The sequence below is a fragment of the Chanos chanos genome, chromosome 3, assembly GCF_902362185.1.
Source record: "Chanos chanos chromosome 3, fChaCha1.1, whole genome shotgun sequence".
NCBI classification, from domain to species: Eukaryota; Metazoa; Chordata; class Actinopteri; order Gonorynchiformes; family Chanidae; genus Chanos; species Chanos chanos.
The window spans coordinates 25,788,389-26,076,746 of NC_044497.1; the positions used below are offsets into that span (position 1 = coordinate 25,788,389).

Here is a 288,358-nt window from a genome sequence, read left to right on the forward strand (position 1 = left end):
TTATGTAAGCACGTTCTTTTCTGTTCATTATTTGTGAAGCACCGCCCACCGTCACCAACCCTCCGGAGGAGACCATTACGGCAGTGCGGGGGGAGACAGTGACCTTCACTTGTGCCGCCGTTGGGGTACCCACTCCAATCATAACGTGGAGGCTGAACTGGGGACACATTCCAGTTAGCAGCAGGTGTGTAACTGCACTCTCCATTCCTGTCTCACCTATGTGAGATGTTCCACCTGGTTAACATTACAGCAGTCACACTAATTTCCCCCTAAACAGTCCTGTCTTACTGATTGCCAAATTTGGCTATGATGAACCCCCAGTCTCCAGTTTGAAACTTGTACAGATTTACAATATCCTCCTAAATTGTGTTGTTGTGTAATGCAACACTTATTCTTTCTTTTAAAATTCCCTCCCAGAGTAAATCACTGCTTAGGAGTATGTGCGACAGAGTGAACAAAACAGTGGAGAATGCCTCTAAACAAAAACAGAGGGAGTTTGGTTAAGTTGTGTGATTGAGTCATGTGTATAATATGAAACAGACTGTGAGGATTTTCATTTGTGGGCAAAGTTGTACACTATCCAATCGTTAAATTCCACAAAAGGGGAAGAAAAGACTTAAGCTGCTATTTTGGAGGATGATTATTTAACAGCCAAGTCGTGTTTGATTTGCTCTTTGAAATATACTCTGCTCCAATGAATGAGCTGTCACAGTTTCAGGATTTTGATCTGACCTTTTGGCTTATTTGCTACAGTTTTTCTTTTCTGTTGTCAACATTGTTCTGCAAGGGATGTGTCTTCCAGCACTTTGGGAGAACTGAAGGCATAGGGAAGCCAACTCTCACTTTTAAACACTCAGACATCTGCTTTGCTTTGTGGTTAAGTGCATTTGGAAATTGACACCCTTCACAGAAACTAAAAGAATTGAAAACATTTGTTGATAACTTGATATAAACTTTGCTGCAGTGAAGAAATGCACAAATGCAGAATCAAATCCTTTTTTTTTCCCTGCTAGAGTCTCGATGACCAGTGAAAATGGGCGTGGCACCCTTACCATCCGTGATGTTAAGGAGGGGGACCAGGGAGCCTACACTTGTGAGGCCATCAACTCGAAGGGCCTGGTGTTTGCCATTCCAGATGGAGTACTTAGTCTTAAACAGAGAAATGGAGTGCCAGGTACCTTCACAGAAGCTTTGGAAGTCCATCCACTTATGAAGAGCACAGGAATAATCTCTTTATGATGTTGTAAAAACATCATAAAGAGTTTGAGTTTATGGTGTTGTAAAAAAAACACCGTGATGTGGAAAATGCTGACTATATTACACTCTGTAACTTCACATTCTCAGAAAAAAGCATCAAGAAACCCGGTCCATTATGTACATGACTGTTTGTGATTATATCACATCAGGATAGCTCACGATTGTCAAGATCAATTGTAAACCACCCCTTGTTCACGTTAGTCCACTGTCTTCCTGTTACACAGGAAACTGCCCCGACGGACACTTCAGTGTGGGCGGACGCTGCATGCCATGCTTCTGCTTTGGCATCACCAGGAACTGCCAGAGCACCAGCCGCTACCGCAACCAGATTACCCTGAAATTTACGGATGAAGATGACTTTAAAGGTACACCAAACCCTTCCTCATGTTCTTTTGACTCAATGAATGAAGGTTTATCTACAAATACTTGTAACCAACAGTTAACTGCATGTGAAAATAACTGATAGAATCAGCAGTGATTTGTAGACCTTTGCTATTAAATCTTAAGGTTGATTTTCCTGAATGTAATGATTGAACCTTAAGGATACATGCAGGTGCATATTGTACCAATATTTGTTGCTCTCATCCGTGCGTTGAAATAAATGTCTTTCTCACTCTCTCTTTTCTTGCTCTCTTTCTCTTTCCCCCATCAGGAGTGAATGTGTCTTTTCCCTCTAGACCGGGTTCACCTCCTCCTCTCTCCTCCACTCAGATGATCATTAATCCTGATGAGAAGGAGTTCCAGCTTGTGGACTTGTCCCGTCGTTTCCTAGACCTGGACTCTTACTGGACTCTCCCTCGCCAGTTTCTGGGCAGCAAGGTTTTGTTTTTTTTAAGAAAACATCATACTGGATGTTTTAATTAAACTGAGTGCCCTGCATTACTTCTCCGCCCCCCCCTCTCTCTCTCTAGCTTCAAATGCATAGAATAGAGTGTTTTGCTACACTTTCGTAGAAGACATTGGTAGAACCACTTGTTCGTGTTTCAGTGCAAATAAGTCTGCATGAGGGTGAACCATGATTCATGTAGTATATATTCCTGTCTGCTCTGCCACAAGCTGTATTTCAGGAGCATTTTCATCCTTTAACAGATTCAGCATCAGTTAAGCTGAGCATGTCTATCTGTTGGGCAGGTTGACTCCTATGGGGGATTTCTGAGGTTTAAGGTACGTTACACTCTGGCACGGGGTGAAACTGAGCCTGAGGAGAAGCCTGACGTGGTTCTGGTCGGTAATGGCCAGAGACTTGTTTACCGCAGGGGCAATCCCACCACACCCAGGCTGGTCAACCAGAGAGAGGTCCAGTTCACAGAGGTAGGGCAGGATGCCAGGACTCAACCCATTTCCTGTGTCTATTACCTCCCTTAGCCTCTTTATGTGAATCATCAGCCTAAAACATTTTCCTCATAAAAAGTCACTTCAGAAGTTTATTCTTAAAAAGGTGCAACCAGATGGACCGCACAGTAGACCAGTTTAATATGTCTTAGTATGTCTTAATTATTTTCTGAAATATTGCATTTTGAAGTGCAGTAAGTGCTCTCAGTAATGTGAGTGTTTTGAAAAGGTGGTAGATGTCATTGCTGACTGGGGAAACATCCATCCTTTTCAGGAAAACTGGCAACATTCGTCTGGGCGAGCAGTCAGCCGCGAAGACTTGATGATGACCCTGGCCAACCTAGAGAGCATCAGCATACGCACTATCTATGACAATCGCATGGTTAGCGTTGCCCTTAGTGACATCGTCATGGATACCACCACTGTGGAGTACAGCCTCCAGGGTCAGGCTAAGGACGTAGAGGAGTGCAGGTGAGAGGGTGACTTACTTTGAAAGGGGAAAGAAAACAGAATTTTGAGCATCAAAGCTCATGTGTTTCCCTTATGTTCCCTCTGAAAATGATTAAACGTATATGTGGTCAAAGGGTCAAAAACACATTTTTTTTTCCTAGTCTCACATATTTTTGCTGTTTACCCACATTTTTCTGAAGTGGAGTATGTTGTGTTTGTGGTAATTTGTTAAAAGTGAGCAAAATGAGACAAAATGTTTGTGCACCAGTAAGTTGAAAAACGATAGGGGAGAAGGACTTCTTTTTAACCTTTTTAGAGCCTTCTTAAAGATTTTTTTCTCAGACTGTTTGAGCTAAAATAAGCTTCAAATATGTTTCATTAATCAGGATTGCCTGCAGGTGCTTTCCCTTGCAGCTGTCTCCTTAGCTGTGTCTTTTTATATGCTGCATACATTTTGTTTAAATTATGCTTTATAGCGTAGCAGAGGGGTAATAACAGTGTTTCTGTTCTCAGATGCCCTGCGGGTTACACTGGCTTGTCCTGTGAAATGTGCTTATCTGGTTTTGAGAGGGTACCAGGTGGTGCTTACCTGGGCACCTGTGCTGGGTGCCACTGCAACGGGCATGCCAGTGCCTGCGACCCCATCAGCGGGCACTGCTTGGTACAGACTTTCTATTTCTTCAGACCAAATGTCATTAGTTACACATTGTTTATATTACTCTTGCCAGTTATGTGGTGCCGTGGTTTCACCTTAATTGACTTTGTTTAGCATCTGCTCTACCCTGTGTTACTTTTATAGGTTTTTTTTACCAGTTGTCAAGTATAAACTTGGTCATGTATGCATTTTTGTAGATTCTAGGAAATTGAATTGAGTCAAACTAATGTGGTATGAGCTTCAAAGCCTGTTATTGAATATAGATTTCAATCCAAAGAGTGTAGATGAGAATCTGATTAAGATTTTGCATTTCTGTCCTCAGAGCTGTCAACATAACACAGAGGGTCCTCAGTGTAACAAGTGTCGCCCCGGCTACTTCGGTGACCCCAGCAGAGGGACCCCCAATGACTGCATGCCCTGCCCTTGTCCATACACTGAGACATCTCGCAGGTACAGACGTCACTCTCCCTCCAGACTCTCTCATAGCAACTCACTCAAAAGGAGAAGGAGAGTATAAAAACCTTCAGTTTGTGTTTTACAGATGTTACTCATGCTTAGTACACTGATCAACTAACCGTGGTAAATAATTAATATGGTGCAATATTGCTTTGATCTGTCTCGTGAAGGTTTTCCGACACTTGCTTCCTTGACCACGACAACCAAGCCACGTGTGATGCCTGCAGGCCAGGTTACACCGGACGTCGCTGTGAAACGTAAGGAACTGAAGTTGCTCTGTTGTTTGTCCACTCTGCCTGTGTGAAGTACCACATAAAATATGGTCCCATGGGGCTACTCATTCATTTAAAGATCACAAACTTTAATTCTTAATTAGCTAATTAAATAATTCATTCATTCATACCTTCAGTCATTCATTCATTAATTAATTCATTCATTCATTGCTCTGTGTTACGAATGCACAGACCCTGCAAGTGATTATCGTTTAGAACAATATTACAAACATTAAGATGTGGTAGAAAATCAATGAATTGACCAATTCACGGATATCAACCATTCATTCTGTAGGTGTGCTCCTGGTTATGTGGGTAACCCAATGCAGCCCAACGGCAAATGTGTTCCAGCCCGTGAGTGTTTCTTTGCGTGATCTCATTGACTCATGTGGTAGAATACAGATTTATGGTACGGGATGAAAATGCCAGTGAGATTTATCTCTCTCTCCTCGAGGACTGTTTTATTATAGCTGATTGCTGTCTTACAGAGGGGCATGTCAGAGGGTAATGGATAGCACTGAATGTGTTGTGCTGTGTCAGCTGGTAATGACTATGTGTAAGTACAGAGAGGAAGATCAAAAGATCCCATGTGATTGGTTAGATATGAACCATATGTTGCTTTCTGCCTCTGTTCAGCAAGCTCCAAGTGTGACAACAGAGGAACCATCAGTTCCAGCAGTAGACCATGTTCCTGCAAGGTATCTGTCTCTGATGTTTTTATTTTTTGTTTAGTTCAAGTTTACATGGATGCTGAGTAGAGTGATCATTTCAACAATAATCATTATACTTCTGCTCTGTCTGACAGTCCAACGTGGTTGGTGCTCTGTGCGACGAGTGTAAGATCGGAACTTTCCACCTGAGCACAGAGAATCCTGAGGGATGCCTGCAGTGTTTCTGCATGGGTGTCACCAAACAGTGTGCCAGCTCCACCTGGAACAGGGACCAGGTCTGTCCTCATGATCACGCAAGCAAAATCATGCATCCCAGTACATGTCTCACACTGGTATTAAATGGTCTTCAGTCAAAATCTGCATTACCTCTGGCAAAAGTATGTTAGAGCATTACAGTCTTCAGACAGCTCGCAGTTTAAACCACCATATATCTTACAGTTAGTCTATAAAACTGTCCACTAATTGACTGACAGTGTAATTTTAAGCTAAATTTTAATGTATGTTATGCAGCTTTTATAGTAACTTGGAAAGCACCTCTGATGTTTTTTTATTTTGCCCAAAGATACGCGGTGGTGTCAATGGGCAGCTATTCACCCTTGCCAACGGGGCCAACACCCAGACTATATCAGATGGCATCACCCAGAGAGGCAGTGCTGAGGTCGTGTTCAGTTCCTTCGCTAACTATCCCAGTGATGTGTACTATTGGGTCCTTCCAGAGAACTTCAGAGGAGACAAGGTTAGTCTTCAAGGTCTCCAATATGGTCAATCTGAACCTTAATCCAGGTATACAATCCTGGCCAGTTTAGCAATGATGCAACAGGACCAGCAGTCAGTGCCATCAATCCAATCACCCTTTTCTTTATCTTTATGTTGTGATTAGGTGACAGCATATGGTGGAGAGCTGCGTTACAAGGTGCGTTATGAGCCACGCTCACGGTCGGTGGTGATTGATGGGCGGGCAGATGTGGTCCTCCAAGGCAATGGCATTTTCCTGGAACACTACTCCCAGACCAGGCCCCTTCCCAGAGTGCTTGCCACCATCACAGTACCCTTTAGGGAGGTGGGTTAACTCTTATTTTGTGTGTTAGTCTAGACATCTTAGGAGGTCATGGTTTTTTAGGTCTCATTTAATGCTATGTATCCATAATGAGTGTGCTGGTGTCTCACATCCATAGTCTCCAAACTGAATGAATACTGTGTCTAAGTAATCACATATGTAAAACTTACCAGTTTTGTTTTTACATATCTGTTGTTGCATTTTCTGTGTCCACAGTGTAAAAATGCATTCTTGCAAAGGATTTTTTTCTTCATCTTTATGTTGTACAATATGTTAAGTGTGTCTTTCTGCTATTTCAAGTTGCTTCCCACAGAATCCTGTGAATTTCTGTGTGTGTATTAGTAAATGACCTAATAGCAAAATCAAAGTTTTCAATACACTTCTCTTTCAATAACAGTTGGATAAACTGTTACATTAACATCTTAACCATCAGAACTCGGTCTCATAGCATTTTAGCATGTCACTTAAATGCTATGTAAATATGCCCTTCTTCAGTCTGCCTGGAGACGTGCTGATGGCCAGCCCTGTACTCGAGAACACCTTCTGATGGCTCTGGCTGACACTACTGTCTTCATGATCAGAGCTACTTACGCGGACAACATGGCTGAGAGCAGGTAACTCCTCTGTGACATGTTACTTACGCTCTTTCAGACTGTGGTACTGAATATGGACACAGTGTTTATCTGCACTTCTCTGCTGCACAGTATCTCGGACATACAGATGGACATTGCAGTACCCCATTCAACAGGAAACGAAAGGGCCTTGGAGGTGGAGGAATGTGCCTGTCCTCAGGGTTATAGAGGACCGTCTTGTCAGGTACGCTACACAGTTTTTGGTTAGCCTTGTTCTAGGTAACAGAGTTCAGTTTGTCGCAAAAAGCTGAATGAGAGAAATAAGAATAAGATTATGGGCTTATTCTCCAATATACCCCCTGTTGTTACCTTTGAAAGGGTGTAACTACACACCATAATAACCGGCTCTTTTAAATTCTTTATAAGCCTTAAAAAGTGCCTTTTACTATTTCTTTTAATGGTGAACAAACCAAATTGCTTTAACAAAAATAATGCCCTACTCATAGAATATTCACTTACTCTCTATCCTCCCCAATAATCATTTTATTGCATATTATTGCAAGTTTTTGGAGACTATTACATCATTTTGAACTATACAGAGGAAATTAAAACATTCCTAACATCCACCTCCAGCAACCACAACCACTACCACTACTTATGTCTGTACCTTGGAGACCCTGACTGTCAAATGTGGACAAAGCACTAAATAAATAAAGATAAATATTCAAAAGGCACAGAAAGACAGAATGAACAAGTAAACTGCAGGCAGAATCCCTTCATCCTTGACTCTGTGTTTCCTTTCAGGAGTGTGACGTCGGATACACTCGCACAAGTTCTGGTCTTTATCTCGGGGCCTGTGAGAAATGTGATTGTAATGGGCATGCCAGTAGTTGTGATTCAGAGACGGGGGCATGCTTGGTGAGTCTATTTGCCCATTGCATTGCTTTATCGCATCATGTTATTTGTGTCATGGTACATACTGCATATCATAGATTTCTCTGGATATTCCCCACTTTCAGTGCAGAATTTCATCAATTGCTTTCATCTTGCTATTTCAGCAATGCCTACACAACACAGTCGGTCTACGATGTGAGAACTGCCGCCCTGGTTTCTACGGCAACCCTGTAACAGGTGGTCCACAGGCCTGTAAACCCTGTCCTTGCCTTGGTTCTTCCCCCAACAGCCAGTGAGTTGACTTGCCCTACTGACAATCACTCCATTTCCAAAGTTCAGGACGGAGCAGCCTTTTAAAATGAGAATTTGCCCCTCTGCAGGGTCATCAAATCTTGCTTTATGGACTCTGATGGACAGCCCACCTGCGATAATTGTCCTCCTGGCTATACAGGAAGGCGTTGTGAGAGGTAAGACCCTTAATTTCTGCTGTGGTTCAGTAGGAAAGAAGGTTCTCCCTTGTAGTGATTTGGGGATATTAGGCTATCCAAGCTTCAGATGGAGGTGACTGGTGATCCCCCCCCTTTTTCCAATGGTATAGCATGTCTGTCTGTTGCATCCCTCTTCCTCCTTCTCTAGTTATGACTGAACAGTCTCTATGGGTTGGTATGGGAGAAGCAAACTACAAATCTGTGCCACCCATACCCTGTGCTTGTGTAATTTAAGAAAAGTGCTGTATGGAGTTGTATTTTTTTGTCAGTGAATGTTTTGGTGCTTTTAACAGTTTTGTGGGGTTCCCTGATGTGAGGTGCTATAGGATTTGGAAAGTAGATGTTTTTGTTTTCATTTTGTGGCGACAGTGAATCTGAGGGCTTTGGTCATCACATTATGAGTGATGACATTTTATCAGTAAACAGTAGTGACAATTTAATGAGTTTAAGTGAGCAATATTTGTCCTCAAAAGAGCATTATTTGTGTTCCAAAGAATGCAACTAATTTACACACAGACAAGTGCAATAGCAAATTATTCCACTCTATATTTGTTATTGCTGGTCAGGAGCATGGTCTGAATAAATCTGTGATCTACTCATATATCATCATATGTCATGCTAGAAAAGTCTTTGGTTTTCTGTTTAGTTAAACAAGTATGTCTTTGGATCATCAGTTACTTGATCTCTTGAGTTGGCAATTACGTACAGATATAAAAGAAGTTTCTTTTTGCCTTTTTTCTTGTTCCTGAGGATACCATTTGTCCCACGCTGCTGCTGCTCTCCCTCTTTCAGTCTTTTTGCTTTAGTGCTTTGCTCTAAACACAGCATTTCTACATAGCTCATTGAATTCTGAATTCAAGACATTTGTGGGCTTCTGTGGTTAGTGTTTATGCCTGAGCTACATTTACATAGGGGCATAAACAAAATGGTGTCATGATATGTTAAAATTGTTGGGGTAACAGATCTTTGCCACTTACTCGGAGTGCAAAGGCTTTTGGGTGTCTGGGTGAAGAAGGTGTTGTATCATGTTTTTGCAAAGATGATGTCAACCCTCCTTGACTGATTTTGGCTCTTAACATTTTGAAATTAAGAAGAGAATCTACCAACAATTGTGATGACCTATACATAGAAGACTTGAGTGGATTCCTCCCTGGATGTACTGAAGCAACTTACATTACCAATGCGAAGGTGGTTGTCTTGGATGGGAGTGGAGAAGAGGTTGGAAATAATCTCAGTAAAAAGGATATCCTGGTTGAGCCTATAGGCACAGGTTATTCCAAACTTCCGTCCAGAACTTTGCTGTCAACAACCATTCGCAGTCTCCTCCCAGGCAAACAAACTACTCCTATAGCCAACCTCCTTACTTACAACATTAGTAGGTTTGCAATACGTGGCCCTCCTCCATATACACCCAGCCCCGAGGCAAGACAGCACAGCTTCCAGTTCCTTCTACGACTGCACATGAACCGTTTCAACCAACGCTTGAGCATGCTAGAGAGCAACACATTAGACATGAAAGATAGCTTACAGGACATAAAGACTCAGCAGCAACACCTAACCTCCCAAATGGAGAAACTATCCAGTATTCCCTCTGGTTCCCACAAGGACAAGGTTGAAGAATTGTCCAAAAACTACTCAAACATGGAAGCCAGGCTGAATCGACTGGAGGACAGACTCGAAATCCTGATTGATGGCTTCACTGCCCTTGCTCAGGAGATCAACAAGATTAAACGCACACGCCACATCTCACGTTCGCCACAGGAAGAAAAAGCACTACCTTTGGCCACCACTGGACCAGCACCAGTCACAGTGATGCCTTCTGTCCCAAGACCTCTAACTACAGATAGACCTCAGAGGCGAGCAACAGTTCCCAAAACTATACCGACTCCAGATCTTCCCAACGGGACCGTACCTCAGCGAAAAAGGCAGCCTAAAATAATAGTCACCCCAACCAAACAGCAAACAAAACCCCAAACCAAGAAAACAGTTTCTAAAGTTATAACCACTCTGAGGCCTCCTAGCACAACTATCTTTCAACGAAAAGCACTACCTAGTAAGACCCTTGGTCCCACCAAGGCTCCAGCAAAAAAATCCATTACAACAGCAAAGGTTAGAACCACACCCGAACCTCAACAGAAGCTTCTGAAGACAGTCAGTACAAAAAAGACAACAGTCCCCACAACAAAGGTACAAACAGAAAAAGCTGTAATCAAGAGGGTCCATCAAAGCAAAAATGGACAATTACCAGAAAAAGTTACTAGAATGCCTCCTTTAAAACAGGTCACTCAAAAGCAAAAAGTGATATCTCCTAGTAGACCCAGAGGAGGCAGACCCCAGAGTGGTACTACATCTGTAGTGCCAGGTAAAATTACACCTGTGGCAAAAAAGCAAAACGGACAGTCAAGACAAACCAAAAGAAATGAGAAACTGTCTGAGGGAACCACAAAATACCAGTTGGTACCCCCATCTTACACAGAAAAACCTTTAGTCAAATTACCAAAGCAACAATCATTTGCCAAGGTTCCAAGCCAAGTAAATAAAAAGCCATCTTCTAAAAATTTGGATAAACTCCCAGAAGTCCCTAAACGGACTATAAAGGTTATTCCAACCAAAGAAGCAGTCACAGAATTAGTCATCAGGAAACCGCTTCACAGAGTTCACAACAAAGAAAAGAAAAGTGACAAAAGCAGAGTACAGAACTCCTATCAGTTAGATCCCCCATCCCACAAAGCCAGCAGTGCTCCGGCTTCCATCGCCTCCAAAACAGGTTCTTCAAAATCAAACACCAAACAGCCAAGGAGGGCAAATGTTAAGGGCAAGGCAAATGGAAAAACCTCTTCTAAACAACTAAACCGTGGGAAGAACTCTCTGTCCCAGCTGAACATTTTAGATCTCCTCAGACTAAACCGTGATGATCAAAAAACACAGAGGAGACAAAAACAGCAAACAGATGGAAACTTGCACATTATTCTTGGAAGGCTGGCCATTCCTATAAAAATCATTCCTGATTATTAGAGACCTCATCAAAAGGAACTTTTCCTTCAAACCCTCAAACAGGCTTCCTTTTGTGATTTTATTTGACACTTTAATAACCCTTTAACCATTACACAGAAAAAAGGCTGCGACCTTGAGTGTAACTGTCACTTGCTTTTGTTATGAGACAAATGAAATACCAGTGTTAACAAAATCGTGATTACATGTAGTATTTGAGGTAAATTAGACGTACCATATGCTGCTAATGTAGACAAACACAATGTAATGTTTTAATCACTTCACATGTCATTACTCTCATTTAATATTGTAATGTACAGTAAAAGGCAGCTCTCTGTTTGAAGAAAAAGACAAGACTTCTACTCTTGAGCTTATGTATAGTAATAATCTGCTCTTGTTAGACTGCTGTTAAAGAAGCGCCTAGTATCCTGTAAAGTTTATCAAATTGATTATTCATTCATGCACTTGTACTTTATTGTAAATCTCATGTATGGTCTGTTAACTTTTTGAAAAATAGTAGCTGTTTGTATTATATATTGTGGTATTTATCTTTTAGATTATATCCATTCAGATTTGTGTTCTTTTTATGTTTATCTGTACATTTATTAGTCTACCTCATAAATGCAGACTGTAACAAATCGACACATCACGAGGTAGAAACAGTTTTATGTTCATGATTGGCCTGTCTCAGTCAAGTACAAATGATAAACTTGTAATTTCAAGGGTAAAAAAAAAAGTTAGCATTTGGCAAAATGATTCTTAGAAGCAGAGTATCACAGGAAGCTATACATGGAAAAGAACATCAAGCATGAGGTTTTTTTTTTTTTTTTTTTTTGGATTCCCATCAGACAGTTTTTTTTTCTCATTCTGTCAAGTGGTGATTGTAATTGTTGATAGATTTTCTGATAAGTCACGCTATTCTGATTCAGTCATCAGATACTTAAACCTTGATTAAAAAGAAAAACCTATTTATTATTCAACCACTTGAAGTTAAATACATTGGACTTAGATCATTTTGGGGGGCATTCACATTGTAAATGTGTATATTATTGGTGCTTTTACCACTTTTTGACGTGTGTTAAATATGTTTGGGGGGGCGTATTTTCACACTCAGTCACAAAGTCATCTATTCAGGTAATTTTTTTCTTTAATGAGCTTTGATGTACAAAATTTGAGAAGGTGGTTTTTTCAAATGGTCATTTTTGCCCATGAAGTTCTATCCAAGCAGTAAACTGGCTGTGAAACTTCCATTAATCAGGTAAGATCATCTATACAGAATCCTAGTCTAGCAAAGCTTTGGGACAAGGTTCTTTTCCTTCCTTGGCAATTTTGACATTCAAATAGGTTTCATTTTTTTAAAGAGATTAAAAAAGCTCAGTTCTTTTTAAGCAGTTAAGAAAAAAGCTATCTGCTTCTTCTTCTTCTTCTTCTTCTTCTTCTTCTTCTTTTCTGCCTGCTTTGTCCTGTTTTGTTTTGTGGTACAAATGGGTTCCTCAGCAACTAAAAGGACAGAGATGGTCTCAGCATCTGAAGAATGTTGAGTACTTTACTGGCTAAGCTTCGTCCATCTCACAAGTTCACTGCAATGGCTCAGTGCAATAGTTTTTTCTCATATATGTTGTCCAGTGTGTTTTCTTTGTTGTGACTCTTTGCACAAAAGGTTCATTAAATGCAATGGGGATGCTTGTATCTTTCTAAACTTTCTGAACTGAGTGTTAAACAAACAAAAAATCCATGTAGTGATCAGTTATTTGCAAGATTAGCTGGTCATCACTCTGCTTATTGTTTTTGCGCTTGGTAAGCTCCCAACTATCATTTATGGTTGTTTGAATCAAGCTTGATAAAGCAATGGAACCACAGACCAACACATATAAATAATGTTTTTTATTCAGTTCATTGCATTGACAATGTTTTTACACTGTAATGTATGCATCTCTCAAAGCAGGACGTTAAGTCAAAAAATTACGTACATTTTGATTCATTTATGATACTAATACACACACACACACGCACATGCACACACACCAAAGTCAGGAAGCTTGTCTGTTGGTCCTCTCATTTTTGGGGCAAGTCAGATCTAGCCTCTGTATAACTTATGTCATGAATAACAGGTAGCAGGTAGCATTTTTTAATAGCTTACTTTACTGAGGTGTCGGCAACTTTTTTTTTTCAGGTGTGCCCCTGGATATACAGGCAATCCCGTACTTGGACAGAGTTGCACTCGAAGTAATGAACTTAATGGTACGTTTTGTTTGAAGTCTGTTTGCCTGGCCTATGTCCACTCTTTAAACTGTTTAAATAATAAATCAGCATATACATATTTTTTTATGTTCTGCATCATTCCTGTGAGCTGACAAATGCTGTTTTTTTTGTTTTTTCTGTTTGTGTAGATCATATATTTTTTAACTTGTTTTGATTTGTTACAGATATAGAATGGCAAAGCATTCTTTGAATAACTCTTGTTTATTGCTATGCACCCTGTAGCACTGAAGTGTTGTCTGACATATTTCCAGGTAACTGCTACAACTGTGACCAGAGAGGCAGCGAGGGATGTGACAGAAATGGCATCTGTCGCTGCAAGGCAAGCAAAGCATTGTACAAATCTAATAATGGCTGTGTATGTTGGTGGCAGCGCCCTGATGAATAGATTTTTTTCCTCTAACTGATCCTCACACATCTGTTTTCATACAGATGAACGTGGAAGGCCCATCATGCACCAGGTGCAAACAAGGCACGTTCCACCTGAGCAGTGACAATAAAGATGGGTGCCTGTCTTGTTTCTGTATGGGTGTCACTCAGCAGTGCTCCAGCTCTACCTACTACAGAGACCGGGTAACGCATGAACAAATGACTGCTATAATGTCTATACTGTAGTGTTTTACACAGTGTTTCATTTATCATGCCACTCAGCATGTCTGGTCCAGATGAGTCCAAATTTATGTCAACTGATGCTCCAGACAATGCCTAGTTACAACGAAAGCAGATTACAATTACAAAGTGTTCTTTATCTCAAAAATGAGTGTCTCTTTTTTGTTATAATTAATATCATTGTCGGCTTCAGGTGACATCCGTCTTTGCTCCGGGGAATTTCCAAGGGTTTGCATTGGTGAATCGGCAGCGCACCAACCGCATCACCTCTGGATTTTCAGTAGAAGTCTCCACTGATGGAACTCAGCTGTCCTACAGCAACTTTGATTACCTTGGCCAAGAGCCTCATTACTGGCAGCTCCCAGGAATCTACCAGGCAGACAAGGTAAAGTTAAAGTGTTTTTTTTTTTTTTTTTTACTACATCTGTACTACAGAACCTGAACCTTTGCTCAAGTCTTTGAGCAGTCTTTTTTCTTTCTGCAAAACCACTGCAAGCTGCTCTCTCCTGCAAACAGAAGCTTAAAATTTCTTTTCTCTTTGCATCTGACCTTTTCTCCCAGTTCAGAAAGGTTGTAGTTATTTTGAACAATTTAAGATCGTCTGACAATGTACAGAATGTGCAGATGAGTTTAGATCCACTTATTATTACATCAGAAGGCCTTTGTTGTTTGTCATTGACATGTTTAGTCTGTCACGTGTTTTTTTTTTTTTCTAAGTGTGTCTACTTCTGTCTAAAGTGTATATTTAGGTTATGCTGTGTTGAATTCAGCATAGCTATATTTATTTGTTTACTCTTTTTAGAAGGAGACTTACTTTGCTCGCATGAGACGAGAACACCAGGTAAAATGCAGGAACGCGTGTTTCATGTTTTGAGATTTTGCTGATCTTGTGGATCAAATCTGTGAATCATTTCTTGAAAAAATAATATCCACCAGCTATTGTATGTGATGGTGTGATATAGCATGTCTTTGTTTTGTTTTGTTGAGTTTGGAGTGTGGATTATGCATCCATGCATTACAAGCCCTGCCAAAAGGAACAGTACCACTGTTGCTTTTGAGGACACTCTTTGTTTGCACTTCAATATTTTGAGATGCATTTCGGGGTACATTATTAAACCACTGTGCAGATTGCATTGTTAAGCTCACTTGAGTTTGTGAGGGCTGAACAAAGTATAATTTTTGTCAGAAACACATAACACTACAGAATTTTTCCAACTCCCGTCTGTTCAGATAATTGGTTTGGTTTATTGTTTACGTAATTGTTGTCAGGTGCATGACTTCAACAATCAGTTTGTTTTCTCATTCAGGCAAGAGTGCAGTTATCAATAAAAGTGTTTTTTCTTTTTACTCTTATGACCCAAAAGATTTCCAACTTACCTCTATAATGTGATATTTCACAAAAAAATAACATAAGTGACTCAGTTTAATTGACTCATTTAATTAAATTACTTAAATAAATTGACTTAGAAAACTGAGCTAAGAGTATTTTAAAGGTTCTGTACTCGTCTACATTTATTGCCAAAAATATTGCCATAGTTACTGTTACTATGGTTAAACTGTGGTCACATCACAGCCACTCAGCTTGCATTTGAGATTTTAAGTAGTAATCTGTGTACAGTGTAGACAAGCCATCCTCTTAGCATAGAGAAATTACAGAGGCATTGCTTTATTTGCAAAAATTAGAAAGAATCCCCATGGACAGAGGAGCAACTGAGGAAGGATGCATCCATTTGGCAGTTAATGGACTCTATGAGTAAAGGCCGTTCGAGGTCCAAAAGAGCTAGCAAGGTATTCATTGAATTTGAGTGTCAACTCTTACTAGCATGCTAATGAAAAGTCTCACCCAGCCACTTACACTGTGATCTCCAACTTTTTTTTAACAGATTGGGTTTTTTTCTCACAGTACATTTGATCTAACGCCTGTTTGTTTTGCTATTGAACATTTTGTTTGGTTTGTGTGCACTTTGAAACTTACGTAGACTTTTGGCTGCTGAGGAGACAAGAGCTAAGAGAGTTCTTGAGTTTAATTTAGTTTTAAGTTTGTCCTGATTGGAATTTTTCAGATTAAACCGAAATCAGCATTATTCTTCCATTTGCCACTGCACCTTGTTGGTTACAGTGGACAAATCTCTGTGATCACTCGTCACTTGATCTTAACTGTAGAAAACGAAGACGTTTATCATAATTAGCAGGATGGCATGGAGGAACTACAGCATGAGAGCCACAAGCTGCTGACAAGTTCATCATTAACTCAGCATTAAAAAAGAATGTCAAGCCAACCCTGTTTATCCAAACCTTGCATGCTCCTTCACACAAACTGCATACACCCCTAATGAGTGTCCATTGCATGGTTCTTGACTCCCTTGGAGTCTTAATACCACTAGATTTTTGTTGGCCCATGCTTTACCACACATCCCTCTTTCCAGTCATCGGACGATGAAGTACACGAACTTGATGATGAGATATGGGCTCTCATCTCCGATTTCTCCCGGAGACAGTCTTCTACTTTTCCCTCATCTTCCTCATCTTCCCGTTCCTCTTCCTCTTCCTCATTTGGTTCCCACAACTACCCCTCACGTTCTGGTGTCCGTACCCCCAACCCTCCCTCTCTCCCATCTGGCTTAACCTCCTCTGTCCAAGCCTCTGGACCTCACCCCGCTTCTCCAGGGCATTCTCCTCACCTCACCACTGTTCAGGTACGGTGTGCCCCATCTCACGGCTCTCATGCTTAGTCCATGTTGGCGTAGTCAGTCATAACCGAAATGTAAGCCTATGGAGCTCTCTGGAACAGTTCTCCTTGAGCCTTCTTTTGACTGTTTTTTTTTTTCTTTTTCTTTTTTTTTGTGCGTTTTTGTGGTCTTGTTCTTGCTGACAGGCTCAGCAGCGCAAGAACACTCTGAGTTCCTCCAGTGCCTCACGGTCTGATTCCAATAGCAAGGTAGCTATTTGGGACTGCTTGTTGCATACCTAACAGGAAAATACCACCCTCTGGAAGAAAGCAAGAATAAACACTGATAAGTTCATAGACAGAAAAAGTATGCTGATTGTCAGGCTATTGACTCTGAAGTTAATGTTTGACTCCATACATTACTACACCCAGTGAAGGCTTTTGTTAATCCGTTTTCGTTGTGCAGCTGCGAGTGGGAGAGGATAAGTAGAGGTCAGTCAGACCCTGGTGACCTTAGGGTGGTTTTTCCCCTCTGAATGTTGCATGAAACACTTGCTGATGGTTATTAATGTTGTATTTTGCACTTCGCTCAGGATTAGACCTAAGTTCACACATGACACATATCTGATCTTAATACATCTGACATCCACCTTGGAAGTACTGAAGCCAGTTTTTGTGTTTGAAAAGTATTCTGAAGGCATGTTTCTGACAGTGTGCTACATGGTCCCCTTGGAGGTAGATTGAATAGTAGGTGTTGATAAAGAACTCTAAGGAACTTAAACCCTCTCTCTCCTTATCTGCTTTGCTCTGCCTTCTGCCATGCTTATCTGCTTTTTCCCCCCTCTATCTCTCTCATTTCGTGCTGCCATACCTTTGCTTCCTCCTACACCACAGTATGCTCTGGTCTACAAAGGTTTCACTCTGCATCCAGATGACCTACTGTTCTGGCAGCTTCCGGAGCAGTTCAAAGGGGATAAGGTAACCACACACAGACCAGATATCCCTCTGTGCAACTGCTCCTCTACAGACATTACCACTCCTCCACCTGAGCTAACACTGGAGGGGAAAGGACATTGTCCCAACAGACCTATGTAGTGATCCACAGGCTGTTTCACTCTGCATTAATCACAGATTTGGAATCAGTCAGTTGAGACAAGGAAAGAATTCCTCTTTCCCAGATGGTTAACTTATAACCCAGTGTATTTGCACAGCTGTAAATGTAGGACAGAAATTTGTCATTGGCTGGCAGTGAGGTCAATGTAAACATAATTAATTTTTTGTAAATTAGTGAACTTAAATAAGTATCAAGCTCAAGACAAAAGATGTCAAACTAGTTAGAGTTTATGAAATGACAGTAGAGTCTGTGCGCATTTTCTGAGTATTGTCACCCTTTTGTCACTTATTTTAATCTTTATCTAATTTTAAACTTTATCTAATCTTGCCATTTGTTTGTTTGAATTAGGTTGGATCCTATGGAGGACGGCTGAAGTACAAGATTTCATATGTGGCTGGACAGAGAGGAACCAACATAGAAGATACTGATGTTCAAATCATTGTAAGTGAAATCTCCAAATCTTACATGAAAGTGGGAAAATGCTTAAATGTGATAGAATGTCATCACCATGTTCATTGTTTGTTGTTTTCTGCTCACTCGCAGGGCAATGACATCACGCTGGTTTCTCGTCAGTCATGGCCACGTGGACAGGGCCAGCGAGAGTCACGTGCTTTTGAGATTGTCTTCAGAGAGGTCAGAGCAACATCCTGATAATCCTCTTTTATGAAGCTTAGTAAGAAACTGACTCCTTAGGTGTTGATTCACTACATCCTCTAGATAAATATCGGCCTAAGTAACATTTTGTCCTATGAAATCCTTGCTAAATAAAAAAATGCAAAAAAAAAAATACATTATCCTTTACAGGAAAACTGGCGTCGTCCAGACGGCATGCCAGCCACCAGAGAACACCTGATGATGGTTCTCGCTGACCTTGATGACATCCTGATCCGTGCGTCTTACCACACAGAGATGCGTTCATCTAGCATCTCTGACATCAGCATGGAAGTGGCAGTGCCCAACTACACTGGGCTGTCTCAGGCTGATGAGGTGGAGCAGTGCCGCTGTCCTCCAGGATACCAAGGCCTCTCATGTCAGGTAGGACCAGGCTAACTCCACAGGTCAGCAAATCCAAAATGCTCCTCAATTCCATTTGTTGACCATAATGCTGACGCTGATGATGGTGATGGCGATGATGAAGATGATAGCAATGTTGATGCTAATGATGGTGATGGCGATGATGAAGGTGATAATAATGGTGATGCTGCTGCTGCTGCTGCTGATGATGATGAAGATGATAGTAATGTTAATGTTAATGATAGTTATGATGATGATGGTGATAGTGATGATGATCTAAAACGTTAATAAAACGTTGTGAATCTCAGGACTGCGCCCCAGGATTTACTCGGACTGGAAGTGGACTGTACCTTGGTCACTGTGAACTCTGTGAATGCAACGGTCACTCAGACTCTTGTCATCCAGAAACTGGGATCTGCACGGTACAAACACAGGACATCTTTGAGTTGTTTACAATCAGTATATCAGTTTGCTCTCTCATTACAGTTTCTGTAGAAACTACTAAGATTTTTTTGGTTGGTTTTAATTAAATGTGATTTGATAGTGAGGGAAAGGTGTTTTTCTCCATGTTTTCTGTGTTCAGAGCTGTTTGCATAACACAATGGGAGAGCTGTGTGAGCAGTGTGCCCCAGGTTTCTTTGGTGACCCCACAGCTGGAACCCCAGAAGACTGCCAGCCCTGTGCCTGCCCTCACACTGACCCTGAAAACCAGTTAGTTACACACACACAGACACACACACACACACACACACACACCAAGCACGCACAACACATGCACACAACGCACGCACACACGCACTCACTCTATTCCAACGGCTACCTACCTCTGTATTTACAAGAGGACACCTGAACCACAGAATTTTACTTCGCCCACAACACAGGAGAGCCTTTGTGCTACATAAAATAATAAATCATAAAATAACATGTAAAATATGTTTGGCTTCTGCCTTAAAAGTCTCTCTTTGTGCTCAGGTTCTCTCCCACATGTGAGAGTCTGGGTAATGGCGGTTACCAGTGCACTGCCTGTCAGCCTGGCTACACAGGTCAATACTGTGAGCGGTAAGCTATCATGCCTTTGCCACAGATCATGTATACTGTCCCTATATAGATATGTTTTAGAAGAGCTTTTGGTGTATTTCAGTGTCTGTAGATGCATTTTTGTTTTCTTTCTTTATCACTAGTTGTGCTCCCGGATATGTGGGAAATCCACAAGAGAGGATTAAGTGTCGCCCATCTACTGGTGAATGTTTTGTCTTCCTTACTAAACTGTGAATTTGAGTTACAGAGGTGAAAAATGTAAACTTGAGAGAGCACCGGTTACAGCAGCCTTAAAGTGAGAGTGGGATTCACATCACAAAACTGCTGATAAATAACTAGAACAGGATCTTTGACATTCCAGTTCTTCGAGGATAAGTCTGGTGTTTTGTTTTGGGTTTTCTATTTTGGCACAGATGCAGCCTCTTTGGTGGTAAAGGTGTACCCAGAGAGGGTGCTGGTAGCCCAGGGCAGCCCCGTGACCCTCAGGTGTCAGGTCTCAGGAGCTCCACCTCACTATTACCACTGGTCCCGTGAGGATGGACGCCCCATTTCCAGCAGTGCAGAGAGGCGCAGACAAGGTACGGCCTGTTCTATTTGTTTTTTTCTCTCTTTTTCAGAAACTGCTCTTTATTCTTTTATCGGTTTGTTTGGACTTCCCCTGCAGTTACAAAGCACATGCAATGGAACTATTTAAGTAACCACTAGTTCTGTGAGGGAATAAAGACCACTATGTTGTCATAATTATACGTTGCTTGAAACACAGAGATGTGATGTGAATAATGTTGTATGTGTGGATATAGTGCAGATGTTTTGAATGAGTATTGCTTGTAAATAAGCAGTCATGGAGAGGTAGGTAAGTATACATTGAGTTAAATTTATGTTGTTATCTCTGTTAACTCCTCAATCTTCCTCTTCAGGGGAAGAGCTTCATTTTAACAGCGTGCAGCCCAGTGATGGTGGGGTCTACGTCTGCACATGCAGGGATCAGCGTAACATCAACCGAAGCCGCGCCGAAGTTACCGTCACACGTATGACTTTAACACTATTAAAACAAAAGATCAAAAAAAGGAAAAGAAAAAAAAATAGTAATAAAATATGTGTCACCGCAAAAATGAACTGTGGTGTATTTGGGAATGTGACTTGAAATTGGGGGTTGCATAAGTTAGAATTGCAGTTTTAGCTGTAGAGTGACAAAACAGTAAACTGATCTACGTGTTCTCAAGTTTGGAGATGTTTTACTGTTGACTGAGCAAGACAATGCTAGATATTATCTAAATCTTATTTGACTTATTTTAGAAAAAAATGTTGCCAGACATGGTTGTGGTTCTTCATTAACAAAACTTTTAGGGACTTAAACAGAAGATCAAGTAAAATAAAAAACTTTTTAGCCATTGTATCCAAATACTGACAAAGTGAAGAGGTGGTAGGTTTGCATTTGTCCCTGGGCTCCTCACTAACAAAAAACATGTAATTTGTCAAAAATGTGCTTCATATTTGTGTGTCAGTTTAGCCACTTCGATAATGAATAGAATGAAGGAGAGAGTCTGGTTAAAATGCTTTGGAAATATCCTTGCTGAATGCTGTTTCTGCATTCCACCAGCTGTGGCATCCAAACCCATTGAGGTCTTCATTGAAGAGCCCAAAACACAAAGCAAAGCAGTGGGCTCAACTGTCAGCTTCATCTGCACCGCAAAGAGCAAGGTAAGAGTGCCGAGTTAGCTCTGAAGTCTTTCATGTTTCACCAATCTTGGATATCTTCCCAGGAAACCATTTCCTGTGATAAACAGATAGTTTTAAGCATTTGAATTTACCCAGGATAAATGTGGTCATGTACTACATCAGTGACCCACCCAAGATTAAACCCATCAAAGGGAAAATGTGGCCGGCTCTTCACAGAAGATCCTCAAGCCTAATCTTGTCTTAAAGCCTTAAACTATCTGCATCTGTTCTCCATTCAGTCACCGGCGTACACCCTGGTCTGGACCCGCCAAGGCAACGGCAAACTCCCCAACCGTGCCATGGACTTCAACGGCATTCTTACCATTCAAAACGTGCAGCCTGAAGATGCGGGCATCTACGTGTGCACAGGCTCCAACATGTTTGGCATGGATGAGGGCACTGCCATCCTCTATGTCCCAGGTTCGTGATTAGTGCCGTTCTGTTACGCGTTCATGGTCTGTGACAACCCCCTCATCAAGTATCCACCCTCCCCACCTGCCCTCCTATGGTAGCTCTGTCTCTCTGAGCGATGCATGCCTCTGTGTTTTGCCTGTTTCCCCTGAAAACGTGTTAATCCCTCATACTTTTTAATGTGTTGTCCGTGAGCAGCTCTGTGGTGCTCTTCTCTCTCTGCTCTGTTACTCAGACTTACAGTGGAAATCAAATAGACATATCTGTGTTTGCTTGTGCCTGTTGTTTTCTCTGTGTCCTCACTTTATACTCACACAAATGTCCTTGGCTTTTCTGTGTGCCTGTGTAAAACCTTTACTTTACCTGAACCTTTACAGCTTGTGAAAAACACTCAATGAGTTTTTTTTTCATTGAAAATCAGTAAATATGTTGTTCACGTGCTTGCCGCTTCATCTTCATAACGCTGTTGGGATCAATTAGGGCACTGGGTGTGCAAAGTGGACTTATGATGATTTGTAAGCTCATTGTTTGATTCAAATGATCATTGTCAAATATGCCTCATAGAAGACATATATCATCTCTATATAATCTCTTTGAGCCATGCCATTTAGGCAGAAATAATAATAATAGTAATAATAAAAGTTTTAAAATTTGTTTAGCTAGTTTATGAAAGTTTGTCTTATCTTCCATAATCCTGGCAGTAGGACAGTAGTTTGACATAGAATGTCCCTTTATTTCTGTGTATGGATATACATGGATTTCTGTATATGGTTTAATAGGCTTTTACTACACAAGGAAACTTTCCTAAGACATGGGCTAGTTTCATATGAAGTGCACCACGGGAATTCTCAGAATGTTTCCCCAATAAATGGATGTGTGTAACTCATTCTTAGAACTTCTGAGAAACTTCTCTTAGAAAGTTGTGAGAACCCAAAGGAGATGTTCTCCCTTTAATGTCTAACCATAACATTCTCAATATTTTACGCAGAGTCTCATTGCTTGAAACATTGGCTTTGTTAATCCACCAATAGCATCTCCCGTCTTGTTTGGTTTCTGGTTGCTGTTGCCTCTGCCTGCGGGTTTGGTTTTTCTTTTGGTGGTGGTTAAGTCACTTTTAAATCACTTATAACTAGTCTCAACTGCTGCGAGACGGTCACTGGTAGCTATCTGGTGTCTGATCTGGTGTCTGGTGTTTTGTTTTGATTTTTTTTCTTGAGGGAATTTTCTCAGGGCTAGTGATAACTCATTTCCCTTTCTGAGGTGGGCACACTGAGGGTAGAGACTGATGAGGTCAGTGATAGAGCCCGTGCTAAGGAACACTGGGACTCATTGACAAAGAGGACTGCAGATTACCCCACTCCCTCACCCCTTACCCCTCACCCAAATTTAATGTCTAAATGCAATATTTCTGTTATGGACATATTTTTTTTTGTTTTGTTTTGTTTTTTTTGAATGTTTCTACAAAAAAGGTGCTATTAGAGTCATACAACACTTAGAATGTTAAGCATATATATATAGAGCTGCTTTGTGTTGACATAGCTTTTATTATAGTCTTACACTGGAAGATCTTAATAGTGGGAAATGTTATAGAAGTTGATTAGAGGAGAGTATGTACCTGTGTTGATTACATATGTGTGTCCATTATTATCAATCCGTATTAGAGAAAATCCACGGCAGTCTCAGCTGTTATTCCGTTTGAAATGTTTCCCTCCCCGCCGTACCATTGTCCAATCAAGAAGTATAGGGAAGGAATTGAAGAGCACTGTATGCAACTGTGTGATCCCAAAATATTGTATTCTCATGATGAAATCATCAGTGTTTGTGTTAAAAAAAATGTCTGATTTAAGTGTGTATTTATGATTAATAACATCTATGAGATTGTTGAAAAGCGAGACGACATCATTGTTTACAGACATATGAGAAATTAGAATTAGTAGATTTGACACTGAAATTATGTTTATTTGGGTTTTTTTTGTCAGATGTTGTCTTTGTTGTCTTAAACATTTATTGCATTTATGGTACATGATAAATTGTTCACATTTATTGTTTTAGTAAAATTGCAGAGTTTTAAAGCAGTTAAATGAGACAAAAGATTATCAGAGCGGGAATCATCTATCATGGATTACTTTAAAGATCAAATGTATTTTGCTGCTTTATGTTACAAAGAGTGAACATAAGTCAAGCTCTTAGCTAGTTTGCTTCACTGCTGTTAGATAAAACCTCTGTATTTAGATTAATCAATCTTTTTTGTTATGGTGCTGTTTCAAAAAAAGGAAAAAAAAAGAAAAAAGAAAACAACTGAACCACATGTTATACTATTTCAGTGTATTTTATTTATCTAAACTGTGAAATATATGTACAAATGTTTGTATAGAATATGAAATGGTTTGATTAAAACTTTGACAGATCCAACACTTCTGCAGTGACATACAGGGCTTGCTGGTGGTGGGAATGAAACATAGAGAGAACATCAAAGCTGTGTTTTAATTTCATCAAAGACACCACTGGAAATGCAGTAGTGTTTCACTGAGCAAAAAGGACATTTATTTTATGAATTCACAAGCTGCTTTGCAAGGAAATAATGTATCATTAATGTATATCCCCAGAAGTAAAGATTTTACATGTTGTGTTTTTGTTCTGTTACTAACACGCATGCTTTGAGTGTGACTCTGTCTGTGTTCTGCTTCCTTAGTCTGAACATTATCCTCTCAGTCCATTTCCTTTACGTGTGTATTCTTATTTCTCGCAGTATAACTTTGAATCCACAGGACAACTAAATGCACAAACATTTTTCACTATGGGCCCAAAGGAGTCTTTCTGTGTAATTTGCTATCACAATCATGGTCTTTTCTATCAGTCTGGCAACAAAGCAATGTCAAAGGTACACACAAATGATCGAATCAGAACCTGACACCTGTGGGGAAAATGTCCTCAAGTCTTGTTTCCAGTCAAATGGTTTGGCAAATGGCAAATGGTTTTTGACAGTTCTGTCTTGAGTATCCCACTCAAAAGCTTATGTGAATCACTTATATTCAGTGATTCCTCAGACATTTTGCTCAAAAAGTTGGGCAGGCTCTTGTTTGGGATACACTACACTTTGTTCAGGTGCTAGTGCTCTGTGTGAGCTCTGAGTGCTTTTTTGGAAATTTACCTGTCAGTGTGTGCCTGTCCCCCGTCCCACAGAGGCATCACAGACACAGATGTTTTACACAGCGTATGAAATGTTTGAAGGACATAGAAAGCGTAAGTTTGCACGGCACCCTCTCTACAGGTCTTTTGAAAAGGCCCGTTCTCTCTCACGCATGCTTTCAACTTCTTCAGCATGGATTTGTCATCTCAAGTAATGGCCATGTACAGCACTCAAAGTCGCACGCACACACACACACACACTGCTGCAATATTTTAAAGATTTTTCATAACTTTGGAACCAAAGACTGAGATGCAATTATACAACTAAAAGGGTAATCTTTTTTAGTGTTCCACAGCATCCCAGTATACAGAGACTCTCTATCTTAAGCAGTTGATTGTGTACATGAGCATTACTTGACTTGGCTCTGCATACGTGTCTCGTTTGGGACCATTTGGTGCTATAAAGATGCATGCTTGCACACGCGGGAGACTCCTCTCAACTGTTGAGGTCAGTTTTTATTCAGCGGCTTAGTTAATGTATAATTACATAGGTGGTTGCCAACAAAGTTCATTCAGATTCAAAGTTCACACACTCTGTATGCCACGCACTCAGATACTATGGTTATGTATATGACGCAGAATGATACTTCAATATCCAGAGGAATGCTCAATTAGTATGCTGTCCACAACTGAGATGCGGTAAGGAGATGCAATACTGAAAATTTAGATATCTCGTATCACTCAGCAGAGAGGAGTCCCTCACATACTTTTCATTGGCTCATGATTATGCTTGGGATGTGCAGGACTCAAATGTTCTACATCTTACCATGAATAACCATCATTGTGCTTCAAACATCATACAGTGCCTAATATATTCATAAAACAAACCCCCAACACACAGAGACTGGGCATTGTCAAGGAAAGACATTTCAGTTTTGTTATCAGATCAACCTGCCATCAGACTTCATCTACACTAAAAATCAAATACAGACTTATCAAAAGAGTGTTTTGCGTGTACTTTCATGCATAAGAGAATGATGTACATAAGTATAACAACAACTACTTTTCTTTGATTGCAGTGACCTACGATAACATTTTTAAGAATTAAGCACCAAACCTCGTCTTAATCTTAGTCTCAATTCAAATTAAAAAATGTATAACTTACACTCCAGGCGAAGTTAATATTTGGGTTGGGATACAACCCTGTAATTGTCCCAATTCTTTATTGATGCCCATCACATGAACAAACATTGATGGTTTAGTATCTTACCCACTGTACAAAGTATTATAATCAGTTATTAAAATCACTTTCTAAAGTCTTGAAACGGTTGGACTCTGTGTGTAGCATCATGAAAAAACAAACAAACAAACAAAAAACAATACAATAAACTGAAACGAACAGTCTGCCAAGTTTGGCCAATGACCTCAGTTCGGTCTCTGAGTTCCAGACTGAAGCTTAACATAAAGCTTACATAGGCCGATAGTCCTCCCTAGATGGTGAAAGGAGAGCTTTCTTCTGCACTGTCTCCCCGGAATCACAACATATTCACAGTCTTGGCTCCCTGCCCTCCCAGCTCGTCTGGCACAGATTGCTTTGTGTCCTCGCGCCACTGCCAAGCCCTCTTTGTCACTTCTGATCTGTGTCATGTCCAAAACAGGGCGCAGGTTGCCAAGAGACACAGGCTATCATCCTCAGCACACAGGTCCATATGCATATAGTCTGTCACAGCATTCCCCCTTTCATTTAAAATCATCACATATTGGTTACTGCACACGCATGCTGTGCACAAATAAAAGAGAACGCCCATCTCGGTGTATGAGAACGCTTTTCATAAACAGCAGTTTATCACCCTCTCATATCAACCACAAATTTCAGACCCTGTCATGCTTTAACAAACTCCTTCACAAATCACTTTAGGTGTTCGACATAGGTAAGTCCATCGTTATTTTGTCATGAATGTGTGATGGTTAGTCCATTCCTAGAGACTTAAGCACAGGCTTAAAAAAACTATGATAAATACATTTACACGTCACGGCCCCAGAATTCAAGAAAAGGCCAGTTATTTTTTTGAGACCGCACCACTGGTACTATCAGAATTGTGTTCCAGTCAGGAGACCTTCCCTCATTTCTGAATTTGATTGGCATGTGCTTCACTGTAGCTGCCGAGGGCTCCCAGCCAGTGGCCATGGTCCACCCACCTGTCCTAACGATCCAGGAGGGTCAGCGGGCCGAGTTTCGCTGCACAGTGACCGGGAACCCCACTCCTGCCATCGAGTGGATAGGTCAGTTGTAAGACGTGATTTCTTACTTAAACAGATATTTTAAAAACATATTTTTTCTGAATATAGCAGAACATAGCAGGATTTATTTACTTTGCTAAGTTTAAATGATTCTTACTCTTGAAGCTTTCCGCTCCATATATGGGGCCTGGAGAATCTGACATTTTAACACGGGGTCATTCCAGGTGGCCCGGGTAACCACTTTAACGACGATGTCATTATCCGTGGAGGCGTTCTCACCATCCCATCTGTGGAGCAATCAGATGAGGCCGAGTACATCTGCAAAGCCCTGAACACACATGGCGAACACACGGCGCGTGGAGTCCTCTACGTTCACAGTACGCTTGTCACACACTCGTGACATCGTACCCTTGTCTCTACACATCTGTGTGGGAACTCAACTCACCTACCTGTGCTCTGTGTTAATCCTTTAGGAGCTAATCGACCCCATGTCCAAGTAAGCCCTCAGAGAGTGGAGATACAGGAAGGAGAGACCTTGCGGCTGTACTGCCGGGCAGGTGGAACCCCGAGTCCTAACCTTGTGTGGAAGAAGAGAGGTGGTAACCTCCCCCCGCAGGTAAGACATGTCCTGCCCGCATTGCACAAGGATGACTGATCTTTGATACAGACAAAGCTACTGAATGAACAGACCCCATAGTGCTGTGTCTTCTGGTTAGACTGACATTAAGGGCCGTTGTATTGCAGTTTGAGTTTTCAAGGGTTTTTTTTACTATTATTTTGTTTTTGACATTTTTTTATCTTTCTGCACCTCCCCCTCACTCTCTTTCTCTCTCTTTTTTTTGTCCCATCATGTGTGTTGTTTGTTTGGTGTTTGTTCAGGCCATTCCTTCTCACGGTTTCCATCAGTTTAAAAGCAACAGTCTCGATGTGTTACAGAGACGCATTGAGGAACTGCAGGTCTGTCCATCTGTCCGCTGTGTTGTCTTTTGTCCGCCCCAGTCCCACTCATCTGTTGTGCTCCACTACGCTTCATTCAGTCAAATGTCAACTAAGTGCATGATCTAAACATTAATTATTATTTAACATAGCGGCCATTAATCATCACTTAGCAAATAACTCAAACCTAAGCTATGTAGTAAGAGGATATTGTTACATGTTATGTTGTTACATTGTTGTATTAGACACACTTGTCCATCAACAGTCTCTGTGGTATATAGCACTGTTTTTTGATGTAATTTGTCTTCCAGTTTCAGAAGGATGTGCTTCTTCATCTTCGCTAGAATTTGTCCCTCATGTTTAGTGAGCACAGAGTATGTCTGTGTTTTTAACGTTATTCGATTCAGAGCAGTGTGAGACTCAGATGAACAGCATGGTGGTTGTTGCCTCCGGCTGGAGGGCTTGGGCTCTTGCGTACCTTATGCCTTTATGGGCTGGTTTGTTTTGCTTCGGAGCCCCGCTGCCTTGTGTCAGCTTTTCCCAGGCTATACCGGGCTGTGTCGTGCGACCAGGCAGAAATTCTGTGTGCTCTAGCAAACGGGGCCGCTTTGAAAACTTGTGAATGGTTTCAGACACTCATTCAGGCCAGCCTGCTCCAGCCACAACGCGTTTTGACTACCATTATGATTCAATAGATTGGACCTAAACGGCTTTGCCCCTGGATGCCAGACAGCCCCCCCCCCACCTGTTCCCCATGTCCTCCCGTCCCCCAGTGAACACAGTCAACACTCCCCCTCCCCAGTCCAATCTCTCTACATGTAAATTACACTGTAAATCAGAGGTTTCACTATAATCAAACAAATGTTCAAATACTTCTTTTTGATGATCCTTTTATGCTCAACCTTGTTTTTTTTATTGTTATGCCCTCATTTTCAGTTTGTTTGGAATATTAACATTAGTTGTAGGTTTGTGGATATGTGTCTCTGGGTTTTTTATAGTTGTGCTGCCATGTTCATACACGGCCATTGTCAGACCTATTGGCAGATCTAATTTTTTTTTCATTCCTACCTATAAAATATTGACTAATTTTGATTTCATTAACAGTTAAATGTCTAATCCGCTTTATCGGTGTCATTAATAATCATTGTCAGCAGTGAAAACCTATTATTTTTTGATATGCCATTTCTGAAGACGTTCACCTCTTTGACACTTGGAACTGTTGTTTCACAGGACTGTGATCCATCCATTCCCAGCCTGTTTGTAAGCGCATCCCTTCATTTTTTAGATGTTTTGTTCTGCCTCTAACCCCCAGGATTAGATTACACTTAATCCTTACACTTTTCCTGTAGACTCACCAAGGATTTCTAAAGATATCTAAATGATGAAGTTATGCACTTACAAATGGTTGAAACCAATCAATTACAGTTCAAACCTGTAGAAAAAGATATAAGCATGTGAAAAATACATTTTCCTTTTAATAGGGAACACTAATAGCACAAATCCAAACCTGATTCGCAACACTCACCAGACCAAAGCGGCAAAACTACTGGTCCATATTCCGGTACTTTTGCAGGCATTGTTTTATAGGGTAAATGGGTAAATTGTGCATTATATTAACTGTATACTGGGTGGCATGTAAAAGCCATTACAGACCTGCTCACATGGGTAAGTAGTGTGTATTATATTTCACTTTGCTGTGACTACAAAGACTCACATTTTCTGCTTTTACTCTTTTGAATAGTATTTGTTTGTGTGTGTGTGTGTGTGTGTGTGTGTGTGTGTGAATGAATAGACAGATGAGTAATGAAGGTCCTTCTCTCTCGCTGTGTGCTAATGTCTGCGTTTTCCTTAGGCCCGTATGGAGCGGACTGATATTGGTACTCTGCTCATCCCCAACATCAAACTCTCTGATGCTGGTACATACCTGTGTGTTGGAACCAACAAAATTGGCTTTTCAGAGGCACACATTGATGTCACTGTCGTCAGAGGTGAGAAGGAAAGCCCTGCTGTTGGTCAATCATCAGTTCAATTACTTATGAAGCTTATTTTTATTTATTTATTTATTTTTTTGGTTTCAAAGAGAATCTCAAAGTGGGAAAAAATCCACAGATAGTTACTGTAGAAACGGTGGATACCTGTTATTTTAATTAAATTAACTTATGAAGTTAAATTAACTTAATTAATTACAAAAAACAGGTTTAATTTTGTAACTTCTTAACACTCTATTCTCGATGTGCTTAGCTGACACAGTCTCCTCAGCCATTACCATCCAGCCATCCATTGCCACTGTGCAAGAAGGAGAGACTCTGGAGCTCAACTGTGTTGTCCCTGGGAGCCAACCAGCTGCGGTCACATGGCGTAGGGCAGGAGGTCTGCTCTCCTCCAACCATCAGGTGGACATTTTTCTCCCCGTTATTAATCTTATAGGTTACAGTGCAATACTATAAGTTATGCTTAAAGAGTCAGTGTACAAAGAGTAAACTTGGGTTATATAACACATCTTGCAGAGTAAGTTTGAAATTTGAAAACTGTGGATTGATTCGATGTCTTTTTGTTTTGTATGTTTTTTTGTGTGTTTTTAGGTTTTGGGAAACCAGCTGCGAATCCTGCAGGCTTCTCAGGATGACTCTGGCGAATACATATGTAGGGTGAATGGTGGCCCCACAGTCCGCCAGGCATCTGTCTCTGTTTCAGTTACTTCAAGTTCCTCACGTAAGTGTCCTATTTGCACAAAAGAATCCCAGTTTCTTTTGCCAGTCTTCAAGTGTCCTCCGAACATGCATTTGAGTGTCCTTGATAGGGCGGTGGTTTGTTCACTAAAAATTCCAGTTCCTTTTTAAAATTTTTCCAGTTGACACCCATGCTTATGATGACCTAAGAGAGCATGATTTTTTTTTCCTCCAAAACCTCATGGGACACCTACTCAAACGTTCCCCTGTTGTTTTTCCTGCCTAAACTTTTCCCTGGCAAGTTATAGAGAGAATATAGAGTCTAGAGAAATATGTGTTTTCATGACTGTTAATGTCTTTTTTTTCGGACCTTGGAGCAGGTCTTCAGAGTCCCATTATCTCCATTGAGCCTCACAGTGCAGTGGTCAAACAAGGTGAATCAGCAACATTCAGGTGCAGGGTCTACAGTGGGGCCCAGCCTGTGCGACTGGAGTGGAAATTGGCCAGTAACCAACCTCTGCCAGGTATAATGCAGCTGTTCTTTATTCATCTCAGCTGTATGTGGTTATTTTAATTGTTCAGTAGCACTGAGTAAAAACTGTGTAGTTGTAGTTCAGCAGTGTTTCACCACTTAAGTTTGATCATGAGAATAGTTGTATGGCTATACATAAGGCATTGTGATCTGATATGGACATAGACCATATGTTAATATTGTTGTTGGTGGTGATGGTGGTGGTGTTTATATTGTTGTTATGTTGTAGATAACGTGGAAGTCGGTCCGGACGGCTCTGTCATCACTGTTGTCAATGCTACGCCGCTCAACCAGGGCACATACCGCTGTGTGGCCAGCAACCTGTTTGGAATCACCCATAGCATTGTATCCCTTATCGTCAGAGGTACTAGAACAGACTTACAAATTCAGCACAAAAATTGCCCTCTGCCTTGGTGTTAAAATCCACCATGTTCAGTTCATGGGTTCCTCAAGATCTCATTAAGTAAGGGAAACAAGTAATAAACTATTCTTTTCTGTTTGTCCACAGAAACTCCAAAAGCAAGAGTGACCCCAGTAGGGCCAGTACGAGTAAGGGTTGGTGACCCCATTAATTTGGAATGTCAGGCTTCCGGAGAGCCACGCCCCTCGGTCACATGGCATAGACTCAGCAACGCACGCAAAACGATACTAAGTAGCCCCGTACCAATGGAATCCAATGCTGTCATGCAGGCGAGTAGACATGCTGTAGACATGACTCTTTAAACCTCACAGTATTTTTTTAAATTAAATATAAATAAACTTGCGTGTAAATTCTCTCCTTAACTAGATTCTGGTAGCACGGCCTGAAGACAGTGGCACCTATGTATGCACTGCACAGAACAACCAGGGCACGACAGAGACTCGGGTCGAGGTGATCGTGGAGGGAGGGTCTCAGGTACCCACTGTTCCCCGAGCAACGGTCCGTGAGCCCCTCATGGTCGTGGTGGAAGGACAAACCACCACATTATATTGTGATGCTGTTGGTAAGTGCTCCCCACAAAACCACCTTGAGTACACTATAGTGTCACTGTGTCATAGTTCTCCACTTCATTTCAGAATCTGAATTTGTTAAGATAAATTCCACCAAAGCCACAGCCCAACATTTATTTCTTAAACGCCAGTGATGAGCTTGCCAGATATTCTTGTGAAATTTTAGTATGGTAGTAAATTTCCTCTTTTTCAGGTTTCCCAACTCCAACTATCACATGGTCGAAGTTACGTGCACCATTGCCTTGGAGACACAAAGTGGTTAACAACACCCTAGTCTTGCCCAATGTTGGACGCCAGGACTCAGGGCAGTACATCTGTAATGCCACCAGTCACATGGGTACCAGTGAGGTCACAATCATGCTGGACGTAGAGAGTGAGTTTACAGGATCGTTTGTCCCACATTAGTACTTAGAGACCTCCCTTTGAGGACACATTTAGTACTTTTGGATGTTCGAGCCCATCTTGTAGTCTCTAATGCTCCCCCTACCTGTATGATCCAGCTCCTCCATATGCCACCTCCTTGCCTGATGATGTGGCCGTGCGAGTGGGCGAGGTGATCCGACTGCAGTGCCTGGCCCACGGAACACCACCTTTGCGCTTCCAGTGGTCAAAAGTTAATGGAACTCTGCCGGCCAAAGCCGAAGTGCAGGGAGGAGACCTCCAGATCAACCTGGCAGCCGCCAGTGATGCCGGCACATACAAGTGTGTCGCCACCAACAAAGTGGGCAGGAGTGAGGCACTGGCCAAAGTCTCTGTGCGCTGTGAGTACACTTTCAGAAATTCATTGACTTTGGACAGTGTAGTAGTATGGTTAAGAGATTGTACATGCTAGATGACCAATATTTTTCTGTTTACTGATTAACACTGCTTGTTTGATTTTTGATATAAAAACCAAAACAGCAAATAACATCAAAAATAATAACATCACCCTTTCTCTTTCAATCATTTGGAAAGAGTGTCCTAGTGAATATTAGGAAAGTATCTTTTTTAACAATATTCGATGAATGATTAAACATTTTAAAAGTAATATTTGTAAAACACATTTGGGATTATACACTAATGAATATTCATAAAATGAAAAAAAAAAACCTTGCCGTCAGTTTTGCCATCATATGAAGCAGTGTGCGCTGTGTCCTTCAGAGAGAATCTGTAATTTCTTACAATAAAGGATTATCCATACTAATGCCCTCCGGTCTGCAGCACCTCTATCGGTGCAGATTTCTCCTCAGGTGGAGGTGAAGGCCCCAGGCAGTGCTGTGGAGTTTACCTGTGCCGCTAAAGGAGGCTCAGACATCACCATTGAGTGGCTGAAGGAAGGTGGCACTCTGCCCCCCAACCACCACATCAGAGACGGGGTGTTGAGGTAAGCCGTCGTAAAACTCTCTCCACTCTCCAGCTTCTCAGTGTCAATGTCAGCTAGGCCACGAGTGTACAGTCCAGCTTAGATGTCATAGTCATTCTTCTGAGCCTATTTTGGATATTTGGTGAAAAATCATGTGAATTATCAGCTCTCGTCTATTATGTCAGTGAAAGTGTCTTGTCACTGTGCTTGACTGTGTTTTGTAATATGCAACAGGATTGAGAGTCTGGAGAAGAGCAATGAGGGCATTTACATCTGCAGAGCCACCAGTATGTTTGGACAAGCCCAAGACACCGCCAGACTCACCATACAAGGTGTGCCATCGGTTCTGGAAAGTTCTCTTTTCCCCTCGCCGATGTCACAAGTCTGTTACGTCCATTTAATTCTACTAATGTAAAAGATTCATTTTAGGATGGCCAGTATAGTCATTATATAAATCATTCATTCATTCCCTCATTCATTCAATTTATCTTTGTTTCATTCCTTTGTATATTTTTTGATGTCTCTAATCATACCATTGTATTATCTACCACTGTGCCATGCACAAAGCCCATGATGTATCTATGCAATGTCTCTTCCACATTTCAGCCCTGCCCAAAGTGATGATTAATGTACGCACTTCGGTGCAGACGGTTATGGTCGGTAACTCTGTGGAGTTTGAGTGTCAGGCCACCGGTGATCCACAGCCCACTGTGCGCTGGAGTAAAGTGGGCGGGCCCCTGCCGGACCACATTGTGGTGAAGGGCGGCATGCTGAAGATAGAACAGGTGACGGAGGCCGACGCGGGGCAGTACCGCTGCACCGCCACCAATGACGTGGGCTCCGTGCAGTCACAGGTGGTCCTTAACGTCCAGTGTAAGTTGAATGCACCTGTCCTTCATATTTATGACATTACTACAGTACTAATTGGCAATTAATGTGCTGTTTATTTGCATCTCACCAGTACAAATCCTTGTTGTATAAACATTTTATTTCAAGCCCATGTTGTTGTTGTTTCTTGATGTCTGCCATCCTGAAGATGCCACCTTGGCAAGGACGGACTGAACTGTATTTTTCAGGTATACAGGGCTAACTTGTCTTTGGAATATCTGATTAAAACCTCTGTGCTTTCTTATAGCCTTACCACAGATCGCTGCCCAGCCAGAGACCAAAGAGGTGACTGTGGGTTCTACAGCCGAATTCCCATGCATTGCCTCCGGATACCCCGTGCCAGTTATCACCTGGTCTAAGGTAAATCAGCTTCACTTTCCCTGCTCCTGCTGTGCACCTTTCATGTATTCTTTTACCTACACATTCAGAGAGACAGATACACATTAAAGATCCTAGCCCATGATTTTCAATCAATTACATCTTTTTTGATCGGCTTATCTCACCGTGGCAACCATCTCTTATTCAATGTGTGTGTGTGTGTGTGTGTGTGTGTGTGTGTTAGTTGGACGGAGAGCTGGCTGCTAAGGCTGTGCAGGAAGCTAACGTGCTGACCGTACCAGATGTCACACACGAAGATTCTGGAACATATGTGTGCACAGCTTCTAACAAGCAGGGAAAGGTTCAAGCTTTCACCACTCTCAAAGTTCACGGTGAGTGAAAACCCTTAACTGTTGCCCCTAACAGAAATGTAAAAGCTGAGTGACTCTGTAATTGGACTTCTGGATCTGCTGATCTGTAATCAGTCCCTCTGTAATTGGGCATACTCGTAAAACAGCTGTGATCATCTGTAATCATACATCTGTGAAGGGAACATCAGCATTGCATCATGTCATTAAGTCTTTGAAATGAATATTATTAAAGTCTATTGATGCTTCTAATGCATCTGAGTGTTTTCTGCTGCTGCTTTTCTGTAGAGTGTTAGTATAATAACACGGGTCCATGATTGATTGATTGATTGTGTGTGTGTGTCTATGATGCGTTACAGAGAGAGTGATGCCCTATTTTACCCAGGAGCCTCTGTCTTACCTCACTCTTCCCACTATTAAGAATGCCTACAAAGCATTCAGCATCAAAATCACCTTCAGACCTGACAACATCGAAGGTAGTGCTCCGACATCCATCTCATGACAAGATACAATCAGGAGCACATGTAGTTATGTAGCACCATGTAATATTGACGGTAGAACTGTGCATTTAGTGTTCTCATGTGGGTTTTTGTGTGCAATCTCATAATTCCTCTCTTGTTCTGTCCTCTTTCTGAATTTGTTTTTGTTTTTTTTAACTGAAGGTCTCATTTTGTATGCGGGTGAGTCTGAGTGCTTGAGTGAATGTACTCATTTACTGTAGGACTGATACACCACAGCAGGGGGTGTAACTACAGTATCTGGGTTCTCACGCTGTAGGAACCAGTAGGATCTGTACAGCTACAGTAGAGCATCTGGATGCCAAGGATACACAGTTTGAAGGCTGCGCCAGCGGAATGGCAAACCTCTGGATTAGCATGATGAAAACAATAACGCTTAGCTTTCCCCCAGAACGTTGGCATAAGAGAGTCATTAAAGAATCAGATCAGCTTATCAAAATGTTCATGGTCTGTGTGCTGTTGTGTGGACAACTCCTATTAGCTTGTCTGCTAACAGATTGACATCACCACTTCAAATGTTGCACGTTTTGTGACAGAGAGGAAATGAAATAAGTATTTATGAAAGCTGATACCTGAATTTTCTGACACTATTATGCCAGTTTTGCCAGTTTTGTCCAAAGGCCTGCTGGAGGCTTGTCCTTAGGAGGATGATATAGTGATATCCATCAATTACATGAATTTATTCACCAGTTCTTTCAGTAATAAACAACTGTTTTCACGGCCTTTAGCTTCATTTAGACTGAGCAGAAAGTGATGTAATGCATAACAAAATACCCCAATAGAAACCATACCTTTTAAAGAAAGAAGCATGTTCTAATTTACTAGAATTGACTAGAACAGACATTAGGGTTTTTTTTCCTGTAGTTAATTCACTTGAGCACTTTTTTTGTGCATTGTCAGTAATTAGCGCTAAAATCTAAATATATGATCAGAACACACTTGATAGGATAGTTAAGTAGATGATCTGGATGAGTTTGTCCCTCCCTGGGAGCTGGGATGCTGACAAATGTGGCACTTTTCTGTGCTCCATCCAATGACTCCTCCATTCCATCAGTGCATGCTCATGTTTCTCTGTTTAAAGAAGAATGGGGCCCATTTCATCAAACCTCGCGAGTGGTCACCTAACTGCTTTGGTAACAATTAGGATGACTGATCAAACTAAGAGGCATGGTTTCAAACTCCAGTCTTGGCTTTGACCATGTGATGACTGTAATGGCCACCTGGCATCGAGTGGGTGGAGCCCTGGCATGTGCCCTGGCATGCGGCCCAAGTGGGCAGTGACTTGCAGCGTGCAGACACTGAGTGTGAGCGGCAAGACAAAACATTTCTGCAGCACTGCTCCCATTTCCCTACAGCTTGGCCTTCAGTCCATCTCTATGTCTCTGTCTCTCTCACTTTCTCCCACTCTCTCTCTCTCTCTCTCTCTCTCTCTCTCGCATGCTGCTTTAGTCTGAGCCTACAGAGGGGGAGAACTCTGACTGCACTCCTGCCCTGCCTACAACTGTGGTCACACAGCTGTGGTGGGGTAAGTATTAGAATGGTGCTAACTTTGCCCTTGCCTCCCCAGGTATGATCATCTATAATGGACAGAGGAAGACCACGGGGGCTGATTTCATCTCTCTTGGGCTCGTGGGCGGTCGTCCAGAATTTAGGTATACCGTTAATTCCAAATGACTTTGTTTAACTCTTTATAGCACATTGTGCCTAGTGCTAAGCTATGCTCTCCACCTGTAGTTTGAGCAAGCCTATGTAAGTACCTGTTAATGTGTTTTTTCTTGACTGCAGGTTTGATGTGGGGTCTGGCATGGCTACCATTCGTTACCCTACTCCCATTAAGCTGGGCGAGTTCCACACAGTGGAGCTGTACCGCAACCAAACACAGGGTTCCCTCATTGTCGATGGAGAAGCTCCAATCAACGGCACCTCACAGGTAGTGTACCATATCACACTGCAGTACAAACAAAGGCATCTACAGGTGTGGATGCAGAGAGCTGTGTCAAAAGGCATTGATTCACATGCCAAATGACTGATGTTTTTCCACAGGGGAAATTCCAAGGCCTTGATCTAAATGAGGAGCTGTTTGTAGGCGGATATCCAAACTACAGTATGCTTGCCAAAACTGCAGGATTAAAAACTGGCTTTGTTGGTAAGAAAAATTCTTTTAATGTTTTTTGTGGGGGGGCCTTGTGTCTTAATGTTGCTGTAGGGATATAGTGAAAGGCCATTTCTTTCTTTTTTAATTGGGTATTGAATTCTATGGAACTGTTGTATGAGAACATAGTATGAGAATGTGCGTAATGTAAATCCACATCAGTATCCATAAACACAAAACTTGACTGTAAATATGAAAAAGGGAAATGTTAATGCAGTTGCTGGTTTGTAAGTGTAAATGTGTAATTCCTGCGATTGTGTAATTTACTATTTCATTTTCCAGTTTACAGAGTTTACAGATACTCTTCTCACCTTTAATTGTTGTTGTACTATATGTACAGATCTTGTGAAAATTCAAATCCATTTTCCACATTTGTATTCCAAGCTACCATCTTGGAATCATAACTGTAAAAGTTCTTTTAAGTTAGACAGACATACTGGAAGTAAATCTGTATACCTTATGCCTTGGCTTCTGCTTCTACATAATAAAAGTCTTCTTTACATCACTGATAGATAGATAGATAGACAGACAGATAGATAGATAGATAGATAGATAGATAGATAGATAGATAGATAGATAGATAGATAGATACATACATACATACATACATACATACATACATACATACATGTGCAGATAGTTGCTGGAATTTAATACTTCTGATTTGACAGGCAGGTCTCATTGGCATGATGTGGCCTGTTATTGAACTCATTTACAGTGCAAGGATTCTGTCACAAGTAATGTTATTCCTACATATTATAATTATCATCACATGTTCTCCAAATAGGCCTTGTATCCTAACTAAACCGAAACTTTTATCTGCAGTGAATACAGATTCAGACTTTACACATTTAGTGCTATTCTTGTGTACAGGTTTAGTTTCATATGTGTAATCTGATTACCATCAGATGGGCTGAACATGATGAAAAACAGTGGAGCTGAATCTGGTCTTTTATTTTGTAGATTCAAAAGCCCAGAAAAAAGGAATTTCTTGGTTCCTATAGCCTATTGCCGCAATCTTCGCACACGCTGAAGGCATAGTCAGTTTTACTATTTCAGCCAGTGTTATAAAACTGCCCAAATGCATATGCTGAAAATAGATTTATGAACACCTGTAGCCTGCATATATGAAAAACAGGAACTAAATTCAACAGTAAATCTTTAACTTGACAGAGGTACCATCCAGTCTACCTATCATGCATTTAGATTTACAAACCAACTGGCATGTACATTCATGTCTCACTATTTTCACATTTACAAATTATAATCGAACAAGTGGATTTGAAGGCCAAAATGAAATCCTGGTGTATAGCAGTAAATTCAAAGCAGGGTATCACTGTATTAAAATCACCTAAGAGGATATTAATGGTCTCTGATTCTCCCTCCTCAAGGGTGCATTCGTCAGCTGATCATCCAAGGTGATGAAATCATCTTCAAAGACCTCGACCGAAGCTCCACTGGAGTCTCAAACTGTCCCACCTGTAAGGACCGCCCATGTCAGGTGAGTCCTTCCAATCACCATTCAGATCATCCATTTTCAGATTTCATGTTGCTTGACTGGAATGTATATCCCATTTGAGGGCATTACACTTAGACTGAGTTGTGTTGCAGAACGGCGGTATATGCCAGGACTCTGAGGCCAGTCTGTACAAGTGCAGTTGTCCAAGAGGATTCACCGGAAGCAACTGCCAACATCACTCTTCCCTGCACTGCCACCCAGGTTAGTCCGCCTGCCTGCCAAGGGACTCAGCTACCCACTAAACCTGGCTTTAAAACACACCTTCACTGTTATTCAATCAATGAGCCTATGAGAATGTAGCTAAATGCTCCCCCTTTCTCTTTCCCTCTCTCTCTCTCTCCCTCTCTCTCTCTCTCTCTCTCCCTCATTTTCCCTCTCTCTCTCTCTCTCTTTCATATCTCACTCCTGCAGAGGCCTGTGGACCAGACGCCACCTGTATTAACAAACCTGAGGGCCTGGGTTACGACTGCCGTTGTCACCTGGGCAAGTCTGGAGACAAGTGCATGGAAGGTAAAGCTCTTCCATAATGTTGTTTAACCTTCAGCTCATAAAATGCATATCGATAGATTCAGACACACCTTTTATTAAACACATCTAAACACACTATCTGTAGTGGGTGGGTTGATAGCGGATAACTGGAGTCAGAAGAGCATCACGACACTATAAATAGATGTGTCATGTTTGACAGAGGCTGATAAATGCTTCTGCTCTGTCCTTCACACAATGTCTCAGCATGGGGCAATACAGTATAGGACATGTGTGAAGTCAGCAGTGTTCTTCAGCATTTATGTCTCTCTTTTATGACAGGCACCCTGGTGACGACCCCTCTGTTTGATAGGGAAGATTCATACATCGCATATCCTCCCCTCACTAACATTCACAATGACCTGCGTATCGATATGGAGTTCAAACCCATGGACTCCAATGGCCTGATGTTTTTCAGCGGAGGAAAGAAAATGAAGGTGGAAGACTTTGTGGCTCTGTCCATGGTCAATGGACATGTGGAGTTCCGCTATGAGCTAGGAACAGGTTACTACTCGCTTTAGCCTTTTACATAATTACCTCATGCCACAGCACTGCTTAATCAGTTATCATGGTACTAATATAAGGTGGCCACTCCTCTGTGAGCTTCAAGTCTTTTTTTTAAGCCAAACTACTTTTGAAGGTGAAAGTTAAGATGCACAAGTTTGTGATGTAAGAATCTGAAATCCTCCAGAATTATTTGTCATGGGTACTGTTGGTCGTTTCTTATTTTATGTTGTAAAAACTTCGGAGTGCCTTTGTTGTGCAGTCTTGGGAAACTTGGGTGTGTCTCTCTTTTTTGGCCACAAGGGGGCAGCAGATGATAGTCTGTGTTCTGACTAACAGGTCAGGCCATACTCCGCAGTCATGAGCCAGTCACTGAGGGTCAGTGGCACCGTGTGACAGCAGAGAGACTGAATAAGGACGGCTCTCTCAAAGTGGACGAACAACGCGAGGTCAGAAGGTCGTCTCCAGGAAAGGCCCAGGGCCTGAATATCCACACTCCCATGTACCTAGGAGGAGTGCCTAGCATGGATATACTGCCCAAACCCGCCAATGTCAGCATGCTCTTTGACGGCTGCATAGGAGAGGTGAGCCACAGTGAAAACAGGGCAGTAGTGTTCAGTCCCTTAGGTCTCTATATTCCCCGTGAGTCCAGTTACCTGATGAAGTTTGAACACTGATCGAGCTGAAGAATATAGTTCATTGAAGAAGTTTTAAAATGACCACTCCTGGAACTAGGGATTTGACACCACTGTAACCTGACTTAAAAGTGTTTTAAAATGATTGTCAACAGTCAGCAGAGCTGAGATCAGTTTATATTATGATTCATAACAGCGTTATGTTATGGTCTGTGTGTTTCTGTGCAGGTATCCATTAATGGAAAGAAGATAGACCTGTCATATAGCTTCACTGAGAACAGAGGTATCAGTCAGTGCAGGGTTGACAGTCCATGTGACCGTCGTCCATGCCTGCACGGGGGCAGCTGCATGCCCAGCGCAGAGTATGAGTACCAGTGCCTCTGCCGAGACGGCTACGAGGGTGAGTGTTCCCTAACTTGGGGCCCCGGCCTCCTCCAAAGTCTCTAACTCTTACCTGTGTTGAAGGCAATTGTTTTTAAGGAAATGAGGGTGACTAAGAAGTGACAACTGACGTCATGAAGTTTTGCAATGATTCTTTATTTACAACACACACTGATCCTGTTTGGAATTAGCCTGTAAGCCAGTTTGATTTGGAATTAGCTCTCGCTGCTTTAGAAGGTAGGACAGTTCAAGTACAGACATATAGTTCACCACAAACTATGTTTGATAGGACAGCTCAAGAACAGACAGGTAATTTACCGCAAACTATGTTACCCATAGCCCCACAACATATAAAGAGACTATTTATACATTGTATATCAACACAGTGTATGCACAGTTAATGATTTAACTGATATGTTTTGTACGTATGTTTTACCGCATTCTGAATCTTGTTTTGATGCATTGACGTGTGTGTGTGCATGTGTGTGTGTGTGCGCGTGTGTGTGTGTGTGTGTGCGCGTGCGTGTGTGTGCGCGTGTGTACGCGTGTGTGGTGTTTCAGGAGAGCGGTGTGAGGTGGTGAAGGACACATGCCAGCATAGCTCCCAGTGCCTGCATGGTGGCAGCTGCGTTAATAACCACTGCATCTGTACTGCTGGATACACTGGTCTCTTCTGTGAGGAAGGTCAGGATTCACGCACTCACCCACCACACCTGCGTCACACCCTTTTTTTTTTTTAAACATCTCATAGTCAGCATGGCATTGTTAAGGAGGCCATTGACGTGGGACACTGTTGCACAGCAAAAGTGTTGCAGGACTCAAGGGAAGGATTCTAGCAACAGCTACAATACAAAATTGATTGAGTTATATTCTTATACAGCACGTGTGGTGTAATTCCTCAGACTTATAAACTTTGCCTGAAGATACCAGTTACCTTTTGGTGATGTATAGTTCTCTCTAGTGACTTAAATTCTCTGCTTGTCCTCAATTTAGAATTAGAAATACAACACTATTTTAGATCTCGCTTCTACACTGTTGTCGATAACAGTGTTTTTCACTGTTAAGCATCAGAGCCTTGCCCCTGAAACATGTTATCAGATAAAGTAAAACCAGACCCAGAGACTTTTCATCAGGGAGTCATTCTCCACACTCTGGCCTATCGTAGCAATATCAGACACAGATGGACTAGCAAAATCCAGCAGTGTGTTGTGTGTGTCTTGGGCCAGCGGGTGTATTGTTAAAGTGTATCTGACCCCCTGGCTCTCCTGGCTATATCCCCTCACAAACACAGGGCATGCGGACAACTTCTCGGAGGCGCTGTGGAGTCTGGAGGGTAGTGGGGGGAATGGTACAGTATTCCTACAGTCTGCCTGACATGTTCGTCACTAACCACGGAGCAAGTGCTCCGCTCTCCTCCTCCCCAGGACCCCTTGGTCCATCTAACCCCATATCCGAAAAGAAAGAAACAGAACAAAACAAAGCAAAACAAAACAAGAAACCTTTGACACAACACCTGAGAAAGAAAAGGACAGAAGCTGAAGACTTGCCTTGTTTTACATGTTCATTTACAAGGTGCTAACTGTATATCAGCTGCCATTTCCTGTCGTTGGCTCATTCTTCGTATGACATTGGCGTGCACTATTAGACAATATAACCTTTCCATATATTTACCTCTGAAACCAGCAGGAAGTTATGACTCACCCGTTTTATTTCTGACATGAACATACAGTGATTGCCTTGTAATTAAACAACTGAAAACAAAGTGTCTTCTGAAAGAAAAAATTCAAAAAGGACTTGTCTGTACTCAACCAGCGACTGGGTCTCATTCTGCAAAAAGACAAACAAGGCTGAGCAAGGGGAATTCTATGTTAAAGATAAAAAAGTATTGTTTGCACTTCTTTTTTTTATTTAATGTTTGATACGTTGTTTTGAGTTAATAAAATGTAGAATTCCCCTTTTGCATCCCTCAGAACATCTTGTCTAGTCTTTTACATAACTACTCACTTCAGTACAAACTTAATTTAACTTCAAACATACATACATACACATCTCCGTCTTCCCAACTGCCTGTCTGAAAACCAGCAACACCGTCTTTCTCTTACCACCATTCTCAGTGACAACAGACAACATGAAAATGCATTCATGAGTCCGAGGGTACCAGTTACTAACCTCTTAATAATGTGTTGACAAAGTAAAGTGTTTCAGGTGAGTTTTAGTTTTAAAATGGAGATCATAAGCCAAAGCATGGAAAAGTCTTTGTGAACCCAGGGATGCTTGAAACCTCTGTTATTGTGGACTGTCAATTATATGTAAATGAGGCCAGTATTTTTGTAAGGAATGCTTTGTTCTGTCAAATGGATGTCAACTTGTGATGGAATGGTTGTGTGTATATATCTCTGTAGAAATCTGACACTGAAGGTGACGTGACCTGAATGTTTAATGTGAAATGAGTTTGGGATGTTGCAAGCCGTTACTCTTGTGATTGTGACTGAGTCATCTAAGTTATTTTTTCCTTACCCTGCCCAAAGCTTTTTGTGATCCTGTTTAGTGCATATTTTAGCCCAGATTTGGTAACCATATTTTTATATTATTTTACATTAACAGTACAAGTCAGTGTAAAATTCATGACAGCATTATAATCCAAGATTGAAAATCTTGTCGTGAATTTTATCACTCTATAGCCTCTTTTTGTTCTTTTTACATTCTTAACTTTGAGGGTCTTCGTGGTTTAGATTTTGGCCACAGCTTGGCGATGTAACACTGAAGCAGACACTCTCTAAACAGAAAGTCTAATTCTTTTCTTTTTGCTCATTGATTTACTTGCTGCAGATTCACCCATACAGTACGCAGCTTTCTTCCATGACAACGGATACCTCGCCCTCCCCAAACCAATATTCCCACGAAGGTGAGAATCCACGTCGTAGGCTTTTTTTTGGGGTTTTTTTTTTTTTTTTTTTTTTGCATGTGTAACATTCTTTACAATGCTTCTAAAGTTATAGTTAATGTGTATTGTAAATGCTCTTTAGACCATGACCTTACCAAATTTCCACACCTGGGGATTAATAAAGTATTATCTTATCTTATCTTATCTTATCTTATCTTATCTTATCATAAATATTCATTTATAAAAATATACCGAGTGCTCTTTCATGTCACTTTTTTGGAATGTTTTCGTGCTTTTTCTGTTATTCTTAAGGTGCTATTTTGGTTTTGCTGATAAAAGAGGTGATCTTGTGACATTTTTCTATACTTTTATGTTAGTAAAGTATAGAAAGTTAGTACACAAGTCTGTACATCTTAAACCAAAAGTCCCTAATGTGTGAGATGCCAGTTTGTGTGTGTTTTGGTTGAGTTCACAGTCATGTTTGTACATTTCAGTGCTCCTGACTCTCCTGAGACCATTGGGTTTGAGATTAACACACAGTCGTCAGATGGCCTGATTCTTTGGCAGGGAGTGGTAGGTGTTTGGTACAGAGTCACCTCTCTGGACCTGGGCCTGTTATTATTCTTAATGCTATTGTGTGAATACTTTAATTGACATGATACTTGATTACTGCCTGAATGTTAAATGATTGCTGCAGAATCCAGTTGTTTCATGTTAGGATTCTTACAACAGTATAAATTGGATGTATTCTCAGACACAGTTTATGTTTTTTTCCTGACATATTGATTGTTTAACATCGACACACGTTATAGAAATTCTTGTGATGTAGGCATTTCTCTTGTTCACATGTTCTGTTGTCATCACCATTGAATGCTGTGATTGAGCATGCTCACTCCTCACCTGAAGGTTTTTTTTTTTTTCCCTGACTGCACACTATGACAGCGTGGTTTGCATGTTGCCTTGTTTTGCTTTGCCACACTAACTCACTGTGCATTCTCCTCAGGAACCCACAGGTTCACTCGCCCTACGCAAACTGCATGCTAGTAAAAAGGCATCCGCTCTCCGAAAGCACTCAGTCAAACAAGTATGTTCCACAGGCATTCACCTCAGACATAGAGTGGAAAAAGTTTTGAGGGTCAACTGATGTGTTTACTGATATGATGGAGAAAGAAAAACAAAGTATGGACAACGTGTAAATTACACACGACTTTATGCAAGCTGACATAAAGTATGCCTAACACAGAATGACATCTAATTGCACTTAAAAGCATCCATGTGAAATAAATGACCAAATGACATGATCTGCACTTATGACTATGTCAACACGGGTAACAGATATGTCATTATGTCATTCCAGCATCTGAAACAATAGCATGTCATGGCAGGAAACCTTCTGCATCATACATCTGTGTTATGAGAATATTTATACACAGATTTACACGCATGCATGCATTTACGAATGCTTTACATATGATCATTACAAATGGACAACCTCATCACTTTCGCCCTGATTCACAGAACGAGCTTTGGCATGTTTAATACTGCCAAATGCAGTATTTTCTGAACTCAAGCTTGCCATTTTACAATTAAAACTTTTTTAAAAACATTTATTTCATGTGTTACAGTAACAGTTTTGTTTTTTTGTCTGACACTCTTGTCTAGAGCAAGAGGTGCATTCCGATTGCAGAGGAAAGCAACAATACATCCCTACCAGAGCTCAGAAACTGTCTATGAAAGAGTGTCAATAGTAATTAACACAAGTGAAAAGTTTTGTTTTATGTAGTGATATTTAGCAGGGTTATACTTCGATTTTTCTCAATGGAATGTTTAGGACTGTACTTTGTTAATTTCAATGAAATCTTTTCACTACATTTTGTACAATCAACAAACGTTACTTAGGTAGAGTCAGAAAGTAAGAGTTATAAGTCACAACATATATACTGTATGCTGTAGAACGGCATAATAATGTTGAAGACCATGCTGATTATCTCATAAGATAGTCCACAAAAGTCGACTGAAACTCTTCAGAACTAAAGCAACCCATCTTTGCATCATGAGATTATGAGATTAAAGAGATAATGAGTAATGGGATTAGATGTAGTAACAGTAAAGCCAGACCGATATTTTAGACCTATTCAGCTGTGGATATTTTTGTGGGTATTTCATTCACCGTCCTTGGTTTCCTTGTGGGATTCTGTCTCAATGGATATCAGTTAAGAGTGAGCACTCTACAAGACAGGGCTTTCATATCTTTGTCTTTGGTTCTCATTTATTTGGAGCTAGTCAGGTTGTCTTTCTCATAGTATGGCCATTCATGATGAGAAGCTCAGAATGAAATGACCTCAGCTTGCCCTATGGGAGAAATGGGAAATTAGGAATTATGTTTCATTTTTAGGAACTGGGAGAACAAGGAAAGGGCAAAGACTTCATAAGTCTGGGTTTACAGAATGGACACCTTGTCTTCAGGTAAGCTACTGAAAGGGTTTTCTCAAGGGACGCAACATGAGGATCAGTGTAATATGTGCTTAAATTAATCCCAACTGAACTAAAGATGTCTCTTTTGCCTCTTCAGTTACCAGCTAGGCAGTGGAGAAGCTCAGATCCTCTCCAGAGAACCAGTTAATGATGGCAGCTGGCACAAGATCACTGCAGTCAGGTAATCAAGTCCCCAGTGTGTACTTACCTGCTGAATTTTGGAAGTTGTATTGTATCCTCTCTAATGACTTAAGACTTTAAAACATTCCTCTTGTCTCCCTCCTGGAAAGAACGGGCAAGCAAGGCTATGTCCAGGTAGACGGGGGTTCAGTGCGTCGCGGACAGTCACCGGGCAAAAGCATCATGGTCAACACCAAAGGAAACATATTTTTGGGTAAGCACCGTTTACCAGGGCTCATCTAGATTTCCATTTGATATGCTTAAATCCCAGGGAAACTGGAAAAACCTCACATCTCCTGCACAGTGTGTCTCTATTACATGTTTTCTGTAATGTGCTCTATAGAATAGCTAAATGTGGTATTTGTCCAATGGCAGGTGGAGCTCCTGACATGACGGCGCTAACAGGGGGAAAATTCACCTCAGGCATCACGGGCTGCGTGAAGAACCTGTCACTCATGAATGCTCGGCCAGGAGATCAGCCACCACGACCTATTGACCTGCAGGTCCACGCAGAGCATGGCATCAATGTCGAGCGCTGCTCATCGTAGACGGCAACCAAAAAAAAACCCCAAAAAACTTAACGAAAACTCAAAAGACTTTGGAGAACAATCCCGCACACAGAGAGGCAGTGAGAGAGGGAGAGAGAGAGAGAGAGAGAGAGAGAGAGAGAGCGAGAGAGACACATTTCTCAGTTATAAACACACACAAGAAAGTTCATGCCTTCATTTGGACACTCACACATATTCATACCTGGTGCTTCACTGCTACCCAAAAAGCCAAAAACCCAACACAACTGTTTCTTTGCTCTGTGTTGCATTGAACCAAAAAATGAGAGAAAAAGAAATATTATATTAGCAAGTCTTCACATCCTCAGTGTTGTTTTGCCAATGAAGGACTATTAACACAGGAGATACACTTTTCATACTCCCACCTGTAGATTTTTTTAGCCGTGAGAAAAAAAGAAAAAAAAAACAGGAAAAAAATGAACGTGAAAGGCCTTCTACGTTGGGTCAAATCCTATGGAGTTGAAGATGTTTTTACAGCACTGAATTTTTATTTATATACATACATACATACATACATACATACATACATATATATATGTATATATATGTGTGTGTGTGTGTGTGTAATATGACTACATATTATATATTTGTGGGGGGGAAATGCAAACTAACCATACCCAGCTCTTCTGTTTTCCTAGAGTTGATTCTGGGTTCTAATACTGTGTGTCTAAGGCAATAGGGCCAAGCTGTGTTAATACTTGAAGACTTTTGCAGCTTTCTTATCTTCACTTTTTTCTACGGAGGCTTGTGGGGCGAGCATGCTTAGAAACTTTTAGAAGAAAAAATTTGGGAAAGGCTGTCTTTGTGGTCACAGCATCAAAATGCATCCAGACTCTTCTCAGGGGAAGAAATGGTGCAAAATAAGGAAAAGAAAAAAGAAAGAAATCTTTGGGAGAAAGGATGATTTATAAACTGCTAGATTTCTTGTTCCTTCTTTTGTTATATCAGAAATCATATGCCTTCCATTGCATGATGGCTTCTTTTTTTGTCTGGTGTATAAAATTATAATGGTGCTAAAGTCAGACATGTTGATAAAGCACACTGCCAACACATGCTCACCTCTCTCTTGTCTTGTGCTGATTACTTCTATAGATGTGTCACACATGCAGTTTATTGTAAGTAGCAAAAAAGTGACCTTTTTTTCAATAAAGTCCGTTTGCTATTTACCAACCTCCCCAACTAAATGACTGATATTGTATTGTACCTTTCTTGTGTGATCTCATCAGTCACATTCAAGTTTCGCTTTAAAAATAGAAATAATTATTTTAATTCTACAGGAGCAACTGTCAGTTCACCTCTCATATCTTATTCTGTTTGAGTGGAGTCAGTCATAGATGAAGACATTTTATTTTGCTGTTTTTATTCTGTGATCATTTTCTCCTCACTGTTAAAGATCTTGTCTGTTTGTCAGTTGGATAGACTGTCAATCCTGTTCATACATTTGTGCCTTACATCTGCCAAAGCTAGTTAGTTTAAGATTTTGTCTTTCTTATCTGCAGTCCTGGGTAGTTTTCTCTCTGGTTGAGCCATCATCTGGACTGTGTGTGTGTGTGTGTGTGTGTGTGTGTGTGTGTGTGTGTGTGTATGTGTGAAAATTAAATCCTCAGGAGGGTCAACGCAGAACTGCCTCAACTGTACAACTTAAAAGCATTCAGGTCTCATAGACAAACATTAGGATTCAGAAATAAAGCAAAGACATTCAGGTCTAAATATAGAAGAACAATAGACTACAAAAATAAAACCAAAGTCTGGCTGTTTTCTACAGTTTGGTTGGCTCACTGTAAGGAGTCAGTAAAAATACACAAATACAGGAACACTGTGGAATTTACAGTGTTAACACTGCACACGCTATCTTTCTTTAGTCTGTCAAATATATCTATCTACAGTATGAGAGTAGTATATGAGAGCATAGTGCTAGTCCACTTACTTCACAATAGTGCTGTGACCTTAAGTTTTTGAGCATGCTCGTCCACATAAGTCAGACATTTCTGCTCGATGGGAAGTACGCTTCGATCTCACGCAATATTTCATCTTCTTTTCTTTTTTCTTTTATTATGAACGCCTTTAGGTATGTCTAATAAGTTTCTGGGAAACAAAGGCTCTACTGTTTCACTAAAGATTTGCTTCATCTTTGTTTAATTTCATGTCTTCTTTAACCCAGGTGCTGGTTTAATGGCTTACAATGCTTTAGAATGGGCCCTCACATCGAACTTGGCAGTTTTCTGTCTGCTTTTTGTACATGTCATATGCTTCCTTCTTTTATTTCCCCCTTTATTGTTTTGGGTTTTGATATTGTCACTACAGAAGCTTCAGATGATTTCCCCCACCCTTCCCAGCCCAAATATTACACAGAAAAGTGTGTTTGTATGTATGATCTGTGGTAACAGACTGGAAGATCCAACACCAAAAAAAGTGGCTGTTAGAAGATTTTTTCTTTTCTTTTTTATTTGGGTTGAATCAAACGCGATGGCTATAGGACTTTTCTTTTTTTTTTCTTGAAATAACAAGTAAAAATCTAATGTTTAATCATGGCTCCAGTTGATTTCATTCAGAGATATATCCAATACTCCAGTATCCAACTGTTTTTGCAAGAGAATTTGTGCTTGTTCTTCAGAATTTAAAATGTCTCATGCTTTTTTTGAGCACCTACACAATTTTTTCAATGGAAATCAAGGTAATCCTCCAGTTTTTAGAGTGCACAGTGCACAACACCATATAAAAGAACCCTTAGATAGAAATTTAATGTTCATCGTTACTGACAAGATTTGTTAAACCATTTTTTCAGTCTAACAGAACTGCACATAATCAGCGTGTTGCTCAATCCAGTTGTGTTTTTACATCTGCATCAAAGGTAGTGCATTTTTTTACATTAAAAAATAATAATAACGAAATAAACATAATAGATGATGTGTGGTTGATCATAAGTTTGAGTAACTGTAATCTCAGTGAGTAGCTCTGGAGTTTGAGTGAATAGCTCTGGAAACTTTCTTCTGAAGTACCAAAAAGACTGAATCCCCTTAAAGCCAATGGTGCTTCATATGCCTCTATGATAACGTGTGATAAATTCTTCTTAAAAAGGAGTAGGAAGTTGTCATAAATTGTTAAGAATTTGAATAAACTGTTAGATTTACCATCTTCCTTAGTTTCCACCATGTTTCCTGATTGGTTTTCAAGAAAAAAAAAGACCTGATTAAAAGGTTGTCTTTGAAAGCACATTGTTAATAACTGAAATTGCAGTATTTTGAGGTGGTCATTGTTTCAAGCATTTAATGACTTCTGTGCTCACTTTAGCCGATCTTGTTTTATAAATCACGGATTCTGACTGAACAAATGGTGAGAGGCCATTCCATGCATAAAGCTGATGAAATATCAATGTCACTTAGGTCAATATGGTCACTTTCTGTGTTTGCCTCAGGGCAAACATGAACTGCTTGCAGTTATTAGTTTCTGTGTACACAGAATGTTGCTATCTCTGGAAAAAACTTGAAATTTCAAGGAACAAGTAATTTCATTGTGACCTATGCAAGAAGTCCCAGGAGAGCAGGGTTTTTTTTTTTGGGGGGGGGGGGGGGGGGGGGGGGCGCGCGGTATTTAACAACAGAAGAACCCATGCAAACAAACTCAACCAAGATGAATTCATCATTGGAGAGGCAATGTGTGCCATTCAATATAACTGTTTAGTGTTGCAGTCTGTTCACTCCACTGTCTACTGTAGCTTCTTTTTTTCAGGGGAGCCTTTTGTGTACAATTCCTGAGAGTATCTTAGAGAGCAACAGTGAAGAATTCCATGTCAGCAGTTTCCACTGATGTGTCCAAGGGTGTCCAAGGTGTCCAGCTCCTCAGGGAAACCACGCTGAAAATTCAGAGGAACAGTGAAGCACATTGGTTGGATGACTGGAGAGCTTTCCCAGAAATCATAGTGGTACTGCAAGGTTATGTTAGAAGAATAGTATGATGAATAAAATTTGGAGTGTAGAGAAAACAAATCTTGTCAGACTAAATCCTACATGACCCCGAGATATGTGAATACTGTCAGTTTACATTTCCTAAAATTATGATAACTGCAATTAAACCTTTGAACTTAACCTTAACTTAATTCTTCATTGCACTCATAAGAAGTGACAGTCCAACTAGCATTCACTGGAAATATCCAGACACCTCCAGAATGTGAAAATAAGCTAATAAATGTTTAATTGTGTTTATTTGGGAATGGTTACCATGCAGGCTATTGCACCATAGCTTCCCCAGAGTTAAGAGTGCAGATTACATTTGATGGTCAGAATATTGACCGTAAGAGTCATCTGGGTTTTTTTTTTTGTTTGTTTTTCTTTTTCTTTTCTTTCTTTTTCTTTTTTTTCTAACTACAGCTCCTTTGGCGTTTTTTCCGGACAGCACTAATTCCAAACCCTATGGAATTTGGCGGTGTACCCACTCAGTGATATGCCAGATGCATCCTCCTCACTGTCACTCCGCCACTCACTCATGTGCAGTCTTTTTTCTTTTTTTATACACCGCGTGCCTGACATTTCACATCACAACTAGTTTTGAACTTGAATGGTATTTGTACAGCCAGTCCCTCCACATTATGTGGGTGCTCATCCACTGAAAACAGAAATGCTCTGTAAACTGAAGGTGTTGGTGTTTACTTTTCAAGACTTCACTCACAATGGTTATGTAAATGGAATACAAAGGCCTGCCGGCAATGTAAACAAAGTATTGAATTTACAAGATTCAGGCTTTCTGCCATCTGGAAAACACACTCTAAGTGTGACTTAGAATTATGTCACCTTTCTGAATAGGGCTGAATTATTTTGTTTTGGTCACTTGAAGTCATGGTTCTCTTTTGCATATGAATGAAAATCATATTTTGTTTACATGTTAATTTTGTTAATGATGAGTGGACTGAAATCTTAGAGCAGTGAAATCTCAGATTCCATAAACATTTTGGGAATGTTAAGTTTTTATCGGGGAGTATAACAAGAATTGAGAATAAACAGGCAATTTTAAATCCTCCAGCTGTGAATGGATTTAGCATCAGGTTCCACAGGCCAAAGGCATCACAACTAAGTGGGCTGCCACATGCATAGAAACACACACACACACACACACGCACACACACACACACATACGTACACACACGTACACACACATATGGCTTGGAACAATACAATTCTCACAAAATTGTGTACTCATTTAGAGGTTTTTATTTTTTGGTTTCACTTAAAAAAGTGATTTCAGGTGAAAACAAGCAATTGTTTTAAAATGATATTAGTACCCTCTTTTGACTGTAAATTAACCTACTGAGTAACAAAAAAGTAGCCCAATTACCCACAGCCCAGTTCCCCTTCTTCCACTGTACCGGGTTCAACAGATGTGTCATGTGACACTTCTAAATCGCTCCATCCATTTATCAACTTTGCCACATGTTGAACACCCTGAAACACACAAAACCAAACTTAACAAAGCTGACCCAATTTCTGATTCCTACAGCTGTTATAAATGTTTTTGACTCACATAATACTTTTGCAAAACATAATGTACTGGTATTTTCAGTTTTGGTAATCCATCTACATTTTTACTAAATATTAAACAAATGGAAAAAAAAGAAGCCAATCCCTTATGTGTGTTGTGTGTTGTGTGGTGTGTGTGTGTGTGTGGGGGGGCAGTAAAAGTACTGGGGCAACAACTAAAAGTCTTTAAAAAAAAGACTTAATTATCTAGCAGTCTGATGTAAACTAACTCTCTGTTTGCTGTGGTAATGGAGCTTATGCAGGCTATGCTAAGCCTTGTATTGTGAATTAGGCCCTGAGAATACCTCACTCAGTGAATTACATTTAAGTAGTAGCTCACTGTTTACACACTGTAAACTCTTGCCTCAGTTACCCTTTATAGACAAGTATTTATTTTATTACCACTACAAATACCAGTCTATATTTACAATGGTGGGGGGCCTCAGGGGAAGCCCAGTTGCATGCCAATGGCCTTTCAAATGTTTCACAGCTTTTTACCTAACTGGGTAACTTCTTCTGTCACACACTTCTGTCCCTCTGCCCTGATTGCACAGGTAATGAATACTGTATATAAGTATACATTTAAATGGCCTTTTTTCCTGTCAATTTCTTGAACAACGAGGGTAATATCATACCAAACAACACACTTTGTGTTTTGAACTTTAGTGAGTAAACTTTATCCATATGCTCGATCATATTCTATCAGCTATCATTGTATCAACACCTTTATCCAAAAAAAAAGAAAAAAATAGATTTTCACTGATCAAATTAAACCACTATTGCGCACGACAGGACCAGAAGGGAGACCACTATCAGAAATCATTGAAAGCTCAAACATACATACAGATATAATAATGACTGGTTAATCCACCCTCATGGAACTTTAACTTGACCCTTTTCCTGACACTTGCCCTGAAGTGAACTCTTTTCAGAAAAGTAATCTGTCCCAAAAGGTCTGTTTTGTCAGCGTTGTGTATTATTTTTTTGTAATTCCTCTCTCTGTCTCTCTCTTTTCTATGAGTATAAACACCCCTCCAGGCTCCTGAGTCTGTGGACAGATCACATTACCATGCGCACAGTGTCCTTAACATAATCCCCTGATTTGGAAGGACACAGAGGAGAGCAGGAGCCATCAGTCTCCATGTCAATGTTTTGTTTTCTGTTTTTTGTTAGGTGTTTTTTTGGAGGGGGGGTGTAGACATGCCTATAATCAAATTTTACATCACTGTAATTTTTACCTAATCCTACCTTCGAACAACTGATTTGATTGGACTTAACACATGAACAGGGCATGCTATTGGATAAACGTTTCTGGAAAATCAGCTTAAATGGTACTGTTATGCTTAAGAGTGTTTCACAGTCCTCTGCACCAGACTGCAAGCTTTTATGACTTAAGACTTTATGGCTTTGATTTTCAGAACTTAAATCTTTGTTTTACAGAGTAGATTCACTCACTCACCTAGTTATAATAACAATAAAATGAAATATACACTTTCCCTTGACATGTTAATGTAATGTGATTTGCCTTTGCTACTCTTGGAAGCATAATATCTTATAATACATGTATAATTCATTACCATCTTTACAGTTTTTGACATTTTCGGACTATGTCCCAGTTTCCTATCAATGACCATTTGTGAAGATTTTTACCATTAGACTGGCTTAGCAGTTCTCTGGAGAGAGGAGAAGAGAAAGGAAAAAATACTGGATAATCTCCTTTTTTGTGTTCCCACTGACAATCTTTTGGCTAAGACCTTAAACCCTGGCCGCTGGTGGTAATCTTCACAGCTTGCATACTGGTGTTGTGATTCCTTAATTCAGATGGACCCATTCCTGTTTACTGGACATGAATCAGAGCGCTGGCAATGTGTGAGATGCAGTTTACAAAGTGAGATCACTGTGATATAGGAACATCGCTATAGTCACACAGGATGTACAAGGTCAGTCAGTGATGAAGCAATGTGCACATCTATTTTGCTGGCATTGTACGGTTGTATGAAAAAAGTGAAAAAGCTTTATTAAGGTATTTTGTGTGTGTGTGTGTAGATGAGGACTAGAAGCTATTTACTTTTGAGATAACCTAATCAAAAATACTCACAAGTTTGTTCTTTTTGTTGCTTTCTGAACATTCTTAGATCCCATCACTGTATTTGTAGTTGGAGAGGCTCAGTGTGGGACATCATAAACACCCTCAGAGTTAATTTAACACAGGTGAATTTGTTGCATCAATACTCAGTCCAATATCTTGTCAGTGTGTAGTTTAGTATTTAGACAGCAACATCTTACTATAGTTCATATATGACTATTCCAATGAGTTACAAAAATGTTGCTGAACTAAAACTTATATTATAATCATCATGGAGACACCCATCATCATCATACTGGCACCAGCCTTGTTTTGCTTACAGTTTTTATATGCCCTCATTGTGTCTTTTGACAAAGCATTTGGCTTCCAGCCTGAAGATGTGCAGAAAACTAGGGATTAATATGGAAACCTGAACTTCCTGAGAAGAGTGGAAGAAGAAGGGATTCATCGAAGGAGAAAAGGCTAGAGTGCTCTCCTCAGCAGAAAAGTGATCTCACCTGAGGGCCAGGGAGGGGCCTGAGCTGGTCTGAGCATTGACTAACCTAAGCTGTTAGAACACAGGTGATTGGCCAAACCTTTAGGTAAGGACATGGGTGATTGGCTAGACCTTTAGATAAAGTAAAGGGTGTTTGTCTAGCCTTTTAGGGAAAAACATTCAACATGGTTCTTATCAGAAATGAGAGATGTCTGCAGGTAGGACCAGTCCAACCATCATCAGAGGTTGATGTTTCTCTACCTCCTGTGAGTGTCACTTATTGAATTCAAGATAATGACGTAGTATTTTGTGGGATTAATTGTAACCGTGAATTTTCAATTTGTCAGTTTGATTTTTTCATTTTTGTCCACGCTTAAACTTTGATCTGCTAAATTAGAGGTGAAAGGTGTAAGATAAATAGAGATATGGTAATTAAAATAGAAAATTAGTCGAGATTTTCGTTTACATATTAATTCCTTGTAAAAAAAAAAAAAGTAATGTGACATCTGACATCCAATTAATGTCACTGATTTGGATCATTAGTGTGATGTTTTCCACAGGTATCACACTGAAGAGTAATGAGAATGTTTACTCAGGTCCTCTTCCACTCGCTGTCCTCAGTGATTCTATGATTTATATCCTCTTGACGAACTCTCCATGTCACTGCAGTCAATTAAGATTTCAGGACCAAATGCATGTTCTGTTAAAAATGGATTTTGCTTAATAACATATTGCATCATAACTCATTGTTTGCAGATATTTCCAACTTAGACTTTCATTTCAGTGAGTAAGTATCACATTAAATATCATTTTACAGTTAACATAAACATGTAAATGAATTGCAGTCAAGGACAAGTTCATTGCTATAGATTCTCAAAATGGTCTGCACAATTCATGTTTTAAAAACAACCTTTTCCTTACGCTATAGACATACACATGATCAATGCCGACAGTAAGTATCACCAGTAGAATTCGAAACGCAACCACTTGTTTCACTTCTTTTGGACAGTTCATCAAAGATATCTGACTAGATGTATGAGTATTTTGTACCCAATCACAAAGAAGGTTATAGAAATGGTTTTCTCAGAGGAACACATCTCCATGTCTCTCCTAATCAGATTGTACGACTGGCTGGTTTAATGTTGAAGATGTTTCCACTGTGGGTGATTGTGAGCTGCTGTCAGACCTCAGGGAGAATCATGAGGCAGAGATATGCCCTGATCCAGCCGACATGGAATAAAGTCCCAACATACAAGGAACTCTTTCCATAAGTATGGCTGAAATCTCAGACTTCCAATTGCTGTGAAGAACAATTTTTCTGGGAGGATGATCCCTGTCCTGATTTTGTGTGTGTGTATGTGTGTGTCTGTGTTTTAGGAATAATGTTGGAGAAGGTTTTGTGTGTTTGATCTCAGAGCAGCAGGTCAAACCATATGAGGACTACAAGGTCATGTTTAGCCGCTCAGGACAGTTCTGCTCAGGTAAGCAGATCATGAGACAAAACATGAATCAGACTCAGTGAGACAGCTCAGTTAGAAATGGACCAGTTTCATATAAATATAAATTCCAGCATCCTTAACTGAACCAAACAGGATGTAGGACATGCTGGTTTGACCAGGACGACCCCACAGGAAATGGTGACTACGAGGTTCTGAGCATTCTTCTCTCCAAGTTCCTCAGAGACTTTTGTCCACAGCCATTGAGGCTCAGAGCACATCTGGCCAGTTGCCAAATGAAACAGGAGACACATTTCTCGTGTGAGTTTGGATGTTTTCATGTTTATTCCTTTGGAAAAATAACGCCCTGTTATCCCTAAAAGCTGAGGTTATAATGGCTTACTCATTGCTGTCAACTGATTATCATAAAGATTTGCAATGGTTGTTGAACACATGCAATTGAGTAGATTCCTGATGTTAAAGACAGAAATCATTTTAAATCCATAGGAATGCCCATGAGTCAGTCTTTAAAAGAAATAAAGAAACATAAGCAGAAGAAATTAAAAAATTCTTGAGAGGAGAGTAGCATGTATAATCTATCGAATTTTGTGAACTGAGGGATTTTGTTTTTGTTTGATGCTATACATGATACTGTAAGTAAATGTTTGAGAACAAGACCTGTTCTCACCATCTTTTTGCAGTTATGATGCCACCTATAGGTTTGCCTGTGTAAATGCAGACCAGGGAGATGGGCACTGTGCAGACTACAGGGTTCGATTCACCTGCCAAGATGAGTTTTGCTCAGGTGCGGAACATTTTCATAACAAACAACGAGTGAAACCTCTATACTCCACGAAAAACCACATAAACACTTCAGGCTATGTTGACTGACAATGGGAAATCTGAACCAAAGACTTCGTGAGAAATCTGAACCAACAGGGTGTGGATGGAACAAAAAACACCACTTGAAAAGAAAAATTAAGTATATTTTGCAGTAAAATTTTGAAGCAACTAAATCAAATACAAAGGGAGGTAGGGAGAGAGTTTACAAAGAGTCATGTCAGGTCAAATAAAATAACCAATGTATGTCATCTTTAAAGGAGACCTTTCAATAAACACTTCAGTATGTAAGTTTAGTAACATGAAGTACATAATAGATAAGAAAGGATATGAGATAGCCAGTGCCAGGCATAGTTACAAAAACAACAGTGAGGGAATGAGAGGAGAGTTACTTCAGGACTCTGAGGATCAGCATTATGTCAGAAAAGGGGAGGAATGTTAGCAAGTCTAGACTCACTGACATGGACAGACAAGTTTACTCACCAGTGGGCATAGGCAGGTGCTTGGGAAGATGAAAGTTTAATGAAAGCTAATCAGTGCCCTCAGGAATTATCAGAGAATTGAATGTACAACAAAAACTGTGTATGGTAACTTTCACAAAGCTAACATTCAGGGGTGGAAAAAGTAAAGGTAGTACTCTTGCTAAAAAAAAAGAAGTGCTCCAAGTACAGTTAAAGTATCCCTTCTGAAAAATACTTAAGTAAGAGTAAAATAGTCACTCATTTACAATTTACAAAAATGGTTGTGAGATTAACTCTTCTTAGAGTACTTTTTTTTTAGCAAGAGTACTTCTACTTTTACTTTTTCCACCCCTGCTAATATTTGTGGTAGAGCTGCCATTTCAAAGCTGTTTGTATCCATGTTCACTATGCAAAAGCATATAGTTTGATGTAATTTTGCCTGGGCCACTGAGAAATGGAAAAATGTTATATTGCCTAAAGCATTATCTTTTTTTTTTTTTTTTACATGTGGACATCGGGACTTTGTGACACGGCCAAAGAATTAGTTTGACCTGGACTCACCGTGTTCAAGCGAGATGGTAATGGAGTATTGTTGGTAACTGGTGTATGTGTAGAGGTTGGTTTTGATTATTGCTCTGCAGATAAAAGCCAAGGAGTATGAGGCCAAGTACACTCTGTGCAATGTGGTTTCCTTAAAATGTTTTCATATTCCTGTAATGTTACAATAATCCATGATACCGTGCTTTTTATTCAGCCACTTTATTTTTCACCGTGGCCTTTTTTACCTTCAGATCCCATCTATCTTACCTCTTTCCTGTTCCCACTCTATCCTTCCAATCCTCTTTCACCCCGTAGAGTCCGTTTCTGTCTTACAGTGTAACAAGGATACAACAATTCCACAGCCATAACAACCTTACATACACTGGTAAAAATATTCTAGAATTGTTTCATAAACACAGGACTGAAATCAAACACCTTCCACGGCCTCTCAGATCACCTGGTCTAAACATCATCAAACCTTCATGGAAACTTTCAGCTCATAGAGTGTATAGTAGATTTCCACTACCCTCATTCCTCTGCACTGAAGTCTTTTCCTTCTTGAGGAATTTGCCAAACAGAATCCATTTCCTTCTAGAACAGAACTTGTGTAGCAGAATTCCAAGACGAATGAAAGTTGGTCTGAAACCAAAGGGACAAGTGTCATGTGAATGTTCATTAAACAAATGAGGTATGGGGCAATCCTTTAGTTTCAGAGCATCTTCCACCCCTGTAAATCCATCATATCAATAATAAATCTACAAAAAGAGTTATTGTTGAGGGTAACTTGTTTAAACACGAGCAAGTCACTACTAAATACCATATGTGGCTTCACACATCAATTGACAACTGCTTTTTTGCCCTCCAGTCTGCTGTTGAAGAAGCAAAATACATCATGTTGGAACAAATCTCGTCCACATCAAAACATTTGCATGACTGAATTAGTATTTGTAAATGGTTGTGAGGAATATGACCAGGAATGGTTGTGCTACGTGTTATGTGTTATGTGTAATGTGTTCCAGTATCTGAGGAGTGCAGGACTCGTTGGCTGAGCAGTGATGATGACCCTGGCAATGAGCGTGACATGTAGTCGATTCCACACCTGTTACAGAGATTCCCTGGCCAGATAAGCAGGAATCCTATCAGTCTCCATGTCCAGACCACAAATGGTATCTCTGCCTAGCACACTGGCAACATCCTTCTATCATGAGTATAGCATACCCATTTTTTTCCATTCTGAACTTTCTCCCCAATTGTTAAAGCATAGTGACATCTAAATATCTGCTTTTGTTTTTTGTTTTGCCTCGATTTACAGTTTCATGTGAAAAGACTATGATCTACATTAAGGCTCCACTGTAACTTGTCTAACACGTGGTGAATATCTCCAGTAATGAAGTTTTGAGTGAAGTCAGAGAGATAAATGGCCACAAATGACAAATGTTTAGTCTTGGTTTAGGGGAATTTTGGTGGTGTTAAATGACAGTTCTCTTTCCACCAAGCTCTGATGCCACATTTGGGCTTGTCTGTATCAACTCAGAGCAGAGAGCTGGACAGTGCGAAGATAACCAAGTCATGATGACCTGTCCTTCAGACTTCTGTCAAGGTACAGTTTTGTGTGTGGGGGGAAGGGGGGTTCCCTCTGGGGAAATAAAAAAAAATATCACTCAGAAAGCTATCATAAATAACATAATACCTTTCCCTTCTGAATGGAAGATTCTGTTGGCACTTCATAGATTAGACTAATAGAATCTGTTCTTTCCTGTCCTCTGTTTGTGACAGGTTGCAGGACACGGTTTGATCTGGATAACCCCACAGGCCATGCGGATTATGAGACTCTCCAGCAGATCCAAACGATATACCCACAAGACATCTGCTCTGAGCCTATAGCCACTGAGGCCATGACGGTCATTGGCATTCATGCCCTACAGACCACTGACACGATCCAAGTGTACGACCAGTGTCATCATATCCATATTCAGGCCAGTCAAACCGGGTGTGGGAAAGACGCCAGTTGTTTAATGGAGGATATGAACACATTTGGGACAGAGATTAATTACTGCAAAGATAGCACAAGGACAACTGGCGTTTTCCTAAAAATGGCTTTACTAAAATGGTGCTTTTAGATTTTAGATACAGAATACCGGCATTTTAGGTAAAAAAGAAAAGAAAAACACCAAAAATCCTCATATTTTCTATCTTTTTCTGGAGAGGGAGGGAGTCTTCTGTCGTGCTGACCAACAATGATATATGTGTTATTATGAGCCCATATGTGATACAGTGGGGACTTTCTGTTTCTCACACTGATACATTTTCATGATGGTTTGCCTGTATTGTGTGTCTGGTTATATTTTGCAGGTATGATGCCAGTCATGGTTTTGCCTGTGTCTAGGCTGAGCAGGGGGCCAGGCAATCTGACACTACAAGGTTCCTGAGTGAGAAACATAAATGAGGAAGTATTTCACCAATTTTGCACAAAAAATCAACAAAGAAAAACTACCTTGGACAGAATCCCGCACTTTTATACATCAGTATGAAACTGCAGAATCCACTAAGGCAATTAACGTATGTCAAATAATGCTTGTAAAAAATGTACAAGCTTAAAGGAGCTGCTGGGATGTTTTAGTCCGTGACAGAATTCAAATATCTGCATGAAACATTTTCTCTCTCTAATGAGACTGCAATACCAAGAGCCTTTGGAACTTTACATAATAATATTTGAGTCCCCTTTTCTGGCTGTTCAGAACACAGAGAGTTATGGATTATTAAAGACTATGACATTTCAAACTGGCATCAGAAACACTCCACTCTTTTGGATTAACAGTATTTAATGTACGAAATAATGAACAGTTTACATATTTGCTGCATTAGTCTTTTTTTTATTCAGTGTCACACAGTCTTTGATAATGGACAGCTGTAGCCATCCAGAGCAGTAATCAGCAATCTCGAGATGTCTCTGATACCATTTAACAGCTGCAGATGTTGTTGTTGTTGTTGTTATTGTTGTGCCTTTAGTCCCTAATAGTTGTCTTGTGTCTGGAAGGTCTGGTTGTCTCTGATCAACACTTTCTGGCAGTAAGAATACATGCAATATCCCTGTGAACAAGTAAATCTGTTAAGATTATCTAGATATTTATTCACAAACAATTGACATATCTTCTGTTATAAGACTAACACAATGCTAGGAAATACTTTAGATTTCATGAATACAAATAATATAAATAGACACCGTTATTCTCTTAGTCCATGGACCTATGTAGACTTTTGACATCAGAGAAGTTTTAAAAGAAGATGCAGCTTTAAATATAACCAGATCTCATGAAAACCTGTGTCAACTTGCAAGGGTTGCTCACTAGTGATGTGTCAAACACTGAAATCACTTGCCAGTAGTGGCACTAGTGAGCCCTGACCAAAAAAAAAAAAGGTTTTGTCACCTCTCTGGTTATCAGCCTTTTCCAGCTTATCTTGCAGCATGAAGTGCCAAGTAACAAAGCACTAAGTCTTGACCCTCTTCATTATTTGATGCCTACAATGACTATCTTTAATCTTTAATGAGAAACAGGGGTGAACTCAGTGCTGGAAAAAAAAGTGATTTTGTGTTGTCCATATGCATATTGCAGACAGAGGCATAGTGCACATTAAAACAGAACAAAACATTTTTTCTTATAAACGTGTGCCTAATATTTACTTAATATACATACTGACTTGTTTTTAAACACATTTAATATATTGAATGACTTAATCCATGTTTTAAGCCTATGTGTATGGCAGGAAATTGACAAATTATTTCCCAAAATTGATTGTTGTAACTGTTTGCTATCAAATCCATTGCAAATCAATGTATAATTTGGCATAATGAGAACCTAGACCTTTCAAGTAACCTCTTTCATCCCCCAAAGAAGTAGACACTTTCCATGTTGAAGACTTTCCTGACACCTCACAAGAAACTGATGAAAATGTTATTAATTGTTCCAAGAAGTCTATTGCCTGATGCCTGATGCCATCTGACACAAGCTGCTCTGTTTGAATGCCACAGCATACTTCAGCACTGACATGCTATTTGTTGTCTCAGCACTTACAGCAAGTAAATCTGTCATTCATCATGTACTTTCTCAGCAAAGTTCATGTCCTTTGAAATTCCTGAGTATTGGCCAGGGATGTGATGGAACAGGCTGTTTGTTGTATGAACGTACTGACAACCAGTTCGTGGCAAATGTGTGATGCAATCAAGTCAGCATGAATCAACGTCTCTGCAGAACATTGCTGACACCTTATAGAGTTCATGACCCAAAGATTTCATTCTGCAGAGGAGGCAAAGAACTGCCCAATGCAGTGCTGGAGGTGTTCAGCTAATAAACTGTATAAGGGTCTGCTGATGTTTCTAGAAATATTAGGAAATGTACAATTACATATTCAGTTTGTTGTACTAAGAAAAATTATAGTGAAGTAACAAATATGGATAAAAGTGTCTTTTTGTGTCTGTTTACTTCAAGGCTTCAGCAGGCTGCAAAACATTCCATATTTTCATGGAGACCTAAGTGCACACATGCAGACACACACACATACACACACACACACACACACACCTTTGCTGTGACAGAATCAAACATTTTTATTTTAATAATATGAAACTGCACAATCCAGATAATGCTTGTTAAGAACATACAACCTTAAAGGAGTTCCTAGGATATCAGAGGCTATTACAGAATTCACATATGGGTATGAAAAAAATTCTGTCTTGAAACAGCAATCCGAAGAGCCTTTGGACCTTTATATCTTTTGATGTCAGAGAAGACAAAGATGTAACTTTACAATATATTAACCAACTGTTATGAAATCAGGTGATGAACTCAATGCTGGAAAAAAGTGACTTTTGGCCCATATGCATATTGCAGACAAAAGGCTTTAGATTTCATATACATCAGCATTCAAGAGTTTGGAATCACCAAGACATTTTCATATTTATGATAGAAACTGATACTTTTATTCACCATGGTAGAATTAAATTGATCAGAAATTAGTCAACACACTGACAATGTCACATTTTTTGTATTTCATAGAATTGTTCTATTCATCAAACTTTACATTCATCAAAGAATCCCCCATTTACAATTACAGCTTTGTAGACCTTTGGCATTCTAGCTGTAAGTTTCTGAAGATATTCAGTGGAAATTTGAAACCCACGCCTTCTGTAGCTCTTCTCAGAGGGCTTGTAGGGCCCTTTTTTCTGACCTTATGGTGAAGCTCTTCCCACAAGAGCTTCATAGGGTTCAAATCTGGTGGTTGTCCAGGCCAGTCCATCAAATACAGTACTCCAGCTTCCTGTTTCTTCACCAGATAGGTTTGCATAGTGTATAAGTATGCCTCAGATCATTGTCCTGCTGCATAATGAAATTTGCATGAATCAAGTGCTGATGACAGGGGATGGCATGATGTAAAATAAAGTCATAACCTTTCTGATTCATTATTCCTCGCACTCTGTATAAATATCCCACCTTACAAAGCAGCCCCATACCATTTCATTGCATTTCCGCATGACTGACAGAAGGCACACCTCCAACATCTCCCCATTTCCTCTACTTCTCACATATGTTCTCCTCCTTGATCCAAACACCTAAAACTTGGAGTCATCTTTTCACTGTTGCAGATGGGACTGTTATTTGGCATGTTCTATTTAAGGAAGCGGCCAGCTGAGGACCTGTAAGGCGTCCGTTTCTCAGACTATAGAGTCTAGTGTACTTATCCTCTTGCGCAGTTGTGCATATGGGCCTTCCATTTCTTTTCCTGTCCTGGTTAGAACCAGTTTGCCCTTTTCTCTCAAGACAGCAGTGGACACCTTTGTATGAACTTTTCAGCCTCTTGGCAATCTGATGCATGGAATATTATTCATATCCTTCAAACAACAATGGACTGATGTGTTTCTTGAGAAAGCTCTTTGTTTTGGGCATATTTGAACCAGGAAATGAACTTTAGGAATGGCTGCTGAAAATGGGGCTGTGCAGTTTTATGTGAATAATAAATTATAAATCAGACATTTCCAGCAGGAGGAGCAATTTGCAACATCAGTAATGTCTTAGCTATATATTTTAATAAATTTTATGCAACCTTGGTGAATAAAAGTATCAATTTCTATCAAAACACAAAAATTTCTGGGTGATTTCTAACTTTTGAACACTATATTCAACTTAAACATGCAAACTCAAACTGTGACTGTAATAGGCATGGTGATGGAAATGTAAACACCAGTACAATAAACAATTATGTGTGAAACTGGATTAAAATGCATTGTTTCACAGGGTTGTACTTTCCTGAATGATGCTTTTGATATCACTGAAGTCACAAGAAATTTATCACAGTTCATCATATTTTCTAATGAAAATCTGGTCCAGCAGTGACACAAAGTATCTATTTCATAAACAGGCAATTTCATGCACAGCCCTGGGGTCTCTTTCATCAGGCCATCACCATGAAGCCTTCCAGACATTTGAAATGTGGATGTGATGGTCAAAAGGTGAATCTTCATCTCCTTTCATTTCATACTTTCATGACAACTACTACTATGTCCATTTTCTTCTGTCCTGTGATGGATCTACATTACAAATCTAAAAAGAGGATACAATATTTAATTATACAGAAAATAGAATATACAGAAAACAGAATATATTTGGCTATGTACAGATGAAAGGCTAACTGTTAGCAACAAGGCCTCCAAATGGCCACTAAGTTGTAAATGTCCTTTTGTGTGACAGGGTTGTCCTGTGGTGTGACATCACTTACCTCAATGAAATGCCTTTAGATCATTGTTGTTCAATTATGTGGTTTCAAGTACAAAAAAATTACAATTTTCTTTCATTTGTTAGTTACATATTTCCCTTTTTTATGTCACTGGTGTGTATGCTGGATGCATACTGTCACTCAAATCTATATTACAAGTGAACTTTTCAGTTTGTTGTCGTGTGTACTTTTTTCTGAGCACTTTGTTGTGTGTGTTACCTATTACATGTTGTTATCTAAGGAACTGTGACACAACAACTTCCTCTGGGATACATAAAGTTTTATCTTATCGTAAAGGACAAAGAGGTACCACAAGAGGATGAACCATAATGAAAGCAGGAGGGAGGGAATCAAGAGAAAAAAACAAGAAAGTAAATGAACTTTTAATATCACAGAGAGAAACAATAGGTGAAGCTCCACCTCATTTTTTGACTTACTCACCTTATAAGCTAATCGAATTTTGCACTTGTGTTGTACTCAATACATTCAATAGAGGCCATTTCTTTGATTTATTAGCAGATATCATGAAAAGAAGGTCAAAAGTGAAATAAAGAAGAAAGGGGTGAAAGAAGTAGAGGGGTAGGTTATAAAGAGAAAGAAATGAAGAAGTGGGAAAGGTGGAGAATTAAGCGGACATATAAGGTAGGAGGAGAAAGGAGTGGAGGAGTGGGGTCAGAGGAGAGAGGAATGGAGGTGGAGTAGGAGTGGAGAGGAGTGGGGAAGGAGATAAAAAGAATGGGCAAGGAAACAAAATGAAAGCAGGGGAGGGGGAGGATGACAAATAAAAATGGTTTTGATTAACAGTAATGTTTATGTTGTTCATAAACATTTTCTGCTTACTCATAGCAAAGATTAAGATCCCAAAATGAGTCACACTGTTTTTATATTCAATACATTCTACTGTATTCATCTTCCAATTTGGCTTGTCTCCTGTCCTGTAGCATCATGTCACACTATTTATTTATTTAGTTAGTTAGTTAGTTAGTTTAAAATATTTTTGTCACCACGGGGCAAATTAAGGTGTTGACAGAAAAAAGTTGCTTAAAATGGTGAAATACAGGGAAGTTTTGGTGACCACTTACAGTGTAGAATGCTATAGTCCAGGTACACATCATACATTTTTTGCTTAAAATGTATGTGTGTGTGTGTGTGTGGAGAGAGAGAGAGACAGAGAGAGAGAGAGAGAGAGAGAGAGAGAGAGAGAGAGCAAGAATTCTTATTGAAGCCAGTTTATGACACTACAATATTACAATATAAAATTTAATGTAACGATCAAATTCTTCTCAGTGTGAGGTGTTGAAATTCGGTATGACTACAACTGTTTTTAAATCGAACAGCGCTCAGGACTGGAAAAAATTTTACGCGGAGCACGTGTACATCGTAATGTGTGAATGAAATGTCTCGTATGAACGAATTGCCTCAGCGTTCTGAAATTTTGTTTATTATAGGCAAACTAAAGTAGCAGCATAGCAATGTGTTTAGACAGGACACATTATGATACAGTGCGGTCAAACATCGCACTTTGAAGAAACGTACAATTTCTCGTTATTAACTAGCCTGCCGTTTCATAATTCCATTCAGTCGTACGCTTGGGCCACGTGATGCACCATTTACCAGGCAGTCAAATCCAAGGCTAAGGGCTGAACGCTTCTCGTACAGTGATATGGTCAGGGCTGCTGCGCTGTTGGAAAAACCTAGAAAGATGAACGTAATTTCCGGTGGAATATTCCAGCGAATCCCTGTTTGGCTTTATAAAGACAAGTGAACGAAACATTTGTATAGTTGTCTGCGACAGGTTCCGTTAACACCTAAATGTCATCAGTGTAATTATTACGGCCATTCACGTTATTTGAGTGTATGAGTGAGAGCAGTACCTGAGAGGAATATACTGGAAAAGAATCAAGCCCACCTGCAGAAGTGTGATCTGCTTAATAATAGATTAATTCGTCTGAGATATCTGAATGCCCTTGCAGGTAAGTTAGATGGCACCTAGTTATCGCAATGTCGTTAAGAAGTTGTTGATATTTTTAGGTTACTTTTAATCTAGTGTCACTTTCCCATCAATCTACATTTGTTCTCATTTTTTGGCGAACATCATATAACAATATTTTTTTCCCCAAAGAGTCAAAGAGTTTAATATATATATATATATATACATATATGTTGCGACTGCAGCCTGATGTGATAGTATAGGCTATGTTGATCGCGCTGCGTTAAATGTGGAGCGGAGTGCAGCCAAGAGTAGAGTATCAGATAACAGCTGCCTCTGGTCCTGAGGAGAATCTGAGGACCTTGGGGTACCACAGAGGCTGTCGCGTCCAAACGCCGTACGGCGTGAGATGCATCTATTCGACGCTTGTAGCGTCAAGTCAGCTATCCTCAGAATTAGAGTAATGTTGGTGCAGATATTACTGTAATGACTAGCATTCGTTCTCTATGCAGTACACAACGGAAGTACAGTATAACTATGCACCGCGCTCTGGACTTGTTTTATGCGAGGTATCACCTTAAAACAGCTGACGCACTTTGACTTAGATTGTGTGACTGCTTCTGTATATCAGCCTAGATCGTTGTCGCCGTGGATGTTTGGTGTTTAATTATTCAGAGTTGTAATCAAATGGAGGCTATTCACAACTCACGAAATTAATTTCAAAGTGCTTTTTAATGAGCATTCGATTTTGAAATATGGCACCTCTAGATTTTTTACGACAAGCTCAAAAGCCCTAAATCGGACTTCGGGCTGACCAGAGATAATCCGGTTAAACAATGAGAAAGATAATTGTCTTTTAGATCTCTTACCTAACATGTGAGCTGCCGCCAAATAGATCCATCCAGTTTCATTGCGCACTTTCTCAAAATAGAGATGACATGTCTTTCTGTGCCACCATCCACACGGATGAGCATGAAAGAATTTGTTTTTAAATTAAGTTTTCAAGGACGAATGTTAACTGATTATGTTGAATAAATCGAATCACACCAAATAAACATAGACTGCATTAATAACAACAACTGGCAACAGTGACATGCTACATAACATCTTAATTGTAAATTTCAGATGAATAGTTCAGTGACTCTTTAAAGTTACTTCACATGAACATATGAAATAAGAAGTTTGGGAGAAAAGAAAACAGAAATCACTACAACATTGTAATGCACATAACATTGTATGCAGATGTTTGACCTTAGAGCACAGAACATATTTCAGCAATACACTGTATGTTGAGAGTATGTGAGTGTGAGGATGTGGAGAACGAGTCTTATGATTTTGATTGTGTTGGTGCTCCTGGTTTCAGCTCCAGTGCTGTGTGTAGAAACCATCAGACGACAATGATCCTGCTGACTCCCTCCTCCGGTATGCACTCTCTATCTTCATACTTCAACCTAACGTATAAAATATGAGGCTGTGTCTTAGATTTTTACTATGTGTGTCTTAGGAGGCACATCTATTTGATTGGCTGGTTCTTTGTTATTACTTGGCTGTTTGTTTTGTTTTTATTTTTATTTACTCATTTTTAAAAGACTGTCTGAAAAACAAACTACACAGCTAAACAGGGATTTGTTGGCACTGTTGCTGTCATTGCAAAGGGGGTTCACACTGGCAGACGGCAACATGCTAGTGTGAACACCAACGTGTGTGGAAGACATATCCAAACTTCAGATTTCATTTAATCATAGGCAGACATCAAACTGTGACAAGACATATGCCTTTTTTATCTTTCTTCTTCGGAAAACATTTTGTTAGCCATTAACTAGTTTGGTTAAAAGAAGTGGAAATTTTTATATTACATAAACCCATGGCATTGTGCTTTTCCCACAACACTGACATCATCACATACTCTGCTGAAAAGACTCTTGATTTTGAAATCTTTTTTTTCCATAGATTTTAACAGTTAAAACCAATTAAGAAAATCTTTTGTCAATATAGAAAGGGTTAAACCCCCCCCCCCAAAACAGCCATTCCATTATTGCCCAGTTGTGGAAACACTTTGCTCTTTGCCCACGGCCGTTTCCAGGTAGCTCTGTAGCGCATTTACACAACTTAAACTTTCATGATCCAGTCTCATTAGGCAGTTTTCCAGAAATGCAGATGAACTTTAATCCACAGTGCACAGCCACCAGAGCAGGGATTCTGCCCAGAGGAGACTTGTTTTCTACTCTGCAAATGAATGTTTCTAATAGATAATGTTTGTTTTTATCAGTTTAACCTTCCCATTTTAGTAGCATTTAACTGCATTTAAGCTGATAACAGTGTAAATGTTTAACATTTTGCCGGTTGAATGCATTCACGAGGACATTTCCGCTGAAAATAATTACTTCCTCTTTTCAAATGGATCTTGTAATAATTGAATGTAACAGTGTATATTAGATTAATTTAGTTAAAAATCATTTCAAAAGGTATTTAATGAGCTCAGTCTGTTTTGTATCAACATTTTGACTGCACTTCAGTGGTGTCATTTGCTGTTGTGGAGGCAGTGCTGAAATGCAGTCAAAACCTTCTTTTCATTCTGAATAGTTTTATCCCAAAAATTTGATGTGTGATTCGCATAAAACATTCACGTTTGTTTGTTTTTGAAATTTACTGTTTGTAGAAGAAGATAGGGTTTTAAAGTTTCTTTAATTAGCACCTCTCGCACAGAAAGGGATTATAGTTTAGTGGTGGTTCTTGCTTTAGCAGTCTTAGAGTTCCACGTTACTACAGGTCTCTTGCTATGTATCACTACCAATGTAAATTTTTACAACAGTCATAACATTCTTATCATAAATGTCATACTTATTGTCAGCTCAGAGGGGAATTTCATGAATCTTTATTTAGTTTAGTTGGAATTCCAGCCCCCCCCCCCCCCCCCCCCCCCCCCAAAATGAAAATGAAAATGAAAATACAAGAAGTATACAAGAAGCAGGATCATTTTTATCTTATGTAGATGTTACTCAGCTTATTTCATGAAATTCCTCCCTGTTTAGTTTTCAGCAAGAACAAGATCAGTGTCTGCGAACATATTTCTACAAGGTTTATGGTTGGCAGGAATGCCTTCAATTATTAATGATAAAAAAATCTGTTTGCAGCAATCATGTTCAAGCTGTTGTCAAGTACAGCTCAAGTATCGTAATGTCCATGAGCATTGCTCCCAAGTGAGGTATCTTTCTTATTTTATGTTGTTATATTGCTTAAAAGAAAACTAACAGTTGTCAGTCATATTTTTCTTGCTGAACATGTATTTAATGTTCTAGTGAAACAGTCTGATTTGATGTGTAAGTTGGTGATATAGCAAGAGACACTATGTGGAGAGATACTTCCTTTTAATGAATTTTAAAGAGAACAAGTTAAAACCATGTATGATAGATTGAGCACTTTCCTGAATATTGTGGTGCTGGCATGTGCTGTATCTCATTGGTTGTTTTCTTTCAGATGAAGAGTCACTTGAATTCGGCTGGCTTTGGAATCGCGTGACGTTCAGGTTGCAAAACGCAATCGTAGGAAAACTTAAAACTCTTTTTGATATCTGCGTAAAACACATAGGCAGTTCAAATCAAAGAAGCTAGCTTTTTGTTTTTGTTTTGTTTTTTGTTTTTGTTTTTTCAGAGAATGTCACTGAGTTTACTGTATTACTGTCTACCTTTAGCTAATTGCCCTTTTGTTTAAAAGTTAACAATATTGCATGTGTCCTTGCATGCCGTCCCCCTTTTGTACATAAGGAAGACTGCACTTCTTGGAAGAATGTATTAACTATGTCTATTCTGCCATGTAATGAGCTGTAGGAAAAATCTGCTTGTGATAAATACATTTCCCCAGGTAATTTTCAAACCAACTGCATTGTGTTTGTAAAAAAAAAAGAAAGAAAATTATAGTATTAATATTTCTACAATGAAGTTTTTGGAAAACAAAAAATACATTCATATGTAATGGCCTCCTGCTTTCCTACTTGGTTTGTTTCAACTTGAGTTTTCACAAAGACAATGCTTTCTGTGAACTTCTGGCAAAAAAAAACTAACATCCAATCTCTCTGTGAGATCTTGATTCACACTGTATACCCACTCATTCACTTCAGGACAAAGCACTCTTTGTGTATCTTCATTAAAAACCTTTGCAGCATTTCGGGGGCAAAACCAGCCTGCACTTGGAGAATTGCATGAAATTTGCCTGCTGAGCAAGGCTAGCCTGTGTCGTTTTCCAAATGTTTTCAACTGGGATGTATTAGACTCTTTCTGCGTTTAATTATTGATCCTGTAAAGAGCATGGTGGATCAAGGTGATTGGCTTTGGAAATCGGATTTTTATGCTTTATGTGGTTTGACTTAAATAACACTGTAATGCATCTCACATTTACAATCTTTATATTTCACAAATAGGCAAAATGAATGCACGGTGTGGTAGGAACAGTATTCAGCATTATACACCTAACATTTTTCCCTAATATCAGTGTCACTCCATAAAAAAAAGGGTATAATGAAATGTGAGATCAGATGGTTAAAGCTAAAGCTAAAACTATAAGTTGACTTTGCAGTAATTGGACAATGATAACCTCTCTCAATTTAAAGATTTTAGCCTCATAGTTAGTGTGCTCAAATCTGCTGTCGGTTAGCAGTTTGCACTGTATTATACTAAAACTTAAAATGATGGACATGCTTTTTTAAAAAATGTATTCAGTGAACAGTACTGATGGTGAAACAGCTTTTTGAGTTTTGCCTCATACGTGTTTAGACTTTTTCCAGGTCACTGGATATCAGATTTGTCGTCTAATGGCTGTGTGGGGGATCGATATGTGTCGTCTAAACATATGTTTTAATACCTCACCTCCCCCATTCACAGCTCTTTATTCTCTAGCATGTCTCTTTATTTAAAACTCACTACATTTGTAAGGCAACAGTCGTAAACCGTTCGTGGTTAGCTGATGATGCGTTGTTTTGTTACGCAAGTGCTTTACTCTGAGACTGGATTGAATTTTAATCATAGAGTGAGTCATCCATGTTCGTAAAAGTGGGTAAGTCCATGCTTTTTCTCAAGTGCTTTATTAGTCCTTACCACTTTAGAATTGTTTTTACTATCCCATACTACAGTAACCTGTGTATCTGTGCAGTTTAGGGCATTCCACCTGTTATTTGTTACTGAATAATGCAATGTTGTAGATGTTTCATATGTCTTTACATGTCTAATGGGTAACACAATGATTAAGCTACATATAAAACAGCTCCTTCTCTGTTTTTCTTAATAAATTGTTTAACACAGTTTATGCTTTAGGTCCTGACCACATATTTTTTTAAAGTCTATTTTTAAGATTTTTCATAGAAGTGTTTTAGTCTTCTTCATTTTCCAATTTGTACTTTTAATCGAAGTAAAGACCCTCAATTCGAATGACGCCCTGAAGGATTTTTTTCCTACTTTTTTATGACAATTACTGTTTCAACGACAGTTTAATTAGTTAAATTATTAAGCTTCCCTGACACACTCACAGGCTCACATACACATACGCACAGACACAATCAAACTATTTTCATATGGTCATCAGTTAGCTGATGTACTGCTGTCTCTGTTAAACAGCTCTGTTTACCGACATTTGCATGGTGAGGCAAAGATATATATATATATATATATATATATATATATATACACATACAAATATTACAGTGAAGACATATTGTGTGTGTGTGTGTATATATATATATATATATATATATATATATATGAGGGTTGTCTCTGTCCTCACTTTCTTTATGAGAATGTTAACACGATGGCCTGTCATTGGTTTGGCTTTATTTTTTTCTTTTTTGCTAAAACTATCTCAGTCTCAATATGGACAGTCTCAGAGGAGAAGAAAATGATGAAAAATCAGTTGGATTTGGCCTTTTGCATCAAGTGTTTTTCATAGCAGTGGTCAGTGACTACAAACTGATCAAACCACTTTATAAGGCAATGCATCCAGAATTTATTTAGACATGTTCATCTATTGAATACTATTTGAGATTTGATATTTATTGTCACTAAAATTGGATCTTTTATTAGGTACTAGGTAAGTAGATATCAAATATGAAGCATGACAGATCATATTTACATTGTTCATCTGGAGTCAGAGTAGTTTCTTACTCACTTGACACATCTGCACCCGATGTTTCATAACAGGAAGGTGACCTTGAAATGGTAGCCACTGTCTAATATAAACTTATTGTTTCATCTCAGGCTTTTTACAGTGCACCAATAAGCTTTTCCTGAATGAAAAGGCCACCTGGGTGCAGTTTAAAGAGTTTGCTCGTAAAAATGCGGCCAACGCCTTGTCTGTGGCTAACATGGTTATGGGGATGGCCTCAATACTCTGCAGCCTGAACGGGTGAGTCATTTATTGTCCAGTGCATTTGCTTAAATTCGTTGAATAGTTTTGCTTAGACTGAAATATACCCAGATAGTACTTTGTATCTGTGAATGGTACATGGGTATCATCTGTAGCTGTGAATGATTAAACTATTCCAGGAATGTCTACTTAGCTGTGAAACACTTTTGCCTGCAAAAAAAGGTGAATGTAATGTCATGTTAAGGAAAAAAAGTCTTCTACAGTCTTCAAGTCTTTTCCCCGAACTCTGATCATCTTGTTACGTTATTCACTCTTGTTTTTGCAGCCACCAGTATGCAGCCTGCTGGCTGGTTCTAATTGGTTACCTGCTGGATTTGGCAGATGGAGCAGTTGCTAGGCGACTGGATGCATGCTCTGCTCTTGGTGAGTGAAGTGTGGCCAGAGGCTGAGCTGGAAAAGTGTGGGGGGTGAAGTTCACCATTAGCACAGATTGTGTTTGCAATTTCCTCCATGTTATACACAAAACACTGGTAAACTCGGATTAAAAAATCTTTAGACTAAGCACTTACAATACAGGTCAAGAGAGACAAATTATTTTCCTGCAGTCATATTTACTTTCATTTAGTGGAGGATTTGTATTATAAACCTCTTTCACAGCTGATGTTCATTACGCTTTTCTTTTGAACTACTTTTTGATCAAAACATTTATTTGACATTGTGTTAAGTGCAGAGAAGTGAGTCTGTCCCCTCTGCATCTGTCTCAACCAGAGCTCTCTGTGAGTCAGCCTGGAGTGAAATCGGTGGGAAGCCGTGCAAGTGTGTGCGGACAGTCACGTCCGCCTGACTGCTTGAAATAGTTTGCCTTTGGCCCCCACAATGCCCAGTCACTCAGTCCACTTCAGCTTCTTTGTACTGCCCACTGTGTTTTTCTGCAGAGCCCTTTGCTTGTAGGTGTTGTTTAGCCATCCCTTTTCCCCTGCATCATTTTTGTCAACCGAACAATCATTTTCTGATTTAGCAGTCTAATTCGAGAGGGATCACGCTCTGATTGTCTGGTTTATCCTGATGCTTTGGGCTACCGGCATATCTAGCATTGCTTGAATGCTTGACCATGGTCATGGGCATGGAATTCCATCCCGCTTGTCCAGGCCCATAGCCGAATCGGAGCATGTTCACAGCTCAACGAAAAACGTGACCCCCTCCCCTGCTCAGGATAAAGAGGGCCCAGCATTTGGGAATGTTGTTTACAATGGATGATGGCAAGCGTTTTTGGCTGACTGTGAATATTTCCACCACTTTTTTCATTTGCACGGCCTCACATTCACTCAAGAATGTGTGCAAACTGTTAGCATTGTCAGTAGGACAGGTAAAAATCAGTCCTATTCAAAGAGAGAATGCTTTGTTAATGATCTCACTGAGAAATATCTGTAATACGTATATTCTGGACCATATAGGTGACACCATGAGAAATATGTAATATCTGTAAAAGACTGTTTTTATCAGTAACTGAAGTAAATATATTAACGATTTCGTGTTTTTTGAAACGATTTGTCTGTACTGTAGGTGCCAAACTTGATGATTTTGCTGATTTCACAACATTTGGAATTGCAACATCACTGCTGCTAAGGACTCCATCCCTGCTGGACAACATTCTCTGCATGTGTTATGTCCTATCAGTGTTTGTTCGTCTCTGCTTCTTTTCCAGTGGTGAGGAAGTGATGTTTTAAAATTTCCTAATAAAATAAAGGCACTGTCACAAAAGTCCCGATCAATTTCCCATGTGTGGGAGTTTCTGAATCTCTGGCTTTATGACTGATTTTTAAGATAAAACAGAACAGATGTACAAACAGAACAGTCATAAGATCATCTTTAAACTAATAATAAAGGAAAAACTTTCTGCTGCTTTAGAAGTTTTGAGTAGAAAGCTGAGCTGTGTTTATTGTTGTCCTCAGGCATTCCATTCATGTATCGTGGTTTGCCCTGCATCTACTCGTCTGCCATTCTAGCCTGCGTCTCTCTGCTGTCAGGAGGGAACATGGCAGTACTGAGGGTTACTGCTGTGGCCATGATTCTGTTCATGGTAAGCCAAAGTTTCTACCCCCATGACCGCGTGTTGGAGAGCCAGGCCTGGAAGAAGGCTGTCTACGCTGGAGGTACACCAATTCAAATGCCATGTCTACCATTAGGTGTAGTGGATTGTGTGTGGTAATAAGTGTAGGGTGTCATCTAAAGTCAAATTTTGGCTGTTTTGAAGATGTGGGATACATAATATGAGAAGTTGTGCTTTTATTCCCCCAAGAGCCAGCTTTTCTAAATCTAGTTTTGACTGTTTGTGTGAGTTTTTAACTTGTTTTTTTTTTCTGAATTTGCAGTGAAGAGCACCCCCTAATGTCAAATAAACCAATAACTCAAATTTCAAAAAGACAGTCCTTAACATCACAAAGATATGATTCATCATACTATACACACATTTTGGATGCTTAGATTATTAAATATTTTTATTTCTTGACTTTTTTTGCAGGAATCATCATGGTTTTCTGTTCCTCATTCCCTCCTGCATGTGTGTACTACTTGCTGTGGTCAGTATCCTACACTTTGTTTCCTACAGCCTTGTGGAGTCGTAAAGTATAAGATCCTCTTGTGGCCTTTATTCGAAACACTGACTCTCTCGGCCTGAGAGAGGGCTGTCCGGCCGCAAAAAACTTTCTGCTGCTTGTCGCCATGGAGAATCAAACCACGCTCGGTCTCAGAAACTGAAAAAAAAAAAACCCTGTATGCTGTATTTTATCTTTATGTCGTTTGTTTTGTTTTTAAATGATGAACTTTGAGGTCTGAAGTAGACGACCAGAGGCTTCAGGCTAAAAGACCTTGTAAATGTTGACATACTTGTTTGTTTGTTTTTTTCACTGTTGAGGATGAGAAATGGGAAAGGTTTTTTTCTTTTTGCAGGCTGCCTCATTCATAATGTTATGTAGTTTCAGTAAATGATTAACAGCTGTGCCTTTGAAAGCTGTCCATTCAAACAACGAGGGAAGACGCCTTTGAAATCTGTGACGGTGGCTCAAGATATGAATCAAAACTGAAACAGTCAAACTACACTGACTCAAAGCAGAGTTTGTCAAAGACTTCGAGGATAGCCAATTTGCTGTGGACATGACTATTTTTTTGTGGATATATTTGATTTTTAAAATGAGAAATTATATCACGAGTTTGTATTGTACATATTTACAGCAACTGGCCTCTGAGTATAGATGACGAGTGAGATTTGGCCTTAGAAGATGTTTGAAAGGATCCTCATAGGAATTTTAAGGGTCAAAATTGGCATTTACTTCCATGTGTTTGTACTACCAGTTCCCTGATGAGCTGTGTATTTACTTGGAGGTTTTTACTACAACGACAAAACCTGTAACATTTCAGTATATACGTGCAGTATGAAAAGGTATACGCTATAATTATACTTGGTTTATTAAATACCTGATGTATGTTTGAATGATAAGAGTTTCTGTCCCCCCAGTGCCCTTTTCAAAAAGGGGTGTTGCAGGCTCAATTTTTTAGTCAGTTTCTCTCATCTGAGGGGGAAAAAAACCTGCCAAAATGTTTTGCTAGATTTCTCTGTGCACTGACTCCTGTTTTAAGGGGTGCTGCTTCCTCCCTCCCTCTTTCTGGAATCTGGAACATGCTAGTGAATGTTTAAAGGAATGATCTTCCACTGTTTTTTTCCTATGTGCTGTTAACAGGTTTCACTGGAAAGGTTGATATAATTATAATGTGTTATATACGCTCCACTTGTTGTTACCACTTTATTGATATATACAGTATATATATATATATATATATATATATATATATATATATATAGAGAGAGAGAGAGAGAGAGAGAGAGAGAGAGAGATAGATATTTCCATTCTTGCTATTTTGACAGAAGACTCAAAGAAGTTTGTTAAAGAAAAATGCTTTAAAAATACCTCAAGGCTTAGACTGATCTCTAGACAATGTGGACAATGTCATATCTATATTCATGTTTCCACTGAGGGTATGTCATCTGAGTGTATGCTGAAAAATCTATGCTGAATATACCACAGTCAGTCGGATGTTAAGGGAGAAAGTCCTGCTTTCTTTTCATACTCTGATACATCCATGTGATCCATTGCACGGAGGGGTTTTGTCTCAGCCAAGTACGCGTATGACTCCAGCAGTTTGACAACGGTAGAGAAGACAGGCCTGTCTTTGAAGTTCCACATCCAACAGTACTTCATAAGGTCATATCTGTCAGAGCCACCAAAGGGGGACAGCAGGCACAGTTAGAAAGCTGGAGCATGACACCATTAGTTACGAAGTAGTGTAATTTTGGATGCTTAAGCACACTGATAATTGCGACTATTGTTGTCACATCAAGACAAAAGTAGACAATGAGAAAAAGGAAAATAATTAAATAAATACCATAAAATAAAAAAATAGATTTTGGTGTTGTTACTCAAACAACTAGCTTTGTTTTGACTCACAGGGGCACACCGCAGTCTGGGGGTCTTTTCATTCGATAAGCTTTCTGAAGTTGGGGAAACACATCTAGTGGCTCCAGATCTGGGTATGGGGGGGAGCCTATAAAACAGAAAATGACACTGTAGTTTGGATATAGACTGAACTGAATCACTCCAATCTAAAATAATATAGCTCCAATTCCCCTAACAACTGTACACTGCCCCCATCCCCAGTTCCGATAATATCAAAAAATGCCTTTATTTCACAGAATGAAATAAAATGAACATGTGAAAATGAAATGATCAGTAAAAGTCAGTCCAGATAGTTAGAACAGGGGATAAAGAAACCTAGCGTCACAACATGAATCAGGAATATTTTGCCCACTGAGCACTGAAAATGTGCCCTACCTAAGGTAATGAGTTCATAGAGGAGGATTCCAAAAGACCAACTGAAAAAAGAAAAAAAAAAAAGAAAAAACGTCTGAATGAACAATACATCACAATAATCCATTCTGTAGAATTATTATAAATTAGCCCCATTCAACTACAGGTTCAGCACTACAACTGAAAACAGGAAGAAGCCATAAGAACAAAAGAGTGAAAGGAAGAAAACTTCAGCCCAAATGTGAGATCACCGATTTTCTAAAATTGAAACTACTGACAGATAGGTCTGGTCATATTAGATATAGGACCCATGACACACAGACATACACATCACTTCTGTCCGTCATAGAACGCCGCATAATTCTCTCTGGTGCCTGCCATTTAAGGGGCACCTTGGCTGCCAACTGCTTCACCGCCTTGCCCCTCTGCCGGGTTTCAAATGCCACATCCAACCCAGAGACTTTCACACTGAGGCCTGGTCCAATCAGGATGTTTCTGGCAGCTACATTGCCGTGTATCAGCCTATGTTCTGACAGCAAATAGTCCTGGGAGAGAAGAGACCACCCGAACCTTGGTCACTGAGTCTACGCAGAGATAAACATTGAATGACATTGGTAAACCCAAAAAGGTGTGTCTGATTTTTATATTTCCTCAAAATAATTAGAGGAGCATGTTTACATTGTTGGACTGTGTTTTGTGCGTGAGAACATCATATAAAGTTTTGATGGTCTAGACTGCATTTAGACAGCTCAAGATCTGAATTACGACTTACCAGACCAGACACAATTTGCCTAGCAACAAAATACACAGACTTCTCTGAAAAGGGCTGTAAATCATTCAACATCCCAGATTCCTCCTGCGGGACAAGAAACAAAATGAGGAACATAATGAGAGTTACAGTTTTACAGTTTACACTTTAAAGTCACACAGGTTCTTCCCACAGATCCTGGTTAAAACATTTTATACAGCACTAATAGCTAGTATGTTATCATATAGAGTCTCACATTTCGCAAACTCCAGAGAAAATGCAGGAGGTTTCCTGGGCTGTAGGCCTCCAAAACCATATACATGGGCACTCGCTGTGTCTGGCAGTAAAGGATTTGCACCAGGTTCTCATGTTTACACACTGTTGCATAAAAGTGGGCTAAGGCCACAAACTCTTTAGCCTCTTGCTGGTTTGAGCAATCTGGAAAAAGTAAAACCAACACACCAGTCTTAATTAACATTCAGCAGAGGACATTTCTTGTTCATAATAACTCCACATTTATGCTAAACACAGTTCTGGGCTACTATACCCCCCACTGGTGGCTTCTAGTAGCCCATACTGAGTTGTGCCTCATGTAGCACAAGTGGGAAAATTTTGAAAACGTTTCTCTCCAATTAAGGTTACTGTCTCTCGTTGGCTTTACTGAGCATTTGTTTATGCTTGATTTATGATCTCTCCTCATTTTGTCTTCCTTCAAAATTGAGGTAGTTTCTTTCTTCAATCCATATCCTCTGTACAAACAGGACTATTGCTCTTTGACAAAACTAATTCAGTCATTCATACAGAATGAATGACTTCACAGGGCCAGCCAAAAGAGGGTGAAACAAACCTAGAGCATAGTTATGCTCTATATTAAGTAATCACTCAGTTTAGGCTAATTTAGCATATGGGATTCTCATTTCTCATGGTATATAAGGCTGCCTGAATGCATTTTTAAAAATTAAATAAACCTCTAAGTGTCTTAATGAGAACAGCAACGGAGATGCCGTGTCTTCTCAGCAGGCCTTTGCAAACAGGTCCATAACGTCCCAGCCGTAGGAACTCCACCTTCTCCAGAACACAGTGATCAGGGATCTCCCATGAGCCCAAGGCTTCCTGCCCAGGAAACAGTGTCCCTGAAACAGTGCTGAAGGACAAAGCCTCCTGGCCTGGGGAACAGCAAATTTAAAACACGGTCATAGTCTATGAAAAGCGGAGCGTTCCACCTACTGAGAATACAGAACTTAATATTCAACGAGTTATACGCTGAGTGCTCAAAGGAGTTACATTATATGGAAAAATGGAAAAAAGTACCAAATCTGAGAATAACCAAGTTTCAATTCTGAGACTAACCAAGACGGCAATTAATATGTGTTTCTATGTTCTGAAAGACCTGTTGGAGTCTCTCTAAACCAGGTCAAAGACCTTGTGTTTCTAAAAAAAACAAAAAAAAAAAACAAAAACAAGTTCTCAGAAATGAATGTTTATTTTACCAGTTCTGCTTTGAGCACAGGCAGTGGTTTCCCGACACTTTGATCTCTTATACAAGAAGCTCCACAGTATCAAAGAAACAACCATGGCCGTGCTGAGAGCCAGGAGGGAGGGTATGAGGATAACGGCCAGTTGACCTGATCCCTCTTCATCTGATGTGTACACACAGAGAAAAGAAAGTCGACAGCCATATCATTAACAGTCACAAAATTAGAACTTATTGATCTGTTTTCAATAGGACATGACATTCTGTATTTTCGCCACTGGAAGAGAGATTCACAACGGGTGTCAGCTTTCCTGTGAATTTGGGTTATTCTGACATTTGATATTGTTTTTGACATTTATTCATTTTACAGACACACCTGTAGCTTTATTTAAAAGTGACTGAATAACTGAGGATACTTTATAATGTGAATGACTTGCCCACGTACCACAGAGAGGGTTTGATGTGTTGTTGCACTGGAGCTGTACAGCCATGAAGGTCAAGCATTTCCCACGTCTGAGTTATAGGGATATTTTGGCAGAATTAAAGAAGAGAATATCAAACATTGGGAAGCCTACCGAAGTGACTCATTAAAGAAAAAACAAAAACAACAACAATATATACATTTTGAACATTTTTCAGACCTGTCTCACAAACATTATGTCACCTGGATCAACGAGAAGCCAAAGGGAAAAAAAATGAAAAAAATTTTGTAAGGAAGACGGAAGAGCCTTTTCGTTTTAATAACTCTGATATCTTGTGCATGGTATATACATGGTAGGTAGTGTAGTTAGCACTGAAAACGTGGCAAGCTAAAACTGACATGCAAAATTAACGGTTCGCAGCTCAAACCCCGTATTACGGACAACTCAGGTGCAACTCATTTACCTGCCTGTAAAAAGATAATAGCCCTACCTCACACAATTCGTTTGCAAATGAAAATGAACCGCTGTTTTTGACTCGGAATTGGAAAGTGGGAAACCTCCGCCTGTGTACCCCTACATGCTGACTTTTGTCTTGCCTTTGAGAGCGATGACCATCTGGATGGCTGTTGAACACCTTATCTCTGTTATTCATTAACTGAAATAAGCACATGTTCAACCGTCATGTACGGCTTATTTACCTTTTTGACATTCACAAAGCTAACACTACAGCTAACTGAGTAAAGGAAAATTTGTGCACTATGACCATTAGTACATTTCCTGTCAGTGAAAAGAGAGTTCAAGGGTGATTCCTCAACTATGGTCCATTTTGGTCTGGGAAATTTTAGAAAATCTAACTTTTTTATTTTTTTTTTAAATAAAAATGCATCCACTCTGTGTAGAAACACATCCTGATAGTGGCTGTGGTGATTTTGTTAAATAATATATATTTCATTCTAACATTAAGAGGAAATCATCATTTCCTGTTGTGGAAATTATATTTTGTCATATTTCTTTTAATGTGTAATAATATGTTAGCCTGCTAATGTCAGTTTTAGAGTTAGCATTAATTATGAAACAAAATACACAATATTAAATTAAACTGGTCCAGCTGTTTTCGCATTCATATGAAATATGACCCGTTTGTAAATGACACCAAATAAACATACTCTCAATTTAACTCATACTTACCTTGATGTTTCCTCTTTTTATTACCCCCTATGGAGGTCACTCTTTTCTCCAGCCATGTGTTCCCCTGTTGAGTGGCTCTTGCTATGGTTACCAAGTATACAAGCCCTAAAACATGATCCCAGAACTCTGTTTTGTACTGTGTGGTGGAAATGACAGTGAACTCAAGGGACAGGGGTTCTTTTTATGAAAAATACGAGAAAATGTGAAGAAATATTACAATACATAAATATATTTATTTGTGTGTGTGTGTGTGTGTGTGTGTGTGTGTGTGTGTGTTTGTGCGTGTTTCTTATTTCTTCCAGGGTCGGAAAATGTACCGTAGTTGAACAATGACCCTCAAATGTATTGTGTAGAGAAATATTGATGGTAAGAGCAATTCCATACAACTAAAAATAACTTGACCTGATTCAAGTAGCAACTGTTATATATCTGGCAATTGTAATAACTGTTGAAAAGCATGACTGCAACTCAGGTATGTCGGTATAATTTTTCGGAAGCAGTTCATTACTGTTTATCATCGACAATCAAAACTCCAACGCAGAGTGAGAGAGAGAGTTGTATTTGCATTGTCGGTCCACAAGATGACACTGTTGGTATGAATTTGACAGGAAAGCTCCTAAGTGCATATAACTTCCCTGCGATCTTCTTTTAATGCTGATGTACATTGATTATGCTGGGATGCGTCTTTTCAACAAGAGCTATAAAAATAGAGGTAGGCTATACACATAAAGTTGACCACACTAAATTGGGCTGTTTGTTTCATAAATTCGCCTGTTGTCCTTGGAATGTCCGCTTAAATGAAACTGTTATTCACCTGTTTTCCGCGTTTAAGTTGACTGACCCTGGTTGCCCCCCTAATTATTTGAATGTTATTTATTAAATAATTCTATACTACTTTGTCGTCATTGTTCAGTGAATTGGCACAAAACTGAGCCCTCAATGGACCTTAAACTTCTCAGCATAGGATTTAATTTAGACTAACAATTACACTATATTTCGATAACACTGAATGGCATGAGTCAAAGACGTATATACATTAAACTACATTGCTCGTTGTTTCTGAAGTTCTCTGACCTGCGTCCGTCCCGCATACAATGAGTTAATATTGTCGCGTTAGTGTTTAGCGTTACAGGGTAACAACCTTCACGGAAGACCCGCCCAGTTTTCACTATTGGCCATTAAGAAATAGTTTAGTTGGATTCCTTTTCCCTATTGGTGACCAAGTACGACAATCACTGTCGGTTAGCTATCCCTTGGTACAACCAACAAGGTGAACGTTACTAAAAAGTTGTAGGATCATGTCGCACGAAATGACTGTGAGAACGTAGCCAGCTCTCTGTCTGCTAGAGCTGGAAAGGACTGAATGTCGAAGTGAACTGTCCAGCAATATCTGATACATTAATGTTGGGTCATTGATAACGGAGGGTCATCAGATTTGCGCGGATATTCATCAAATAGACTGCAACAATCGTGTGAACCAGGTATGTTGTTCCTCGTTTACAAGGAATGTTGTTGCTGATGTCATTGGAGCAGGTGCGCGAAACCCAAGTTGCCAACCAGTGGATTTGTCCTGGAGTAGGCTAGACAGGGAACACTGGAGCGGATTTGGAGTTTGTTTTCCGAATTATCAGTATAACGATTGGCAATTCATGTAGATTTCCTAATATTGTTTAGTTTGAAATAGTGGTTTGAATCTTGTCGATGTCTCAGTACACTCTTGTATCGTGCTCTCTTTTAAACAGGAGTGTCTGCTTACCCTGAAAAATTGGATTACACTGGAAAGGCATTTTCCCTGAGATCGTGCTATTGCTTAATTTGGATGAAAACAGCACTTCGAGCACTCATATGATGGAGCAGTCCATCTTTCCAGCTAAGGTGAAATAATTTCGTTAGTTTGGAACAAGACTTCCCGGTGTGAACCATCCTCATCGAGTTTCCTCACTCGCTAGAACGCAAGAACGAATTCAGCACTGTACTTCCATCCTCCTCTAGAACGGCCGCCACGGGTAGCCTTGAATTCGTTTTGTCAAGTGTCTGGAGTATTTGCAGGGGGTAATGTGTCCTCCAAACTGTAAAAGCATCATTGACTTACCAAGAAATGGGATTCCAAACTACTGGTGAGAACAAATTGTTTCTACGCAGGGGTCGCATCACTGCACATTCTCCGCAATAGGATTTACCTTTTAACAAAAAAAAAAAAAAAAAAAAAGGAAAAACGTCACAACCAACGACGATTATCGGACATCTCCAGAGCTGTACAAAAGGAATCAACCATGTCTAAAACACTGAAAAAGAAGAAACACTGGTCCGGTAAAGTCCAGGAGTGTGCTGTCTCTTGGGGTAACACCGGAGAACTGAGCTCCGTTTTGGAGATAGGTGGTGGAGCAGAGCTCGGAGAGTTCCCGTACCTGGGACAGGTATTATCAGACGTGATTGTATGTCACGTCGGTAGGTTGCCGGGTCCTGGCGACGTGCTTCTGGAGGTGAACGGCACGCCTGTCAGCGGACTGACGAACCGAGACACCCTGGCTGTTATTCGCCACTTTAGAGAACCAATCCGTCTAAAGACCGTAAAACCAGGTTAGTTGTTTATCTCTACGCTGAGGTTCACCTGACATATTACACGTGAATCATAAGTCGATATTGGTCTCTGGCTTTCTTTAATTAAAACATATACAGCTGTTTTTGACCTGATTTAACCCATTCCTCTTACAAAGAACCTACATTTATATCAGTCATTCTTAGTGTTATTGACTGACAATGGAACTTCTAGTTCAAATCCTACAGTTTTTGTACCCTGAAAACAATGAACTTAAATGTTATTCCCTAAATGTGTTGTATGCTGTTATTGCTGGTAAACTGATTCGAAAAAACAAAAAAACATACAAAACTCCAGTGCTTTCACACAGAATGAGCATAGAGTGGATGCCAGATAGAACAGAGTAGAGCAGGACTATCTCAACGGAACTGTAATATAGTTGTACATGTTGCAAGCAAGCGTGGGCTGTCTTGGTTACGTTGATAAAACAGCTGACTCCTGATCAACATTTACATGCGTGTTTTCCGTTCTGAGCATGCACTCCTCCTCGTGAAACATTACGATCTGCTGTGTCATTGTCAGCTGCTGTGGCTTTAGTGGTGGGATACAGACTGTGTAGCTTTTTTTGGGAGGGCGGGGCAGAAGAACAGTGTTTGTGGGGCTGGTAGACTCATATGGCTGAACAGAAATAATTAGGAAGCGCGTGCAAATAGACTGTGTCAGTTGCAGCTGAGACCTGGGCCTCTAGGATCCAGGTGTAAGTGTGTGTTTGTGTGTATGCGTGCATTTTTATGTTTAGTTAGAGTACCTACACTTATATGGCCTCCTCAGACTGTATGCACCTTGCAGTGTGTGTGTGTGTGTGTGTGTGGACATTCCTGTTTCATTTCCACAGAATTTCTGCTACAGTCCAGAGGCGGGAATGATGCAGAGGTGAAGTAGAAAACACAAAGAGAATACATAAAGATCTCAGCCATTCAGCAGTTAAACTCTTAAAACTCCTTAAGCTTGTAGTTCAGTTAACTTGGTGCACATAATCTTCTTTTGGTTGTCAGCACAGATGTTGTCTGTTTTCCAAGCCTCTCCTCTTCCTCCCCATCTCTTTTAATGTGCCAGTCCAAATGGTGCACATTCTCTGTCTGTCTTGCCTTCACAGAGAAGAGTGAGACCAGTGCTATTCCACTCTTGCCTTCATTTGCTGCCAGTCCACATATTCTGCAAAACAGGAGGAAAACAACTTTAACTTATTCCACAATGCAGAGAATAAATATTTGTTTTAACCCTATCTTGCTCATAGTGGTGTAGGAAGTGGATAGGGAAGGACCAGTGGAGTGCACTCCATCTTAAACCACATTTTTGCCTTGAGCTTTTACTTAGCAAACACACTTAACTAAAATTAACCAGTCAGTTAAGGAATTGCATTTTCAAAATGCTCATCACCTCGGTCACCAAACTACAGATGGAAAAGGGTTACCACAGCAGTGAGCCAGGTGTGCACGGAAACATGTGCCTCTGTAGGGTTTTGGTTCTTCTGTCTGATGTTGCTTTTAGATGTTGTCAGAACAGTTTGTTTGTTAAAGCTGCTAGGCCTGTTGCCTTGAGCGGGATCCAGATCTAATTGATTCAATTACACACTTTAATCCCTAGTTTGCTGCAGTAGACTGGTTTGTGATTCAGCAAGTGACTCAGAGGTGTTGACACTCGTAAGAAAAACCCTCTCAGCTAGTGCTTTGTGAGAATACAGTTCTAGCTTCAGAATACTCTACTTGTGTTATCAAATACAAACAGAGCAGAATGTAAGTAAAAACATTCTTTGAAGTACTAGAAGATACTTTTTTTTAGTGCTGGTGGAGTGACTGTTTTAATTTAGCCTAATTTAAACCTATCCATGTTGGTTATTAGGAGAAGTCCACCTATTGAAGATTAAGAATGTGGAACCCTCCTCACCTCTCTTATCTTCACTAATTGTGAAATCCTGAAGCTGTGGATGTTGATTAGGATATTGGAAATATCTCCTCGTCTTCATGACTGCGAATTTCCAACAAAACATAGCTGCAGTTTTCTAAAGCCAAGATAAACTTGTGTCACTCTCTCACCTCTGCTGCTGAATCCCTCGAGTGTGTGTGTGTGTGTGTGTGTGTGTGTGTGTGTGAGAGACCTCTTCAATGGCCTCGTATTTAATTGACGTGGCCTAAATCATTGATGAGTTAGTCTCCCATGTTACTAAGCAGAGACTCAGCTGATCAGATGTTACATGGGCATTGTGTAGCTGTAAACTGCAGACTAGAGAGACCTCTGGACTGCTGTTCCCAAACTAACAGCTGTGGAGCTCAGGAGTTGTTTCCCAGAGAGGCCTATGGGGTGTTAGACAATTTGTGCCAAGTTGTTCTGGCTCTGTTATGGTCATCCAGTGTCAATGTGGTGTGTCCTTTCATAGAAGTCAGCTGGAGGAGGTCAGAGTGAGGCATGTGGGAATAGAGATTGTTTAACCCCCCAAAACAGCAGTGGTAATGTACCGTTTGGGATGGTGAGGCTTTTTCTGACTTCCATTTCTCATCCCTCTGGAACAATTAAGAAGTATCAAGGAGAACAATATGTCTCAAATTCCAGTGTACCCATACTGTGCCAAATGACATCCTGTCATGCTGTACAACTGGTTTTCAGATCTCTGTGACATGAAGAACAGTACTATAAAGACAACAACAAAAATGGAATCACTTTAGGGTGAAGCCTGGGAAACAACTGTTTTCCCTGGCTTCTGCTCGAGTCCCACAGAAGTTAACCTTGTGGGAACTGGGTTTCCCTTTGTTCCCCTTAGAAATCCTGCAGTGGAATGCATTAAGTTATTGTAGTCACTGTCTTTGCTTACAAATGGAAATGGCGGTATTGTTAAAACCCAGCTGTACAGCTCCCTTTGCTACATTTCAAAAGATAAATTTGGTCCTACAACATTGTGCCTGAGGGTACTTTGCAGTAGGCAATGCCAGTTCCTGTGAATCTGGAAAAAGCTTCCAAAAACAGATTTACAAAGAAAACTACTTTGCACGATCAGGCTGTATACTTGCCAGAAGATTTGAATGTATGTTTACCTGTGTGTTTGTAAAAGAAACTGAGGCATATTTAATACTGTTATCATTTCCTCCCTCTGTCCTCTACACAACACCACCAGACTCAAAGCTGAATTCAGCATGAAAACAGCTGTCAAATGGATTTCCAGAACTTTGTGGCTACAAGACAGTAGTTAAAAAGGTCTTTTTTTTTGATCCAGAAGTTCTTGCCAAAACATAGCATAATTTCTAACCTCTGCTGCAGAACTTAACAAAATCAAATGTGTTTCAAATGAATGGAAAAAAAATTAGGAACAAGAGATTCTAATCCTCAGTCATTACTGTGTGGGATGCAGGGTTTGGTTAAAATAACATGTCTTGCACTCTGCAGCCTTGCTCTCCTCGGTGGCTCGTTATATGTCGAGAGGTATGTGCTGATGCATCATGTTTGTCCCCTCTGAGAGAGAGAGTGGCAGCGCCTTGTTCTCCAGGTACCAGTCTACAGCTGTGTATGGACAGCTGAACAGAGAAATACACAGAAAGGAAAAAGATTTGTTTTTTTTTTGTGGTTCACATGCAAATGATTGCCTGAAAGTAGATAAAAATGATTTGGCTGCTTTATCACTTTACAGATAAGATAGATTGCTCAGTTAAGCTCAGACTAAAGTGGTTATTAGTTGTAACACAGAAGAGTGTGTAAATTCAGATGGAGAAACTGGAAGTTTATGAGAAGTGTTGCCGTAGTCATGTTGTATACAGTTTTCTTCTCTTCAGTTTCTTTGACACCCATGTTTTGTTCTGTTAGTTGAAGTCCTTCGGTCATCCATGCTGTGCCTCTTTTCCAAATGTAGCCCACAGCCTTAGAGGAGTTCTGATTGTTTTTCTTCTCTTGTCTTCCTTTTCTTCGTTCTCTTTGCCTGCTGAAACTGTCAGCATGGGAATACCATCTGGGCGCACCTGTCAACACATCCGCTCACCTAAGCCCTCCTACCTAACCCCAACCTTTCCTCTCTCTGTGCTCATTCCTTAATCTTGTCACACATCCCTGCCCGCCCATCCATTGGGAGGAGAATGAACGGTGGATGGGTGCGCCGGAGCCCCAGACAGGAGCAGCTGCTCAGAATATTAAAGCGCCTCCTCTCCCTGCTCTGCCTTGGATGAGCTTTAGCATGTCAGAGAACATCTCTCGCCCGCTCACAGGCAATTAGTCCTCCTCGTAAGCATGAGCATGAAGAGGCAAAGGACTGCACTGGTGAGCCAACACTCATCACCCTCGGCAATGTGTGGTTACATCGAAATCACATCTCTGTGTACCATTTGAAATTTTAATCGCAAGTGACGACATGCGAATCGTGGTGAGTCTTTTGGGAATTTCACATTGGAAGTCTCCCAGCAGTGCAGAATGACACATGCATGGGCACTGCATGATGTTACCAGCTCTATGACCGCAAATGCATTATGGCCAAGGGTGTCAGGCGCACTGAAAGACAGCACTGGTCTTTTAGCATCGATTATGTTGCTCTGTTACAGAATGTGGCAAGCTCTGTATAAGGCAACAGAACAACATTTAGCTGCAGTAAGCGAACATCTCTTTAGGAGGGAATGTTGGATATGGTTCCTCCAGCTCTCACTTTCTCAGCAGTATTAATGTGTTTGACTGTTACCATCCCAGGAGGCACCAGACAAGTGCTGAGGACTGCATGCTTGTACAAGGACCAGCCATCCATTCCAGCATGCAGCACTTAATTGGCCTTAGCCAGAAAGGCTTCATTCTTGGTACTTATTCCCCTGGAGATAAGATGAGGTCAGCTTCTAAATGGCCAACATAAATAATGCAGACCGCTGTGTCACACAGTCACTTTTAAGTGTTGCCTTCCAGCAGGAAAGTAAACTAATAGTCAACAGACTGGCCAGATAAGGCCAAACAGACGAGGCTCTTATTGTCAACTGATGAGATGTTACCTCCTTCTCCACCCCCTTGTTAGTGTGTACACGGTGGTTCCTATAAAAAAAAAAAAAAAGCCTTACTTGCCTCTCGCTCTGATACTCCGTTATCTTGTGACAGTTTGCTGGAGAGGAGTATGAGGGATGGTTTCTTTGTCGGTTAATGGAGGAGGAATGGAATGATTTAACTGTTACACAGCCAGTTGCAAGCAGTCGGTATTTGATTTTTTTTTTAACCATAACCTTGCAGTGGAAATTAAGTGTGAAAGAGAATGAATTGAAACAGCTTCCCACCGTTGAACTGCGGGCATAGGAAGCCTCTTGGAAGAATGTCTAGTGAATAGACTACGTTACGAAATTTCATCGTAGATCTTCTGATAAATGTGGGGAGGATTTTAAGACAAAGAGAGTAACAGGGAAATGTGCAAAAGAAAAAAGGAAATGCTCCAGTTAAAAGAGAAACACAGTCAGTCAGAGATTTCATGCTTGAACGTTAAACAGGGCTCACCTGTTTTGTCAATCAGTCATCAAAGGCGTCTGTCATCTTTCGCTTCAATCCATGCGTCTTACTCTGAAACATCACACAGTTTCTGTGACAGGCCTGCTAATTCAGAACATCCTGGACTTCTCCACTAAACTAAAGTGGAGTGATTTAAAGGCAAATTCAGAATGCAAATAGGCAGTTTGAGAGAGCAGTGGGGGTTCTGTTTAGCAGTGGCTGTGCTGTTTTGCAGTTGTTCATGTGGTGTGGAGATATTTGCTGTGTTTCTAAAGTCTTTTGCAGTTTCCTCCCAGGCCTGACTCATAGTCTGCATTATGGGAGAAGATCAGCAGTTTGCTTTTTGGAATCTTTATATCAGCTAATAAGCAGTTCAGACTTCACAGCTTTCTTTTCAAGCAGTGTGTGTGTGTGTGTGTGTGTGTGTGTGTGTGTGTGTGTGTGTGTGTGTGTGTGTGTGTGTGCGTGTGTTTGCATAAAATGGAGAAATTAGCAGGAATGTGGATAGTACAGCTCCTCTGGTGGCCTTTTGAGATGAAATTACAGTGATAGAATTTGTCTGGTCCTCTGGGCTGGTTAGTTTCCCCTCTGTTATTATTCACATGTTCACAAAGGCAGAGTTTTATTTTTAGAATTTCCTCATTGGTTGACCATTTTCTTCCTATTTTCTCTCATATTTTGAGACTGAGCTGCTTCATACATGATAGATCTGTCTTTCTCCTTCTTTCACATTTGATCTTCCTTAAATCCATCTTCCTGCATCCATCCTACTTCATTTAGCATTAGCACATATCTGCACAAAAACAAAACAAAACAAAACAAAAAAACTGCAGACAATGGGCTTCAAATGGGCTTTGAACTCATACCATTTTTGTACCATCACCTCACTTTTCTTTGGTTCCCTTAGATTTAGCATTGCTGTCTGCTAGTGAGGTTAAGTCTTGAGACTCTAAGATAGGAGTCAGAATCCTCGTTTCCCTCAGAGACCTCCCACTCCAGTCAAGCACAGTGAACAAGTGTTTGTGAGAAGATATGCATATGAGTGTTTCATAGTAACCAGATATCCATCGGGATTCAGGTGGGAGAGGACAACCTAGCTACACTGTACCACACGTACCCTTTTCTGAACCTAATGCATCTCTGATCTTTAGAATGCTGTGTTCTTCATGGTAGCTGGTGCTGTTTCATTGATAAGGGCATTGTCTATGGTACTAATAACATTAAGAGTTCAGTAATGCATTAAGAGTGAGTGAAAAATACAGTCTATTCTCTTGTTGAAAACAACAGGTAGCTTCATATTCTTTAACTACATTTCCATCTGCTTTTTGGAATGATGTCCTATTTTACATAAGACAGCATGGATTTATTTCTCTGTTTACCACCTTAAATAGATTGCTCAGAGACAATTTTCAGCTTTAGATGGCAGGAAATAATGTGTATATATATATATATATATATATATATGTATAATTTCTTCAAAGCCCTGTCATCAGGTAGTAAGTGTTCTTCTGATGCCCTGTGGTGGCTTAGCCTACTGGAAATGCTGCAGTAGGGAAGAACATCATGTCCTCCTTACAACTGATGGACCTCAGGAACCTGGCCCAGTCCATCTGGCCCAGCTTTGCTGACTGGCTAAACTACCAGCAGACTGATCTAGGGAGCCTCATTCAGTTAAGGCCATACCCACACCGTGGCCTCGCAACGAGGAACATGTGAAGGACGGTGCGGGCATCTTCCAGCTAACACACATAACGAAGAGGAGCCCAATCTACCTCACAGTCCAGAGGATGTGGCCTTTTGAACGGAAAGCAATGCACTCACTCAGAAAATCTGTTAAGCTAATGCGATCTAAGATCCGCTCTACCTCAGCATCTTCTCTGTTTGAATTATTGTCAGTCTTCAGGATCAAAGTAAAATTGCCAGTTCCTAGAAAGAGAGTATCTAGTGCTCCACTTTGATGTTCTGAACAATTGACAAGATCTCACAGAAACTACATCTCTATTCACTTCAATAGTCTCATTTAAGATGTGTGTGTATGTGTGTGTGTGTGTGTGCGCGTGTACGCACAAAGCAGTTGCGAAACCGAGACCTTTTTTGTTTTGTCCTCGTTGCTGTCGTTTCCTGTTCTTCACTAATAGGCACATCTCCCCTGATGAATTGCAGATTGTTTTTCCCCCCAGTGTGGAGGCCTCAGGTAATCAGTTGCCCACTGGCTCTGCTTTGCTGCACAATCTCCAAATACACAGCTTGTTTTTCTTAGACCACATCAGGGAATAAAGTTATCTACACATTCACATTGTTTTAAAGCTGTTAAACGAACCATTTAGTTTACTTTCATTTCACTCAGATTTAGTTCTGACAGTTGGAGTGCTGTACATTTAGAATTGGATGGTTTTAATTCAATGAACAGCACTGCTCAGAGGCAGTCATTTTGGCTCAAAAGGGGCTGCTTACTTTTGAGGTTGTGTGTGTGTGTGTGTGTGTGTGTGTGTGTGTGTGTGTGTGTGTGAGTGTCACTGTGTGTGTTGTCCTGAGGCATTTGAATAATATCTGTTGAGGCTTTCTCTGTCCCATTGACATGCATTCAGAACACACCATTGAGTAGCAAATGATGCTCGTTCGGCCAGTAAAGAAATCTTACACATTCAGCCACAGGATGATTTCCAAAGGCGCAAATCAAAGGTCAGCTCTCAAGGCCTGATTTTCCAGTTAATGAAAACTTTTCTTGTGACACCAGTCCAACTGAACTACTGCCCTCCTTTTCCTGTGCTCAGATCAACATTGTGAAGGAGGCTGTGTTTTGTTTTGTTTTGTTTTTCAACCATAAACAGTTACTGTGTTGACATATTTCACTTCGATCATAGAGACAGACACAAATTAAGACAGTATTAATACAAATGTGAGTCAGTGAAGTGTCAGCACAGCGATCTGTTAAGTGAGCCAAACTCAGGGTGGTTTTTAAACACATTAACAAGACCAATTGTTCCCTGGTAAGTGGTTATTTGTCTTTGTCCCATACCACTGGGTGGTAGCTCTGAAGTGTGTTAAACTACTGCGCTAAAAAAAAAAAAAAGAATGTGTTGATTTAATGGGAGTAGGTGGTAAAAGCTGAAAGTGTGCCTGAAGTCCCTGCTATGTGCCTAATTTATACAGTTACATTGCCTTTAATCATTCAGAAAGTAAAAAATGCAGCTTGGTTATCACCTACGATGACTGTTTTTGTGAGATGTGTGTTAACAGATTCTGGGCCTGTGTATGCCTCCAATCACAATATATTTGTATATAGATATAGGTATATATAGATAAAGACATCAATTTAGGGTACCACCTTAGTTCAGATCAGTTTCAGTTTCAGTTCAGATCATCTCAGCTTCCATTTAGATCATTCCAGCTTGTAAAGAGTGCAGTGTTTCCCTGGGACATGGCACTGATGATTCAGTCTTGTATCAAAGAGAGGTTTGAACTGTTGTCTCTCACAGTTTAATCCTAATTTTTCCTTTGAATCTACAAAGCCTTGTTATTCTTCTCCTTGAGAGAATATATCCTTCAGATTGCTGACTGTTTTAATTTCTTGACAATTAGACTGTGCTCTTTGATAAGGATTCAAAGGGAAAAAAAACTTGGAATTCAAAGGAGAAATATTTGACGCTAGATGTTCATTCTTGAATGGTAATGCATAATTCACAAGGTGAAGAAATGTTCACTTACTCTGGTAGCAAACTGTGGGATATTTGACACAACCTAAGAGAATTATGGGACCTTAGTGTGGAATTTTCCAGATTGCGCTGAGGTCATGGGATTTGTCATAGGTTGCACCATATAACGGAGAAATGTGATGATTCTCTACGTGTTTGTCAGTGACCCCCCCTACTACACTTCGAACACACTAGAGATTTTTTGGTCCAACACCTAGCCATGTTGTTTGTGTAAGACCAATTCTCTGGTTGTGGAGAACAGTTGTACTTTGACATGGATCTCGTGATGTTGCTATTTAGAGAGCAGTACAGCGTTAGGACAAACACAGCTGGCTCAGTGTCCAGACTGCACAGGCCCCCCTCCTCTCCCCTCGGTTTCAAACAAATGTCAAAATCACAAATGGTGCCCAATGAAATGTACCATGCTCTGACCAGTCAATATGGCTCTGCAAGGAGGTCAAAGGAGACAGAACCTTTGACCGTTTAGCACAGTGTCTTTAATTGAATTGGTGATTGAGGGAGGCAAGGTGTTAAGGCCACACACACTCCACACACACGTACACACTCACTGTTGTTCATCAGGACCTCTTGGTCTTAGAGTTGTTCACAGAAACTACTTGTGTGTGTGTGTGTGTGACAGAGAGAGAGAGAGAGCTGTGCTGTACTGAATGGAATCTTGCTGCTCTACATTAGTAGGGGAATGTGATCAGACAACCAGGACAGCATCTGCCCTGGAATGTGCACCTTATTATCACAGGTTGTGATTTTGTAATCGTTCTCTCCCCTCATCAAGTAAGGGAAGAAAAGAAAGGAAATAAAAAACGTCATTAGATGGTATTGTGACCTTGCCAGACATGCAAACAAAGCTGCTGTCGCTGTAAACTGCAAGGTTGTTCTTCTAGAAATACTGAAACAGATTTGAATTCCAATGTCTTCTCAAACTTGATATTCCCCCACAAACTGTGCATCTAAGTGTATCTAATCTGTGCCCCAAGGTCTGAACGGGAACTCCAGAGTGGTGGTGTCTGATATAGTGGGAATATAGATCCGCAGCAAAAGCAGCTTAAGCCAACCTGACCCAGGTGAATGAGCAGAGGTACAGGATCTGTGAACTACTACCCACCCCCCCCCCCCCCCCCCCCCCCCATTCAGCATAGCTATCAAATATGCAAGGAGTGAGAATGACACCGACTTTTTTTTAAGTCTGCGTCATGCTAACATGGCACTAGTATCCTTCCAGTGTAAACAGACTTGCATGTCTGTTTCTTATTGCGTAAAGCCTGTGTGTGTGACATCCAGAGTTCACCCAGAATGGAGCATGTGAGGTAACCCTCTCACTACCTGACTAACCTCTTGCATTCCTGGAATTTTTTCCATTCTCAGGACATCAGCTTTCATCCAAACATACTGTTGGATGAAAATTGCAAAACCATCTCTTTTTGAAAGCTGATCCCTGAGATCAGTCGAGATCTCTAAAAGCGTGGGCTCCCAGCTATGCTCTGATGTGGGTAAATAGAGCCCTGTGTGTCTCAGACAGAGGCCCCTCCAGCTGGTTCCCTTTCCTCAACAGACAGGCCGCAGCTTGTGCCCCCCTCCCCAACCTTCCCCGGAAACCTTTTGCCCGTCGTGGCTGGAGTGGACCCTTGTTTTGGCCAAGATGTCACTGCTCAAGTTATCATTCCCTTTATTCAGCTGCTTGATCATTATCCAAATCGGAGAACTGGGCACTCAAAAGGCCGAAGAGAATGCTGTAACATATGAATCCAATGCCTTACATGGGGATATTTTTTTTTTTTTTGGAGGTGGGGGGTGTGTTTCGTTTTGTTTTGTTTTTTACACTTGGAGCTGTATTGTATTCGTTGTCCAATTTAATCATTTCCCTCTAACGACCAAATGATTGTTTACAAGGCGTTCCATTCCCTGTCGACTGGTGGCTAATGTGGTCAATTTGATGTGGATTCAGAACAAATGACCTTTCTAAACACTCTGAATTATACCTCAGTCTTATGCTCTTTAAACTTGGTGAGAAGTAAGAAATCAGATGGGGCAGAGGAGAGAGTACACCACATTAACTTTATCCCTCAGCGACACTTGCGGGGCATTTTAATTTTATAACTTGTCTGAGAGTTGTGCTTAACACTGATTAGATTAGGTCAGTGCAGGCACAGTCAGATGTACTGTGTTTGTGTCCCACCTTCTCTCAGCACCAGAGCCTGTCAGGACATTTGTTTGTCTAGAGAGATTTATGGGTGCTTTTTATCGCCAAACTCCAGCCAGCCACTGTGATATGCAAATATGTGTTGAGCTTTATTGTCTCAACTGGGGTAACATTAGCCGAGGTTTGCATGCAGATCAAGTGCTGAAACATAACTCTGCAATTCTGTCTGTCATCTCTCTCTCCTCTCCTCGGCCCAGTGTACAACTCCGACTGTTGAAGATTTACTAAGCTAATCATTCACAGTAAGCACTTCGGGATCCACCCTCAGTTTCCGAAAATAACTGCACGTTCCAGATAATATCTTCTAACTATATGAGTCACGTAGATATAGTGAGTTGTTGGGTAATGAACAGTCGTAGCCTTCGCTCGTAGGCTTTCATGACACGTGAGCATAAGGAAGAAGTATATCCCTACAGACGCCTGCACCTTTTGCTTGTCTACCCCCCCATTTCCCCCGCTGACAATTGTCCATGGCTTCTTTGGTCATTTCTCTTATTGGGATGCGCTCCCATTCATTCATCATCCTCTGCTCCATCATGCGGAGTGGCAGGGTGTATAAGTGGCCTCAGTTCTCTCTACAGCTCAGACCTCTGCCCCCCCTCCCCCAGCCCCCATTTTCTCTACATCTCTCTCTTTCTTTCTCTCTTTCTCTCTTTGCTCCCTTTCTTTCCTCCTTCTCCCCTGGCTCTCTCGCCTTATTTGTAACCCGGGAATGTGGAAATCAGTGGCACCAGAGAGAACTAAATTAATCCTTTGTTTCTGGATAGATGAGTGGAAGGGGGAGGAATTGAGAGGGGAGTGTTGATGTGAGGAAGGAGAAATGGAGTGAAGAAAAAGAGGAGGAAAGGACTTTGCTCTTTGTCATCTGAAATGCACTGTCTGGGAGGAAGCCAAGGATCATTTAATCATTAAAATTCACTCCTGACTCCATCGCTTTACCTGTGTTCCAAATGGCCTTAGTTCAGCTTACAAGGCGAGTTTGAAGAAAATGAAATAGATATTAGGTAAGAAAAGGTCACTAGCTGAGGTCCGTGTTTAGGAATCCTTCGTTTTTTGTGAAAACAGCATGTGTGTGTAGTCGCTGTGTTTTGAGAAACTAGCTCTGCTAGTTTTCAGGTTTCGGGGAGTTACTGTAAGTATTGAGTTTCTGCTCTTGGCCTGTTTTTCCAGATCCTCTCTCCTGTCATCGTTTGAGCCTTAACAAAACACAGCCCTTCCATCTGATTCCAGCAGAGATTATTGCTAGGACCCGACACTCTGAAAACACTTTTGTTTGTACACTTGGTGGGTTGGTTATTTTAAATTATTATTATGAAGGAGAATGAGGCACGGAGGGATCAAGCAGCCTAATGCCAACAAACCCATTGTTGTCAATCATATGCCTGTGGAACATGTTGTGGTTTAGTAATGGAAGCCGCAGAAGCACTGAAGTGAGACTTGTTATTATTGTCGACCCTGAAAGGTAGGGAAAACTGATTTGGAATCAGTCCCGTGACAGGTGGAGAGATGCTCTACATGTACCTGCCTTCCCAGCGTTTTGACCTTAGGAATTCTAAACTGTGGTATCAGAGCAGTATTACTGGTTGATGTCTCAGCCGCTGGTGTAATTGTGCCGAGACCACGGTGCAGCACTGTGTGGGCTTTGTATGGGGAGACACGAATGAGAGGAAGGCACCGAGGAGAAGCCAATTAGTGAGCTTTTGTGGTCTTTGGCACGACACCGTCAGTGAAACCAGGCTTCTACTCTCTCTACAGCTGCTTTTATTCCTTCACTGCCCAGTTGCTATGATTTAGAGGTGCGTTCACCAGCCTAAAACCTACACACAACACCACCGTCGCACCCTTGGTTTTGTCTCCTCCCTGGATTTGCAGGGAATCGATCAACAAACCCAGCCCATGGTTTGATTTTCTTGCACCCAAGAGATTTGTCAGTGTCCCCCCTCAGCTTTACTTCCCTTCAACTCATAGTGTAATTAATCCAGAGTCCAGCAGAGAGTCACTGCTCTTTTACTCCTGCTTTTCTGTCTCCACTCAGGATTAAGATCCACTGTTACTGTGTCAGGGACTTCAGCTCTCTCTGTCAAAACAGCCATTATATTAAGCTCGATTTGCCATTTCTTTCCCAAACTAGAGAAGGCAAAAACCAATAGATCTGCGATCGTTTTGACCGTTGTGGGTCATTTTGTTTGTAGACACAGGTTATTTTTTTATGAATAAACTTTTTTTTTCCCCCTAATGTTTGATGACAGTCATGCTAGTTCTGTAGGGCTGTCTGTTTTATGCCATGTGGACTGCAGCTTGTATGGATCAGATCTCTCCCTGTAACAGACACCTCTCTCGTTTTTCACACACAGAATAAAGCCCTTTTTTAATTGTATGCACCCTGTCACAAAATTAGACCCACAGAACATTGCTCATAAGTGGAACATTATGTTCCGTTCAGCGTTTTCTCTCAATTTCAAGAGCACGCAATGAAACCTGTTATCTGTTTATCAGGATAGGTGGATACACAGTTCTTGTCCAAATATAGGAAAACTAGGATCCCTGTATTTGCCTCCTGTAAATATACTATGTAAATGTACATTTACATTCAGACAGGATGACTTCTCAACAAGGCAAAGAAGTCAGAATGTGGCCTGTGCTTCAAAACATGATATTACGACACGTGATTGGCTTTTCTTTCTGATAACATTTAATAGGGAATATTATGTGCCATTATTCTTGGGAAGTGAGAAATACATAGTTCAATTTTTTGTGATTAAGCACCGTGTCTGTAGCTGACATTGTCCTATAATGGAAACACTGCGTTCAGTTTCCAAGAAAAGGAGGAATTTTGAGTACTGTGACATTTTAAAGTAGAGTGCAAGTACATACTGTATAATATAATGTCTTTTTTTTTTCAGTTTTTTTTGTCAGTTGTTCACTTTGTTGAAGGTGAGAAATGTTTGCGATAGCAGTTGTTCCTTTTTAGAAGATATAAACTTTCATTTTGCTGTCAGTGAACCACTTTAAAACCAAACGAGTCAAAGGCAGCATATGTTTGCCTTGACTTTTGTTAAATTCTTCCCATTTGGAGCCTTTACTTCGACAGTGGTCTGAGACTTTGCCACACAAAATGGCATCCTTTTTGTTTGTTTTTTTTTCTTTTTAATGTAACCTCTACGGTATATTGCTCAAAACGGAGAAAAACAAGATATTTTGTCTTTATTAGACTGACAGCATTAGACTGCCTGGTGTGCATTGTAGAGGCAGCATGGGTAGTATTTTTTATCCTTTGAATCACAGAACACTGCACAGATTTTTCTATGTATTGTGAGCTGACATAAGCTCAAACTGCCAATGTGTCTTAGAATTGGAGTAAAGCTCGACTGTAATGCATATTGTTGCCGTAACCTACGCGTTTCGGCTCTTACATTGAATGCCTTCCTGCTCTTACGGCTTTCATCTGAATGTGAACCATTTTATTCTTTAACATGTCACACCAATGGTACATCTATAGGTATTCATCTACACATATTTACACATTGGGTTCTTTAAAGGATTAGGAGCATTTTTTTTCCCCAGAGGTGATGGACAACACTATAAACTCATTTTTTTTCTCCCCTGTTTTTAGATTCCTAGGTTTTGTTTTGCCTCTTATTCTGAGTATTGTTCTTTTTCCTCAATACAGATTACTGCGGTTTATTTACTAAGGATACAGATATTTATGCTTTAGCTTGTTTTTGCTTTACCTTTTCATCATACATGTGAGAATTGTTTTATACTGTGGAATGTTGCCAGAGGCAATGTCTTCATTGATTCCACTTGCATTTTCTTTCTTTTTTTTTTTTATTCTGAGTTTTGGACTAGATACGATTCTTACACATGTCTTTTCATGTCTAGTTAGGTTTATGTGTGGAGGCAAATCTTGCAAAACACCTGTTTAGACGGCTAGTGAATCATAAGAATGTAATGACTATGGTTACGTCTTTTCATTTAACTGGTAATGTCCTTTTTTTCCCCTTTTTCTTTTTTTAAATTTTTCTTTTTTAAGCACCTTCAGATGATAGTTTGTGTTGACATGCTGTGACTGCCTCTGTCCAACAGCAAACACCTGCCAAGTCCCTAAAACACACATGCACACATGCATTGACATATTTATAGGTCCACATATACAAGCTGCCATCACAAATCAGAAGGATATGGTATTTCATTATGCTTGCACTGATTACAGCTTTTTATAATTTACAATTCACGGATTTTATCTAAATTCATTCCCTGCTTTAATTCTGTGGGATCTGTGTTTATGTATCAATACCACGTTAATGTTTGGTTTGTGTCCATGTTCTGTGTGTCAGTAAACACACAGCCATAGTGACCGGATGTGTGTACTGATCTGTGTGTTTGTTGCAGTCTTTGAAGGAAAAACAAGAATAAATGAACAGATGCCCAGCACTGATGGTACACAGCTGTGCTTCCCCTTAATGAAAGCTCCCCTCTTCACACACCCATCTTTTAACAATGACTTGGTGCAATAAGCTATTGTGAGTGTGTGTGTGTTAGAGAGAGAGAGAGGGAGAGAAAGAAAGAGCGAGAGCGAATGAGAGCGAGCTCAGTCCATGGCGCAATAGGGTCATGTCTCACTGTCTATGGCACTATACTTAAACAGTTTTTTCAGACTGCAGGCTAGTGTTTATGATAATATTTTTTTTGTATCCGTCTGACCTTCACTGTCTTTTCTTCTGCCAGACTGTCTCAGTAATTAAGTAGTTTGAAACAGAAGTGTTGTTAAAGCAATATAAACATTTCTGAAATTTTCTGTCTCTGCAAGGTGCCACGAGTTCAATGAGGAGTTTAAAACTAGAGACAGAAGTGCACACAACCCCCTCCACCTCTCCTGCAGATCTGTCAACCTGATGGCATGGGAGGACAGGAATGTGTGTGTGTGTGTATATTTCTGGAAAGGGACCCTGCAAACAAAGACAGCTTCAAATTCTTGGCAGGGTTTTTTTTCCTCTCCCCTCTTTTTGTCTATGGACCATTAGGCCCAAAGCATTATTCAGAAACCATTATAATTCCGCCTAATTTCAAGCTCTGTCTTGCATGCATGCCTTGGTGCTGTCTGCCAGATTTCTTCAGAGCTGGACGTGCTGAACCAGTCATGTCCCAGTCTTCCTCTGCTGTGGCAGGACATGAGAACCGGTTGGCGTGTGAAATTTTTTAAGTATCACCATACCTCTTGTTTAAGAGGTATCATGTAGCGTGTGGTTGCAACTGCATGAACTGAGGAGTGTGTTTGACGAGGGGTTAAACCAGCATCTTGTGTCACCCCAAATGTATCGACCGTGTCCTGGCCACGTTCCTGTGCTAAGGTTTAGTAGCAGTACAGTGGTCAACCCTTTGTCAATACTGCATTGCGATTCTGTCTCGCAAAACCCCTTGCTGTGCACTTCTGCTGAGGTTCAAGCCAAGATGGTAATTGCAGACCATCAGGATGCTGTCATTCTTGTAGGTCTCACTGCTGCCAGTAGAGTACGCTGCAGTAACCATCTCCGGATCAGGGATGTTGTTGGCTGAAAAGTGCCTGGGTTTGACCTCAGCTCTTCCCCTGATGAAAGGAGGAGAGCTGGGAATATCATTCTGTAATTAAGGCCATGAAGAGCCTCGAGCGACAGAGACCTGCTCGTGTCGTGGTGCCAAGGTATGCTGGTCACACCAAAAAATCACTGGAAGATGCTGATGGGTCTGTCTGTAACGTCTTTTTCCAAGAATGTTTTTAAAGTCCAACAACCTCCTAGCACTCTTGTTTTTTGTGCTGGGACTGTCTGCTCTGGTATAATCAGTGAAGCCTGTCCTCCACTGTCTCACACTCTGGGCTGAATAATAAACAATAGATGTTTTGTACGTGTTAGTACCAGGCTCTTGCTGGCCTTGTGAATGTGAAACCAGACGTTACGAGATAATGTTGATGCAGTTAGTACGAGGCATTATGGTGCCCAGTGCTTTATTTTATTTTTTTTTGTTCTGTTTGTTTGTCTTTCTTTTCAAATTTCACAACCTCTGACTGCTCTGCAGAGACCTAAGACTAAGTCACAATGACGAAGTCACAGTGGAGCCCACCTGTCACCTCTACTCTCTGTTTTAATGTGCTAGAGGCAAGGCAAGGCATACCAACAGTGTCCCTCTCATTTAAGTCAACCTGTCCTCACTGAGGTTTGTGTGATTTTAGCTCTTCTCTAAAACCTCACTCTGTTCGGTTGTAGTTTAAAGAGCACAGGCATCACTGTTGTTTACCTTGCACACCAACATGTGTGTGGTCACATGACTGTCCAGATGCTGTAGAAAACCCGAATCTTTATTTGAAATAACATTCATTAGTGCTCTGGTTGATTATCAGAGAACCAATTTAGAATATTGAACCAAACCTAGAAGAAGTGTAGTTTTGTTCTTGATGGAGAAGAAAAGAAAAGCCTTTTCTTTTAGCATGCTAATTTTAGGCATGTTAAAAATTAAAGTTAAGAATGAACGCTACATAGATTTTCCCTTGGAGGCAGTGGTCCCACAGGGATCAATATGGCCGGTTTCAACAACTTTATTTATGGTGGTCCTCGTTGAAGCTAGTGAGAAAGGCCCTTATAAACATGGCGCTCAGTAGAAAGCAACGAGACTGTTATCGATTCTGGTGAGAAGCATTGTGTGAATCTCCAGAGGTTGCAGTAAATTTGGTGCTATTTTTTTTTCCTCCGGCAATGGCCACGTGGATTGTATCTCTGATTTCTTTTCTTGTAAAAACTGCTGTCCCTTAAAATAGACACCTCCCATTCACCCCTTTTTTCACTCACGTGTTTTGCCGAGGTATTGCCTTTGGACAAGGATGAGAAGCTGCTCATTAGAGCATTCTGTCCATTTTTCCCCTCTTTTGTCTTTCGTCCTATTTTCACGACTCTTCCTTGCACGCGTCTCTGCTGCACTCACTCTGCCGTATCCTCACACAACCGTGTTGCCATAGACTCACGCCCCCGGCAAGCAAGGAACACGTGCCCACGGACTGACTGTGACCTCGAAGGCCACGGAGAGTCTGTCAGCTACTATTTGTGTCTCACCAGGTGAGTTCAGCATTCCATCTATAGAAGCACACGTCTATATGATGTACGTGAATGCACGGTGCCTATGATGGTGATCCAAAAACTGTTTTAGATTTATTGCTACACTTTATAATTTTCACCAAATGTTTCAAGATCACCTTTGAAAAGCACAGATAGATATTTACACTAAAGCATTAAAAAACATCAGTAGTGTCAGTAATGAGCTAAAAATCTCTACCAACCTTAAATAGAAGCTGTTACGCATGATAATAATGTCACGCGCTTGTCTTGTGAACACTGCTATACCTGGTGAGTTGTGAATTCCTAGAGTGCAGCAGTGGAATACTGTACAAAAATCACGGGACTCGGTGGCAGTGGAAGTGACAGGTGATTCTAGGACTTTAAGGTTACAGTGGGGGAGGCACCATCAATCAACAAAAAAGTCAGCAAGCATCAGCACATATATCTTACACACACACACACACATACACACACACACACACACAGGGAAACGGTGGAGCAAAACAGTCATTCTACTTATCAGGAATACTCTACAGAGCATATCTCTTGGATGACATTATCCTGACCCTCTGCATGAAGTGATGTAGAGGTCACACTGCAATCTGTGGGGACCATCGGCAATTTTCCCCAAGCAATCTAGCACTAAAAGCAACTTTCATTGCTGCAGGGTTGAGCTCTCCAGATAGTGGCCTGCTTGGCGCAAGGAAATCACCTGGCGATGAGGTCCTGCTTTGCCATGGTTAGATTGGCCAATGGCTCATCACCAACCTAAAGGCTTACTCATAGTCCGCTGTGTCTGGCTGAGGAGTATGTCCACAGACCCCTTGTCGCTGTTCTCTGGACATACTGCACTGATCATTTATATAGCGCAGTAGTGAAGATTTGCTCATAGAATATGTAATCTGATGAGTGGTTCCAGCTGAGGGGACTCATCCTCAGCCCGGAACCTTCTGAGATTTAAATAGGCCCAGCTCAAGAGGTTGGGGCAGGTGCGGATCACTCCAAGATCACACGTGTATGGTTTCCATGGTGATGCCAGCCCTGTTAGAGACCTCCTGCTTGTGTTTTTTTTTTTTTTTTTCTCTTTTTTATAAACGTAACTTTTGATCACACTGCAGTGGTTAAAATTCTCATTCGCTGCTAGAACCAAACGGCCAAATGGAGTGTTTTTTTTTGTTGTTTGTTTTTGTATTTTTTTTTCTCTCTCCTCCTCAGCTGGCTCGCTGCAGTTCAACTTAACTCGCCGGCTAAACTTGTCCTCCACCCCGCTGTGCTTTCCTCAGTAGAGTTAAGTGACGGAGTGGCAGGAGTGATCCAGAAGGCTGAGCTCCTGTTGTCCAAGCTTGGCCGAGTCCCAGGGAGCCAGAGATGAGACTCTCTATCTCTATCTCTCTCTCCCTATTATATATTTTATTAGCAGGGAATGATCAATCTCTCTTACCCTACTGCTGAGGCAACAGCACTAAGTCTTACAGTGTGAGGAATGGCTGCAGCCTTCTCTTTCCTACTGACTGTACAATGGGTTTCGCAGCCCTGCATCTCCTTTCTCACATTTCCATCACTGGACCTATCGATCTGATGTAAAGTTCCCTCTCTGTGGACAATACACCCTCTCCATTTGGAATCAGCAGGGTATCAGCCAAACTCAGTAGGCATGTGATAATAAACAGGGAAAAGAAATGCCTTTGTATTCTGTTTTTCCCTCTGACACTGAGATCCTCATTTGGCCTTTTCTTAATTGCAATCTTGGTCTTGCGGTTTATCAGAGAAAGGAAATGCCAAGTGCCACAGCAAAATTATGGGCGTGACAGAAAATGACAGATGCAGAGCTTAATTTTGTTGCGGATTTTTGTTTTAGTGGGCATTTGCGATCTGCTGTGTCTAGTGATAAATAGAATATAAGTACCCTCTCTGCTTCAGTGCCAAACAAATGATCTGAGGGGGTGCTGCAAAACATTTCCCTTCCATTTTTCTTCTCTCCCTTCCTTTTTGCTCTTCTTTTTCTGTTTTGTATCAGTTAACAACTTTTCCCAATCAGTGCTTCACAGATAAGGATGAAAGGTCTTTTATTCTCATTCCATGAAAGTGGAAAGATTTTTTCAGCAGTTGGATCTCATTACCCTGACCTTGTGCTTCAGGGGTCACACTGAAATATCTGTGACCGTCAGTGATTTCCATAAGACCATAACTAAAATATATGCCAAGGGCTGTACTCAGTGGATGTCTATGCCATCGATCCATTCTGTAGGTGTTCACTTCCCCTCATTTTGAAAGAGACTCTGCCCTGTGTTGACCTTTTTGTGTTGATGCGGTCCACATCTCTGGAAGAAGGTCAAGATAGGTCAAGAACACTTTTGAATTTGTGCTTTGTGCTTTTTTTTAAGCTTGTGCTCTGATTAGATACTTTGACTGGCTAGAACTGTTCTCCTAATTAAACCCCTCTCCCTCACCACTGCCATTGCCCCCAGCCCTTTGCCTCTGCGTCAGGAGACACAGGGCATATGTCCTGATCTCTTTATGTAAGTGGCTTTAGAGTGGAGCGCTAATTGGCAGCAGGTTGGGGATACGCGTCCCGTGGCGAGACTGTTTGTGTGATCTGCTGTGTTTTGGGATTAGCGATGGGTCTGGTTGACTGAATTTCAGTTGGGTAGGTCTAAGAGCGTGGCAGCTCCACAGGAGGTTCAGCTGGAGTCTAGAGCTAGTTACAGAAAAACACAGTTACTGGAGTCATACAAGGCATGAGACAATATCCATGTTTTGTTTTTTTTTTCTCTTGGTTGGGGATTTTGACCTTGACATCTTGCATGGTTGTCCAAGATGAGAAAAATGTGTGGTCATGCTTTGGTTCAAAGGCATATCTTCTGTGATAAATTACGAGAACCTATCTTGATGGATTTGCTTGGGACTGGATTTGTTTGGGACTTGGCCAATTTTCTGCAGGATTTTAGTAATCCCATAGCACATTTTTTAAGCCACTGGAAATCTGTGGAACCATAATCTGACGAACATTGCACCCATTTGGCAATTCATTGAAATTCTGTTCCATGGGGGTTCATGTGTATGTTTTAATCATCTCAAGGAAGTGAAAACGCTGTGTCTCAAATTGTAAAATGGACTGCACTACAACATATGAATGCGGAACATTACATTAAAGTGCTTCTCCCTCCCCCATCTGTTTGGAAATGACTTTAATCATTGTCCTTGCCTCACAATAAGAGGATTATCTTTTGCCTGCTCTGTGTCTTACCTTGTACCTAGTTGTTCAAAGCAATATTAGTATTAGTAATAGCATTATGAATTGTTTATTATAGTGATTTTTTTTTTACTATTTGAATAAGTATCACATTTCTATTTTCTTTGCGTATATGCAATTTATCTATGTATATATGTGTTTATATGGCCTTTTCTAAAACTCTCCAGAAAAGTCTTTGTAGCAGACTTCTTCAGTTGTTTGGTGTCTCCTCCTGCTATTTTGCTGCAGGGAATGGTGTCCTGTCAGCCTTCACCTGATTCTCTGGTGACACCTAATCGATCATTAATCTAATCACTATTCTGTTTGTGTTCAGTGTCCTCCTCTGTCTCTTCATTAGGAAAGGCTCCAAGGCTTGTTGTTTGGAGAGCATACTGTCCTAATCATTGTCATGAGTGACACTGAAATTTAATACTCACTTATTTACTCCCACAATTCCTCAGTTGGATAGACTTGATTGGATATTGATAGTGCCTGATTGTATATTACTCTACCAGTAGTTCTGGTTTCAGCACTCCACCTGTTAACACATGTCTTTCACCTGTGGTACAAGATCTAAAAAATACTCAGAATCATTGAAATATGTATTCTATTTGTGCACTGAAATAGCAAAAATGTTGTGATTAAATTAGGTTGGTGACCTAACCGTATGAGTGACAAATGGCAGTTTTCATACCTTGTATCATGGGAGACATAGATATATTCACTGGTGAACACAATGCGAGACGAAGGTGTCAGCTCCATACTAGGTCTGTCTGAAGGTCTGTCATGTGTTCCCTCTGTCTCATCTGTTTTTGGTTTGATTGCGGGGGGCCAAAAAAAGAAAAAAAACCCAGACGTTCCTCCGTCTGTGTGAATGACTGGGTCAGAGAGGGTCTCTCTCATCTGCTGACAGGCCCACTTCAGATCCCATCAGCCAGTTGCCTGCGGCTGCACAGAGAAAGTGTGATACCGATAATTGCACCGTACCGTGCCCTCACCTCTGGCCTCGCCTCCTCTCTTTTTGACTCCTTGCTGTCTTTGAGCATTCTCCCCAACTCTTGTTTTTGCTGCCATCCACTTCTGACATGCCCAAAATTACCTTGCTTACCTGTTCCAGTAGACCCCACCCCCATCGCTCCCTCACATGCCCCTGTTACTGATAACTCCTGATCAGAAATAAAGTTCTGCATGCCCTCTGTCACTGTTTTTGTTTGCCACCCTATTATTTTGTTACTATGTCTCTGTTTTGTGAGAGATCAGTTGTGAAGAAATGTCATAGGAGTTAATTGTCTCATTAGCGACACCATCTCCGAATGACCCTCATTAATTTGAAGGCTGATGGGTTTGTATCGACTGCGTGTGTGTGTGTGTGTGTGTGTGTCTGTGTGTGTCTGTGTGTGTGTGTCTGTGTCTGTGTGTGTGTGTGGTGCTCTGAGAGGGCATCATCCCACATCTGAAATTGTGGCTGGCAAGAGAGAACTCTCTTGCGGAAACCATTCGCCCTCAATTAACAGATATGACTACAATCGATAAGTCTGATGGGGCTGCATTCCATAGTATCGTTTAACACCCACCCCACAAAACAGGACGGAAACCAGCCTATGAGCACCTATTACTCAGAGGGTGCCAAACTTTAAACTAAGCTAGCGCTGTGAATATCGACACTATCTCTCTAGTTTAGTACATGCCTTATCAGCAAATGCACTACTTTAATGTCCTTGTGGTTAAGTCAGTGTGTGAATTAGGGATACATTACAGAATATTTTTTCAGAGTAATTTAAACATGTTTAATCTTTTTGAAGAGGAAGAAGGAGAAGACAAGCTGTATTTTGTTGACAGAGCAATGTTGTTTTGATGTTAATTGAGGTCCAGCAACTCCTCATGATGTTTTACTCACTCCTAACATCCTGCCATGGGTGTTTTCTTAATCAGCAAAGTCTTAGGACTGAAACCTGAGAATTTGTTTTGAAAACCAAGCACCACGAGATTTCTCAGCTCATCAGAAATCAGAAAATGCCTCTTAGACAAATCACACACTGTTGGATGTTACACAGCTACACAGCCTTGTGTAGGATTGTTTTCAAATCTAATGTGTGAAGACTGTATGTAATCGTTCCACCTGCTATTCTGCCAGGAAAATTCTGGTGTCACCAGATAGAACAAAACAGGGAAAGACAACCTGCCTTCCTTGAATTATAAGGCTTTTATACCATGTTTTTAAAAGACACAATCTGTTAACTGTGGAAAAAAACTGGATCCGTCTCTTAACTAATTGGGCTTGTCTTCTCAAGGCTTGTTTTATAGCATGTCAACATAACCGCCTTAACGGCATGTTGCAGTTGTAAGACAACTATTGTCTTATTTGAAGGATTTGAACAACAGGGAGTTCCTTTGGACAGAGCCTTTTTCCTTCCTGGTTTTGTTCGCTCTCGGTTTGAGTGTGTACTCCCTGTGGAATTCTATTGGTTCTCTGAGAGCAGAGGTATTCACCCTCCTCGGGGGTCATTTCATGGCCTTGGCATGCTCCATATGTGAGTCAGTTCCTGTGTTTAACTTTGAAATGTTGATGCATGAGGTGAACGAACTTCCAACAGGCCAGACAGAGCTTTTAGTCAAGCACAGAAACGGTAAAGATTAACTGGGGGGGGGGGGGGGGGGGGGGGGGGGGGGCTTTTCAAGAGGGGTGTGTCCAATTCAGAGGTGTTAAAGGAAAGTTTTAGGAGGAATTTATTCTGATGACCTATCAGAACATCTAATCTGATTACAGCCCTCATTTTACAGCATGAAGTGTTCTTTAGATGTCCAAAAAAGCACTCAATGTATGGTGTTTCAAAAAAATCCATGGATTACAGCAAACCAACATCTCATGAGAAGTTGTTGTTACTGTAGGTTTATGTGGTAGAGATGCCTGAATTTGATGCAGTTTTACAGCTACGGTGTTTTTTAGGCCCCCACGATCAATAAAGTTGGACCAAAAATAGTTCCAGGACAGAGGCCAAAAGTTGCTTGTACACCCACTTTCCTAACGGAAAATTACCTCTATAAGAAAGAAAAGTCCATCTTTTCATTCTTTTATTTGTCTTACATCAATTTCAGATATCTTAATGGCACATAGTGTTTGAATATTGTGAGTTTTCCACTGGATCTTGCAGAGCAGTGGAGAACTAACTCAGCTCAAGCAGAATCTCAGATCTCAAACCTTTTTTTTCATGGACTATAAATTACTTTGTGCAATGCAAGGCATCCAGTTGTATTGTGCACTCAAACAAAGGAACTGGGATCATATTGTTTTCATATTTAGCCACAGCATAATGCATTGGTCCGTTGAATCTATTAAGATACAAGCAGCTTTAATAGGTGCTCATCTTATCTGCTGCCTCTTATTGGATGAATGTTTCTGTGACAGTGACCTCATAATGTAGGCCTGGAATTTATGGAACTTTAGGCCATTGAGGTGGAGGTGGCCCATCCCATGTAGACCGAAGAGAACATTCCTCTCTACCCTTTCTGTTTAATTAGGGTAGAAGGGGGTATAAAGTATTTTTCTTTTCTTTTTCTCTTTTTTTTTTATAGGAAAAATAAAGTCTTGAATACCAAGATGGTTTTATTCTCTCGAATGTCTCTCGTTTACACGCAGCCACACAGCTGTCCAGCTGCATAAAAGCCTTCCTGAGCCAATTTCTCAGTGCTCTACCGCGGCTGGCTTCATGCAGCTTCCTCTGATCCCTGCTGAATATTCCCAGCACGCATTCATGGCTTCTTTCTTTTAACCTTGAAGTTGACTGTTCTCATCTGCACTTGCATCATCTCTCAGGAATTTCAACAGGAGCTCAGAATCAGTGGCGGACTCTGTCCCTCTCCTGTCTTCCCCTGCCTCCCTGCAGATACCCAGATATATCACTACCGAACTAGACTGTTTGGTGGAACATTTTTACAATTTTCCTGCATTATTTAGACTGTCACCGAGACACTATGTAATCTGACTGATGTGTAATTGCAACATTGGCAGTCTCCCTGAGAGGAAAAAAAAAAAAAGAAAACACCCTGTGTGGAGGTGAAAATGCTGACCTCTCATTTTATGTCTGCAAACTCAAATTCCCCCTACAGGGTGATACATTGGTTGGACTGAAATTAGGATTTACATCAGCCCTAGGTATTGATCTGCTCCTTATTCATAGACTGGGTCATCACTTTTTGATTGCTTGTGTGTACATTGCTCTGTGGCTTTTGGCATGAACTGTAAGGCAGGGCTTGGTTATTGGAAATCAGTGCAAAGACCTTGAGTGGTAACAGTGAGTAATGGGCCCTACGGCAGGTGCAGGAGCCATGCTTCCTCACTACCCGGACTCTCCCCACCATCCCCATCCCCCAACCGCTCTTTGCTTTGCACAGCTCAGCACGTGTGACCTGTGTACCTGTGCTTGACGCTTCCCTTTTGAGTAATGCTTAACGACTCTACAGGGAACGCATGTGAATCAGCAGCGCTCTCTCTCTCTCTCTCTCTCTCTCTCTCTCTGAGGGGACTGTGGAGCCTGGACATGCAGACACAAACTGGTCCCATTGTTGTTTTGGCCAGGGGTAAAGCTCAGGCTTGGGGTGTTAGAAAGATCTGGACGGAGCTGAGCGAAGTGCCCTTGTCAGCAGGCCAGATGTGGGAAGAAAATGTGATCTAATGGGGCCTGCTGGAAGGCAGAATGTGATGGGAACACGCTGGCTGAATCAGTCACGCTGATGAAACATGGCGTGGCAGCGCGCAAAAAGGTTTTCAAGAGAATAGCCTTGTCTCAACATTAGCTTGTTGAGGTCAAGCTAGCCACTGTTTTCCTCTTGCTATGACCAATGATGGTGTTGTTTTATGGTGTCTGGTGCCCTGCGTAACGGATACTAGCAATTTTAAACTTCAAAAATACTTTAAAAAAAAAAAAGAAAGAAAAAACTTCAATTTTTATGTTATGTTATTAATGTCTTAGACTACAGGTTTTCACATACATGTGGAGCTTGTCGGATTGCATAATAGCCAAGGCTTACAGGGGATATGTATGTTAGGAATAAGGCTTTTTGTTTTGGTTCTTGTAAGTGGATTACACTAAGATTAAGTTGAGTACAATAACATAAGAACATTTGAGATAAATCTAACATTGATTCTGACCACAGACACAACTGAAAGGAAATTTTCAGATGCTAATCTTTCAAGAAATACTCCCTGAAAACCAGCTATGTCAAAAATGTAGTAAAGTTTGTTTCCCGTCTAGTTTTGGTTTTGGATGCATGCTGGTTGAACTGAAACTCTTTTTTAGCATGACCCCACACTGCCTTACCCTGTGCACCTGCTGTTTAATACCATTCACAGTCAGTTTTCCCTTTAGCCTGGCTATGAATGGTACTGCACTTTTTCACTATTTCATCTGTAGCGTCTGTGACTGAAATCACCCATTTCTCAACACAGTGAATAAAACAATGAGACCATTGTGTTGTGCTGAGAGACTGAGCCTCCTCTTTGTTTGTCCAAAGCTTTTGTAACCTCCTGAAACTGGAATTTAAGTGATGTTTAGCCAGAGGCTAAGAGAGAAGGACCTGACAACAGTTTGTACATTTTGTACATAATTATCACAGGGCTCGCAAAATTTCTAAATCCCTGGTAGCCCATCGGGCAGGCATTCTTTCAATTCCAATAGCCTGAAATGAATTTTGACTAGGCTACATAAAGAAGACCACTTTTTATGTGGATATATACGTGAAAGCAATAAAAGACTTTTATTTAACAAGCACAAACAGCAACAATCACCATACATAAATCAATCAACAGTCATCAAAATAAGTATTCATTTAGATCTGTCAGTGCACTGAAACTTCAGTATGACCAAAAAACAGACTGAGTAATGGTAATAATATGTATAGTGTCAGTCTGTGTAAGGTTCTGACTCGGAGCTCTCAATTGAAATCACCAAGGATGACGGAATGCCACTCGACTTTGAGGGCACAGCTTCAACATCAGCTTCCTCCCTTGCCTTCTGTGTGTCAGACTCGACTTCTCTGCTGTTTGATCTTGCTGGGGTTTTTGTAACTGTAGTTTTATTCATTTTTGACAACATTGTCCTACAAATCTGTTGCAGTCTTCTTATAACAATGCTCTTATCTTGGAGCCTGATTCTCAGAACTCACTGTAGTTTACGTCTGACATTGTTCGATTGGATTGTAATCATTTTTGTGGTTGAAAAAAAATATTTCTAAGCTTCAAAAAAAAAAAAAATTCCACATACCCTACATAGTACACTACATCGTATTGCATCGTCCGGAACTGCGGATGTTTGTTTTGCGGTTTCGGTCTCAGTTTCAGAATCGTTTCACCTTTAGTCATTAAGTCATTGGCACTTAAGATCTGTGAGGGCTTTACTGGTCAGTATGGTATCTTCAAAATCCATTCCATAGGGCAAATTCATACCGGTGTACTTTCTGCACCGTTTATACCATCCACCCCTAAAAGGAGGGAACTTTATTTCACTTAGAGGATATTTTCTCATAGTCCGTCAGGCAGGGTGTTGTTACATTTTGGTAGCCTGATGGGAAAGCTTGATTGTCCCAGGATGTCGGACTAGTGATTTTGCGAGCCCTGTGTCGTGTAGAGAAGGACAGGGAAGCGATCCTGTCCTTGTCCTTCTGTGACTCAGTATCCAATGGGGCTTCAGTGAGCATGCTTTGTGGTGACCCAGTAGGATTTCTCCTCCTTCTTAATGTATTATTATGATGGATGGATCTTCTTTCCAGTCAGCATGTGAGTGTTCCATTCTCTCCATTCCGTACCTTGGTGCCTGAAGATTTCCATTTACTTTATTCTTCTTTGCAAAACCAATCATTTAGTCACCAAAACTGCCCTTTGAATGACACGATCGTGGGGAGACCAAATTATGGTCAGTGTGAAATTATGAGTGGCTGACTTGAAGCATTGGCCAATCTAACAGACAATGGAATGTTTTTGCCAAACAGAAGAGCATTCTTAAATACTCAGGCTCAGCAAGATAAAAGACAGTGGAGAGATCAGGTGACATGCGCCATCCATGACTAGAAAGAAATTAATTTGTTCTTATTTGAGATTTGTGCTCTGTAGGGAAAAAAAAAGAAAAAAAAGCTCAGTAAGAAAAAATATCATACTGGAGTGTAGTGGAGATGTGGAAGTTCTGTAGCACTATTTGTGGAAATTTGTTGGATTTGAACATTAACCGTCTGGAGCACATCTTGTCTGTGTGTATGGGCAAGGCAAATATCTGATGTTCACCCAATAATAGAGCTCACCATGATGCCGAAATGGGGCTACAGCAATTAGTACAAATGGTGAAACCCCACAGTTTATGCTAATCACATAGACCATCCCCCAGCTTACAGTAACACACACTGAACAAAAAGGGCCCCACATACCAGCACTTCTAAACTTCCAAAATATTTAAGTCTGAATTTCAGATTTAGTCCAAACTTCAGAGGGTTTATTTCCCTTGTTTCTTCTCTTTTTTTTTTCTTTTTTTTTATTGAGATGAGGACTTGTTCATGCGATTAATTCTCAATCTCACTTTTAACAGACAAAATGGTTTTGAAATTCAAATAACTTTAGGGGAACCTTACATTAGTAGATGCTGAAGGAAGAACCTGCTCATTCCAATCACCGCCTGTGATCACCAGCAGTCAGGGGTTTATAGCAGAATTCTGATGGACCTACGAGGACTTGTGTGTCCCGAGAACACGCCTCCTCATTCTGGCTCGACAATGCACAACCTGAAACGCTGTGTTAGCGGTGTCCATTTACCAGGGCATCTCATCCTCTCCCACAGGAGTCTGTTTTTACAGGCATCACTCTTACATGAGGAGTATCTCAGCATGGACCCATCTCACCAAACACAGTTAATTAAGTGTATCGCTTCTCTGGCAGAGTGTGGTCTCTGGAGTTCCTCTCTCTCTCTTTCTCTCTCTCTCTCTCTCTATCTCTCTCTCCCAAGCCTTGATTTATGCTGAGCCTCAAGGACAATCTGTTTCTCATGCAATACAGCACAGTCTTTACAGGCTAGCAGCCGCAGAAGAGACAACAGCACAGAGATGATGAAGCTAGACATTTTCTACTGTGTTCCCCTCAACATCAGAAATATTCTTTAGGGCTGCATTTACACATTAGACATATGGCATTTTAGTATTTCCAGTCACATTAAGCCTTTTCAGATTCTTTAAGGATGAATAATTTCCCTTTTAAACACCTCTTCCATGCAAGTTGCCGGTAGAGGTTAATCATTTGGGCTAATGTCAAGTTGTTGAGTTTTCTTCGCTCACTGTAGTCATAGACTTTTGCTAGCAGGACAGCTTTGGTCCTGCCTCTTAAAATAAATAAATAAGTTTGTAACTGAGGTGAGTGTTGCTGTTTCTTGGGCATTTTGCCTGTACTCAGTGTGAAGGGGGTAACTCACAGTTCTCTGCAGGATCAATCTCATGTTCACTTGTTGTATGTCTGTTTTCCCTGTTGAACTTTGCAAAACTCTGCAGCTGGTTTGTGGCCTGACCCGGCTTGTAAACATGTCCCGCTGAAACGTGTTCCACACAAAAGGGTGTGCCTCTCCTTTGTCCACCAGCAGCAGGGGTTCTCCCCCACACTCCCTGGGTATATGACATCAGGCACTTGGCAGGATAACTCACCCAATCACATTAGTCACCTCCTGTACCTCCAACTTCCTGATAGTGCCTCAGTCTCTTTGTGAGAATGTACAGCTGGGCACAATGCATTTGGACACAGTCAGCCAATGATCGTCATACTCAGCTGTTAGTCATATGGTCAGACGGCCCGAGTCATTTGGAATGTCATTGAGGGAGAAGTGGTTTGAGCACTGGGTATTGAGGTCTTTGAGAGGGGACAATGTGAAGTTTGAGCCAAAGACCTCTAATATTGAGTCCAGATGACCAAGGTCAGAAGATTAGATGTTTACATTTTTTTTTCTTAATGTGTGTGTTGGTGAGGCAGTGTATAAGACATCTGAGGAAGATTTCAAATACATGAGAAAAAGGAAAACTCCAAATACATGTTGATAAAGCGAGAGCGATAAAGGATTAGAAGGACTGGGTGAAGTAGCTGATATTTTCACAAACCACGGGTGGTATGGCTTTGCTTCTGGGCAGTTAAAACATGAAACATTTCATAAAATGCCTGCATTGACATGGAGCCTCAAATATATACCTCCTCGCTTCCAAAGTAAACCCTGGGTATTAATTTCAAGTAAGCAACTTATTTCATGCAGGGCCACAAAAAAAAGACATTGCCAAAAAGGATAACCACATTATACTTTGTACATATTTTTACTTAATACTCTACCATTGTGGGATAAGAGTTGGCTTCTGTGGCCCACGGTTTAAGAGGATCAGTTTGCCTAGAGAAAGTGTTTACTTGAATTCGCTGTTTATAGTCCTCTAGCGTTTTTATTATTAGCCAACGACACAGAGCGGAGCAGTCATAGGGAAAGCTGCCAGTTGAAATGCAAACATGTCACTCTCTCAAGGACATTTGGCCCTTAGACCGACAGGACATAATACCCCCAGAGAGAAATGTAAAGTATGCAAGAGGGACAATCAAAAAACCCTCAGGGGCAGTCTACTGTGGATTTATTTTTAGCTCCTCCACAATGACTTGGATTTTTGGGGGGCTTCACTACAAAAGCTTGAACTTATCATAGCACAGAGGGCAAGCAGCATTTCTTTCTCACAGCTCTCCACAGTGAATGTGGCTTGGTCAGTTCTCTCCCCGCCTCCCCGGTGCTTTACTACAATATACTGATTGTCAAACGTATTGACTTTCTCCTTTTGTTCAGTGTTAACCCTCTTATTGAAAAATTAATAGATAATAATAAAAAAACATACACCTGGTATGTGCCCATGTAGCTGTTTTTTTTTTTTTAAACAATGAACTTTTATGTGTTGTTCAGCACCAAGAGATTCTGAATAGAAAGACTACTCAGCTTCACCTGTGCTCACCAGTTTCGGCATGTTCTTCAAAGCTTTTTTTTTTTTTTTCATTTTAGAGGACAGGGTATCAAATGATTTAGAAACTGGTCATATAAGGAATTCAAATGCTTCTTTGTTGAATGGCTGTGACCAATGGCCTGAATGTCGTGTCTCCGCCCAGTGAAGATAGTGTTTCATTCTACCCTGAAACCGAGTAGCTAGCCCCAATTTCAACATGGCACCTTTATTTGTCAGGAGAACTGATCTTTTATTTGTATGCCACAGCTCCCCATCTTCTGATTACTTTTCCCCCAGGCGTAGGCAGCGCCAGATGAGATTCATCTCAACATGTGAGTGATGCGAAACAAACATATTCAATAAGGTTTTGTCACTCACGTTGTCTCCACACTGGCAAAGGTACGTTCTCTGCCTCACGAAAAATGGAATGACACTTTTTTCCCCCTTCACGATAAGAATAACACTTTAAAGCCCATGACATATTTCAGTCACTCCAGGGGAACAGATTATACCAGACTTGGATAATAATTTAGTGCCATACACGGTAGAGATCAAGAGACTGACCTTAGAGAGAATATGAATAGATTGAAATGGTTTGGGTTTAAATTGCATGTTTTATTTCAGCATTTGTTACGTCGATTATAGAGAGTTGGTGAATTTTTCTTTTTTTCTGTCTTTTTTTTTCGGAATTCAGAATACTGCAGTGGAAGTGCACAGGGACAGCAGATCAGATAACTCTTTGGTCCAGTGTTAAATTTTGCATTCACACTAGAGATACTTTTCATTTAAAGAGAGAGAGAGAGAGAGACTCATGTGCCACAGAAGGAGACGCAGTCATGTTTCTCTGAATGCAATGTCTTGCGTTAATAATGGACTAAAGAGGGCCTGTGTGCCAGTATTCCTGAACTGTTAATGCAACAGTTTCCTGACATACACGCACACGCGCACACACGCACGCGCGCGCACACACACACACACACACAAATGAACTCCAAAAATAGGGAACAGCTTGATAGAGAGAAAGACATTGTAATGGGTTGTGTATAATTTAAAGCTTTTCTGTAATTAAACATCGTCTTGACACTAATTAGGTCTAGCTGTTGGTCTTACAGCCTCCCCAAATCCCCTGAAAAGGCTAGCTATCTAATTAGCTAAATGAATTCTTGGAGGGAAAAAAGTGATGGGGAGGTTCCTGTTCCTGTGGGGCACTGGTAAAGTGTCCTGAGCCACCCCACTGGTCTGTGGGACAACTTGGGTTCGCCCAGTGACTGAGACATAACAGCCTTAGAGGAAAGCAGACTCTCGCAGTTGCAGGAGGTGAATGTGTACATTTGTGTGAGAGGAAAGTAGAGTTCTCCTCAATGCTTCTGTGTTGAGGTATCAAACAGCAAAAACATGAATCACTGAATATAGTTGTGGTGAAACTACTAAAGCTTTAGTAGTGTTTCATATGTTAATGATGACTTGTGAATCGACATTTTGAGAGAACACAGAGAAATATCTGAGTCAGTATGCTGAGAACCAGCACAGCAAGGTTCAGGTCATTTGCTGGTAAATGTCAAGAAGCTTAACTACTATGCTTTGTGTGGCTGAAAGCCCAAACGCGTGTCACAAATGAAAATGCCTTTAGCCCAGTTACCTCTGTCTAGTTGATGGATGTATTGTGAATGATGTAATGTTGAATGTGTAATTTCGATTTATTCTCCACTTTTATCCGTTTTGTAATCTCTATATTTAAAGACACAGATTCTGTGAAACTGAAAAGCACACCCTTCACAAACTGAGTAAAAGTAAATCTGAGTGTGAACAGTGGGGATGCCAGAGACTGCTCCCTCCTGCACAGCAGAGCTGGGTTATGGCTGCAGTTATGCAGTGAAACCTCCTCCACCCCCTCAAAATGATCTCCAGTCTCCCTCCTCTGCAGTTCTTTTTTTTGGGGGGGGGGGGGGGGTTTGTTTTTTGTTTTTATTTGAATGAAGAACGAGGTCCTGACCCAGCAAACAAAATAAAAAAATGTGCACCATTTAGGTGAATCAGATTGATTGGCATGTTGGTGTTGAGGAGATACCATTCTTGCAGGTAGACTGTTATTAGATTATATTCCAGACAGTGTTGTTACCGACAGGATGAAGGGTTGCTCTGAGGGTTGAAAATACTCCACTGGATATTCTGTTTAGGAGAGATTTCACTCTGTGCAATTTGCAGGATACCTGTAACTGTTTGTTATAAACAAGTAATATTATTTTGCTTGCTTTTCTGTCTCTTGGGTCTTCTTTCCGTTTCAAGGAAAATACATCATAAATCTGTGCTTTTCAAACAATGGAACCCAACAGTTGCTATGCTTGTTATGTTGTAGTCTTGACTCCAGAAGCACAACCATGACAGTTAGAGAAACATTCTAGTGAAAGGTAGATATCTCTGCTTGCTTTATAAAGGAAAAGTTAAGATGAAGGTGTACACTTAGAGTAATCCATCACTATCTCATTAGCTGAATTAAATAAAACATAGGTCGCAAGTAGAGCACGGGGGAAATTAGCCAGAGAGCTAATGGCCTCTAATTGGTTTCTTATTCTCGAGGTGTTCAAATGAACATTGCTAAATGTAAAAGCAGGCATTTATGAAGGCTAATCCAAACACAGTGGTGGGTGTGCCGGTGGAACTTTCTAGCATGGTAGTAGCATGTCAGATTTATGGCAAGCTGTCTGGATATGCGGTTTAGGTAGTTGTCTTACCATGTCATAGAGTTTAAAGGATATGGTCTTGGTTACAAGGTTAAATGGCTAAAATGCTCTACTCCGGTCTTGACAGTGTACATCTCACTGTTCTGATTCATGAATGTCACCCTGAAGATGGTCAACAGGGCACTAATCGTCACTCACATTACTATTACACTACCACTGTGTCCTTGTTGTATATGCTGCAGCTTTTCTAAACACCTTAGCCTGTTGAACGGTCTGAGTCTGGATTTTCTTGTTGCTCTGATTTTTGTGGTCTCTTCAGACAAACCATTTTCTCCTTGACATTGTCTCAGAGGTTCATGAATGATCATCAGGATTTCTCTTTTGGGATACATCTCACGGAGGGAAAAAGAGATCTCTTGCACGCGATCATAATTTTAAACGCTCCATAAGGAAGAGAGGATCTCTCTCTGTCTCTCTCTCTCTGTCTCTCTGCAGTGATGCATACTAAACACTCAGTGAGCACGCACTTAAAAACTCATGTCTTTTTGTTTTGCCGCATTGAATTGCTTGGGTAAAATCATTGACTTGAACTAATTACACCATGTGCTAATTACAGCAAAATGTGTTGTGAACATGCCGTATGGGATTCTCTGGATGTCTGTCAGGGTTGTTGGTTCTGTGTTCTGTTGTTACTGCCTTTGTCAGTGCGTTTTAGCTTCATTCTGGCTTTACCACACTGGCCATTCTGGTCATAATTTGGCTGACTGAACACCTTTTTTTTTTCCTCCAAAACATTCAGAACGTGCGTGTGTGTGTGCGTACGTGCATGTGTTTGTCTATTGATTGGTTGGTTCACCATATGTCCAAAAAACTCCAGAAAAATACCATTTAAATGAGACGTTCTCCTTCTCTTTTTACAACAGTTCTGTTTAAACAGTTCTGTTTAAAAACTAAAGCTTTAACAATGAGAGTCACTTCTCTTTTTATTCACAGGCTTCTTTCCATTTCCTTTGGCTGTTGGTGAAGGCGTCACACCCACCCTACAGAATCCCCATCCACATATTTTTTTACATCCTTCCAGATGGCTTGAATTAGTTCTAGACAAACCTGGAAGCATCCAGAACAAAGCTAGACATGAGGAAAGGCCTCAGGAGTAAGGACAATCTGACACAATGCACAATACACTGGCCATGTGCCTCAGGGCCTAACCAGATACACTTAATGCAAAAGCATAAACAGCTGGCAAGTTTATATTGATACACACTACTACAGGAGAGGATTATAACGGACTATAAATATATATATAATGTGATAATGTACGTTTTATTTTCATCCTGTAGTTTTATCTCAGAGTAGGCTTAAGTCGCTTTGATGTACTCAGGAGAGCTTTGATCATTCTTATTGTACGTGCTGATATAAAAGGAAGTGATTAAGAGAGAAGCTTCGGAGTAACGGGGCAGCTTTGTGATGTGTGAAATGAGCCCCCGATGTAAAACGCCTGAGCGAAACGTGCCGTTCTGTGCAATGACGCCACAACAAGCCGAGTTAACCTCCTCCCGGAAGTCAGTGGCACGTCACGGTTACAGAGCCTTATCGTAATTTACACAGCCATCTCTGTCACGCGCCGCCAGAAACCTCTCTGCTAATTCACAGCACGAGTATCTGTGGTGAACTTATTTATTGTATCACATGCTTTTGGAATTTGTGAAGTGTCATACGCGACCGTGATTGTTTTGTAATGTATTTACACCCCATAATATATTGGATTTAGTATGACTGCATCCAGACATGGACGGCATCAGCATAGCTATTATGTATTATAGTTTTCACTGTCATTCACCTGACACGTGACATGATGCTCCCCTTTATTTAGACCGCAGCATTATCTTCAAAGGAACTCTGCAGGTTTTCTTTTGCTCCTGACAGACTGTGTCTGCTTGACTGCTGTCAGCTTAAATTCCACACAAGCAAGAACTGTTGCGTGTGGTTGAAGAGAGAGGGAGCAAACGGCCATTGAATGAAAGCACAAACAGAAACAGCTTCATTTACAGACAGGCTTTGGCTACCAAGACAAAGTGACCTGACCATCAGCGGTTGTCCGCCTGACAGAAACAGTGACAGCAGCAGAGAATTATTGAGTGTTTACATTTTATGCACCTAATTAAAGGGGCAAATGAGGCGTTTATAGAAAACAATAAGAGACGTGTTAGTGGAGCAGTGGTAGCTATCTGATTGTGTTTTTTTATGTGAATTGGTTCTCTTACTTGATAATGTATATAAAGAGTTGACTCTAATTTGGCAGGAACTGATGGCATGGATTGCAAGTCATAACTGTGAACAGCAATAGCAACTATAGTAACAGCTCTCTCTCTCTCTCACACACACACACACACACACACAGACACTCTTTCATACCTTCTCTCTCTTCTCTCCTTTTGTGCATAGCTTTATGTGTCTCATAGGAGACCTAATGTTCTATTTATTCCTTGTGATTCATTTTAATTTAACTGCAACATGGCCACCTGGGTGTGAGTGAAATGAATGATGAGGAGGCTGAGACTCGACATATGGAAGAGGAGACAGGGCTGGTTCATCAGAGAATTCCAGCTGCAATTCCACTCCCTGGGAAAGCACAGAAAATGATGAGGGCAAAAACACTTCAGAGAAATCTGTGTGCTTCACAGGGCAGTTTCCAATGGTCAAATGATGAGTCTGTGGTGTGCGCACACACCCACACACACACGCACACACAGACACATGCACTTCCCTGTGGGAATAGCCACACTTCGTGACCTTCAAGGCTCTAATTTTCACAAAGGGTTAACATCAGTCTCAAAGAGAGAGAGAGAGAGAGAGAGACTACTCCGGCTAGTCAAATCCAGCAGGGTTTGCATGCCCGCTGTAGTGCCAATGTTGTGCCTTAGTAGTGAGGTGTAAAGTTTGGTCTGAGCTCTTTTCTCCTCAGAGACTTGAGGAGATGGATATGAAATGCCCTTCAGAAGGACATCTACTTTAGGAAAAGTCTCTCTTTCAACTTGTCCCTGCTTTATATAGCACAGGGGGCTTTTGTATTAATCCACATGCTAAAGGACGCTCTGAAAATGCAGATTAGCTTGTCCTTCCACTATCACAAGCTCTGGGTCACCAAGTCAGCTAACAGAACTGGCCTGACAGGGGGCTTGGTGAGAAATATGAGAACCAGCTGATGGAGTTTGACACAGTTTTTCTGCGTAAAAGGTTTTGTAATGAGTCACTGAGGTCTGTGGGAAAAAAAACAAATGAAGGTCACATTATCTGTCCTTCTTTTGTGACTGTGGAGGGTGGGCGGGCGGCAAGCAGAAGGCCGTCCATCTCCTCACAGAGTAATTAGTGAGGGCTATAGTCTGCAGTGCCTTTTGAATGGCAACACTAGTTGTGAATCAGACCTGTGGTGCATTTTGTGAGGCCCTGAATCATTTGCTCTTAGCCATGGCAAGGTTCTGTTTATGACATTATCTGCCTCAAGTGTATATATGTAAATATATGAGTCAAATATACTTTGTAGTAAGCTGAAGGCGGTTTCACCAAGTTGCTACACGACTGAGGTCATCTTTTTCCTGTTACCGTGTTTGAGTTGTATGCACAGGTCAGGCAGTATTCACTTTTTTTCCCGTTGGCACACTGCTGGAGGCCTAAAGTGAAGTTGCTGAGGTTATGGGTACCTGTGTTTATCACAGAGCAGTGTGGAAGTTCAGGTCTTTCGACTTTAAGCTGAGCTCTTCATGGGCAGTTTATAGGATTGCCTCAGGGAGAAGGAACATATGACGAGCTCCAATCAAAATGAGACTTTTGAATGACACAAGATTTAAAAAGAAAAAAAAACCCTTATTGAAAGTAGTGACTGGCATTGACAGCAGAAATTCATTTTTAGAGGTGTCGTCTTCTTTTTTTTTCCCCCCTCAGTGCCTTTGAGGAACTCAGTGCGAATCTCATTACCTCACATTTTTACACGCCCTGCGTACAGGATTTACCTGCCGTAAGATTTGATTCCTCTGAGTTACTGACACTGGAATTGATTGCACTGCACTCCAGACCGTGGGGTCAAAATACCTCTCTTAAACGTCAAGGACATACTTTTATCTGACATGAATGATTTTTTTCCTTCACACTCTTTTCATTTATCGTGTATGCGAAGATATTTAGGCTGAAATGACCGTACCTTGCCTGGAAAACTGCACTTGACATCGACGGCATTAAGGGAATTGATACATTTGTCATATCTAGGCCTTTTTTTGGACGCTGTCTGAGATACTGATACCATTACTCATACAGGCTTCAGTGTAGGAGCATTACTCACTGCAGGGGTGTTAGTGGAGGTTTTTGCTTTGCAATGCTACAGTGAGCCATCTCATGCATTAACTTCCATAATAACATCGAAACATGTTGAGTCTTTAGGCACCAGGCTGTGTCTGTGCATAGCAATGATTTGAAGAGGGTCAGTCAATCATAGCATTCAAGGAATTTCAGCTAATTTGTTCAAGCAGGTTGACGGCAGAGTGCAGGAAGTGTGAAAGAACAGAGCTCCGCCCATAATTCATTTGAACTGTTATTTGATTAGAGCAGGGGTGGGCAATTCCGGTTCTGGAGGGCCGGTGTCCTGCCGGCTTTTGTTTTCACCTCTTAGCTACCTGTTGATTTTCACTTTGAAAACAGGTGTGCATGCTCTTCAGCCAATCAGAGACTATATTTAGTTGGTTGACAAGAAAAACAGCAGGACCATGGCCCTCCAGGACCGGATTTGCCCACCCCTGGATTAGAGAGATGTGCTGGGTGGCATGTTTTAGGTTACGATGCCACTTTCATGTTCTCTCTGACCACATTTTCTTGTTTTTCTCCAGAAGATTTCAACCTGTTAATGGAAGATTGACTGGCCCAACTCAACCTAGGAAATGTTTTTAGGGCAGTGACAGTGGTTATTACTATAGGTTTTCCAGAGATGTAGTCACGGGTTAATAGTCTGGAGATAGTCTGTTTATGCTGGAAACTGGTGAAAATGTAGTAAAAGCTGAATAGTGAAAAAGGCAGTAGAAGAACATGTCTTTTGGGTTTTTTCTTCTTCTGTTTTTTTTTTTTTGTAAAAGTTTGTTTTTGACTAAATGTTCACTAAATGTGAATTTTCCCCTTATTTGTGATATCATCATACAGAACACTGTATCTTTTCATCGCTATACTGCATTTTTACAATTGTGATGTCTTTGTTATTAATCCTTAGACTCTTCATCAGCTTCAGCCAATCAAAATACAAATGGCATACTGTACTTTAACATGAAATGAATAATTATGAAAACTATGAGACAAAATATCTGAGAAGTGCCGTTGTTGCATTTTTACTTTTGTTCTCTGTTGAGGTATGAAGCATATTATATCCACATGAGTTTACTTTGAGGTTGTCTCAAGCCTGTCATGTGCTCTGCGGAGTGCTGTACTGACAGGGTTTCATTTACCACAGTCTCAATCTGTCTCTGTACATTCACTTAGGCTAATGCTTGAGAAATACACAATCTTCGTTATCTATTTGAAACTTTCTCCCAGTGACCTTGTCTCTTGTTCGAGATCATTCAGCATTGTTCGTTCTAATAATTTGTGTTCAGATGTGAAAAGAGCTTTGAATTAATCACTGGCATTGGGGGAGAAAAAGCAAAATGTTCTGAACACAGAATTTTCAATACAGGTTTTGTGGTTGTCTGATGAACACTGTAACTAATATGATGAAAATGAGCTAATTTAATAGTGCTCAAATTCAACAGCTCATACAGTGAACATCCGGCTAATTGCAATATTTTTTTCTTCTCTTTTATGTGGACTTACTCTTCTTGGATCTCAATGCTCAATGTCACAGGTAATAATGCTTTTTGTTCCTTCTTCTTCTTTCTTTCTCTCTGTCTGTTAATTGATGAAGTCTGGCCTCCTGGTCATTTAGTGAGTGATGTTTTTAATGGCCTTCTGTAGCATGAGCTGAAGCCATGTTATGTATAAAATTACTCAAATGAAAAATATCTCCACTCTTTTTGTATTGGTGTAAATACCTGAGGCATGTCAGTGTATAAGTGTGACCTTTTGAAAGTCTCCCATTATTGAGACTGACAACCATAAGTCATGACAACTCTTGTCGGTTCTGAGTACCCGCTGCCCATACTGGCAGCTTTCTTGTAAGTAACACAGCTCCTCAGATCTTACAAAGCATGTTGGGTAAAAACATACCATTCTACGTACGAGAGAGATGTTTCTTCACTGCTGTGGAAGAGTAATACAACTATTAGTTCATTTCATAGTTAATTGTTTGTGGTGAGCAAGTCTTGTTGTATGTGTTCAAGTAAGTATGGTTTTAAAAAAAAAATACAAGTGTAAACATAGCTAATGTTAAATCAAGTTAGCATTGAGCTCCATATATTTTTCTTAGTAGCGATAATAAAGGCGAATAATTACACTCTTCTTTCTTATCAGGTCAGTGAAATCCCAGTAGTCAAACATCTTTTCCTCAGCTAGGGTTAACATGCAGATTGTCTCTTACAGCTAATTTGCTAATGGTTGTTGTTTTTCACTATCCAGACGTGCCGATATATCTCTGTTTTGCCAGTCAGACTGTGCAAAATAACCTTAAAAAAAAAAGAAAGAAGAAGAATTCAGACTTTGCGATTTCATGTTTTCTCAGTGAGGGGTCTCTCTTCCTTTCATCCTCCATCTCTTTTAGGCTGGGCTTCTGTTGCACGCTCACTGTTGCGTATTTTTTTTCTCCTGCCAGTGCCGAAGCACCTGCTGTTGACATGTTGTCTGGAGCCTCTGAGAGCTCTCCATCCTGGTTGGCTGATACCTCTGGGAGAATCCAAGTGTTGTGATCTCTGTTGTCCACAGGCCAGAGAGCAGGCCTGCCTCTTGTCAAACAGAGGTGCTTCTGTGCCCAGAGCTCAGCTGTATCCAGCCACAGGCACTCCCCTGAGACTGCTCTCTCTATGTCTCTCCTGGGGAAAGGCTTGCCTGGAGCGTTAGAGTGTGAGAGAGATTTGGGTCGGAGTGTTGGAAAAGGGGGTTGCCTCAGAAAGGTGCCAAGAACCTTCCAGAAATCGAGAAGAAAGATTATGTTTTCTCCATTGGCCTGATGATAGATTTGCCTGGAGCAGAGGTTCTCCTGAAGTGGCTCTGCTACCTGCCGCTCACTATCCGCTCTAACAAATGGAGAGAACAAAATCCCACTCTTACTGTTTTGTCTTACATGTTCATGTGCAGCTACAAATGACAGTTTTTGTTAAATGTGCTGAATGAATTCAGTGCCAGTGGAGACTGCTAAGACTCTCTCTTGTTTTGACTCGGCCACTGTGGGTGGAAGTGGCAGAGGGATGGTTTGTGTACACATATGCATATTCATTTCGAACCACAAGATATTACATATGAAGAAGATATGCCCTCTGTTTCTGAATGGTGCACAGAAAAACATTCACCTCTTTATAGACAGTGATACTCTTACTGACACTGCACTCTCACCTTTAGCTGCTTCTCCTCTCCACTTTTGTTTCTCACTGGTACACAAGAATATGACTGCTGTTTTCCCTCTTTCTTTTTCTGGTTGCCAACTATTTTTTAAAGACATAAGCTAATCTCCTGATGCATATTCATATGTTTTCTTTTTTTCCGGTCTGCTTTTATGAAATGTTCCCATTTTTCTCCCTGATTTGGTATGCCCAGTAACCTAACATCTCTTGTAAATGTTCTCTTCACCTGAGTGGAAGTGAGAGAGTGTGACACACACTTTCTCTGATGTGTGTGAATTCTGTCTCTGCCTATTTTCATACTATAGGCTGCACAAAATTGCTGAGTAATGTGACACAATTAAAGGAGATATCTATTCACACAACAGCATTTTCAGTCCCTGACATTCAGTAACCTCTGTGGAACAGTGAGAGAGAGAGTGAAACAGGCTGGCTTACCTGCCCAAGGGAATGTGGCTGGTTGGCTTCTCTTGATCCCATTGCCACAGTATGTACATGTGATACAGTAGGGATTCAAACCACATATCTCAAGTAATGGAGACATTTAGACACTGTGCGACGGTGTCTTAAATGACTGAGCCACTCAAAGGCAATATCTGTATCTTACTAGTTTTTCAGGTATTTAAAATGCCAAACTGTCTTCCAAAATATTATGTTAAACACCAAGCTCTGATTATGTCATGAATATGCACAATTTAGCTTGTGGTTCTCACACGTCAATTTAGCTTGTGGTTCTCACACGTCGTTAAGGTGGCCTTTCAGACTTGTTCCTTTCATATATTGCTGTCTTTTTTCATTGCAGCAATTGCTCACATACAAAGAAAGCCTAGAGTGGAATAGCATCCTCTCCGAATTCAATTACGTTTTCTTTACAGAACCTCAAATCAACCTTTATCATTTCTCACAACAATGCTCCTGTGTTATAAATCCAAGGAACTGCTTGTATTGTGCTCTATTGAATGATTGTGCCTGGAGCACTAGAGTTAGACAGATATGACTAGCATCAATCAGACGGGTCAGATTTATTAGAGCTCTTGCATGCAGAGCAATGACTGAAGGCCGTCTGTCTGTCCTGTTTCCGATAACACCCAGAACGTTTTACAGTCTTTGAAAACCATCTATGTGGCTTCTCAGCATCTGTCTGTGTGTTGGCTTGACATTTTTGTTGGTTTACCCAATAGGTACAGTACTTTATATAGACACTGGGGAGGCTTAATGAATGCTTTGACAAAGAGAGTAAGGTGAGAGAATTGCATCAGCTGTAGATAAAACCCAGAAGGAGCAGGTGTGACTCAACAATGGCTTTGAAAATCAGGTTGACTTTATCTTAGAAGAAATGCATTCTGTGTGTGCATGTGTGTTTGCGTGCTTGCGTGTGTGTGTGTGTGTGTGTGTGTGTGTTGGGGGGGCAGGTTCCTTGAATGAGAGCTTTGAAAATGTTCTCTCTCTGCTTGCTTTTTTGTGCGGAGACCCTTGTTGATGTTGTAGCTGTGAGAACATTCTGTTACAGCGTTGCAAATGTAGTCCATCTGCTGCATGATAGAGATGAAATGATGCTCATGTATGACATCTGGCCTTGAGCCTCTCCTCCTCCGCGCCTTTCTTTTTCTCCAATCATGCCAGGGGATGTTGGCAATAAATGGCACGTGGGAGCTGTTTTATCTCCAAGGCTTTCTTTTCAACCCATCTCAACAGTTTATGAATAGCGCTGAACTAGACTGCTTGTGGAGGGTTGGGCCAGGCATTCATTAACTTGACGATTGTTTTTATATTCGTTTATGGCCCAGTTTTACATTCTAACTTTTATATTATCTCTCTTTTTTTGGGTACATTCTTTATATCATTTTTCTATAATTTATGTTGTCATAAAATCCTACGTGTCAGCCGTATCCACTGAGAAACAGAAGAATATTAAGGGAGCTCAGCTGTAAAACAATGGTAAATAACTGAAGATGACAAGTGAACTGTAAGGCTTATCTGCAGACTTTTTTGTCTCATCAAAAAAGATTCACATGGATGACTTGACAAATATAGTGTGTTTTTTGTTTTGTTTTGTTTTGGGTTTTTTGCCATATTTGCACTGTTTAGTTGACAAACAACCCTAAATAGAAATCAGTAAGCACATTTCCTTCTTGTTCAAACAACAACATAACCAAATGCTTGTTAGAGGTGGTAAACAGAGCGTTGCATAACAGCGTTTCTTTTCAGCAGGAGAGACAAGCCATTGGCCCGAGAAACATGCACATTCCTTTGCATAGGCCCCTTTGTTATCTGTCCCCCAGCTCTGCTTATTAAGAATATTGGGCAAAATTGTGAGGCTTCCCAAACTAAATTGCCCTCAAGGTCTTTCACCCTCACTGCCCGGCCATCACCATGGCGAGTAATGAGACAGAGATAGGAGTTGGGGGTGGGGGGGGCTTCCCTTTTCTTGTTTTCATCAGAGTTTGACTCAAGGATCCTTTGGGCTTGCTAGTTTACAGTGTACAGTGTGTGTGCATGTATATGTGTGTGTGTGTGTGTGTGTGTGTGTGTGTTACCTGACCTGGGATATGACAGACGGATGTACTATCTAGGAGAAAGAAATGATACTGTCCCTGCAGTAAGAGCAGGTAAGCTCCACCTGACAGGAGCTTCACTGTGAGTTAAAGGCTTTGCCTCCACTTCAGTCAGGCCCCGAGAGTTTCCACTGAAGAGTCTTGAACAAAAGCCTTGAGAGACCACAGATAGACTTCAGAAAAAGAATACGTTTGTGTTATGTATGTATAACTTCTGCTCTTACTCCTCAGGCCTGTTGCCGTGAACCATTCCAAAGGCTCCACTCTGTCTTTTGTAAAGTGTATTGAGTGATCGCAGTTTCGGAGAAGCAAGAACAGTGCCAAACGTTATAACTACCATTGTATGCACAGCAGGCTGTCCCTCAACCTCAGACTGTGTTTGCTAACCAGACTATTACTCCTCCTCATTATCTTTCCCCTGTGGTGGTCCATTTGATATGATTGTTTTAGACTGAGGGATGTCAAACCATAAAATGTCCTACTCTTACCTGGATCAGAACACTACTTCTCCTCTGTAAGGGATGGTATTTGGAGTTGTAACAGGGTTTCTCCAGTATTCTGAACAAGAAGACCAACAGATGGGTCTCGCTACAGAGAAAGCCTTCACCTGAACAGTCACCTCCAAGCACACCTCTAAAACAGAATAAGCAAACGTGTCATCCAACCATGGGATTCACAGATGGGTTTATGTACACACGTAAATGCGGCTAATCAGAGACCACCTGTACGTTGATTGGTATTAATCTGCCATTGTAATTGGAATTCGCAGGCCACCACGGAAAAACCATGATCTTTCTCCCTTGTTCCTTGTCATGGTGCCCACCACCTGCGTCTCCACAGTGCCTCTTGCTTACTGAGGACATAAATAGCATGGCTACAAAGAGGCATTTTTTGGCAGGTGCTGAACCCAGTGTGGTTTGGAATGTATTTACCACAGCACTGTCATAGGCAGATATGAACAATACTTTAAAGACAGACTTACTTGTTCAATGTTTATGGGACTGGCAGCCTGTCTGCTTTCACTTTTGTCATTCAGAATGAACTGGTGGTCACAACATATTCATAGTGTTATGTTAATCTGACCAGGAGTGGTGACAGCTTGATATTCTATGGGCAAAATCAGACAGAATGACCTGCCCTTCTTATGGACTCACTTGATTTGAAAAACGTTCAGTTGAATTGGTGTCCAGATAAAGAGCAAGAGAGAGGAAGAATGAAGAGAGTGTGGGAGAGAGAGGGGGAGGGAGAGAGAGAGGGACAGAGAGACAAAGAAAAAAAAAGCGAGAGAAAGGATGAGAACACATACGGGGTGGGATGAAGGACAAAAAGCTCTCTGTTTCTATGTTTATTAATCATCCTGGTTTCCTCGTTGGCCATGAGCGGATGAGTGGTTGTAGGCTGGGAATGCTGGTTGGCTGAAGGCTGGGAGATTTAACAGGCCTGCTCCTGTCAGGTCACCACTTTGCTTGACCGTAAATCTGCTCTTAATGGGGAGAGCGGAGGAAGGACCCCCAGAAGCTGCTCCTGCTCAGTCCTACATCAAACATATGTTTAAGACTCAACTGAACATTTGTTTAAGACTGAACTGAACATGGAAGGTTCCAGAAGGTTCTTCCCTAACATAAATTTCCACCCACAGTGGGTTCTTGATTATCTCTATCGTCTGAACCTCAGTGTCTGCATTCCTCTGTACGGGTTGTACAGCCTCCTAGGTGGCAGAATCCAGCAAAGATGCTGTGGCACTTTTGGGAAAAGGGCTCTGTCTCCTCTTTCTCCCTCCTAGAGCTAATCCTGTTTGGAAAAAAATTCAGGAAAAGAGGATTATCTTGTAGAGTGGCGCGAATTTCAGCACAGTTCGCTCACGCTTAATTAAATTTATCATTGTCTCCCAAAAGCCCACATTTTTCTCACTTGGATATTTACTTCAATAAATAGAAGTCAGGGTGCTTTGATTAAGCCTAATTGATTCTCCTCACCTGGGGATTTGGCTTTTCATCTTTTTTTGTGTTTGGATTGAAAATTGGAGAGAGATTGTCTTTTGCACTATAGCCTCCTGAAATTGAACTGTAGGACGGAATTAGTTCGCATTTTCAGAATCACATAACTTGATTGAAGGACTCATCTTGGTTTTTGGCAGGAAGGGCACATATGAATGTGAGTGATGACAAGGTCAAAAGAATGGTCTGTTATGACTCAGCAATGTGGCTGAAACGGGACTGAAATATGATCTTCATATGCTCCTCATTCATGTTGACAACGAATTCACCTCCAAGTATGCTCCTTCATCACTGCAGCTCATATTGTTTTACTCCCTGGACTACAGGTAAACAAACATAAGCTTTTGTCCTTTTGCTAGCTTGACACGGTCAAGTCTGCGTCATTACCAAAAGCCCATGTGTAAAATGACGTTGTGTGTGTCCATGAGCATGTCTGGGCAGCCTGTGTTTGACACTGCCTACTAACCAGGCCTCCAGGCTCTTCTCTTTTACTGTCAGCTCATAGGCAGCTGTCAGCTCTCTCATAAGTATTTTCTGTTGTTCTCTTGACCCTGCTGCCCCCTCAATGAAGCTTATATCTTTTTCTTTTTTTTTTCTGTTTATATCACGTTTAAGAGCTCTGGGGTAGACTTGTAGCATGCTTGGCTAACCCGTTCTCCCTTAAAACACTATCCAGGTATAATCTTCATATATGCCCCTTTAAACAAGATTTGAAGTCGTCAGGCTCTGGTCTCATTTGGCAGTGACAGTCAGATTATTTGTGTTTATGTGAGCCTGTCTGTCTGGCAGACGCCAGCATGCTCTGAAAGTGTCAGAAAAACCCTTCACCAGAGTGTGAGCTGTTCGCAATTCAGCCCAGCCTTTTCCTTCTCTGCTGCTCTTTAGAGTAGGGTTCAGCAGACCATGAGGCTTTGATATTGAGCAAGCACAAACATGTACAAACATGGTAAAAAAAAAAAATACTAGCAACCTTGCACTATACACAAAAATCTGATGGTTTTCTCTTAAAAAACAAGATGAAATTGACTAAGCTATTTGCTCTTAACAACTTTTTTTTCACTGTTAATGTTACAGCACCTTTGTTTTTGTTTCAGAACTGAATATATTCCTTCAAATCGGAAAATAAATGGGATTGACAAAATTATTGACACCCCAGACTTATTTGGTAGCACAGCCTTTGGTTAAAAGTGCAATCATGCTCCTCCCATAGTCATCGACGATCTTCCTGTACCTCTGAATTGGCAGTTTGGCCCATACTTCTTGTGCAAACTGCTCCAGTTCTCCTAAATTTGAAGGGTTTTTTCTCCCAGCAGCTATTTCCAGATCTGTCCACAGGTTTTCAGCGGGGTTTTGAACAGTTCAATGCTTTGTCTTGAGCCATTCCTGGGTGCTTTCTGAAGCGTGTTTACAGTCATTGTTGAGCTGGAAGACCCATGACCTTCAGCAGAGACCCAGCTCTTTGACGTTGGCTGTGACATTGTGCTATAAAATGCCTTGGTATTCTCCTGATTACATGATGTCATGCACACATTCATGCACTTACAAGGCACCCTCAATTCAAGCCCAGTATTTCACCGTAGGGAAGGAGTTCTTCTCTTCGAAGGCTTTCAGTTTGTTTTCTGTCAAGAAAGAGATGGTGACCTTTACCAGAAAGTTTTAATTTGGTCTCATCTGTCCACAGGGCATTCTCCCAGAACATTCTGGCATGTTCAAGTGTGTTTTGGCAAAGTGAAGTCGGGCTTTCTTATGTCTCTCTCTTTCAGCAGTGGTATCCTCATGAGTCTCCTACCACGTAACCCCCTTTCATTGACTTGGCGACAGATGGTGTGAGTTGAAACTGTCATACCTTGTTTCTGTGCTTTCCCCACCATTCAAACAATCCCTCGCTACAATCTTTGATGTAGTTTTCTCTTGCAGCCACATCCAGGGAGGTTGGCTATAGTGCCATGGGCCTTAGACCTCCTGATAACATTACACATGGTGGGAAAAAGAACAGTAAGGTCTCTGGAGATGAACCTTTAGCCTTGAGATTGTGAATTCTTGACTATACTCGTGTCTTACCTCCTCAGACAATTATTTGGTTTATTTTCTCTATGTTCATTGTGGCACACAAAGTGACACAAATAGGAGAATGGATCTTTTTCTCTATTCTTTCCAGTTGAATGAGTGATGTTTGTATTGCAGGTACCTGCAACTCATCACAGGTGAGTTCAGTTCCAGTAAAGTAGAGTCACCTGCTTGAAATCTAAGTATTTCTAACTACTTGTAGAAGGTGGCAGTAATATTGCCCAGGTCATTTTAGGATGTTTTGTGGAATAAGTTAAGATTTAATAAGTTATTCAGCTTTTTTGTTTTGTTTCACTGCAAACCAAAGAAATGCATATGCGAATACCCAATGATTTTTGGGCCATGACTTCAGATGTACTGTCTCTGTCTCTCATCTCGTTCACACACACACACACAAACACACATACACACACACGCACATATGTGATGTATAATGTGTTTGCTTTTACTATGTTGTACAGTCAGTTGAACACCTAAAAAACACAATTCTCTGTGCAACCAAAGTATTTGTATTCCCTTTACACTGTGTTTAATATGTGTTTCTTGTGAGAGGGAAAGGACAGGCTTGTCCATGGCTTTGGGGAAAGACTGTTCTCCCACTCTGTGTTACATTGAGGATTTTCTTGTGTTTGTTTTATTTTTTGGATGCTAAGGCAGAAAATTCTCCTTGCTTAACTGATGTTAGCTTCAAGGCTAGTGCTTAGCTGAGTCTTCTTCATAACATATATATATATATATATATATATATATATATATACACATACACACACATTTAGGAAAGTTGGGGTTAGTTATATTTCTAAATCTTATTGCATGCCCAAAACTGAATTTCTATGTGCATCAAAACTTCTTCAAGCAGGCGTATGCCATACTGGCACAAGTGTTGATTTGATGAATCATTTCTAATAATACACAAATGCGTGTGTAAGCACAAGAACTCCATTCTGGATCTACCCACTCTCCACCCCCTATTAGCTGTGTCTGATTTGCAAAGACCAGTTGATTTTAAAGAAATGTAACCTTTTGTAAATCTATAAATGGAAATCACAGGAAAAACGATGAATGACTAATGAGCAACGGCTGGCCGTCTGTGAAGAAATCTGCCCGTTCGTTCAACACGCTCACACTTTTTCAGTTATCCTGCAGGAAGAACCAGATTAAAGCCACCATGTCTGATACCTACAGAACAACACAGGCCTACATGTGTTTATATCAGAGCTGTGCAGTTATCTCATTGGCATACTGTCTGTTCTGTTAACCCACCTTATTAACACAGTTATTCATTCCTGCCAATGTTAAAAGAACTGATAATGGTTAGTAATACAGGGCCTTCCACACTCCTGTTAAAACCATTCATTTTAACACACCTGCTCAGTTGGTGCACGGCTGTTTCCAGTAAGGACTAATGTCCTTACTAGAAACAGCTTGATGTATGTGGTGTCCTATATAAACCTATATCAACACTTTGGTGAATACTCTCTCTCCACTTCCCCATCCAGGATTTTACTCCCAGCTTTTGGGTCATCAGGGTGGTGTCGGTGGTGGTGGTTGGAGATGGAGGATGGGTGCGTTATTGTTCTACATATGAACTCAGTCACCTGATGCATGTGATCATCAGCAGCCCACAGCATCATCAGGCTTTGTGTGACCACAGGGACAGCTATATCTGTCTCAGGTCTGCACAAGAAGGCCTGCATTAACTAAAACTTACTATCTCACCCTGTGCTTTCTTGCATAGACTTTTTTTTTTATACTTATTTGGTTCAAAAGCCTCATGAGTCATCTCAGCGAGTCAAAATGTCTCATTCAAACTTAAATGAAGACTAATGAAAAGCAGAGAATGTGAGTTGACGCAGTGTGTGCAGCCGAAGGTTACTGACTGTGTCCTATTCAGGAAGCACTCACTGTACTGTAGCTTGACTAATGTAAGAGATGAGAGCCTTCACTTGACTCTACCCATCTGGAGCTGAGCCACAAAACCCCAAACACCAAGAAATGTCATTTTACCCCATCCAATCTTGCTTTGACTCTCCGCATGATTGATGCAAACAGCTTTTTCCGCATGATTGATGCAAACAGTTTTTTTCTGGGGGGGGGGGGGTGTTTTGTTTTTTTGGCTTGGCCAAACAGGAATACTCTCCTAACAGAAAAAACTCTAGTTAGGGCTGCAGGATTTGCAAATCTTAATCTTTGATATTTGATTCCCAACTGTGACGTGCAGGTCATGAAAAATTTAGCCCAGCTGACATTTAGCTATGTTTTCAATTGCACGTAGTGAATTGTGAAAAGTGCTTTGAAAGCAAAAAAGGGTTCTGTCCCTGAGCCTTGGATCGACAGGCAGTTTGTTGTATTGACTGTGTTCTTCAGTGGAACCAAACTGAAGAATAATTAGAGTGGATGGTTCACTTGTTCTTTGAATGTCCATGTTTGTTTGATTAGCCACAGTGCTGCTCATCTCAGTTGATCATTGTTAAGATTACCAGTAAAGGACATGGCAGAGGCTATAGGGGGAAAGGTATGTGACATAACAAAAGCTATAGAACTTGCGTGATGCATGAAGAAGCAGAATCCATGTCGTCAGATTTCTTACTTTTTTGGGGTTTTTTCAGCGTTTCTCTCTCTCTCTCTCTCTTTCTCTTTCTCTCTCTCCCCCTCTGCCTCCCCCCCCCCCCCCCCCCCACACACACACACACACACACACACATACATATACACACACACTCTAAGAAGTCCTCTACTCCATCCTAAAGGAATGCACCATCTTTCTCCACAGTCACGTCCTCTCTGATGTTATTGAACTGTAGCTTCAGAGCAAAGTGGATAAATCAAAAGCTAAATGCCAGTGTCCACTACTTGAGCATTGTTCATCTGCCTCAGTGTTTCTCCCAGTGACCAGTTCTCTGAACCATCCTGAGACCTCTGTAAGGGGATGACTGATGAGCAACGGATGTGAGCTCCACTGCTCAGGAGCGCTGATGGCTACACAGCAGCCAGCCAGCTCATTTCTCTGATGGGCTGTGGGTCCCATACGCCGGGTCAGGGTGCCATGATGGATGGACCCGATGTGTGAGAGCAGTCTTAGTAAGGAGCAGCTGTGAGTGAGGAAGAGGGTGATACAGGGAAGCAGAGCTCCAGTCACTGACAATGTGGAAAACATGTCCCCCTTTTGCGACGTGCCAGGATGTGACAGTTTAGTCCAAGGGAGACGTGTCTATACAGTCTAAACTTCAGTTATGAGTTCAGAGTCTCACTAGCTCATACACTCATCGTTGACACTCCCACTTACTCCTGATGCATAAACACACCCTTTTACATTGCATAAATGAGCAAGTTTTATCTTTTACCATATATCAAACAACGGTTCTGAGACAACACGCAGACCGCTATGAGAGCACACACTCGCACTTGCAGATAAGTATCTGCTAATGCAAATCCACATCGTAATTACTCATGGAAGTATGCAGAGTCACACTGCTGAACCCCTGGGCCTGTGGGTATTTCTCTGCTCATTCCCCAGCCTGGCACTGCGTTGAGTGTCACGCTTGTGTTTCAGAGGCTGCTGTTACAATCTGACAGCACGAGTCCGGCATAACAAGGAGCCCACAGAAAGGCATAGCTGGGCTCTTTCAGTCTCTGTGTCTCTGTCTCTCTCTCTCTCTCAGTGTGTGAAGCCTCATGACAGACTTATGCTTTCCTTATTTGACTGGAGGTCGGAACAGAGGAGACGAGAATGCTTTGTAATTCGCCCAGTAGAAATTTTAAATGCCCATATTTCGGGCAATAACTAAGTACCTTTTACAGGAGTCAATAAATCACAGCAGAAACGTTTATTTGCACCTCAGATACACTGCTCACTGTTCATACCTGACATTTTCATTGCATTACCACACCAACTGACTGCCGTCAAAGTATAATTCAAATATGTGAAACTGTTAGTGCCTGTCGTTTCCCTTTATGATAAGCTGAGCTAGTATATGATCATTCTGTGAGGGTAAAATACCAAAGCTTGATTCATGTGAAGGACAGTCTACCAAGGATGCACATGAGCGGTCCTGCCTAATGCTTATAGTTACGTACAATTACTGATGCACAAGTGACAGTATTGTCTCTGACAAATAAAAGAGGGCGCAAATGGCATAACTCATAACCTAAAAATAGGATATTACATTGCACGGGACTAGAATGGCTTCTTAGAATGCAACAATTGAGAGCTTTCTCTTTATCAGGTACTGTGTGTTTCTATCTCAGGTAGGGGACAGAGAACCATGTTGTCAGTTTGTTGCAGGACATCATCCGAATGTTCCCAAACTAATTTTTTCTTTACCGCAAGTGCAACTGTCGGTTCACAGCACCAACATCTTGTTTATTACAGTGCATAATGGGTGCCAGCCGCTCTCATCAGCCCTCTCTCCGTCGTTCAGTTATTAATCTTCCTCTGTCTGTCTCTCTTCGGGTCTGCCGCATACGTTCTAGTCATTAAAATGGCTTCCCGGCTCAGCGGGAACTCTGCTGTAGAGGGCATGTCTCCAATCACAGAGGGCAAGATCACATGCAGCCTGGCTTTGATAGCCCTCCGCCCCCCGTCCCACAGCTCGCACGCCCCCACATGGTCCCACACACTGACGCTGACCTAGTGCAGGCGTTGGCTTCAAAAGCTTCTGGATGTTACCAAAGCTCCTTGATATAAATGAAGTGCAGAATAAGAGTAAAAGGTATTCTGCTTCTTCCTGTCGGCAGACGCTGAAACCGCTGGGTTGATTTGGTAGGCAGGAGACCAAAGGCGGCCTTCACAGATGACCACAGATCTGTTGTCTCTCTGTTCCTCCTTTTTCACTGCATGGCTGTTTTCATGTTCTCCTTTTATCTCCCCAGACCTAGCTTCACAAAGGCCACAGTCTTGAGTGGCATGAATAACAAAAGACATGGTAAAATGCTGCCTTGGCTCAAGATTGAGAACATCTGAATGAAAGAGAGGCTAAGACAGACATGGAGAAACCTTCGGGTCCTCATCTCCTAGGTCTCTTACTTTTTCATTTTGTCTTTGCCTTGTTACCATGGTTGTGTTTTCTCCTCCATTGAGAACAATTCTGTCACTGATAATGTCAGGTAGAAGTAAGCGTTAGAGAGGCAAAGCAGCTCAAGCCTTTGGCCTCTCACTGCAGTCACCGCGCTCCTTTATTCCAGTTTCTTTTATCTGATCTCAGTTTGAGATAAGGGCACACTATGACGGCTCTGTTGCTGTCTGTCACTTTCCCCCTGAACTGTGGAAGAGTTTCATCTGAAGAAGAAAGAGGACAGATGCATGCTACTACTGTGTGCTCTCTTCAATGCTGAATCCAGCATGCTTCAGCTGATTTGTATTTAGCTGTAAAAGTTAAAGCCTGGTATAACATGACGTGCTATAAATTAACTCGCTACTGGAGTCAACACAGAAAAGCTCTGTTTTAGAGGCCAGTCTACACCATTCCTTTTCATGTGTCCTGTGATAATGAAAGTAACAGTGACATCATACTCTGGTTCCCCGTGTCACCAGAGTTTGTACACACAGTTTCAGTTCAGTCCTCCCAGTCAGCATTTTGTGTAGGGTTGTGGAAATTGTGCAGAGGGGCTAAAGAGCACATATGACCTTTCTAAAGAGCAGAAGAAAAAAAATCTGGGAAATTTTTTGTGCAAAACTTTGAGCCAGACTTTTAGCAGTCCTCTGATGTTAGAAGTTTTCTTTCAAGGTTCTCTCCAGCAAGAGCTTCACAGAAGTGTTCCCCGCCCTCCCCTGAGAAGGCCAAACTCTCCTCACAATCTGAAAACAGCCCAGACTGCCAAGTATTCAAGAAAGCAGATAGCTATTGATTTTTGCATTTAGCTTTGTGGAATCATCTGTAATTAATCTCTGTCACCAGTTTACCTCTCCTCTCTGTCAAACTGACTGCATGTTCACTGCAGATGTTTTAATTAAAGTTCTACCAAAGATTCAAGGCCTGCATAAGACTCTGGCAAATGGGAAAGCATACTTACAATTATGAGAGTACATAAAATGGAGAAAAAATCATCTTTGCTCAAAAAGGATGTCTAATACATCAAAACACGATCAAATCCTTAGCTTTCGCTACCTTGGAGATATTCCTTCAGTTTCATAACATAGCTTTAGCAATGGATTAATATGTATCTCTAAAATATTCAGGTCCTAAGAAAATTGTTTTAAAATAATGTGTTGTGTATGACACACTAATTTCATATTTCATCATATTTAGTATTCTCAGGATTGTATTTCCTGATCACATGTTTAATTACTTGTAAGGTTTAACTTGGTTAACTTTCCTCTTTAAACAGTGAGCCTTCTATGCTAAAGTGAAGAGCTAATCAAGTACCTCTTGTCAGTGCAGAAGATTGAATTGCAAAGGCCCATCTCTGTCTGTAGTGATATTAATGCCTACATGATGTTCGTTGTTAGTTTTTATATAGACATGCTCATCTTCAGATCAGACAGGTTCGCTATGTTTGTAAACTATTGGCAACAGTTTAAACTGAATGATAAGAGTAGAAATATAATATATTCATTTGTTTGTTGTTTTTTGAAGATGGTCTTTGGATTGCAACTGCTTGTTTCCCAGCAATTCTGCCTCGCAGGCTAATATTACACATTTATAAATAAAAACAATTGTTCACCAGTCCAGTCCCTGTTTTAAGGTAAGATTCAACAAATACATTCTCTCCCAGCTGATACCTCAGCTCAATGTTATCTGTTCTTACACCGGACCTGCGGTGAACTTTATCACTGAGAACAACGCACTGCAAGCCAAGACCAAAATAAGCTGAAACAATTTGGTTGCCCAGACAAAGTTGTAGCGGAGGAAAACTGTAATAAAAGAAAGTTGAAGCTGTCCATCATCTTAGCTACTGTTAATGAGTATCGTCCAACTGACCCTGAGTTACCAAACGTCCCCAAAAGCCATCTAATTATCTTACCACTGAGTCTCACCGTGAGCTAACGTAGCAGCGCTGTCAGGAGGTGGCCTCATTAGATCCTGATATTAGGTTATTGGTGACATTTCTGTGGCCCTCTCTAATAGAGAAAGTGAATGGGTGTGTGTTTACATTCATGTCGCTGTGTATTGCTGTGTGTGGGTGTGTCTGTGCGTTAGCCTTAGGTTAGCCTTGTTTCTTGCATGGCTGTTACTTCCGGTGCTTGCACGAACCACGTTAGCTTTTGTAGACAGCCATGTGTATGTGTTTTAACGCACTTTCAGTCTGAAGATGATTCGTAGAGCACAGCACTAATAATATCTTTAAAACGGAGAACGGAAAGAAAATTGCTTTGATTCAAGTCAAGTGCCGAATTACATATGTGTATGCCACAATTGTTACAAGTGCTACACTTCCAATGACGGATAAACTGGTGAACGATAAAAGCAGCCTTGGCTGTTTGTTTAAGATGGTCAATAAGTAGACAGGAAGCCCTTTCTTAGCTGCTTGTTTCTTATATGACTGCACTTCATTGTTGTCGTTACCTGACATTCATGTAGACTCAGCACTTTCTCAGTGTATTTGTGTTTACCTCGCACTCTGCTAATATAGGTTGACGAATGGTTGTGTGAATCGTTGCTATAAATCGTTATTGATACAGTTCATTTATCCTCTCTATTGTGACTGTGCCTTCACTCCGTTGTTAAAAATAATGCTTTTGGTTCGATAATCCAAACTGTCTTCCTCACCTTAGACAGCAGAAGCGAAGGTCAATAGGTGGGTAAGCCTTGCTTACGCTATTCCATGGAGATAGCAGAAAAGGCTCGATCTAAGAGTACGCATCAACACAGGTGACTACAGGGAATTTTAAATGCGGGAGGATTAATGATATGTCACGCGCTGAAACCGCTGTGCCAGCCAAAGCTCTACATTTCACAATCTGGTTGTTGCTGCGTAGATGACCGACCTGTATGGTTTGGTCACGGCGGGGAAAACGAACGATGAAGCATACAATGTTTGCAAAAACAGCTGAGGTGGACAGATCACTGCATTCATTTATTACTGCCAATACAGAGTAGTTTTTAGATTCTATACATTGTGTTTATCTGAGGGATTGATTTCTCACTGTATGTAATTTACCTGTATTTACCTGAGTCCTTTGCAACAGCAAGCTAACTAACTAAATAAATAGATACCCTAAGACAACACCATATCATGGCTAACTGCCTGAAGGCACAGACCATTGTCTACAGTGATAAGAATGACATTGTCAGGGTACAAGTTTTCACTCTTTTACATCATATCTCAACATATTACCTCATGATTTAAGGATTGTCGCTCACCTTGAAAATCTAGTACTGGAACTTCAGTAAATGTTTCAGAGAAACTTATTTACAGGCAGAGAGCTCAACAAAGAAAGGCCGTTTGAGGATTAGAAAAAAAAGCCTTGAGGTGAAGCAGTAGAGGTGTGTTGAGATGCAGGGTGTTATCTCTCAAATTGTTCCGAGTACCCCTGTGGGAGACTTGGCTCTCGTTTGAAGAAAGATAGCACGTGAGCCGTAAGTAAAACGGGACGGGAGAGAAAGAATCTTATTGGCCTGTACGGTTTCGTACCTTGTTCTGAGCAGTGGCGAGATTATATATTGTTGTGTCATTGTTTTGCTTCTGTTTTTTTCTTTCTTCCCTTTTCCCAGTCTCACAGCTGACCCACACTCACCCACGCCCACCCTACTCCCATAAGCCCTGGTAAAAATGGCTTTAATGCCCACATGATGAGACACAAAGGAAGGCATTGTGTCCAGTGCCTCCCACCACCAGCAGTAGCCTGGCAGTGTGGTTCTCTGTAGACACGGGCTGAGTGGGTCTCCCCAGAGATATGACAGAGCAAGCTAACACTACCTGACAGGCGAACCACAAAGGCTGCCCTGTTCTGATCTATGTGTTTTGTGTGTGTGTGTGTGTGTGTGTGTGAGTTGGTGTGTGTGTGTTTGTTCTTTTAATGAGGCTGAGTTCCTAGAGGTTCACAATAACAATTAGGCTAATGCTCATTCAGGGTGCAGTGTTTTCCCAGCGTAGAACGTATGAAAAGGGTATGGTCTCCACCCCCCACCTCCTCCCCAACCACCACCACCTCCCCAACCACCACCAGGCCTGCTCCACATGGGAACCGGACCACAGCATCAGGCTGGGGAACATGCTTTTATCCACTCAGCAAAGACTGTTATGAATGGCAACCATGCAGGATTTGGCTTTGGGAACATGGACCACAGGCATTCCTATGTGTTCACATTCCTTATGAGGGACTGCTATTGTGGCCTGACCTAATTCCTTGCCCTTCATTGTGTCTAAAATATCTAAAGACTGACAAGTGTTGTTTTTAGACTTCACCTTGCGCTTGTGTTGTTTGAACACAGTAAGTTGGTTTTAAATGAATGAAAATACATTTGATTTTGGACTGAAGTGGTCCTCTTGTTTGTTTTTGTGATATCAGTTCATGTGAATGCCAAAAGTCAACCACTGAACTTACATTCCTGGTAGTTTGTAACCCAGAAATCTGCCAAGAAGTCGCAGTAAGGGCCATAAAGCATTTACATACACGCGTGTCATCTTAGCCATCATTTACTAAAAGCCCTACATGGAGAAGAGGCATCCGCATTTGTAATTTTATTAGTTAATGAAGTCCAGGTGTGGTGTAGAAAAATGCAGTGACATTGTTGTAAAGTGAGGCGAGCCTTTCTTCTCCGCTTCCTGGACCTTCTCGGAGTCAACAGATTAGAGCCCTGCTTCCAGCCTGTAACATACTGCTGAGTCCAGCAGTGCACAGAACTTTACAGACACTTAACTCTGCTGTCCTGGAAAACTTCTTGCCATGACCGATGTCCTGGCTTATAAAAACATGCCCTTTTTACTCTGACTTCACCAACTCTGCGTGTATAGGGAATACGATGAAGGAACACATTTCAATTTAAACTTTAAGTCAGTCACATTACACTTCTAAGAATGTGTGGTAGGCACATTTAATTAATACATGAAAAATTAATTAAAAAAACTCTCGGCATGTTTTAGGCATTTGGAGGAGTGTGAATTAGTATGCATCTCAACCGACCAGTGGAATAAAGCTAATCTGTAATCACAGTCGGCTGTCCTTTTCTCTCCCTCTAGGGGACAAGTCAGAGCAGCTGAGAGACTGGCTTGTTTTGATTACCTTGGTTTTTTAAATTAGCTGAGTGATGGCAGAATTTAGGCTTCTTTTCTTTTTTCTTTTTCTTTTTTTTTTGCTTCTTCATCACATTTTGCAATGGGACAACACCGTCCCCAACCACGTATGTATGGATACATGTAATGTATCCATAGCAGGTAGGAGCTGGTTATTTTCTGATAGGTATGTGTGTGCATGTGTGTATGTGGGGGGTTGGGTGGCAGATGATTAAATTAAAGTATGAAGTGAGTCAGCCCTATGGTTCAAGACATAAACTATGTGCTGAAAAAAAAAGTGTTGAACTCTCTGAGCTCTTTCAACTTAGGCCCATTTTAAACATTCATTTTGTGAAGTAGCATTACTTAAGTATTTAGAGAACTAACTCTGTCACCTGAATTTGCTGATTTTTTGACTGATGTGTGTGGAAGACCCTTCCACCATGTGCTCATGTGTTTTCACATTAGTCAGTGGTGCTGTACAGTGTGTGTGTGTGTGTGTGTGTCTGAGTGTGTGCATGCACGCTGTTCTGAATAAATGCACGTAAGCACATCCAGCAGATGCAGCAGCAGAAACAATGGTTATTGATGCAGAGTCGTGGCTGGCGCTGTTTCAAAGCACATGCTCTCCACCCAGAGGAAAACAGCCCAACGCCAGACAGCAGTTCCTGAAAATAAACAGCTGGAGACACTGCTTCTCAGAGAGGGAGAGAGAGAGAGAGAGAGAGAGACTGTACACCCCCCCCCCCATATCCTCTTAAGGCACTGGGGGGAATTTTGGGTCTCACTCTTTCATTCTCCTCCTCCTCGGAGCACTAGTCTCCCCCCCATCTCTCCACCAGGATGCCTTGTGCAGCCTCCACATTTCCTTGAACTCCTTCTGAACTTCAGCCACTCCAGACTCTGAGAGAGACCACTGAGCTTGCATTGTTTTTTTTTGTTTGTTTTTTTTTGGGGGGGGGGGGGGGGGGGGGGTCTTTTTTTCCCTCCCGCCCCATTATCTATTCATGTGTCTCAATGCTTATGCAGACAAGCCAATTAAAAAAAAAATCTGCTCTCTGTGGTGGAACAGCTGTACCTCCTACTGGGCACGCCGGTTTCCCCAATGCTTACAAAACATCCCCAAACTCCTGCTCAATCAAAGCAAGTCTATGCAAGATCTGTGCAAGTCATCCTCTTGTCTGATTAAGCCTGTTGGAGAAGTTTTTTTTCTTAAATACTGAAAATGATATTATCTCTCAAATGCATGTATGAAGAGGTCAGATACTCAAAAGGTCCACCACTGGACATCTTTGCTAGCTTGTTCTTGGTCAGACATATTCTTGATGTGAAGGAAATGCTAAATGTGCAATCCCTTTCCCTCTCTCTCTCTCTCTCTCTCTCTCCCTCTCCCTCTCCCTCTCCCTCTCCCTCTCTCTCTCTCTCTCTCTCTCTGTAGGAAAAGTGTTGAACACAGATCTGCGGCACTATCTGAGCCTGCAGTTTCAGAAGGGCTCCCTGGACCACAAGCTCCAGCAAGTGATCAGGGACAACCTGTATCTCCGCACCATTCCCTGTAAGTGCTGTTACACACTCCCTCTCCACACACACCACTCCCTGTTACAATTCCCTGTAAGTACTGTTACACTCCTTGTTACCACACTTTGAGCGTTTTTTTTTTAAAAAAGTGCCAGAAAATTGATATTTGTTGTATTGCTCTGTGCACAGTGTGATTCCAAAAGCACATTCTTCCAGAGCAGACCATTTTCTGGGATTGATTCATGTACAGGAGTAACTAAAGTTCGGTGTGAGACACTATATCTTTCTTTGGCTGTCACCTCTTCATTCTCCAATCCTCCTCTTGTCTTCCTGCAGAAGTGACTCTCTCACATTCTCATCCCACTTTGTTCTGCTCCCCCATATACTGTGACAGAGTATGTCATAAATCAGCCAAGCTGTTTGCAGTCTCTACCCCAACCTACTTTGCATTCATAATCGGAATTCTTGTTGCCTGTACTAATGAGGTGCTTTTGGAGGCAGAGATGCTGATGGGCTGCTCCATCATCATTCCTCTCTCTTTCACTCTCTCTCTCTCTCTCTCTCTCTCTGCTTCTGTTCTTCCATGCTCCATCAATACCAGGGTTAAGTTGGAAGATAGCAATGTCACCTTGAAAGAGATGTATGCTACCTAACATTTGGCTGTGTCTTACTTCAAAAGGTTTTACCTGACAGCATTTGATGTCATAGTGAAATATACAGTAATTTGCTGGATGACCAATTTGCTGTAAAAATATTTGAGCATATTGATGTAAAAACTTGACATGTTTTATGGTATTTCATGAAGCACGTGTGTCTTCTAAATAATTGTATCTCTTTATCCTTCCCATATGAGAACAGGTTCACTTAAAAAAAAAACGAGTTGTTTTTCAGATGAGTTGAGAGAGGACAGTGTCGCCTTATTCTGTGAGATGGCATTTAGTCTCCATTTCTGAAGTTATTCATGCCTGTAATCTTCACAAATAATGACTTTAATTCTCATATGACATTTCTCATTTAGGACTATTGGAGAGGAAAGTCATACATTGTCTGCTTAACATTTTCATAACTTACAAAAATAGTCAGTCATTAAATAAATGGGAGCATTGCTGTTTACTTTCTGTTTTGGTACGTTTTTGTTTGTAATGGCCATTACTAATGAATATGTCTTAATTAGCCTCACTATCATAACTCATTAAATAATGCCAGAGGGAAAAAGACCCATGAGGAAAAACTCTGGTAAAGACTTTGATGACCACCTAAGTCTCTGTGCTATGGGATGGCGGGCAGATACCTTACTTATGGCACAATACATATTTATATTTAACCCCCTATTTTGTAAAATACTATAGAAACTATATATAGTATACTATATACATGTGTACTCGTGGCATCCACTCAAGTCGCCCGGAGCACTCATAGGGCAAAAGGCAGGGAAACACCTGGACAGGTCGCCAGTCCATCGCAGGACGGACACGCAGAGAAACACACTCATACCCGGGGGCAATTTAGCATCTCCAATTCACCTAACCTGCATGTCTTTGGACCTACATTTTTATACCGTCTTTGGACTGTGGAAGGAAACCCACGCAGACAGGGGAGAACATGCAAACTTCCCGGCCGGGGAATCGAGCCCGAGACCTGGCTGTGAGGTGACAGCGCTACCCACTGCGCCGCCCGTGACAGAGACTGTAGAGTAAAATATCTATCAATAGACATTTTTGTACCATCCAAAAGATACACATTGTCATATCACACAGCCGTACATGGAACGTTATCAACCAGTATTTCATTTGGTTCTAACCAGTTTGGGAGCGATAATTATAAGGTGGGACGCAAAATCAGAAGCATTAAAATACAGATTCTGCTCGGAACAAACCGATTGAAAAGAAATTATGGTTGGAAAGCCCTAACACTGAGTATTTTGGGTCAGTTTATAGTGTTTATAGAATTATCTTAAAATATTTTGTCCTAAAAAGGAAGCAATGTTAAAGTTGTTGGCATATCTATTTATTTTTAAGTTCTGTTTTTACTATGTTGCAGTTTGCACCATAACAGTTGTTTACACTCTGCAACTGTTTCATGCATACTGATTCCTTCATATACTGTATCATTTTGTGGGGCCAAGCAAACCCTATAATAATCAAAGCCTTCATTATATACATGGTGAAATTATGGTGAAATTAATGTTTTTATATTTCATGTCCTCCTGACAGTAGAATAAGCCAATACAAACCTATATGAAGGCCCAGTCATGCAAAAAAAAAAAAAAAAATACTGTGATATACCATGATACCGCCAGAATCTTAAACAATACCGTGAGAGAAATTTTTGGTCATACCGCCCAGCACTAGTTAGAACCGATCCCGTGTCTTTTGACTGCCACAAACACACATTGTATCACATGTGGAAACAATGGTCCCTGCTGTAGTAAGATAATGCTCTGGCCACACACGGGCACTAAACGCTTACTCACAATACTGCCAGTGGCCCTTCAGAGATGGTTCCAACAGTTTCACATGAGGGGCCACAGCGGGGCTGCCGTGGGCCCCTGCTCATCATAACATCTCACATCTGTCCCACAGAGAGCCATTACAGCACTGTCACGAGGCAAGAGAGAGAGAGAGACCGGGGTCCAAATCTCCACATAATCCTTGAAGCTCGACTGAACCTTCAGTCTTCCTCCCCTCTCCTCAAGGCATTAATATCCGCTATGGCATGGCACTAAGCTCTCTATGGCTCAGCCTTAGATAAAAAAAAGAGAGAGAGAGAGAGAGGGAGGAAGGCAGGAATAAGAAAGAGAGAGAAAGAGAGATAGGGAGGAACCACATGCTCTGACTTAAAGAACCGTGATTTTCTCATGAGGATTTAAGGGTATTTCTTTTCAACTTTCTCCTCTTCCTCCAAAAGGGAATTTCACCGAATTTCACTGCAACAAATTAATGAATTGTCAGAGAAAAGCTGTTCACCTTTGATGTCATAAATAAAATTCTTTTTACTCCAGACCTAATAATAGCTTTTAATCAAAAAGTGGGCGTTAGAGTTACACAGAAAATACGTCAGTTGTGTGGAAGATGGGAACTCATGAATTTGCTATGTAAGAAAGGAAAGGCTAAGGTCAAAATTTAAACTCTGAACAGTTCTCAGCAGTAGACAGAAATTCTTTTTGGCCTGTTGCAAGGCAGAGGAGACAGTTTCTGCCCCTGCTTTGGTACTTATTGCATTGTCCCATGGTGCATGCAAAAGTCTTTCATGTAAGAGGCTTAGGCAGCTGGCAGACTTTCACTTGGTGAGTGTGTAAACTGTTATGATAATTGTTGTTTTCCCTCTCCATTTGCCACAGCGGTTGGTAACAGGTCTTCTATCACAGAATATTTCTTATAGAACTGTAATAAGGTCTGCCTCAAAGCACGTCTTGGCTTGAAAAATACCATTGCTCTGAAGAAAGTTGTAAACAGCATCTCTGTCAAGAAAAAAAAGACATTGCCAGCATCCATTGAAAACTATCCTTTTGAGCAAGACTTGTTTATTTTTGCCTCAGTATTGTTTTTGTCTTCTCTGATTGTGTTGCTGTTCAAAAAGAGAACTTTTAAGACAATCAGAAAGGAAGTCAGCCATGTTATTGTATGGCAGCAGATCAAAGCAAGTCCATTGTCAGGACCTTTCCTCACAGACTCTCACGGCATATTTACTATCCTCTAAACAAAGTATTGATTACATGTTCTGATTTTGCTTTGGTTTCTTTTTGTCTTTTCTGCTTTGGACTCTCTGGCCCTGGATGTCAAAGTCGTAAATACATCTGTGCTGAAAAGAACCAATGTGTGCAGCAGGGGGAAAGAGAGAGAGAGATCAGAGATGGGGTTGTTTTTCATGAAATACTAGGAATCTTAAATTGGGCAGGCAGGATTTCTGGGCAAATCAGAAATGAATTGATACCATCACAAGGCATTGGTTCAATGAAAGCAGTTAGTTATTTATACAAATGAAAGAAAATGCCAGTCTTGATATTTAGTGTAGACATATGCAATAAGTAAACTTAATCAAACTTTATTTCGAAAGGAAAAAATACTGACCAACTAAGATTAAAATGAGAATTCTTATCTGTTGGACCCTGATTTCATTAAACCAAGGGATGTCTCACAGAGGTAAGAAGAGGACAATGCCTGAGAGTTTTTCTTTTTTTGTGTCTCAAGGTAACATTGCAGTTCAGATGAGGTAGAAATCCAATTAACTCCAAGACTGAAAGTAAAGCTAGCTCCTCTCTTAGAACCTCGGTGCGGATCATAAATTGCATGTGTAGTAATCTGTAATTATTCATGGTTGTCTCAAATCAGGAATGTAAACATGGATTTATAGCAATGGCGCCTCTTAAAGTTTGTGAAGGAGTCGGGAGACAGAGAAAGAAAGAATGAGATCACAGGGAATGGAAAACTAAAGGGATGAAACGTCTGCAATTGTGTGTAACAGTGAAGCTGTTGGTACAAACTATGGCAGTGTTTGCACAACTGATAATAAACAGAGCGCAGGAAAGGGCCTTGAACCTTCACATGACTTTCATAGCATTTGAAACTGACCATTGACAAACTGCAGTGAGCAGCAACCCCCCCTTGTCCAATCAATCAGCACTTCCCCTCCCCTTAATCGTCCTTGTACCTACTGCAGGATGGAGAGGGGAGAGACAGAGGGCAGATCTGTGACACCAGCTCCAGCTAGAAACATCAAGTCATGATTGGGACATGACCGCACGTTTTTGAAACCACGGGGCGTATTGATTCTGTGGTCTGACACTGGACTCACTGAATGGTCTGGACCTCACAAAAACTGTTTTAGGGCCTGAAACATATCCTTCATTAGAAAGATCTCTTTTTCATTCACTATACATTTTCTTAGATGTTTATTCACTTTGCTACTATCCTCCTCTAAAGAACTTTTACATTTTGAACCAACATGTGCAGCAGGGGGAAAGAGAGAGAGAGATCAGAGGTGGGCTTTTTTTCATGAAATACTAGGAAGCTTAAAGTGAGCAAGCAGGATTTCTGTACACATCAGAAACAAACTGATACCATCACAAGGCATTGGTTCAATGAAAACAGTTAGCAGATTACTCAAATGAGCGAAAATGCTATAAATTATAGTCTAAAGATCTCTTTTTTTCTTTACTATTGATTTTCTTAGATGTTTATTCACTACGTTACTGTCCCCATCTAAAGAACTTTTACATTTTGAAGTGGACAGCTTGTGACACCTGGCTTCTTTATGTTTACCTCTGGCAGGTACCACAAGACAGCCGCGGGAGGGGGAGGTTCCCGGAGTGGACTATAACTTTATCAGTGTGGGGGAGTTTCGTGTCCTGGAGGAGAGTGGGCTGCTGCTGGAAAGCGGAACATACGACGGTATGTATGAACGCCCAGAGACCACGCTTATGGCCGAGTTAGTCAGTCTCTGCAGAGCACACATGCTCTGTCCAGATTTGGACATAGACATCATTACTTATCAAGTCAATGCAGTTTTCAGCCATGGTCAATGGATTTGAACATTGAACTCTCCACAGCAGAGACATCCTACTCACAACTCCTAAGACTTTCATAGGACTTTCTTAATTTGTCTTTCATACATCTTATATATCTTTCCTGTTCTGCATATTATGTGTTAGTTTGAAGAAATAATTTTGTATACAGGAGTTGAATTATGAAGTGAACGTATGTTAGGAGGAAGAGCTCCATTTCTGGTTTGTCTCCATGTGTTTTCCCAGGCACCATGTTTACCATTTTAATTTAATTGGACCAGGAAATCTCCCATTTTGCTTTCTCTTTCAGACTGGTCAGGTGAAAGTCCTACCGTTTTAGGTGGGAACAGTTTGGGCGAAACCTAGATTGGTTAATGACCTTCCTCTCTGAATCACTGGTTGTTATTTCACTGTCAGGTTCATTACAGATTCCCAGGTTAAAAAAGTAAATCTAGTCAAAGAGGATGACACCATAATTGACTTTTACTGCGGCCTTGTCCAGCTGCATGGCTAATTTGTGTTGATTTTTAGCCTCCTGCTATTTCTTGCATGAAGGCTAATTTCACAGTGAGTAAATTCAAATCAATGATGCCTTGTCTCTCTGGGACATCTGTGTAAAAAATCGATGCATTTTGACAGTTTTGGTTGATACACGTATTGCTGTTATATGTAGTATTTAAAAATCAATCTGATTTAATGCTGCCTGCCATGTCTGTCCTGTCCTCAAATGCCCCTCTGGGTTTCTTTTTTTTTTTCAAAGGACTGAATTCCTGTGTTCATGTGTCTGGGATACAAAAGTTTTACGTGTAACTGGTCTACAACGATCCATTTCCAGAGCACTATGTGTGAGGTTTTGACAGTGCGCTTAGATTGAGTGTTTGTTAATGCAGTGGTTGTCCTGGTCCTTGACGCTAGAGATGTGTGGTTGAAATCAAAGACGTGGTAGAAGCTGAGCAGATTCAGCCTTAGGAGGTAATACCAAATGAAGCAGTTTTCTCACAGGCACAGGAGCTCATTCACCATGCATTAAATCCCCCATTACATAATGACAGTGATGCGTCTCTCACGTCGAGGCTGTTCCATAGTCGCTCCCTGAACCCTGCTGTTCCAGAGTCAGTAATATTGCTGTGTGTTCTCACCCCCCCCCCAGTACAGTAAATCGTAGCTCTATGTTCTGCCATTCTCCTCTCATACCACAGTGGACATGACGTGACTGCGGGGGTGTGTGTTTCATCTCCGCTCCGACGGGGAGAGGAACCTTAGTCCTGGGTACACTGAATAAAGTACAGTGCTGGTTTTCAGGCTACCGCAGTGCTGAGGCAGGTCTGTGTTTCTCAGCTTCAAAGCACAAAAATCTATGGATTCTAATACCAAAAAACTGACAGATCTTCTAGTCCTCTTCAGCCTCTGACAGTGAGCTGTACACAGAGAGAGTCAGATCAAGCGCTTTTATAAATATAGGCACTATATTATATTTTAAGTGTAGAATATAGATTTTTTTTTCCTTCTATGTTCCCTCTAGATTTTTTCCTGTTTGTTTCCGTTTTGTGACCCATGCCATAAAACCGTTATTGTTAGCTATGCTATAAAACTATTTCATGTTTAATTGGTAACTTTATGGTCATAGTGACTAGACTAATGATTTTACACACATAAAAAGAAACCAGCTTTTCTTATGGAAGTAGGACAGAGGTTGGAGAGTGTAGGAGGTGGATCTGTCTCTATTGAGATCTAAACGAATATCTATATAGTTTCTAATAAGCACTGTAATATTCTGTTATGCACTAAGCAGTGCCATAGTGAGATTCCACTATTAAATATGAGTTATGTTTCATAAAAAGATTTTTTTAAGGAATATGTTGAAGAGACATTATCACAGGAGCTCTATCAGAAATGATTTTGAGCTTTTCAGTCTTGTTAACCAGTTTTCAGTGCAGGAAATCATTGATCTGTTGTTCTCCTTCAAAGAGCGTGATGAAATCAACAGTAACAAGTCTGCACTCTGCTAGCTCTGTTACAGTATCTCCACAGATCTTTTAATGTGGCCCTGTGGAACAGTTCACTTGAAAACCTCATATGTAGTGAATTTTGCTCCTGGAAGAAGTTAGAAATGAGAGAGTCCAAGTCCAAAACATATGCAGACATCCACCTCATAGCTTTACTGGATCAGATGAAACATGTAAGCTTGGGGAATCTTTTTTTTTTGGGGGGGGGGGGGGGGGGGGGGGGCTGCTGGTCGTCTGGCCAAGCAGGTACTCGCACTTTGTCTGTCTCCTGGAGGGAGTCCATCTGCTCCACCATGCTGGACAGACTAGCTTTACCTCAGGGGTTCAGCAAACTCTTTAGTTTCCCTGCCCTTGTGTCACTGACAATTTTGTGTGTGTGTGTGTGTGTGTGTGTTGGGTTAGAATGTGTGTAAGGCTTTAACGAGACAGACACATACACACAGATGGAATAAAAGCAGGAGTCTAAACAATTACCAACTCCACCACACTGGACAGACTAGCTTTAGCTCAGAGGTTCAACAACTGCTGTTTTTATCACAATTTTAGTACTCACAGTTATGTCTCTTATGAAAATGAGAATTTTCGCTCTCCGGTTGCACTTTTCCCACAGTTCTGATGTGTCTTGATGTCCCAGTTTTATCAGACACCAAATGAGTCTCAGCCATTCCAGCCAGGTGTGACTCTGAATCTGGATCTGTGGAGCACTTAGTGTGCCACTGCGGTTTGCTCTGACGCTCTCAGCAATGTCGCACACCGACTCACTCACGAGTGAGTGAACACATTTAGCACCATTCCTGTGAACAGTGCCGTGACCACCTCACACAATAAGTGGTCATTTCCAAATTTCAGAGAGAAATCCCACATTGCCTGGACAAAAAGAGCAGAGGAAACTTTGAAAAAGACAACTTCTGTATCACACCCCATTGCCTTTAAAAGAGCGACGTGATCAAATGTGTTAGAGCTGAGTCAGCTCACAGTCACAGTCCTAATAACCCTGCTGCTGGCAGTGTAAAACATCAGCCTTGATGTACTTTCTTTCCCTGCCAGTGTTGCTCGAAAATCAGTATGGCTGTCTGCTTGTGTATGTGTGGCCATGTTTCTGTGTATGTGCGTGTGTATATTCATGTGTGTGTGAGTGTGTGTGTGTGTGTGTGTGAGAGAGAGGGAAAGTTAGTGTGAATGTGTGCCAGTGCCAAATCAGTGTTTGTTATTGTCGTCTGTAGTCATGGGTGATTTCCTGTGCTGTGCTTCTCAACCTTTTCATACGGGAAGCCAAGCCAGGTTCATGTTTGCACTAACAACCTGCCACGGTGTGAACCTCCCTCTGTCTCCATGTTTTGAGCTCTGCGTACATTTGCGAACCATTAAACCGACGTTGCAAACCGTCCCTCCCCCCCTCCGGTTGTCTAACATGTTGCGCTGACCTCCTGCAGATTAATGATGACAGAGAGCCTTACCAATCAATGCAGATGGGCCTCCACTCCCTCCTTCTCCTCCTGCTTTTTTAATGCACATTAATCAAAAGAGGCAGGGTGCAATGTTCATGAGCGATTAATCACTCGGTGGAGGCCATTGGCTGACAAACATCTCTGGTGTCCGTTTGACATGTTAGCATTATGAACAAGCCGCTATCACTCATCTCTGCTACCTGTCTGCTCAGGTGTAATGAAGATGTCTCCATAAGTGCCTTGCTTCCTCAAAAAAATGTATGCTTTTGTTTGTGGGCATGGATATTAATGATGGCTGGAAATGGAGCTGAAGTGAATTTGATGGGGGAAGAGAAATGAGTTTTGGCCCTTTGCACTGAGTTAAGTTTGTTCCTAATAGCACTTGTCTATATTTGACTTATTCTGTGAGCATCTCCCTCTGTTCAACAGCTCTAGTGCCTCTTTGTTTCCACCATTTTAGACACTGAGAATCTTTGCCTTGAGCTTGATACCATAAACACACACAGACACACACACACACACACACATAGAGACACAGACACACACAAAGGTAAAGGATGGAAATCAAGTTTTAAGTGTAAAAAGCGATTGATGTCAGAAATCAGAGAGATACTAGATTTCCTCCATAAAGTTGCTTGAATCCAGCCAGGCAGCAGGGACTAAACTAATCATTTCAGGATGCGTTTATAACAATGTGCTGTGGAGGCATAAAGGGAAACCAAAGGAAGCCAGTAGGATAGAACTCTGAGTCATACTTTACTCATACACACACATACACAGTAGGGGAAGCTCCTGACTCTCCACTCTCTGACTAACACACTAACTAACTGTCCATCACTACGCTGTCAGACAGAGATGGCAAACCATCACCTAAACACCTGGTGCAGTCAGCAACACACTGGCCCAAGGCGAAGACAGACAATGTTTTCTTTTTTTTTTCTTTCTTCCTCCCTCCTCAAAGGCTTCTGTTTGTTGTTATCTGATATGTCTGGTAATACCTTATTCATTCCTTTACATAAACCACAATGATGCTGTGAAAGAGACATATCCACTTTAAAATCATTTGAAGCAGAGTGACTTTATCAGACGTTGAGACCACAGAATTCCTACCTTGTCTCGGGTAACTGCTGCTAATGGATTTCTGTGTACAGTTGGACTGAAGAATGGCTCGATTGGCGGTTAGCCAGGAGGCCGTGTATAACAGGCACTGCCTATTCCATTGTGAGTCAATATGTGTTTGCCCAGGGAAAGTTCTGGTGGTTTCTCCAGGTGGACGTGCTTAGCACGGAGAGAGCCTTAAGTGCAGCGTTTCTCAGTAGTGACTCCGCTAGAAATTGATTGCGTTATCACTATGCCAATCTCACGTTTTGCCACATTAAAGAAGGTCGAGTTTAGAGGGTAATTAACGGGACAAATTCCTATTTGACATAGCCTCTTATTATTTTTGAACAAGACTCCCCTATCCCCTCACCCCCACCCTCGAATTACGAAGCTAATAAAGAGCGTAATTAATTCAAATTACGAGTTATAATTAGGAATACATTAAAAGCAATCCCGGAGCAGTGTGTTTGTGTAAACAGTGTTGATGTTTATGTTTGTGCTGCTATGCATAAACTAATGGTTCAGTGTGCCAAACGAGCGTATAAATTATTCAGAATAATTAAGACTCAAATGTTTAGCCTAGGTTTCTGAGACGTTGCTCACCCAAGACCACGTTTATAAAATATTTAGCAGGAACTGCGAGCGCGAATATATATATTTATTATTCCTGCAAAAAGCAAGCTGTCGGGGTTTCTATTTGCCATATTTTTGGGCAGTAGAATGGACCACAGTCTCTTTAATGCAATAACGTTCCCCAGTAATTTCACTCCACTTCCTAAGATTACAATCAAACTCCAGTTTTCCTGAAATATAGCAGTCCATTCGGCAGCTCATTGTCAGAACACTCCGAAAATGAGCAGGGGATTAAAAGATATTTATATTCCCTTTAACGCCGGCTTTTTCCCATTTGCGAATGGAGCAAAATAGCAAAATAAGTCGGCAACGAGAATGTATGGGCTTCCACATTAGAATGAGTCCACACACGGTGTTTTGGTGTTTCAGGTCGTACAATTGAGCAACACAGGAAAACAAAGCCATCAAAATAAGCCTTAGGCTTCTGTTGGAAACTGCATTTACCGTGATGGTGCTATTAGCGGACAGGTGATGACGGCTCTAAGACTGGCAGTAAAGAAGCTCTGAGCCATCTTGAGTTATAACACGCACAAGCTACGTGTCCCTGCCTGAGTTTATGTATTTATTTATTTTCTCCCTTGCTGTGATGGAGCCCAACGTTTGAAAAATTAATTCAGTCCGGTAGACATCAAGGTGTCAATAATTGCACACTCAATAATTAAATCACATGCTGAGATCTTTTTTCAAATTACCTGATTTCCTTCATGTTTTTTCATGTCAGCTTCTACTTTTGACACCCCTTACTTTGAAGCGGCAAGTCTGTGAGGATCATAATGAGGATACTTTGAGTTATAATACGCTTCCCTATTTTAGGTAATTACTATGGCACCCCAAAGCCACCTGCAGAGCCCAGTCCAGTGCAGCCTGACCTGGTGGACCAGGTGCTTTTTGACGAGGAGTTTGACACAGAGGTCCAGCGCAAGCGCACTACGTCCGTCAGCAAGATGGACAGGAAGGACAGTGCCGCACCTGAGGAAGAGGATGATGAAGAACGGCCAGCCCTGGTTAACGGCCTCACAGGTGAGTCTGAACCAGTCGCCAAAGACACCATATTCTCTTTTTGCATATTCATGTTTAGGTACCATGTGTGTCAGAAAAGAGTTCACCCAGATATCAGCTGTCTCTTTGTGAGAAATGTGTTGTGGATAAGAGAAAAAAAGTTGAATAAGCTCAGCAGACTAACAGGATAGGACAACATGTCTGGAACTGAACAGTTCGTTGGAATTACACTCAGATTAGTGGTAGCTTAGTGGTCCATTCACTGGATATATGTACACCCCATAAAAAACACTGAATTTTCACAACATATCACTGTTCTCATATATGTACATGTCATATTTGTGCACATCATAAAAAGAACGCTGAACTTTCATACCACATCACAGTTCTGGTCTTCAGTCAGGTACTTCCCTTCTCATACAATGGAAATGAAATTAAGAAATGTGAGGCTAGCTAGGATAAAAGCAGACAAGGATATGACTTGATTTAAGTGAGAAATGTGTATGCTGATGCCTTTGAGATACTAAATGTCTCCATATTCACTCTTGCCTCAAATATAGGTTCTCTGCTTTCATTCCCATCTTTCATCTGCCTCTATTCCATTTACTACTTTCCATCACTCTCTCTCTCAAAAAAGATGCCCCTGGTATCACTCCTAACTGAAAAATTACCTCTTAAAGTGATACATCTATGAGGACAAGAGATCAATAAGCCAGAAGCCCTTTTGGTAATGTCATAATGTACATTCTTGTTTTTAGAAGAAAATCTTGTTTTTGACGTTGCTGTACGGCGGAGAAAAATGTTTCAGTCTGTCAAAAATGAGAGGTCCCAGCATCTCTTTCGGAGATTATCGGTGCCAAGCTCTGGTCTGTCGGCTCGTCATGGAGAACTTGGTGGGAAACTTGCTGTGTCATGCTGTATAGAGGAGAGATTTAATGATATCTACTGCATCCAAACTACACTGTTTCCTTTCCCATAAATCAGCAGCAGCAGACTGTACAGGCAACATTCAGTTTAATCCACAAGCAGTGAATAAGACGAACAAGAGAGGAAATATATTTTTTTTTTTCTTCAAATGTTCTCTCTGCGGTTGGTTTTCACTCTTTTTTCACATGAAACAGCAGCAGTTGCAGAACCACTATAAGTTATAATTCAAAGCTTGGTCGCTGTAGTAAGCGGTGTGTCGTTGAACGTGAAGTGGTCGTGATGATTTGGATCACTTGAACATAAATCTCTGGCAGCCTTGGCCAGGCCAATGTTACGCAGATGCCAGAGAGAGATCTAGAAGCTTTTTAAAGCAAGAGAACAGAACATTAAAGCCTCAAAGCTGGAATCTTGACTGCTCTTTCCTTCACATGTCCCGTTTTGAGAATGCACAAGGCGGAGAGAGAAAATGGGTGAGCCATTTGAGGTGGGGGGGGGGGGGGGGGGGGGGGGGGGGGGGGACTGGGAGGAATTCCATCTGCGGTCCTGCTCCATGTGCTGAGGAAATTCTGGCTTGGTGCTGCTGGCTGGGTTGAAAGTCGTTCTGTCAGTCGTGTCCAGACCCCAGTTGGGCTGCTCTCCCCACAGCTGTCGTTTTGTTTGGATAGCTCTTGCTGGTGCCTCTGGAGGGGGATAGGAATTTGAGAGATGGGTACAGCATGCATCCAAATAGTCAAGATGGAGAGGATGTTACAGATTATTCTCTGCCCTGGGCCTGAGCCCAGTAGAGCCTGTCCATGCCAGGACCCCCCCCCCCCCCCCCCCCCCCCCCCCCCCCCCCCCCCCCCCCCCCCCCCCCCCCCCCCCCCCCCCCCCCCCCCCGTCTCTCTCTCTCTCTCTCTCTCTCTCTCTCATTCACTCTCACGCACTCTCACACACACACCTTCACTCTCACTCTCTTCCTCTCACATGCATATAGACACTCCCCCTCTCTGTCTCTGTCTCTGTCTCTCTCTGACTATGAGTGAGTGTAAGGGAAGCTCAGGTCTAGCTTCATGGTTTCTGAGTTGTGAAGGCACATGGGCCGGGGCTATTTCACTGTTCACTATCTCTGTAGCCTGAGGCTACACATTGGCTGTGTGGGATGTATCCAATTATAAAGTCAGAATGCCTGGTTTTATACTGCTTATTTACAGCAGAGGTCAGGAACCTAAGGCTGTGTTTCATTTGGGAAGCTGAGAGCTGAGTTACAATTGGATGATGTTGAGGGCGGCATCATGGTTAGGTTTGACTGCTGACTTATCCACAAAGAGAATAAAGGAAAACAGCTAATGAGTGGGCGTAGTCATGTCAGTCAGAATGTGGAAACCAGAGAGCACTGAAGAAGAAGAAAAAGTCAAAATGTTTGAGATGCTGCATTTTCACAACATTCCCAGAGATCAATAGCTGCTAGGTTTTTGATTGACCTGTGATTGATGTGAGTAAGGTGCAATGCATTTCTTCATCCCTTGTATAGCACACTTTTGTCATGACTTTTATGGTGGCTGAACTGAACTGTGCCGAGAACCTGCAATACATCAGACAAGACAGACGCCGCAGTCTTCAATATTTCATTTTGTTCAGTTTGCTTTGGTCAGCCAGTTATGTGCCAGTGCAAAGCAGTACAAGTCCTACAAATGTTGTCACTGTTAATTTTCAAATTTCCGAACATTTCTAAAATATTGCAGTGCAAATTTTACTCCATCTCTTTTGAAAATTTTCCTTCCAAAACTTTGGTTTTATCTGGCACCTCATCATAAAAAGGTCTCTGGCCTTTGTTTAATCAGATATGTGTGTGGCTGTCCCAGCCTCTGATTAATCAGATATGTGTGTGGTTCTACAGTATGGAGAGTGCTTTGAATGCGAGCGGTTTATTTGTGGCAGTCCATAACTTATTATAAGAAGTTTTTGATAGATGCATTATTGCACACATGTCCTCTCCCCAATGTTCCCTCTGGTTCTCTCTGTTTCTTTTACTGCCTCTCTCTCAATTTCGTTCCTTTTTTGTCTTTCTCTCTCATTCTCATACTTCTTGTTTTTACCCATGCGCTCCTTACTGGTCGGGTTTTGGATAACAGTTTGGATAACAGTTGCTTACAGCCCACATGTTTTTATGATGTGGTTCTGCTGATGTCATGAGAAATATCACCATGGTTACCACGGCACACAAGCATCTGCTGATTCGTAATTTGCTTATTCAGACATGTATCATTAAAATAACACATGTGAAAGTTGAATGGCATTTTGTTTATCAGTCCTGGTCATTGCTTGATCAAGCCACGCTTCTCTCTGGCTAGCTAGCATCTTTAGACTGCTCCCGAGCAATGACCTGGCTTGGCCAGAGGTACACACACACACACATACACACACACACACACACACACACAGATAGATGTGTATATCATATCGTGATTCTATCAGGGTCACTGCGTTGGACATGAAACTTCACGGAAGCGCTAGTCAGCTCTGTCCATGCCCAGAGGGCGACACCCATCATGTCAGTGCTGACATGCAAATCCTGTGACGCTGAACTCTCTCTCACTCTCTCTCTCTGTCTCTCTCTCTCTCTTGTACTCTTTCTCTATCTCTCTCTCTCTTTGTCTGTCTATTTCTCTCTCTACACACACTCACTCTCCCTGTCTCTCCGCACACAGACACGCACAAACAATAGATGGTGAGTCTTCATTAGCAGTTTTAGAGGAGAGAGAAAGAGAGAAAAGATAGATAGACAGAGGCAATAGTTTATAGAGCTACCCATGCCTGCAGGTGATCAGTTCTTCTCTCTCTCTCTGGTCACAGAGCACAAGGAAGGGCTGGAGTGGAGGAAGGCCGTGCCCAGTTACACTCAGTCCAGCAGCGCTATGGACTTTCGCAACTGGAACACACTACCGCGCGACGAGAGCCAGGAACCCCTGCCCAAAAACTGGGAGATGGCCTACACTGACACAGGCATGGTGTACTTCATCGAGTGAGTACTGAGTCCAGGGCTCTCATGCTGTCAGAACCAGAGCGAACGATAATCTTTAGCCAAAATTAAAGTTGGCTTCTGGTTTTTGACAATGATACAGGTGCAAGCATCTACTCTTCATTGATTAAATTTGAAAATACTTTTAATTAATTTCAATTTTTATAGCAGTTGTCATAGTGATTGGCCATAGTAGTTTGTGCACAGTACATGTGGACATGATGCACTAGTCTAATGATTGTGTTTCACTCCATTGGTGATGGTGCTTACTGAGCAGTAATGTATTTTATCCTTGCACACATGTCTTGGTGATTTTATTTTTGGTGTAGCAGACCAACCTGCAGTTTAGACCTGATTGGGAATGTAATTCAGTACACTGACACTTTTAGTTCATTTGCAGTCAGAGTTTCTCCAAAACACTTTTTATCTCCCCCTGACCAAACTTTTGAAAACTTCAACATTTTTTTTGCAAGTTGCGCTTACAACTTGTGGAACAGTTGTTTTGTTGTGAAACTTTTGAGCCACTCAAATGAGTGTCAGCTGAAAACTCTGTAACATGCAATAACTCGTTCAAAACTAGCAGCTTTTCTGCTAGTTTTGGTAGGAATGATACATTTAAGCCCAAAACATCAAGACATAACTATGTTTTTTGTTGTTTGTTTGTTTGTTTGTTTGTTTGATTGATCCAACATCGGCTACTTTAACGGAGGGAGTTTCCCTTTTCTGTGTGTGTGTGTGTGTGTGTGTGTTGTTCCCATCATTGCTCTTAACCAGGTGCTACCATTCTCTCTGTAGTCTGAGAGAGAGAGAGAGAGAGAGAGATGAGATGAGATGAGATGAGATGAGATGGAGGGGCCAGAAGCTTTAGAAAAATCAATGCAGCACTCCTCTCTCGTTTTCTCAGAAGCAGAAACAATTGGCTAAATTAAGTAGTGCCACCAGGCTATTTTTTCCAGAAATGTCTATCCATATCAGTCTCTTAGGAAGAACTGCACCTTGTCATGCATATTTCATGTGTGAAGGACAGCCTCTAATCAGACAGTTTAAAACCCTGGGGAGGGAGAGAGAAAGTGTTGCATTTTGAAAATGCGTTTGGATTAACGCGCCTGGGCTCCAGAGCATGCACAGGAGTAGAGTTTTGTCCCTTTGTTTTCCTTTTAATCTTGTTTTTTTTTGGTTTTGTTTTGTTTGTTGCTAAAAATAATATCTAAGCTCAATTTGACTGCAGGCTGTGGCAATGATATCTCTGTCTGCAAATATTTCAAAACATAATTCATATTTTGTTTTTTTTTGTTTTTTTTTTGGGGTGGGGGGGGTTCTGCTGAGTGACAGCTGTGTGCTTTTTGGCTTTGAAGTGCAAGTTGGGAATAAAAGCTTGTTTGAGTTTTGTTTTGGGTTTTTTTTTTTTGTTTTTTTAGTTTGTGTTAGTGATACTGAGATTTGCAGTCATAAGATATTAATTTATATGCAGTTATTTATTTGTCTTTGTTCTCCTCAGTCACAACACCAAGACTACGACATGGTTAGATCCCCGCATGGCTAAGAGGGCCAAGCCTCCAGAAAAGTGTGAGGATGGGGGTGAGACAATATTTTTTTCCCTCACATTATAGGGACAGCTTATTACATTTAATGATGACCAACCAAATCTTAAGTATCAATGCTCAGCCAAGCATGTACACACATACACACAAAGGTGCACATGCATGCACACACACATATGTGCACAAACACTTACCCTGTATAGATGCATGCACAAACACAAACGTATACGTACACAGTCAGACAAGTTCTCGTTCTGAATTTAATTGTACAAGTGACAAATACATCACGCACAGACACACACACATACACACACACACATTACACAGTAAACCCCTCTGTTAACGTCAAGCAGTGCATGTACAGTGGCAGCTCAGAGTCTCATTACACAGATATTGAGGGTGCTCTTGCATGAACACACATACATACACTCACACAAATATATGTTCCCTGCTTGGCCTGTCTCTGTTTCTCTGCTTCCTAATGGCTTACCAGAGACATGCAGAGAGCTCATCAGAATGTACCAGTCTCACAGTGGCAATTCCACAGACTCCTCGTGTGTCAAAGTGTTTGTGTGTGTGTGTGTGTGTGTGTGTGTGTGTGTGTGTCACTTGGCTGTACGCACTCCATGACTCTTCTCACACCACAGGGGAAAGGCAATCTGTAAATGTCTGAATAGCCAGTGTTATATCAGCATTCGGTCTTCTCCCTTTCCTTTTTTTCTTTCGTTCTCTTTCTTTTTCTTTCTTTCTGTTTTGCATTTATTCATTCTTTTCTCTTTCTATCTTTCTTTCTTTATGTGGTTCCTTCCCCACCTGCCCATTTCCTCCCAAACACTGGATATTTCATTTCCTCTAAACTCTGATGAAAAAGGGCACTCATTGTCTTTTCCATCTGCAGTGATTTGCATGTGTCTGAGCTCACCGTGTTCTCTCTCTCTCTCTCTCTCTCTCTCTCTCTCCGTTGGTGTGTCTGCAGAGCTACCGTACGGCTGGGAGAGGATTGAGGATCCCCAGTACGGCACCTACTACGTCGAGTGAGTCCGTTTATCTTGTTTGTCCTGTCTGTTTTGCTCTCAGATTCTACACACACACACACACACACACACAACCTCTTGACAAGGCTTGGTTGTTGACAGAGCAGACACATATTCTTGTCAGTGTTTTAATCTTGCGCGTCTCTGAGGAGGTGTGACGTTGTGTCATGTCTGATGTGTAACACCGTCGTTACTGTTTCTGCCTATAACACTGTGCTAAGACAACTAAGCTAAACATTCTTAGCTCTGTCATTAGGACTCCAGGTGCTTTGTCTCTATGGCCTGTCACATCTGTTAAACATGCGTTAAGTGTTTTTGGCTTTCCCAGAGAAAAATGAAAGTGTAACGGGAGGCCAAAGTTTTTAACCTTTGGATCTTCCTCCCGGTTTGTGTTAGGCTCAGGGCGGACTAGTGGAGGATATTGGGAGACACAGTCCCTTTGGGAGTGTGAAGGCATAGTCTGGCTTCTGTACACAGTGCCACAGGAGCACAGAGATGGAGGCAGAGACAGGGTGGTGCTCCAAGGGAGGTGGAGACCACAATACAATGTGTAATTTCAATGCCATTACTGTGTGTTAGGCCGTACCTTGTCATGCCAGCACAAGAGAAAAATGATCTTGTCTGTTTAAATAAGGAGGTCAGGGAGTCAGAGGAGAGTCCTTTTTTCTCTCTCCCTCCCTCGCTCTGTGTCTCGCCATGTTTTGTTTTTCAGTGCAGAGACTTTCACACAATGTCTCATTATGCTTGCTTTAAATTACAGAAAAAAAGAGACATGACAATTAGAGCTCTCTCTCTCTCTCTCTCTCTCTCTTTTTGTTTGTTTTTCTGTCTTGTTCTTTCTATAGCTCCCTTTCATTATGTATATCTGTGTGAGGAGATAGCAACTCCCTGTGTGAGTCATACGCAACAGGAGCTCTAGAGGAGCTCTAAAACTACTGCTCCCCAGCAAGTACAGGCGTACACAAACCCTCAATGACGTCTCCGTGCAGTGCGCGCTCTGATTTAGTGTGTGGCATTCACACTTAGCCCTCTTGGTAGAAACTGGCCCAGGGTGTGTTCAGAACCACTACATATGGCTTTTCTAAGCCAAAGAATGTGCTGTAGATGTGCTGAAGTCGTCATTTTATTTGTGACCTGGGAGGTAGGGGCCTGTCTTTTTGGATTTGGTTTGATACTCAACTTCAGAAAGCACAGTAAGCACAGTCAGAGAGAGACACACAGCTTGATTTGTCTGTGCTGCGGACCTGCTGTGGACTCGGAGTGAGACTTCTGGTCTTAATGGTGTGATAGATTCCTCTGATCTCTAATTAGACTGAACAGGGTGGGGAAGGAGGCAGCCTGAACAACACGTTCAAAAATGCTGTTTTTGGATTAAAAGTGAGGTTAGGGTCAGGGCAGGCTTTATAGCTAAGGTCAGTTCCGGAGAAGTCTTAATCAAAGTCACAAAAGTCTTAATCAGAGTTGGAAATCAAGTGAGGACTGAGGAAAAAGTGGAATGTCAGTCAGAAGGGGAGTAGTGTTTTATCTCAGCACACGTTTCGCTCTACCTTTTGTCTGGTTTGTGTTTGCTTTCAGATGACGGAAGGAAAAGCTCTGCGAATTCACTTTCATGCCCTTGGGCAGTAGTGGCATGTGACTTCATATTCAAAGTGGGAGTGTGCAAGAATGAATTACTGTCAGTCGCTGGAGTTTCAGTTTAACAAATAGATGTTGCACTGTTTGACAAATAGATGCTTTCAGTGTTGTGTCCAGGCGATATGATATGATTTTCAAAACTTTTTAAATTGCAGCTATTGTCTCCCTATGTATCTCTTTGTTCACATTACATGCATGTGTGATTGTTAGAGAGCAAGTGAGTGAGTGAGCGAGAGAGTGTTGAGAGCATGTGAGTCATTAGGTCTGCTGTTCAGCCGTCTGTAACGATTGCGTTGTTGTTGTTTTTGCAGTCACATCAATCAGAGGACTCAGTTTGAGAATCCTGTGCTGGAGGCGAAGAAGAAACTCAGTCAAGAGATCCCTACAGCCAGCCAGCCGACAACAGGAGCTACACCCGCAGGTAACATCTCAACCTGACCTGCCGTCTGCCACATGTACCTCAATACCCAACTCAATCTTACCCTCACACCTCCACTGTAGATACCTCAATAACTCAGGCAACGTTTCCTTCACACCTCCGCCATAGATACCTCAATAACCAAGGCAACCATACCTCCACACTTCCACTGTAGATACCTCAATAACCAAGGCAACCAAACCTCCACACCTTCCCCAAAGTCACCACAATATCCAACTTAACCTTACGTTCACATCTTCTCAATAGCTATCTCAGTAACCAAGTCAACCTTACCTTCACACCTTTCCCATAGATATCTTAAAGACAAACCACAGCCTCACACCTACATTGTCCTTCACCTGTATTACTCCCACAGGTACCACACAGCCCATTCAACCTCACCACATCTTCCCATAGATACCTCAGTAACCAGCTCAAACTGATCTTCACACCTTTCCCCTTTCCCATTGATACCTTAATAACAACCTCAGTCTCTCTCCTCATCCACACAGATGCCTCCATAATTGACATTGGCCTCATCTTTTCACCAGTCCATAGATACTGTTCTTCCATAATAACATCATTCTCCCATAACTGCAGAACAATCTCACTTCCCAATAGATACCCCCATTTGCCACCTCAACATCGCAATTCTCCACATAAACATCCTTAACCAGTTCAGCCCATCGCTTACATTTCCATAGATAGTACCATGGCAACCACAGTCTTCTACAGATACCTCCATGACTGGCCATATCACGCATACATTAAAGCAGCAAACAAGTAAAACGCCCACAGAATTTGACCCACACTTCCCTGAGAGCACAAATGTCAGAAGCTCAAACATTTAATCTAATTGGTGTCAAATTATGATAATATTCCCAGCATATGAAATAACCAACTTGAATCAATTCACTAGTAATGTTGTCAAGGGAAGAGGGGAGGCATGCTTTCTATTACCATGTTTAGAGGCTTTTTAGAGGTTTAACACTATTAAGTGGAACAGAGGCGACTACTCCAAGCTGATTCTTGGAAGTACCTGTCATCTCAAGTGTTCGTCTCACACACACACACACAGCACCCAGAGTGCCAAGGGGCTCTTTGTAAAAAAAAAAGCTAGTATTTCTGACAGGCTGCAGGTCAAACAAATGAGTACCTCACTCTTCAAAAGCACTCTTCTCATCTCAGCTTATCATATCCTACATCTCTACAGACTGAAAAAAAGCAAACCACTCACTCACCGTCTCTTCAGCTTCAAAAAATCATAAAGTACAAAGTGGCTTTTAATTAGGGCAGGGGGTGAAATGTACAGTCACCCACAACCCCCCATGTGCTGGCCCTGGTGCTGGACTTTTGTGTCATACGCTTGAGAGAAGTGAGTGGAAATGCTCTCGTCTGTGGGTTAATTGAGGCAGATTACTGTGGGCAGGGCCAAGTAAGCCTCCTCTGCTTTGACTGCTGCTCAGACTCACTACTGACTCAAAAGATGAGCTCAGAGAACCAAAAGTAGATAAATAAAATACACCAAGCACTGACCAGCTCTTCACCTACACACTTGCCATGATATGCTTGTGATGCTTTGTTTTTATCTGTGTGTGTGTGAGGGAGAGAGAAAGGGAGTGAGAGAGAGAGAGAGAGAGAGAGAGTACAAAATGAATTGTGGGGATTTATTTTCACCGTGCGTGTGTGTGCGTGCGTGCGTGCGTGCGTGCATGTGTGCGTGCATGCGTGCGTTTGTGTGTGCATGTTGGCATGTGTGCATGTGTGTGCTCACATATGTGCATGAGTGTGTGCGCATGTGTGTTAGTAACACTAATATGTGAGTGATATGTCATAGACAGAGTGAGTGTTTGATGAGATTAGGGCTTGAGGACCGAAGGTAGATACTGTGCATACTGGGTCATGAAACAGAAAAATAAATAAATAAATAGCCTTTCATCACTATACAGACATATCAAATATCTCCTCCCAAAAAACATACCTAAAAAAATTAAACTTGAGCTTAAAAAATATTTAACAGACATGCATCACAATGTTGCTATGTCAGATATCTCCATCCAGAGAATGTGCCACAACACAATGTAAAACAAAGTATACGAGTCCTTTAGACTTAACTCTTCTGTTCACACACTGAGCAAGTCTGTCGGTGTATATTACAGCTTTCCTCCATGTGTGTTTGCTTCTACCTTGGCATTATGTAACTCATCTATCTGCACATGTGTGTGTTCTCATGTTCCACAGTGGTGCTTGTGTTTCCGTATCAATTTCACATTACCCACCCTTCTTCTCTAGTCTCTGTTGACATGTCAACACTTAAACCAAAGGCAGGTGCCACATAACAGTGGCCATTGGTTTCGATTGGGCCTCTCATGGCAGTGCCCTGACCGTGTCTCATATCTTAGCAACAGGTCCACCTCACCCCACCATCGCGACAAAGGTAGCACTAGTCTGGCAACACTTTGACAGCCGTTAGCGCAGAGCTAACGGTTCCGCTCCGCAAACCCAGAGAGTGAGCGGTGGTATTGAGCCGGCATCACTGCTGAGTGGACTCAGAGGAGACACTCAGAGACTGGCATCAGCTAAAACAGAGAAGAGAACAGTCACAGCACATTTGAACCAACATGACTGCTCGTCCAGCGGAGAGATTATTGTCTCATTGTCGGCGAGTGTAGTGGAGGGAGCTTGCCAATCTGATATCGCTGCTCTCTGCCTCAAGGTTTGTGCCAGTCAGCCCAAGACAGAAACAGTCCACTGTCACAGAGCTTAAAATAATCACCATACAACCTCCAGGGTATTGAGAATTTTTTTTTTAAATGCTTGATGAGACAATCACGTCAGTGATAAACATGAGACAGTTCTTCTCCCCTCCACTCAAACTCCACTCATGTCTCTTATTATAAAGATCAGACTGACAGTCATTCCCCAAAGATGACAGCCACCTCCCTCACTGTGTGAGAGTCTGTCATTACTGCCGTTGACTATGGACAGACTATAAAACAGCTTAGGCCTGTTTGAATCCATAAGCAGTGTTATGGCGGCCTTCTCATAACACAGCCGGACTTCTTTTCTTTTACCTCAGCCTTAGCAACCCCTCCCTCATCATGAGCACCACTGTCACACTCTCGTGCCCCTCGCTCCTCCAGCGCTCCTGCTCATTAACACTGATGCATGCGTCTCCTCGTGCCGCTCCTTTAGCCAGCCCGGGCTTTTTAATGAGAGTGAATGGTTAATACTTAAAGGGGGTGAGAGCTGGTTTCCAAAGCAGCGATCTGAAGCAAAATGACCCGTCGTCCCTATCTCACGGCGCCTGTAATTAGACAGCCCGCACCGCTGACATTTCGTGTAATCATCTTGGCTATTGAGAAATGGACCATGCTTCTTTTAATTTATTTATTTATTTTTTTAAATCATGATGAGACAATCGCATCAGTGATAAACACGCCAGATCATGTCCCCTCCACTCCAAATCTACTCATGTCTTTTATTATGAAGATCAGGCTGACGGGCGTTTGCCAAAAATGACAGCTGCTTCATCATTGTGTGACTGCCTGTCAACAAGTGTGTATGTGTCAACAAGTGTATGTCAGCATGCACATGTGTGTGTGTTTGGTGTGTGAACAAGTGTGTGTGTGTGGACAAATATGTGTGTGTGTGTGTGTGTGTGTGTGTGTGTGTGTGTGTGTGTGTCTGCAATGTTAATCAGACCCAGAGTAATCCTCATCATCATGGCCATACCATTTATCAGGCCATTTCAGTGTCATTATGCAAATCCAATTCCAGTGACACGTGGTAGACAGATATCCATCTCCACTCTTCCTAATGAGATTGATGTGGCCTCCTGACAGAGTGCGCAGGGTCGAGAGAAGAGAGGGCCATCCGTCACGCTGATGAAAGGCTAGCTGTTCTGGGGCCTTAAGCAGCCCCCCTTAGCCTGTCCTTTTAGCATTTACAACTAATCTGAGATCTGTTCTTCTCAGTCCCTCTCTTTGAGTAATTTCAACCATTATCTGCTAAAATAATTGTCCTGTCCTGATACACAGTGGTAAAGGAGGTGATATGCTTGCATTCTCTCTCTCTCTCTCTCACTCTCTCTCTCTGTCTGAGCATCCACAGCTTCATAGTGCTTAATACCTCATACCCCTACTGCAGAAATGCCAGGAGCTGCCGTCTGTCAGCAGCTTCAGGCTTCAACTGTTTCAGCTGGATCCACAGATCAACCTTTTCTGCCTTTTTCTGATCTTTCCCATGATGCATTAAACATGAGAACTGTCCAGAAAACAGCATCAAAGGGTAGAATGTGTCTGTGACACTGACTGCCTTTGGCTGCTTGTGTGACTCCATAGCAGTAGCTCCAGCTTCCAGCAGGAAATACCCCCCCCCCCCCTCCTGAATACCATTCCCACTCCCACTCACACTCCCACCCTTTTAGATCTTGGGTGGATGTTCCTAAGAGTGGGAAAGATCCCTAGTTCTCACTATAGTACACACACATTCCCCGACATTTCACTCATCCCATTGTCCCCCAGACTCAGCTTTGAGGAAAATGCACAGAGAGCTCTTCTTTGGAATGTCAAGATGGTTTCTGTAGAAGATTTGTCAATGTGTGTGTGTGTGTGTGTGTGAGAGAGAGAGAGTATGTGTGTGTGTGAGTGTGTTCAAAAGCATTGTAGAGTACCAGCAGATCACGGGTAGAAACTTGGCTTTTCATACTTTACGGGCATTTCCACAGTGTATTATCACATTTTCGTTTTTTTTCCCTTAAGGGTTTCGTTAATATACAGTAATTTTCATTAGTTCACCCACTGTGGAATTCATAAAAGTGAAGGAAATGTGAGGTGTGTATGCTAAATCCACTTAAAGAAGTCAGGCACGGGTCTGCCAGGATTAATATTTGATAAGGCTGTTTGGATTTTCAGCCACTCGCTGTTCTGACAGTGGACTTCATAAGCATGAGACGGGATGGGCAGCAGTGGATCCATGTGTTGTGAGCAGTGGGGCAATAGACTGAGATATAAATGAATGCTGTAGTATTGAGGAACGTGCTGCCAGACTCCGGCAGTGTGGCTGAACCTGTGCCAGGCGGTCCCTGTGTGCGCTCATCACACTCCGCTAGGTGTACAGCTTCAAACTCTGTGAAGTTCTCCCACATAATCACTGCTGAACAAGGATCGTAACCACTTATACCAGCTCATGTCAGCGTACAGCTGGGCCCCAAAAGCACTTACTGTAAACAACCTGATAACGTGCCGTGGTGTTTTTTTGTTCTTCATACATTTAGAAGGTGTTCAGTGAAGTCAACAAGTATTGTGGAGTCAAGTCCTTCTCTAATGGAATGCATATAAAAGGGCTATTCATATACTTGGCAGCTGTGTGGCCCGATACTCATACTTTTATTTGTTTATTTATTTATTTTCCTTTTTTGGACCCCTCAAATGAGTTTGGTGCCGCAGTATGCTGTAGGAACATTTATTTAGCAGTCATTAATTAAAGGAGTAATTAAGTCAACCAGAGTCATTAATATGCTAGAGCGGTCAAATGCTGTAAGTAGTGTCGTTTATGAACTGAGTAATGAATGGACTGGAATAATTAACTGGAACGTGTGCTCATATTTACAGGGTTTTTTTCCCCAATCCATATTCATCCAGTTAGCAATCCATCTCTCTCTCTCTCTCTCTCTCTCTCTCTCTCTCCTTCTCTTTTTCTCTCTTATGCTACATAATTGAACATATATGACTAATTTGGTCCATGGCAGTCTTATGTCCTCCTGTTCCACTCCTGTTCTTTCTCATTCTCTCTCTTCTCTTTATAAACCCACTTTAATAAGTAACAGCATTTTCAGATGGTATGCACTGTCACAGGTATTCAGTGTTGCAGATACAACAGTGTTAACAAGCCACTTGATTTCCTAAATGAAAGTGAATTATATTGTACCAAAAAAAACATCTCTCTCTCACTCACTCACTCTTTCTCTCTCTCTCTCTCTCTCTCTCTCTCTCTCTCTGTCTGTCAGGTGAGGTAGGCATTAGGGGCTTCACGCGTGACCCTTCCCAGCTGCAGGGGACCATACTGCGCACGGCTCTGAGGAAAAGCACGCAGGGCTTTGGTTTCACCATCATAGGTGGAGACAGACCAGATGAGTTCCTGCAGGTGAAGAATGTTCTCCGAGACGGTCCCGCTGCCCAGGATAACAAGATAGCCTCAGGTGAGAAACGGATGGCCCATAATCTCGCTCTCTGAAGGGCAAGCCTTTTACAGGGTCGGGTGGATATTAACAGTTCACCTCTGGATATGACCAAACAAATGGGCAATGCTAATGCAACTGAAGGCTAGATGAAAGCACCTCTTCCAAACCTTATCTTAGAGAGTGAACTTTTTGACATTTTGATGGTTTGATTACCTGTGTTTTGGAGATAAGTTGCAGATTGGATAGTCACATTCCATGGCATTCCAAACTTTTCCCAGGTTCATTCTACATACTCTGATGATGGGGGTGATGGGGTGTTGGCTTTTCTGTCATGTTGCTTGGCGTAACTCCAGCTTTTGAGCGCTCTGTAAATAACCCCAGTGAGACAGTAACTGCATGAGGGTGTGGAATATGCTGGTATAAATCAGAGTCACCCCCTCCACCCTCCGCCTCCTCGCACACAGGCGGGAATGGCTTGTAATAGCCGCACCACAGTGTGTGATAATTACAGAGCTGACCCAGCTAACTCTCACCACCCTCAATTACAATAGGAGGAAACAAATGTCTCTGTGTTTCCCTTTTCCTCTGGGCCTCCAGTCTGCACATCCCGTTGAAACAACTTAAGATGCAAACTGGATTCTGAAATAGTTGCACCCTAGTTGTTATACATTTTTCAGCAAGCCAGATGTGCACAAATGAATAAGACACATGATTTTTTTTTCTTTTCTTTTCTCCAAAGAGGGCTTTTGACCTGATGTCATAACTTTATTTTAATTTTTAACTTTAGTTATATTTAAAAGCTCAAAAGAGTTTATATATATATATATAGCATGTTCAGTATCGCTGCTCACTTAACTTACGCAGGTCTTAAAGTTTTTTTTATTTGTTTTTCGTGCATTTGCCACACACAAATGTGCCTGTTTCTTGCAAGACATTCCAGTACTTTACCCACCCCCCTCTAGACATTCACATTTGTCTCAGCCACTTTGCTCTACCATTTTACTTGTATTATATACTTTATCCTTTCCTGTAACAGTGCATTCACATTTGCTCCTATGGATGGGCTGTGATGGGTGGGTTTAACTCAGGGCTCTGTAAGGAGTTAGTCAAAGCCTATTGAAAAGCTGCTGGATCTGTCTCTCTGCTCTGCAAGGATCAGATTGGCTCGCTGAACTGATGGAGCATATGTCGTTTAAAGATGTGGACAATGTGAAAATGAGAAAGTTAAAAACGAAGAGATATTCTGCAACATCTGTGGACGCAGGTCTAGAGAGACATGTTTTAAACTGCTGGCCAATCTATGAATGATTTTTTAATTGAAGCACTCATTTGGAGGATTTTGGTTCAAACAGTTTTGCTTCCTGGTAGCGTGTATTTTTAGGCACTGATATTTTCTTGAGGAATTTACGACTACGCTTGTCCTTATTTCTCCAGCTCTTCTCAGCAAATGAACATGCTGAAACTGCTAAAAGTATTCATATCCAGGGACCTGTTTAAAAAGAACAGAAAAGTACTGTGGAACTCCAGTACAACGACAGTTTAAACACAGTCCTCTCACAAAATGTCAGATTATGTGTAATTTTCAAAGTGACATGTAATATATCCTCCTTTGGTCTTCATCCACTCTTCCATACTCATTCTTTCTCACCATTCCTGCCCCCATCAGGTGACGTCATTGTGGAGATCAACAGGACTTGTGTGCTGGGGAAGACCCATGCCGATGTGGTGCAGATGTTCCAGTCTATCCCAGTTAACCAGTATGTGGACATGGTTCTGTGTCGTGGTTACCCGTTGCCTGAGGACACCAGCGCCAGCGACGACGGCAGCGGAGATATAGCCACAGCCATACCGGTCTCCGACGGGCAGCCACTTCACCCCCAGCCCCTCCACCCTGACAGCACCGCCTCCCCCCAGGACCTGCATTATGTCACCACCGATGGCAGGCAGGTGGCCGCGGTCATGCCCAACGGACGTTACCCAGAAGCAGGCGACTCCACACTGCTCCAGCCAGAGCTGGTTAGTGTACCACTGGTGAAGGGGCCGGGCGGTTTCGGCTTTGCCATTGCAGACTGCCCGCTGGGCCAGAAGGTGAAAATGATCCTGGACGCGCAGTGGTGCCGGGGCCTGCTGAAAGGTGACGTCATTAAAGAGATCAACCGCCAGAACGTTCAGACTCTGAGCCACGCCCAGGTGGTGGACATCCTCAAAGACCTGCCCGTGGGCAGCGAAGTCAACGTGCTCGTCCTCCGAGGAGGTAAGAGCAGGGGAGTAGAGAGGCGCTAAGAAAAGAAAAGTGTGTGTGTGTGTGTGTGTGTGTGTGTGTGTTTAGGGGGAGCAACAGATAATTGACGTTGAAGAGAGTGTTTGTGTGTACTGCACAGAAAGTATAGAGTCAGAGATAAGAAAAGTGTGAAGGAGATATAGACAGGTTAGTGGGAAAAAGACAAATGTGTGAGTTAGAGAGAGAGAGAGTCTGTGTGTGCATGTGTATGTGTTTTGCGAATTTGAGATTTCACACTTTAATAGGACGAACTGAAAACATAGCTCCAGTACTATGACCTCATTTTTGCCTATGGGGAAGAGTACTCACACAAACACACTGCATCACTCAACCGGTAGAGCAGTCGTGACCTCATTACTGCTTGTTGCCAGGGCGATAGCGCAACGTATAGGTGTCTATGCTTCTGATAATGTTGCGTTTTTTGGCAGATGAAGAGGGTGCTCTGTCATTTTTTAGGGATAAAATGATATCCTTCTTTATCTACCAGTCTCCAAATGCTTTGAATCCATGTACTGTTTTTAATGGATGTCTCCAGAAGCTGGCCGGCACCACTTGTAAATATGTATGTATATAGTGAAATAAATGAAAAAAATGTTGATTTGAGTAATAATATTACAAGTATTTACAGTCAAAGGAGATGTGAGATGTTAGTTTTCACGTGGTAAACACAAATTAATAGCTTGTAGACAAGTAGAAAGTGAAATACGTCAACTTGACTCGAAGCAATTCACTCGCCGCTGAATGTCCTTATGGCCAGACAGCCAAAGCGGCTGCATACACAGATCTATATTTTGTCTGCTGTGTGGTTTGTCTGGAGCTATCAGGTGCATTGTTGATTCAGACAGACAAAACAGCCGTGTCAGACTGTGGTGTGTGAGGTGAAATGATTGCCGATGAGTCAACCTTATCTTCCCCTGTCAAAATACAGAGCTGCTTTATAATTCCTGTTTCCCAAATATATACAAGGTTGAGACACAAAAACCATGTTCAGGAAATAGTGTTTACCGAATTCACTGCCTGTTGTTACTCTGACTAGTATGAATACTACAGAGTGATAAGTCGGAGAAAACGCTGTGTAAGAATGTCATGTGTGACAGAGGTCCACTGAGATTCTGTACAAAAAGCATTTATTTGCCTTTTCTTAGACGTAATCAGTGTGCCCGTGTAGGGGAATTAGGTAATGCCAAAATGTGATTGTCTTCATTTAAACAGATATTTTCACCCCAAAAGAAGAAAAGAAAGTCGTACTGTTGTGGCTTAGAGTATTTGTTTCAGTGCTAAAGCAGGAGCAAATTCTCTGGTCTGCTCATCAGTAGGTTTTTTTTTAAATTTTTTTTATATTAAATTTACACGTTGTGCATGGATATATGTTTGTCATGCATGTGAGAGTGCAGCACTGTCTCTACGCACTCATGTACACACACAAACATGCACACAAACACACACACACGCGCGCATGCACACATACAAACAAACAAACACATGGAACCAGGCAGCTGGCTCCCATTCTGGCACATCCGTGTGCAGTGTGTCCTCTGGTTATCAGCTGGCACAAGGTTACGCGTCTGTTTCAGGATGAATGAGCCTTTATTGCACAGCTTATGTCATCCCTCATTCTGCCTCACTCTTCTGCAGTCTCACTCACTCAAAGTGGAGTCTGCTCCCACCTAGTGGTCCACATCGCAATGTTGCTTTAACTGCAGTCAAGTCAAGGCCCTCTCAAACATGACTGTTACGTTCACTGGTATTATAGTTTAAACCTGTTAAGGAAGTATTAGTGGACTAAAAAGTTTCTCACGGAAAAAGCCTTTTTTCAAAGAACATCCTTGCTGCGTTTGATTTTTAAATTATAGCTCAGAGTGGGTTTGTGCCTCATACATACATGTAGAGTCATGATGTATTTAAGTTTAAAATAACAGGCATGGCCCATACAGTAAGATGTGTAGAGTCAAAGCTGCCCATGATGAAAGAGCTAAAAATATTAATTAATTAAAAAAACGGAGTGTCCTCTGAGGTAATAGTGCCAGCCAAACAAGTTCAAGACTTTTTAGAAAGACCTTAGAATGATTTCATAAAGGAACTCTGTTTTGGACAGGCTTCCAGCCAGTCTTGCTAATCGTGTGGAGCATAGTTACCTGTCTGAGCTAATCAGTGTTCTCTCCATCCCCCCCCCCTTCTCTCTCATCCTCAGGTCAAACGTCTCCTGTGAAGTCCTTAAAACCTGTAAGTCCAACTGCACACTCTCAATTATGCGCAGTGACATGGGGAATCAGCAAAGGCATATTTCAGCACTGATATGGAGAGTTACCAAAGGCATATTTAATTACCATAATATGAGAAGATAGTGCAGGCACAATTGAGGGGGTTCTGGTGGCATCCAGCTGAGAAAATACCAGGCTTTTAAAGATGAGGGAGAGCCCTGAATTATTGAATGTCTGTACAGTAACTTTGTCAGAGGATGACAGAAAGCAGCCCTCTTGCTGTCATATATTATATTAGGATATGAATGTGATGAATGGGCTGTAGTCAAAGGCCACTTTTAATATCTCTGGCATTAATGGGTGCCAGCAGTCTTGAAGAGCAAATTCTTAGAGAGATGTTTTCCCCAAGACATTTTTGTTGAGTAAATATTTAATTGTAACACTACTGTACACTTTAAAACATTTGTCTGTGTGTGAATATTGGACTTGTAGGATATATACGTTCTTGATTCTAGAGCCATCAGCGTGTTCTAGCTCCACTGTAATTACTGCAGTAGATCTTTCCCCTCTGATCAGTCACTCCACAACCACATCTGTGTTGACACGGTCACATTGAATTGTTGTTGTTAGAGCCATGTTTACTAAGATCCTGTTTTGTTCCATGACTACAAGGAGTGTGTTTCTGTGTTTTGTATGTATGTGTGTGTGTGTGTGTGTCTCTCTCTCTCTCTCTATGTCTGTGTGTGTCTTTGCATGCATGCATATGGGCATGTGCGTGCGTGCGTGCATTTGCGCGCGCGTGTGTGTGTGTGTGTGTGTGTGTGTGCGCATGGTGTCTCAGGCTCCAGTGCCTATGGTCCAGAAGCAGGAGATAACCAGCAGCATAGAGTCGCCAAGTCCTGCAGAGCCTCCCCCCCAAACCCTTCCCTTCCCCCCCAGTGCCATGCGATCCAACTCCCCTAAACTGGACCCCACTGAGCTCTACCTCAAATCCAAAGCCCTGCTTGACAGCAAACGTGAGACCTTTTTCTCATATTCTCTATTCTTCATACTAAGTGGTCTCTAGCAAGATACCACATGAAGTCAGGCTGTTTCTTATTGAAGCAGTTTGAAACATTTTGAAAGACAGTTAGGTTTGAGCATGCATGTTTTGTCACATATATATTATATATACACACACAAACACACACACACACATACAGGAACATTTTTCCTTTCATTATCCTGTGGTGTAGAATACTTGCTTGATGTGTTTGGCCTGGAGTACAAAGTGAATCTCAGGGTCTTTTGATCCACAGAATAGCCATAGGGGGGAATTGGATGATGATGCTAATGCTGGAGAGAAAGAGCAACTCCTGACTAATCTGTTGACTGTTGATTTTCTCTCCCTCGTTATTTAGCCCCTAACACTAAGGAACTGGATGTATTTATCAAACGGAACCAGGAGTCTGGGTTTGGCTTCCGTGTACTTGGTGGTGAAGGTCCGGATCAGCCTGTAAGTGCTTACTCACCTTAATCCCTCTCAAAATGAACTCTCTTTAGAGTTAACTACATGGAGCAGATTAACAGTATTAAGAGTTACAGGCATGAAGGTGGATGTGTCTGTTAATTCTTCAGTAGAAACAAACAGGGCACAGTTGATGATCCACAAAATCTTCAATATTACAAAAACTGTGTTTGCGGATTGTATTGATGCCATGACATATGCAGCAGTTATTGTATGTGATCAGCAAGAGTGGCTGAATCTTCATATCATCTCTCGCTCTCTCTCTCTCTCTCTCTCTCTCTCTCTCTCGGCAGGTGTATATAGGAGCCATTGTGCCACTAGGCGCTGCTGAGAAAGACGGGCGTCTCCGGGCAGGCGATGAGCTCATTTGCATTGATGGTGTGCCAGTCAAAGGCAAATCTCACAAGCAAGTGTTAGAGCTGATGACCAATGCTGCTCGCAATGGACAGGTTATGCTTACAGTCCGCAGGAAACTCACTTTCATGGGTTAGTACAGTTTCCCTGTGTGTGTGTGTGGGAGAAATTGTTATGAACCACGACTTATAACCATAATGTTTAAGAGAATATCCATAACTCTTCAGAGGCATCTAAGAGCCAGTATTGATTTGTTGAAACAGTCTCTCCAACTTCCCCCATAGATATGTCAACTAAGCGTTTTGATTCAGTTTGTTATGAGAGCGAGTAGAGACATGAATAATTAAACACAAAGAGAAATGATCAAATTTTAATGTTTTGTGTTTGTAGTTTAAAGCCAGAGCAATATACATACACCGATTCAGATTTGTGTGTGTGTGTGTGTGTGTGTGTGTGTGTGTGTGTGTGTGTGTGTGTGTGTGTGTGTGTGTGTGTGTGTGTGTGTATGTATGACATGGTAGTATGCATCATAAACTGTTCAGGGTTTGCTTTTTAACATGATGTTCACAATGTCATAAATATTTCAGACTGAATCACTAAGTTGTGGGCAAATGTTTGCCATGAACACAAACTGTTACTTTTGACAGAGATCTGACCGTACGAAGGTTTACCATTTTGGTTACTTGGTGAACAAATGAATAATAAACAAATAAAGAAACAATTATACATAATATATTTTTATATGATATATAAAAAATAATACACGTAATTTTTTCTTACATTTACAGGTTAATAATAATGCTTGACATTATTTCACATTACGTTGTGCTCTGCCAACGTTGTGTTACAGATGATGACGAGACGACTCAGCCGCAGGCCACGCCCACCCTGGTGAACGGCTCCCCCAAACTGCCCCGCCTCGAAGTGCCCGCCACTACCCAGCCCGAGTCCTACGACGTCACCCTGCAGCGAAAAGAGAACGAAGGCTTCGGCTTTGTCATCCTCACCTCCAAAAACAAGCCCCCGCCTGGAGGTGAGAGAGCGAGGAAAGAGAGATCTACTGTGAAAGTGTTTGGGGGATTGGGGAATGGACAAATGAATGTTTTGTGTTGCAGTAGCTGCTAATAGTAAATACTCAAGGTCATGTCTGTGTCACTCCAATACCCAGAACCAGACACACACACACACACACACATAAATACACACATACAGATGTAGATACTCATACTCGGGTTTCGGGGTGAAATAAAGGTTGGATATATTTTGTTTCATGGAGTTGTCACGGAGGTTGTACTGCGTGCAGTTATAAGTACGTGTGCTTTATCCTCATGTGCAGCTTGTAGCATATGTTGTCTCTACTTCTTCTCCTTTCATTCTCTCACCATTTCTCTCCCTCTCTCTCTTGTCATGGCTCTTTTGAGTTTGGCTGTTCTGGTAGATCAGTTGAATTCTACATGGCATTAAACACGTAATTACAAGACTCTTCTGCAACACAGAGCTGTGATATTGCGCTGTGAATACATGCAGCCCAGGTGCATGATTTCGGAAAGACGTGTGGTTAATTCAGTCCGCTGCGTCGTATAGACTCAGTAATTACGCCATTAAGCACAGAAATATGACAGCTTGATTGGAATAGCCTCTCAGGAGGGGAAGGGGGTGTAGTGTAAGTATCACTGCTGCCCCATTATAAGTGGCTGTTTGTGCTTGGAATCATTTCAGTGAGAGAAATTTAAGAATTCAGTTTGTGCACTGGCTCAGAGTAATACAGCTAGGAGACATGGTAGTGACACAGCTTGAATAAAGAAGTAAGACATGTTCCATTTATGCATCAATAGCTTATTAAACCACCACTAACTGAGAAGAGAAGACCAGAATATATAAGCCAGAAGTGAAAAACATTGTTTCATAGGCAGGTAGATTTCTTTTTGGATCCTGCAATATCTTAATATTGTTGATACTGCAATATCATGGCCACCTCATGGACCATGACATGCTAAAGATTTCTCTCTCTCTACCTCTCACTCTCTCTCTCTCTCTCCACAGTCATTCCTCATAAAATTGGACGCATCATTGAGGGCAGTCCCACTGATCGATGCGGTCGACTCAAAGTGGGCGACCGCATCTCCGCAGTCAATGGCCAGTCCATTATAGACCTGTCCCATAACGACATCGTGCAGCTGATCAAAGAGGCCGGCAACACAGTGACTCTGACAGTGGTGCCAGAGGAGGGTGAGATGCCAGGCCTTCATTAGCCTCTTGTTTGTGGAGCACACTGTGGACTGGTTTTTCTCTTCTTTAAACAGAATGACTGATGGCACTCTGCTTCAGACGATGTGTTGCGGGACGTGACATCGAGGTTTTAATTGAACTGTGAATTGTGTGAGTGCATGTGTGCATGCACATGCATGCGTGTGTGTGTGTGTGTGTGTGTGTGTGTGTGTGTGTATGTGTGTGTGTGTGTGTGTGTGTGTGTGTGTGTGTGTGTGTGTGTGTGTGTGTGTGTGTATGAGAGACAGAGTGTGTATGTGTGGGTGTGTGAGTGTGTGTATAAGAGAGAGGGACAGGGTATATGTGTTGGTGTGTGTGTGTGTTGCACACTCTCACGTGTGCTAAACAGACTTGAGCAGCCTATTTATTTTTCAGAGCACAGTGGTCCTCCATCTGGAAACAGTTCAGCCAAGCAGAGCCCAGCCGCACAGCACAAAGCCGTCGGCCAGCAGCCTGCCAACAGAGATGACAGGTACAACCTCAAACCCCAAAACCCTTTCAATCATTTAAAACATACACACTCATACACACTCACACACACACGCACGCACTCACAGATGCACTCGGTTCAGTATCTCTTTCTTCCAGTTCTAATCACCGTAAAGCTTGAGAAACACCACTATTAAAAGCATTCTAGATGCTGCCAGTCCTCCACAAAGTCTCTCTAAAAGATGCCACTTCTCTTATTGTTCTAGCCATCAGACATCACTTCCTACGAACTAAATCGGCATCTCTCAGTTAAACCAATCAAGGTTCCCTTTCCTGTTGACTATCCTTAGCTGTTTTTATGACTCTCAGCCTCAGAAGTGTGGCCCAGTGTGGGGGATCATCCTATGAAGTGTAGCGTGGTTAAGACCCCGTGGGCCTCATTACCGCCTCTCCCCCTCCTCCTCGGCCCATTTATCCCAAGGGAGCCCAGTGTGTGCTGTCTGCACAGCGGATTAACACAGGGCGGATCAGCCGCCAGTCTCCACGCACCTTTGATCTTTCTTTTAAATCCTGATTACCTGTGTCAGCGATTTAACCCCACCTCTCTGCAAAAAAAGAGAGAAAAGGAAAAAAAAAACGCGTCCATGAGACCAGTGATAGAAAGCAAGTACTTTTACTTCTCCACCATTCTTTCTGCCTCTCCTCTCTAAAGGAGGGTAAACGCATCATTCCACTGTTGGTCTAATCCTGATCGCATGGGGTCGGCTCTCCTGCCCTTCTCTTTGTGAAAGGAAGGATAAGTCGGTCTGTGAAGTTTTGCCACATGTTTAAAAGCTCCCCTCTTATTTTGAAACTTGAGCAGAGAAAACTCCTGCACTGCGCTTGGTTAAGTCCTACCGAGTCTTATAGTCAGCTCGCAGGGGTGTGTCTGTTTAGCCTGACTGGAAGTGACACTTTGAGCCCTTCGTAGGAAGTAAAGCCTAAATCTGTCATTTCACACAGTGTCAGTGAGTGAAACACATTTTTGTTTAATGCATTTGAAATAATGTGAAGTCTGGTGAGGGACAGCTGCTTTTCCACATTACAGAACGCACTGTGATGCATTGTTATGGTCATTTAGGAACACGACAGAAACAGATGAATGGAAGGAGGGTGTGGCCAGGGCGGAATACACGTCTCTCCCACAAAGGGAGATGGGAACTCTAATCACCTCAGGCCCAAAACAGGTGAGAGTCACTGCATTGATCTGGTCATTAGAACATTATAATGATTATAATGGTTATTAGTTGCCTATTTTTCTATGAAACGATCGTGTATAACAAATGAACTGTTCAGCCTATTACAAACCCTATCCAACCTGATACTATAGTTTAGTTAAAGTACATTAATATAATGCCACTGTAGCAGTTACGTCAAGCTCATTCTTTGTTTGCACCCAGACGCCCAGAGGGAAGTGAGTTTCTAAGAAGTGAAAGTTGTCTTATAAAACAGTATTACCTGAGGGAGGGGGGAAGTTTTGTAACTTGTTGTACAATCAGTAAGATTTTAATTCATACATGTTTCACCGCTTGACAGAGCAGAGCTCCAGATCTCATGTTTTAATCTGGAACAATACCTCAAGTACAGGCAACAGGGCAAACAAGCCACTGAGGTACTGAAAAAAGTCATAAAAAAGTCATACTGAGAAATCTCTCTCATCATTCCTTTGTCTCTCTCTGTCTGTCTCTCTCCATCTCTCTCTCTCTCTCTCTCTCTCTCTCTCTCTCTCTCTCTCTGTGTGTGTGTCAGAGTTGTTTTCTGGTGGAACTGGAGCGCGGCCCGCGGGGTTTTGGTTTCAGTCTGCGGGGTGGGAAAGAGTATAACATGGGGCTGTTTATTCTGAGACTGGCAGAAGATGGCCCCGCCCTCAAAGACGGCAGAATTCACGTGAGTCATGTGCAAGTCGTGACACAGTACAAACAGGACACCAGACACCAAACACTGTGTAAATCAGCGCCCACAGGTACAGACCTGACGTTAAACCTTCAGTAATAGACTTTTAGCAGACAAACAAACTCAGACACGGAATAGGGCTCCAGGCATCAGCGTGCCCCAGTCTCAAATTGTAAATGAAAATTAAGTGAAAGATTGATCAAATTTTAAACAGTTTAGGGTTTAATTCGCTCACTCAGAGCAAGAGAGGAGCTGGATAATTACTACATTTGCATGTTGTTTGAGCTGTGTCAGATGTACATTGTGAGCGAGAGCGTGCGTATGTGTGTGTGTATGTGTGTGTGTGGTTGTGGTTGTGTGTGTGCATGCGTGTGTTTGTGTGAGAGAGAGAGAAAGAAAGAGTGTGTGTGTGTGTTAGTGAGAGAGAGAAAGAGATTGTGTGTGTGTGTGTGTGCGTGCGTGCGTGTGTGTCTGTGTGTGTGTATGAGTCTGTGTCTGTGTCTGTGTGTGTGAGTACATGATTTCTCCAATGAGTGTGTTGAAACCTGTGCTCTTAACAGGTGGGAGATCAGATAGTAGAGATCAATGGGGAACCCACACAGGGCATCACACACACTCGAGCCATAGAGCTGATCCAAGCAGGAGGCACCAAGGTCCTGCTGCTCCTCCGGCCTGGACAAGGCCTGGTGCCCGACCACAGTAAGTCAGCTGCCCTGTGCAAGATATCATAACATTACACCTCATAAACTCTACTGACATTACACGCAGGGTACTCGGGTATCTTATTCCTGTTCGATACAGTTTACGACAAGGCTTAGCCACCTGTCAATCTGTATGACATTCACTCAGTCAATGGGAGTGTTGTTCACACTTAAGGTGATAAGCAAAACATTAAGTCAGTTCTGTGAGGAAAATGTACATCTTGTTCCCTTTTTTAAAAAAAAGAAGCTGGTTTTCACAGAAGTAGCTTTTAATAATTGTGTTATTTGTAACTGCGCATTAACATCCTTAACCTGTGACACCATGTTAAAAAAATTCTCTTCAAGCCACTCATATTAATAGCATTTTGAACATAACAGTAAATTCACTTCACAGCATCCCTAGTGCCATTCACATATATCTCAGTAATGCTACTTAAATGTTAAAGTTAATTTTTTTTTAACTGTTTACTATTCACACAGTTCTGCAACAGTTCTGTTACCAAATCAAATAAAAGATACATACCAAAAATGTTTATAAATATTTCACACACCGTTTATATGCAGGTCACTTTTACTCATTTCAGGACATCCAGGTGTCTCCACTCACTTTAAATGCATGACATTGTTATTCTCATTTATAATGAAAGGAATAGATGCACCCGTGTGTTGAGACATGCACGGAACCATGACAGACAAAAGAAAAAAAACACCCATATCTTCCTGTTGCGTGCATTCACCGTTCTCTCAAATCTTTCTCTTTATATCACCCTCTTACTGTCTATCCCTGTCTTTGTTTCTCTTTGGACACTGTTTTCTTTCTTCCTCTTTTAGGTCTGAGCTCTTCTTCCACCCTGTGCTTCTATATGAAACCAGAGCAACATTAACGGCATCTCTGCTTTTCTTGGTCTGTCCCTAATAACCTTGGTAAACCTTGCACTCCTCCTTTATTTTGTCCTTACTGTGTGCTCTTTTAAAACACGCTTCCTCAATCACTCTCCTCTCTCCTGGGTGGAAAAAAAAAAACAATTACACTTTGTAAAATTGTTTCTAGTACCTTTTCTCTAAGGTACTAGAGAAAAGGGGGGGGGGGGGCAATTCACACAACACACACCCATACATACATATTTTTATTCCAGTCAGAGCAGTTGTGCAAGTGTGTGCCTGTCTGAATCAGACAGTGATATATTTTTTTCCTTTCTGTGCGTCTTTTGCCGCATTAATATCTCAGCCAGCGAAGCATACAATGGGCAGTGGTCAGCGAGGTGTTACACGATCTTATGGAGAATGAACGGAGTCATGAAGTGTGACGTGATGAGAACTGTTTTGTGGTGTCATGCCGTGTTCACGTCTTTTTACGGCAGCTTAGTCAAAAGGCACTGAGTGAAGCTGTATTTCTTTCAGAATTAGTGGGGGAAGACAAATTGAAAAGATAACCACACATTGGCTCAAGGCCTAAGAGTGCTTCTCCCACTTGCGGGAAAAAAATGGATTCCTATGACTTACAGCTCATGGACCTGGAAACTCATTTCAGTGGCTTCAAGTTCATTTCATTCTATAGTTCTTTTCACCATATTTGCTGTCTCACTTCTGGCAGTGTCGTTCTTATCAGTTGCAAGAAAATTGAAATGTCAGTTTCTGGGCGTAAACTTAACACTTTCTCTTTCATAGCAGCACTGATAAAAATCACACCTCCAGCTGAGCTCCAAAAAATTTCAACAGTGAAAGATTTTGAGCCTTGAATGTGGACAGAGTGAAAAGTGTTTCAGTGAGGTTCAGTTTACTGTGAGGCTGTTTCACTGTGAGTTTTGGTTTTCTTTGCTGTGGTTAAAGAGTTTGTGGAAAGTATATACCTTTACTGAGAGAACTGACAATCTGCTCAAATGACTCAGCCTGTTTGTAACTGATTGTCATTTTTCGTGTTTCAGACGTGAAGGACAAAGCAACAGTTTCATCCTCAAGCTTTCCAAGATCCGCTGCATCCGATGAGCCGTCAGCCCTGAACTCCTCATCTCTGACCTCTCTCTCGACCGCCGAGCTTGCTCAAGCCACTGTCCCAGAGGAGCTCCATGATCCAGTTTCCCCTTCAGCTCGTGCCCAAGCTGCTGACTCAGAACCTACTCGCGAGCGGGAAAGGGCTCATGGACAACATCCCCTCCACTACCAGAAACAACCAACAAGCCCTGATATCCAAGACCCCAGATCGCTGCCTAGAAAAAGTGAGTCCAGCGTGTCCCTGTCCAGCCACCCTTCCAGCCCCCACAGGGCAGATCGTGAACGCTCTGAGAAGAAAGAGCGTTCACGCAGTCCCAGAAAAACAGATAGAAACCCCTCCGTGACTGTGGAGGACAAAAATGGTCATTTTGGTATCCAGAGTGGCGAGATGAACAAAGAGAGAAAGTACAGAGAGAGGGAGGGCCGATCTACAAGCCCAATGAAGACCTCCAAGAGGGAGCAAGAGCCTGGAACAAGACGTCCAGTGAGGACCCAGGATGAACCACAGAAGCATTCTGATGGGCAAAGACCCAACCATGCCTCTGGAGCAGGGAAAGAGAGAAGACGCAAGGAGGAAGACCCCAGACAGGACAGGGAGAGTGGAGAAATGAGGCCCGAGGGGACAAAAGGAACCAATGAACGCCGCAGGAAGGACAGGGAGGCTGGACGAGAGGCGGTGAATCAGAGCTCTGGCCCCCATGGACACAGAGAGAGGGCAGGGACAGAGTCTGCGAGCAGCACCCTCAACCGGAAGGGACACAAAGATAAAGACAGAGAGACAAGGGAGGCTGAACATAAGGAGATCAGACACAAAGCCATGACAGAGGAAACAAACAGGAGGGAAGCCAGGGGCTCCAGCAGTGCCTCACAGGAGCCCTCTTACAGTGGGAACCCAAGCAGCAAGAAAGCACCCATAACCCCTGGCCCATGGAAAGTGCCCAGCTCAGCCAAGATCCATTCTCAAGCAGAGGGAAACTAATCCATTTTGGGATATGTATTCAGGGGGAACATGGAGTGACAGTTCATCGGAATCTTTACAACTAACAGTTACCATAGTCGAATAAATCTATACTTTGAATCACTGTGTATTTAATACATTACTTTCTCTGACAGCATAGCATATGTTCACTGACTTTGGCTTTGGTCTACACGCATAGTGAAGCACAGTGTTCCATTCAGAGGCTGTGTTCATTTGTCTGTGTTGGTCTGACAGTGAGAGGTGATAAATAAACTCTGTGCCAATTAGGGACTCTCAGATGGAAAGACTTCCATTTCCTCCATGTTTCTGTGAAACCCTTGGTATGTGATGAAAGGGAGTGCTTACTAACGATGGACAAATGAAGGATGCTTTTTTTTGTCTTCTACGAAGGTAGGGAAGAAAAACAAGAAAGAAAAAAGATAAACATGTGGATTGATTTGTCCAGACTTGTTTTTCCTAGTTTGATTCACTGCTTGCCTTTGCAAGGTCAACCTAATTTGCAACGGTGTTCTTGAATTCTTCTTATTTCATCTTTATCTGAAGATCCAGTCCAGAAGGATGGACAGTGTGTACACATTGTGTGTAGACAACTCCTTACAGTTATTATCAGCTTTGCAGTGTATTTGAAATCATTTACAAAGCTTGATATATGTTCACTTAAAAACAAAACAAAAAAAGACCAGACACTTGTGGTTATGTTTACTGTTTACTACTTGTGTGTTTCTGAAGAAGCAAATGTAATTTATTGAGTTAACTATGACAACAGATATATAAATATTTGTATCCATTCTGAGCCAAATCATATATTTTGTAACGCTCCTACTGCAGAGACCAGCACCATGGTTGTTTATTGTTGGTGATTAATTAGGTTTCCTATTGAACTGTGTACACTGCAAGCTTAAAGATATATGTTTTTCACAAACTGCTGTAGCTTTTACAATGTTTTACGTGTGGTGTTTAGCAAAGTATGTTCACTTTTGGTTGAGTCTGGGATCAAGTGATTGGTTGCGTCATTCAGACGTTGTTTAATTGTATTTGGAAGTAATTGTTCCTTTTTTCGGATCTATATATTCTTGACATATTTTTTCTCTTTTTTGTTATGTTTTGCACTTACATCATATATGAGTTTTTTGTGTGTTTGAGATTAAAAAAAAAAGAACAGCAATTTAAAATCCAGTACACGATAATACTTATGAAGTTAAACCATGATGCCTGGTTATGAGAACCCAAAACTCCAGAGCCCAAAACTCCAGGAATACTAGTTCTGTAGTACAGGTTTATGTGCTGCAGATGGGTTTTTTGGGAATGGTTCAGTCAGTTGTAATCTGCTCTGCTGAATCTAGCACCAGTCACAGCAATATATAAGGGCACATATTTTCCAAATCTCTGTGAATCTTATTTTTTACTTATCTCCATTCAGTCACTAACAATCTGCATATCAAATACCTAAACCAAATATCATGTACTGTACGAAAGTAAACATCATCTTTTTTGTGGGTTGTTTGGTTTCTTAATGTGTCATTACTGGTTTAAGTCATAACATGACCGTAGTGATTGGAATATGAATGGTTAAGTGGATCCAGTAGCTTGCACCCTGAAGCGTTAAAGGTTTTTTTCCCCCCTTTTTTTCCCCAAGAAAAATGTCTGCATATTTGAAGATTTTGTCCTGTTTGAAGCAGTTAAGCTAAGACTAATAGTATTTTCTGTTTTGTTTATTTGTTTGTTTTTTCACCCTTCGCACCTCTGCTCATTTGTGTGTGACTATACAATACTGTGGCCTTGCATTGCTTTATCTAAAAGAAAATAGCCTGTCGATCTCTAGGCCTATATTATGTGGTAGATGTAAATGTTTATAAAATGTACAGCACCTGTATAAATACTTGCCTTCATTCAGAAAAGATCTGTAAATCGCTCCATTATTTTTTTAAGTAATCAAACAAAGAGAATATGTAGTGGTGAAAGAAATCAATCTGGTCATGACATTCTGTTCATGCACTGATAAATAAAGTTTTATTGAAAGCAAAATATTTCTTTGGATTGCGTGTTCTCTTTTACTGTACTTTCTGGGGTCCACACGGAAACACTGGCAGAATCGAGCTGTTTATTTATATGTATATTATATACTTAAAAATATGTATATCAAATTGTTTATTATATGTACATCTTTTGTGTGTATGAATTTAAAAGGGTGGGGGGACTGTACGGTAACGACTTTGACAGCTCGTGAACGATGTCCCCTAAAATTTAAGGAACTCATCGAGGAGGTTCCAGGGTCGTGTGACTTTATGAAAAACATGCATCACTTTGTGGATGTTTAATGGGCTTGCTAATCAAATTAAACTGGTCTGAAATTAGGTATTCGTATTGTGAGAGACAAAGCACTTGAAATGAACTGAATTCTAGATATTTTTTTATCTTGTAATTCACCGTAGCGTGGACTCGCGAAAAGGGGCGTGTTCGGCATGGTTTGTTTTTAGTCGTATTTCACACATCCTTGCTTGTCTGGGTAGATCAGCCCGCCCAACGCCTATCACTACAGCATTACGTCAGCCCTTGGACAAGGTGCGTGCAGTCGTGCACGCATCCCTCGAACCACAAAACAGTAAAACTACAGAGTCCAGAAACCTGCACAAGCAACGCCTGCGCCTTTCGAGAAAAGACAAACGAAAACATCAAGAAGCGTCCTCTGATTGGAGGCGCTGGTGGGACTACAAGTCCCACTCGGCATGCGCAATACAATTTTTTAAGCCTTTTAAATTAACGGGCAAAATGGCTGCACAAGTCGACTTGGTCCGTGCTAAAGAAGAAAAGATAAGGGACAACCTCGATAAAATATCTAAAGAAAAGAAAAAGAAGAAGAAGCGCGAATGCTCACCGACTGCTGGCATTAGGTCAGAGAAAGAGGCGAAGAAAATTAAGCTCCATCACCATCAACACCATCAACATGTCCAACAACGAATACATCAACCACACCAACAACAGCAGAATTCTCAGCCTCGCAACTTCGGCGGCTCCGAGCAAGCACCAGTGCAACATCGCAATCACAACCACCATCATCACAGTTCAAAGAAAGAGGTACCTTTGGACAAACTTTGGCCGCCGCGGAAAGTGACACCAGCGCTCCCGCAGAAGACATCTGTGCCCAGTGTGCTGCCACCCACTCCGTTGTTCACTTTCACGCCGCTGAAAGTGGCCAAGGCCAAGTCTCAGAATGACAAGAAGGAAAAGCACACCGAAAAGGATACGAAACTCAAACCCAAGAAGGAAAACACAGAAGTTAACACAAAAGTTGGGATAATCAAGAAAAAGAAAGGTAACAAACGTTTGCAAACTTAACTTCTCTTTTGGAATTTAGCAAAACTTGGCATCGTTTCAACTAACTAGATTGACGCTAAAGATCACTTACGTTAGGTTGGGTGGTCTGGGTTATTCATGTTTATCTAACTTAGTGGAAGTTGGAGTACATGGTAAAGTCTGTAACGTTAGTAGTTTTCTTCTATCTCTGTGAGTTAAATAACACGACTGAGCTATATAGGTTTTGCTATTTTCTGTCAGTGAACTCCTTATTTGCCTCTGACCTGTCACCATAGCTTTGGAAGCCTGCTACTTTGAATAGACACTGAGATGTAACTCTGAAGGCTGCAACCTCTATGTTGACACGTGTAACATGGTGTAATGTAACATTTTGAATCTAAAAGTAGCAATCACTTAGAACTTGAACCACAATTTAGTTTAATTTCACCAGACTTGTGTTAATGCTGTAATTTGTCAGTCCATTTTTCCATTAGTATGAGCAACAGTCAACCAGAGTCGTGTGTTTTAAAACCATACCCTGTACTTGGTATTTGATGATATTTGACGACATTTCTTTGTGTTTCGAGGGCTGTATTAATCAAATCTCCTTACCTTGTTTGTTGTTATGATTTTGTCAGAGATTCACAATGAGAATGGTAAATCTCAGTCACTGGAAGAGTACCTCCTTAAAAAGAAGAAAAAAAAGAAAAAGCATCGAGAAGATGAGCGTGGGAAACGTTTACGGATGCACAACAGGGAGGTTCAGACTGTTTGTGCAGGACTGACAGGTGACTACCCTCCATCCACTAACGATCCGGCAGTTCTCACATACATCAAGGATGAAAAACTCTGTCAAACCAGCCCTGGCATGGATGAATATCGCACTCCTAAAGGAGTCCAGACCCCCTTCCTCTCCCATCAGGACCACTGCATTCGCAGCTCCTGTCTGCAGACAAACTCCCCTTTCAGCTGGCTGATTCACGAAGAAAGGCAGCCCAACGGTGGTGCGGCAGTGCTACACGCCTACGCAGACGAGCTCTCGTACCTGCGGCCCGGGGACGCCGAGAGGTTTGCTCAGGAGTTCCTGGAGCTGGCCTTTGCGGAGAACCCTAAAGGAGCTGCTCGTTATGCACTTGCTGTGGTGCATGGAGCTGCTGCCTACTTGCCTGACTTCCTGGACTACTTTGCCTTCAATTTCCCCAATACACCTGTCAAAATGGAGATCCTTGGCAAGAAGGACATTGAGACCACCACCATCGCCAACTTTCACTCTCAGGTAGGTTTCACATCTCTGATCTCTAATGCTCTTGTGTGCCTAAAGGTTTTTCCAAGGTGGGGTATGAATTGTGTAGATTTTTGTGTAGGATTTTTTTGATCTGCGCTGAGGGAAAATACATTTCCTCTGTTCATACAGTTAGTTGGGTCCTTCTTGGAGAAGCCTATCTTGGAGGTGTCTTAAGTTTGATTTGCTTTTTGCTGTTTGCTATTTTAAACAGTATATGTGTGGCACTCTTTGAATGATTCAGACTATTTGCTGTACCCAGTCAGCCAACAGATAGTGCAGTTCGAAGTTCATCAACGCTTAAAATGGGCTGCCACAGCGTGTGTTGTGTGAGGGCTCTCAAACCTGCCAGTCTCACCTGGAGGCCTCATGGTTTTTGTTTACCTTCATGACTAGATGGCAGCCATATGTGGCACAGAGTTCGAGTTTAGACTTTATAAGATGAAAAATGTTGACATAGGGGAAGAATTGAGTATCCTCTGGTATGTGAAGTGTATTACTAACAGAGCACTTTCCTCTGAGGAGCCTTATGCAGTCCCAAAACACTTGTGCAGCTTTTTCAGAATGAGGCTACTCATCATTTTTTATCCTTTGTCCTGATTCTTTCTCACAGAGGAACATTCTGAAATTTTGTAAGACCTTCCCTGCTGTATTATGAGCTGGAGGTCTCAAAAGAGACTGTTTGTTACTGTCACTTCTCAGTATATTCAGTAGAGAGTTGGTGTCTGCCTGATACAGTCACGGGTCAACTGATGCCTTGCTTCCCACCAGGAAATGGAACTCTTCAGTAAAGTCTTGCAGATAAGCAGCAAGTGTCTGTCCTGTTGTAGGTAAACCGGACATACTGCTCGGGGACGTACAGAGCCGGGCCTATGAGACAGATCAGCCTGGTGGGTGCAGTGGATGAAGAAGTGGGCGATTATTTCCCGGAGTTTCTTGATATGCTGGAAGAATCCCCTTTCCTCAAGGTCAGAACAACCGAATGTAGAGAATGGAAAGATCGCTTAACATTCTGAATGATCGCCCTATAGGAGTTTTTGGTTTGTTTTTGTTTGTTTTCCCTCAAAATGGTTAGGTTTATGTCCGTTTTTTTCCCGATATGATCTCTTTTCATCAATATTTCACAAAAGACTATCTATTTGGAATCTATTAACACATTCTTTTATCATTTTGATGTGGAAAGAATTCAGTTTGCTTTCATTCTATTGATTTTGTTGAGTCTGGTCATATTTACCTGTTATGCTGTGTTTGAACTTGAGACAGACGTGAACTTGAAGATCAGTGTGAGAGAGGCTTAGCTTGTATATTTTTGTTATATTCATCCAGATGACTTTGCCATGGGGCAGTCTGTCCAGCCTGAAACTTGACTGTCGGTCCCAGAGCGATGATGGGCCGATCATGTGGGTACGCCCTGGTGAACAGATGGTGCCCACTGCAGACATGCCCAAGTCTCCCTTCAAACGGCGCAGGTACCCATCTAACCATCATTGGACAGAAAAACAAACCAAAAAAACTACACACACATCCAGCCCTCTTTGTGAACAAGTGTCCATATCCCATATAGGGCTGTTAAGATAACCACAATATTGCAAAACCATGCTATTTGCAAGCCAACCGTAAGGGGTTTGCAAGCAACCACCACAACCGCTATGTTCACGTTTTTTCTTTTTTTTGTGAGGCTAGGCCCTTCCTGTTTTACACTTCAGTGCGTGTGTATTGAATATTAAATAGATTCATAATGAAAAGAGGAGTTTTTTTTCTCATGTCCCCTAACTTTTTTTTTTCTCATGTTCCTTTAGGGGCTCAATAGATTTGCACTTAAAAGATTTAGCCTTAACAATTGGCTTTATTTTCATTCGACAATTTATATCTAGCGGCACAGCACAGTGGGTAGCTGTTGCCTCACAGCAAGAAAGTTCCGGGTTTGATTCCCTAACCGGACGGCCAGGCCAGGGTCCAAGCATGAATGTGTGAGTCTGTGTGTCTGCCCTGCAATGGACTGGCGACCTGTCCAGGGTGTTTCTCTGCCTTTCACCCAGTGTATGCTGGGATAGGCTCCAGCAACCCCCCTTATTTACATAGCGCTAAAATCTGGCTAAATGAAGTAATTTGCGAAAACAAAAACAAAAAAAATGGTGCTAATACCACATATTGCACTGCTGAGCCATCCTAAATCACCACAGGGGAAATACCTTTACTGTGACAGCCCTATTCCCATATCCAAACCACCTTGATTTCCTTTAGAGGACTTAGGTGTTCCCCTCACTGATGAGTTGTTGTCAGTGAATTGGCTCATCCCTGTGTTCTGTGGACAGGACTGAACAGTTGAATGTGACCCACAATTTTCTCTGAACCTTTAGATCCATGAACGAGATCAAGAACCTGCATTACCTGCCCAGAACCAGTGAGCCTCGCGAGGTTCTGTTTGAGGACAGGACGCGGGCCCACGCGGACCACGTGGGCCAGAGCTTTGATTGGCAGAGTACAGCCGCCGTGGGAGTGCTGAAGGCGGTGCAGTTTGGAGAATGGTGGGTGTGAGAGATGTGGCATGTGACTCGCACACTTTCAGAAACAGCCTGTGTCTTACTCAGCTTGAAGCTGTTTGTTTATTTGGCCATTCTCCTCTACACTTAAACCATCTTGTCTGTGACTGTATTAAATTACACTCTCAAGTAAGAGCTGTGCAAATTTCCGATGAGAAGCGGAGAGGGGAGGGAATTTGTCGTCGGACAGTGTAATTTAATTTGTGCGCTGCTGAGTGGATCATGCTGTTGTTAAATGCAATCTGTCTCCATCCTGAGCTGACAGCCGTATTGACGCGTGTTTGGTTTTGGCCGTGCAACTGTCTTGCAAAATGCATTATACTGCCTAGGGGATCATTTTAAGAGCTGCCAAAATCTATGAGAGCACTGCTGCCTTTATGTGAAATGACTTCAGAGCATCGCTGATGTATTGTGGCTGTAGAAAAGCGTTCACATCTTACCTAAAGCAAAAGTGAAATTATGACAAAAATATTAAACTTTTTTTTTCATGTCAGCATTAACAATAATACGTCTAAACACATAAATTATTTTCCAGAAATGTGTTTTGAAGATAGCTGCATCTAGTTCTAAGGCTTTGTCAGTGAGGTGTTGGTCTTCACAGATCTGGATTCAGTGCCAGGCGGTCACAGGTCTTCTCAGCGAGTGATATGATTAAAAGTAAACCTCAAGGATATTTTTGTCAAGATGTTAAGATTCAATCAGAAAATTATGTTAAATAAATGTAGACTGCTACAGATTACTCCATGTAACAGTGTTGTTGTCTGTAGGAGTGACCGCCCCCGCATTACCAAAGATGTAGTCTGCTTCCATGCAGAGGACTTCAGTGACGTGGTCCAGAGACTTCAGCTGGACCTGTATGAGCCTCCTGTGTCCCAGGTACGTACAGTGCATGTTTTCTGACTCTGATTGGTGCGCCAGCCCCCGCAGACAGGGCTGCAGGTGAAGTGGCTTTAGAATGAGGGGAATAAAGGACTGTTTAAGATCCATCGGAGCTGTCCCTCCGAAAGTGAAGGGAAACCGCCGGAGGTGATGGTGTCAGGAATGCTAGCCCTCTTTTGCCTTTGGTTTGAGTCACCAAACTTAGCTCTTCCTATTTTAGCACTTCTTAGGGGGTAAAATTATCTAGGAGAGAACATTTTGTACGTAGACAAAGACATGGGCTGAGTTTTCCTCCAGGGATGAACTTGGACATCCATGGTCTATTTCTTTTGACCTCATTTCATTCATGTGTTGCTGCTGTATGGAGTTGTTTTTGTACCAACTGGGTTTTTTTTGTTGTTGTTTTGTTTTTTGTTTTTGCAATGCTTGAAGTGACCTGAATAAGAAACTGTTTTCGCATTGGCAAGTAGCTCTAGAAAAACCCGGCACCGTATAGCACTCATAAAGACACGCATATAATCATGAGTCTGCTGGTACTCTGTAAAGAATTGGTTCAAGTTTTAACAGTCCATTTCCATGTTAGTATTTGTGCTATTCAGCTGTGGAATATTATGCTTTGTGGGAGAATATGTGACAATTGGCTTGTTTACACTCAGTTACAAATGCAAGTGGAATGTGATCAACAACAACAAAAAAAATATGGGGGGAGGGAGCGAGTAAGGGGGAAAAAAAGAAAGACAACTGTTTGTTGAATAAAGCAATAACTTCGCTTATTTTGATGGTTTGCTTTCAAGAACCATAAAAACACTGATGCAGTCATCAGAAAGCGTAGAATAACACAAATTTAATACTACACAGTTCGTACAGTCATGAAAAACCTGGAAAAGTCATGGAATTTGAAAATTGCAATTTCCAGGCCTGGAGAAGTTTCGGAAAAATAAATAAACCCAGAAAGTTTTGGAAAAGTCATAGAAATTTGCTTTGCACATGTAGAGATGTAGAGTGTATGTGGTTCAGTAGGGCTGTATCAAATGCCACTTCTTGCCAATCGAATTTTAGCCAGGCTTTTTCGAACGAAGCTTCAAATGTCTCTGATGGGACGTCATCACTTTGGCCTTTTTCGGAATACTCGACTTTCTACTCAGTAATATGAAAAAATATGATGAATACGCGGAACTACAAGTCACACTTTTTTAAAAACTGTAACACTCTTAAATTTCTTGTATTACAGTAGCAATCACCTTAAAACTGCAACCAAGCACCCATCCTAATCATAGAAGGCTTAATTTCAATCAAATGCCAATTCAATGAACGAAGCTTCAAATTTTTCCGTACAACCCTGTGGTACAGTTAAGATCGACTGAGGAAAATCTAAACTGGTTAAACAGTACTTTAATATTCGGGCAGATCAATCACGTCACTTTACTTTTTGTTGTTCTCTGCGTGGGGTGACGTCCGACTCCAACGCGAGTTGCAGCTTGTACTTAAACGAAATGTAAATTCGCCCAATGCCAGGAAAATAGCGATTTAATCATGTCTGGCTTCAAACTGCACAGCTTGTCATTCATTTTAGTTCAAATATACTGTGTTAAATTTTGACATGGATTTTTATTCTTATTTTTCATGTCTACACAGACTTTTCAGAGAATGTATGCTCATGAAATTTTGCCGAAAGGTCATGGAAAAGTTATGGAAATTTATTGGTAAAAATGTGTATGAACCCTGATACTATTATAATAACAATTAGGGATGAACGATGATGTCGGCACAACATCGGTATCGGCCGATTAAAACTTAAGTAGTTAATTATCAGCATCAGCAGATATGAACATTTTTCCCAATGTTTCTGGCTAATAAGATGACACGTTAGCACCAGCAACAAGCTTCAACATCATAGCTGTATGGAAGTATTTCAAAGAATCTGAAACAAATGGCAAAATTGCTATGCATCCTCTACTTCTGTCATTTGACAAAGCTAAGAAATATAGTAGTGACCACCCTTAAGTGAAAGCCCTTAACAACAAAGTCATTGAATTAATTGCTCTTGATAACCAGCCTTTCAGTGTGGTGGAAGATGTGGCTGGTGATGTACTTGGAGCCAGGATACACTATGCTAAGCCGTCGTTACGTTTCAGATATAGCCTTACCTGAACTGCAAAGCGTTGTCTCCAGTCACATAGAGAAGCTCCTTACTGATGCCACTCATATTAGCTTTACCACGTACATGTGTATATATCGGTATCGACATCGGCAGTTGGCCAAAATGAGTTTGAAAGTATCGGCATAGCGAAGATCAGCAAAAATCCAATATCTTGCGTCCCTAATAACAATTTAAAAATGAATCTGTAAATTACTCCAGATTTATGATGTACAGAAATTCAGTAATGCTGTCTTTCAGTGACATTACATCCATGTGAAATGATAACTGTAACAAAGGACAATTAGCCACTAATCTTACTGTAATCCAGCTCTTATGCTGATTGCTTAATCTCTAATTTGTGTCCCTTTCCTGGTTGCTTGTTGGTGGACCTCCCTCTAAGACTCTTGGGTAAATTGCCCTAATGTAGCCAGTGTCACTGTCACTCTGTGTTTTGTATTAGGGACGCACCAATCCGATACTGATATCGGATGTCAGTCCAATACTGACTCAAATAGCTAAATCGGGTATCGGTGAGAATAGGGCCGATCTATGGGGCCGATATAGGCTATTCAATTCAATTACATTTTCTATACACACTGTCATTTTCGTACCATTTTCCAAATGTTCTACGTCCACACAAAACGCTGAAACGCCTTAGTGTTTGTTGTTACGCCATTACTACGTTGTTCCCCTAAGTAATTGCTCGGCCAGGTTGCTACTAAAATCGCCGCTCCATTGAGGGTTTGAACTGCCATTACGGTTGTTTTCCATCTCTTAAGCACAGCAAATATAAAGCTCGTCTTCTACGTTGGAGCAGTGCATATGCATTGTATAGTATGATGATCTGTAACTGAAGATAGATTAGCAAATTTGATAGACAGAGCAACATAGACTGCATTTGCCCATCATGTTTGTTTTGGTGTCTCAAGCACAAACTTTCGCCAGTGTCATGGCAACCATACTTCATCGTCTCTGAAACTCTCACATTACGACGCGAACCCAGTGTTTTCAAATTTATATATCTCAGGGAGCATTTTCAAAAAGTAGACGTCTTTTTGGTGGCAGTAGACGTTATGTTAGTATGGACGGAAGGGCTAAATGGAGAAATAATTATGCCAAAGAACATGACGAGTTCAACAAAGCAAAAAAGGACACAATTCAAAGAAGCAGTTAACTTTGTCGGGTGCATTGCAAAGACGCAAGAAACTTCTCAGTGATAGTGTGAAAGCGACAAAAATAACAGAAAAGGGTCTTGAATTCAGTTGCTGGTGCAAAATTATTTATTATTTTAATAATAAATAACAATTCAGTAGATTTATATATATATGTATGTATTTATTTTTTACATTTTGTTTTACAAAGGTAGGGAAGTAATGTTTAAGTCAAGCCTGATGTTGCCTTACACATAAAAGTCTCTTCCACACAGTGAGGCAAACATTAATTAAACACTGGTATCGGATTGGTACTCGGTATTGGCCAATACCCAAAGCCCAGGTATCGGTGTCAGTATTGGGACTGAAAAAGTTGAATTGGTGCATCCCTATTTTATATATTCTGATACTGATTCTTCGCATGTCTTTGCCATGAATGGTTAAGTTGAAGTGTCTCTGAGGTCCAAGGTGTGCATGTCCCATACTGAAGAGGGAAGGTGTTTAATCTGAATGCATGTGAGAGATTGAGATAGATAGGTGTGGTAAAGTGGTTTCATGTCGGACAGCTGTAGATTTGTTTGGTACAAGTTTCGAACTGCAGAGGCTCCTGACACACTAGCATTTTAGCGTTTAGAGTTTAATTCTCTCTGCCTGCGTTACTGGCACTGTAAGGTTCTCCATAGACTATTATGTTTCACATAACGTCTCAATTTGCATACAGGGCAGTACAGAAGCAGGCAGAGCAGTTTTCTGTTAATAGAGCTTTACATGCTGTGTGTGTTCTCAGTAAAGTTCTATAAAACTTATATTCAGGTTTTTTTTACGTATGACTCCTCCTCATATTTTGGCTCAGAAGAATGTTTTTGTATCCCTTGGGCAGACTCTGATGACAGCATTTCACATAATACCTTTTAAAAGAACGTTCTGACACTGCCTCATGCCGTTTATCACAGTTTTAGTCTCATTTATTCCGGTGCTGGGGGATGGGATGTGAGTCTAGTCATATCTTTGCATTGTTACACTGGATTTTCTCCTTGTGTTAAAATAAAACACTTCTCAGCAGACAACTCTCCCTTATTACCACTCTCAAAAAAGTTTGTTCTGAATCTAGTAGTTTTTTGTGATTTGCTCAGTTACTACAATCCTTTTGTTCAAACATTTTACAGACTTCATATCTATGCACACTGACTTTAAACGCACGCACACACACACACACACAGATTAGATATGAATGAATTTCCCACTGAATTTCCTCTGTCCTCCTCTGCCGGCAGTGTGTTCAGTGGGTTGACGATGCTAAGCTGAATCAGCTGAGGCGGGAAGGCATCCGCTACGTACGTGTTCAGCTCTGTGATGATGACATCTACTTCATACCCCGCAACGTCATCCACCAGTTCAAGACGGTCTCTGCCGTCTGCAGCTTAGCCTGGCACATCCGCCTCAAACAGTACCACTCTGAGGAGCCGGAGCCTGAAGAGGCCAAGAGTCAGGAGCAGAAATCCACCTCGCCACCTGCCCCCTCCTCGCCCTCTCACCCAGATACCAAAGGCCCTCAGTGTGCGCGGATGCAGACAGACACTGCTAAAGTTGGGGGAGTCGCCAAGACGGAAGAGTGTGTTTTCCAGAAGCCTGCAGCACCCCTCAAAGAGCCTCAGCCTGCTCCCCCCCAGCCTGCCAAGTCTGCCCACGCACCCACTTCCACTCCTTTGCAAGAGCGGAGTCCACTTCCTGCTGCTCCCTGCTCTTTAGCCCCTCCCACCCCAGAACCCACACTTCCACAGGCTTCAGCGGAGCCCGTTTCTGACCCCTCCCCTCACAGTGACCCCCGGTGTAGACCCTAATGATTACTCCAAATGACCCAAAACCCAAACCCCTCTCCTGGAGAAAAGGGAGAGAATTATTTAACTGACTTGACTGGCATTCCACTTTGTCAAAAAAAACAGGAAAAATTTTGGGTTGTATTTCCTCAGAAATACGTCTGATGGCTTGTTTCCTTTTCTTTTTATGCACAAATATTGGTTTTGGAATTACCCTGATTATATGTTTTAGTTTTTTTTTCTCACCAAAGTGTTTAATTTTATTGAAATTTATGCTGGTTCGGCAATGTTGTTTTATATATGTTTATATCTGAAAACTCTCGTAGGGTTTTTTTTTCTCTTTTTTAAAGCTGTGCATCATGTATACAAGCTAATTGGTTTTACTGAAAAAGTGCCTGTCACATGGAGAACAGCAATCATGTCTCAAAGAGGAATATGCTCTTATTATTTTAATTTTTTTGTTGTTTTTCTTTTTGGTCTGTTGTTTCACTCTGAAATATTTAATATATTCAACCAATGCTAGACAATGAAAAAACCCATAGAGCACCAGAGCTCTGGTTTTTGTATTGTGTTCTTTCTGGCTGGAAGGAAAAAAATTCATTTCAGTTTGTTGCCTAATAAGTAATAAAGAAGCAGCTGTACTCGAAGAACAATTTGCGTTTTCTGACATCAGATTGTACAATGAAAGCAGATGCAGAGACAACACAGAGAAAATATCAACTAAGCAATTAGTGAATTAGTGGCAAATTCTGCCGTAAAACCCAGCAGTTTTCATTTATCTTCCTGTGAATCTCTCGGCTGAGTAATTGTTTTGGGCTGACTCTTGGGAGAAGTATTTGCCTGGGATCAGACTCTTTGATTCTTATCCTGATCACACACACACACGTACATATACACAGATCATACTTGGCAAAAACAGAACTCTGCACTCAGGAGTTTCTTTTACTAAGGCCTTTTAGGAAAAGTGCATAGGTATTGGCTTGAGTATATGACCAGGTGCTTTCCTCTCTCTGAAATGTCCCAAAATGTCTTGTGCCAAGCTGTGTGGCAGTGATTTGGAACTGTGTCTTTGCCTTGAGGCAACACAGAGTTTCTCAGCAAACTTAGCAGGGCTTTGGCCAGGAAACTGAGCTTGACTTAAGAGCTTCACTCAGTAACTTGTTAGAATCTGTTGCTTTGGCACCAGTTTCAGGCCACTTGCTTCAAAAAGTTACTAAGATACTCAGATAGCACTTAAATTGGTTACTGTTAAAAACACACTGAAGAAAAAAATATTAAATGGTATAAAAAAAACTTCTTGATTTTTCATATTAGTCATTAAACATGCTTAGCTTTAATTCACATAAACCACTGCTCTGTTCAAGTAAGGAATTGCTTTTTTTCACTTGATGGTGTCTTTAGAATAAAAACCTATAAGTTTAAATGGGCTTCTTATTGATTATAGGTGTTTAAGTCAATATCTGGTGTGCTCTAAGCATTTTTTTTCTCACATCCTAACAATTTAATTTTCAGAAATGTTTTAATTATTTATTCTGTTTCTGATATTCTGTTATTCTGTTTCTGAAAGGAAATATGTGAATATTTTTGGTGCAGTTCTGTATTTTTTCCTCTGTGTTTTTACTTAAAAGCACCTAGAGTAAATTACAATGGATAATTCTTTGTAGGATGTCTACACTATCTATGATAGGAGCCACAGAGTGCAATGTAGTAGTCACTGTTTTCAGTATAGTTGTGTGTTGGTAATTTTTTCTTTTTGCACATGTTGGTTGTATCATTCTAGTTAAGAAGGGACACGTTTGCCACCGTCGAGTGACAGACGTAGAAAACATGGGGTCCCAAGGGTGCATTTAAGAGTGGTTATGATGACAATGACTATGTACTAGCCTAGCGATAGATCCATGAGAGTTTTTTAAATGTTAGCTGTAAGATCCATCTCCAGGCATATACAGATCTCAATGTAACATTAAACACCAGCAGAACACATTTGATTCTTTCTAGACCATGGGTTTGTCAAAATCCAGTCCTGGATGGCCAAGGTCTTTCTTGCTACTGTTCTTGTCAATCAACTACCCATGTGGTCTCTGATTGGCTGAAGAACAGACAAATCTGTTCGGTCATGATCTTGACTCTTCATAACTGGATTTTGACAGCCCTGTTCTAGGAGAATGGTTGTAACTTACTGTTCACTCCTCTACATGGGTGAGCTCTTTTTGTCTTTCCTAGATCAAGTGAATGCATCTCAGTGCCTTTCTTCTCTCCTCCAGTCTTACTTGTTTTAGTGTAAGTTGTATTGTTTTGTTTTTTGTTTGTTTCTTTGTTTGTTTTTTAAATGGGTGCTCTTCCAATACAAAGAGGCATTGATTGCGCTGCAGCTTCATTAAATCAACCTGGCAATAATAAGTGTTCTCTTTATCCACTTGATTTGTATTCTCTGTCTCTAATCTTTCTCCTCTAGACTTTCTCCATGCTTCACATTACTCCTCACAAATGCTCTTAAATGGCTGCAACTGGACTCGATTGTAATTTTGTCCCTTCAAGTAATACTGAAGAGTCATATGGAAACAAGATTTTTTTTTTGTCATTGATTGTTTTGTTGTCCCTGTTATTTATTGCTTTAAACACAATTTAATTTATTCCTTGTTACACTGAAACTAATATATTAAAAACCCCACTGCAGTGGATAGAACCTGTAAAGCAAGAGTCAGCGTTTTAAAAAGGGATTAAAACACTGTAAGTGGAGTGCATTGTATGAAAGCTTGTATAAAAGGCCATAGGTTAAGACATTTACGAGTGTGTAAATGTAGCTTAATGACATTTATTGCTAGCAGTTACACCAGTATGACACTGCTGAGCTGAGCACTGCTGACTCTTTTGCAGGTGGAGAGATTCCTGTGAGTGTCACAGGGAGAGTAACTAACTGACATCCATTTAGGCTACATTAAAAGCCCTTTAAAAAATAAATATGTGGCTCACTTCCACGAAATTTAAATCAGGCAAATTAGTGGTTTAATGGAATAACCATGTGCGTTACCACATTTCCGCGTTTAATGAAGAGATTATTTGTATTATGGAAAGCAGTTCTCTTGGCAAAGAGCTTGCTGTTATTGTAGGGAAACTGGCAGCTATTTTTGTATAATTTATCTGTTCTTTGTAATGTAACATGTGATATTTGCCTGGAGATCAAGGCATGCTTTGTGTGTTTCCTGTATCAATAATTACTCTGTTGATGTTTGTGTTATGGGATTTCCATTTTAATGATTTTTAAGAACAATATTAATTCTCCAGTTAGAAAATAAATAAAAACAGATAGGCAAAGTAATTTTTTTCAGTAAATAATTCATGATATTTAATAGGACTGTCATTAATTGTGGATCCTCTCAGTCATGTGACGTGTATGGATAAAAACAATGGAATGCATATACTTTTTCCTTTATTTTTTTAAATAAATCATTTTGAGTGTACCTCAGTCCTTTTCTCTTTGAGGCTCAAGGAGCCAGGTAGGATATATCAAAAAAATGTATTCAAACTGCCAGAGCTCTGGAGTCGGTATAGAAAACCTTCAACTCCACCTCCGACTCCTCAATTTATGGTACCACCGACTCCGACTCCTACTTGTCATTAGACAAATTATATTTCTCATATTGAGTGAAAGCCCACAACACACAAGGCATTTCATCACTGCCAACGTCAATAATCAGGCTACTTTTTAGCACCCTAACCTGGTAAAGTTTGGGTCTAAAGCAGGGGTCTCAAACTCCGGTCCTGGAGGGCCGGGGTCCTGCTGTTTTTCTTGTAGACCAACTAAATAGAATCTCTGATTGGGTGAAGAGTGTCCACACCTGTTTTCAAGGTGAAAATCAACAGGTAACTTAGAGGTGAAAACAAAAATCAGCAGGACCCCGGCCCTCCAGAAATGGAGTTTGAGACCCCTGGTCTAAAGGCTATAGCTGTGCCATTGTGTCTTTTTTATATCATTTATTAGAGAAGTTACAAACACTGAGTAATGTTAAACATAAAACTTAGGAAATTACAAAAAGAGGCTATATTTTTATCAAAAGGTTATAAAGTAAAAGGATATTAAAGCAATAAACTATAAAAATGCTATAAAAAGAAGATCAGGAACATCTTTCTTTACCAATTCAAAAATTTAAAGTACATCCTACTACAAAGATTTCAGAGTTAAAAAAAAAAAAAACCTGAACACTTAAAGCAACTTAGCAAATGACCATTTCAAAATAAATAAACTTAATTAGGTACATAACCCTTCCTTTTCCAGATTAAAGCAGATTGTTTGAATATAAATTTAAGTGAATGGAACATGAAAGTCTACATTAAATGAAATTAAAATTATATTGTAAAAGATTGAAAAGTTTATCCCTGCAAAATTTTTAAAGAAACGTATCTAGAGAATAGGGGTTAAATAAAAAATCCAAATCCAAAATTTACTAACAACATTTATTATTAAATTATGAAAAGGGACAATTTGTTGACTTCTGCTGCCTAGCCTAGGCCCAAATTGTAAGCATACAAGTCCACAGGCCTTGCCAAGGCCCTAAAGTTGAACATAATTTTTGGGGTCAACGTATCCGGCGAATATAGGTCTACATCTATATTACACCTCTAATGTTGGGGGGTCAATTTATACACCGGCATATACAGCACATTTACTTGGAGTTGGTACATTTTTTCATCACACCACACTTTGGACGCTTAGATGTTTTATTCAAGAAGTAGAAAATGGCCGCCGAACGCAAATAAAAATATTGACATCTTAGCAACAGGACATTTCTGTTTTCAAGCATGTGCTACGAATGGTGGCATTACATTACAATCATTGCAATCAAGTCTTTTGTGCACAGCCACACACCTTTATCATTCCCATTCATTCATTGTGCTTTGTCAAACCATCAAGTCTACACACATTTCACATTCATAGAGGTCACTTTGCTCTGCCCTCAGACATGATAATTATGTCTATTAGTCCATATCACCCTCTTCACAGATTACATATACAATACTGCATGCATTCTTAGATCAGACAGTGTTGACATTCACTAAAAAAACACTCCAGTCTATATTAATTCAAAGAAATGAGTTTGTTTAACTTACATGTAAAATTTACATACATGAATTTCCCTGTATTAGAATAATCTACATGAAATAAAAAATAACACACATTTTAAATAACCTAAATACCAAATAGTCCAGCAGACTAAACATCCACCATCCCATGGCAGTATCAGGCGTACCAATGCTTATATCTCAGACAAAGTAGTTTGTTCCCTGAAAACCAGCACAGTTTAACCAGATTTACTTTGCTTCAACAACTAGCATATGATGAGAAGGCACACTTCCATTAAGGCTGTATAACATGTAAGGCAGTGTCAGAGCATAGTCACCACACCCTCGTCCACTGCAGAATATTCAAGTCATGTCCTGTCAGAGATAGCTCACAGTCTGTTATGAGAAAACCAAATTCCACCACAGATCCTCCAAGCCTCATTACGATGACCTTCATACCAGTGGTCCTTGGCCAGGAGAAGCAGCAATGATCAAAGAAACACTCTGGAAACATCTCTGACGCAGTGATGAAGCCCCAGCTTTCAGGTTACTTAAATTATTTAGTTATTTCATACCCATGTCTCTGGGTGGCTCCTTGGACCTTTTGGCTTTGTAAAACGTGTCCCAAAACCTGAGGAGGAAAAAAAGAAAGATGCCATAAACTATTTGTAAACTTCTGTTAGTTCTCCCACTGGTTGGCCAGAATGAGATCATAACTTTAAGCAAAACAACACCGTGTTGTGGTAGATAAGTATCCAAGTTATAAATCAAGAGAATATATTCACAGAGGCACACTGAGTATAAATAATTAATCGTGATTAATTATTAATTGATTAATATTGAATCATGAGCACTATCCTACCGAATCTGAATCCTGTTGTTGCCCCATAAGATGGAGGTAGAGGAGCAGGAGGTGGGGCTGTCTTCGCTGTAAAACGTGTGGGTTACATTTTTATTCAAAAAGATTCATTCACCAACAAAAGGTTTCAAGTCAACTCCATAAAATAACAGCGGCAAACCCCGAAGTGCTTATGAAGATCAAAAGTGAGAGAAAGAATGTTTTTAACAAGAAATAAAATATCATTTAATGTCACTTCTTCAAAAAAAAAAAAGCACCGTTTTCACCGATTTGAAATATTTCATTAAAATTATTATTTTAATCAAATTTCAGTTGGATGTGTACAGAACCTAAATATTTTAAACTAGTCCACATTGTCTGAAATTAGTTCCAACAAAGTTCCAACATTTACTACCACATGAGAATACTCACGTTTTCTTGTGGGCCTCAGAAACTTCAGACTCTGTTAAGATAGTTAGAACAGCATGAAACTAATGTGGTGGAGAAGGACATTTGTGAACTGTGACGCTTACATAATCTTGTCAGTCATCTACTGCATATCTCTCTCTCTCTCACACTCGCACATACACATAAATACATACCTTTGTCCTGGCCTTGCTTGCTAGTGAGGTCTTCCCAGCAGTGTTGTCAGGTGGATTTTCTGCTGTCCCTCCTGTCTTTGAGGCGATGGGCTCTGCTGCCAGGGGTTCTAAATGAAAAGTAATGGTCTTTAATACTTTTATGCTTTCACTTATGGAAAGATCTACTACTACCAGTCTGAGGAGTCATGTGTGTCAGGGAAAGTGTCATTCACCTCTTCCTGTTGCTATGGTTGTGGTAACTGGGGCAACCAAGGGAGCCACAGACAGAGATTCTGGAAAAGTCAACACAATTGAAGACACACAACCTCAACCACACATCCACACACCCACGCCCACCCACACACACGCACACACACACACACACTGCAACAGTATCTAACTATTAGTAGCAAATGCCAAATAGAATTAATTGGTAATGATTTACTAATGACGAATGACTAATTACAGTACGTGCAACTTCAGTGTATGCACAACAAAGCATGCATCTCCTAGCCTGACTTACTACATACTTTTTCTTTCTTTTTTATTACACATTTATGATTTTAACATATTTCCAGGCTGTGTTGTCCAAATAAATTACTATTTACTGGTCCTTACCCAAGTTTGTTTGACTGTTTACAACATGCTTGTGCCTGCGTGCGTAAGTGCTTGCGTGGGTGTGTGCATGCACGTGTGTTTGTGTGTACGCGCGTGTGTCTTTGTGTGTGTGTGTGATTTGTGCTTAAGGCAGCAGTGGAAAATTCAAGCCTACCTTGTTTTGAACTTTTTGCTCGAACACTCTGTGGAAAAATTGATAGAGTGTTTATATCTTCATATGTGAGTCACACACTGATTACACCCAGCAGAGCTGAAAACAAACTCTCAGCACACTGATATGAGACAAAGGTCTCGTTTCCATCTTCACTTCATTACCCATCTGAGACAACAGAAGTCCCCTTAAAGTTCTGTGCTTTTTCTCTTTCTTTTTTAATGCTGTCTGCCTAGTTACACAAAAGAATTATGTCATTGGAATTATGTCATCAAGTCATTAGAATCTCGCATTCCATTTTTTTTTATTTCCTAATTCCAAAACTCTTAATGTCATCCCGAATCTGAAAAATGTGTTTTGTTTTTCCTTTTTTTGCCTTAGGTTCTCTTTGTTTTTTCACATTGTCTTTAGCCATCAGCAATCTTGTAAGCTTTAAGAACAAACTCTTTATCCTGACATATCTTGTATAGAACATGACAGTCAGACTTATGGACAACAGCAGATGTTTAATGTCTGTATTACCTTGCTTCTACTCATAAAACTATCTAGGAATGTCCTTGGTTGCGAGCTGCCTGCCCATTCTGATGAGGTGCCAACTTTATGTGTTTGCTGATGCATCTCAGGCTGTAGAGAAGAGGCACTAGGGGGCGCCACTGTGGAAGGAAAAAAAACTATCTTAAAAAAATCTACTGCAGGACATCATCAGGAAACAAATGTTTAGGCCCTCAAAAAGTAGCTGAAATATTCCAAACCCCATAATCTAGTGGAAACAGTCCATACACAATGCTTAAAAAGTTATACTAAATTGCAAAATGCCTTCATAAATTATAGGAGAGGGAGTTATAAAGGATAAGAAATTGCATCTTTTCATTTAAATGAATCACTCCTTTTGTTGTGTATATGGAAGAGCCATACCATTACCTTCCTCTGTGACTAGAATAAATGACTCTGGAGTCCTCTCAGGGAGAGGCGGTGTAAGACTCCGGGGTACAGACGCTGGAAAACAAATTAGATTTGAGGAACAATGTCTAATTTTTCTCTCTGACTATTGGCTGTTAAAATATTAAAACAAATCTGACCATTTCTTTTCATGCAACTTCAGTGTTTTTAAAGACCCTTTGTCATTTTGACTTTGTTCCAAATGCCAGCCTTGTTATGTGTGTATGGCTGTGTTAAGTGTGATTTTACACACATATTCAGTGCAGGACTCTTAGGCCATGTTTAGACCTTGCATTAGATCTGATTTTGGTGATCCGATCACAAGCGAACAGCCCTAAAGGAAAGATGTAAACGCACCTAAGATGCATTAGGTTGCATTGAGATCCGATCACTCAGACCACATTCAGAGGTGGTCTGGGCCGCATGTCACCACATTCTTATAGCAGTGTAAACATGAATGTGATCTCGGCCACATTGAACGACCATCTACTCAACTGACGTCCTCTGTGTACAAAGTATGTACTCATTCAAGCGACAATGGCATCACATCGAAGTGACAAAGATAAATATCAAGTACAGGGATAAATAACAAGAGTCAACCGCCAATCAAAACTTTCTGTTCAACAAGCAGAAGTAAAGAAAAAGAAGCAAAATGAATTGTCTTGGATGGACCACACAGGAAACTCGCTGTCTGATTTCACTGGTTAAAAGCAACAACGCGTTTGGTCTTTGCAAACGGAAATGAAGCACATGTTTATTTGCACACAGAGTGGGGAAGTGAGGTCCAATCACAAGTGGTCATTCGAGACACATGTGGAGACGGTTTCTAAAGCCAGGTATAAACGGATGTACTTTAGAGCTGTCCACTTGTGACTGGATCACCAAAATCGGATCTAAGACAAAGTTTAAACAGGGCCCCACAGTGTCTTTTGTGGTTTTGAATGACACATTTTACATTTCAATCTAAGAGCAGTTGAGTCAGTGTCTCAACAGCTGGTATTCAAAAAAGTGTGATGCCACGTTTTTATCACCCATTTCCTTTTTCTCAGAAACAGCTTCATGGCCTCTAATATCCTTAATATTTGAATAAGATCCATAACCAGCCAAAATGTAGTCACAATTTTCCATCATCCTTATTTTTACTGTTTAATTCAAAACATTTATAATGCAAAGCTCCATATCTAAATCTTCCTAGTTGGAATTTGTCATTACACTTGCCCAGCCTGACCCCTAATCTTGTCCACATAAAGTCCTTCTGAAATTGGGCGCTGCCGCCAAAAGCACTCATACACGACAGAGTAACTTACATTAGCTGTACGTTCCAGGCTTACCTTGGGGAGGGACAGATGGAGGAGGACGCTGACTGTCAAGGAGACTGAGGGGAGGAGCAGAAGCAATAACAGGAGCAGTTGCAGGAGGAGTTGCAGGAGCAGGAATAAGAAGAGGAGCAGGGGCAGGATCTATTGTAATGTTTGATCCCACTGCATTGAAATGAGAATTAGAATGATCTTAGAAATGGCACCTCCCTTAACACACATACCCACATCCAACTGATACTGTCCTAAGTTATTACAGAATGATTTTTGTAGACTGTCATTGTTTGGCTTTGGTCTGAGGGCTTATGACAGATGTAAATGCTAAACAGTACACATATATACACTATACACAATATATATATATATATATATATATATATATATATATATATATATATATATTTTTTTTTTTTATGAACTTACCAAACATGGAAAATCTATTCTTTAAGCTCTGAAAAAAAATATGTCATGATTAGAATAATGTAGCGAAAAAAAGTCATCACTTTCATGTCTCATTATTTTCCACAGCATTCATCTGTTCCAAAGTTTAAAATGACAGTGAGAGGTGAGAGTGTGTATATATGTATGTATGTATGTATGTATGTATATATATATAGCATTAGCCTTTAGAGTCTAGTTGTCCACCTGTTTGCACAAGCTCACCAGGAGATCAAGGAGATCACCCAGTTTGACCACTGCTCACCTTGCTCCTTGACCAGGGTTTTTTGTTGTTGTCCGCCTGAGTTGAACTTGTGCTTCCTGACCATTCCAATGACTTGCCAATTCTGAGCACACTGTCCGTTGGCTTCTCTTGTACTGCACTCTGTACCAAATCTGTCAGGGAATACAAGTATGTTCCATTCAGGAACGGGAAAATATGAGTTCCACGTTCCACACAGTCCGAACAAGGATGCATCAAATACATGAACTTCAGCATGTTTACCTTCCCCAGTTGCCAGTTCGAATGATTCAGGCGTTCTTTCAGGTAATGGAGGGACAGGCGAAGGGGGGTTACCTATGGAGGAAATAACATTGACATTGACTGGAAATAGTGTGTGAGAATAAAAAAAATGTCCATCTTGGCCAACGCAAGCAGCTGAAGAGAGATATTTATTACTCACCACTGCCTTCCGTTAGGACCAGAGCAGGATCACTAGATGGAAATATGACTGTTAATTTATCACCTTCATCAATGCCATCTGTGTGGAAAATACAGACGAATGTTAGTGGGAAAAAAAGATCTTCCATGCATCAGGTTCATTTTTGTTCACCTCGGAGACAGTCATCAAAGAGGGCGTGGCCATGTAAAGGCAGTGCGGTATTTCAAACATTTGGCTAACTTTCACACAGCTGAAAGCCGGGCTAAAGACTTCAGGTTCATTATGAGGCTATTTAAGGAAAACATAAATGCACGAAGAGATTCATGTCTGCAGTGTATTCTGACTGATAAGGTAGTTGAATGAGAAGTAGGAGTGACTGATCATATGAATGTCGTCAATCTTTGTGATCAGCAGACATTCCACAATAAGGACGTGTCAGAGAACAAAAGACTTGAAACTGTAATTGTCTTCCATCCATTGTCTTCCATCCATTGTCTTGAATATTTGAACTGAAATTTAATTGAAAAGTTGTAGGAACTGAAAGAGAGCACTGTCTTCTTAAATTGTCTGTGGTTGTGGGACATTTTTCAAACATGAATTGTTCTAGGGGTTTTAATTGTCTCCAGGTGTGTTTTGTGCTCATTGTAAATGTGTTGTGTTCACATATAATATGAATACGACTAACCTTGGTGAGCTAGTATATATGACTCTGGCGTTCTTTCCGGTAATGGTGGAGGAATTTCATCATCTGATACAGGTGTTATCACATCTAAGAACACACACACACAGGCCTTAGAAACAATTGAAACACACTGTAACCATACAAATGACCAGAACTGGTCAGAACCAACTGTTGTGAAGTCAGGCAGATATGTTAAATCTACATATTCTTGTTCTAATACTAAAAAAAAAACAAGTTGTACTTTCATCAGACCTGTGGCATTGTTGTCAAGTGTTGGTGGCAGCAGAGCCTGGTCATCAATGGTTATTGTGAGGCCACTGTGACAGAGGCTCTCTATCAGGCCACTCAGGGGCGCTACCTCTTCCTTCAAAGAGAAGGATTCTTTAGTCGGTGACTCAAGGCCAAAGTAAGGGTCCTCAACAGAGAGACAGATAGAGTTTGTGACTACGGGGTGAACCCGAATCGAGGGAACGATCTTCTTTGTCTCTGTGGACTCCTGAAGGCCCTGTGTGAACTCGGACTCCTGTGGAGATGCTGCGGTGTCTCTGGATCTGGAGCTGTCAGGCAGGCCAGCGGTGTTACTTGGACCAGACAATGTCCTCTGAAGCACCAGAGGGCCAACCTTGTCTTGTGTTGCCATGGTGTGTGTCTCTGGTGGCATCGTTGTCACAGGCCATCCTGGTATGGTTTGGGGGATATCCTCAGGTTTCCTGGGCACAGGGGTCACTGGAGCCGGAGGCGGCGAGTGAGGTGGACGCTGAATGGTGTTCTTCTGTATGCCATGATTGGCTGCATTTGCAGGAGCTTGCCGCAACGAACACCTGTGCAAATGGCACACATCTAGTCAGTCGTTTTGCACTTCTGGCATTTGAGGAGATGAAGTCTAACATGAACTAACCATTTCATTTTGTCGTTCCTCTGACCAGGGTCAACAGAGTGCTAGTTGACTAACGGAATTTTATTTGCTGTTAATTCAAAGCCATGATTCAATGAAAAATTTGAGATGTCCACTTGGATTTGAGTTTTACCTCTGTGCAGGCTGGGGTTTCAACATGACCACTGGCTCAGGTTCTGGTTCTGGTTTTGGTAGTGATTCTGGCTCTGGTTCTGGTTCTGGTTCCTGCTCTGGTTGTGGTTCTGGCTCTGGTTCACTGAGGTCTGAGAGATCACTGTCACTAGCACTAGACAAAACTGGTGAGGTAGCATCCATGACCTGTTGGATATCAACAGCGGAAATTACCCAAGCAACATGAGAATAACGGGCCACCCAAATACTGTCTGAGTTTCATTTTTCTAAATTTGTTTTCAGACAGCACTGTTGAGAGCAAAATTTCTCACCTTTTCCTTATTCAAGCTAGGCTCCAACATCTGTAGATACCTCTCAAATAGGAACTTAATGGCCCTGTACACCAGCTCATATTGCTCCTTTTGGGTTGCAAATCAGTAGGAAGAAAATGCAGGTTATGATCCATTTCAATACAGTGGAAATTAATAGATTTTAATGTGATCTAATAAAAATGTTGTTGAGAGGTGGTTTTAACTGAGTGTGACATTTGCTTCAGACACACTAATAGGTTTTATAGGAATTTGGTGATTACTGTGGATTCAGCAGTTCAAATGTTTACTTAAAAAAAGTCTGCATTCAGCCAGAAGGCAGATGGCAAAGTTCATGATTTGCACTGGCTGAAAATTCTTCAGGGAAAGTCACCTTAGTTTGAACCACTGAGGGCCTTTGTGTACGCATTTCCTGGACAAGGTTAAAGATGCTGAAATTCTCTGGTATCATCTGGATGCAAAAACAGACATTGCACATGAAGCAACCAACCATCAAGACAAAGTTTATCTTATCACATCACATTATGTAAAAATTATAACAGCCTTTTCACCAGAAAATAGACAATGTAGGTCTTAAACATTTTTAATTGGATCTGAACATTTCTTGTGAGCTCCTACATGTCATAATTTACAGAAGGTTTTTATTTTTCTACTTTTAATGCAACCTGAATTACACAAATATGTCACGGGCCAGTGTAGAGTAAAATGCATGCATCAGGCTTACCAGTCTCTTCAGTAGGCTCCAGGTGTAGTCAATGGCACACAAGACTCCTGTCCGGCCACAGCCAGCACTGCAATGACCCAGTGGGAAGATTAATCTTATTGTCTGAATGTTTCAGCGACTGCTGAATGCACAGTATTATCACAACCCTGGGTTAAGTGGTTCTCTTAAAGAGATGGCTCATCAAAGTTTTCTTTTTCGAGAGGTGATGACACATTTTCTCAGGACTGCCACATGCATCAATGCAAGCTAGAGACCATATCAGCTGTATCAGCACATCAAAAGCTCTCGTCAAAGAGAAGCATAATACATATGTACAGATACATACATATACATACATACATATATGTGTGTGTGTGTGTGTGTGTGTGTGTGTGTGTGTGTGTGTGTGTGTGTGTGTGCATGTATGTGTGTGTGTGCGCGTGTGTGTATGTGTGTATGCGTGTATATATATGTATATATGTGTGTGTGCGTGTGTGTGTGTGTGTGTGTGTGTATGCGTGTGTATATATGTATATATGTTTGTGTGTGTGTGTGTGTGTGTGTGTGAGTGTGAGTGTATATATATATATATATATATATATATATATATATATATATATATATATATGTTTATATGTATTCATGTGTGTGTGTGTGTGTACTTGTACAGCTTGTACAGCTATCCTTATAAGGACCTGTTTGAGTTTTAGACCTTGGGAATGAGGACATTTTGGCTGGTCCTCACTTCTTCAAAGGGCTGTTTGAAGGTTAAGACTTGGTTTTAGGGTTCAGGTCAGAATTAGATTGGTGTTAGGCATTGAGTTGGATTGGTTGAGGTTAGGGTAAGGGCCTTGGGAATGCATCATGTCAATGAGTGTCCTCAGAAAAATTAGAAGTACAAGTGTGTGTGTGTGTGTGTGTGTGTGTGTATTCTGCTTCTCTTATTGATGAAAACCCTGCACTGTCTCAGGTTAACGTCTTTGTGTCTTCTGCCTGGGGCTTTAATTTAGAATCCGCACAATCCAAATGACAGGCCAATTGCAGAGATTCCCAGTGACTGTCTGACAGCTGAAGAAGGTCTAGCGCCTAATGGCATTATATAAGTACATGCCAAAAAAGCATAAAACAAACTGAATCTATCATTCTGGGTTTCATTTTGATTTTGAAATCAAAGTGTAACTGCTAAAACATGATCTCCAGTTTTCTGCAATGAAGAAAGGACAGAAGAGACTGTCCACACTGTTACTGTGTGCTTGGACTGATATAACAGGACCTTAGCTTTGTGGAGTAATTGGTAATGTTATGTCTCGGTGGCTGGAGGCCCAGGAGCATTCAGTTTGACTGGTTTATTCTGAGAGGGCAGTTCCCTGTTTGACATGCCTGCATTGCCATACTGCTAAATGGGCTCCAAAGTTGGCAATACCCCATCAAAGGCTTATGACAAATGGAACAGAGTTAATATTTTGATCTCAGGTCTGAATCATATTTGATTTAAGGACCTGGACTTCAACAAATGCAGGGAAAACCACCCTAAGGTAGCGCTTGTCGAAATGGTCAATGCACTTTGTACATGGTATTGTAACATGTGACAATGAACCACTGTTTAAGCAGAAATGATCTTTTTATTTTGTCGAATGTGTTATGCATACCAAGTGTCAGTTTTAGTTCGTGACTTCAAACATGAAAAACAGGAAGAATCTAGCAACTCTGGTTAAGATTAGAAAACAAGATTTCCCTCATTCAGATCAGCAAGTGGGTTTACACAGGCGAAGACTAAAATAAATTGATAGATTCCAAAGTGACTTTCTATCAATAAATAAATAAATAAATCAGTAAACACCTGGCAATCACCATGTCCATTGCATGGAATGCTAAAATCTGACACTGCACATGAACATTCTGAAAACTATTTGTTTTACAGCTTATGATTGGCCATTACCTTCAGAGGGCATTTTTATGATAATGGTTATTACTATTATTATTCGTTATGCAGCCTTTAGACAGCACAGCGGAAGCTTTGCACACGCTCTGACTTATTGGTCACCCTGCCACAATTGTTTCCTGTACAAATTGTGGTGTGCAGAAACAAGGGGGCATTTGCACATGTTAAAAAAAAAAACGAAACATAACTGTCTTTTCTGTGGCTCTCCCACCCCCAATATAAACCTTTATGTAAATGCAATAATAATGTGTTTAATGTGTTTTTGATCATTTTGACATTTGACGACATTGGGTGGATTCAAAGTTATTCCTGTCCTTTCTCTGTTCAGGTTGACTTAAGACCACTAAATTACAGAAAGCCAAAAAAGACCCAAAAGCATCGATGCTCTAGTCTCAACCTGCTTTCTAACGGTAAATAAGAATATTCCTATCCCTGGACAGTTAGTCACAACAACTGAGACAAGATATTTTTAAAGGACGTTTTCAAATTCCTGCCAAGTACCACTGTCAACAGGCCTTGAACCCACAGGCCCTGGAGAAAGAAGACAGCCCAACCAGTCAGCTTTATCAATAATTACAGAAAAAAGTACTTTAGCAAGTATGAAGAGTGATGGTTGTTCCTGTGCTAACATTCTCTAAAAAAACTTTTGAGCTTTGATGGAACTCTCATTAGTTACAGACACAGTCTCAGGGTCTGTTGGGTGATATTCTGCTACAGTATTTAGAGAAATAGGAGTGTAGCTTTCTGACCTGCAGTGGATGCAGATGGGCACGCGTTCATGATCCTGGTACACACGCATGTCTTGCAACATTTCCAGAATGGGAGGGATGGAGTTGGGAATACCATGATCCGGCCAGTTCACATAGTGCAGTTGTTTCACTGTGCGACAGGTCTGGCAGAAACAAAGAGCTGCATCTTATCATGTGTATCCCATTTAATTTCGCACAAGAGAAAAACCTCTTAGCACCTAGTTCATATTAAAGTTTCGTGAATGTTTTGTACTTTGTAATTTGTTTATTCATTTTTTTTTCAATATAGGACAAATATTAGTAACACACAAAGTCCTTCATGTGCCATGTGTGAAGTCATATTTCAACTCTGGAAAATGATGTCAAGGAAACGTTGCAACACACACTGACACTTCTCTAGAGTGAGAATGCGTCTCACTTCATTAACTGCTGAGCATGTTCTCCTTACACATGTTCTTCTGTGGGCCGGTATTCATTGACATAATCAGTGGAAAAGTCTAAGTTACTAAAACGGAAACAGCTTTTCAGACACAGCACAGTCAGCACATATTTTCAGTTCATTTTCATAAGTCTGTAAGATGAAACAAAAATTTATGAGACCGTCTCATATGCCACTATTAACCCACCACACAAACTGTGATCAGCAAATACCACTGGAAATATTTTTAAAGTTCCCTTTTTCATTGGAAGACCTTACTCACCCTCTGAAAGGTCACCTTTAATGTCCTTCTTATGTAATCGCCCTTGCTCTCCTCTGTTTGCTAAAACAAAATTGAATACTGTTAGAAATATTTGTATGTGTGCTTGTTTGTTTTTTTATTTTTTAAAATTGTGTGTGTATTTTGGCATGAAGACAATCAAACTCAAAGAGCTCTCGTTAAAACAGGATTGTAGACATGATTGCAATCTTTTGCTTTTCTATGAGTCATTCAGTGTAATAAAGAGTTCCATGGCTTATGTCCATTTTAAACTCATATCACGCTAGGTTTGCTGTCACCTGTCAGGACAGGAAGTGTGGTCTGTACACGAGAGGAAGTACCACTTACACAGCATATGGTAAACGGCTCACACACAAACACATCTTCTACTGACTGTGGCCAGTAGCGCTCACATTTTTTCTGCAAGAGAGAATTCAAAGCCAAATAAAATGTTAATGCAATAATGCATTTCAGATCAAATAAAACTGCACATATTTGATAGAAAAAAAAGGCTAATATGTAGGTTTGTTTGATGATTGTTTTCATTGGTTTGTCAGTTGTGAGTTTAAGATCGCTCAACAGACCATGACATGACCCTGTGGTTATAAGAGGATGTAGCTCAGAAAACACAGAGGATGTTTCTTTATATATTTCAGAGATATCTCACAAGAATGTTTTTAATGTATATTCACCTTGTGCTTTTTCAGTGTGTGTTTATAGATTTATGAAAAGATAATCGTGCAACCAAAGAAAGAAGAGAAATTTTGTAGCTTACTCTTCCCATCTCAAATTCTCTGCAAGCCATCACAATTACCTAAAACACACACACACACACACACACACACACACACACACACACACACACATACACACACACACAAAGAGAGAGAGAGAGAAAGAGAGAATGACTCTTCCTTTTTTGAAACGCTTCAGTGAAATAGCGTTACATGCACCGGGCTCTGGGCAGATCTGTTTCAGTACATCCTCCAGTAACAAATCTGTTGTCCATTTATCTCTGATCTCCATTCATCTCACATGACATGACCAGTAAACCCATCATAAATTAACCTGATAAAATCTTCCAGCACGGAGGGTATCTATTACAGTATACTTTTACAGGGATCAGTTCTAATTCGCTGAAATTGTTTAAATATTGTGCCCAATTCAGCTAGTTAGTTGACATCTGAACACCCTCCTCCACCCTTCCCCAGTCAGTTTAACAGAAGTCAGTACAAGGAGGCCAGACGGAGTCAATTCCAGAATTCTGAAAATTCTGAACAACCCTTCCAAGTATTCACATTCACATACCTCCACTTCATATTCCCAAACCATCCTCCAGAAATCCAGCACAGTGTTGGGCAGCGGCCCCTGGGTGGCAATGTATGCTCTAGGATCTGACACCCCCTACAGCACAACACAAAGACTAATTACTACATCTAAATAATTTATTTAAAAAATAGAATCGAATCTAATTCAACAGCATAAAACATTCAAAATATTTGTGTGTCTTCGAAAATATAGTTTGCGTTTCATAGACCATAACTTAACTTGTGCAATAAATATTTTGACAACACACAGATATGTCCCCTCCCTAAGGAAAATATTCCTTCCCTGAAGGCATAGGACCAAGTTTGTGCAGATATGAGGATAGCTATGAACACACCTTAATGAAGCTTGCATTGATGTAGTCACTGTCATTTTTGGAGGTGTTGAGAGAAAGCTTCACTCTGCTGTGGTCAACTGTAAGAAAACAAACATAGTTCAGATCGGTAAACAGTAATACATTAACACGACATATCCGATACAGATGATGATCTAAATCCGCTATGACTTCATGCTAGAGCATGCAGTTATTTGTGGTCACAAGTGTAGTTGCCAGCAAAATTTTACTGATATATTCTGTATATGGCTTCTTAAACTTCTTAAATTTTTCACTTACAGGGGACAATGTCTTTGTATCGGTTTTTCTTCACGTTCTCTTGTTTCTCTGCAGCCTTTGTGGGGTAGGTCTTATCTGTGCGGTACTTTGTAGACTGTCTCTTGAGTTTCTGAAAAAATTCATCAACATTCAAATAATTTTTAAAAAATGTATTTAAGAAATGTTACATTTTTTTGTTTTATTATCACATTTAGCATCAGCTATTCTTTAAGCGTATAAAAATTACAAATTGTATAAAAATTACAAATATAAGCCCTATGATTTCATATATGATGTTGAAAATAAATTTCAGACATGGGTTTGGCCTTGTCCTGTCTTTACTGTGAATACTTAAGAAGTGAAGTCTTGTTTTGTTCAGCGGCCTTGTACAGCTGTCAGATGCATGTATACAGCAGAGAGAAGATCCCATACACTCTGACACTAAACAAGACTAGGCTATCTGTATCAGAAGAAAAAAAAAAACAGTCGACCATTTTAAAGGCAGCGGAGAGTGTTGTAGGTAAGTCTGCATGTCAGTGTGTGTGTGTGTGTGTGTGTGTGTGTGTGTGTGTGAGAGAGAGAGAGAAAGAGTTTGTATGAACAGCTTTATGCTGTTTCTGGTCCTGTGTTTATGTGTGCATGCATTTGTGTAAGAGTGTGCATATCTATGCGTGTTTATATATGTGTACAGTGGGGGGGGTGAAGCGTTAGGGAAGATGGCTCTGTCTCAAATATAAAGCATCATTTCTCAGACCAAGTAACAAGAGTAAACAGCCGCTTAGCTTTCTGTGCTTTTTCCTAACCACAACGGACACATGAGTTTGAACAAGTAGGGGTCCTTGTTCGATGTGGTTCTTTCAGCATCTCTCTCTGTCTCTTTGTCATTCACTTTAATTCTCTCTCTCTCTCGCTCTCTCTCGCTCACACACACACAAACACACACACACACACACACACACACACACACACACACACACACACACACAAACACATATATTTAGCTGTCCAGTAAATGCCTGCAGTTGCATTACACACTTGAGCCCCTACAACTCAATGAGAACCGGTTTTACAGGATTAGACAAAGACATATCTACATCTCCCAACAAAAAGTCTCTTATGCTGCAGTTAACAGTGAATGGCTATGATAAAAGTGACAAGCAATGATGTCTTTGTTATGGGAACTGCTCTGCTCACACATCAGATGTACAGTTTCTCTTCCCCCTTACAGACCAGCAGGGGATTCCGCCACACAACCAATGAGTAATTCTAGATTCACTCAAGGGAGGTATGAAGTTGTGGCTCATACACTATTATGCTATTTTGGAGTGACCCTATTTGCCCAAAGTGCTGGGTACTTACAGTAACTACCACTACCATGAGTTCACACACGCACACGCACACAGACCCCTCCACTTTAGCTATGTTTGAAACAGAGGCGCAGGCCAAAAAGACTTCCCCCTGGCATAGTCTGAGAGAGGAGAGCCAAGACTTTTTCTCAGACCTGGGCACATGGGCACACTGCTCTTTCTGTCCTGTCCTGTCCTGTCCTGTCCTGTCCTGGAGGTAAGTTTTTTTATTTTTTTGTTTTTTTGCAAGGTATAATAGATGCTTGTGCTACAGAGTACTTTTTATTCCTCAGGAAGTGATGTCATGTCAGCTCAACGTTAACAGAGACATTGCAGAATTTGGGTGGCATTTACACGTGGAGAGTGTTGTTACTGACCACTACGGCTGTGCCTTTTCGGTCATGACAGTCGAGCGGTTATGGGATGATGGCGCTGACCCCTCGGATACAATTTTTGACCCCTCAGTTTTAACCATAGCCCTGTCATAATTTACATATTTGCCCCCTTGCAAATCTCAAATGCCCCCTTAGTCATTGCATCCTGCAGCTGGCCCTGTCAAGAATGACTCATCAAGAGACAACATACCTTTCACCTTTCACCATTTCTGCCCCAGGATCTGTTGCATTGTTCTTGCCCTTGGTAATAACTGTGGGACGTTAGTTCTCTTTTTTAAGTGGAGGCTCACGGTTAGAGGCAGGAGTGTAAGAAGAGGAACTGTATGGTAAGAAAATGTAGCAGCTCACTGACCAGTCAAATTATGCACTGTACTGCTCTTTCACACAGTTCTCTTTACTCCTTTACCAGACCTGTAGCACTGACATGTTCGCTAAACGCCCTCTTCTTTACTACACACAAACACACGCACACCAAAACACTCGCTGTTTTTTGACCTGCTATCTTATCCAAGTAAGTTATGTTATTTACGTTAGATATGGTGTCCTTGCGGTTTGTAAGAATTAGGTAAATTTCGAGATTTCTGTTAGGCTGATGGTGATTTCCACACTTCTGTCATTATCTTTTAACCTGACTTCACCACAAAGAAAAGCCTAGGCAGATGGTTCAACTCACCAAGAACTCTCCGGCAAAACCATTCTCAGCCTCTTCATCCTCCTCTTCCTTGCTGGCAACCAAGGCCAGGAAGTCCCTCAAAATCTGGGCTTGGTGGTCCATGCTGAGAAGTGTTTCAGACCAGCTCTCTCTGTCATATCAGGTCATGGAAGTGGAGAACAAGCGTTCAGAGGTCTCTTTCTTTCTCTCTTCCTCAACCCTCTCTGTTTCACTCCTTTTTTTTTTGCTCTAACTCTCCCCTCGTCTGTCATACACAGACATAGATAAGAAAAAACTCTTCTAATTGTTGGTCGCTCCACTTGTCTCTCTGCTTCTTTCTCTGTCCTGTGGGTTGAGGAACTTTGCGTTGAGTTGTCGTGTTTGCTGTCGTCACGGAAGCTGCAATAGCTGTCGCAAACAACCTCTGTGGTCAGAGTAAAAATATCACGATGCCCCCTGTCTCTTTCAGACTCTCTCTCTCTCAGTTTCTCTCTCTGTCTCTCTCTCTCTCTCTCTCTCTTGCTCTCTCTCTCTTTCTCTCTCTTTCTCTCTTTCCTTCTCATAGCCTCTGTCTTCTCTGTATCTTACATGCAGCAACACTGGGTCCTAGAGCCGCCCCCTGTATAGGAAGTGCTTTACTCAGACGGGGTGTGAATTTGTTTGTGTCTTCCACTGCAACTATTCGTGCTTGTGAACGAGAGTCTTAGCTTTTGGAGTCAGCGCATCCTAAAGGTTGTCCGGCCAGTTGAGCCACATTCAAAAAGCTGATGATCGCAGGGAACGGAGAGGGCGGGCCCAAGTCTGGTCTGACGGGGAGCTCTCCTTCAGCTGATGTCAACAGATGTCTGGAATGCACTCATCCTGCCAAATCACCTCAGCATGGCGCTGCACCTTAGCATCTCTTTCACTGACACAATGCATCACATGCCAAACCCTCTGTGCTGTATAATCCTAAGACTGTCATTGACCACCACAGGAAATAGTGTAATGCACACTTTGTGCTGTATGTATTCCGGAAAAAATGAGATACAATGTTCGTTTGACATTTTGGACAAATACGTATAAACCACTGTTATTCTTTTGTTTTCTTAATGGACCAAAGTCAAGAACAGAAAAGAACTAATGATCACTTTGTGCTGCATGACTCCATCATGTGTTGGAGTATGTGCATTTTGGCTTATATGAAACCAGTTAACTAGACATGTGGCTTACTTTGCCTGACTGAATTCTTTGTCCTTCCTTAATTCTTACTTCTTCATACTGTGAGAACTTGGGTGTCAAGCGGAAACTTGCACGCAGTTTCAGTCATTTAAGAGATCATTCAAAGTTTGAGATAGTACACCCTCTAGTGTTTCTTTATGGAGTAATGTTATAAATCACCCTTTGAATCATGAAGCTTTTGACTCTCATATTCCTCTTATGTAATGGGAAAGTTATTCTTTGTATTATGAGCTTTGCACAAACTCTCAGGCATTTTCTGATTGTGAGTGGCTGAAAACCACAACAGCCCTCACTGTTACTCATCTCATAATGACATCAGTTAAACTTAGTAAAAGATGTAGTTGATGAAAAGGACTCTATCTCACATTGGTCTACTTTACTTTCATCCTATGACTGACACACCAAATACAAAATATAACGTAAAGGGGCACAGTCAGTCTGTAATGTCCATTGATTAACAGTTTACTACTGCAAAAAAAAAAAAAGATCACTCATACAGAGAATGGAATGGACACAGCATACTGATGATCAAACTCAAATTTGGGAAACTGCAGCTGCTTCTGTCAAACTGGACTTCATGGTTTCCTTTAAAATATATCAAACTGTGGAGTTTACAGCTGACATGAGTGGTTTGGATTATAGACCACACTTAGGTACACACAGTGTAAATATGAAAGGATGGAAAAAAAAAAGACTGAACCATCACTCATTGCAACCACACATCCTGTGCAGGCATAAAGAAGACCACTGCATATGTGGCAGTAGTTATACTCATTACATTGTCTTTTACTCTATAACTGATTTTGTTTGCTCAATTCTAGTTTTCGTACTTTTCTTTCATTTTTTTTTTCTTTTATTGCTATTTACTTACTTCATGCCCCTCTATTGCTGTTCTGGACATTAGATGACATTTTGCTTACATTGACTCTATTGTCTCCACATGACAAACTGAATGCAATGATCTCTGAATTTTCTTTTCCGAAACATAGAAACATGCATAAACCATGCAGTGGTCATGCCTATGTTGTCATGCACTGTGGTGTTCTAAGAGGTGCAACCAGAACAATGACCTGAAAAAAAATTCATTAAAAAAAAAGCCAGCAAATGTGTTTCACTGTCAGTCAGCAGCTTCACAGATTTAAACTGTGTTTCGCCACTGTCTGACTTTCTTTCTTTTCTTTTTCTTTTTTTTTCTAAATAAATAAACCTCAAACTTTTAAACTCATCTCAGACCACTCTGCCATTAATGTGGTGCCTTGGTTTGTTTGTTTTATTCGTTCTGTCTGAGAGTGAAAAGAACAACAGAAAGCAAGAAAAATAATGGCTGTGGACTTAGATGTAATACAGGAAAAGGTAACATATGCTGGCTGAAACCTGTATGCGGCATTACCATAAGGGAAAAAAAGCAGCCTAAAAAAGCAGTCGAACTTAACATACATCCTGTCTCCTTTACCAGCAATCTATAGCAGCCACTCGCTATGAGGGTTCTGTATCTCATGTTTCTTGTGCAAGGTAAGTTATTTAAACTAAGGAAAGCTTAGCACAGTCTGTCTTCTGTTGTATAGAGTGAAGAAAAATGAACACAGAGAAGTGAAATATGACATTGGCCGATGGGTACATATCAGAAACAGACTCTCTTTTAATATTTTCCTCTATTACATCTGGCATCATACAAAATATGATTTCCACACAAATATTTTGGTAGTCCCTGTGTATAAATTTTATGCAGCTTTCTAAATACCTTATGAGACAATTAATGTTATGACCACGTAGACTTAAATATCACATTAAAATCGCTATCTCGTGTCCAAATGGCATTTGACGTTGATATTTTACTAACAAACCTGACAATTTGTTAATTTTTCAGTCATCGATTTTTTACATTATTTATAAGAAATATTTTAATTTAAAAAAATCCCTTTTCAGTTGGTGCGCAGCTTTGGTGTGATAAGACAGTGATTCGTATCTTTCTTGGGAGCGGTTTTCATATCATCTGCCGGTACGAAACGTCCCGTTATATGTTCAGTAAAAAGTACTGGTGTCTTGGGGGGTCGAGAGCCACCTGTGATGTTCTGACGGATACAGATGGTTTTACCAAAGCTGAACTCCAAAATCAAGTCCGAGTGATCGATGCAGTACGCAACGGCCTACACATTGTCATGACTGATCTAAAGTTAAAGGATTCCGGAATTTATTGGGTCGGGATTGATAAGATTTATGCTGATCTGATGGTTAGGATCGAAGTGCACGTAACTGAAGGTAAGGCTTTGGGCGTTTTCTTTTACCACTTTGATACGATTGTCTTTTCCGTAATACACGCGATGAGAGCGCTCGTGTTTCAACAAAATGTGTGTTCGCAAATAACCTCAGAATCTGCCTAAACTATCTCAGACTCTTAAAAGAACTTTAACTAACTTCACCTAGATCTATGAAGAAGAGATTGTGAAAACCCCATAACACATTATAACAAACGCTGTCATGTACGTTTGTTTGTTTGTTTGTCATGAACTTCCTGTGTGATCTGACTACCAGAGCCAGTGTCTGAACCAAGGCTGAAGTCTCTTGGTTTACTTGAGACGACATGTAGGGGACAGCGAGTAAAGATCCGCTGTGAAAGCTCAAAAGGTTCAAATACGCGCTACACCTGGTACCGAATCAGTCATCCCGAAGATATCCTGCTTCAGAACTCGGCTGATCTAGACTTCCACTGTGGAGCCATTAAAGACGACAGTCAGTTTTTCTGCACTGCAAGTAACGGCGTAAGCAACCAGAGAAGTAAAGCAGTTTTACTGCAGGTAGTGCAACCCGCGGATGAGGACTGTGTTTTTCTCATCGCATCTAATGGTAAGTAGAAACAAATTCGTTGACGAACATAGTAATTATGCAAGCTGAAGTTCAGTTCATTTGTCTGAGAAAGACCACAAGCCAATGCCTCCTCACTATTTTTCGGTCAATTTCGTGTCACTCTGAGAAGTCAGCTGAATCTTTATTTATGAGACAGGTAAAAAAAAAAAAGTATAGAGAAAAATTTTCATGACATGACAAGAATCAGTTTATAGGGTTAGTTCATCCATTGATCAGTTCATAAATTAGTTCATCCATTGTTTTAAGTTATAAATATGTGTTTTGCCTCCTGTTCAGAGTTTGGGGCCTATGACTGTATGAGGAGCACCACCTCCCCCACAACCACTCAAACCCTCAGCACACTCCAGAGTCCTGCAGAAAACTCCACTCCTGCTTCTCATCTGAGAGAGACTGGGAAACAGACAGGATGTAGCCATTTTACCAGCTGGGATGTTTTCCTCAGGTTTCTGCCAACTCTTTTTTTTCCAAGATAAAGAACCTGTGAAAAGAGGATATTATGATCACAGCAGGGGCGGATTTAGGTATGAGCGACATGGGCAGCTGCCGAGGGCGGCATCTTGCAGGGGGCAGCATTGAGCGACTGCACAAAAAAAAAAAATCGGAATAGTGACATTTGCGCCATCGGTTTTGTATCATGTCTCTTCAGTGATATCATGTCACTGTGTCGGTCAGTTGACCTTGTCGCCGTGGGCGCCCTGATTCTAGTTTGTGAGCTAGGTAGGCAACTGCCTGGGAAGGTCTCCCACTCAGAATTACGAGATGGGCATTGGGGCGGGGTTCGGTTGACCTCAGGTCTCCCCACTGGAAGCCCGAGGTGGGGGGAGCATGGAAGTCTATCAAATAGCACACCTCTTTGTACAGTACTAATGCAATTAGCAAAATCAGTCACACTACGAAATGCTACCAAATAAACCACAGTTCATTCATAATACTATGAACAGGCCTATATAGTTTCACAGTTGCTGCATTTTTTCTGGTTTGTGTGAAATCCTTAAGAATAAAAACCAGTCCGCACCTGGGGCGCCGGTAGCGGGACTTTTCGCTTTCAGAATATCTATGGCAATCAACACCATCCACGTTGCCAACAGATGGACAGAGAAGTTAACCATTGCAGCGGTAGCCTAGCTCACTTCGAATGTACAGTCTCGTTCATTTGTGCAGGCAGATATATTTTTATGTTCGAGTGGGCGGGGGGGGGGGGGGGGGGGGGGGGTGACCTGTAGCCTATCCACCCGTAGCCTATCCATGTAAACGCTGGACGAGAATAAGCAGAAACACATTCTTGCTCGTAAGCGAGGCAGCCCACTGCCAGCCCAATCCATATTATTTTAGGATTAATGTTCAATGTCTGAATAAAGATTACAGAATGGTGCTTTTTTGTTGTTGTTGTTGTTGTTGTTGGCCAGGGGCACTGAAGTGGGGCGGTCGCCCAGGGCGCCATACAAGCTAGAACTGCCACTGTATCACAGTAAAGAAGCTGCTTAGAGAGGACACACTTAGGGACTGGGTTTCTTTGGTTTTCGAAACAGTAAATGGATCTGTTTGATCTGTCGACACCTAACTCTTCCCATTCATCAGAGCACTGATGAAAATACTGAGCAAAGGAAGTATTTAGCAGAGGAAATGGCTGACTTTTTTTTTTCTTTTAAATCCTAACCATGTTATGTGATAAACCAGGGTACTATTTATGTTTCTACAGATCTTGGTCAGGAGTACCACTGTGGTATGAATTCTGCCGCTGGCTTCTTTTCATAACTATGATAAGCACTGTTTGTTCGGTGCATTTGTGCATAAGAGCACGTCCCTGTAGACCCAGTCACAACAGAGAGTTTCATCAAGAGATCTCTGGAAAGGTAATTTCATGTAAAAGGAGCACATAAATTCTTCCTTTATAATTGTGAACTTGTAATCTCTGAATTTGTATATTATTGTGTGTGTGTGTGTGTGTGTGTGTGTGTGTGTGTGTGTGTGTGTGTGTGTGTACTGAATGACAGTAAGGGAAGTAAGTAATGGGTCAAAGCTCTCCCTCAGTCATAAGCAATTACACCAGCAGATGATGTTAGCTTCAAGCACCTGTTTTTATTCTAAATTTATTTGTACACATTGTACACAGACACACACACACACACACACACACACACAGAAAATAAATATACAAATAATGTACACAATACAGACAGACTGTGCATCTGGAATGAAAAGGACATCATACACCTATATCATTTTCAGTCCAGACACTCTGTCTGGCAGGATTGTGAAGATTCTTTTTTTCCTTTTGTTTCCAGGTCCCAGGAGCCTACAATGCCACATGAAACAAGATGTGTGACAATGACAGAACCTATGTGGTTTGTACAAGTCATGTGTGAAGTGGGAAGATAATCTTCATTGTGCACAAGTACAGTTACAGTCACGCACTGCTCTGAGATGCCCTGGTCGCAATTAATATAAACCTGCGCATGCAATGAAATTGTTTTAATAAACTATTAAGCTATTATAACAGAGATGTGATGGGAACCAAAATATTCACTGAGCTGTAGCAATGGTTTGTAATCTAAAATTGCCAACAAAACAGTAATGTGCTACAAGCACTTTAAATAAGTTGTTTTTTGTTTGTTTGTTTGTTTGTTTGTTTTACTGTAGAGCTCAGTTCCTAGGATAGCTTGTTAACTAGCCTCATCAATTGTAAGTAGCTTGAACTAGGCCAGTGTCACTCTGAGAGTTGCTAAACGTGTGGGGACAGTGGTGACATGCTCACCCCAGATGTAAGTGTCAAAAAAATCACAAAAGATCTTTAATTTAAAATGGTTGTTAGAGTATGTACACACAGGAAAGGGCAATGTAAAATTATGCTGTATTTTGGAAGCAAGGAGCTACACTGCAAAATTTGTAGTGGGGCAAAAGTTTCAGGTGACTATTTGCTGGGGAAGAAGTGGACCGACAGGAAATCGGATAAATGTCTCAAATGCCACATTCAGTGGAAGAATAATTTAAATGCTTTGAATACTGTGTGTTACATGCCCCCTGCACAGTTTGTATGTGGTTTGTATATAACATATACATAGATGTGTCCCATCCTGACATGCTTTCTCTCACTCCATACAGACTCACTGTTGAGGAGACATACCACTGTTTTGTACCTTTTGTTGCTTTAATTGACCGTTATCATATTTGTTGTTATCGTTTTGTGTGCACATTTTGAGTTAGGTTAGATCAGGGTAAGTCAGCAGTTGTCCTGAAGACTTGCCTTATCTTTTGTTATCGAGAGTGACGTAAGATCTGTCCTCCAAGATTAGGTGTTAGCTGGGGACATGCTGGCCTGCCCTGGTCAGCTGCTACCCGTCCCCTTTCGGTTTGCTATGCTTTTGTTCTTTGGCTTTTATTTATTTAAAATTTGATCAATGATACTTTTTTGTTGTCTTAAATAAACAGTGTTTTTACACCTTTGAAATACACTAAAGTGGTGTTTTTTTGTATGCATCTCAAAGTTGTGCTCAGGATCTAGAGAGCTTGGTCACACTGTTGAAAACATTGAGGACAATGTCCTGTAGTGCATTACATTTCAAATGAAATAAGAAAAAAACCATGAACAGGATCATAGGTTCAGTTTTATGCCTGTTAATAACTGATCAACTGACTCCTCGTACACTTGCTGATTGATAGAAGGATGTGTGTTACCACTAGGTGGCAAACAACTCAACACAGTGCTGTCTGGACAGGTCTGCCTGCTTTAAACCCAGAAAAGCCTTAAAACCAACAGGGCTAAACCTCTCTGGCATCGTTTTATGTCAGTAAATGTTGAGACTTCTGTTAATACTTAGGCTGGTGTTTAAAACATTTATTTAGCTCCTGGGACAGTTCTTTAGGTAGAGCTGTAAGTAGGGCAAATTATTTCTCAATATTACTTCCTCTTCTGAATCCAACCCACTGAATCACGTTGTGGTTACGCGTAGACCAACACCCTCTTTCCAGTAACTTGTTCAGGTATTAAATTTCGCTTTGACACAAATACATGCTTTCTTTCTCAGTTGAGTTTACATTTCATCTATAATAGCTACTTTTTTTCAGTACAGCCCCTGCATCTAACTGCAAATAAATAAAACCTCCTGATATGATTAAAATAGTTTTCAACAGTTAGGCACAGGTTTGCTAAATATAAATGATGACTAAACGTTCATTAGAGGAGCTAATCTGTGAATATTTCATTGTTTCCTCAGATTCCAGCCTTAAAGTTGCAAGAGGAAGCATTTTTTTTGTGAGGGATGGGTGTGGGCTGCTAATCAAAATAGAGACAAACAATGACTTGCAGAGCGTATTGAATTTTAATCTGATATTTCATAGCCATTTCCCATTGCACAATCCAGTTGACAGAGTGGTCACGTAGCCCAGTTGACCAGTAGTCAACTTTCCCACACAGAAACTCATTTTATTAGGGCTAACCTCAACATTTAGTGACTATTTAGAATTGATCAGTTTTGGCCAATATTGTTTGGTTTTCATAATGTAACAGAGCCACAAGATAAATGTACATAAACCCTTATTCTACAGTTATTCTTTAGAATAAAAGCAATTAAGTCCATCCACGTGGATTGTAATTGTATGACTCACACTTAACAAACCTATGCATGCCTTCACTTTAAATGAATATGAAGAAGCATGAGGACATATTTGGAAGCTGAAAACAGTGATAGCTTTGTCTTCAGATAGGGTACCACACCCATTGTGTGCAAGTGTTCAAAGGTTTCCTGTGTCTTTTAAGGGTTTTTCTGTGTGCGTGTCTGTTCACTGCATTAATCAAAGATGATTTAGCAAATGTGTTATTTTATCTCAATCTTCCTCTATGTTTTCAATCTTTTTTGTTTGTTTGAAGGCTACATTCATGTTTTCTGATGTCAATATACACAGTGAAGACAGAATTGACATTTGAACAGGCATGTTGCCGGCAAATACCAGAAAACCCTGGGTTGTATGGCTTATCACTGTGTGATGGCTTAAAGCACTGAGGTGACTAACATAGCACTATACTACAGGTTTGCTAGAAATATGTTCAGGTAGAGTTTTGGTCTGCTTTATCATTTACCAATGTTTTTTTCAAGACAACAAAAAAGTATCATTGATCAATTTGTTTGTGTGCTCTCAATAGTCAGCAAAACAATTCCAAGGAAGGTCCATAAAGTACAAAAAGGCACTATATGTCATCCTAGAGGAAAACAGTAAGAGGTTTACAACTCATGACTCAGATAAGGTGAATGTTCCACAGAAGTAGGGAGTGCCAGCCTGATAAAGTGAAGCAAAAGTAAAAACTGTTCAGTGAGAGAGCAGCTAACAAGTGGGGCAGTGTAAAGGGTAATATCTCCTGAAAGGCAGCTGAGTCTGACTTGAAAGCTCAAATATAAAAATAGTTTTCCCAATCTGTCTTTGTGTTAGAGTTGTTCAGCTCTAACAGAACAAAATGTGTGACAACTGCTTTAAATGTACATGGTCAATATTGACTTTTGCCCTAAATTTAGTGATTTGAATGTAACATTCAGTGGTGCATCATGACAGGCACTGATGACTACATTCTGTAAAAGGGGCAACTTTGACTTGTTGTGAGTACACAAACAGCCATCAGAATTGCATTAATTTGGTCTTTAAAAAATGTAGCTCATTTACACATCACTGTGTTCACTATCTGCACTGGTTCTGTTGACCCTTTTATTTAAATATTTCATAACTGATTCCTCCTGTCCACAGTGTTTCCCTGCCTTTCGCCCAAGGAATGCTGGGATAGGTTCCAGCAACCCCTGTGACCCTACTTAGGATAAGTGTCTTAGATAATGAATGATAAGTGAGTGAGTGAGTAATACCTCCTTCAAACACACATAAACTTAAGCAATATGTTATGTTGCACCTCAAAATCCAGGAAGTTAGGCACCGCAGCCAAAGGCACTGTCAAGAAATACCATACGGTGAAGCAGACTTTACCATTTCCTGGATTACTTTCTTCATGGTTTCCATTCTACTAGTCTTAAAGTCTGTCTTGATTTAGCCTTCACACCTCCCAACCACACACCCCTCCTTGACTCCCACCCTTTCCTTTTCAAAAAACAGTCTTACATCTGCAAAATTCAATATGAAATAAATGTGCAAATAAATTGCTGATAACTGACAATCCAGTGCTAATAACTAATTGCTAATAACTAATCAAATAGTCAGTAAATTGATATTACTACTCTTCTTTCTGAGGACATGTAACATTGGGATTCCCATTTGCCTCTATCACACACACACCCTCTGTGAAGGAAACTGTACATCGAATCTTAGAGTATTAGGGCCACACTTAGGAAAAACAAATTCTGAGATTATGAGAATGAAATCGTAATATTAAGAGAATAAAGTCATAATTTTACAAGCAAAAAGTCATATTATTATGAGAATAAAGACGTAATTTTAGGCAACGTGTTATTTTAGAGGGGAAAATAAGATGTATCAGAAGAGCAGCCTGCCGCCTGTGTTAAAATGAAGAACGTGGAACATCTTGTGAAGTTATACTTTAGTATAGGTTTAACAAATAATGAAATACTTAATTTTTTGGCACATCAACACCACATTATCATAAGTATCAGGACTGCCATTGACTGTCTTCTCGCCCGTTTTGTTGATATTTGGTAAGATATTTTCCTAAATATACTACTATATATATAATATATTATTATATTATATGCTATATATTATATATTATACGCTTTACTCTCGTAAAGTTATGATTCTTCTTGTAAAATTATGACTTTAATCTCGTAATATTACGACTTTTTCTTGAAATATTATGACTTTATTCTTATTAAATTACGACTTTATTCTCGTGATATTACGACCTTGTTCTCGAAATCTCAGAATTTTTTTCCTCAATGTGGCCTTAATACTCCGTCAGGCTTCCACACAGTGAAACACCTTGCGCTGCGAAATTTTGCTCCGGGGGCGTGGTCGCGAAAACAGCAAGCAAGTCACCTAGCTCAAAAGTTCGAGTGCTTAAATTAAGGTCCCATACATATTTCAATCATATACATGTTTTCATGCTACATGTAGCCTTCAGCCGCCACCATCTTCGTCAGACATTTTTGTTAGTCCAGACTCTCTAGAGAACTTCACATACCAAACACATCACACGCTGAACTGATTGGTTCTCGCGTGGTTCTCACTTGCATAAAGGTGAAAATTCGCCATCTTAATTTCGCTTGTTTCTGCGAATTCGCATCTGATTTCGCACAATCAGTAAGTGTCCCACCCATACAACCTGAATGAGAGCGATGCGAAATTCGCTGTAGAAACGCAACACACATCTTGTAAAAACTACGCCTAACCGGAAATGTGTCTGTGACGTGATGACATGCCCTCAAAGGCACTGATATCAGATCTAAAGGCAGAGTCATCAGTTAGGGTGTAAACCGAAGTCCGTTACTCGTAAACGTTTCCTTTGAGAGGTAAGTTCGGTGCTTTATCGTCCTTTCGATATTTCAGACATAGAAACAGCTACTGGTGAAAAATTGGTACCGTGTGCTATTCACTTATTCCGTTTTTGTGATAATCAGTTAAAGTAATGTGCTTGGCTAAGGTAAGACCAACTAGTTCACGGGCTAAATTAGAGGCTCAGCAACTCATTTTAATTTTGGAAACTAGAACATTAGCTTGCCGGGAATCGGATAAGTAACCCAGTTACCAGGTCAAAGTAGTCCTGTTAAAGGTACATTCGCACCATATAGCTAACTGTTTCCTGCTTCTATCTACCGTCGTCCACAGGCTTTTGAGACAACGAACGAAAGATGGTGTGCTACAAGAAGTACTTCTTCATTTCTCTCTCATTTTGTCTATCAGTTATGACTGACTTCTCGAAAGGTAACTGCAGTTCATGTTGTTATTGTATTAATAATGTTTTCATATAGTTTCAGAGGTACCCGTACACAGGTGTTTAAAAGAGCCGTTGTTTCGCTCTACTGTGAATCCACTCTAGTAATAAGCTTCTTCCGTCGAACTAGGAACTAGGTCTAATCAAATATTTGTGCCCTTTATCACCAAATTCCACTCTGACCACTCTCTTGTTTCGGTCAAACTCATTTTACGTTCCAGTGATTGACATATATGAAAAGTATAATGTTTCTTATGGCTCATTGCTAGTGTATAAATCTGATGAATATCGAGTATATAATTTTGCGGTTTTAAATTCCCTTCCCCTGGCGAACCACAATTGTCAAAATTAGTTTAGCCTCAATTACACTAATCACTGCCGTTTGAGAAGTTAAACGTTAAGACCACAGAAGGTCAAGGGAGCTAGTGAATATAGAACTCAATAATTATGTCCTCTCATTAACTGCAATAGCCACGTGCATAACGGTGTTGAAATTAACATTAATTAACATTAACAATAATTAAGGAAACCGTTAAAAAATATTATACCAAGAAGCTCAACAGTGCCAATGTTCAAGATGTTGTAAGAATACAAAGCTCTTTAGCGAACGTCTTGTAGCCCTGTATGCTCTGTTCACTAACGGTCACGCAGTGGGTAGCCTAATGCAGCCTCTGTTATGAAGTGTGTAAAATTTATGTCCAACACGTCCTTTCTGTACCTGTGTTTAAGTGAGTAGTACAGCTGAGTTGTGAGGCATCTGCAGGAGTAGTGTGCTGTCATTCAGGATATGATAGAGTAATCTAAACTGGTTACTCAAGAATTTTAGAATGTTGCACAAGCGCTGAAGACGCTATAAGGAAATGAGATGAAGAAGCTCTCACACACACACTGAGAGCAGTGAGTAGTGAATTTAACCTCTGACTCTTTGTCAGAGCTTTGCTTAGGACATACACAGTTTATCATTCACCAAATTCGTTCCCTTACATGTCCTCAGAGAATACACTCACCCAAGTCTCTGATCGTACTGTTTCCTTCCCTGACTATTGTAAGGTGATCCAGCTATTGGTCAAAAATGTCTCCCCACTCAGGCACTGCCACTGAGTGGTCGTAGATGGACGCTGACAGTCTCGAAGGTTGTAGATGATACATTACTGTAAGCAGGTTGGAGTAGAATGGGTGAAAACGGTTTTACATACTGACCCTGTCTGATTCTGTCAGTTGTTTGTTAACACCCTTTTATCCATTATATGTATTGCTTTGGTCTTTCACATTCTCATTTCATGAGTGATGTATTGTTTTCTGAAACTTTCTTACTCTTTTTATTGGCTTTAACACTATTTGATGTGTTCTTGTCCTCAGTGGAGACTAAATCAGGATATCGTCTTAGTAAAGCCACTGCAAAAGAAAAATAGGAAGAGGACAACTCCACCAAAAGAGTGAATTAATTTGCAAGTTATGATGGCAGGAGTTTTGCTTCAGATTCTGTATTTACCAGTTTAATAAAATGAATGAGTCAATACCTAGAGTGAAGCACTATATGATATGCTTGCGTTTCTAAGTGCAAATCCAAAGAGAACCAGTATCTATCAAAACAAACTTAGCATTATTAGCACAAATTGCCACAGAGGGGAAATTTATAGGCTGTATGTAAATTTACATGAAGTTGGGGAGTGCATGTCTAAGGCAGTTCCACAGAGAAATGATGTGCACAAGTTAGAATACCTCAATGTAATAATTAAAAAGAAAAAGAGTTTATATATGTGTGTCTGTGTATATATATATGTTAGAGCCCGACCGATAAATTGGCGTCCCGATATCATTGGCCGATACGAGCTAATTGCAGATAAATTGGTATCGGTGTTTATAACGGCCGATAACTGACAATTAAAAGAGATGGAAGATGGATCCTTCAATGACATTCATGTCAGCCACACCTGGTTTTGCTGCAGTAACGTGAAAGCCGGTACAGTCAGTTAAACATCAAAATTACATTTAATGTTACAGTAGTTGAGTGGGGTAGACTAAGCTGTTGACAAACTTGATTGTAGGTTTATTTATGAAACAGCGTGGTAGTTCTAGCGAGTAAACAAATAACAGTCCTGTCATTTTTCCCTCGTCTCTCCTAAAAATTCTCTGGCAACATCACTCACAGCAGCATATAACGCTGTCCATTGCTAAATTAGGTTACCAGCAAAGCAAGCTAATGCCATGTTTATTAATGGAAGAACGCTAACGTTAATGAACAATTAAACTGTTGTGTTTAACTTATTCTGCCTAAATGAAACAATGGTAAATATATCTGCGACTCGCACGTCTGTAGTTACAGTTGGTGCACTGGAAATTATTAAACCAGAGGGGACATGTAAATAAACTTGAACTGAACAAGTATCTAACATGGCTTGGTAGCCACACAATGTTATCTAGTTTCTCTTGGAAACGTGTAATGTGAAGTCCCGAAGTCGCAAGTCCACCATATGATATGACTACAGTTATGTAGTATTAGATGCATTCAGCAGAAGCGTTTACTCTAGCTCACTGTATCAGCTTACTGCATTGTTTATCCAAATATATTTTGTTGTACCTTTGTTTAAAGTACTACTTATGACAATAAAACAAGCTTATTTTTAAACTGCAAAATGTCATGTTATCTTGGTGAGGACTCTTACGTAACTACACATAACAAATGATAGGGGAAATCTTTGTTTGTGTTATGGGTTTCTGAAAAACACACACACACACACACATATATATATATATATATATATATATGTGTGTGTGTGTGTGTGTGTGTGTGTGTGTGTGTGTGATCCGATAATGATATATCGGCCGATATATCATTATCGGATTTTCCAATCATCAAATATCGAAATCAGTATTGGTCTGAAAAATCCTATATCGGTCAGGCTCTAATATATATGCTAGTATTACATAAAGCAAGTTTTTCTCTGGCCTCCAAATCATTCCTCTCTCCATAGAGGTGGCTTGTCATGCTTTTTGAGAACACACAGTGGATTCCACCCAGATTAGACCAACAGTGTGGAAGCCTCCTCCACTACTGCCCTATTCCCCCTGCATTCTGAAGTTGGCAGTCATGCTGTGAGAAGTTCAGACCTTAGAAATGTTTATGTCCACCTCAAGTTAAGTGTCTCTGCATCAGTGGAGTGGGCTGTAACATTTCATCTCACAAAAAAAGCCAAAGTCAGTATGCTGTGTTAGGTATTGGTGCGTTTAATGTTTGTATTTAGGTGATATGACTCTCTTATGAGTTCTCTCTGTCTCTGCAGCGCAGTGCATAAAACCCACCGGTGGTGATCACATGGTTTTGGATGACAGTGACATCATAAAGGATTCCTTTGAAAATGGTTCTGTTGCCACCTTTAAATGTGTGCCAGGCTACGTCCATCAATCAGGAAGAACAAAGATAAAGTGTGAAGGGACCTCATGGACGGAACTGACACTCACATGTACAAGTAATGAATTGAATTCATCCTTTTGAAGGTTTTTCTCTGGTTGTTTTGTCATTAGAGACTAAATTACTCATATTACTACTCACTCATTCTTGTGCCCTGCAGCAATGCTAGTATGATCTATAAATAATAAATGTATTTTTGGCCGGTTGGTACATTTTTATTGTTGCAGCATTAAATGTTTTGTTTGTGTTCTCTGTAAGATTTTTCTTTTTCTGATTCAGCTGATGAGGCTTACTCTATATGAGCCTCTGTAGAAAGGATTTGAGTTTTAATCGTTTTGTTTTTTATCTTTACAGAGAAATCATGTGGACACCCAGGGGACCTTCCCAATGGAAGATATGTATTTTCCCCAGAAGGTGAAGAGGGACTGCTATTTGGTGCAACTGCCACAGCCGTTTGTAACAAGGGGTCAGTGTAAACGGATTTTTCAATTTCATAAAGATAGATCTGTTCAAACAAATAATAAATTTTATTGATTTGCACATACACATACATCCTTTTTTTCCTTTTCTTTGAAGATACCGGCTAACGAGCCAAATAAGTAAAAGAAATTGTGTAGCTACTGGTTGGGATGGTAGAACTCCTACCTGTGAAGGTCAGTGAAGGTCATGTGTTTGTATACTAACGATCATTTGCTGTATATTCACCATGCTACAGCATTTTTGGAGATGGATTGTATTAATATGTTTTTGTTTGTTTGTTTCTCTCCTTTTAAACTCCAGTGGTGAAATGTGAAGCACCTCCAGCTGTGGTCGATGGCAATTTGGTCGACCCACCCCAGGAAGTGTATGGATATGGACAGGCAGTTACGTACACGTGTAATGATGGTTATACTCTCTATGGAAGTGCAACTATTGCTTGTTCTGAGAATGGAAAATTCCAGCCCGATCCTCCTCAGTGCTTAGGTAAGCAGTGTTTAAAAGTGTTCTCATATCATTTAGACGAGATGAATTTGAGAGTAAAAGCCAACGCTGTAGGTGCATGATTGGCTATAAAAAGCGTTAACATTTCTTACAGTTCTTTTCTTTGTACCAATTTTTTTCTTAGATGTTTCTTGCGAGCGCCCTGTTGTCACAAACGGAATTCGGGTTTCAGGAGGCTCAGGACCGTACACATATAAGAGCACCCTCGAGTTCAAGTGCAATGAAGGCTACAGAATGAACGGTTCTGCAGAAATAACATGTGAAATAGGAGGCTGGGATCCCAGTCCTCCACAGTGTTTAGGTAAGCTTTATGTCGCTTGTATTGCCGCTTGTATTTTAGTTCTTTCACGGAAGATTTGCTCCTTTTATAATTATGGTTCCTTTATCATTTACAACAAACCTGACCCATCACCTTTGTGTACTCATCTGCAGATTTTTTCCTTTTCGCAGCACAACCTCTCCCCTAAAACTCCTGAGAAGGAGGTGTTTTTTATGTAGATTCTCACATTGTTTCTGAATCATATGGTCTTGATCTGTGGTGTTAAACTGTAGTCTTAGAGTACGCTTTTTTTTTTCTTTTGCTGTCCACAGATTAATCACATATCTTTCACATTGCACATTTTGCCTTCTCTAAATTCCCAAGCTCATTACTTTTTGGTTACTTTGTGTTTCACGTGTACTTATTTTGCTGTGTACCTTTTTTAGTTATTCCAACCAGCACACCAAAACCTACAGGTAGTGTTAATTTTATTAACACTTCATTACTCTTCAGCTTTTCTTTGCGTTCATTATTATTCCTGTGGCTTTCTCGTATACTAATTTTCTTTGATGCTTTTTTTAGTGACTCCAACTAGCAGAACAAAACCTACAGGTACAGTTAATTTTATTAGCACCAGTTTTTACTTTGGGGCTTTTCTCTGCCTTCATAATTACTCTCTTGTTTTGTGCACTATTTCTAGTCAGTTGGCTTTCTAAAAAATTTGCGTTGAAATATATTATAGTTGCAAAAGGACAAGAGCAATGACCATTTTTTACAGTCAAAAAATTGGAGACCTGTCATTGACCTTTGGGTGAATTCTGAATCTCTGATTGGCATTTACTGATTGTGTTTGACCATTGTCAATCAGTATTGGAGCTTTCTAGGTGCTCTGTGCCACAAGACTAAGCCTGTGTATGTTCATGGGAATGACATATCACAATTAGCTTGTTACAAAGAATTTTCATTTTAGTCTTATGTTTATCTAACTCAGGATTTGTCAGGAAAGGTTTAGCTTCACAGTTGATTTTAATCAGGTCAGAATGTTCAGATTCATATTGTGAGAGTCATGTTGTCTGAGTGTCAGTCATATTTACTTTCTACCTCTCTTGACTTTCTCATACACTAATTTTTCTGCATGCCTGTTTAAGCTCTTTCACCAAAGCCTTCAACCACCCTTTCAACCAAAAGCCCTGAATCTACCACTAAAACATCCACAGGGAAAGGCTCAGGTAATGTTTGTTTTTCAGGTGGTGGGACTATTTATCCTGTCTTATTTGTCTTTCTTTATGTCCATGTTAGCTTTAAGTGGAAGTTTTTTTATTTTACACTGTATGTATGTTTGAACCATGCTTACTGAATGTGTCTGTCAAGATTTAGTTTTTGATTAGAGTAGGCTGTGAATCAGAGTTGAATTCAGAGAGTTATATCAAGGTTCGTATTGTGATTGTTGTTATGTTGTTACATGTCATTCCAAACTGCATGGGCACTGCATTTTTGAAAGTCAGTTTGGAGAGAAGCTTCCAGATGTAAGATGTACCTTATGAGGTTGCAGCACTTAGGAACCCACATGCTTTTTTCTCAAGTGAACCGCCAAGACTTGAGTTTCAGATGTCCTTTTTGTCTTTCTGAGGTCCTGCTTCATTAATCTTTACTAATCTTTGTCTTTTAAAGGTGACGGTCATCCGTCAAATAACATAGGGAAGATCGTTGGTGGGGTCATTGGTGGATTAGCCGGTGAGTCTCAAAACATGCAACATTTTAATAAATAAGCAATTATGAAATCAAGAATTGTTTGCACTGCTTCAGTAATCCCTGCGACCCTAATTAGGATAAGTGGCTTAGATAATGAGTGAGTGTGAGTGAGTGCTTCAGTAATTGATGTGAGCTGTAGTCTGCACTGCAACAACAGCTTAGTGTTTTATCTTGGTGAGTAAACATTAATCATTAATGAACAGATATTAATTATCTATTATTACTGTAAATAAACCTATTATTTAGGTTTAGGTTGATCATTGTGTTTTCAAATATATAAATAATAAAATATTCTGTCTTATATTTCAGTGGCAGCTCACAGAACTGATTGAAAGCATTTAATTTACATTAACACATTGATAGAGGGCTAGACCAGTATGTCACAGTGATTTTGGACTAATACTGTGGAGATGCATCAGTTTGATCTTTTGTCAAAATGTTTTGTCCTTTAAAACACATCACCTTCTCTTGAAAATTTTTCTCAAAGATGCTTCCATCTGAATTACCCACCAAAAAGCAGTCCCTGCTTTCAATATTATATAACATTATAGTTTTTTAACTATTAAAAATGAATTAACAAAGCATCACTTAAATTTAAGGTAATGACCTTTTATGTAATATTGGCTATGGTAGTTTTTGTTATTTGATACAAGTCATTAGACATGGCTTTGATTGACTAGCTGAATAACAAATAATTATCAATGGCAGATTTATATATATTATAAAAAAAAAAAAGAAGAGCTGAATCCTGCAGTGGAGCACAGCTGGGCTGAACCTTGCTTTTGAGATTTGATGAATGATGGCTTGTTTTTCCTGTGCTGAGGTTATGTTGTTGGTGTTGTTCAGTTTTATTTGATATTTGATTTTGATGTAGGTGGTTAAATTATTTAATTACCGAATGCAAAACCTACAGCATATAAGTGAAATTATAAATTAGAATGGATGTAAGAGTTTGATATTTGTGCTATGAAATTTTAGTATCAGATATGGTTGTTTAAGGTATAAGTTTTATCCAAAGAATGTTTTGAAACAAGATTCAGTTAGTCTGAAAATAAAAGACTAACTGAAATTTATTGATGACATGTAAGCAAGGCTGTGGAGTCGGTACACAAACCTTTGATTCCAACTCCTCAATTTATGGTACCACTGACTCTGACTCCGACTCGACTAATCCAGTTTTGCTTCCAACTCCGACTCCACAGCCGTGCATGTTAGTATGCCCTTTATAGAATGCTTTAAAAAATGATATGTTACTTTCTGCTCTTACTTGCAGGTCTTGCTGTAATTGCTGGAGTTGCCTACTGTTTAATCAACAAGAACCAGTGAGTGCCATGTTTACGAAGCCATTTTCACATATACAATACGGACTATGTCCGCAGACTCAGGTTTGCATTTTGTCTGAAGTTGCCCTTTCACACATGTAACACACAACGGGAGACTGTCGGTGTCAGACGTGCTCTCACCTACTCGAAATACTCCGTTTGGTTTAGGCGAGGGGTGGCACCGGGGTAGAGCGTGCAGGAGGCAGGACATGACGCAAAAAGTACTGTACGAAAATCGCAGTGTTTTGTTTACTACAAATTGAAAAAGGGCTGACGATTTTCTTCACTCTTGGATGTTTGTATTCTTCCGGTTTCGCACCAGTCACATGTTAGAAACAGCATCAACACCCCCACTTGCTCGCTGTGTATATTCCGGACTATAATCCACTCTATTCACACATGGACCCAAACGAAGAGAAAACGGAGTTTGTTCTAGGGGGCTGGTAGAATAAACACAGTTTAGAATCCAATTCGACTGATTCGGACATTTGCATTCACACATACAGCCCCCCCAGTTAGAATCCCGATTATTTTAGGGTTGCAGTGCATGTGTGAAAGGTGCTTAAAAGTGTTCTATGGGCCAGTTTTTGTCCTCCTGTTTGGCTTTAGTTTGTTCTTTTTCATGAATGGGGAGGACAGATTCATTCATTTTATTGTGTAGAAGGGGTTAGGTAATGGTACTTGTACAGTAAAAAGGACTGACAGGGGCACTGTGAATCAGTCCTTTCCTTAAGGCCTGTTAGGTCTGTACATTCAGCTCAAATTAATTTGAAAGCCTGGACTACTCAACCAGTAGTTTTCAGAGACTCCCAGAATTCAGTGTTTCTGTCAGAAAACAACATCTGTCCCCCTCCATTATCCTGTGTGTTATATTTGTGCTAAATGCACAAATTCACATTCATCATATATATATATATATATATATATATATATATATATATATACATGAGAGAGAGAGAGAGAATATATTTGTAGAATATATTTAGATAGATAGATAGTATTTTTGCATTGTTGTGTTTACATGTATGACTAGTGTGGTGGTTGTGTTTTTCATCATGCTCACACAATGTTCAGTCATTTTCAAAGAAAGCAAAGGATTTCCTTATATTGTCTTTAGTCTTCTCAAAACATACAATTCCAGTAGAAAATATGTAGAAAATAGTAAAAATAAAGCAAAACCTTTGAATGAGTAGGTGTGTCCAAACTTTTGACTGGTACTGTATTTTCTTTAGTTTTTTCAAAACAGCAGAGTGAACATGTAAACTGGATATTGTGTGTTGCATTGGGAGGGCACTGGGCTGTGAAGGGTTGAATGAAGTGAATGGTGAAAGGGTTAAAGTGAATCAGGTCTCTGTGAGGCCTTTGTTATGATTCAGTGTCAGCCAGCACGATCAATACTGGACATTTGGCTTTCAGCTCTCGAACGCATTATTCTGGAAAGGTGACCACTAGCAATGAAGAGGGAGAGTTATAACATTCTCACAGCTATGGTAAGAAAATCAGATTAACATAATACAGGAATAAGCTCAGATAAAAAGCATTTATCAGACAAACTGTGGAAAAAAGACCAATGACTGGGTGTAGGTGCATAGGCGTATGAAGGAGGTGATGAAGCACCCTCTAAAAATACTGTGTCTGTTGCTGGATTCTTACAATTTGAATCACACTCAAAACATAATCAAATATCTGATGCTCAGGTAAGATGTTTGATTATTCATATGCACTCTTGCCGTGCAGAAACAGTTTGGCAGTGTGTTGTGAGCTAAACACTGACTCGTCTGCTAATCTAAGAGTTGCAGATGTCAGTCGTCATAGCAACCCAGAGAGCATGTGAATATGTTAGGCCTAACTGTGTTTGTGATGATTGTTTCTGAGGAAATAGCATTAATTCCACTGATTGTGAAATTCCTGTTTATTGTTGTGTTTTACAAGAAAAACAGTGTGTGGCAGTATTAGGCGTATCCAATTCTAGGGGTGTAACGATACACCAAAGTCACAGTTCAGTGCGTACCTCGGTTTTGAAGTCACGGTTCGGTACGGTTTCGGTACAGTGAAAAAAGACATGCAAAACATGAAATTTCCTTTCTTTTAATATGAATTTACTTGTAAACCTATAAACTTGCACAAACATGTTAACAATGGTAAACTGGCCACAGTTTCCAGTTTGCTCTTCACTCTGTTTGTATCAGTAATATTCACATTTTGATGTGAGTAATCATATTCGATATTCACATTTGGATGATGCCGTCTCAAATGAGATCATGTTCGATGTGCTGCCAGCAACATACGATTTCAGTTTAACAATGCCGGCACGCCGCCTTCGTCTCATCCACTTGTCTTTGTACTGTAGTTCACTGGAAAACCAAAATGTTCCCAAACAGAGGACCTGAAGGATACGGGAGGGTCCTCAAGCTCTGGCTTTGCGGCCACCATACTTTCAAGGTTTCATCATTGAACCTGTGCTAATTCAGTTGCTAAGTTACGGCTATGTTAAGGAATCAGAGAGGAAACTGAGTTTTTGATTTTAGTTCCGCATGCAGAAATGTAGAAGAGAGGGCACACTGTATCTTGGGAAGTATCACTTTATTCGCTGACGTTTCGGTATAAAAAAGTTATGCACGTAACATGCATGGTTATGGCTAGACTGTATTCACTGGGATCACAACGCGCACCGAACCGAACATCCTGTACCAAATATGTGTACCGTTATACCCCTAACACAAAATATACAGCTTGACATAACTTTAAATAGAATAATAATTTCATGTGTTATCGTGTTAACTGTGAAATGAAAAATGAGTTTTGTTACATTAGTAACGTAATGAGAGCTCAACACGCTGCACCTGCCGCCGTCGGCAGCAAGTTGGGGTTCCGTATTCCGGAACCGAGACACGAGACCGTGGATGTTTGTATCGCTGTTTTGGTCTTATTTATTTATTCATTTAAAATCCCCATTGATCATTTTATACATTTAACCCCTGCTTGCATTTGCCATCTCAAATGAACATAGATGTGAATGTCATTTTCCATTTGTGCTACTGAACTTGAACAGTGGTGTACCACTGACTGCTGTCACACTATCATATAGAGATTCTTAAGAAACAGGACACTCGCTGGAGCGTTGATTTGTAATTTCAGGTGTGAATGAAATGTGATGAACTGAGGTTTTTTTTTTTTTTTTGTAGAAGAAGAAAAAGAAGAAAATATCAAATCACAGTGCTCAGTAAAGACAAGAGAATCTGTGTGCCCCATAAGATGAATGTAATCAATGAAACAGTTTAAAGTAATGCATGACGTTCAGTTACAAACTTTTATTTGTTTTGTTTATTTTTTTAAACATTCTTCTACAGCTGATCCAGTAAGAGGGCATGTAACCATTTTTCCCAAGTGCTGTTGGGAAATTTCATGTTCCTTGCAATATTTTCCAAAAATGAATTCCTTGTTCTAAATGTTTAAATAATGTTTCCATTTGCCATGGGAAATCTATGTTCATTCTTCTCAGTACTGCCTGTTTCTCAATGATTCAACAATGATTGTTGTTTTTTTCCCCCACTTTGTTCTTTTCTAGGTCTGAAAAGGCTCTTAGGAACATAACCACACCTTAGTGTCTCCCAACCTCTATATCAGGGACAAGCATGGAGTTAACTGCATGTATATATACACCACAGGCCCAAGACTATGCTGGATCTCTTCCAAATCATTTCCTCCCATACACCCAAAATAGAAAGTATATGCAGTTAAACCATTACATGCTTGTCATGCAAGCAGCTCAACATTGCAGACCTGTTATAGCTGTAAGTGACACACAAATGTGACTGTGTGAATGTTTCCTCATGGGTTTTAACTGGATTATTTGTCTGCTCTGAAAGTGTCTGCAGATTGTAAAGGTTCTCCTCTTCCCTCTCACAGGGGCCATGGTTTGACCTCAGTCTTGGTTAGGGTTATCACAGCATGATAATCAGCTTTTGTCTCACAATTTTAGATTTCATCTACCAACAGCAGTGCTTACCTCTAGTGGTATCTTTTGTTTGTTTTTGTTTTGTTTTTTCTTAAATTCATTTTCTTGTCTGTAAATTCCGGCACAGTCCCGATGCATGAAAGTCATGCCACAGGAATGTAGAGTCCTAATATTTTCATCAGAAATGACAAACACACACTGAGCGGCTCTTGTTCAATTTTTATTTTTGATGTTATGTAACATGGTTGTCTGGTTACATATTGTACCTGCCATATCTATAGCAGCCTAGGCGGAGCTTGTCAATACTTTACTGTAACAGTAAGATGTAACAGAATGAAAGAGGTGATGATTATTACTGTATTAGAGCTGTGTGCTGTTTTTTTTTTTACTTGCTGAAGATGTTTAGTTGTGGTCCAGTGTTATTTACAGTATTTAACCTAGACATCCATTTGGATCAACCACTTTGAGCCATTTCTGTAGTTTTTTTTTTTAGTATTCATTAGGAAACGTCACCATTCCTGTGCCTTATTGTCAGCCAAAGCAAAAAAAAAAAAAAATCTGAATTTTCTATTGGAACAAATAAAAAAAATGCACTGCCCTCATCACTAATACTTTATTTGAAAGGTCAAAGCACCTTAATGTGGCGAGTAACTAAAATGATTTCTCAGCACTGCTTCTCACATGGGAGATCTGAGAGTGTGATACATGGGCTAGCCTGACTGTTTTTTGTTGTTGTTTTTGTCGATGTTGTTGTTGTTGTTTTTGTTTGTTTGTTCGTTCGTTTGTTTTTCAGTTCATTAGTTTGAATGTGTAAAATGGTTATAGCACTTTTTATCACTTTTTATAAAGGTTGGTGTTCCTGTTCTTGCTGCTTTATATGATTAAATCTGTGTCAAAAGTATCTGAAAAGTATGTAAAAATAACACTTAATACTATCTTTTGTTATGAATGGATAGAATGTAAGTTGAGTTTATGAAGTTAAATTTATCCACGCGTTCATGAAGTTGAGTTTTCCCTAAGTGTTAGAATTATTAGCCTTTAATTTATCTATTTAACTGTATCAAACAACAGAACAGTTTGTGCTAAATAGGCATCTGTTTATCTCCTCGTCCGACAGCTGAATTACCAATCACCAGTTACTAGCTGTTCTGTGTAAATTGATATGACCTGATCACATTGTGTGAAATTTATCTCTATTTTAATACCTCTGTAAGCTCTTCATGTTAGTGTTGATTTTTTTTTAAGTATGTTGACTCTTGTATATCACTTTGTTGGCTGTGTATGAGATCCACTGTTGTAGTTATTTTACTCCTACTATATCCCGCCCTTTCCTTGAATATTTACTGAGAACTGCTCTGCGAAACACGTTTGTGTCATTGGATTCAGTGATTTATTGTCACTGTCTAATTTTTAGATGCCACTAAGACCTTGACAAGGGTTTCTAAACAAATTACTGTTTAATTGGTTGCTAAATAGGTGGGCTCATAGTCATTCATTGCCTCCAGTGATCTGCCACATTACCTATTGTCGTGGCTGTGCACGTTACTGCAAAATCTCATTGCTTTGTTTGCACTATAACTAATCTAAATAAAGTTACATGGATTCCTTACGGTGGCATTGTTTCCCTTTCCTTCTTTCTTTTTTTAACCATTTTTTGAGCAGCCCTCATGACGTGTTTAATCATCTGTTCTGGCACAGTTTTGTTTTCAGATGCTCACAGACAGCAGCGGCAGAAAGTTTCAGTGAACTTATTTTTTTGCCTCTTTTCACACTTTGATAATTAGACCTAATCCAAATTTTATGGGGCCTGCTTTACTGTCTGAAATATTTTTGTCTGGAGCATTGTAAATAAAGATTTCACTCTAAACATTTTGCTATGATCATTTTAAAGGCGTAAATGCATTAAAAATCTGTGAAAGAGGAGTAGTTATGTAAAAATACAGTACTCATTGAAATAAATACTCTGACATGTCTCAATGTACTGCTGTTTGTCATTATAGACAAAAACTAGAAGTAAATATGAGCTAAATTCTATAGAAGAACACTTCTGGGTAAAAGGCGTATTAGGCATGGTTTGAATAGCGGAACATCACCAGCATGGTATGACAAAACCAGATATCAAAATTTTTATGAGTTCTAAACTAGTCTTCTCATTCAGAGTTAAAAGCAAGCTTTCATTCGAAAGATAAGTGGGAAGCAACAGGTCAAATTTAAAATGAAATAGCAGCTTTGATCAGTCACAATTCAGAGCCTCACAGTAGAGATAGTAAGTAAAAATCATGATGATGATGATGATGAGTGGAGTCTCAAATTCACAGGTTTAATGAGGCACAACATTTTCAAATACAGTGCCACAAAACATGATTCTACATAATTTAGAACTTTTGATGTCCTTACTTCAAACATTTAACAAGAGTTTGGACAGAAACATGGGATCACTCGTTCTGTGGCACTGAGACAGAGGTGCCTTTTGGGCCCTCAAAGTGGTCCATGGTCTGGAGCTGCATGATCACGTGTAAGCCGCAGGTGAGCACCAGAACCACAAGCAGAGAGGTCACCAGGCCCATCGAGATACCAGACCCTGCAGAATCACATGTAGCCACTGGGTGAAGTTTCTGTGTGATGCCGAAGCCTGTTCGAAACAAAAGGACCTTAGGGTTTCAAAAGGAGTGTTTTTGTCCTATGTGCCCAGGGGAATTCTGGGATGATGCCTTTCAGTTTTTGACAACTGCCATTGAGACAGTGCCATTTGCACATTGTAACTTTTCAAAATTAAACTCATTCTTAATCTTTTTTCAGCACTATCTAATAACACACGTTCAACTATTCAAAATGTGTAATGGTCAATCTCAGGCCATTTTATTTATTTTTTACAAGGTTTCTAAACAAAGGTTACTTTGTTTTTCACTCAATAGTGGGTATTTTAAAGAAATAATTGGTTACATGTTCAAAAAAATATATCTGTGGTAAGAAGTCACAACATATGCAGACGATATGTATCTTTTTTTAAAAAGAGAAAGCCATTATTTATTTTTAAGGAAGATCCCAACCTCAGTTTTATCAAAAATCTATCATGTGATTTATAAAACAGTTGTTTAAATGGTGGACCAATCATAACTGAAATGAGTGTTTGTTTGTTTTTTTATAAAAAAAAAACAACAACAATATTGTAACAGGAATGAACACTGGGTCACAGCAATGAGCACTGAGTAACAGGAATGAGTGCTTGTGTGTGTGAGAACAACTGGATGTCACAGAACTTCCTTCAGTCAAAGATAAAACAGAGGTCATTATATTTGGCAAAAAAGATCTTAGTCCAAATAGCAACATAAAAGCAGTAACAACTGTGTGTGCATGCATGTGATCGTGTGCTTCTGTGTGTGTGAGCACAGTGTGGGGTGGAGAGAGAAAGAGGGAGAGAGAAGGTGTGAGTATCACTCCTCCCCCTGCAGCATGTGTGTCTGGCTCCTGCCTCTGAACAGTATGGGTTCTCCATCTTCCGCTACAAAAGGTAAGAAAGACAACAAATACAAAAAGCTGACCATATTAAGCAGGTCCACAGATATCTACATTGACTACCAGTACTTAACATTGAAAAGACTTTTTTCTGCTTATAAAACATAACATTCACTTGCAAACATGACAGACAATTGTATTTCAAATAGAATTGCAATAAAGTAATGAACAAAAACTTGCCTTACCTTTTCTAATAAACAGTGTCTCGTTTGGCCCAGACTACTTTGTCAGTTTCCATGTAATGAGATGTGACTTGCCTTGCTGGTGGGATGGTACGCAGGATGTCTTGAAACCGGTGCCAAAGAACACCCCTGTGGGGGTGGCTGCCAGGCCATGCCACGATGAGTAGGAAGGCTGTCGCGGTGGCACAGAGGCCTAGGGCGTGGGCCCAGGTCAAGCCACCACAGGTGCTGATCTTGGTGGTAGTAACAAATATTCAAATGGGAGCTTTAAAGGCCGAAGTGGAGAAGGGTTCCATGCGGACAGCACTTGAACACAGGTTAGCCAGAGATAGGTGAACGCTGTTCTGAAGGAGCATGGTGGTGGCCTCTGTGAAAGACCTGGACCTAACCCATGATGTACTGCCTATGGAAAGGGCCTTAGGTGTGCTGTGGTGCGTACAGACAGATGCATTCAAGTTCAGGATCAATCTTAAAGACAGACCTGTCACAAGATGAGGAATTCTCTCAGTCACAAGCTCAATGCATGATCCACTAAGATTCCTTCGCTTTAAAACCTTTGTTGCCAATCGCATTGCCACCATCAGACAGGCAACCAGGCCTCAGCAATGGAGATATGTTAACACTTCAACTAATCCAGCTGACCGTGCATCCAGAGGGCTAACACCTACCAAGTCCATGAAGAACCTTAGCTGGTTTCACAGTCCAGCTTTCCTCAAAGAACCAGAATGCCAATTGCCAAAAAGACCTGATGAAGCTGTAAAGGGCGGGCCAAGAGAAGGGCACAGAGACAGGAGTGGCAGTGCAGAATTTTGCAGTTTATTGGATGACGCATCCGTTCATTGTGGGGAAAAAAAAAGAAATTAAACTTTGCAAATCGAAAGTGAAACAAAATAAAGTCAAAACAAAATGATTCTTATACAACTAAAAAAAAGTCTGATCTGGCCTCCAGTGATGGAGGTCTACAACCAGCAGAAATCAGTTTAGCCTCAAAGGAAAAAAAAAAAAAATGAATAAGTCATGCTCGGGTACACCAGGACAAAAGACAGGACCAAGAGACAGGAACAAAAGACAGCTAAACACAGGGAGCTCCCACACATATATATAGTTTGGTGACCCGCACCAAACAACAGACAGAGGGGGTGACAAACAACAGAGCATGGCTAATATATAAATACCTATGGTTATAATTAAACCAATGCATTCAAATGAAATTTACATAACCACACATCGGTTATTTAACCAATAATCTTATTAAAGAAAACAAAACAAACACATTAAGAACATTCAGGAAACACTGGTTGATGTCTGGTCCCCTCAGATAATTAAAGATGGTATGACCCTCCGCCTTGCCTCTGGGAACCCAATAAATAGCTCGTGTTTCCACACGTACCTCTTTCCATGATGGACCAATCTGGAGAGATGACTAGGCAGGTAACAATGGATGAAGGTGAATAACAGAATCTTTCAGCAACCAAGTTTGTGCACTTAACCCAGAAACTGAAAGCAAATAAAAGGTTGTGGAGCACAAATGGTAGTTTGTGTTGTTATCTATTGCAGATTTTATGTGTATGTGATAAATGAGGTTGAAACTAAACTGATGCAATGGCCTATATGTGCGGCCATCACACACAGACGTCACAGAAGCGAAGCTTGAAGATGACAATGAGGTGAGACACACAGCCAAAGTACATCTCACGCATGCAGCTGAAGATGTAGATACCAAGAAAAAGAGCTGTGGCATGGTTTCTCAAACTCAAAGACCTGCTTCTACAAATCTATAAAAAAGAATGAACATTTACAAACAAATCTCAATTATGAACAGACAAGGGTCAACCAGAATAGACAAGATGACAAGTTAACAAAGACTAAGACTGCTCTCACAGTAGAGGACTTGATGCAAGCAGAAACAGAGATTATCATTTTCAGCCAGGGTCAACGGTTTCAAGAAGAAATCTACTTGCTAAGGAAAGGCAATAATGTGAAGAGAGGTAGTCATTTGAGAAAACTCGACCCAGTAATTCAGGATGGAGTATTGAGAGTCGGAGGGCGTCTCTCTGCAGCTGCAATGCCAGAACACGTGAAGCATCCAGCCATAATCCCAAATGACTTGCATGTCACCATGCTGATTTTGCAAGACACTCAGGAGAAAATTGGACATTGTGGAAGAATGTACATGCTTTCACAACTGTGTCAGAAATATTGGATCCCTTCAGCAAACTGAGTGGTGTGGAAGTTTCTGTCAAAATGTGTGATCTGTAGGAAAGTCAAAGGCAAAGCTCTGGGACAGAAGATGACAGATTTATCTAAAGACAGACTTCTACCAGACGAACCACCTTTTACTAACATTGGAGTTGACTATTTTGGACCCTTTGATGTGAAACAAGGTCGCAGCACTCTGAAAAGATATGGTGTGCTATTTACCTGTCTCACAACTAGAGCAGTGCACATTGAAATTGCACACACACTGGACACTGACTCTTGCCTGAATGCAATCCGTCGCTTTGTATACAGAAGAGGACAAGTATCCGTTATGTGTTCAGATAATGGGACTTATTTGGTCGCTGTTGAGCATGAGCTGCGCGATGCCATTCAACAGTGGAACGAGTCAAAGATTTTAGATTCTCTCATACAAGGGGGAATTCAGTGGATATTCACTCCACCTGCTGGTTCTCACTTTGGAGGAGTATGGGAAAGACAGATCAGATCTGTGAGGAAAGTTCTGAAGTCTGTGCTGAAGGAACAAACAGTCAGCGATGAATGTTTACAAACACTACTGTGTGAAGTGGAATTAATACTGAACAACAGATCACATACTACATCAACAGATGATCCATCAGATCTTGAAGCACTGACTCCTAATCACTTGCTACTAATGAAGAAACAGCCAATTCTGCCTCCTGGAGTCTTCAAGAAGGAGGGATCATACGCTCGCCGAGGATGGAAGCAAGTGCAATATCTTGCACACTTGTTTTGGAAGCGGTGGGTGCATGAGAATTTGCCCCTGCTTCAAGAGTGTCAAAGGTGAACTCAGATCAAGAAGAACTTGGCCACTGGAGACATTGTTATGATTCAGCATCATGGAGCTCATGGGTGTTAGGAAGAGTTATTCAGGTTATTCCTGATGCCAAGGGACTTGTTTGGCGTGTGTTGGTCAAGACAAAGACTAACATATTAGAAAGACCTGTTGACAAACTATGCCTCATCTGTGAGATGGACACATGAGTTTGACTGTCATATGTGTGACTTTAAAAAAGGGGGAAAAGAGAGAAGTGCATTCTGTTTTATGTTTAATATTTCATTTTGTATTTTTTCTGTGATATTTGCTTAATTGTTGGTTGATGCATAATGCCTGAGGATTTTATTTGGCTATATTTTGATTTTTAAGTAATTGTAAGTTTACATGCCTTCCAGTTAGGGGCTGGATACGGATGCGAGTCAAAATTTACCCTTTAGCGTGCCCACGTGAAAGAAGTGGCTTAATTATAACAAAACACAGAACCAAAATTTTGCCACTATACCTATTGTTTATAAATTTGTCTAGTATGATGGAGTTTTTATTTTACATTGCTTAATACAACAACACCTTGAAAGATTTGCAGTCTGTATTCTTTTTTGTCCAGTTTCGGCAACTTCAGCAGGAGCTCATGGTGAATGTTCATAGACCACAGCAATGTGTCCTTTTGTTCTGAAGGGTGGAAGTGGAAACGGATATCAACCACACCCCTCACTAAGATGTCATCTAAAACTGTGATCAATAAAGATAATTTTCTTCAGTGATTTGTATTTTATTCTTATACACATATTTTAACTTATTCTAATTCTAATCATTTAAGTGCTTGCTTTGCAGTAGTTGTGACACATATAGTAAGTAGATGGTTAGGCCACATTTAAGAATACTTATGGGTATTCTCATTATTGTATTAGAAGCATGAAGTGTCAACATGACCAACTCACCCACATTAAGTTAATATTTGTGGGAAAATATCAGGACCATATTAGGGTTACATAGGTAACCTCAACTGGATTTGTCACCTCTCTGTATGCATGCTGTGCTTTCTTGTTTTGAGAAGTCTGGGCAGGAGCCCTAATGGAGGACACCTAGACTGAAGATAGTGAGCTACAACTCTGAGCGAGACTGAGATGACCCCTGTGCAGCTGCTAAGATTTAGAAATCTGTGGGCTTTTCTTTATAATCATTAACTTATGTCCATGAATAATCTACTTCCGTGCAAACGGACTGGCACTGAAGGAACACTGACCCACAAGTCTTACATCACATAGCTAAGAAACTGAAGTCTGGTGCATGCCCACTCTGGGAATACATTATAAGTTAAACAGAACTACTTATCAAAAAAACTGTAGATAGCGAGTAGACTAGGCACAACCAGTCACTTTGAATTTATAGACATGGAAGATCATTTTTAAATGAATTTCCAGCAATGCCCTTAAATTTATTGTTCTCTATGTATTTTGACAGTATTAAAAGACAAGCAGAGGCAGATAAATCAAGGCCTGAGAAATTTCCTAACACTGTGTACTTGGCACCACTGATTTTTAGATAAGCTCATAAGCCTTTTTTTTTTTTCTTTTGCTGATAGTACTGATTTGATCAAATATTCTTGTTGGTCATATGCTTAGATATGGACTACACTGAATGACAGACATAATAATTGATAAAACATCAGTTTGTGAGGTATCATTTAAAAACACTGAAGTGTCTGTGTAATGAAAAAAAAGTGAATCAACGAATGTATTAATAAATCTGTGACATTATAAAAAGCCCACACAAGAGAATTCTGTGATAGAGTTCAGTTTACAATTTAAAACTGAATATGTTGACCCAGAAACAGAAGAGTGCTTGAATAAAAAAAAAAAGGAGGTGCCTCTCAAATTTAAAAAAACAGAACAAAAAAACTCTGAGCTTCATTTTCATCTGAAACTGAAATATTCCCTTTAAACTAGTAACAGAAAAGGACAAAACTGTGTCCGTGTAAAGTAAAGGCAAGTTAAGACAAAAAGGCCGAAGTATTTCAGTGTTAACAGGTTTGAAAACTGCAAGAATAACTGGCCAATAACTGACATATTAAAATGCAGACTAAATCCAAAAGGTGAAATACCCTAAAGCAAAAGGGTGCCTTAAAGCTACATTAATTTATTTAAAAAATGTCTAAAACAGGAAGGGAGTAGAGTAGGTATGTCAGCAATTATACCAGTCTTAAAGCATATCAGTAGGGAACTTTTAGCAATGGAATTGGGAGAAGAAAATGACCCAGTAGATGAAGTGTACCCTGTACATTTGTGGTTTAAGAAAATTAATTCATATAAGTGATTTAAGGTTCGTGAATATGAAAACATAACAAAAGATATAAATATCCCTAAGCCATAATAACTAAAGCTTTACTACTCCTTGGTTGCTTCAAAGGCAATTCAGGCCTTAATATTCACACATTTTCTGAAAGGTACTTTAATTGGATTAGAAATTACCTCCATACTGGGGGTGCACAAGTTTTTATTGCCTTATAGCTACACAATTTAAAGTTTGTGAGTAGGTGATTACCATGGGACCAATGCATGTTAGAGGGTCAGCATATCCTACCATCTGGTTGCTTCAAAGGCAGTTCAGCACTCAGTATGTGCATATTTTCTGAAATGTACTGCAATGTAGACTATAAATCACCCCCGTCTTGAGGGTGCACACGTTTTTGTTTTCATAGCCACACAATTTAAATTTTGTGAGTAGGCAATTACTGTAGGTCTACTATATCTTAGAGGGTCAGCATATACTACCCCCTGCATGCTACAAAGAGAATTCAGGATTCAGTATTTGTACATTTTCTGAGAGGTAATTTACTGTAGATTTGAAATTACCTCCATATTGAAGGCGCACAACTTGTCCTTTTCCCAGCAACATATTGACTCTCTACATTTTGAATATGGTCAATCGGCTCTTAAACTTTTTTTTTTTACTGTTTTAAATCTTTTTGTTTTATCTTTTTGATTTGTTGTTTTTTATGATTTTTCATTGACATTATAAGCATTTAATGTATGAGATGTGTTCTAAATTTGAGGACTAGTCCTTTCGTCACTTTTTTGTGCTCCAAGGTCCTGACACGTCTTTTCTTTTGAAAGCTATGCTAAATGTAGCCACGAATGCTAATTTCCGGTTTCCCTCGTCATTGGTGTTAGTTTGAGACTGCACATGCTACTGAACACTCCGGAAATCCATCGAACGCACAACAAACGCCCTGCTGTGTTTGGTATGAGGTCAAGAGGAAGAGGTCACCATCTGTCAGGGCATAAACTGAATACCACTACAATTAAACGTTTCATCTGAAAGGCAAGTTAAGTGGTTTATCTTATCGTAGAAATTTCAGACATACCGTAGGTATAGAGACAGTGGATGTTTATTGCTTTGGTAGGCGAGTTATCGTGTTTGCTCAAGCTGAGACCAGCTAGTTAGCTATCAAATGCCCAAACATTAGCTTGCTGGAAATCGGATAAACAGCCCATTTGACGTTTAAAAGCTCATCTTTTGAAGGAACGTACGCTTTACACGAGGTAGGTTGTTAGCTAACAGGAAATTAGCCGAATTCCTCACGTAATGAAGTAAAACAGTTGCTGACAAGGCCTGTGGTGACTTGTGTTGAACTTGAAACTGGGCGTTTTAAGTTAGCCATCTTAGTGATTGAGTACTGAGGTTGATATCTGTCAAGAACATACAATTAACAATAAATTAGCCTCGAACGCTTTTATAGTAGCTATTTAGCACCGAGGAAATGAACAGACCATTCAAGGAACAGGCAAGTTAACGTGACCTAGAGATGGGTGGGTCAAGTATTTTCCGTTATATGTGTCTCAAATTCTGAAAGCTTGTAAAAAGGAAATGTGTTACACAGTAAAACTATTGCTAGCTGTTTTGTTGTCGATGTTTCAAATACTTTAATATAGGTCGTTAAATTAAAAAGTTGAATATCTTCTCTGCTCAGTCGTAGTTGGTGTCGGCCATACAGAAAGATGGAGTGGCACTTGCAAAGAGCGTGAATGAGAAGTGTGAATCGTTTGTTTTTCTTATCTTATTTTATTCGCAGAGCTCGAGTAATGAGTCGCTGAGTGACCAGTGAGAATTCCAGCAAAGCTAGTCCTTCTTTTGAAATCTCGTTTTGTACATCTCCTCTGATTGGTTTGATTTACTTTGCACTGTATGACTCCATATCTTCTGCTGTCACATACAGGTTTCTGAGACTGGGAAAGATGATGTGCTACGAGAAACACCTTTTTATTTCTGTCTTACTTTGTCTAACATTAAAGATTTACTTCTGTAAAGGTAAGTGCAGTTTCTGTGGTTGATTTGTAGCCTGAATAATCTGTTTGGTATAAAATTGGTTGAAAGTGTTTTACTGTTTCCTGAGGTACCTGCAAATGTTTATGGGGCATTAAAGCAAAATCAAAAATGATATATTATATAAATACAAATGTTAAATGTAATTGTTAAATGTTAATAATAATAATAATAATAATAATAATAATATAAGTTTATTTAGAGCCCAATATCACTATTTATAGCCTCAAAGGGCTTTACGTGTCTATAACAAAGTCGAATCAAATTTATATTATGCATAAGTTCGAGAAAAGAGATAAGTCTTTAGTCTGGTTTTAAAGAGAGAGAGTTTGCCTCCCTAACTTCTATAGGTAAACCATTCCAGAGGAAGGGAGAGCGGTAGGATTATGGTAAATGTTAAATCTAAATGTAGGATTTTAAAACTAAATAAATAGTAAATATCCTTATTGCTCACACCCCAAATGTGTGACCTCAGTTTTTTGCATGGAGAAGGGCGTGGTCTCAGCCACTTCCAGCCAAAGCTTGGAACACCAGAGACAGAAGCTTACTCGGATGCCTCAAAATAGTATAGCAGTGTATTGCTGCAACGCCAGAAAAAGAAAAACAGATCAATATTACGTTATAATGTGCAAACTTTATTGTGATAACGAGATGTTTTTCGGATTTTAACAAGATATTTTCGAGTTACAACAAGATATGTTCACATTATTATGACATACATACTTATCACGTTATAAAACAATATGCTCTTTATCTTGTTATATATATTATTTTATAATTTTGCTTTGATGTAGATCATTACTCTTGGAAAAGGTGTTACAATATTTTACATGAATTTCTCTCTTAATGTTTAAAAAAGTTGAAAATTGTAGTGCCTTTTTTTTACATTTGGTAGTGCTAAATGTGCAAAAACTGAGCAGGAAAACAGAAGGGGCAACTTTTTACAAATGGTACCCCATAGTGTTTGATCCTGCCGATCAGCCTGATGTTGCGCTTTACTTTGAATCGACTCAAACAATCTCCTTATTCTGTCGAACAGCTCAAACCTTTGTGCCCTTTATTCCTTATTGTTACTCTCAATGTATTTGTTCTTTCCAGTCAAGTTCACTGACGTATCATAAAACTACAGTTTGTAAATGATTTTCAGCAGTGTAATATAAGAAAATCATCATTTTACTGTATTACTCTGTGGTCTCTAAGTGTTTAGACCCATCCCAGACATAGCTGAATCACAGCTGTCAGCCTTAATTACACTAATCACTGTAGTTTTAGAAGTTAAGCATTAAGACCAGACACAAAAGGGCAAAGGAACAGATAGATGTAGAATTTAAGTCACAAGTGTGAATTAATAAAATCTCATGAATTACATGTGCTCTCATTTACTGTTGTAGCCACGTGCATAATCGTCAGTGACAGTGTGTTGAAATGAAATTTTCTGTTAACCATTAAAAGGGGGTAAAAAATTAGCCCTGAAAGCTCAACAGTTCTAATAATCAGGGGTGAAGAGGTGTCTTGTTCAAGATGTTATAAGAATACAAAGCTCTTTAGCAAACGGTCATGCAATGGGCAATGCAGCCTCTGTTATAAAGTGTAAAAAATTTATGTCCAACACGTCCTTTCTGTACCTGTGTTTGAGTACTACAGCTGAGTTGTGAGGCCTATGCAGGGATAGTGTGCTGTCATCCAGGATATGGAATGTTGATAGAATGTTGTGTAAGCATTAGATTACGCTATAAAGAGATGAGCTTTGTTGTCTGTTACCTCTCTCTCAACTCTGCAGAGGGCAGACACGGTCTGTTACTGACCAAATTCATTACCCAACATTTCTTCAGAGAATACACTCTACTCAACCAAGTCTCTGGTCTGACTGTTTCCTTTCCTGCCTATTGTCAAGTGTTCCAGCTATTTTACAAACATCCCTCCCCATTCAGGCACTGCTACTGAGTGGTCATAGCCAGGAATGGGAATGGATGATGACATGCAAGCTGAGATTGAATAGAACAAAACATTTTTTTTCAATGGACATGGTCTTAGTTGGGTTGGGTATCGTTTGGGTTTTTTCCGATACTGGTGCTAAAATGATACTTTTAAAATGGTGCTGGTGTCTAAACGGTGTCTGAACTGATACTACAAAAAAAAAAAACGCAAAACAAAGGTTGATGTTATTAAAGAACAGCTTTTTTGATTTCTAAGGCACATTTGAACTTCAGATTGAGCAATATATTAACTTAACACCTTAAATATATAAATATAAATAAATACAAAACACTTAACACATTTATGTAGAAAATTTACAGAATAAATAAAACCTAACCCAACCACAATAATTTAACACTGAATGACAGTTACAGTAATAATAACAGCAAAATTAAATTTGTGTTGGAATTCTTCGTGTTCTACAAACTCCAGCTTCAAACTTCAGAAGTTCTTTTGCAGAAATATTATCATATTTGCTTTCTCCAGCATGTTGCGTCATGTGACCTGAATACTGTGTGCTGATTCACTGAACGAATTTATCAGGTTGTGTTCAAAAACAGCACTGGCGTTTGACATTTTCAGCTGTAAAACGTGAACGTGCAATGCCTTGACAATGGACAGTAACGGCTTTTGTGACAAAACGTATTTAGGGTTCAGAATGTGCTATGTGTTAAGAATAACTCACGACAGTTTGTTTTCTTAATGGATGGTGTGTATCGGTTTTTGCAAGCGAACTCTTCATATATTTCAATCGACAGCTCAGGCAATTAAGTGGCACCAAAATAAGGTACCGAAATCTGTGTTGCGATTCGGTCCGGTAGATATGATTGTATACGACCATATTGGCACAGGGATTCGACACCCTACCCTAGGTCTTAGTGAGTCAAATTCAGACTATATTTACCAGTTTCATAAAATGAATGAATCAGTACTTTGAGTTAAGCAGTATATGAAAATTTGAGACAATCGGTGCCACTCAGAAAAAACTTGCCACACCTGCCATTCTGCCATTCCTCAGCTATATGGAAATTTACATTGATTTGGATGAGTATAATTGCCACACAAGGCTATTCAACAGAGAGATGACATGCACAAGTCTGAATAGCTTAATAGTATGTAAACTTTATGTAACAGTGAAGTTTATATTTTATGTGTGTGTATGTATGTTAATATGTAAATGTACAAATGTATAATTGTCTAGTTTCATTTTTCATTTTATTTCAGTTCATTTTGACATATCAGTAGTTGTGGAAGGAAGCCAAAGGGAATAATGTAAAATAGTGGCTGTTTTGTCAGTCAGTTGGTGCTTCAAAAGGATCACAAGTTTACACAGAAAAGAAATGCACACACGCACACTTTCTGTATTAGCTTAACTGTACATTGTATAAACTAACTGTTTTGTATCAATGGGGTGATTCAGTATACTGTTAGGTGCAAATGATTCCTTTACTGGTACTATTAGGTATAAACTTAACAATAGCTTTACTGGTACTGTTACATATAAGCTTAATAATGGCTTTACTGGTACTGTTACATATAAGCTTAATAATAGCCTTACTGGTACTGTTAGATATTTGTGTGTTTACTGTATGTATTTGTGCGATATGTCTCTCTGATGTGCCCTCTCTGTCTCTGCAGCGCAGTGCATAAAACCCACCGGTGGTGATCACATGGTTTTGGATGACAGTGACATCATAAAGGATTCCTTTGAAAGTGGTGCTTTAGCCACATTTAAATGTGTGCCAGGCTACGTCCGTGATTCAGGAAATGGAAGGATAAAGTGTGAAGGGACCTCATGGTTGAAGTTGACACTCACATGTACAAGTAATTACTTCTCTGGTTGTTCTGTCATTAAAACACTGAAATACTTAAATTACTCCTCACTCATTCTTGTGCCCTGCAGTACTACTAGTGCAGTGGTTTTCAACTCCAGTCCTAGGGGGCCACTGCCCTGTACGTCTTTGTTTTAACTCTTCATTATCACAGTTAATTGAGCTAATCAAGAGTTTGATGATTAATTGATGAGCGCAATCAGGTGTGTCAGTCCTGAGTTAAAACAAAGACATGCAGGACAATGACCCCCCAGGACTGGGGTTGAGAATCACTGTACTAGTATGATCTATAAATAATAAATGTATTTTGGGCCAGCTGGTACAGTTTTATTGTTCTGGCATTCAGTGTTTTGTTCCTGTTTTCTCTAAGATTTTTCTTTCTCTGATTCAGCTGATGAGCCTTGCTCCATACAAAAGATTTGAGTTTTTAGCTGTTTTTATTTTATTTTGCAGAGAGACCATGTGGACACCCAGGGGACCTTCCCGATGGAAGATATGTATTTTCCCCAGAAGGTGAAGAGGGACTGCTATTTGGTGCAACTGCCACAGCCGTTTGTAACAAGGGGTCAGTGTAAACGGATCTTCAGTTTCATAAAATAGATCCACTGAAATATGTAATTGCTGATGTGCACATGTATATGCAGCCATCATTTTTTTCTTTTTCTTTGAAGATACCGGCTAACGAGCCAAATAAGTAAAAGAAATTGTGTAGCTACTGGTTGGGATGGTAGAACTCCTACCTGTGAAGGTCAGTGAAGGTCATGTGTTTGTATACTAACGACCATTTGCTGTATATTCACCATGCTACAGCATTTTTGGAGATGGATTGTATTAATATGTTTTTGTTTGTTTGTTTCTCTCCTTTTAAACTCCAGTGGTGAAATGTGAAGCACCTCCAGCTGTGGTCGATGGCAATTTGGTCGACCCACCCCAGGAAGTGTATGAATATGGACAGGCAGTTACATACACGTGTAATGATGGTTATACTCTCTATGGACGTGCAACTATTGCTTGTTCTGAGAATGGAAAATTCCAGCCCGATCCTCCTCAGTGCTTAGGTAAGCAGTGTTTAAAAGTGTTCTCATATCATTTAGACGAGATGAATTTGAGAGTAAAAGCCAACGCTGTAGGTGCATGATTGGCTATAAAAAGCGTTAACATTTCTTACAGTTCTTTTCTTTGTACCAATTTTTTTCTTAGATGTTTCTTGCGAGCGCCCTGTTGTCACAAACGGAGTTCGGGTTTCAGGAGGCTCAGGACCGTACACATATAAGAGCACCCTCCAGTTCAAGTGCAAGGATGGCTACAGAATGAACGGTCCTGCAGAAATAACATGTGAAATAGAAGGCTGGGATCCCAGTCCTCCAGAGTGCTTAGGTAAGCTTTATGTCGCTTGTCTTTTATTCCTTTAACTGAAGATTTGCTCCTTTTATAATTATGGCTCATTCTAATACTTCTAACCCCTTAAACAGTTAAGTAAGACTTCTACAAAAAGAAAGAGGTGAATTCTTTATGTATGCTCTCTGAATAATGTGGTCGTGATCTTTGTTGTTGGCCATAGTCTTAGAGTACACCTTTTTTCTTTTTTTGCTATCAGTCACTTATAGACATTTATTGTCTTTTTCAACTAACAAAACCGTAATTGTAAAAAGTCTGCCATCCAGTGGCCACCAGCCAGCCAACTATAGATCCTTTTTAGACATACTCAAAATATGTCAGTGGAGATTAGGTTTCAATTTTTAATCAGGTTATAATTCACCAGGTCATATGCAGGTTATTGTTGTGAGAGTCAAGTTGTCCGAATGTCAGTCTTATTAACTTTCTTCCTCTTTTGACTTTCACATACACTAATTTTTCTGCATGCCTGTTTAAGCTCTTTCACCAAAGCCTTCTGCCACTCCTGTAACCAGAAGACCTGAATCTACCACTAAAACATCCACAGAGAAAGGCTCAGGTAATGTCTGTTTTTCAGGTGGTGGGACTATTTATCCTGTCTTATTTGTCTTTCTTTATGTCCATGTTAGCTTTAAGTGGAAGTTTTTTTATTTTACACTGTATGTATGTTTGAACCATGCTTACTGAATGTGTCTGTCAAGATTTAGTTTTTGATTAGAGTAGGCTGTGAATCAGAGTTGAATTCAGAGAGTTATATCAAGGTTTGTATTGTGATTGTTGTTATGTTTTTACATGTCATTCCAAACTGCATGGGCACTGCATTTTTGAAAGTCAGTTTGGAGAGAAGCTTCCAGATGTAAGATGTACCTTATGAGGTTGCAGCACTTAGGAACCCACATGCTTTTTTCTCAAGTGAACCGCTAACAAGACTTGAGTTTCAGATGTCCTTTTTGTCTTTCTGAGGTCCTGCTTCATTAATCTTTATTAATCTTTGTCTTTTAAAGATGACGATCATCCGTCAAATAACATAGGGAAGATCGTTGGTGGGGTCATTGGTGGATTAGCCGGTGAGTCTCAAAACATGCAACATTTTAATAAATAAGCAATTATGAAATCAAGAATTGTTTGCACTGCTTCAGTAATCCCTGCGATCAGTGATCGCCAAATCTCTCTCGGACATCTCTTGTCAGAAACGCCTCTTCCTGTCAAAAAATCAAAATGAAAATCCTAGGGGTATGGTCGTTGTCTCACGTTAAGCGTTTTCCTCTCCATGGATGCCCATTATAAGGAAACGGCTTAACGTACCTTAATGTCCCAAAACAGCGATCAATGATCACCAAATTTGTCTGACGTCTTACATTTCATAGGCACCAATCAAAAAAGCAAAACTGAAATTCAGTGAAAGGGGTAACGTGTTGGAAATGATTTATGTGTATTTGCATATAGAGCAAGGAAGTGAGTGATTCTAAAGCCCGTTGTAAACGGACGTACTTAGAGCTGTCCACTTGTGTTCGGATCACCAGAATCGGATCTTAATGCAAGGAGTAAACAGGGCTACAGTGATTTTGGACTAATACTGTGGAGATGCATCAGTGTGATCTTTTATCAAAATGTTTTGTCCTTTAAAACACATCACCTTCTCTTGAAAGTTTTTCTCAAAGTTGCTTCTATCTGAATTACCCACCAAAAAGCAGTCCCTGCTTTCAATAACATTACAACATTATTGTTTTTTGGTTTTTTTTAACTATTAAAAATGAATAAACAAAGCATCACTTAAATTTAAGGTGTAACATTGGCTATGGCAGTTTCTGTTATTTGATACAAGTTATTAGACATAGCTTTGATTGACTAGCTGAATAACAAGTAATTATCAATGGCAGATTGCTTTATTTTATAGGAACACAGAACGAGTCAAATAACAACAAGACCTAAGCACACAGTAGTAAAAAAAAAAAGAGGAGCTGAATCCTGCAGTGGAGCACAGCTGGGCTGAACCTTGCTTTTGAGATTTGATGAATGATGGCTTGTTTTTCCTGTGCTGAGGTTATGTTGTTGGTGTTGTTATGTGTTTGTCAGTTCAGTTTTATTTGTTGATTTGATATTTGATTTTGATGTAGGTTATTTATTTATTCAATGCAAAACCTATATCATATAAGTAAAATTGCATATTAGAATGGATGTAGGTGTTTGATATTTGTGCTGTGAAATTTTACTGTTAGGATGTTTAAGGTATGAGTTTTATTCAAAGAATGTTTTGAAGCAAGATTCCCAGGACAAAGTTAGTTTGCAAATAAGAGTTTTTTGATGACAAGTAAGTATGCCCTTTTTAAAATACTTAAAAAAAGATATGTTACTTTCTACTCTTCCTTGCAGGTCTTGCTGTAATTGCTGGAGTTCTATACTATTTAACCAACAAGAACCGGTGAGTGCCATGTATTTGCCTTCCTGTTGGGCTTTAGTTGATTCTTTTTCGTGAAAGGGGGAGGACAGTGTATGTTGCATTGGGAGGGCATGGGGCTGTGAATGGTGAAAGGGTTAAAGTGAACCAGCGGGTCTCTTTGAGACCTGTGTTCTGATCCAGTGACGGCCAGCACAATCAATACTGGACATTTGGCTTTCAGCTCTCGAAAAGGCTACGCGGGAAATGTGGCCACTAGGAATGAAGAGGGAGAGTTATAACATTCTCGCACCTATGGTAAGAACATCAGATGAACATAATGCAGGAATAAGCTCATATAAAAAGTATTTATCAGGCAAACCATGGAAAACTGACGGATCGCATAGGTGCTGATTTGTGGAGTATTTTTAGAGAAAATCTAAGTGTTTGCTGACAGTTGACTTTTCTCTAAGGAAAAGCACTCTGTTTTCATATAGAGATTCTTAAGGAACAGGACATTCACTAGAGCGCTTGATTTGTTATTTCAGGTGTGAATGAAATGTGATGAAGTGAGGCTTGTCCTTTTTTTTCAGGTGAAAATATCAAATCAGTGCTCAGTAAAGAAAAGACAATCGATGGGTTCCATAAGATGATTATAATTGCTGAAACAGTTTAGAGGAATGTATATTATATTTTGGAGAAGTGAGTTCCTCGTTCCAAGTGTTAAATCCATTAAGGCCAGATGCAACATTTGCGTGATCCCTTTAAGACCGTGTGCGATGAAATACACGTGAGGAAGGCAAGATGCTTTGTTCATTTTTAGCCCATCTTAACCTCTTAGTCTCCGTTTGGACCGCAAAAACGTTTCTAAAGTTGCACTTCAGACAATGACAATGGCTGACGACCTGAGCGAGGGAAGAGACACTGATCCACTCCCTTCGCTCAGGAAAACAAGCAAAGCTTTTCATGCTGAAAACAAACCAAGAAATGAGAACAAGCATTTCGCCTTCCCCACGTGCATTTCAGAGAATCAGATGCATTTCATCTGTCACTGGTCTTGAAAACGACGACATCATCTAAAACATGCTCACATCACATCCGACTCTAAAGGGAGACGAATGTAAATGTTGCACACGGTCTTAAAGGGATCACGCAAATGTTGCATCCAGCCTAAATGGGTTAAATAATATGGCCATGGTCTGGCACGAGCAGACTAGTATTGCTCCTCTCACTGCCACCTGCTTTCTGGGAAAATGACACCTGTTTCCATGGGAGAAATGACTGTTTTTTGTTTTTTTCTCTGCTGTGTTTTTTTCCAGCACTGGTGGGGCCTATTAGAGGAGCAGGAGTGGAGTCTGCTGAATGTACATATACCACAGGCCCAAGTCCTGTGTAATACAGGATCCCTTCAAAAACAACGACCAGAGCATCATCGTTTCCCTCCATATAGCCAAAACAGAAAGTTTATACAGCTGAACCATGACATACTCATCACACAATCAACTCAGCATGGCAGTTAGACCCATTTGAGCTGTAACTGACACACAGATGTGACTGTGTGAATGTTTCCTTACTGGTTTTTACCTGGATTAACTGAATTATTTGTCTGCTCTATGAACTGCCTGGTAATTGTAAGGTGTCTCTTCTTCCCCCACGCAGAGCCCTGCTTAGGGATATCACAGCATAGTAATCAGCTTTTGTTTCACAATTTTATAATTGACCTACATCAGTGCTGACTTCTCATAGATTTTTCCCCCACAAAATCATTATTTTTTCTGTGAATTCCTGTGCGATCCTCGTGCATGAATGGCGCCATGCCAAAAATGAAGGGCCCTGTCGCTTTAGACATACACACTATGGCACATAGTTGCCTTGTTACAGATTGTATCTGCTGTGTCTATACCAACCTAAGCTGAGCTTGTCAGTAGTGTACAGTATCAGTAACATGCAACAGTGCGAGAGAGATGATGATTTACTACTGTGTTAGAGCTGGCTTCTTTTTTAAACTTTCCGAAGTTGCATATTTGTGGCCCAGTTTTATTCACGATAATTAATGGAACCGTCTGTCTCAACTTACTTCCTTAAGCCATTTTGAGTTTTTTGATCTTTTAATTTCTGTAGCAACGAATATTCATATTTGTGCCTTGTCAGCCAAAGAGGAAAAATTTGCTGAATTGACTGCAGGAGAAAAAAAAACGCAATGTCCTAATCACTAAGACCTTATTGGAAAGATGGAAGCATTTTAATGTGGCAAGTACCTAAAATGACTCGTCGGCGTTGCTTCTCTCATGGGAGATGTGAGAGTGTGATGTGTAATATGAGTGCTTTTTTTATTCATTGATATCTCTGAATGTGTAAAATAGTTACAGCACCTTTTAACTCTTTTTTTTGTTGTTGTTATTTTTACAGATTGGCGTTCCTGTTACTGAATTATGTGGTAAAATCTATATCAAAAACGTCTGAAAAGTTTTAAAAATTGATATTTAATGATGTTTTTGATACGAGTAGAATGTATGCTCATGAAGTTGAGTTTATCCACGAGTGTTAGCATTTTTAGCCTTAAATTTATTTAATTATATCATGACAGAAGGATTAGTTTATTTATCTCTTTTGACAGCTGAATTACCAGCTACTTCCCCCTCTCTTCCCTGTCTGTCTGTAAATTGATATGAAGAACATTCCAGTGTCTTTTTTTCTCTCTCATGCTGTTAATTGTCTGTTTCTAAAGTCTATATCTTATTTTTTTTTAATAATTACTCCTTTCTACCACTTTTCTGTCATAGTAATTTATTGTGATATCCCTCTTGTTCCTTGAATATTTACTGAGAACTGCTATGTGAAAACACACATTTGTGTTTGGATTGAATTCAGTGATTTATTGTTACTCCGTGTAATTTTTAGATGCCACTAAGACGTTGAACATGATCTCTAAAGAACTTACTGTCTAATTGGTTACTAGATAGATGGGCACATAGTTATTCATTGCTTCCAGTGAACTGCCACATGAGCTATTGTCATGACTGTCCACCATTATTATTGTATGAAATCTCGACATGTCTCAGTTTGTTTGCACTACTGCTGATCTTAATAAAATGGCATGGTTTTGCTATAGTAATGCTCTTTTCCTTTCCTTCTTTCTTATAACCATCTTTTTAGCAGCCCTCAGTGTAGTGTTGTCTTGCAATCTGTTCTAGCGTAGAAGCTGATTTTTGCAAATCCTTTCGGACAGCAATGTCAAGGTTTTCAGTGGCATTCTGTTTGTTTGATTTCAGTCTCTCTTTGGTTGACAATGAGACCTAACACAAATTTCATCGATCTTGCCTTTCCATCCTTGCAATATTTTGGTCTGGAGCCTCGTCATCAACAGTTACACTTTAAACATTTAGGTATGTTCATTTAAAGATGCAATTTATGAAAACTTAACTTTAAAAAGGAGCAACTGTATAAAAATACTGTGATGTATATTCAAGTCAGTGCATATATAAGTCTGTAGTTGATATGCGATGGAAAGGTTTATGTACCTTTTCACGCCAAATTTAAGTTCTGTTTAACTGAGTTGCTGTAAAAATACCAGTGGTGCGAGCATGACACTCTTGGTCATTTGTGGCTTCCTTGAAAATGGGGAGAAAAAATGATGACAAGATCAAAATGTCTTGTTTAAGGAGCAAAAAATGCAGTTTTGAGAGATTTCTTCTCTCGTCTGTTTTTAGGACACTGGAATGGTGTGTTATTTAATGAAAACTTCTGAAAATACAGGAACCTTGCAGATTAGTACACTATATAGATTAGCTGGAGTGCTCCTGGATGACAAGAATTTACTTCAAAGTTATCTGTGAAAACTTAGTGTTGGAGTTCGTGTCTGACTTCTGGTAGCACCACAATAAAGCAGTAATGGTCCACATCTTCACCCTTGCCGGCATAAGCCTCAAGGTCAAAGATCCTGCACATGGCCCCACTACCTCAATACACTTCTAGCCTCATGTTAGCATAGACCTTTCCAATCATTTGTGCAATGTCAACCTGGCCACTGACATCCGTGATCTTAGCCTCATGGTCACACCCCTTTGTTTTCATAGGTGCTTTTCTTGCTTGTACCTGAAGGGTAAATTCACACACAATCACTTTTGGAAAAAACAACCTCTGTGCTTTCTTGATGTATGGAGTGCAGAGTAAGAGTGATAAAGCATTAATAATGAATGCAGATGTACAGGGAGCAGAGTAACGGTAGTCTGCTTGGTTTTCTCATATACAGACTGTTAATTTTGTTGTCAGAAACAAATGGAGAAATTTGGAACAGATTTTAGAACCATTGGGCTAATAGTGTTGTACAGAGCTGTTTAATGACAAATATTTTGTCCCGAAGTAAAAATCCATCAACAAAATATGTGAAACTATGCAAACTGTTGTTAGATTTTTGTGAATCCTTAACTGGTACACAGAGATGAAATGTACACTTCCTCATTTTGTAGGTGGCATCCCACAAAGTTATATTGCTCTTTGATAAAAGTACACAGTTATAATAATCATGAGCTGTATAAAAAAGATTTGCCGCATTTTATTATTTCTATCCTCCCCTGGAATCTTTTTGGCCAGTTTATTTGTCCTGACCCTAGCCATTTCATTCCAGTGAAACCAAAAAACTGAAAACACACACACAAGGGAGATGATACAGAGGAGCTGACAGTAACCAGATCTTGTAAAATGTATCCATGCTGCATTTTTACAAAACATATTACGATAACTGGACTTTTTCAGAACACTTAAGTTTATACAGTGGATTATGTTGTAAGTTTATAAAGCATATTATTTATCAAATTTTCATCTGCACCACACTAGTTAAGCATTATGGGAGTACAGTGTGAGAGTGTGAATGTCAGCATATCCCCTTTCAGACCACTTAAAATAAACATCTCTTATGTTACGAGTCTGTTCAGCAGTTCTCATTTTTATAAGCCCAAAACAATAAAACCACCAATTTTACATGCACACACATTTCTGATGTCAATTTGTTTAAAGATTATGAGTCTTAGCTCAAAGAAAATTCAAGACTATATTTACTTTTCAGCCAGACTTGAAATTCCCTTTCAAGTATGCAGTTTCAGTGTGGTAATCTTAGTGTGTGCATATCATACAAGCACCAAAAGTAATGTTGTGTATACAAAGTATATCACACTTTATCATACTAATTCTCAGTGTAAAGTGTAAATGACTTCAGTCTTTTTCAATTTTGTCTCAACAGTAGCTCTAAATATTAATGCTTAGGAAATAAGGTACTGTATGTCTGTGTTGGACGCAAGTACAATACAACACCACCACAATTTCAGAGCTTCCTTGGGATATGATCATGACAAGTATTACCTGACATGTTCCTAAAATATGTGAGAAGCAAGGACTGTCTTGAATCATGTGTTTCATTCACTGGAAGTTGACCCACTGGAATTTGACCCACTGGAATTTGAGTAGTGAATATACATAATGTTGCAATGAAAGGCACAGCTTGGATAGGGGAATGTGCCTTGTTTCTGAGATAACAAAAGCATGTGGTGAAGAGAGTATGGTGTGTGGTGTAAAAAGGTCAAAGCATCTGCAATGTATATGAATGGCATTAGACCAAGTTGGTTCATGTCACAGTTAATGGAGAAGGGCCGAAAAATGGACTGATCATGAATCCAGATTTATATACTTGTTAAATTCTTGATCACGTTTTTGGTCCAAGCACAATTGAGGGCACAGAAAGACCAGGTGAGTGTTGGTGTACTGAGGAAAAAATGTACTGCCAAGATAAAAAATGTTTAAACTTCTAAATGTCCTGTAGCATAGGTTCGAGTCTGTAGCTGGCTAAACCATAGCATTCGCCATAGCACCAGGGGTGGACTGATGCCTGCATCTATGACAAGGGACACAGGAGAGTACAGAGCCAGGGAACTGAAGCTTGACTCACCCACGAGACAAATTTGTTTTTCCAGAATGTCAGGTAGGGTGGATGCCAGTGTCTAAAAGAACAATTAAAATGCATTGCAAACTATGACTTGTGGAAGGGGGAACACACAAAAGCTAAGATCCAATTCATATGATGACACAGTTTTGTTTTATAACCACTAGAGGGAGACAAGTTTGTAAAGACTGAAGGGAACAGATATGACACATTCTTTTTTCACTTTATTTAGCCATGGTCAGGAATACACAGGATAAAATGCTGTACGGGATCAGAAGATTGTGGAATAGGTGGGTTGCACAACTGGTTATCCATTATGTAGTTGCCTGTCTTACTGTGTAGTCCCACTGTATGTACACTTTACAGTTGGTTCACCCAAGTGTACTGTTTTTAGCAAGTTGGGCAGCCTGTCTCATCAGGGGTTCCTTTTTTTTTTTTTTTTTTTAATTCTCAGCCATGCGAGTTCACAATAGTGAAATGGACAGCCACAGCTTGTAGGCCAATTCAGACTGCAGCGGACGAAGGCCTGCGTGACATTATTCAGATTGCATCCACTGACTTAACAAATGAATTGTCCTCAAGAGCCACCATCGCAATATGAATACACACACATTTTTCTCATTTTTCCATAGTACGGGTGTTGCATCTTTAGCCTCTATAACATTAAGAAGAGGGCACTAGGGAAGGCATAACTTTCTCATTTATCCAAGAATCATTTGTATTCCTGTGGATACCTGTTCACCAGAAAGTTTAACACAGCTTGGATTTGAATTCTTTCTCCTCGGATGTAAGCATGCACTTCTGCATTGTTACGCAGTGCATCCTTTGTTCAGTTATTCGCAGACTGTTTGCATGCAGCATGTCTTTTTCAGTCAGCATTACTTTTCCACATTACAGATGATTTGCATATTCATAATTGTTACAGCCAGCCACACCCACCGCAACATAAAGGGGACACAGACCAAGTTCAGCTCAATATCTAGGGGTTTTATTCGAAAATTGAAAGGCACTGAAAACAAAACATTAACCAGCACAGTCTGGCTCAAAGGTAGTAGTTGACACCGTATAAACTGCCCTACGTTTCAAGCCAGGCTGGGGTGCATGTATAGAGAGCAGCAAATAGCAAGACAAGTAATTGCACAGGTGACACCTACCTGCCTGGAGGAACAGAAAAAGAGAGAATAGATTAAGCAAGCCACCAGCAGGGGTAGTCAAAATAAGTATTACTGTGACTCCTTAAGGGGCAGAGGAACATAACAATAATATATACTTTTTCGTTTTCCTGACAATCTCCCATGGGAACACACTGAGACAAATTCCTTTCTCTTTGTGGGGGAAGTCTCTTCAGCCTGTTCACGGTTGAGTGGTCTCTCACAAATACGCTCACATACACTGATACAGAAAGCTGCTTTTTCCTGCCAACATGGTGACTGCTAAAATTTTACTTGGCAGACTTATGTGCCAGTTATCCGTATACACCAGACACCCACATAACACATTAAAATGAATGAGCTGTTAGTGGATATCTGCCTTAACACTGTCCCGTAATCTGGTCTTTAGAGCATATGTATTCAAATCACTGGCACTGGAATGTGGCCAAAAACAGATACACACTTGCAAACGCTATTTCACAAGTCTGTCTACAAAGGAAGTACACGTGCCTTCTATATGGGAGTATCTGGGCTCTCTTTTTTCCTCCAATGATTAAACAGAATGGTCTTTTACAGATGTTTTTCAAACCAAACAAGAAACATTTTTTTGGTTAGAACACTAACTTTTGCTAACTTTTTTACAGGACAAAATCCAGTAAATGCTAGGTAACACGAATCTAATATCTCTTGGGTGAATGTAGGTATTAAAGTATTTGACACCTATTTGATCTCAAACCATAAAACTATTGATATGCTTATTTTCTGCTTTCCATGTTGTCAAATAAATAATAAATATTGCCTCTGATTGTGTCTGTGTGCTGTTAAACTGATTAATTAGAAGCACCAATTTGTTCAAGTGAGACAGTTTTCCAGTTTGAGTCTTTTCAAACAACTTTAAACAAAAGTTCTTTTCAAACAATGTAAAAATGTCCACTTTGTATCATACAGCAATGAAAGTGATAGTACTTCCATAAAACAAAATCAAATCACACTCATCAAAGGGCACTCCCATGTAGAAATTCTGTAGTATGAAAGGAAAAACATGTTATGTTTCAGTGTACAAACAGAGCCAGGTTCACAAGGAATGCAAAATTTGCTTATGTAGAAAAATAAAAGGCACAGACAAACAGTCCTGACTTTGCGGTTGATGTACAAATAGGTAAGAGCCATAAACAGTCTGTGCTCAAACACTGACATACCCTTTAACTGGCATGTTGACTGACTGTGACAAGTTTAAGTGAGGAGAATCCATATAAGAAAACAAATAAAACCAAGTTTCAATTCAAAGAAACAGGTTCTGAAAGGGAACACAGTGGTACATTTGCAAATTAATAAGGAAAACAATTAAAAACATGATGACTGGATAATAAGCCTTACCCACAGTAAATGCCCCAAATCAACTCTGATGGTCTACAGAGCACAGAGACGAGAGGAGTATGTGAGACAGCAGAAAACAAGATGAGTGACAGTCGCTGTGTCCAGTTACATTTGTTTGGAAAAGTTTGTGTTTTGGATAGTTTATTATTTATTTGATTATTTTATTTTATTTGATATGGACATCACAGTACCATTAGAATTGCAACATACATTTATGCACCACATCTGCTGTGTTTAGTGTTTGTAGCGAAACGCTAATTTACAATGTTCAGTGTAAATAAAACGTTCAATATACATGTATAACAGTGTTTGAAGTTTTTACATTAATGTTTTTATATATAATGTAAACATAATGTAAAATAATGGTATTCTGGAAATTATAAGGTTTAGTATAATTACATTGAATAATTTAAGTGATACACATGCACTCATACCAATCATAGGTCAAAACGCTGCTAAATTTGGCTGAATTCTAAAAGCCAGAAGTGGTACTAAATGAAGAGCTGCTTGAGAGCCGAAAGAGCCGGCTCTTATTTCTGAGCTAAGCAAAATGATCCGGCTCATTAAAAAGAGCCAGAATTCCCATCACTATGTAGTGATGTTACTGTTGTAACCATGTGAATAATGAACGAAAGACTCAGACCTGGTGACCCGAAGCTACTTATGATTCATGAACAAATCAGTTCCTATTCTGAGTCACGTGAATAATGAACGAACCACTCAGACCTGAAGACCCATACTTGAACGAATCAGTAGTTCCTTCACTGAGAGTATGCAGCAGTCATGGGGGGGGCCACAAGATGGCGGGTTGAGCAGTCGCATTTTATAGAACTCGTTAAACTAGTCCCAAAGTTTAGTCTAAAGTGGATGATTTTTCACTCTAAAGTGTCAAGATGGATACACAAAAGCTGATTAAACCTGCCAAATTAAAACTGGATCGAAAAGCACAGAAAACTTCGCCTAATGTGGAAAGAAAACACCGAAGTGACCGAGGAGAGGAGCATGACTATGCAATGGACTCTGCTAAATAAGAGGGAGCACAGAGATGACTCGGCACCTCCAACGCTAATGCCAGTGGAGAGGAAGTCCAGGTCAACAGATGATGGTGAAAGAGATGAAGTCTCTAATAATACCATTTTGGAGGCTAGGCTAAGCCTTGAAAAGAGAGTGGAGGAGCAGCTGACCAACATCTCGGTGGGACCTCGGTCGCTGATGTTGAGCCTGGCACACTTTTCATTTTCGGGGCAGCCTGTGGTCTAAAGGTTAGAGAAGTGGGCCAGTACGATTCCCAGGACCAGCAGGTGTGCTAGAGAGTGTGTGTGCTCACTACTGGTGTGTAAGGATGGGTTAAATGTAGAGGTCAAATTCACTGCTCACAGGGTGACAAAGCAAAGTAGCGCCATGATTGCTAGCTTAATGAAGGCAGTCCAGTTCAACGCAGTGAATGCAAATGTGAAAGAATACAAAAAGAAAGTCAAAGACCTGAAGAAACAAAATGACCAGCTATGCAGAGAGAACAACAAACTTAAGGAGAGAGTTAGAGAACAAGAAATATGCAGAATGAGGTGGTGTCTCCCAATCAAAGGCTTGGAAGAGAAGAAAGATAAAAACATCAGAGCGCAAGTCATCCATATCTTTGCTCAAACTGTCTCAGATATGGAGTCAAAGATGGAAGAAGAAGTTAAGATTGTGCATACATTTGGAAGAAAGATGGACAATAAGAGCAGGCATGTCATCATTCTGTTTGCCCGAGGGTGGTTGAAGGAAGAGATCTGGCAATGGAGCAAAGACTCTCCAGTCTGCAAGGATCAAGGCATTCGTTTTGCTTAAGTGTTACCACAGGAGGACTGGGAAGAAAGGAGAAGGCTGTGGCCACAAATTAACCAAGCGAGGGTGGCTGGAAAACCGGCTTTCTTTTGGGGTGAATATATTATATGTTTATAATATAATCACCCCCAAAGAATATGATTATATTTTAAGATAATCTGGTGGGTTTGTTCATTTATAATCTACACTGCAGTACCTTCAGAAAACTTTGTAGTAGCAAGGACCTATGTACAAAGCCTCTAACATACATTAGGCCTATGATAACTGCCCCTTCACAAACTTTAAATTGTGTGACTGGGAAAACAAAAACTTGTGCCCCCTCAATACGGGGGTAATTTCAAATGTACATTACATTACCTCTCAAAAAATATGCAGATATTGAGGCCTGAATCACCTTTGTAGTAACCAGGGGGAAGTATACACTGACCCAGCAAGATATAGTAGTCCTATAGTAATCACCTACTCACAAACTTCAAATTGTGTGGCTGGGTAAACATAAACTTGTACTGCCTCAATATGGAGGTAATTTCTAATCTTATTTCTTTTTGGCTATGTGCTTTACCGTTAGGCTATCAAGTTGCATAAGCACCTCTGTGAAATGATCCACAGATGTTGCATTCTGAAATTTAATTTCCCATATGCACAACCAGAATAATTCGTCCTGCATCATTGGGACATCTTTCTGCACCACATCTTACTGCATATTTCTGGAAAACCAGAGCAGAGCATTCACTTAATTTCTATTCCACATGACGTATTGTTACACAAACTTGATGCACAGGAGGTATTCAAGACAGTCTCCTTGAGATTAGCCTTTTTTGGACTCAACCTATTGTGGACTACGCTACAAACTCTAAGAAATCTGGACAAAATGTTTGTTTTGAGTCTCCATGCTAAACTCAAGTAAATCGCAGTACATCTATTTCTTTGATGGGCAGTTTATCAGGATTTTATTTGATACAGGGTAGGCCAGGGTACAAGACAGACTTAGGCTGCTGTCGAATAGTAAAAAAAAGTCTTTTCCTAACCTCCTGAGCATGATGGAAAACCTCATGAGGTGAAGGAAAGATGTGAATTTATACGGACTTAGGAAAAGACAACAGCGGTGCGAGGAGAATCCGACTGCACTTACACTTGGCTACGTAATTATGCGACAGCGGATGGTATTGACGTGGGGCTACCCTGGTGAAACTACAATGCTCCGAAGATGGACTACTTAAAGAGCATCTTAGATGCTTTGCCATGTGCATTCTTACTGTGTTATTTCAGGCTAGGCTATATAAACGTGGACTACTAAGTGATATTACTTCATCACCAAGATTGGAACTGAAATATAGAAAGGAATATAGGACCACAGTCACAAAGGTGGTGGTTGCTCATGCTCACCCTCCTGTTCACTCATATTTATCGACATGAATCCCAATTAGTACAACTGTATGAAAATAATTGTTAAATTTGTGCAAGACAGGCATAACATGTTAGGCCTACAAATCTACTACAGTACATTTTATTGTTCTTAAGTTTCAAACATGTTGAATTAAAAACATCATCTGGCTAAAAATGTATCATCCTTTTTTCTTGAAAAACAGACTTCTGTGTTGTGGGTAATATGCTGATTATGATCTGATTAGAAGCCTATGCATATAATAGCTCGAGAACCACCATGCAACTCAGTAAACACGTTGAAATGCTGACTCGATTGTGCTTTGAAGTAGTTATGGCCGATGCAGGATGTGGATGTGGAATGTGACAAAGTAGTTGATTCCCCAAAGATATTACTATCAGATAATCAAGGGCCCAAAACTGCCGCACTCAATGAATGGCCAATAACCCATCCAGTCAGCTGAGCAGTATATATCTCGATGAGATTAGCCTTTGAATGGGATGCGATATCCTGGCTCGACAAAGTTCATTAGCACATGGAAACCTGCCCCATCAGCTGTACTTAGTGGCATAATGTCTTTAACGATCATATCAAATATTAGTTTTGTGATTTCTTTAGCTCGCCTGTCATCTCAATTTCTCCTAGCCAATGCAAGAGTAATGGTTGGTTGGAATCCTCTGGAACTTTTGCCTGTCAGTAAGGTTGGATGTTGGCTTTTTAAATGATACAGAAGAGGCCTTGTTGTTGCATTAAACCTAAGCACAGTGTCACAGCGGTTACATTGCACGTTTTAATTTTTTCGTGTGAAATGGTCCCACACCACACCCCCCCTCGTCCACTTCATCATTGCGCTTTCAGAAATCGCGCAAGATTTGCATGAGATCATAGTAGGCCCTTAGACAGTTAAAAGGGTAGGCCTACTTGCTGTTACTCGCTTTTTATTTAGATTGAAACTCTTGATCGACTAAATTTTTATCAGCAAATAATCAATCGACAATTAATTGTTAACAACCCTAATTTACACTTTATTCTATTTACACTTTATTTTGTCTTTTATAGGAGGGGAGCAAAATATATGCCACCACCAACAACCATGTCCCTCTTTTACAGATCTATTTAGATCAGTTGAAAGACATGCGCTTTGAACACCGCCTGTCTAGGCCATCTATTGAAGTACTGATGGCCCTTCTCAGAAGGGAGAAGACCCATGGCTGGATGCAATATATGGTATGAAAGGTATGAAAGTTTAAGGTAATTTAGGTATGAAAGTGTGTTTGTCTGTGTGTGTCTGCCCTGCCTTTCGCCCTGTGAGCGCTGGGATAGGCTCCAGCACCCCCCGCGACCCTGATCAGGATAAGCAGTGTAAGTTCCAATGAATGTAGCCTTCAGTTTGACGCTCTACCGTCTCCCTTCGTCCATGTGCACATCCAATAATTGATCCACTGGACCACTTGGTATAGTTTAACTGTTTACTTCGACACAAAAATATTTTACAGACCGTTGTTCATTGCAAACTTATCGAAAACCAATGGACAAGATTCGAAAGAGCATTATTAATGAGAAAAAGAGACAGAAATTAAAGAGAGAACGAGCGAGGTCAAAAAACTGTGTGGCTCCACTCTGTCTTGCCTGACTCCCCCCCTCTCGCGAGAGTAACAAGCCGCAATTAAAGACTCATGTGATTACCACAATGAAGGGATCCACTGCCGATTCCCTAAATATGACAAACGAAATCTTGTGCATCTGAATCAATCATATGTCTTTTAAAGTGCAAAAAATCAACAATTAACTTATTGGACTACTGTAAATATATGTAAATAATGTAAATAAATCCGTTTGTAAATAATGCCAATATTGTATGCCAATTAATCAAATATTCATATTTTGTCCATAATCTGCATTTAGGCTCCTACAAGCAGCTTAGATAATGAGTGAGTGAGGAACCAGTGAGGGAAAGTGTGGAGGTGTGCTTCAACGTGCACCATGCAAGAGCCCGATCCATTATAGAGAGGGCAAGCCCTGGAAGTGGAACACACCTTTGCTCTTAATGTTGTCGTGGTGTGTGCAGTGCTCCACAACATCTGAATCACCGCTGGGGACGTCCTGGAGCCGGCTGAGGAAGAGGATCCAGTGCCGCCGCCACCACAACTATCTGTTCAAGGGGATAAACATGGAGGTCAGCATTACAAGGAGAAACTGGCAGCACAAGTGTCAGCCTCAAACCAGTGTCCATCACGTCTGCAAGATCATGACTATTTCATTTTGTAAAGTGAATAAATGGCTTTCCTGTTACATTTTGGTTTGTCAATAAATTCAAGAACTTTTCCTCTACATTTTTTTTTGCACGTTAATGAATCAAGAACTTGCCTTTTCTTTCACACAGTGTTTGTCATATTTCTTACAGTGGATCTTTCTGTGAGATACAAGGACCATGGGCTGCCTAAGAAACACTAAAATCATTAACCCACTGTAAAACCAGCAGTAAAGGGATTTCCAACTGGTCAAACTATTCTAAATAATGAATATAGTGTGTCTATAAATGGAAGTCTTAAGTAAATAGGACAACATGTGGGCTATGTATGGGCTTCACAGTGGCTCAGTGATGAGCACTGTCGCCTCACAGTAAGAAGTGTGGAGTTCGCATGTTCTCCCAGTGTTTGTGTGGGTTTCCTCTGGGTGCTCCGGTTTCCTCCCATGCTAGGATTAGTACTGCAAAAAGACCTGGAGTTGGTCACAGGTGATGGTGGCTGCCACGGCTCCTAGCTCATAGTGTGTGTGGGCTCACTAATGGGTGATGGTGGCTGCCACTGCTCTTAGTTCATAGGGTGTGTGTGCTCACTGACGTTTAGATAGGTTAAATGCAGAGGCTCCATTTCACTGCTCACTGTGTGTGTGTGACAAAGTCAGTTTTGGTTTTTTTGATGTCCTGCATTTATAACCTACATGCGCTCCATTACTGCTAGACTCCTTTTTTCATCTGTGTGGTCATTATATTTAGCTTGTACATTTCACAGGAGTAGGTCGGTCACTTTGCATTCAGGTACTTCTACCTTTAGAAGGTATGCCCTAGTGTTGAGAAAATTTCAATGCGCATCACAGTAAAGAACATACATTATGTTGCATGTACAGCAGAACTCTCATGTGTTTGAAGTGACAGTTCCAAAAAAAGCGGCTCCTGACATCTATTGCTATTGGCCAGCTTGTAAGAGGTGGCAGGACGGGGCTCAACACAACAAAGAGGTGCACAACAAGACACCATATGTTTTTTATTTAGCAAGTTCAGCAAAAAGGCCAAGGAATCGTTAATTTTGGTTGTATAGAACAGCATCCCTTGCTTCCTCCTTTTCAGCCTGCTTTTTGAGGAGGGCCAACATGCCCCCACCCCTCTTTGGCCTATTAGTGGGTGGCTGGGCGCAGGTGGAGGGCATGGACTCCTCCTCACGATCTGTGCCAGGCAGGAGGGACATTTGTGAACATCCAGGGGATGAGGCTTCAGCAGCAGTCTGGCCATGGTTTGGCACCGAGCATGAGATAATGAGGGTGAGGGGCTGAACGGACAGCCTTTCCAAGTGCCTCATGCATGGCATGAAACCACGGCCAAGTAGTTGCTGTTGCTTCACCACTGTCCGGATCTGTGCTGGTGGAAAGATTCTTCAACTCCTGTTAACACCATGGATAACAGAAGGTTACTGAAAGAGCAGCTGGGGCAGAATGCACAGTGACCAATGATGGAATAGGCTAACTTACTAGCCATTCAACTTTGTGGCTACTCAGTTGCTTTTGCCTCAAATGTTGCTTTTCTTACATGCAGAATTAACCTGGCATTTATTGTACATCTCACTGTGTCAATCTGTGCTGTGGAGGTTGATGGACTCTCCTCCTAGTAATGCCCAGTCATGCTCTGTTAAAAGAACAAGAACGCGTCAGCCCTTCAATGTGCATTTTAAACTCAGAATTCCACATAAAAACATTTTAATAGGAAGAGAAATATCAGTAGCTACCATACATAATATTAATGTAAACCACAGTAGGCCTTTCTGAATCCCTCTCTGTGGCAGCAGACATCATGTCTTCATCATCCTGTGATGAAGAGCATTCTGTTTCAGTATACTTTAAACTACTATAATTGGCAAAATCTCTGGAGTATTGAGTACTTACAGCCCAAATGTTAATCTGCTAAACAGGATTAGGTGAGAGGACATTTGTGTGTCTAACAGCATTCTGTTGGGGGTTAAAGCTACTCCAAGTTGAAATAACCACTGAATGATATTTACTTTGTTTAATATGTCAAATATAATTAAAACCAAAATGAGCTACAATCATGAGCCTATAGGCCTAAACAAAATGTGTCTTACCTGTTTGAACTTTCGCTTCAAGTGACTCAATCCATTTTCGCTTCAAGTGACTCAACTAACTCTGAGTTTTCACTAAACCCGCTTTTTGGAACACCCCCCAGGATACTAAGCTACTTTCATAACTTACAGACCTCAGGGAAACAGCAATACGACATTCATTACCAAAGGATAAGACTTTGCAAACACCGCAAAGAAAAACACCCAGTTTTATGGCTGTGTCCGAAATGGCATACTACATACTACTCGCATACTAATTATGATGTAAAAGTAGTAAGTAGTATGCAGTACGTGAAAAATAAAAATTTTGCAGTACACTACAGTTATCCGGATGATGTACTACTCTGGCGAAAATTTCTAGTATACATCCCGAGCTCACTTCGCTGACTACTGCATCCCATGATGCAACGCGGTAACCTCTAACTTTCCGAAAATTTTCAAAAAACATGGCGGACGGCGACAAAGGCAATGTAGTGTAGTGCACTACACGAAACGTCTCGTAATTGTACCATACTGCATACTAGCGTGGGGAGTAGTGTGCAGTACGCAGTGTATACCAGTCTAGTATGTAATATGCAGTACGCTAGTATGCCATTTCGGACACAGCCATTTATACTAACAGAAAACTGGGTGGATTAACAAAAACAGGTGGACGGAATGGTTGAATAATAAAACTGATTGGACAGATGATGTGTAGACCGGCGACGCTGAACGCTGAATGGTTGAAGTAGAACGGGGCGGAGACGAGGTGGTTACAGGTCATCTTTAAATGTTATATGGGCTGTGTCCGAAATGGCATACTAGCGTACTGCATACTGGCCTAGTATACACTGTGTACTCTACAACACTCTCTACTTTTAGGTCAAGATCAGTATACGAGTACTATGTAGTATGCCATTTCGGACACAGCTATGGTTTTTGTCGATCTCAGCAGGGTAATCATAGTTCGTGCTGACCCTACAAAGCAACGATTAAAAGGGTTTCCTGCGTCACTTTCATATCATATGACACCCCCCATGAACAAACACAAAAGAAAAAAAACTGTTTATTTTGGTATTAGTTTTAGACATAACTTCCTCTATCTAACTTAAGAGAAATTCACGGGAAACTTATGTAAATAATTTTGTCTCTCTTGTCTTATCTGAACTTGCCGTAGGCACTCTATCCACACCAGTACTAAACCAGTGAGAGTTCTACCAAAGCTGAACTTTCTGATTTCATTGTTATCATTATTATTTTGGAAATCCCGTTTTGTAGCTAAAAGATCTCCTCTGATGTGCTTGATAAAGTTTGCGCTGTGACTCCACACCTTGTGCTGTCATTCACAAGCTTTTAAGAAAAGGAAAGAGAGATGATGTGCTACAAGAAATATTTTTTCATCTCCGTCTTACTTTGTCTAACAATTCACATTGTCTTCGGTAAAGGTAAGCGCAGTTTCTCTTCTCTACAGTGTACATAGCTATTTGAAACTGCCAGTGGGGCCGTTGTTGTACTCTGAATCACCTCCAGCAATCAGCTTTTTCTTTCGCACTGTCCAATGTTATTTATCACTGAACACCACGCTTGTCATATTGCATATTTCCTTGTCAATCAAGTTAATTTTGCACTCAATTGACAAACATAGCCTATTTCAAATTGATAATGTTTGCAAGAGCTGGCTGTAAGAAAACTATTTATTTTAAAGTTCTTCTCCTCAAAAATCGGTACATGAAAACTTAACCCGAACAACTAGACATCAGATCTCCTTTACTCAATTATGTGGATTCCTGTATTCCAATATAACTGACATTGCTCCGAGTCTGGGTAATCATGTGTTTTGTTATTATTTAAAATTGTAACTCTGTCGAAATCTTCCTTAAACTTTTCCCATTTGCACGCTCAGTTAAAGCATCAGCGCGTCACATGGTAAACACGATGTATATTTTCTCGCAGTGAGAAATAAAAAGAAGGAAATGCATAATGGCTTCAAATGATAATTAACGTTTCATGTAATGATCAAAAACACAACAATTGTTCAACTATAACAAGAATATGTTTTCCCTGCAATTTGGTATCACAATGGGGGGGGGGGTTGGAGTGGGTCACAATGTACACAATGCCGGGATATCGTCTCTGACGGTCACTGTCATACGCACGCAGCTGTTAGCACTGGCTGTTATAGTTTCATATGTCCGGAGGATTTGACACATATAACTAGAGATGCATTTCTGCGAGAAAATGCGAATGTGATTGCGCCGCAGCATCATCGAATCTTAACTATGGAAATACTCGGATCTGTCTCCAGCGGAAGTGTAGTCACGGAGCAAAAGACCATTGAATCTAACTATCGACTGCCGCTGTGTGCAGACCCTCTTAGCACAAGAGACCTAAAACTTTCCCAATTGCTTTCCCATGGGAAAATAAGCGATTAAAAACGGCAAGTAAAAATACGAGCGGACCGATCCATTAACCTAGCTGTAGCCTATGAAAGCACACTACTACTTATTCGGACGGACTTGTTACCGTTGCAATGGAATCAATATCATGAAAACTGCGGGAGTAGAAAAGTTTTAGAAAAACGACCAGAATTAAAATAATAATAATACGTCCTACCACTAGAGATGGAAGAACAATTATATGAATGCTCTCAGCCAAACCGGACTAAGCACACATTGTGTTACTCTGCCTCCACATCAGTAACTTCATCACATCTGTATCAGCGCACTATAGACATATTACCAAGTGTAATTTTATATTTGCATATATTTTTTCTTTATTTTTTAAAATTTATAGGTTTTTTTCGGTCTTATGTACGGCTGGTCGTAAATCGCATAGGTCATAAGTCAGGGAGAGGCTGTATTTGGATGATATGTGTCTCTGGTGTGAACATTGACTCTATCCTTGCAGCGCAGTGCATAAAACCCACCGGAGGTGAACACATGGTTCTAGGGGACAGCAACATCATAAAGGATTCCTTTGAAAGTGGTGCTGTTGCCACCTTTAAATGTGTGCCAGGCTACGTCCGTCAATCAGGAAACGGAAGGATAAAGTGTGAAGGGACCTCATGGTCGACTTTGACGCTCACATGTACAAGTAATGACTTACATTCATACATTAGATAATAAGTGTATTTTGGGCCAGCTGATATACTTTTTGTTGTCACAACATTAAATGTTGTGTTTCCTGTTTTTTGTAAGACTTTTTCATTTTTTGATTCAGTCCATAAGCCTTACTGTTGATCACACCAACATACTGTCCATGAAGGATTTCATAGATTTTTTGACCATTTTGTATTTTATTTTGCAGAGAGATCGTGTGGAAGCCCAGAGGACCTTTCCAATGGAAGATATGTATTTTCTCCAGAGGGTGAAGAGGGAGTGCTATTTGGTGCAACTGCCACAGCCGTTTGTAACAAGGGGTCAGTGTAAACGGATTTTTCAGTTTTATAAAGATAGGTCCATTGAAACAAATAATAAAGATACTTTTCTTTTCCCTATGAAGATTCCGGCTAACGGGCAAAATAAGTCAAAGAAATTGTGTAGCTGATGGCTGGGATGGTAGAACTCCCACCTGTGAAGGTCAGTGAAGTAAGGGTCGCACGAGTGCATAATTTTACAACTCGAGTACTGTTGAGCACTGTTTACAACTAGAGTACTGTTCCTGTAAAACTCGAGTACTCCCTGGGGGCTTACATCAATTAAAAGACTATGCAGCTATAATGGGGTTGGTCTCAGCACATAGAGCAACGCGTAAAATGAAGGATGTGATATGAAGACAACACTTGGTCTTACCTAAGGAAATGATGAAGTATGGGTGATACCGACAATATTTTAACGTTATTGTTACCAACATTTTACAGTAGCCCAAGAAAGAAAGTTCAGTTAACAAAGTGGGTTTTCTTTCTTTCTTTTTAACGTAAAATCTGCGCTTTCAGATTTACCCGGTTTAGTGTCCTTATTGTGTTTAGATATAGCGGCTGTCTTATGAAAATTCGGTGAAACCTGGTCATCATTAGTAAGACTAACCAACTTAAAACTGAAGTCAGTCATATTTGCTTGCATCTATTTTAACAACATTAATTTGTTTAACCGCGTTACTGTAGTAGCCTAGTCTATTATTTGACAGACTCAAAGAGCCATCCTTTAGAAATCCGCCCACAATTCACAATTGTTGCACATTTTATTTCATCACAACGACAGTTGGGGAACAAATCTGCACAGTAAAATAGAACAATAAAGCAAACAAAGAATTTATTCACCCGTTTCTGCTGCCACTGTCCTTCGTCTTGTTTACCAAGGGCTCTAACTGGAAACTGGACTGCGCGTGAGTTCTAGCATCACGCGATTCAGGAGTACTCAATGTTAATGTAAAAACTCAAGAATTGATGTAAGTGCTCGGATACTCGAATGCTCGAGTACTTTGTGCAACCCCTACAGTGAAGGTCATGTGTTTTATATCATAATGATCAGTTACTTTAAATTCATCATGCTGCAGCATTTTTGGAGATGGAATGAAAGCTTATATACGCTTGTTTGTTTTTCATTTTTTAAACTCAAGCGGTGAAATGTCCAGCACCCCCAGATGTAGTCAACGGCTATTTGGCTGAAACGTTGCAGGAAGTATATGAATACGGACAGGCAGTTACATACAAATGTAATAAAAATTATACACTGGTTGGAAGTGCATCCATTGCTTGCTCCTACACCGGAAAATTCCAGCCCGATCCTCCTCAGTGCTTACGTAAGCAGTGTTTAAAAGTGTTCTCTACGTCATTCAGACAAGATGAATTTGAGAGTAAAAGTCAACGCTGTAGGTTGACGACTGGCTCTAGGAAGTGTTTACATTTGTTACAATTCTTTGTACCAAATTCTTTCTTAGGCGTTTCGTGCGAACAGCCTGTTGTCACAAACGGAGTTCGGGTTTCAGGAGGCTCAGGCCCTTACATATATAAGAGCACCCTGCAGTTCAAGTGCAAGGATGGCTACAGAATGGATGGTGATGCACAAATAACATGTGAAATAGGAGGATGGAAGCCTGATCCTCCACAGTGTTTAGGTAAGCCTTAGTCAGTCAGGCCAGTTGTCTTTTGTTCCTTTAGCTAAAGATTTACCCATTTTACAGTTATGGCTCCTTTATCATTTTAAAACAGAACTTACCCATTGCCTCTATGTACTGATCTGTTGCTTGTTGTTCCCCTCTTTTTAACAGCATAACCTCTTAACCTCTTCCCTAAAACTCCTGAGAAGGAAGTGTTTTTTATGTGTGCATTCTCAGATTATTTCTGAACAACGTGGTCTTGATCTGTTGCAGTAAACCATAGTCATAGAATGTTCCTTTTTCCCCCATCTGTCATTTAGAGACATTTAGTGGCTTTTACCAACTCAGAGAAAGTGAAATGTTGAGACAGAATTGCTCACATTTTCAAGCTCTTCAATGTCCAGATCTCTTTTTTTTTTTATAACTCTTTTGGGTTTCACATGTACTAATTTTAATTCATGCCTGTTTTAGCCATTGTGACTAGCAGACCCAAACCTACAGGTACTGTTAATATTATTAATACCGATTACAACTTTGAAGCTCTTCCTTGCCCTCAAAATCATTCAGCACTAAATTTACCTCATGCTTGTTTAAGATCTTCTTCCAAAGCCTTCAACCCCTCCTTCAAAGAAAAGCCCAGAGCCTACCTCTAAAACACCCAGTGGTAAAGATCCAGGTAATGTCTCATTCTAATTACTTTTACTGCAAAAGCTTTATTCTTTATGCTTTCAAAGCTGTCCTTCTTTATGTCCATATTAATTTGTGTTGGAGGTTACTTATTTTAGCTTATGGGCATATTTGAACTTAGCTTGCTGAATATGTTTGTTGAAGTTTAGTTTTTGATCAGAATAGGCTGTGAATCACAGTTGAAGACTGCTATGTCCAGGTTTGTCTTGTGACTGTTATTATGTGCTGCTATACATCTCTCCAAACTAGAGCCCGACTGATATAGGATTTTTCAGACCAATACCGATTTCCATTCTTGATGATTTAAAATCTGATAATGATATTGGCCGATATTCTTTTTCTTTCTTTTTTTTTTCAGAAACACATAACATAAACAAAGATTTCCCCTAACATTTGTTATGTGTAGTTATGTAAGAATCCTCACAAAGACAACATGATATAATGCAGTTTAAAAATAAACTTGTTTTATTGTCATAAGTAGTACTTTGAACAAAGGTACACCAAAATATATTAAAGTTTTAATAAGTAATGCTGTAAACTGATACGATGAGCTAGAGTAAATGCTGCTGCTGAATGCATCCAAAGGCTGATTTACTTCTGTGTAGGCTCTGGACTATGCCGTTGTCAGCATTATACTTGTGTGTTGGTTTATCTGCCTTTGTTCTGTGAGTACACCGTTAAAACGCTAGTTTGCTGTGAGGTTTCTATGCCACTGTGTTGAGTTTCTTCGTGCATTACAGCGATGGCAGGAATAAGGTTCCCGTCATTAAAAACTCAGAATTCAGTCTTTGCACAGCAACATCCATAAAATAAGTGCTGCATTAAAAAGAAGGACCAGTTTCTAAACTCTGGGGACAAACAAACGGAGCTCTCAAAATAACCTGCGCTCAGTTCGCCATTTAGCCGGAACTTTTTCAATGGTGACTGAAACTGAGCGGATAATGTTGGAGTTGGAGCTAATAAATGTTGAACAAGAGTTACTTTTACGGATATTATTGCAACGCAGAAAAGAGAGATGTCGGAAGCGATGGTGGGTGCATCCGAATAGTTCTTAGGCGCTTTCGCACCGAACAGTTCTAGGGTCTCATTCGATAGGAACTACCCCCTGGGGAGCTTCCACTAGAACTACATATGTTCTAGGGCTTTTTTTCTGTTTGCATTCGCACCACCAGTAGGAACGCTGAAGTGACGTAAGCCGGCCGACGGTGGTATAGCAACTTCACGCTAAGAACTGTTGTTTACACGGCTAACAAGGGTAGCTGCACATTTTAAGTACAAATTTCATGACTTTTAAGACCTTTTAAATACCTCTAAAAGGAAAAACAATAATACCATTACTGCGGCAAAAGAAATCGACAAACTGGACTACAGTATACACAGTTATTGAGTTTGAATGACAGAAATACAATTATTGAATCTAAATGACAGAAATATTGAGTGCACATTAGATAACACAGCTATCATCTCATTAACGAAAATAAAACTGTATGGTGATAGACCCAATCCAATGAAGAAAAATGTCCCCCTGCACTTACCACTGCAGTAGCAGTGAACGACTCGGGTATAATACTTTTCGGGTGCTAGCAGAGCGCTTGTGCGCAGCGGTTGCAATCATCGTATACCTACATCTGGACCAATAGCCATACACCTGCGTCACAAGGTTCCTATTGTGCTGCGAAAGTATTTACCCTGAAGTAGGGGCTAAAAAAGCCCTTCAAAACGGCGTTCTAAGAACTATGATCATTCTAAGTTCCTGCGGTGCGAACACGCCAAAAAGGAGGTACTTTCTCCAACAGTTCTAATAACTATGGCAAAGTTCCTCTGGCGCGAAAGCGCCTTTTTTTGCTTGGGAAGGTTCCTAGGAAGGAAGGTTCCTAACTGAGTGAAATGACCCGGAAGTATCTACGTAGCAGCCATGATAAGAGCTAAATTTTCTAAATGCTAAAGCCCAATTTATACTTCTGCGTCGAATCTACGCTTGTAATGCATGAGGAAATCAACACAGTGGCATAGAAATCCCACCGCAAACTAGCGTTTTGAAGGTTTCATTACAGAGCCACGCAGATGCTCTGCTCGAAATGTACACTCACTCACTATAAAGTGTGTCGGCCATTTTGTAGTGCTGTTCGAAATCTAAGCTGAAATTTTACGACACTATGTAGTGCGCTATAGAATCGTCGCGAGGCACGGCAAAATGTGTACAGGAGCTGTACCCTACATTGATCGACTTAGACGATCATACATTGCAGCCTGTCTCGTGAAAGCAGAGTCTTTACAGACCGGTCAGGTGCAGATATTCTGGTGTTTGTTTATGCGACAGGGATAATAATTACGAATATCCGGCGCATAACTATGTTGCAGCGTAATGTCCAAATAGTGTTTGAAATGTATCAACAGCAGTCGACCGTTATCCTCTAGTGACTGTTCCGTGTAGCAAATAGAGTGAATGAGCGAGTGAGTGAACAAGTGAGCATTTCGAACACGGGGAGCCACACCAACGCAGAAGTATAAATGCTCACAACGGCGTAGGCTCTGCATGGAGCCTAAGCAGAAGTATAAATCAGCCTTAAGAAAAGGTGCTTCAATACTTCCTTTACTATCCCCTTTAGAATACGGTACACTGGACCATACTATACGAAAGGAAATGAGATAATTTCGTACCACAATTCTTTGCGGTAGCAACATTTAAAGCGACACACCATTCAGCCGTTCACGAAAACAAACGATTATGTGAATGTAACACTTGGACAGTGTCATGCGTATCCTTGATGCGACACAAACATTATTAGCTGAAGTTTTCTCATTTAATGATTTGCTGATCCTTCACAAGTAAAATAAATAAAACTTGACAAAGTGATGGTGTCGCTCAAAAGATGTATATGCTCTCCAAAAGATAACAGTGTCTAAACAGTTTCTAACGATTTCTGACTACAAGGACTGCTTGCGCAAACCGCGTCGTGCTCATGCACTCTTACTTAATATCTCACCAGAAAACAGTTAAAATTCACAATATAAACTTAATCAATTTACTAACAATTTTAAACTATTTCTGATTAAAAGTAAGCCTTGGTACTGAAGTACAAGCATTAGTAATTGAAAAACAACCATGACGTTTTTAATTCAACATGTTTGAAACCTAAGAACTATGGTATGCACAACAGTAAATTTGTAGGCCTAATATGTTATGCCTGTCTTGCATAAATGAAACAATAATTTTCATACAATCGCTGGGATTCATGTCGATAAATATGAGTGAACAGGAGGGTGAGCGTGAGCAACCATTCGCTTCACTTTTGTGATTGGTAGCCTATGTGCCTATTTATTTCAATTCCAACCTTGGTAATGAAGTAGCATTTTTCACTGGGTTGTCCACATCTATATAGCCTGCATGAAAAACACGGTAACAACGCACGGGGCGAAGTATCTAAAACCATTTTCACACATGCACTACGGACTATAACCGCAGAATCAGGTTCGCATTATGTCCGAAGTTGCTCTCTCATACATGCAGTACACAGCAGCAGATAATCCGAGTCAGATGCTTTCACACATACTCGAAATACTCCATTTGGTTTAGGTGGGGGGTGGCGCCTGGGTAGAGCGTGCAGGAGGCAGGACATGACGCAAAAAGTACTCTGCGAAAATC

At 40.6% G+C, this 288,358-nt stretch overlaps 8 protein-coding genes across 11 annotated transcripts in view; 6 read left to right on the top strand and 2 right to left on the bottom strand.

The window, feature by feature from the left end:
• Nucleotides 1-47,749, top strand: part of hspg2 (heparan sulfate proteoglycan 2) — an 88,319-nt gene extending 40,570 nt beyond the window's left edge. Inside the window, exons 11-84 of the mRNA XM_030767970.1 lie at nt 40-184; nt 1,014-1,174; nt 1,482-1,622; nt 1,910-2,076; nt 2,389-2,568; nt 2,864-3,060; nt 3,553-3,700; nt 4,017-4,144; nt 4,321-4,407; nt 4,718-4,780; nt 5,063-5,120; nt 5,228-5,368; nt 5,656-5,829; nt 5,974-6,153; nt 6,646-6,764; nt 6,855-6,966; nt 7,527-7,640; nt 7,781-7,908; nt 7,997-8,083; nt 13,269-13,336; nt 13,609-13,676; nt 13,787-13,927; nt 14,157-14,348; nt 17,526-17,609; nt 18,094-18,186; nt 18,289-18,378; nt 18,550-18,780; nt 19,068-19,181; nt 19,343-19,470; nt 19,732-19,818; nt 19,941-19,999; nt 20,211-20,375; nt 20,715-20,825; nt 21,398-21,498; nt 21,756-21,936; nt 25,111-25,170; nt 27,217-27,339; nt 27,522-27,674; nt 27,771-27,913; nt 28,177-28,254; nt 30,086-30,221; nt 30,475-30,626; nt 30,816-30,945; nt 31,283-31,426; nt 31,664-31,798; nt 31,943-32,124; nt 32,222-32,417; nt 32,618-32,797; nt 32,925-33,185; nt 33,625-33,787; nt 34,001-34,098; nt 34,373-34,639; nt 34,902-35,014; nt 35,217-35,364; nt 35,700-35,816; nt 36,003-36,020; nt 37,426-37,510; nt 37,644-37,788; nt 37,902-38,004; nt 39,402-39,511; nt 39,622-39,730; nt 39,941-40,039; nt 40,337-40,558; nt 40,898-41,142; nt 41,422-41,593; nt 42,136-42,258; nt 42,866-42,922; nt 44,404-44,479; nt 44,953-45,031; nt 45,462-45,542; nt 46,854-46,924; nt 47,031-47,114; nt 47,224-47,327; nt 47,489-47,749. Of these exons, the coding sequence (XP_030623830.1) occupies nt 40-184; nt 1,014-1,174; nt 1,482-1,622; nt 1,910-2,076; nt 2,389-2,568; nt 2,864-3,060; nt 3,553-3,700; nt 4,017-4,144; nt 4,321-4,407; nt 4,718-4,780; nt 5,063-5,120; nt 5,228-5,368; nt 5,656-5,829; nt 5,974-6,153; nt 6,646-6,764; nt 6,855-6,966; nt 7,527-7,640; nt 7,781-7,908; nt 7,997-8,083; nt 13,269-13,336; nt 13,609-13,676; nt 13,787-13,927; nt 14,157-14,348; nt 17,526-17,609; nt 18,094-18,186; nt 18,289-18,378; nt 18,550-18,780; nt 19,068-19,181; nt 19,343-19,470; nt 19,732-19,818; nt 19,941-19,999; nt 20,211-20,375; nt 20,715-20,825; nt 21,398-21,498; nt 21,756-21,936; nt 25,111-25,170; nt 27,217-27,339; nt 27,522-27,674; nt 27,771-27,913; nt 28,177-28,254; nt 30,086-30,221; nt 30,475-30,626; nt 30,816-30,945; nt 31,283-31,426; nt 31,664-31,798; nt 31,943-32,124; nt 32,222-32,417; nt 32,618-32,797; nt 32,925-33,185; nt 33,625-33,787; nt 34,001-34,098; nt 34,373-34,639; nt 34,902-35,014; nt 35,217-35,364; nt 35,700-35,816; nt 36,003-36,020; nt 37,426-37,510; nt 37,644-37,788; nt 37,902-38,004; nt 39,402-39,511; nt 39,622-39,730; nt 39,941-40,039; nt 40,337-40,558; nt 40,898-41,142; nt 41,422-41,593; nt 42,136-42,258; nt 42,866-42,922; nt 44,404-44,479; nt 44,953-45,031; nt 45,462-45,542; nt 46,854-46,924; nt 47,031-47,114; nt 47,224-47,327; nt 47,489-47,661 (9,578 nt within the window). The 3' untranslated portion in view covers nt 47,662-47,749. The remainder of the gene's footprint in view (nt 1-39; nt 185-1,013; nt 1,175-1,481; nt 1,623-1,909; nt 2,077-2,388; nt 2,569-2,863; nt 3,061-3,552; nt 3,701-4,016; nt 4,145-4,320; nt 4,408-4,717; nt 4,781-5,062; nt 5,121-5,227; nt 5,369-5,655; nt 5,830-5,973; nt 6,154-6,645; nt 6,765-6,854; nt 6,967-7,526; nt 7,641-7,780; nt 7,909-7,996; nt 8,084-13,268; nt 13,337-13,608; nt 13,677-13,786; nt 13,928-14,156; nt 14,349-17,525; nt 17,610-18,093; nt 18,187-18,288; nt 18,379-18,549; nt 18,781-19,067; nt 19,182-19,342; nt 19,471-19,731; nt 19,819-19,940; nt 20,000-20,210; nt 20,376-20,714; nt 20,826-21,397; nt 21,499-21,755; nt 21,937-25,110; nt 25,171-27,216; nt 27,340-27,521; nt 27,675-27,770; nt 27,914-28,176; nt 28,255-30,085; nt 30,222-30,474; nt 30,627-30,815; nt 30,946-31,282; nt 31,427-31,663; nt 31,799-31,942; nt 32,125-32,221; nt 32,418-32,617; nt 32,798-32,924; nt 33,186-33,624; nt 33,788-34,000; nt 34,099-34,372; nt 34,640-34,901; nt 35,015-35,216; nt 35,365-35,699; nt 35,817-36,002; nt 36,021-37,425; nt 37,511-37,643; nt 37,789-37,901; nt 38,005-39,401; nt 39,512-39,621; nt 39,731-39,940; nt 40,040-40,336; nt 40,559-40,897; nt 41,143-41,421; nt 41,594-42,135; nt 42,259-42,865; nt 42,923-44,403; nt 44,480-44,952; nt 45,032-45,461; nt 45,543-46,853; nt 46,925-47,030; nt 47,115-47,223; nt 47,328-47,488) is intronic.
• A 21,373-nt stretch (nt 47,750-69,122) lies between these two features.
• On the top strand, nt 69,123-76,773 carry tmem269 (transmembrane protein 269). Its single transcript, XM_030768013.1, has 6 exons — nt 69,123-69,147; nt 73,968-74,115; nt 74,402-74,499; nt 75,640-75,783; nt 76,029-76,229; nt 76,598-76,773. Exons 1-6 carry the CDS (start codon nt 69,123-69,125, stop codon nt 76,705-76,707), a joined length of 726 nt encoding a protein of 241 aa, XP_030623873.1. The 3' UTR covers nt 76,708-76,773.
• A 1,174-nt stretch (nt 76,774-77,947) lies between these two features.
• si:ch73-206d17.1 (tyrosine-protein kinase STYK1) lies at nt 77,948-82,199 on the bottom strand. The gene is made up of 10 exons (XM_030767994.1): nt 82,073-82,199; nt 81,606-81,673; nt 81,177-81,326; nt 80,655-80,852; nt 79,943-80,124; nt 79,711-79,794; nt 79,266-79,483; nt 78,963-79,003; nt 78,579-78,675; nt 77,948-78,342 (listed from the first exon to the last, which is right to left on the bottom strand). Exons 2-10 carry the CDS (start codon nt 81,649-81,651, stop codon nt 78,159-78,161), a joined length of 1,200 nt encoding a protein of 399 aa, XP_030623854.1. The 5' UTR covers nt 81,652-81,673; nt 82,073-82,199; the 3' UTR covers nt 77,948-78,158.
• A 1,885-nt stretch (nt 82,200-84,084) lies between these two features.
• On the top strand, nt 84,085-188,473 carry magi3a (membrane associated guanylate kinase, WW and PDZ domain containing 3a). Its single transcript, XM_030767973.1, has 22 exons — nt 84,085-84,251; nt 84,513-85,350; nt 145,430-145,546; nt 150,780-150,899; nt 157,014-157,220; nt 160,962-161,130; nt 162,626-162,705; nt 163,645-163,702; nt 165,649-165,758; nt 171,766-171,957; nt 173,606-174,193; nt 176,412-176,443; nt 177,263-177,437; nt 177,822-177,916; nt 178,222-178,414; nt 179,133-179,315; nt 180,326-180,511; nt 180,926-181,022; nt 182,100-182,205; nt 182,768-182,905; nt 183,472-183,610; nt 185,538-188,473. Exons 2-22 carry the CDS (start codon nt 85,044-85,046, stop codon nt 186,581-186,583), a joined length of 4,338 nt encoding a protein of 1,445 aa, XP_030623833.1. The 5' UTR covers nt 84,085-84,251; nt 84,513-85,043; the 3' UTR covers nt 186,584-188,473.
• Nucleotides 188,474-189,352: 879 nt separating this feature from the next.
• rsbn1 (round spermatid basic protein 1) lies at nt 189,353-199,860 on the top strand. Its single transcript, XM_030767978.1, has 7 exons — nt 189,353-189,896; nt 190,516-191,153; nt 191,990-192,127; nt 192,486-192,628; nt 193,520-193,687; nt 194,470-194,578; nt 199,147-199,860. The coding sequence occupies exons 1-7, from the start codon at nt 189,353-189,355 to the stop codon at nt 199,711-199,713; spliced, it is 2,307 nt and encodes a 768-aa protein (XP_030623838.1). The 3' UTR covers nt 199,714-199,860.
• A 9,966-nt stretch (nt 199,861-209,826) lies between these two features.
• On the bottom strand, nt 209,827-220,920 carry ptpn22 (protein tyrosine phosphatase non-receptor type 22). Its single transcript, XM_030767682.1, has 15 exons — nt 220,735-220,920; nt 218,342-218,450; nt 218,066-218,142; nt 217,711-217,806; nt 217,178-217,216; nt 216,751-216,822; nt 216,406-216,465; nt 215,705-215,847; nt 213,035-213,101; nt 212,684-212,761; nt 212,314-212,400; nt 212,004-212,188; nt 211,217-211,796; nt 210,465-210,581; nt 209,827-209,838 (listed from the first exon to the last, which is right to left on the bottom strand). The coding sequence occupies exons 1-15, from the start codon at nt 220,834-220,836 to the stop codon at nt 209,827-209,829; spliced, it is 1,824 nt and encodes a 607-aa protein (XP_030623542.1). The 5' UTR covers nt 220,837-220,920.
• Nucleotides 220,921-232,178: 11,258 nt separating this feature from the next.
• LOC115807128 (C4b-binding protein alpha chain) lies at nt 232,179-246,063 on the top strand. Of its 2 annotated transcripts, XM_030767996.1 has the most exons (13): nt 232,179-232,259; nt 232,576-232,671; nt 235,966-236,151; nt 236,448-236,559; nt 236,670-236,746; nt 236,874-237,056; nt 237,199-237,375; nt 237,780-237,809; nt 237,916-237,945; nt 238,482-238,562; nt 239,005-239,067; nt 240,359-240,407; nt 243,976-246,063. In XM_030767996.1, exons 2-13 carry the CDS (start codon nt 232,599-232,601, stop codon nt 244,010-244,012), a joined length of 1,098 nt encoding a protein of 365 aa, XP_030623856.1. In that variant the 5' UTR covers nt 232,179-232,259; nt 232,576-232,598; the 3' UTR covers nt 244,013-246,063. The 2 variants fall into 2 exon arrangements, with proteins under 2 accessions (XP_030623856.1, XP_030623857.1); XM_030767997.1 differs by lacking the exons at nt 237,780-237,809; nt 237,916-237,945; nt 238,482-238,562.
• Nucleotides 246,064-254,307: 8,244 nt separating this feature from the next.
• Nucleotides 254,308-266,098, top strand: LOC115807130 (C4b-binding protein alpha chain). Of its 3 annotated transcripts, none has more exons than XM_030767999.1 (12): nt 254,308-254,400; nt 255,296-255,387; nt 259,018-259,203; nt 259,665-259,776; nt 259,883-259,959; nt 260,087-260,269; nt 260,412-260,588; nt 261,085-261,165; nt 261,611-261,673; nt 262,980-263,028; nt 263,228-263,301; nt 264,303-266,098. In XM_030767999.1, exons 2-11 carry the CDS (start codon nt 255,315-255,317, stop codon nt 263,283-263,285), a joined length of 1,059 nt encoding a protein of 352 aa, XP_030623859.1. In that variant the 5' UTR covers nt 254,308-254,400; nt 255,296-255,314; the 3' UTR covers nt 263,286-263,301; nt 264,303-266,098. The 3 variants fall into 3 exon arrangements, with proteins under 3 accessions (XP_030623859.1, XP_030623862.1, XP_030623861.1); XM_030768001.1 differs by lacking the exon at nt 254,308-254,400 and adding an exon at nt 254,422-254,621; XM_030768002.1 differs by lacking the exon at nt 263,228-263,301.
• The last annotated feature ends 22,260 nt before the right edge of the window (nt 266,099-288,358 follow it).

Coding starts and splice junctions, on each gene's coding strand:
- magi3a (XM_030767973.1), top strand. CDS start 85,044: ATGTCTAAAACACTGAAAAAGAAGAAACACTGGTCCGGTAAAGTCCAG. Junction 145,547..150,779: donor GTATCTCCGCACCATTCCCT/GTAAGTGCTGTT, acceptor TACCTCTGGCAG/GTACCACAAGACAGCCGCGG. Junction 178,415..179,132: donor CAGGAAACTCACTTTCATGG/GTTAGTACAGTT, acceptor GTTGTGTTACAG/ATGATGACGAGACGACTCAG.
- rsbn1 (XM_030767978.1), top strand. CDS start 189,353: ATGGCTGCACAAGTCGACTTGGTCCGTGCTAAAGAAGAAAAGATAAGG. Junction 189,897..190,515: donor GATAATCAAGAAAAAGAAAG/GTAACAAACGTT, acceptor TGATTTTGTCAG/AGATTCACAATGAGAATGGT. Junction 192,629..193,519: donor TCTCCCTTCAAACGGCGCAG/GTACCCATCTAA, acceptor CTGAACCTTTAG/ATCCATGAACGAGATCAAGA.
- ptpn22 (XM_030767682.1), bottom strand. CDS start 220,836: ATGGACCACCAAGCCCAGATTTTGAGGGACTTCCTGGCCTTGGTTGCC. Junction 217,217..217,710: donor TTTGGGAATATGAAGTGGAG/GTATGTGAATGT, acceptor TGTGTGTTTTAG/GTAATTGTGATGGCTTGCAG. Junction 212,762..213,034: donor GGAGCCTACTGAAGAGACTG/GTAAGCCTGATG, acceptor TTTTGCATCCAG/ATGATACCAGAGAATTTCAG.
- LOC115807130 (XM_030767999.1), top strand. CDS start 255,315: ATGATGTGCTACGAGAAACACCTTTTTATTTCTGTCTTACTTTGTCTA. Junction 259,960..260,086: donor TAGAACTCCTACCTGTGAAG/GTCAGTGAAGGT, acceptor TTTAAACTCCAG/TGGTGAAATGTGAAGCACCT. Junction 263,029..263,227: donor TATTTAACCAACAAGAACCG/GTGAGTGCCATG, acceptor TTTGGCTTTCAG/CTCTCGAAAAGGCTACGCGG.
- tmem269 (XM_030768013.1), top strand. CDS start 69,123: ATGATCCTGCTGACTCCCTCCTCCG. Junction 69,148..73,967: donor CCTGCTGACTCCCTCCTCCG/GTATGCACTCTC, acceptor GTTTCATCTCAG/GCTTTTTACAGTGCACCAAT. Junction 75,784..76,028: donor TCTCTGCTTCTTTTCCAGTG/GTGAGGAAGTGA, acceptor TGTTGTCCTCAG/GCATTCCATTCATGTATCGT.
- LOC115807128 (XM_030767996.1), top strand. CDS start 232,599: ATGGTGTGCTACAAGAAGTACTTCTTCATTTCTCTCTCATTTTGTCTA. Junction 236,747..236,873: donor TAGAACTCCTACCTGTGAAG/GTCAGTGAAGGT, acceptor TTTAAACTCCAG/TGGTGAAATGTGAAGCACCT. Junction 237,376..237,779: donor CAGTCCTCCACAGTGTTTAG/GTAAGCTTTATG, acceptor TACCTTTTTTAG/TTATTCCAACCAGCACACCA.
- si:ch73-206d17.1 (XM_030767994.1), bottom strand. CDS start 81,651: ATGGCTGTACAGCTCCAGTGCAACAACACATCAAACCCTCTCTGTG. Junction 79,795..79,942: donor TTCTCTGGAGTTTGCGAAAT/GTGAGACTCTAT, acceptor CTTGTCCCGCAG/GAGGAATCTGGGATGTTGAA. Junction 79,004..79,265: donor ATGACGGACAGAAGTGATGT/GTATGTCTGTGT, acceptor TTCTTTTTTCAG/TTGGTCTTTTGGAATCCTCC.